The sequence below is a fragment of the Larus michahellis genome, chromosome W, assembly GCF_964199755.1.
Source record: "Larus michahellis chromosome W, bLarMic1.1, whole genome shotgun sequence".
NCBI classification, from domain to species: domain Eukaryota; kingdom Metazoa; phylum Chordata; class Aves; order Charadriiformes; family Laridae; genus Larus; species Larus michahellis.
The window spans coordinates 2,204,487-2,492,844 of record NC_133929.1 but is presented as its reverse complement, the minus strand read 5'-3'; the positions used below and the strand labels follow the sequence as shown (position 1 = coordinate 2,492,844).

The window sequence follows — 288,358 nt, the reverse complement described above, 5'->3', positions numbered from 1 at the left end:
TGTTACCGGGTTGGGGCGATTCCTTGCCAAGTCCGGCACCAAGTCCGGCGGTCACTGCAACTTATGATCCTGCTCAACACTGGCAGAATTTACGTAAACAGGCATTACAGGACGGCGATATGGAAGCCGCTACTGCCATCGCCTGTCCGGTACTGCTCAATCAAAACGGGACGAACACCTGGGAACCGATAAAGTGGGAGCTGGTTAGAGAAATGCGGAAAACGATTATGCAGCATGGACTAACCTCCCCTTATGCACAAGGACTATTAAATAACATTATGAAAAGACACATACTAACTCCATTCGATATCAAGCAGCTAGCCGAAGTTATTTCTACCCCAACACAGCGAGTTCTTTTTATGGGTAGGCATATATTACAAGCCTTAAAGAATCCAGGCTTAGTAGATATGATAGAAGCTTGCAACCGAGTGGGATCTATCTCTTATCAAACCGATTGGCGGCAAATTCTAGAGATGATACGGAAACAGGAGGATATCAGACAAGCTGCGAGCAATAACGATGCTGCTCCGTCTGGGGCAACCGCCGCACCTCCTAATTTTAAAGCAGATGATTGCCCCCCGGTTTTGCCGAGATCAGAACAAGCCGAAGAGAAAGGAGGCACTCAAGTTCACTCTACCCTATTCTGTAATAGCCCTGAGGATGATCCTGGGAACCCCTTTGATCCTGGTCCAATAAATCCAGAGACTGAACCTGATTTATATCCACCTTTAACCCCAGTTAAAGCTATGCCTGCATCTGCTCCAACTGCGGAGATTTTACAGCAACAGCGACGAAAGTTGTTATCGCGCTCCTCCGTTCTTAACCCTTCTCCATTTGCCCCAGGTACTGCATCTGTTCCTCCTTATCAACCGCTTATACGTGCATAGCCGGAATCGGGGTATTACGGTGTATTGTCAGAATGTCAGCAGAGAAGGACAGAGCCAGAGCTGTTTCGCTCCCACCACTGCCCACCTCGGCCCCTCCCCTCCCCAGTCGTCTCCCTGAGATAGAAGTGCTGGTTTTGTATGGCTGCTGTGTAAGTGTGTGTGGGCGCCAGCTTATACCTGCTGATCAGCATGTGCGCTACTGTTTGCTTTTTGTTGTGTGCAGTGTCGTTAGGTGACTCCCCTTGAGCAGGTGTTCTGCCCGGTGTGGTACTGTTCTCGTACGCGACTAGGGCTGACACTCCGTCAAGTGAAGAAGTTTGTATATACACAATGTTTAGACGTAAGGCGAGCGCGCCCCAGGTAGATACACCAGGATGGGCCGTAGAACCGATGGAAGTCCTGAAATATTGGGGGAGTTTTCACCAGCCGACACACGCTCTCGGGAATGGCTCGTCCGTGGAGGGCGTATGGCTGGTTGTTTGTTGTTTGTCTATAAGATCATGGTTGATTGGGAAAAGGAGTTGAGCCAAAATCTATAGGATGCTCTGTAGGAAAATGAGAAACTTAAGGAAAAATGAGAAACTGAGCTCTTGTTGCAAAGGCAGACTTTTATGTCAGTCGTAAGTGATGGGGGAAAAAAAAAAAGAAAAAAAAAAAGAAGAGAAAAAAAGAAGAAAAAAAAAGGAAAAAAAAGAAGAAAAAAGAAACCAAACAGGAACAATTAGATGGGAAATGTGCCACGTTAGCACAAAAGTATGCCATAAGCATTACGGGAAAGCATCAGAAAAAGAGAAATAGGACACCTGATTCAAAGCAGTACCATAGAGATATGTTTTTGTTTTTTTCCTCTATGTGTCTATGTTATTGCATGCCTTAGTAGATTGTTCTGTGTTATACCCTGCGAGACTAAAATGAACCCCAGCAGAAGCGGTCTCTTGAGCAAGGGGGTGGAATATGGGAAAGCAACGGAAGATCGGCGAGGAGGACTGTAAATACACTCAAGGGACTCGCACCTGGGTGCTGGAAAACACACATATCACACCAGTTGTTATTCAGCCTCGGGTGCTGGCAAGAAAAACATTTGGATGACATAAGCCTGTAATGGACTCACAGACACCTTATCTAGCTGCTTGAGAATCTTGGCCTGTTGTGGAAGATCAAAGCACAGTACCAGCAAGAACAGGGAGTCCGCATGCGCTCTTGCTAACAAGGACTCTTTTGCTGCCAAGGATTCTTGATAACAAGGACTCTCTTGCTGCACAATTAAGTACCTCATCCTCCAGGTGGGGCCTCACCAGAGGAGTAGAGGGGGAGAATCACCTCCCTCGACCTGCTGACCATGCTTCTTTTGACGCAGCCCAGGATACGGCTGGTTTTCTGGGCTGCAAGCACACATTGCCAGCTCATGTAAGTTGAAGTCACCAGATCAGTTGGCAAGGAACGCGGCAGCGACAAGGGTAAGTTCTGGGGCTGAGCGCTAGATTGAGGAGGACAGCAGAGTTCCCTGAGCCAAGGAAACATGGGGAAAGCACAGAGCCCTGCCAGGAGCCAGCAGCTCTCTTGAGACTGATGCAGCTTGGACATTGCCAGGAGCAACCGTGGGATATTTAAATGGCCCTAGGGAGTGCTATCGACCAGGAGCACTGTGAACAGGGCATGGCGGGTCAGCCAGGGCGTGGCACGGCAGTTCATGCGGGAGGGGGCGCAGGGAGGGCCCTGCAACCTGCTTGTTGGTCCACGGCCCAGGGAAGTGCTCTAGGTCTCTGCCATAATGTTGGGCACTCGCCTCAGAGCTAAAGCCAGTGCTCCTACAGAGAAAGCCCCTGAGACGTCTGATGCATCCACCCAGACGGTACTTGTAAGGAATGAGATTTCAGTACAGGCAGTAGGTTACAGCAAGTGCCCAGACCCTTCTCCTGGTGAAAAGGTAAGTACCTGCATAAGGTGTACACAGGTTGATGATCTGTCGTGTCAAGTAGCTGAGTTGCAGGAAACAGTTAAAAGGCTGTGCAGTATTACAGGAGCCGAGATGGAGATAGATAAGTGGTTTCATAACCATGTTCCTGTAGTGGACACCGCTGAGAATGAGGCACCTTGGACCCTGGTGACCCACAAAAGCAGGACTCTGCTTCAGTCTCCACCCTCCAGCATCACAACCATAAACAGATATGAAGCTTTAACAGCTGTAGACACCCACGAGCAAGGTCTGCAAGGGGAAATTACACCAACAGCACACAGTGGATACCGTAAAAAGAAACGATGAGTGCTCATATTGGATGACTCTGTTAAAGGGCACTGAGGTGCCCATCTGCCAACCTGACAGGGAGTCATGAGAGGCATGCTGCCTTCTGGGAGCTAAGATCCGAGACATTGCCGAGAGGGTGCCACAACTTGTCAAGAGCATGGACTACTATCCACTGTCACTCTTTCATGTGGGCATGAATGACACCGCAAACTGGAACCTGGGCCCTGGGGGTACAAGTGAAAAATATTGGTGCCCTACCAATGGAATCCCATGGACTAAGTCTCTAGAAGGTAGGGGGGTCCAAGAGAGCTGGTTAATATTCAAGCACCACTTCCTCCAAGCTCAAGATCGGTGCACTCGGGACTGCTGAGGGAGATGGCAGATGTTATTGTGAAGCTGCTCTCCATCATCTTTGAAAGGTCGTGGAGAACAGGCAAGGTGCCTGAGGACTGGAGGAAAGCCAGTGTCCTGCCAGTCTTCAAAAAGGGCAAAAAGGAGGATCCAGGAAACTACAGGCCGGTCAGCCTCACCTCCATCCCTGGAAAGGTGATGGAACAGCTCATCCCGGATGTCATCTCTAAGCATGTAGAGGAAAATGAGGTTATCGGGAGTGGTCAGCATGGATTCACCAAGGGGAAATCATGCTTGACCAATCTGATAGCCTTCTATGATGCCACGACTGGCCGGGTGGATGAGGGGAGAGCAGGGGACATTGTCTACCTCAACTTTAGCAGGGCTTTTGGCGCTATGTCCCATAATATCCTCATAGGTAAGCTTAGGAAGTGTGGGTTAGATGAGTGGACAGTGAGATGGATAGAGAACTGGCTGAATGGCAGAGCTCAGAGGGTTGTGATCAGCAGCGCAGAGTCCAGTTGGAGGTCAGTGACAAGTGGTGTTCCCCAGGGGTCAGTACTGGGTCCAGTCTCATTCAACATATTCATCAATGACCTGGATGAGGGGACAGAGTGCACCCTCAGTAAGTTTGCTGATGATACAAAACTGGGAGGGGTGGCTGACACACCGGAAGGCTGTGCTGCCATTCAGCGAGACCTGGACTGGCTGGAGAGTTGGGCGGAGAGGAACCTAATGAAGTTCAACAAGGGCAAGCGTAGGGTCCTGCACCTGGGGAGGAATAACTGGTTAGGGGCTGACCTGCTGGAAAGAGACCTGGGGTGCATTAAAAAGAACGTGGCCAGCAGGTCGAGGGAGGTCATCCTCCCCCTCTACTCCGCCTTGGTGAGGCCGCACCTGGAGTACTGTGTCCAGTTCTGGGCTCCCCGGTTCAAGAAGGACAGGGAACTGCTGGAGAGAGTCCAGTGGAGGGCTACAAAGATGATCAAGGGAACAGGGCACCTCTCTTATGAGGAAAGGCTGAGTGCCCTGGGTCTGTTTAGCCTGGAGAAGAGAAGACTGAGAGGGGACCTCATCAATGCTTATAAATATCTAAAGAGCGGGTGTCAAGAGGATGGGGTCAGACTCTTCTCAGTGGTGTGCAGCAACAGGACAAGGGGTGATGGGCACAAACTGGAACACAGGAAATTCCATCTCAACATGAGGAGGAACTTCTTTACTTTGAGGGTGGCAGAGCACTGGAACAGGCTGCCCAGAGAGGTTGTGGAGTCTTCCTCCTTGGAGATATTCAAAAGCCATCTGGACACGATCCTGTGCAACCTGCTCTGGGTGAACCTGCTTTGGCAGGGGGGGTTGGACTAGATGATCTCCGCAGGTCCCTTCCAACCCCTACCATTCTGTGATTCTCTGAAAGTGAATGCTGGTCCTAGTCTGTCCCCAATGCTGAGGAACAGAAAAAGAGTTTTCATATAAACTGTTTATGAGTCTGGTTTTGTGTGTACATTCTTGTATGAATATGCTGATCATATTTGATTTCTCACAGAAACCAGCATAATTTACTGTAGTGGCTTTGGCCAAATTGGCCAATGGCCGGCGACAGATGCTCCCCCCCCAGCCTCTTGCACACACAGAGAGGAGGAGGAGAGAGATAAAGAGATTTATGAGTTTAGAAGAAACTAAACTACTTTAATGAAATATTAATAATAACATAAAAAGGAAATAATGAAATAGATACGGTATATACAAAACCGTATCAAGCTCCCAGGATGATGTCACCGGCAGGCACTGGGGAAGTCCCAGGCTGGACTCAGCAATGGGTGGGAACTGGATTCCACAGATGGAGTCAGGAACACACGGATTGGGATCAAAGGCAGATGAACAGACAAGGTCCTCCTTGGACGTCGGCCATTGACGAAAGAGAGCTGACCCTTTGATCCCTCAGCTTTTATACTGAGCACAGGGCAGATGGGATGGAATAACCCTCTTGGTCAGTTTTGGGTCACCTGTCCTGTCCACTCCTCCCTGCAGGTGGGACCCCTCTACGCTTTTCTGTTTTCGACCCTCCAACGGGGCAAATAATGAAATTAGCTGACCTGGGTTGTTATAGCAATAAGTATAAGCAAGAGCCTCTCTGCATACCGTTCCTTGGCACAAACTGTAAACATTGGTCTTATCGCTCTGAGAACGAACCGCTTTCGACACAACATGCTGTTAGTTTCAGAGAGTTAGAAGAGGCCTAGCTAAGAAGTAAAATTACTGAACAGAAAGTTGGTTCTGTTTTGCCTCATCAAGGACAAATGTGTACCTCAAGGAGATTTAACCCTGGGTGAGAATACTCAATTGAGCTGTATGATGTTCATTGTTATATAATACTAACAGTGTTCAAAAACTGTTTTTCAGGATGACATAGTGGTGATGAAACCTGAGCTAGCTTTACCAAGTGGCTTCCAGTAACTTCTTCGAGGTGGACATGCTACCCGCAGGCACGAACTATGATGAATTCCCTGCCATCTTTCCTGCCCTTAGAGTCTGCCATGACAGATGGAATTCTGCAATTATGAACTTAACGAACTGTTGTGCATAAAGATCATAGAATCATAGAATGTGTTGGGTTGGAAGGGACCTTTAAAGGTCATCTAGTCCAACCCCCCTGCATTAAGCAGGGACATCTTCAACTAGATCAGGTTGCTCAGAGCCTCATCCAGCCTGGCCTTGAATGTCTCCAGGGATGGGGCCTCCACCACCTCTCTGGGCAACCTGTTCCAGTGTCTCACCACCCTCGGTGTAAAGAACTTCTTCCTAATGTCTGATCTAAACCTGCCCTACTCTAGTTTAAACCCATTGCCCCTCGTCCTATTGCTACATGCCCTTGCAAACAGCCCCTCCCCAGCTTTCCTGTAGGCCCCCTTCAGGGACTGGAAGGCCACTATAAGGTCTCCCCGGAGCCTTCTCTTCTCCAGGCTGAACAACCCCAACTCTCTCAGCCTGTCTTCATAGGGGAGATGCTCCAGCCCTCGGATCATCTTCGTGGCCCTCCTCTGGACCCGCTCCAACAGATCCATGTCCTTCTTGATAAATCATAAATGAGTGACCTGTGTATGTATATATACATCTGTGTGTGTGTGTGTGTATAGATTTGATGGATGAAAAGTAATAGTTTTCTGAGCATGATACAAATGGTATGGAATAAGGGATGAAATGTCCTGGTTTGAGGTAAAACAGAACCAATTTTCTGTTCAGTAATTTTACTTTTTAGCGAAGCCTCTTTAACAAACTGAACTCTCTGAAATTAACAGCATATTGTGGAGATACTGTCCGTTCTCAGAGTGATAAGACCTTTGTTTATAGTTCATGCCAAGGAACGGTATGCAGAGAGGCCCCGACTTATACTTATTGCTATAACAACCCAGGTCAGCTAACTTTGTTATGTGCCCCGTTGGAGTGTTGGAAGTGGAAGAGTGTAGAGGGGTCCCACCTGCAGGGAGGAGCGGACAGGACAGGTGACCCAAAACTGACCAACAAGGTATTCTATCCCATCTGCCCCATGCTCAGTATAAAAGCTGAGGGATCAACAGGTCAGCTCTTTTTTCAGTGGTCGGCATCTGAGGGGGACTCTTGTCTGTTCGTCTGCCTTTGATCCCGATCCGTGCATTCCTGAATCCAGATCCAGAATCCAGTTCCCACCCGTCGCTGAGTCCAGTCTGGGACTTTCCCAGTGCCTGACGGTGATGTGATTGTCATCCTGGGAGCTTGATACAGTTTTGTATATATTCTATATATTTCATTATTTTCTTTTAATTTTATTATTAATATTTCATTTAAATAGTTTAGGTTCTTCTAAACTCATAAGTCACTCTCTCTCTCTTCCTCCTTTCCTTGGAGAGAGAGGTGGGGGAGAGCATCTGTTGTTAGTTTCAGTGGCCAGTCCAGTCCAAACCACAACAAAACCTTATCTGCTAGAAGCAGATATTGTCTGAAAAATACGCAGTTAATTTCAGAGTTAGAAGAGGCTTAATTAAAAAAGAAATTTACTGAAAAGAAAATTGGTTCTGTTTTACGTCAAACCAGGACACTTCCATGATTTTTCAAATATTGTGGAGAGTGGCTTGGCAACTACATCAGCCAATTCCCTCAGGACTCTGGGGTGCGCATCTCATCAGGTCCCATGGACTTGTGTATGTTCAGGTTCCTCAGGTTGTCACGAACCTGATCTTCTCTTACAGTGGGAGGCATTTTGCTCTCCCAGTCCCTGCCTTGCAGTCCATCCAGTTGAGAGGTGTGGGAGGAGAGGTTGCCATTGAAGACTGAGGCAAAAATGTTGTTCACTACCTCAGCCTTCTCCTTGTCCGTTGTTACCATTTTGCCAGTCTTGTTCATCAGGAGGAGTATGCTTTCTTTGACCTTCCTTTTCTGGCTGACATACCTGTAGAAGCCCTTCTTATTATTCTTTGTGTCCCTTGCCAAGTTCACCTCCAGCTGCACCTTGGCCTTCCTGACCCCATGCTATTCCTCCTGTAACTGTAGTTCTAAAGCTGGGTTGCAACTTATCTTCAATACCCGATTTGTTCCATGGGCAACGTGAAAAGGTGGAACCTCTTAGAGACAGGTTTTGGGCATATGTTCCAGTTCCAGTTATCAGTGTTCCCACAGTGATAAGGTAACACCACATTTTCCTGTAAGAGGAGACACCTAGGTCTTGGACATAATCCAAGCCTCAGTTTCAGTTAACTTGCTCCCTTTAGTGTCTACAGCATCCCATACTCATCTTCCTTTGTAAAACAACAGTCGCCCAAATTAATCCCCAAGTTAGGTGTTTAGCCACAGCCTCATGGACTTTGATAGGGTTTCACTTCTGTTTTAACAGGAATTCGTGCACCTACTGACATGAATCCCTTATCTATGGGACTTCCTGTGGGAGTTTGTCGCTTATTTAGCTGACTTACAACTTCCCACAAATGAGATCCCCACTTAGAGGTATTAAGGACTCCCACTCTGACATTTCATCAGAGAACGGTGATAGACGTTTAGAAATTACTGCTAGAGAACATTGGGAAAACCCTTTCCTAGAAGGGGAAAAGGGTACTAGGCTAAGAGTTAACAAAGCTCATGGACAGAGCTTTAAGCCAAAAGTTAAGGGGGAAGGGGATGAAACCAGGCCCGCTGGTAATGAACCTGAGTGTCAAGGGCCAAAGATGGGGGTGAAATCAGTAGCCCAGGTCAAGTGCATCTACGCTAATGCACGTAGCATGGGCAACAAACAGGATGAGCTAGAAGCCATTGTGCGGCAGGACAACTACGACATAGTCGCCATCACGGAAACGTGGTGGGATGATGGTCATGACTGGAATGCTGCAATGAGTGGCTATAAGCTCTTCAGAAGGAATAGGCAAGGAAGGAGGGGGGGTGTGTGGCTCTGTACATTAGGGAGTTGTTTGACTCTATAGAGATAGACTCCAGTGATGAAGAAGTTGAGTGTTTATGGGTAAGGGTGAAAGGGAAGGCTAACAGAGGTGATTTTGTGCTGGGAGTCTGCTATAGACCACCCAACCAGGATGAGCAGGTTGATGAGGTATTCTATAAGCGGCTGGCTGCAGTCTCGCAAACGCCAGCCCTTGTTCTAGTTGGGGACTTCAACTTACCAGACATCTGCTGGAAATATAACACAGCAGAGAGCAGGCAGGCTAGGAGGTTCCTCGAGTGTATGGAGGATAACTTCCTGACACAAATGGTAGGTGAGCCTACCAGGGGAGGTGCCTTGCTAGACCTACTGTTCACAAACAAAGAAGGGCTAGTGGGGGACGTGGAGGTCGGAGGCCGTCTTGGGCTTAGTGACCATGAAACGGTTAAGTTTTCCATCCATAGTGAGGTAAGGAAGGGGGTTAACAAAACCTCCATCTTGGACTTCCGGTGGGCAGACTTTAGCCTGTTCAGAACCCTGGTTGGGAGAGTCCCGTGGGAGGTAGTCCTGAGAGACAAAGGAGCCCAGGAAGGCTGGACGCTCTTCAAGAGGGAAATCCTAAAGGCCCAGGAGCAGGCTGTCCCCATGAGGCGCACAATTAAAGGGCGGGGAAAATGGCCGGCCTGGATGAACAAAGAGCTCTTGATGGGACTTAAGGAAAAAAGGAAGGTTTACCACCTTTGGAAGAGGGGACAGGCAACTCAGGAGGAGTACAGAGATCGTGTTAGGTCATACAGAGAAAAAATCAGGAAGGCAAAAGCCCAGCTGGAACTCAACCTGGCAATTAATATAAGGGACAACAAAAAAAGTTTCTATAAATACATCAACAAAAAGAGAGTGACAGAGAATGCCCATCCCTTACTGGATGCGGGGGGAAACCTTGCAACCAAGGACGAGGAGAAGGCTGAGATACTTAATGCCTTCTTTGCCTCTGTCCTTAATAGTCAGACCAGCTACCCCCAGGGTGTTCAGCTTCTTGGGCTGGGAGATAAGAATGGAGAACAGAACAACTCCCCTGTAATCCAGGAGGAAGTAGTTAATGATTTGCTTATGCACCTGGACACGCATAAGTCTATGGGGCCGGATGGGATTCACCCAAAGGTTCTCAGGGAGCTGGCAGGAGAGCTCACCAAGCCTCTCTCCATTATCTATCAACAATCCTGGTCAACAGGAGAGGTGCCGGATGACTGGAGGGTGGCCAATGTGACGCCCATCTACAAGAAGGGCCGGAAGGAGGATCCCGGAAACTACAGGCCTGTCAGCCTGACCTCGGTACCAGGGAAGATCATGGAGAGGATCATCCTGAGTGAGCTCTCAAGGCAAGTGCAGGGCAGCCAAGGGATCAGGGCCAGCCAGCATGGGTTTATGAAAGGGAGGTCCTGCCTGACCAACTTGATCTCTTTCTATGACCATGTGACCCACTTTCTCGATGAGGGGAAGGCTGTGGACGTTGTCTATCTGGACTTTGGTAAGGCCTTCGACACTGTCCCCCACGGCATTCTCCTGGAGAAACTGGAGAATCATGGCATAGACAAGTGTACCCTCCGCTGGATAAAAAACTGGCTGGATGGCCGTGCCCAGCGAGTTGTGATTAATGGAGCAAAATCTGGTTGGCGGCCGGTCATCATTGGTGTCCCTCAGGGCTCAGTTTTGGGGCCAGTCTTGTTCAATATCTTTATTGATGATCTAGACAAGGGGATTGAATGCACCCTCAGTAAGTTTGCGGATGACACCAAACTAGGTGGGAGTGTTGATCTGCTTGAGGGTCGGAAGGCTTTACAGAGGGATCTAGACAGGTTGGATCAATGGGCCAAGGCCAATGGGATGAGGTTTAATAAGGCCAAGTGCCAGGTCCTGCATTTTGGTCACAACAACCCCGGGCAACGCTACAGGCTTGGGGCAGAGTGGCTGGAAAGCTGCCCGGCAGAAAAGGACCTGGGAGTGTTAGTGGACAGCCGGCTTAACATGAGCCAGCAGTGTGCCCAGGTGGCCAAGAAGGCCAACAGCATCCTGGCTTGTATCAGGAATAGCGTGGCCAGCAGGAGTAGGGAAGTCATCGTGCCTCTGTACTCGGCACTGGTGAGGCCTCACCTCGAGTACTGTGTTCAGTTCTGGGCCCCTCACTACAGGAAAGACATTGAAGTGCTGGAGCATGTCCAGAGGAGAGCCACCAAGCTGGTGAGGGGTCTGGAGAACAAGTCCTATGAGGAGAGGCTGAGGGAACTGGGCATGTTTAGTTTGGAGAAGAGGAGGCTGAGGGGAGACCTCATTGCCCTCTACAACTACCTGAAAGGAAACTGTAGAGAGGCAGGGGTTGGCCTCTTCTCCCAAGGGAATAACGACAGGACCAGAGGAAATGGTATGAAGCTGCGGCAGGGGAGGTTTAGGTTAGATATTAGGAAGAATTACTTTACTGAAAGAGTGGTCAGGCACTGGAACAGCCTGCCCAGGGAGGTGGTGGAGTCACCATCCCTGGAGGTATTTAAGAAACGTGTAGACATGGCTCTTCAGGGCATGCTCTAGTGCCCAAGATCATTGGTTTGTGGTGGGGTGTTGTGTGTGGGGTTGTGGGTGTGGAGTTTAGCAGGTGGGTGCTTTTTTTTTTGTGTGTGTGTGGTTTTTTTTTTATTTTATGTGGTTGGACTCGATGATCTCAGAGGTCCCTTCCAACCACTAAGATTCTGTGATTCTGTAATAGATTCACCCTTTGTGTAGTTGATGTTTTAGTAGTCCATTCCCCCTTTCTGCTATCCCATTGCTTTCAGGTCAATATGGTCAGTGAAAAGTCCATTGTACACCATTTGAAGCACACCAAGTTTGCACTTCTTTATTCTTAAAACACGATCCATTATCAGACTGCATTTCTCTGAGTGGGGAAAAAAATTGATAGGACAAGAGGAAATGGCCTCAAGTTGCATCAGGGGAGGTTTAGGATGGATATTAGGAAAAATTTCTTCATAGAAAGGGTTATCAAGCATTGGAACAGGCTGCCCGGGGAAGTGGTTGAATCACCATCCCTGGAGGTATTTAAAAGACAGGTAGACATGGTGTTTAGGGACATGGTTTAGCGGTGGTTTCCGAGAGTAGTTTTCTTTCACTATGTTGTAGTTTAACCTCAGCCGGCAACTAGGACCATGCAGCCTCTCGTTCACTGCCCCCACAGTGGGATGGGGGAGAGAATCGGAAGAGCAAAAGTGATAAAACTTGTGGGTTGAAATAAAGCCAGTTTAATAAGTAAAGCAAAAGCCGCGCATGCAAGCAAAGCAAAACAAGGAATTCATTCACCACTTCCCATTGGCAGGCAGGAGTTCAGCCATCTCCAGGAAAGCAGGGCTCCATCATGCGTAATGGTTACTTGGGAAGACAAAACACCATAACTCCAAACGTCCCCCCCAACTTCCTCCTTCTTCCCCCAGCTTTATATGCTGAGCATGACATCATATGGTATGGAATATCCCTTTGGTCAGTTGGGGTCAGCTGTTCCGGCTGTGTCCTCTCCCAGCTTCTTGGATGCCCCGCACCTTCTTGTTGGCAGGCCAGTATGAGAAGCTGAAAAGGGCTTGACTGCTTAGCAACAACCAAAATATTAGTGTGTTATCAACATTATTCTCATCGTAAATGCAAAAACCAGCACTATACCAGCTGCTAGTAAGAAAATTAAATCTATCCCAGCCAAAACCAGGACACCCTGAGATTGGCAAACTGCTGTCCTTTTGACATTTACTGTACCATTGCTTGACAAAAATGGCATGAGTCTCCAATTAGTTTTGCCAGACCTTTTGTCACAGGACATCCTCTCCTTGCAGCCTGTTGAAACAAATCATAACTCCCAGTGTGTCCTAGCCATTTGTGTAACCAATTAAGTAGCCATTCTGCCTCAGAATTTTGTAATAAATTTGTTCTAGCTAAATGGTCAGTCATCTGATTCCACTTTACCTCAGGGTTTTTAGGTTTTTGGTGGGTGGATACATGTCCTATGGATATGTTCTTAGATTGAGCTACATCATAAACCTTTTTCTAATGTGTTTTTCCCCATACGTCTCTACCATTAACTTCCCAGTTGTTTTTCACCCAATTCTGTAGACACTACAGTATATGAGTTAGTATAGACACAATTGGCTCCTTGCTCCAGGGCCATTTCCACTGCTCTCAGCTCTCACAGCTGGGTGAGTGGTCAATTTCCTCTGTTAAAGCTTCTCTGGTCTCTACCGATATACCTGCGGCTTTGCCTCTCCATTGTTTCCCTATGCACTGGGTGCTCCCGTCTGTGAACCATACTCCAGCTTTTGTCCTGCCATCCCAGGACGGGGCATCAGTTATTGGGGAGGAGAGCGGCTGGGAGTACTCTACAGGCATTCCAATTCACTCTACACTTTCAGATAGCTTGTTTTCTTTATTCATACCATCACTTGTCACCCGGGGATGTGTATACAAAGCCCATCGCTGCACTGTAGTCTTCTGTGCTACCCCTAGGGGTAGCAGCTTACCAGTTAAAATCGGTTTTAAAATAGGAATAGGCACACATAACTTGATTTCCCTTTCTTGAGTTAATGGCTTGGTAGTTAGCAGCCCTTCATATGCTGCTAATAGCACTTTCTCGAACAGAGTGTAGTTTCATTGTGAGCCTTGCCAGAATCTACAGCCAAAGGTAATAGGGTAATCCTTTTTACCTTACGCATCTTGTTGCCATAATCCCCATGTACCCCCGATCACCTATGCCTAAATGTAGTGGAAATGGGCATGTAGGCTGGATGGGTCCCATAGATTGGTAAGTAAAAATGTCATCTTTTAAAACAGTTAATGCTTCATGATGTTTCCATTCCCACTTTCGTTCTGAGTTTTTCTTCATCCAGTCATACAGAGGTCTTGCTAGAATGTTGAATCCAGGAATGCGTGACCTCCAGAACCCGAAAGTTTCTAACAAACCTCGCAAGTCTTTTTAATTGGAAGGTGTTGGTGTTGTCCCAAAACTTATGGGATCGTTTACCTGGTGTGCAAGCCAATAACACACAGAGTCGAGGTATTAGCTATTTATTAGCAGTTCTGCGCAGAAATGGGTGCTAGGGGGTATCTCCGCAAAACTAGCACACATGACATTGGAACATCATTCATTTATACATTGTAAATTAACATAATTAGCATATTCATTGTTTATCAATTTTTTACTGGTGCTCATAATTCCTTATCTTGAAGCTGATTGGTATGTAATGTCCTCGTCTTCATTTAAAGGTACAGTGTTTCTTAATTTTACTGTGCAAGCTCAGTGGGTGGGGGTCTTCAAGCAGAGACAGGTATCCTAACTTCTAGAGGAGTGGTTTTCATATTATGATTAGTCGAGTTCATCTAAAGGGCACATCTTTAGCTGATTCATATGGTACAGCCAAGTTTCTTCAGCCCACTAAAGTTTCTGGTTCATGGTTTTAGGTCCGTTTGTTCCTTCTATCCCATCGTCTTGTCAAGAACTGTTTACCCCAATGATTAACAGAGTTACAATCATAGAGGTTTCGATATCACCGGAATGCTTTGTATCTCTGCTAATATAGATTCCAGCACAGTTTTCTGTCCTCCTATCCATTGGGTACCTAAGAACATAACCTCTCGACACGGTCCTTGCCATTTTGAGTCAGGAATGCTAATATTTAATTCCTTTAAATGATGGAAAATAGCATTCATACTTTGGCAAACCATTTCCTCATCTGGTCCTCCAATTAGAATATCATCTATATATTGTAAAATTGTTACTTCAGGTGGGAGGATGATTGATTCTAGCTCTTTAGCTACCATAGCATGGGCAATGGTGGGACTGTGTTTAAAACCTTGGGATAGGCAATTAAAGGTGTATTGTATTCCACCTCAAGTAAAAGCAAACTTTGGTTTGTCTCGCTTTTGTATTGGGATCATAAAAACCCATATCTCTTATATCTAACACTGCCACCCATGGAAAAGCACATTCATTTATTGTATTAACTATATCTACTAACTGTACTTTTGCTTCTTGACCCATTGAATTTTTTACCTGCAAGTCAGCAAATGAAATAAATAGTAAAAGCTGTACAGTGATGATGCACTAATCCAGGACAAAGCTGAGAAAGGCCAAGTGTCTAACTTTATCATTCCTTCTCCAAAGAAAGCATATATTGGGAGGAGCTAGTCAATGACATAAATGAAATGCCTAGAATAGTATGAAACTTTTCAAAATGTAATATGTTAATGTAAGTAACATCCAGATATTCAAACATAGCTGATTGATAGCTGCATATGCAGATCAGATCATTACAGACCCAGAAATGTTCTCCTGAATATAGTTACTGACCAGAGTACATATACCGCCTTTTCTGAAAGGAGAATCATAGAATCTAGAATCATAGAATCGCCTAGGTTGGAAGGGACCTTTCAGATCATCTAGTCCAACCAACAGCCTAACTCTGACAATAACCATCACTAAACCATATCTCTAAGCACTATGTCTACCCGTCTTTTAAACGCCCCCAGGGATGGTGCCTCAACCGCTTCCCTGGGCAGCCTGTTCCGATGCTTAATAACCCTTTCGGTGTAAATATTTTTCCTAATATCCAGTCCAAACCTCCCCTGACGCAACTTGAGGCCGTTTCCTCTTGTCCTATGGCCTGTTATTTGGGAGAAGAGACCGACCCCCACCTCTCTGCAACCTCCTTTCAGGTAGTTCTGGAGAGCGATAAGGTCTCCCCTCAGCCTCCTCTTCTCCAGGCTAAACAACCCCAGCTCCCTCAGCCGCTCCTCATAAGACTTATTCTCCAGACCCCTCACCAGCTTCGTTGCCCTTCTCTGGACCCGCTCCAGCACCTCAATGTCTTTTTTGTGGTGAGGGGCCCAAAACCGGACACACCAGTGCCGAGTACAGGGGGACGATCACTTCCCTAGTCCTGCTGGCCACACTATTCCTGATACAGGCCAGGATGCTGTTGGCCTTCATAGTCAGCCAGCAGTCAACCAACGCCCCCAGGTCCTTTTCTGCCAGGCAGCTCTCCAGCCACTCTGCCCCAAGCCTGTAGCGCTGCATGGGGTTGTTGCGACCCAAGTGCAGGACCCGGCACTTGTCCTTGTTGAACCTCATACCATTGGCCTCGGCCCATCGATCCAGCCTGTCCAGATCCCTCTGCAAAGCCTTCCTACCCTCAAGCAGGTCGACACTCCTACCCAATATCCTTGAGGTTCTGTTTTACCTCAAACCAGGACATTTACTTCATTCCAGTCAAATGGTGTTATACTAATGTGATGGTGTGCTTCCCCCCCACTGTGACTCTTATCTCCCGTAACCCTGCTCAAGCGATAACTACCAGTGGCAGTCATAATGGATGTGTCTGGTCATGATGGCTGCATCTGACTCAAAGTGGATTTGGGGGAGACAGATAACACCACAATAGCCAAGGGCTGACTTGATCAACGGGCTCACCTAAGCACAGTACTGGTACTCAAACCAAATTTGGAAGAAAGTAACATCTGTGGTCAATATGCAAATATGACTATTAGTCAATCATCTTACCCCCATAAATAGTGAACAGCCCAAGAGCCCTTTGAGCTCTCCTGCACAGCTGTGGGCTGCATGCCAGGATCTCACCTTGGGTAGGGATGTCTCTCAAGGTTACTCCTTGAGGTTGAGAGATTCCTTGCCGCAGCAGATCCTCTGTGAGTGACTAATAGCTTGCTAAACTTTGAAGCTTCGCTAAGATTATACCTTAGATTGATTGTGCATATATAATCCTTTAGACATAAACCATTGACCAAATCTGGGACTAGGATTGGATCCACCTGCCCCTGGACTCCTCTCTGAGAAGGAGTTTAGAAAGCCAGGGGTTCCTTTCTGAAACCTTGACTCAACGGGAGGATCTCCCTGACAATTTTGTCTGATCCTGTCCTCTATGCAGTAAATAACCAAGTGTACCTTGCCATCAAATCTTGTTAAACCACTGTCATATTTACTATCAAACTTTGTTAAATCTCTGTTTTATATCAATAAATATATTGCTGCTTCTCTCTTATGAGTGAATTGCATCACTCCTTCTGCAACAACTAAGAGCCCAGTTCTTGATTCATTAATACTAGTTTTGCGCTGACTTCAGTGGGAGCAGAAAATGCTACATTTTCAGTATTACAACCTATTACCCCAAAAAGTCATTTTTCATAACCAGATTTATTCTCAAGGATTAAAAAGGTGCAATGGAAAATAACAGGAAATGCAATTTTACAAATTAATTATTTACCTAACTTAAAATGAACTAGAGGAAGGGAATGAACACCGAAACAGGCTTTGAAAACAGAAAGAGGTTAGAAAACAGGTAAATTCAGGCAGATCTGTCTAAAGTTAATCAGATCATAAATAATTTTAGATTATATATTTTTCAAATTAACTTGCTGTTTGTACATATTAGTCTTTTGCCTGTCACATGACTATATCTGCTAGTATCTTTCAGATATCCAAAAGAATTTACAGTATGGAGAACTCTAACTGGTATTGGTCAAATCAGCTTGATGACCACTGATTTTTTTTTTAATCTCTTTTCTATCTATAGCATATGATTAGAGTACTTTAGTGAGGGGACAAATCCTTATGGTCCTAAATCCCCATGCTTTCTCCTGACTAAAGGTAGCCTAGATGCAACGCAGTATATCAGAGAAATAATTCTCAAAGCTTCTGCAATTGACCCCCAGGGCCAAGGCATTGCACTGCTGACTGAAGGCTTTGCCTGAACGCAGGGACAAGCTGGAGGAACTGTTCTTGGGAAGAGAACTGAAGTCATGGAAGTTAGGGAAGAAGTAGATGAAGAGTTCTGGAGAGCTGTCACTGTTGTCAGTGGGGTGTCCACTGCTGTGCCCAAAGCATTTAGCCCATAAACATTGACCTCTATATTGCCATCATTAGCAGCAGCAAATTTGGCTTCCCAGATGCATGCAAAATAGTGTAGCCAAAGCCCTTTTTCCTTCTGAAGTAGTCTTCCACACCTACTCTGCCTGTGCACCAATCCTGCTCCAATATGTTATGTACAATGCTCTACAAACCTCATCCAAAAGTGATGAATAGTCCTCCATTCATTAGAAATATAAAACAAGCACGTGAGTAAAATAGTACTAATCCCATTAGACTACAATCACCTTTTTAGACAATTACCACGTCATACCTTTGTATTTAGTTCCTAGGTGCAGTGATCAACAGTTAAAGTCAGCATTTTTTAACCCTTTGCATGATGGGGTATTTGAGTATTTCCCTCCACCAGAAAACATCCTCTGCTATCACAGCACACTGAATGTTCATGAAAAAACTTTTTAATGATACTTACTTTACTGTGTGGAGGGATGCTTTATAAAACAGACAGACATGACTATTGCTGTTGTACTGGGTCTGTCTGGGATGGAGTTGACATTTTTCATAGCAGCCTGATGGTGCTGTGCTTTTTATTTGTGGCTAAACCAGTGTTGATAACACATCAATGTTTTGGCTATTGCTGAACAGTGCTTGCACAGCATCAAGGCTTTCTCTCTTTCCCACTCTGCCCTGCTCCCCACCCCCACCCAGTGAGTAGGCTGGGGGGTGGGCAGGAGGCTGGGAGGGGATGCTGCTGAGACAGCTGACCCAAACTGGCCAAAGGGATTTTCCATACCATATGACACTGTGCTCAGCAATAAAAGCTCAAAGAAAGAGGGAGGATGCAGGAATATTTGTGGCATTTTGCCAGTATGTGGAATGCACAATGATTATGAGAATCAATTCAGTGAATATTTCTGGGAACTAATGATTTCACAATTGCTTTTAATTTGTCCATTCTGTTAGAGCAGCCGGACAGAGCTTGAGGAGGCTACTTGCCAGAGCTAGATGCACAGTCATGACAATGATGGCACCTCTGAGTTAGCTTTGGTCTTCCCCTGGGACAAATGTGCTCTAATATTTTATATATTCCTGGGAAGTGACATAAAAAAATACTCTATTACACTCTGCCATTCAAAAAGAATATTTCTGTAAAGAGAAAGATGTGAAAATGTAGGCATTCAAGTGAAAATTCAGTCTTTCACAGTACAGAGCCTCTGTGAAGTCTTTCAGATTACCCTTTTTATCAGCATGCCATGTCTGTACCTTTCTGAATAGAGAGACTTGGTAAAAAAAATAGATGTATGTATACACAGAATCACAGAATGGTTCGGGTTGGAAGGGACCTTAAAGACCATCTAGTTCCAACCCCCCTGCCATGGGCAGGGACACCTCCCACTAGACCAGGCTGCTCAAAGCCTCATCCAGCTTGGCCTTGAACATTTCCAGGGATGGGGCATCCACAACTTCCCTGGGCAACCTGTTCCAGTGCCTCACCACCAACACAGGAAAGAATTTCTTCCTAATATCTCATCTAAATCTACGCTCTCTCAACTTGAGGCCATTACCCCGTGTCCTATCATAACCCTCCCTGAGAAAGAGTCCCTCCCCATCCTTCCTGTAGGCCCCCTTTAGGTACTGGAAGGCTGCTATAAGGTCTCCCTGGAGCCTTCTCTTCTCCAGGCTGAACAACCCCAACTCTCTTAGCCTGTCCTCATAGCAGAGGTGCTCCAGCCCTCTCATCATCTTCGTGGCCCACTGCTGGACCCATTCCACCAGGTCCATATCCTTCTTGTGTTGAGGATTCCATAGCTGGACACAGTACTCCAGGTGGGGTCTCACCAGAGCAGAGTAGAGGGGGAGAATCACCTCCCTTGCCCTGCTGGCCATGCTTCTTTTGATGCAGCCCAGGATTCGGTTGGCTTTCTGGGCTGCGAGCGCACGTTGCCGGCTCGTGTTGAGCTTCTCGTCCACCAGCACCCCCAGGACCACCTCCTCAGGGCTGCTCTCAAGCCATTCTCTGCCCAACCTGTATTTGTGCCCGGGATTGCCGTGACCCAGGTGCAGGACCTTGCACTTGGCCTGGTTGAACTTCATGAGGTTGGCACGGGCCCACCTCTCAAGCCTGTCCAGGTCCCTCTGGATGGCATCCCTTCCCTCCAGTGTGTCGACCATGCCACACAGCTTGGTGTCATCGGCAAACTTGCTGAGGGTGCACTCAGTCCCACTGTCCATGTTTCCGACAAAGATGTTAAACAGCACCGGTCCCAGTACCGACCCCTGAGGAACGCCAGTCGTCACTGGTTTCCACTTGGACATTGAGCCGTTGACTGCAACCCTTTGAGTGCGACCATCTAGCCAGTTCCTTATCCACCAAGTGGTCCATCCATCAAATCCATGCCTTTCCAATTTAGAGACCAGGATGTCGTGCGGGACAGCGTCAAATGCTTTGCATAAGTCCAGGTAGATGACGTCGGTTGCTCTCCCCTTATCCACCAATGCTGTGGCAACATCGTAGAAGGCCACCAAATTTGTCAGGCACGATTTGCCTTTGGTGAAGCCATGTTGGCTGTCACCAATCACCTCCTTATTTTCCATGTGCCTTAGCAGAGATTCCAGGAGGATCTGCTCCATGATCTTGCCAGGCACAGAGGTGAGACTGACCGGCGTGTAGTTCCCTGGGTCTTCCTTTTTTACCTTTTTGAAGATGGGGGTTATGTTTCCCCTTTTCCAGTCAGCAGGAACTTCACCAGACTGCCACGACTTTTCAAATACAAGTGGCCAAGTAATTTATTACTTGTGAATTTTGTTCTTTCTGGCAAACTGACCTTATCAAAAGGAAGAAAGCTACACACTGTGACAAGCTGAGCCCTACTGAAAAGCCTGAATTAGCAGCGAGTGAGATTTATGTGCTAGCTCATTTTAAACAATGATCAGGAAGAATCATCTTTTTCTCTTTTGTGGGGTGATGATGCTAAAGCAATGTCACTTAGTTGCTTTTTTGTTATTGTTATTATAGGCAGAAGCCTGGGCTACAGTGATCATGCCATGGTGGAAATCAGTGTCTTGATATGGGCCAGATGAAGAGTAGAGTCAGGACACTGAATTTTAGGAGAGCAAACTTTCAGTTGTTTAAGGAATTAGTGGATGAACACCACTCAGCTTGGTGTCATCTGCAAATTTGTTGAGGGTGCACCCAGTCCCACTGTCCATGTCCCTGACAAAGATGTTAAATAATACTGGTCCCAATATGGACCCTTGATGGACACCAGTCATCACTGGTCTCCACCCAGAGAGTGATCCATTGACTGCAACTCTTTGAGTGTGACCATCCATCCAATTCCTTATCCACCGAGAGAACCACCCATCAAATTCATGTCTCTCTAATTTAGAGACAAGGATGTTGTGCGGGACAGTATCAAATACTTTGCACAAGTTCAGGTAGATAACGTCAGTCGCTCTTCCCTTATCCACCAATGCTGTAAGCCTGTTGTACAAGGCCATCAAATTTGTCAGGCATGATTTGCCTTTAGTGAAGCCATGTTGGCTGTCATCAATCACCTCTATTTTCCATGTGCATTAGCGTAGTTTCCAGGAGGATCTGCTCCATGATCTTGCCAGGCACAGAGGTGAGACTGAACGGCCTGTAGTTCCCCAGATTGCCTTTCCGAGGTTTAGGGTCCTGACTCTACTTTTTACCCATTTCGTACCCCTCAATATTGAGAATTCTACCAGGGAATGATCGCTGCAGCCCAGGCTACCTCCAATCTTGACCTCTCTGTTAGGTTCTTTTGCATTAGTGAGCAGCAGGTCCAGCAGTGCCTCTCCTGTGGTCGGGCTCTCCTTCACCTGTACTAGGAAGTTGTCCTCAATGCACTCCAATAGTTTCCTGGACTGCTTGCAGTTCACTGTGCTGCTTTTCCTGCAGATGTCCAAGTGGTTGAAGTCCCATATTACGATCAGGTCGAATGTGATGTTTCATGCAGTCATGGGTTCATGAAAGGCAGGTCCTGCTTGACAAACCTGATCTCCTCCTATGACAAAGGGACCCACTTGGTGGGTCAAGCAGGTGGTGGATCAAGCAGGCCCCCAGTACGTGCAGACAGTACATGTTTACTGAGTTGGGCCGCTAAACTGATTGCTGCATTAGGGTCCAGACACATTTGAGGTGGCCTTGGTTAGCCTATACATTCACAGAGGACTAGAAATTGCTTAGAAATCAGAGGGTAACTTCTGCATCAACCGTACATTTAATCTGGTATTTTAAGAGGTAAATCATATATGAAACCTGATGATACTTATAAACAGGAGAAATTATACACTCAGGCATTTCTCTACTAAGATATGAAAATAATTTCTTCCCAGTGTTTCTGTACAGGCAGAGGCTGCTTTTGTGTTGATGACTGTTGTTTAAATAACAACAAAATAAGCTTCATATACATATTTTTTACTCACATTACTTCATTTGGCCTCTTCTCCCAGGCGAATAATGACAGGACCAGAGGAAATGGTCTGAAGCTGTGGCAGGGGAGGTTTAGGTTAGATATTGGGAAGAATTACTTTACTGCAAGAGTGGTCAGGCACTGGAACAGCCTGCCCAGGGAGGGGGTTGAGTCCCCGGCCCTAGAGGTGTTTAAGAAATGTCTAGATGTGGCACTTCAGGGCATGCTCTAGTGGCAGAGATTGTAGGTTGGTTGGTTGGACTCGATGATCTCAAAGGTCCTTTCCAACCATGAAGATTCTATGATTCTATGATTCTATTATTTCCAACTATGCTGTATGTGAATCAGCTTCAGCTTCCTGACAGCAAGAACAATTTGCAGAATAATTGCTGGCATTTTTACATTACAGCTTAGTTAATATACATTTGAGAGAGAAGGTTCTATAAACAAAAATCCAACAAATATGCTGTAATCACCCTGATGATTCTTTATATTTTTTCCTTTTTCATGTTTAGAAATAATTTTCCATCACTTTAGTATTTATTCAATCAATGATTGAATGGCAAGTGAAATATATTGTAATTCCATTGCACATGGGATTTGACGTACATTCAATAATTTTGGCTAAACTTCAGTGTCTGGATATAAGCCTCCCAAATCCTATGGAAGGGTTTGGAATATGAGCCCAAATTCATTCTTCAGCTCCTGTCTCACTGAGAGTTTATTGACCACAATTCCAGCTCAAGTGTGGAGTGCTGGGATGGAGGGCTATAGATTGTTCAGCAGGGATAGACAGGGCAGGCGAGGTGGAGGAGTTGCACCGTATGTAAGGGAGAGGTGTGACTGTACAGCACTTACAGGTAGGGATGATGTAGTTGAGAGCTTCTGGGTGAGGATTAGGGGGATGGAAAACAAAGCAGATGTCATAGTGGGTGTCTACTATCGATCACCCAGCCAGAATGTTATCGCTGATGAGTTAGTCTATAGGCAATTAGGAGAAATTTCTGGATTGGTAGCCCTTGTCCTTATGGGAGATTTCAACGTCCCAGGCATAAACTGGGAATGCCATACTGCTGTGATGAGCAAGTCTGGGAAATTCCTGAAGTTTGTGGAAGATAACTTCTTGTCACAAGTACTCAGTGAGCCACCTAGGAAAGGTACCCTCCTAGACTTGTGAATAGAGAAGAACTTGTGGGGGATGTGATGGTAGGTGGCTGTGTTGATCACAAAATGGTTGAGTTTAAAATTTTTGGTGTAATGAGAAAAAAGGTCAGCAGAGTTGCTACCCTGGATTTCAAGTGAGCAAACTTTAAGCTACTCAGAGAGCTAGTTAGCAGTGTTCCCTGGGAATCTGCTTTTGAGGGCTTAAGGGTCTGTGAGTGCTGGTCAGTTTTTAAGAACCACCTTTTAAAACACAGGATCAGGAAATTTAAAGAATTAAAAGAAAAACAATTTCATATAATGTAACATTCATGTAATAGATTATGTATTACATTCATTAATATTATATAACATGTATAATGTTTGAAATATATTTTCAGAATATAACACAAAATTTAAATACATTAGAAGGAAGTCACTAAAATTTCTATGCAAACATATGAATCAAAAAACCAATAAATTTATTTGTGCTATGTATGGTACTACATTACAGAGGGCTGCAAAGTTGACCATGAAGTAGAAAGCTCTTTTACATAAATGCTCCTCCTCCTCATTGTCTTATCACTCATAATGCCTGAATTAAATTATCATTTTAATCCTTGCCAATATTTTGGTAATGAATATCCCTTTGGTCAGTTGGGGTCAGCTGTCCCAGCTGTGTCCCCTCCCAACTTCTTGTGCACCCCCAGCCTACTTGCTGGCAGGGCTGTGTGATAAACAGAAAAGGCCTTGATGCTGTGTAAGCACTGCTCAGTAATAACTAAAACATCCCTGTGTTATCAACCCTGTTTTCAGCACAAATCCAAAACATAGCCCATACAAGCTACTATGAAGAAAATTAACTCTATCCCAGACAAAACCAGTACAACTACCAAATCTCCTCATGTCCCTTCTGAATGACTAAACTGCTCATATACTTTGTTTTATATTTATATACTTGCTCCAATATAAATGTTGAAAAATATGTCTGTCCTAGAAGTTAGAAAGGATATTTGATTTCTTTACAGTATATAACGTGATGGACTAATTTTTAAACAGGAGGTGTAAAAGGGAGCTGTATATCAACTGCTAAGGTACAGTTAGCAGTGGGGTATTTTTAACATCAGCATTTTATTTCTTATTCTGCTTTAGTATACACTTCTGCCTTTGGTAATTTACATAAACATACATAGTCAATGAATAATGCATAAGACATTTTAAATGAAGGGCTTCCAGTTCCCACAGTGCAGTAGTGTACACAACAATTTGATTGGCTCTCCTCTGTTTTCATTACTGGCAATTTCTGAGAACATAAAAAAGGTTGAAAAGGCTATCAGGAATGTACAATACTTATTTTGTGAGAAATATTTGTAGTCTTTTCAATGCAATTGTATTGCAAAGTTTTGCCTTTGATTTTTGTTCCTTGATTTTTTGTGGGGGAAGAATGCATTAAATGGTCTGTGATTGCTCTTTTGTAGATTCAGTCAGATCTGTGATTCTTTTTTTTAAAGGATACTGCTGGATTTGTTCTCCATTTGCATAAATTTGAGCATAAGCTATAAATAAGTAAAGAACCATCAGATTTCTTAAGGTCTCTCAATTAAAGTAACAAGGCAATGCCAAGGAGCAGCTGAAGAAATAGTGAACTATCTTTCCATACAGAAAGTAAAAGAAAAGGTTTTAGTTGTAGTGAGAGACTATTTTGTGCCAGAGCTTAGCACTAGCGACTAAAGTAAATGACGCCTTAGGCTTTATGAATTGTACTTTAACCTTGGTTTTTATCTGTGGAAATGCAACCAGTAGGTAAGAAAGTGTAAGTAAAACTTTAACTACAGGATATTCTCTAAGAAAAGATAAGAAAATGTCTCAAGACACAGACAAAAAGGGTGTCTGGAGGCTTTGAGAGCAAATCAGAAGAAGGGAAGACCTCAGACTCCACGAACAGGACTGAATGAGCAGAAGAGCCACCAAGAAATTAAGTGACCTATAGAGACTATAAAATCCAGTAACAATCAACAGGCAGGGTCCCTCTTCAGAGGCACCCAACTCAAGCTGTAATTACTATTGCATATCAAACATAGTAGAAGGAACTCAGTTTGATTTTTTATTAAAGTGGAACCCAGGGATGAGCCCTGTTGAGGTGGCATTTGCATGGTCTAGGTGGTGGCTGCATAATACCTACAGCATTAGTATTTTAGATTTTTTCAGGAGAATCAAATGACTTCTAAACTACTGTGAATTTAATACAGTGGAATCCTAATCAAGATGCCCTGGCAGATGGCTCTTTGTCTCCATTAAGAAGACTACTTGATTAATTGAAGATGTAACTTGAATAATAATTTTCTTTGGGAACATACAGTGCCCATCAAAAGACTGAGAGACTCTCAAGCCAATTCCTCTGCAGGTTTAAGTCAGAACAGCTCTGCTAAAACCAGCAGAAGCTTCTGAACTTGAAGCTGTGCTTCATGAAATTGGAAACCAGCATATCCACATACAAACACAACTTAGTGTAAACCCTGATCCTAAAAAGTATTTGGGCATCTGGATCCTATTTAAGCAGTGAACTCCAACTGATTTCAGTTGGGCCAATCAGATTATCTAGGGCAACTGATATATCTATCACAGCAACTTGTGATGGTGCAGCTGAGTTGAAATGAACAACTCACATACAGGTACAAATGTTACACTTATTGTGCTTTGAAGAAGCATAAGCAGCGGATGAAAACTTTCATCACGGAAGCAAAGAAAAGGAATTGATGAATTGTGGTGACACCAGAAACTTGTAAATGCCACTAAGTCACTAGAGCATGTCCCTGATGTAGGGAGCAGTTGTTTTTATTTCATAGTGATCACTGAAAATAAGAATTTAATTTAAACTTATTCCTTTGTCATAAAAACTTTATGATACAGTACTAGTAAATAATCTTAACAAGATAGTTTTCATTTAAAAACACTATATCTTGGGAAGTATTCACTAACTGGAATGTACAAAACACTTTCTGACTTAAGTGGTGCTCAGCATCCTACAGGAGTTCACTCCCATTAGAAGTAGGTCATAATACCATTCTAATCCCATCTACTTTCTGTATACTTGATACTGATATGTCATGTCTCTGCTCCATCCTGTCAAGATACACATCAATCACCAAAAAAAAATGAAAACATCTCATTTTGATGTTGAAATCCTACAACTGTTTTTCCTCTTATTCTATAATTATGAGGATTCTGATTGGTTTAGTCTTTGCCTTTATAAGTAGCTTAGTGTGTGACATTTTAGCAGCTGTGCAATTCCCATTGTTGGCATGTTGCACTGGTGTCAAAGCGTTTTTGCATCATTAACATTAGAGTTAGTAGGGACACAGGATTTGGATCTGTAGCATATCTGAATGCTAAGCAGCTCTGTGTTGCATTGTGTTGGGATTTCGGACTGCGAATTGGGCGTGGAAGCAGTTTTAGTGCTTCCTTATACAGGTCAGGCAAACTCATGCTGTTGAAAAACCTTACACTCAGAAAGGCCTTTTTCATGACATGACTCATTTCCATCCCACACAGTAAAACCCTATTATCAGTAACATGGAAAGAAATTTTAAAAAACACAAAACTTGAACTCTAATCCTAAATCAAGTTTTACCATGAATGCCAATGAGAGGTGTGAGAAATTCCATGAAATCCTCAATAAATTTTGCTAACAGTTCAATGCTGAAGGTGTGCAGCCATTACCATCTGGGGAAGGGGGATTTGCAGGGAGCAAACTTTATACTATATAAGCTACTTTGCTCAGACAGCAAAAGGAAGCAGTACAGGAAATACAGATAAAAACTAAATTCAAAACATAGATCCAGGTTAACATCGAAACTCATCTCTGCCTCCACATCACAGTGTTCTTAATTTCTGAGTTTTTCTTCTGTCTGTGTTGTAGTTAGTATGACTACTAATAAGTATTAAAATTTCAGCATTAGAAGAACTGATGGCATTCATTTTATAGTGCACGCACACCTTTCACGCACCTTAAATCAAGCCAAATGGATATATGGATGAAATTCAGTAAAACCAATACCTCAGAAATTCTGATCTGATGTCATGTTTCAGGCACTGTTCATTATTATTATTTTTAATTCAGAGCTCAATTGCTAAGGTACTTTATTACAATTTTTTAGATGCCTTTGAAGTTCAATTTGAAAGCATGAATGTCAGCATGAACAAAGTTTTTAAACTGTGTTGTTGTTTTGAGCCTCGTCTTGTTCACTAAGGAAAATGGATAAAATCAAGGTAGCATTTGTTCAACTATAAGCAGCTACACACTGATCCCATGAAAAACACTCCACTTCAGAGCAGCCCAAGAATACATGTCAGCTGGTCAGTTCTGTTCACACAAGGAAGACTCCATTACTTGCTGTAAGCAAGAAAAAGATTATCTGATCCAGATGGTCATTAGCTTTTTTCTTCTGCTATGAAAAAATTGCTTTGCTGTTTAGGTCAGCATCATAATGTAAATCTTAATGAAAAATTCTGAGATGTCTGAGTAAATCAAGCTGTTTGGCCACCTTGATTCTCCCTTAATGTTTCTCCCCATTGTTTTTCTCCTTGTATTTTTTATTTTTGAGGTACGTTGTAGAGGAAAAACACAGCTTAGTTAACAGAGCAACAGGTACTGCAGCCATCTTAGTGTTTTCCTCTCTTGCAGCTGACATCTTGATTACTATTTTTACTACTATTTTTATTAGACTCCTTTCTTTACTGGAAGTGAAGCAAAACTTTCATATTTTGAAAACAACTCACATCACTTCATAATTTAGTCTTCTAGGGCTCAGTCCTTAGGTCATTTTGCAGTCCATAGTTAGTCAAAACTCTTACTGAATGCATTTGCCAGATTAGGAGATTTGCCTGATCTGGGATAGTATCACAGTAATTTTCGAGTCTGCTATCTGATCTCCTGTGCAATAGAGGAAGATGCATTTCTTCTAGAAGGAAAATGTTAAATATTATAGTATACTGTAATAGCAAACAAATTTTTATATCTGTTTTTCAGAATGCTGAGACAGATGTTTAGGTGCTATGAATCCACTTGGTGAAATTGATTTTAATGGAACTATAAATTTTTATTCCTGGTGATGATATTACTTTAGATATATTGAAACAAACTTTTCTACAAACCTTTCTGCTGATCCACTGATACAATCATCTGAAAAGAGTTGAAATCCTAGTATTTTCCCCTAGTCCCTCCAGAATCTCTCTGCTCTCTTGTCTTGCTAACCAAAATCTTACTGGATAAGGAGTTACGTCTGCATACAAGACAGACTATTTTTATGGATTTGACCATTCAAAATTCAATTAAAATTCCCAAATTACTTCAGTTAATCACCAGTTGCCTCAGCTTTCTGAGGTCCCGGATTTCTCCTTTCCTTTTCTTTCACAGAAAATTTTCATTTTATAACATCCTGAGAAGTTGTCCAATAGACTGCAGTGGAAAAAGCTGGTTTTCTGTTGTGGTTAGAGAGTCAGAAGAGGCTTAGCTAAAAAGTAAGATTACCTAACAGAAAATTGGTTCTGTTTTACCTCAAACCAGGACATTTTCCTAGGGATGCTTTCTTTATACTTCATGTCTCCTTTTGGAATCCAAAAACAAGAGCCAGTATTTCTTAGTTGGTTCATCACTGACATGTGTGCGCCTAGTGACAGATAATGACATATTCACCAGACCATCATCAACCCACTTTCCATCATTTATCAGCAGTCTTGGCAAACCGGGGAGGTCCCAGTTGACTGGAGGTTAGCAAGTGTGACGCCCATCCACAAGAAGGGCCGCAAGGAGGATCCGGGGAACTACAGGCCTGTCAGCCTGACCTCAGTGCCTGGGAAGGTCATGGAACAGATCATCCTGAGTGCCATCACGCGCCACATGCAGGTCAAACAGGCGATCAGGCCCAGTCAGCATGGGTTCATGAAAGCCGGGTCCTGCTTGACAAACCTGATCTCCTCCTATGACAAAAAGTGACCCGCTTGGTGGATGAGGGAAAGGCCGTGGATGTTGTTTACCTGGACTTTAGTAAGGCCTTTGATATGGTTCCCCACAGCATCCTCCTGGAGAAACTGGCTGCCCATGGCTTGGACAGGAGTACTCTTTGCTGGGTTAAAAACTGGCTGGAGGGCCGGGCCCAGAGAGCGGTGGTGAATGGAGTTCAATCCACTTGGCAGCCAGTCACGAGCAGTGTTCCCCAGGGCTCAGTACGGTATTGGGGCCAGTTCTCTTTAATATCTTTGTCAATGATCTGGAGGAGGGGATTGAGCACACCCTCAGTAAGTTTGCAGACGACACCAAGTTGGGTGGGAGTGTCCACCTGCTTGAGGGTAGGAAGGCTTTGCAGAGGGATCTGGACAGGCTGGATCGATGGGCCGAGGCCAATGGTATGAGGTTCAACAAGGCCAAGTGCCGGGTCCTGCACTTGGGTCACAACAACCCCATGCAGCGCTACAGGCTTGGGGCGGAGTGGCTGGAGAGCTGCCTGGCAGAAAAGGACCTGGGGGCGTTGGTTGACTGCTGGCTGAATATGAGCCAGCAGTGTGCCCAGGTGGCCAAGAAGGCCAGCAGCATCCTGGCCTGTATCAGGAATAGTGTGGCCAGCAGGACTAGGGAAGTGATCGTCCCCCTGTACTCGGCACTGGTGAGGCCCCACCTCGAGTACTGTGTCCAGTTTTGGGCCCCTCACCGCAAAAAAGACATTGAGGTGCTGGAGCGGGTCCAGAGAAGGGCAACGGAGCTGGTGAGGGGTCTGGAGAATAAGTCTTATGAGGAGCGGCTGAGGGAGCTGGGGTTATTCAGCCTGGCGAAAAGGAGGCTGAGGGGAGACCTTATCGCTATTGCTATTAAGCATTGGAACAGGCTTCCCAGGGAAGTTGTTGAGGCACCGTCCCTGGAGGTATTTAAAAGATGGGTAGACATAGTGCTTAGAGATATGGTTTAGTGATGGTTATTGTCAGAGTTAGGCTGTTGGTTGGACTAGATGATCTGAAAGGTCCCTTCCAACCTAGGCAATTCTATGATTCTATATTGAACAGGACTGGTCCCGATACAGACCCCTGAGGGACATCACTTGTCACTGATCTCCATTTGGACATTGCGTCCTTGACCACTGCCCTCTGGATGCGACCATCCAACCAACTTATTCACTGAACACTCCACCCATCAAATCCATAGAGAGAAGGATGTTTTGCGGAATATGTCAAAGGGCATGCAGAAGTCCAGGTAGTTGACATCTGTAGCTCTTCCCTTGTCCATTGATGCAGTCACTCCATTGTAGAAAGCCACTAGGTTGGTGTCGTGGTTTAGCCTCAGACGGCAACAAAGAACCACGTGCCGCTCACTCGGGCCTTCCCAATATGGGAAGAATCAGAAGAAAAAGGCAAAACTCGTGGGTTGAGACAAAGGCAGTTTAACAGAACAGCAAAGGGAACAAGAAAAAAAACCAACAACAATAACAATAACACGGACAGAGGAATATACAAACACGATTACGGAACCGCCGCTCACCGACCGGACCCGGGATGCCCCAGCCCGCTCCAAGCGGAAACTTCCTGCCCCCTCCCCCGGCAGCTCAGGGTGGGCATGGCTCACATGGCATGGAATACCTGTGTCCTGGGGAGAATTAACCCTATTCCCGCCGGAACCAGGACAGTTGGTCAGGCAGAACTTGCCCTTGGTGAAGCCATGATGGCTGTCTTGAATCACCTCCCTGTCTTCCACGTGCCTTAGCATAGCTTCTAGGAGGATCTGTTCCATGATCTTCCCAGGCACAGAGGTGAGGCTGACTGGGCGGTAGTTCCCAGGGTCCTCCTTTCTACCCTTTTTAAAAATGGGTGCGATGTTTCCCTTTTTCCAGTCACCAGGGACTTCACCTGACTGCCACGACTTTTCAAATATCATGGAGAGTGGCTTGGCAACTACATCAACCAATTCCTGCAGGACTCTGGGGTGCATCTCGTCAGGTCCCATAGACTTCTGTATGTTCAAGTTCCTCAGGTGGTCACAAATCTGATCTTCTCTTACAGTGGGAGAGACTTTTCTTCCCCAGTTCCTGTCTTGCAGTCCATCCAGTTGAGAGGTGTGGGAAGAGAGGTTGCCAGTGAAGGCTTGTGGAATAATTACTAAAATGATCAAAAATACGTCATTGTTCACACATTAAGGAAAGGTATAAAATCAAAAAGCTTCTAGGGTAGAATACAGCCGCAGCTGGTATGTGAAGAATCCACTACATCTGTGATTCCCTGTACAATATTGCTTGCAAAGCAATGCGGGGGATGGGGTGGGATGGAAATTCCACAGCCATCTCCTGTGATAATACAGCAGATATGGGAACGAGATGGTACTATGGAACTGATAAGCTGCATACTTACTACCCTGAGCCAACAGTCTGTCAAATTTTGACGAAATGCTGTCCTTTGTGCGAACTTTGCTCATTATAATGTCATTATAATACCGAAACACACTTCCATCCCAAAGGCTACCTGCCTCCAAGGTGCAACCACTCCTCCTTGAGTCTGCGCCCTGAATTTCTCATAAACTATACCTTTAAATGTGAAGCGAGAGAATTTTACACCAATCATAGTAAAGGTATTTATGACTAAAGTCACTTAAACTCCACCTTGAAGGTAAAAATAGTATAAAAATAGCCTGAGAGAGGGGGGATATCAGGGAAGACACCATCGTGAACAAGTCAAGGAGGACTCCATCACAGACTGCCTTTGACTTCCGGGACCAGTCGACGGGCTGAGCTTTTCTTCCCCCTCATAGGGACGCCTTTGGGTAAGACTCAGACTATACTGAGTACTTCCTCGGGAAACTTAGAAATCTCTCTAGAGAGTCTCTTTCCTACATTTATAGCCAGGCTGTATCGTTTATAACTTTGTCATGCGTTTTGTATATGTAACAATACTTTCATTTGCACATGCTTTGCAGACAGTGTATTTATCACCGGCAATCCTAAGAACCTATATACCTGTTGTTCAAATAAACTGCACTGTTTCAGTAGCTAGTCGTTTCGGTTTCTCACTGAACGCGACCAAAGACTCGAGAGTGGCCGTGCTAGTTCATGAGCACGACTAGACTGACGGTGCAGTCCACTATTAGTGTATCCAAATCGTAATAGTTTCATACATATTAAACGCGACTGGGCTGATAGTGGTGAATTGGGCATCGCTCAGAATTTAAACCTAGCCGCACCTGGCCTCCCACCTGGGTGAGGAGTGTTAGAACGCAAGGGGGTTTATCTTCTGCCAAAACTACTTTGCCTCTTAACACAACATGACTGAGGCAAACAAAAAAAGTTGCTGAGTACCTCAACCTTTTCCTCATCCATTGTTACCAATTTGCCAGTTTTACTCATCGGGGGGTTACGCTTTCTTTGACCTTCCTTTTCTGGATGACATACCTATAGAAGGCCTTCTAATTATTATTCTTTCAGCTCCAGCCATGCCTTGGCCTTCCTGACCCCATCCCTACACAACCAGGCAGCGTCCCTATACTCTTCCCAGGATACCTGTCCCTGCTTCCGCTGCCTGTGCATTTCCTTCTTGCCCTTTAGTTTGACCAGAGGGTCTTGACTTAGCCATGCCAGTCTCTTGCCCTCCTTTCCTGATTTCTTACACCTGGGCATCGAGAGCTCTTGCGCTCTATGGAAAGCGTCCTTAAAGATCTGCCAGCTCTGTTCTGCTCCCTTGCCCCTGAGGGCAGTTTCTCAGGAGGTCCTCTTGATTAACTCCTTGAAGAGCTGGAAGTTTACTTTCCTAAAATTCAGGGTCCTGACTTGACTCTCTGCCTGACCCATATCCCTCAGGACTGCGAACTCCACCAGTGCACGATCACTGCAGCCCAGGCTGCCCCCAGTCTCGCTTCTGTTGGGAACCAACAGGTCCAGTAGTGCATCCCCTCTGGTAGGGCTGTCTATTACCTGGCTTAAGAAGTTCTCCTCCATACGCTCCAGGAGCCTCCTGGATTGCCTACAGCTCGCCGTGCTACTTTTCCAGCAGATGTCGGGGTGGTTGAAGTCCCCCAGCAGGACGAGAGCCTGTGAGCGCGTTGCCTCCTGTAGCTGGAGTAAGAAGGCTTCGTCAATAGGCTCCCCTTGATCGGGTGACCTGTAGTAGACACCAACCACAAGGTTCCCTATTGTGTCTCGGTCTCTAATTCTTACCCATAAGCTTTCAACCTGCTCATGGCGGTTCTTCAGAGACGGCTCTTCGCAAGCTATCCATTTCTTGACGTAGATGGCAAGCCCTCTGCCCCTCCTTCCTCGCCTGGCCCTTCTGAACAGCCTGTAGCCATCAATAGCTGCACTCCAGTCATGGGATGCGTCCCACCAAGTTTCAGTAATGGCAACTAGGTCATAACTTTCTAGCAGCACGGTGGCTTCCAGCTCATCCTGTTTGTTGCCCACGCTGCATGCATTGGTGTAGAGGCACTTCAGCTGGGCTGTCGGACGTGTCACCTTTCTAGAGGAACACCCTTTAATTCCTTTGAGGTATTTCACTGGTGTTTCCTTGTTGGCTCCTATTACCTCAGGAGCCCCGTCTCATCTCTGTAAGACTTCAAGTGTGCTGCAGTGTACCCAGCACATCGTAAAGCAACAGGCTGAGGGCCCTTGCTAGCACTCCATCCCTCTAACCTTGGCGTGTCATCCCACAGCTTGTCCCAGGCAAGCCTGATATTATCCCCCTCCCCCTTCAAGACTAATTTAAAGCTTTGTCAATGAGCCCTGCTAGCTCTTGAGCAAAGACCCTCTTCCCCCTTTGAGAAAGGTGAATCCCATCTGACACCAGCAAACCTGGTGCCATGTAGGCCATCCCATTATCGAAAAACACAAAACTCTGTCAGTGACACCAGGCATGGAGCCTCCATGTATTAATAGAGTGGGTCCATCTGTTCCTCCCAGTGTCACTGCCTGCAACTGGAAGGAGTGAGGAAAAAATAACCTGTGCTCCAGATTCCCTTACCAACCTCCCAAGGCCCTGAAGTCTCTTTTGATTGCCCTTGGACTACGTGTTGTGGCTTCATTGCCACCCACATGGAAGAGCAGAAGTGGGTAATAATCTAGGCTAGGAAGTTTCCTAGTGATGTCCTATCTACAAATCCCAAGCTTGGCCAGTTGTCCCAGGAATAAATTTTCCTGGTTGCTGACATGACTGCTGGTTGGTATGCTGAACACTTTCCTGCCCACGTGATCCACCAAGTATTTAACATTGGCAGTAAGTAATGCCTCAGCATGCCCCAATTTCACTTCAGGCTCCACCCACACTTTCTTCACAAACAGCAAGGCATGGATAATAACCAGCTTGCAGGCTCTTGTCATGGGGATGCTCATGAAACAGAAACCGTCTTTGCTGTGTCAGCTTAATTTTTACATCCATACTGTTCAAAAAAAGCTTGTCTTGAAAGAATAGAACACTTTGGAGGGGTCCTAATAGCTTGATCCTCCTATTCCAGGCCGTCAGAGCCGAGCATTGCCTAAACCCCTGATTATCTATGCCATCCAGCATAACCACTTCCTGCTGCCTGGCTGTGTCTGTAGAACAGCCCCGTGGAGAAGCGTGTGGACAGAGGCTGCTCAAGGAAGGCACAGTAGGGATAGAAATTGCTGCTCTGGCTTATCAGTTGGTCCCTCAGCATAATATCCAGCTGGCTGAAAACAGAGGCCAGTTGGTAATTCACAAGACCCATGGCCTCACCAGGTGAGATCTGTCAGCTTTTATGATCTTGCAGCAAAGGTGCAACAGGGTGTTGTTCAGATCTATGGAATCTTCCCCATTCACAGATATGAAAAAGTCCAGAGGTGCAGACTCTTCAATAGCAGAAAGTGGAGGCACCTAAATAAACAGGCTTTTCTCAATGCTGCTCTGTGTTGGGGCCAATTCAAACAAATCCAGCTCAGATATGGTATATTCTTTTGAGCAGCCATGAATGAAAGCCATCCCTTTTAAAATATTGTGGTGGGTTGACCTTGGCTGGCTGCCAGATGCCCACCATGCCACTCTATCACTCCCCTCCTCAGCAGGACAAGGGGGGAGAAAATGAGATAAAGAAGAACTCATGGATTGAGATAAAGACAGTTTAATAAAAGAAAAAGCAAAGGCCACACATGGAAGCAAAGGAAAACAAAAAGATTTATTCTCTACTTCCCATCAGCAAGCCATGTCCAGCCACTTCCTGGGAAGTAGGGCCTCAGTACACGTAGTGGTTGCTCTGGAAGAAAAACTCCTTAATAAAGAATGCCCCCCCCCCTTCTCTTAGCTTTATTGCTGAGCACAACATCATATGGTATGGAATATTGCTTTGGTCAGTTTGGGTCAGCTCTCCTGGCTATGTCCCCTCCCAACCTCTTGCCCACCCCAGCCTACTGGCCTTTGGGGGTGAGGGGAATATTGGAGAGACAGCCTTGATGCTGTGAGCACTGCTCAGCAGTAGCCAAAACACTTGTGTTTTGTCAACACCTTTCTGGCTACAAATTCAGAGCACAGCACTGTGAGGACTGCTATGGGGAAAGGTACCTCCATCCCAGCCAGACCCAATACATTCTATTTCCTTTTCTAGTGGTAGAACGGTACCCCTTTCTCTGGATTTTCTGTTTCTTTTGCTCTATTCAGCCTGGCTTGTTCTTTTTCTTCTTGTCCTGGTCAGACTGTTGTCTGGCACTCCCCATACTTTTTCTTTTAAAGGGCTGGGGCAGACCTTCCCTCTAGGGACATGATATAGATCTCTTTCCTTTAAGGCTTTTTCTTTGAATATAAGCAAGCCCTGACCCCTCCTTTTTGACTGTATTTCCAGCTTTTCCAGGATGTCTTTGGAAACATGCCCAAACATGGTTTTTGCAATAGCTTGAGCATCACTTTTAATATGTGGCTTAACAATTTCCAATGCCCTCTTCAAAAGTGTAATGGCCTTTCTAAACAGGCTGCAGAATATACCTCCAACACCCGCCCCATACATCACAGGTGGGTATGGGGCCACGCTGTGGTGGGTTAACCTTGGCTAATGGTCAAACTCCCACACAGCCACTTTTGCACTCCCCCTCCTCAGCAGAACAGGAGATGAACATAGGATGAAAAAGCTCGTGTGTGGCGATAAAGGCAGGGAGATTGCTTACCAGTTACTGTCATGGGCAAAACAGACACAACTTGGGGAAAATTAACTTAATTTATTGCCAGTTAAAAAATAGAGTTGAGTAGTGAGAAACAAAGACAAAATTAAAATAACACCCTTCATACCCCACCTTTTTCCAGGTTCAACTTCACTCCTTCGCTACAGACTCCTCTACCCACCCACTCCGAGTGGCGTAGGGGGAATGGAGAGTTACAGTTAGTACATGGCAGTTTCTCCCTGCTGCTCCTACCCTCTCAAACTTTCCCTCTGCTCTAGCATGGGCTCTTCCATGGCCTGAAGTCCTGTCAGGAAAAATCTGCTCCAGCATGTACTCTCCAAGGGCTGCAGTTCCTTTGGGAAATATCTAACTGCTCTGTCATGGGGTTCTCCTATAAGATGCAGTGAATATCTACTCCAGCATGGGTTCTTCCACCAGCTGCAGGGGAATACCTGCTTCAGCGTCATGGAGAACTTCCTACCCCTCTTTCTTCACTGACCTTGGTGTTCACACTCTTTTTTTTCCCCCTCCTTCTCTGCCTGCATGGCATTTTCCACCCGTTCTTAAACAAGTTTTCACAGAGGTGCCACCAGCTTGGCTGACTGTCTCAGTTTTGGCCTGTGGTGGATCTGTTGCTGAGCTGACTGGAACCACCTGTGTCCAGCACAGGATAGCCCCTGACCTCTTCTCACAGAGGCTCTCTCTGCAGCACCCCCTGCTACCAAAACCTTGCCACATATACCCAATGCAAGAGCCTTGAAAACCAGGGAGACCCTATCCATCCTGGGCTCTGTAATAATTCATGCATGAGGCTGGGTCCCCATAATTCTACACCAGTGCCATTTTGGCATGGTTTCTTAAAATATCTGAGAGTTCCAGGGTCACAGATGCAACTTCACAATCACCTTCCCAAAGCAAAATGGGACGCGCTTGTTCTGGTTAGTCTTTATTTCAATGCTCATCGTGTCAATGTGTTGGCATTTTATGGGCATATAGTGTGGCTTATCGTATGTCACCAAAATGATGGCATTGTTATTACCGCAGGTGGGAACACAGCACAATAATGGAACCAAAGATTCCCTGACAAGCTGGTACTCTACAAGATCCATGTAGAGATAGAGCAAGTTAAACCTTCCAATGATGTCTGCCACAAAGGGAAATTTCTGAGCAGAAACCTCTGGAGAAGCACCCAAAAGATGTACTAGATCCCCAGTTGTAGAAAAAGTGTAAGGCTTCTCATCCATTTTGTTTGTTTTTTTTCCTTATGACATAGTCATAGACCGGGCCTACTGCTGGAAAGTCAACAGCTGAAGCTTTGTTGTAGGGGTTAAGATGTTTCATATACTCCATCAACATGGAGAGGGATGGATAATAGTCTTTTTGCAAAGTATACTGCCATGTCTTACCCTGCAGCACTATTTCAAAGATGGCGTCTTCGTTGATGTTATTCTAGCTATGTGGGTACGGTATTTCTGCATGCCCCACCTCCTGCTTCCCTGAGAGCTCCAGGGGCCTCACTAGCTGTATGGTAAAGTTTGAGCTGATGTTTTGTGTGAAGATTCTGGCACTGGCATTGCTGGGTAGCGTGATGTAGAAACCCCTGTCCATCATCCTTCTTTTCCCCCCACTCCAACCTCAAATGCTTGATGTCCTGGACTTGGGAGGCTTCTATCCAATTGTTAAATTTCTTGGTCCAAGCACGCCACTTCACCAGCAGTTGTTTCTTTTTTCCTTTCCCTTTTGCAGCAATGATCCTCCCAATTTTGTAGATTCTGACCTCATCAGGATTCACTTTTTGAAGTTCTTCAGGGTAAAATGTCCCCTCAGTTGCTTCATGACCATAGTCTATTAAACAGTACACAGGTATCTGTCCCCTTCGCACAATTTCAGCTACTATGAAAATTTCATCTGTGAAACTCTGCTCATAACCTTTCTCAGATCTCGCTTTTGTTCTAAACACCCTGACGTGGTATCCCTTTTAGAGCAGAGGTGCAAGTTTTTTAATTTTAAGCACACACCCATATCTGGTTTTCCAAACCCTCTCAGAGTTTGAAGGGTTCATGTCCACAGGCCTGGCTCTGACAGTTCTGTGGAAGCTATGGTTGCAGCTCTTTATAAACTCCGACAACACATCAAGGTAGCGAAAAGTATTGCAGGCTGTAAAATATCTGCACATCTTGGTTTTGAGCGTCCTGTTAAAACACTCTATGACAGAGGCTTTTTCTTCATTATTAGTGACAAAACGGTAAACATAACACTGCTTTAACAGCTTGTTTAAAGGCTGGTTACAAATTCTTTTCTCTAGTTGGCCTGTACTTTCTGAGACATTCACCCCCTGCTAAAAATTGCTTTAAAAGCCCTGGCTACTTCAGAACCTGTTTTGCCTTTTAGACCAATGTCCCAGGCACGCTTGGGAAGATTACAAGAATGCCGCCAGAGCATGCAGGGATGAAATGAGGAAAGCCAAGGCCTCCTTGGAATTAAACCTGGCAAGGGATGTCAAGCTCAACAGGAAGGGCTTCTACAAGTATATTGGAGGCAAAAGGAAAACTAGAGAAGTTGTGGGCCCGCTGCTGAATGAGACAGGAGCCATGGCGACGCAGGATGCGGAGAAGGCGGAGTTACTGAATGCCTTCTTTGCTTCGGTCTTTACTGCTCGGCCCAGCCCTCAAGAGTCCCAGGCTTTGCGGAAAGTAACGGGGAAAGAAGACGACTTCCCCTGGGTTGGGGAGGATCGAGTGAGGGATCAGTTAGGTCAATTAGATATTCACAAGTCCATGGGCCCCGATGGGATGCACCCGAGAGCGCTGAGGGAGCTGGCAGAAGTCATTGCTGGGCCGCTCTCCATCATCTTTGAAAGGTCCTGGGGAACAGGCGAGGTGCCTGAGGACTGGAGGAAAGCTGGTGTCACTCCAGTCTTCAAAAGGCAAGAAGGAGGACCCGGGGAACTACAGGCCGGTCAGCCTCACCTCCATCCCTGGAAAGATGATGGAACAGCTCGTTCTGGACGTCATCTCAAGGCATGTGGAGGAAAAGAAAGCTATCAGAAGTAGTCAACACGGATTCACCAAGGGGAAATCATGTCTGACTAGTCTGATAGCCTTCTATGATGGCATGACTGGATGGAGAGATGAGGGGAGGGCGGTTGACGTGCTATACCTTGACTTCAGCGAGGCGTTCGACACGGTCTCCCACAGCATCCTCATAGGGATGCTTAGGAAGAGTGGGCTGGATGAATGGACAGTAAGGTGGATAGAAAACTGGCTGAAAGACAGAGCTCAGAGGGTCGTGATTAGGGGCACAGAGTCTAGTTGGAGGTCAGTGACGAGTGGTGTTCCCCAGGGGTCAGTACTGGGTCCAGTCCTCTTCAACATATTCATCAACGACCTGGGTGAGGGGATAGAGGGCACCCTCAGCAAGTTTGCTGATGACACAAAGCTGGGAGGGGTGGCTGACACACCGGAAGGCTGTGCCGCCATCCATAGAGACCTGGACAGGCTAGAGAGTTGGGCAGAGAGGAACCTTCTGAAATTCAACAAGGGCAAGTGTAGGGCCCTGCACCTGGGGAGGGATAACCCCCTGCACCAGGACAGGTTGGGGGCTGACCTGCTGGAGAGCAGCTCTGTGGGAAGAGGCCTGGGAGTCCTGGTGGACAACAGGATGACCATGAGCCAGCAATGTGCCCTCGTGGCCAAGAAGGCCAATGGCATCCTGGGGTGCATCAAGAAGAGTGTGGCCAGCAGGTGGAGGGAGGTCATCCTCCCCCTCTACTCCGCCTTGGTGAGGCCACATCTGGAGTACCGTGTCCAGTTCTGGGCGCCCCGGTTCAAGAGGGACAGGGAACTGCTGGAGAGGGTGCAGCAGAGAGCTACCAAGATGCTGAGGGGACTGGAACACCTCTCTTATGAAGAAAGGCTGAGGGATTTGGGTCTCTCCAGTCTGGAAAAAAGAAGGCTGAGGGGGGACCTTATCAACACTTCTAAATACTGAAAGGGTGGGTGTCAGGAGGATGGGGCCAGGCTCTTTTCAGTGGTGCCCGGGGACAGGACAAGAGGTAACGGGCACAAACTCGAGCATAGGAAGTTCCACCTAAACATGAGGAGGCACTTCTTTACTTTGAGGGTGGCAGAGCCCTGGAACAGGCTGCCCAGAGAGGTGGTGGAGTCTCCGTCTCTGGAGACATTCAAAACCCGCCTGGACGCATTCCTGTGCAAGCTGCTCTAGGTGAAGATGCTCTGGCAGGGGGATTGGACTAGATGATCTCCAGAGGTCCCTTCCAACCCTATGATTCTATGATTCTATGATACACCAACTGCAAAGTTTCCTCTGTTGGCTTGGTCTCTAATTTTCACCCATAAGCTCTCAACCTGTGCACTGCTGTTCTTCAAAGATAGCTCCGTGCAATCAATCCCAGTTTTGGCACAGAGGACAACTCCCTCACCTCTCCTTCCTTGCCTGTCCCTTCTGAATAGTTTATAGCCATCAATCACAGCACTCCAATTGTGCGATTCATCCCACCAAGTTTCTGTGACAGCAATCAGGTTTTCCATCTGGGCAGCGGCTACCAGCTCCTCCTGTTTGTTTCCCATGTTGCATGCATTGGTATAGAGGCACTTCAGCTGGGGTATCGGCCACATGACCTTTTTAGAGGATTTTGCCCTAATTCCCTTGAGGCATTTCTCAGGTGTTTTCCTGTGGCTTCCTAATGCCTCAGAAGCCCTTGGCTCTTCTCTAGTGCTTAGAACTCCACCCTCTTCCCCCACTAAATGTAGTTTAAAGCTCTGTTTATAAGTCCAGCCAGCTTGTTGCCTAGGTCACTCTTCAACCACTTGGTCAGTTGAGCCCCATCAGCTGTCAACAGGTCTGGTTTCTCGAAGGTATGCCTAGATCGTAGAAGCCGAGACCAGGAGCATGGCACCAGCTATGCAGCCAGTCATTCACCTGTTCAATTCATCTCCTTTTTCTGAAACTCCCTTCTCTGACTGGGAGGCTAAAGGAGAACACCACCTGCGATTCCAATCCCTTTAACATAAGGTCTCTTTTGATAGTTCTGAGTTGCCTCATTGCAGCATCATTCGATCCTACTTGGAATAGTAGGAACAGGTGACACAGTCTTTTAGCTTGAAAAAGAGGCAACTGGGAAAGAATTGTGACAGAGGCCTATAACATTATGAATGGTATGGAGAAAGCGAACATGGGGCTTGTCCTGGTTTAAAGTAAAAAAGCACCAATTTTCTTTTCAGTAATTTTACTTTTCAGTTAAACCTCTTCTAACTAACTGAACTCTCTGAAATTAACGGCGTATTTTTAAGACAGTAGTCCACTCCCAGAGTGATAAGACCTGATTGTTTCTAATTTATGCCAAGGAATGGTACGCAGAGAGGCTCCTGCTTATACTTATTGCTATAACAACCAAGGTCAGCTAACAGTGTTATTTGCCCCATTGGAGGGTCAGAAGTGGAAAAGCGTAGAGGGGTCCCACCTGCAGGGAGGAGCGGACAGGACAGGTGACCCAAAACTGACCAATGGGGTATTCCATCCCATCTGCCCCATGCTCAGTATAAAAGCTGAGGGATCAAAGGGTATGGAATAATTACTAAATTGGCCAAGAATACAAAAGTACAGCATTGTTCAGACATTAAGGAAAGTCATAAAATCAAGAGGCTTCTGAGGTAGAATACAGCCGCAGCTGGCACGAAGAATACAACATCTGCGATTCCCTGTACAAGGTTGTTTGCAAAACTACACGAGGGATGGAACGAAATGTTATCATTCCACGGCCTTCCCTTGTGACGAATAACAGATATGGGAACGAGATGGTACTACGGGACACATAAGCGGCCTACTCGCTACCCTGAGCCAACATTTCGTCAAATGTTGATGAAATGCTGTCCTTTGTGCGAACTTTGCTCATTACAATGTACCAAAACACACCTTCATCCCGGAGGCTACCCGCCCCCGAGGTGTGACCACTCCTCCTTGAGTACACCAATCATAATAAAAGTATGTATGACTAAAGTCACTCAAACTCCACCTTGAAGATAAGAAAATAGTATAAAAATAGCCTGAGAGAGGGGGGATATCGGGGAAGACACCATCGTGAACAAGTCGAGGAGAACTCCATCACTGACTTCCGGGACCAGTCGACGGGCTGAGCCTTTCTTCCCCCTCATAGGGACGCCTTTGGGTAAGACTCAGACTATACCGAGCGCTTCCTCAGGAAACTTAGAAATCTCTCTAGAGAATCTCTATCCTACATTTATAGCCAGGCTGTACTGTTCATAACTTTGTCGCGTGTTTTGTATACTTAACAATATCTTTATTTGCACGTGCTTTGCAGACAGTGTATTTATCACCGGTGTGGAATAAATACTAAATTGGCTAAAAAATACAAAAGTACAGCATTGTTCACACATTAAGGAAAAGTATAAAATCAAGAGGCTTCTGAGGTAGAAAACAGCCGCAGCTGGCATGAAGGACACAACATCTGTGGTTCCCTGATAAGCTACATGAGGTACGGGACGGGATGCAATTATTCCGTGGCTTTACCTTATGATGTATAGCGGATACAGGAATGGGATGATACCATGAAACAGATAAGCTGCCAATTAGCTGCCCGCTAGATGCTCAGAGCCAACATTTTGTCAAATTTTGATGAAATGCTGTCCTTTGTGCGAACTTTGCTCATTATAATGTCATTATAATACCAAAACACACCTCCCTCCCGAAGGCTACCCGCCTCCAAGGTGCGACCACTCCTTCTTGAGTCTGCGCCCTGAATTTCTCATAAACTATACCTTTAATTGTGAAGCGAGAGAATTTTACACCGATCATAATAAAAGTATGTATGACTAAAGTCACTCAAACTCCACCTTGAAGATAACAAATAGTATAAAAATAGCCCGAGAGAGGGGGGGATACCCAGGGAAGACACCATCATAAAGAATTCCATCACTGACTTCTGGGATCAGTCGACGGGCTGAGTCTCTCTTCGCCCCCCATAGGGACGCCTTTGGGTAAGACTTAGATTATACCGAGTGCTTCCTCGGGAAACTTAGAAATTTCTCTAGAGACTCTCTTTTTCTACATTTAAAGCCAGGCTGTATGGTTTATAACTTTGTCACGCGTTTTGTATATGTAACAATACTTTCATTTGCACGTGCTTTGCAGACAGTGTATTTATCACCGGCAATCCTAAGAACCTATATACCTGTTGTTCAAATAAACTGCACTTTTTTAAGTAGCTAGTCGTTTTGGTTTCTCACTGAACGCGACCAAAGACTCGAGAGTGGCCGTGCTAGTTCATGAGCACGACTAGACTGACGGTGCAGTCCACTATTAGTGTATCCAAATCGTAATAGTTTCATACATATTAAACGCGACTGGGCTGATAGTGGTGAATTGGGCATCGCTCAGAATTTAAACCTAGCCGCACCTGGCCTCCCACCTGGGTGAGGAGTGTTAGAACGCAAGGGGGTTTATCTTCTGCTAAAACTGCTTTGCCCCTTTTCAAGCAACAGAATTTTGCCGTAGTCGGCAGGATTGCCATGGATAAACTGCTGCAAAAATATGACTGTGCCCCTTCCCAGGTCGGGAAGGAGTGGGCCCAAAAATTTTGGAAGGATGAAGAGAAAGTGGTGGAACGTATTGAAGAGTGTCGGGCTTCACTAAAGCTCAGAGCGGGGAAAGGCAAGGGTGTGATCTGTGCAGTGTTAGGCGCCCGTTTATCTCGTGCACAACAAGAAGCTAGGGAAACCCCTGCTCCTAATCTGATTTCTGCTGTAGAATATGCAACTCTGAAATCAGAAAATGAGGTATTGAAGTCATCACTAGCTTTTCAGAAGGAGACGGGAGAAAAATTAAGAACTCAAGTTGATAAGCTTGTGAGTGAGAATGAATGTTTAGGAAACCGTAATGCTCGACTCGGGAATGAAAATCTCCAACTTAAAGGTGAAAATCACCAACTTAAAATGTTATTGGAAAGGGTTCTTAGATAAAATGCAGCCCTCGACCCAGGTCCAACAAATTCCTAAGTTAATGTGTTATCCAAATTCCAGAACCCAGACCGGAGATTTTTGGTCTAATAGTGAGGATGAGGAAGAAGATGAGGAGGGAAGGACTTTTACTGTGAAATCCCGAGTCTTTCCTTTACGGCCTCTGATTAAAACTGAAACCACAGTTTGTGAGGATGATGATGAAGTCCGCAACGCTGTGCGTACTATTCCGTGGACGCCAACAGAGTTAGCAAAAATAAGGGAAAAATATTCGAGGCGGCCAGAAGAATCGGCTGTTGAGTATGTGTGGCGAGTTTCTTCTGAAGGAGGAGATAGATAGAATTATGTTGAGTGAGGAAGAAGCAGGAGACTCTTGGGGACCAGGAGTGTTTTTAACTACAACGGATGGGGATCATAATTATTCCCTAACCGCTCGAGCAGCCTTTTGGGCAGGTGGTATGGATCCACGAGAGAGGGGAGAGCCATTAGAGATTAGAGCTACAGGCTACTCTGAACTGTTTGCGGCGATACGGAAAGCAGCTTGTCTGCAAGCCATGTATGACAGAGAGGAATTTCGGAAATCCCCAATGTCAGCCGCTATCGACCCCGATCGATTAGCCCCTCTCATCCGTGGTCTTCCCGATTGCCTGAAACCGTTCGTTGTCCGCACTCAAGATCGCATACGAGAGGCTCGGGATGCTCGTGGGTGGGGCCGGCGTCGCTACATGCCCACCTGGAATGAATATGTACAGGAAATAGATCAGTACGGGCACCGAATGGGCTGGGCCAGTCTAACTAGCGAAAAATCCTCCGAACACCCCCGAAAGGTTCGCCAAGTCCGAACTCACACTCAAAACCCCAAACCGGTGGAAAGGTTTAAGCCTGATAAGGACCGGAACGAGTTGTGGCGTAAAGCCCTACAATTAGGGGTACCCCAACAATTCTTGCACGGTGTCCCTACGGGAGATCTCCGTACGCTGGTCCAATCTCTAACTAGAAAGAATAATTCAGCTGGGGAGAAAAGTCTAACCAGAGAATCCCCAAGCCGTGAGAAAATTGTGCCTTCTGCACCAGAGCGTAATTTGATTGATTTGTCAGAGTCCCAGTCAAAAACCTCTTATCCCCGGGGAGGGCAGTGAGCCACCCTGTCCGGCGGGTACTAGCTATTCAATGGCTCTCTCATAAAGATTCCGAACCTATTATTGCCATTCCTGTCGGACCCCGGAGGATGTCGGTAAACTTTATTATTGATACCGGAGCCCGAATGTCTGCAATCACTAACGAAACGGCACAACTTCTAGGTATAAATCCCACCAGACGCAGAGTCAACTTCGCAGGAATTGATGGTGTGGTAAAAACATGCCCCGTTGCAAAAATTAACCTCTGGTTGCCGGGAGAGTAGCGAATGACTAGGGCGGAAGTGTTAGTGGGCGCCTCGCGTACTAACCTCCTAGGATTTGACGTGCTGCGTGGGCGAATGTGGAAATTCCCAGATGGAACTGTGTGGAGTTTTGCAGGACGCGAAAAAGGAACAGACACAGTGAAACCGAGTCTATTGGAAACTTCCATACCTTTACCTCCCTCTAAAATCACTAACGTCTGGCAGTACCCACTGCCTGCAGCTGCACTTGCAGGAGCAGACGGGGTGGTATCAGATTTAGAAAAAAGAGACATCGTTAAGAGGACTCACTCGCCTTATAATTCACCGGTGTGGCCGGTAAAGAAACCAACAGGGCAATGGTGTTTCACAGTAGATTACCGAAAGTTGAACGCCAACGCTGCACCCCTGACCGCCGCGGTTCCAAATATCGTGGAAATTGTGACAATGATACAAGGAGCTGCCCATCCTTGGATGGCTGCCTTAGATGTTAAAGACATGTTTTTTATGATTCCCCTCCTTGAGCAGGACAAAGTGCGGTTTGCATTCACATGGAAAGGAGTCCAATATACCTTTAACCGACTTCCACAAGGATACAAACATTCCCCCACTATTGCTCATAATGCTTTAGCTAAAGTGCTATCAGAGATTCCCGTTTCACAGGGATGTACGGTATACCAATATATTGATGACATCCTAATAGGGGGAGAGAACCAAGAAAGTGTAAAAGACATGATGGAAAACATCCGAAAAACATTACTCGATTTAGGATTGGAAATTCCAGACTCAAAGTGTCAGGGACCCGCACAGGAAGTTAAATTCCTGGGGGTCTGGTGGATTAAGGGAGCTGCTTCTGTCCCTCAGGATACCCTGGAAAAAATAGAGCATGGACAGAATCCATCCCGCGTGAAGGAGTTACAGCAAGTTCTGGGAACTTTAAGTTATTGGCGTAAACATATCCCTGGCTTTTCCAACATTGCTCGCCCCCTTTATAGTTTGCTCAAAAAGGGTAAATCCTGGGAGTGGACTGAACAACATGCTAATGCTCTGGAATTGCTAATAAAGGAGCTAAGGTTATTCCAACAGCTTGGTCCTATACATCCAACTGACCCTGTCCATGTAGAATGGGGGTTCAGTGAACATGGTTCCCATTGTAATTTATGGCAGAAGGGACCAGCAGGACCGGAGAGACCATTAGAATTTAGCTCTCACTCCTTCAATGATACTGAGAGCAGATATTCAGACCTGGAGAAGGGTTTACTGTCCCTAGTGCGAGCGTTGCAACGAACAGAGCAGATAAGAAGAGAACAGAGTGTGATCATTCGGGGACCTTTCCGCCTCCTAGATGTGGTCCGTAAAGGGACAACACCACCAGCTGGCATTGCCCAGAAACCCACAGTTCGAAAGTGGTATGCTTATTTAGAAGGCATTAATGAAATCATGCCAGTCTCTGAAGGCAGTGTTAAAGTATCCAAGCTCCAAAAGGATATAGATGGTGCCCTATTGTTCCAATCCCCACCAAACGGACCATCTCCGATCCAAGAAGCACCTCCTCTGAAGGAAGGCAGTGATATTACAGGAGTGTGGTTTACTGATGCGTCATCTCACTGTGAAAACAATAAGTGGAAATACAAGGCCGTAGCACTGGAAGTAGCAACAGGAGAAAGAGCGATTGAAACAGGGGAGGGTAGTGCACAAGTAGGGGAACTCAGAGCTGTCCTACTAGCTGCACAACATGGGGCCACCTCCATTTACACTGACTCATATGCTGTTTTTAAAGGAGCCACTGAATGGATAGGTCACTGGGCAGCCAACGATTGGCAGGTGAATAGAGTCCCGATTTGGGAGACGGACACTTGGAAGCAACTGTTAGAAATAGGAGGACAGAGAACGTTGCACATTGGTTGGGTAAAAGGCCATGATCGTTCAAACTCGATCACTGCTCAGTTCAACCAACAGGTAGATAGCCTCACGCAGCTGCAGCAAATTGATATTGTAGACGATGGTCGGGAATGGGAACGCTTACTTGAATGGTTACATGTTAAGCGTGGCCACACAGGCCGTGCTGACCTGTATCAGGAAGGTCTAGCCCGGGGGTGGCCTGTGTCGGTTAAGCTGTGCGAACAAGTAGTAACTGCCTGTTCACAACGTCGCCTACGACTCGGTAAAGATCATCCAAGTGAGGCGCCTCCCTTACATATTCGGGACAAGAAAACGTTGTGGCATTCATGGCAGATTGATTATATTGGGCCCTTGAGATCATCAGGTGGGAAAAGATATGTCCTGGTAGGAGTGGAGATTATCTCCAGCCTCAGTATGGCCACCAGCTTCAAAGCAGCTACCGGGAACAACACAGTGAAAGGCCTAAAAGGGTGGTTCAGCGCACTTCCCCTTCCCGAGGAAATCCAAAGTGATAACGGTTCACACTTTACTGCTACGGTGGTACAAGATTGGGCCAAAGAAGGGATCCGATGGGTATTTCATACTCCCTATTATCCTCAGGCTAATGGCATTGTTGAACGCACCAATGGATTGGTTAAGCGTTTTGCAAAAATTCATGAACCTGGTTGGCATTTGCGATTGGACGATGCCATCTATCAATTAAATAACAGATGGAGTGGAGATGGCTGTCCTAAAATGAAAGCTTTCTGTGTATCTGCCAATACCATCACTCCAAAAGCTCCCAATGAACCGGGAAAATACCCAGGAAGATTTCACCCTGGGCAACCTGTGCTAGTGAAAATGCCTCAAATTGGGATGGTTCCAATGGTGCTAGCTACTCCCAAAAATCCCCATGCATGGGAAGCCAAAGACTGTTCAGGGAAGATACACCGGATCAGCACCCGGTGGATCTCACCTTCTTTTTAACCCCGTCGGTCAACTAAGACCGAGCAGATTTTCTTTTCCTTTGTGTCTTACAGGAACCTTGGATGAACTGTACGTGGACAGACGGATTGGCCTACGCTAACTTTGAGTGTCTCCAGGGAATCCTGACGTTGATCCTGGCAATAATACTATTTTTATTATGTATGGCTATCTGGAGGCCCAAATTCTAAAATGACGGATTGGCAGATGGAATTGATGCTATTCAGTTTTACCTTTATATTCCCTGTTGTTTGTAGTCAGAGACACCCAGAGTGGCCATGGTCTCAAGCCTTTGTTAATCACAATGCGATGGCAGGTACAAGAAAGGGAGAATTGAGTTTGGCCACTGTAGTTCTGCAGGAAAATGAGGTGTTACATGAGTGGACCTGGAATAGTTGGTACCCAGTCCTGAAAGGTAAGGCAGGGGTGGAAATCCGAGTAGGGTGTAGAATGATCAACGGCTCAAACCATGAGAAGGCCACGAGAATAGAGATATTTTGCCCTCAGAACCCACGCTCAATGACAACAAAGCACTGTGTCACCGGCGAGTGGGATTGCTGGTATAATTTTACTCTTGTGGAACCCACTCTTGTAACTTGTCGTTGGCAACAGGATGAAATAGCACTGCTATATGAATTCAAGGTAGACGTAGCACCTGAGCTTTGGGATAATGCATTGTCACGGTACACTGCAAGCACTGGAACACCAGAAAACAAAAGGGGTTTAAATCTCTCCACTCTGGTTATACAAGGAAGTGAAGTGTATTCCAGAGATAAATGGAGATGGAACGAATCACTTCAAATGGCTAAAATCGAGGCCGCCCTTGGAAAGAGAATACACATTGGTTGCCGATTTATCAATGGGTCTACTCACCACAGGCCAACTGTACTTAAAACCATCCAGGTAGACTCTACCAAACCGGACAAATACAACACTGATTGTTACAAAATTATGGAGCCAAATTCAGATTGCTGGCACAATTTCACTTTCATCAAACCTATAGTAGTGTATTGTATTTGGGGCTACAAGGGCACAGAATTGTTATTTGAATTGATGATTGACTCAAATACACCTGAACCTGCTGAAATGAATCCAGAACCTACACCCCCACAAACTCTCAAAGGTGTACCTACTAAGCCCTCCATTAGTCTAACTCCTTACACTTTCAACATTGGCCCTTATGTTATTAAACACACAGGTCAACAACAGATACTGTTTAATCCCACATATTCCCTCAAACGAGTAGAATTGTCAATGCAGATTAATATCTCTGCGATCAAACCCACCTGCTTACCATTCCTGAGTACATCTTATGCAGGATGGTCAGCATGGTTACGCAGACGAACTCTTGCCACTTCACAACGACTGAAGAGGGATGTGACTGGTATCTTAGGAACAGGCCTGGGAGTCTTAAATAGCATAGATGCTGAGATACTTGCCAACGAACTAGTCACAACCACTAGTGATCTAGACAAATTAAGACATCCCCTACAGTCCTCTCTATTAGCATTGGGAAACCACCAATGGCTTTTATCGAATATATTGCCTCAGTGGGAAGAAACGGGTGAAAAAGACCATCAGCTGATCACAAACGCACTCGGTACAACCCAAAACAATGTTTCCTTGGCTCTTAGTTGTATCCAAGCCCAATTGTGGATGCAATCTATGACAGCCGCAATCATAAGAGAAGGTGAAGAAGGCACCTTGCCCACCGAAATTCGAAAAGTAATATGGGATAACGCAATTGAGTTTGAGAAAAAATTTCAGTCCTGGTGGCATCTGGTTAATTTCACCCATGATCCCATTGAGAGCAAGGCCACAGCTTTTGTCCTAACAATACGCAATGCTTTGGTATACACCATATACCAAATCATTGCGCTGGGGTTGAATCACCAAGGAGCTATACTCTATCCAATAGAGCACAGAGTGTGGGCCCAACAAAATGAGAATAAATGGCAAACTGTTGATGTTGACACATGCGTTTCACGAGACCAACAAGGATTCATTTGTGAGAGTAATACCCTCAAAGCACAAGACATTTGTCTTGACACCAACCAGAATGTTTCTCACTTTGAGATACATCCCGATGAAACCCCAGAAACTGTGCTTGTATATATTGGGAAAGGGTGCGTTTGCATGAGGTCTCCCTGTAGTCTTGTATTCGTAGATGACATAGTGGTGGATATAAGTAATCACTCAAATCTTTGTGTTTGTAACTTTACTAACATTATCGGATGTGACTTCAGTTATTCAGCTCCTGTTATGTCTTTTCAATTGCTACAATCTAATTATACATTGATTCGAGATTTGTTGCCTACCCCTATCGGAATGAATCTCTCACTGGTGAAGAAGCTGCTACAACACGACGAATTGAAGCGACTGTTGAAAGAGGCCCAAGAAAATGGACAGAGAACTTTGATTACCGTCCATCATGATGTTGAAGAAATACACCAAGTGCTGGAAAGAGTCAAGAGAGACGGACGACATGAATGGGGAGATACTCTTTTTGGATGGTCGCCGACAGCTACAGGACTTTATAACAAGATGCTCCATCCTGTTGTTCTACTAATACTCACTGTATTGTGCTTCGCTTTGACAATTGTTTTGTATGTTAGACTTTGGATTATGATGAAAAGTTTAACTCGTTTGATCACTCCACGAGATGTATTGGCACTTGATATCCCTCACCACAAGAACACACGTGATCTTTCCTATCAGTATTGAGTATCGTGGAGCTTGAGTGACTGTAGTCACGGGGTGGATTATGTGGAATAAATACTAAATTGGCTAAAAATACAAAAGTACAGCATTGTTCACACATTAAGGAAAAGTATAAAATCAAGAGGCTTCTGAGGTAGAAAACAGCTGCAGCTGGCATGAAGAATACACCACCTGTGGTTCCCTGATAAGGATGCTTGTGAAGCTACATGAGGTACGGGGCGGGATGCAATTATTCCGCGGCTTTACCTTATGATGTACAGCAGATATGGGAATGGGATGATACCATGAAACAGATAAGCTGCCAATTAGCTGCCCGCTCGATACTCGGAGCCAACATTTTGTCAAATTTTGATGAAATGCTGTCCTTTGTGCGAACTTTGCTCATTATAATGTCATTATAATACCGAAACACACCTCCATCCCAAAGGCTACCCGCCTCCAAGGTGCGACCACTCCTTCTTGAGTCTGCGCCCTGAATTTCTCGTAAACTATACCTTTAATTGTGAAGCGAGAGAATTTTACACCGATCATAATAAAAGTATGTATGACTAAAGTCACTCAAACTCCACCTTGAAGATAACAAATAGTATAAAAATAGCCCGAGAGAGGGGGGGATACCTGGGGAAGACACCATCGCGAAGAATTCCATCACTGACTTCCGGGACCAGTCGATGGGCTGAGCCTTTCTTCCCCCTCATAGGGACGCCTTTGGGTAAGACTTTGATTATACCGAGTGCTTCCCTGGGAAACATAGAAATCTCTCTAGAGAGTCTCTTTTTCTACATTTAAAGCCAGGCTGTATCGTTTATAACTTTGTCGCGCGTTTTGTATATGTAATGATACTTTCATTTGCACGTGCTTTGCAGACAGTGTATTTATCACTGGCAACCCATAAGAACCTATATACCTGTTGTTCAAATAAACTGCACTGTTTCAGTAGCTAGTCGTTTCGGTTTCTCACTGAACGCGACCAAAGAGTGGAGAGTGGCCGTGCTAGTTCATGAGCACGACTAGACTGAAGGTGCAGTCCACTATTAGTGTATCCAAATCGTAATAGTTTAATACATATTAAACGCGTTTGGACTGATAGTGGTGAATTGGGCATCACTCAGAATTTAAACCTACCGCACCTGGCCTCCCACCTTGGTGAGGAGTGTTAGAATGCAAGGGGGTTTATTTTCTGCCAAAACCGCTTTGCCCCTTTCACGCAACAATGGGTAAACCCAGGAAATAATGTAATTTGAAGTTAACAATTACTAGAACCACAGAACAAAAATAAATAGTAAAACCTGAGATTTCTCCCTGAAATATCTTCAAAGACAGTAGACTTGATAAGATCAGAGAGAAAGAGAAAGCATTATTTCAAATGAGTTAAAGAGGATATGAGTAAAATAGATGGAATGATCAAAAGAGAGAAAAGAAAAAGAAAGAAGAAGGAAGTTCTCATAACATTCAGGCTGTCAGGTAGGTGATCTTATTTATCAGATTTATATGATATAAAAATATCATAAATCTCCCCTCTGTTATCTCCTTCCAGCATTTCTGTGCTATAATTTATTCCTTTCAAAGCAAATATACCAGCAATCTAATTGGAGAACCTCCACACTCCCTTAGCATTGGGTCATAAGTGAATAATAAAAGGGGAATGTTTGAGATTTCTCGTACATGCAGTTTTTTAAAAAAAATGAATAATAATAATGACAAATAAGGAAATGGGAGGAAAGTTTGGTTTCTTTGGAGATAAAGGGATTGAGGTCTACCTGAAGACTAATCGAAAAATAATTTTTACTTGACTACTCACTGCTGGGTGGTAAAAAGCTAGATACTGAATGACTTACAGTATTTCTCCCTACATTCACATAAATTAGCTGTCCAGCTTACTGTCACCCTGGGCTTACAGGGAGAGTAAGTTCGCCATTCCCACCGGTACAACATTAAGGGAAATGAATCTCATTCTGTTCCTTTTTTTTGTAGTTTATCAGATTATTTATTTACAGAGCAGTCTGTATGGCAAATAAACAAATATGTTATTTTTACCATCTGCAGCCTGCAAATGGATTATGAACATGAAAAAAGAGACAGAGTAAATGTCTTTCCTGGATGTGTGAAAAATTTGTCAGCAGTCCTAGAAAATAAAGGGAATTGTATTACTGGCATTTAGCAAGAACTGATTTACATACTGGAGTAGATTTTTCATTAATTACACAGAAATGCAAAGATGAAAGGGAAAATAAAAGCCTGCAATTGTTCCCTACCACCATGAGCACTGATGAATCCCTGATACATGTTAATTAATGTCCTATTGTATTTGTTAGTTTACCGAGCAGTGGAACTGTAGACAGAGGGATCCTTTAGATTAAAAGCGGCTTACAACATATATTGAAAATAAAAATATTTGTATTTATACAAACTATGAATATTCCTTAGTGAAAAACTTTTTGCTGTTAGTACAAGCAGCTGAGATGAACTACCATCTATCACAATATTTTATTATTACCGTAATAAAATCTTAAGCCCTAGGAAGTGAGTGAAAACCGTTTATAGCATTAATGTGACAGTTGGTCAATAAAAATATTCTAAAAAAATCCAGTGATCCTTTTCAGATTCCAGACTAGGAAAGAGAGAATCATAGAATTATTGGAGTAAGGGAAAGTGTCTAAAACACTCAGTGAATATCTGTTCACATTCACAACTAAATACATTTGACTATATTTTATTCCCTTTGTTTAAGCTACCTGTGAGCAAATTTCTAGCTATTCTAAGAAATACCTAGGAAATAAGTCTATTTGGCAAGATATTTAACAAAAAAGCACTCTTCAATATTTCAATACAGAAGAATAATTGCAGATAATTAATTAGAATGAATATTTATAACAGGAATCCAATTCAGAGAAAGATGTACATTCAGACTAGAACCTAAACTGCCTGTGTGCCCCCTGTGTTCAGGCAAAACGGCTCAACTTCTGAATATCAGAACTGCAAAACAAAAAGCTCACAAATGATCTACAAACTAAGAATAATTCACAGAAATTATTGGTTGAATAATTTCTAACAGAAAATACATCTGTAAAAATTATGATCCAGTTTTTTGCATCTTGAAAGGAAGAAAAAAAATGAACAAAGAATTAAAAAATCCATGAAAAATGTACCTATTATGAACTATTAACCCACTCTATCAATATGATATATAAGAAGTTATACACCACAAAGATCACAGTATTATGCACCCTGTACATAGTAGAAACAATTGTTCACAGACTAATAAGTGATTATCACAATAAACCACAATATTGTCATGGACAGATTATAATTTTCCAATTTCTTCTAAGAAATGGAATGTGGTCACAATACCCAGGAAATGAGCAGAGTCTGAACTGTTGAGGCATTTGTCACTTTCCAGGTGACAAGATTTCTCTTTTGCTTGCCTTTTTCTGGGGAAAGAAGTGAATTACTAGGGCCCTTTTTTGCTAGAGAAGCTTATTATTCCTGCACACATAGTTAGCAAGAATGGAGTCAGAACTCCCCCTGGATTCCACCTCCTGCCCTGGGCATGAGACTAAGCTGTAGTTCACATAATCTGGAGAAAGTCAAACAGAAGTACATCAAGAATATAGTTGTTTAGGCATCCAAAGAAGAGGTGTGATGGTCCAACACAAAAAAAATAACTTGGATACTCATAGCAAAGATATTTACCTCATCTGGCTGCAAGTCTTTGAGAAAGCTGTCTCTGTTCAGGCTAGAACCCCCAGGTTTTAATTAAATGTATCTTAATTGTAATTTATAGAGCCTAGTAAAGCCTTATTTCACCACTAACTTCATTGATTTTATGGAACTGGTGATATTTTTAGATAAAAGAGAAAACGGGCATTTCATTATTTCTTCTATGAAAATAAAATTCACATTTTAAGGTGTACTGGGACTTCCAGAAAAAAAAACAAACCACAAAATCTTTCTGAAATCAAAATTAGCAGATAGTATTAGTTCCTAGTGATGTGTTCCTCAAAGTAAAGAGTCATAACAAGATAACACAAGATAACACAGGAATGAGCTAATGCCATCAACAATTAATCACCTCCTGACTAGGGGGAAGTGGGGTTGCCCGAGGGTAACCTAAGACTAATTAGCATGGTAAAAATCACACCCCTGGGAGCAGACCTTACATGCTGATGTCAGACCGCCTTTGTATAATAAAATAGCCACTAATCAGAGCACACGCAGAAGGGCATTAGTTATATAATCTAAAGGTGACCAATGAACAAGTTTTGCGTAACTTTTCTTTGTTGTAAACTGTATGAAAACCTACAACCCCTCTGAAGAAGTGTGCTAGCTTTGCAAACTATCGCCTGGCACCCCTTTCTGTACAGAATTGCATTAAAGGTTAGAAGATGGATCTTGACTCTGTGTGCTCATTGGCTCCTGTGCACCGGGCACAAACCCAAACCTCAATTAAGGGACAACATGAGCATTCCTTTAAAATAAATTTGGCTATGATTTACTTTAACTGAGAGTGGCCTCATTCATTAAGGTACTTTGCAGGGACAGCTAAATTAAGGTGATTTATATTTCTGAGCTAGACTCTTGTGGTAGGTTGACCTTGGCTGTCTGTCAGACATACACCCAGCTGTTCTCTCACTCCCTCTCCTCAACAGGACAGGAGGAGAAAATAAGATGGAAAAGCTCCTGGGTCAAGAATATGACATGGAGATCACTTGCCAATTACTGTCATGGGAAAAGCAGGCTCAAATTGGGGAAAAGAAATTTAATTTATTGCAAATTAAAAATAGAGTAGGATGGTGAGAAACAAAGACAAAACCAAAACCACCTTTCCCTCACCCCCATCCCTTCTTCCCAGGCTAAACTTCATGCCTTCATTCCTGACATCTAACTCCTCCCCCCACCCTGAGAGGTGCAGTAGCAATGGGGAATGTCACTCCTTCCTCGAATTCTTCCCCTGCTCCAGTGTCGGGTCCCTCCCACAGGATACAGTCCTTTGTGAACTGCTCCAATGTCAGTCCTCCATGGGCCACAGATTCTGCCAGGAGCCTCCTCCTGCATGGGCTCCTCTCCATGGGCTGTAGATTCCTTCAGGGCATATCCACTTGCTCCGACATTGTTACATCAGCATGGGGGCCTCCATGGGCTGCAGTGTGGTATCTGCTCCAATGTGGTCCTCCACGGGCTGCAGGGGGACAGCCTGCTTCACCATGGTCTACACCACAGGCTGCAGGGGAATCTCTGCTCTGGCACCTGGAGCACCTCCTCCTTTTCCTTCTTCATTGACCTTGGTCTCTGCATAGTTGTTTCTCTCACATATTCTCACTCCTCTCTCTCAGTTGCTGTTGCACAGCAGGTTTTACCGCTTCTTAAATATGTTAACACAGAGGCGCTACCAGCGTTGCTGATCAGCTCAGCTTTGGACAGCAGCGGATCCATTTTGGAGCCGTCTGGAACTGGTTCTGTCTGACATGGGGGCAATCCCTGGCCTCACAGAGGCCACCCCTGCAGCCCCCACTCCCTCTACTAAAACTTTGCCATGTAAACCCAATGCAACTCTAGGAGAGCATAGGATTGGTTCTTGCTTCAGCACCTGACAGACTCAATGCTCCAGTGGCAAATGAGCAAAGCACTGATGTTTATGTCTCCACATTGTCCTGCTGACATCAGTAGAACCTCTCACACAATCAAGTGAAGTATATGCTTAAATGTTGCTGAATTAGGATCAAAGCATCTTTAAACACCATATACTAGAAGAACTAGTGCTTTCTTTGGGATATTTTTTTTTAAAGTGGAATTTTGAATAGTTAATTTGTGAACTAGTGACCAGTTGATTAAAAAGCTACTACTGACTATCAGTGAAAAAAATAACTTTTCTTTCTTTTTACACAAAGTCATATTCATACTGTTGCACATATTTTACAATTTAAATTTGAATGTGCATATGTGTACTAAAGGTCAACGGTTTTCACAGATTATATGTTAAAGCAGGAAAAAGATATTCTGTATAAATATTAGATATCTATTTCTACTTAGTTCTATAAAAATATACTTTATGTGTCTGTGGCTTTGTGTGCAGGGTATAAATACATATTGTACATGAATGATTTATTATAGAAATATCAATGTTTCTAGATTGCACTGCATACTAGCTGAGCTGTCATTAGCAAAAAAAGGATACATAGCTTTTCAAGGAAAGAGAATGATATAGCTAGAGTGTTGCAGTGGTTTGGGTGTTTTTGTGTGAATGCAGGTGTGTGTGTGTGGCTTTGTGTCTTTTTTTTTTTTTTTTAGCATCTATCCCTGCCAATCTTTGCATTGCCAGTAGGGAAAATTATATCCATGGCAGCCAACTGCACCATTCCTACCCACATCAATGATGCCTCCAGTCTAAACTGTCAAATATTCTATGTACATCATGTAAAATGTGTCTTCCTTATATCTCTGTGCATCTAGTTTCTGTGGGTACATGTTTATGCAAATGAGAATTGTCCTTTTTCTCTCAGGTTTATAGAACTGTGAATTTGTTTGCACCTTGGCAATGCAAAGTCACGCTGTCTTGCCACCTGGTCTATCACATAATTGCAAAACTTATATTATAATGATAACTCTCCTTAAATTAGTCTGACAATACCATCTACCTGACTCATGAGGAACACTTGGAGTGCACTTTAAAAGAACATCAAATAGGACTGAGATATGAGAATAATGTTTAATTGGCTCTCGAGTGTACTAATTTTCAGGACTGGAAAGCTATCATATCATTTGTTCTTTTTAGTTAGAAAGAGGAAACATCCTTTATAAATTCTAAATTACAAATTAGCCATTGCTTTTTGTAGCAAGACCTAGAATACCAAGCATTGTCCTTTTCTTACTTGTCAGGAAAAAAATATTCCACCAAACGCTCTAGGTTTCTCCCTCACATTTTAATGGCCATATAATCAAATTCTCCTTCCCTGATCTCATTTGAATGGCAAGTGGCTAAACCTACAAATCCCGCAGGAATGCTAAGTGGAGGAGTTGAAATGCTTCAAGCAGAACCTGCACTCAGTGGTGCTGAGCCCCACTGTAGCTGCCCCATCTACAGTTCTTCATAGAGAGCAGGGAGTAGAAGATACTTCCAGTTTCAGTCACTATAAACCACAGCAGGTTTTAGAGAGGGCAGAGGTTTTGACTTCTGTTTTGATTTTGTTTTTTCATGTAAAGAAAGGGCTGGATATCAGGACCTTGTCAATGTTACCTGGTAAATAAAAAGTGCTGGACAAAATATATAGCATTAAAAAAGATTGTTCTTACAAAGCAATTGTTCTTTTTATGGCATTTATGTCTGATTTGCAAGAATAATTTGGTGAAGATTTTCTTGCATGCTGTGGGCTGTGAGAAGGGTGAAATGGTTGCACGTGAAGTCTGTGACTCAGCAGTACAGTCATCAAAAGCAAAAGTGTTGTTCTTGAGAAAAACAAATCCAAAATGTAACCAATGGTGAATATCCAAAAGAAAGGAATATTTGAGATATATGTTGTTATTCTAAAAGTTCCATCTATGAACTGTTTCTTCGGCCCTTGCTTACCAATCCCTTAGCCCACAAAAGCTAGCTTCCTTACAGAAAGCATATTTAATACGGTATTTCAGTAACAGCTTCACCTACATGTCTTTAAATTCTGCTATAAACACTAACTTTTCCCTTCAGGATTCTACCCCCAAACATAAAACTTAAATTATTTCTCTTTGCTCTTATATATAGCTAGTCACTCAGGAGGGTATATTAATAAGATATGGCAACTGTGTGGCGGTGTGCTCTCCCCCTTCCCCTTCCCCCTCCCCTCCCCCCCCCCGGCTCCTGCTCAAGCCATAACCATCAGTGGGAGGTGTGATGAGCTGCACCTGGACTTTGGGGGATGGCTGGCAACACAGCCAAAACACTGTCTGGAGTGGGGGCCTAGATATTTTCTTCCCATGGGAATATGACTATAGGTCAATTATCTTACTCCATAAATAGTGGACAGCCCAAGAGCCCTTTGAGCTCTCCTGCACGGCAGTGGGCTGCATGCCAGGATCTCCCCTTGAGTGGGGACGCTCGCTTAAGGTTCTGCTCCTCGAGGCTGAGAGATTCCTTGCCGCAGCAGATTCTCGGTAAGTGACTGATAGCATGCTAAACTTTGAAATCTTAGCTGAGTGAGATAAGGATTGATTGCGCATATAGAATCCTTTAGACACAAACCGTTGACCAAGTCTGGGACTAGGAGTGGATCCAGCCGCCCCTAGGCTCCTCTCTGAGAAGGAGTTTAGAAAGCCAGGGGGTCCTTTCTGAACCTCGTGACTCAACGGGAGGGTCTCCCTGACAGCTTGTCTGACCCTGGCCTCTGTGCAGTAAATAACCAAGTGTGCCCTGGCATCGAATCTCGTAAAACACTGTCGCATTCACTACTGACTTTGTTAAATCACTGTTTTATATTAATAAATATTTCACTGCTTCTCTCTTACAAGTGAAGTTAATCACTCTGCCCACGACAAACTGCTAATAATAGAAACCCTGGTTTCAATCTTTCTTTGCCAAGCAAGAGTGTTTTTATGAAAACTGATGATGTCATGCTGCTGTGAAAGTTATGAGATCAGATGTGTTCACATATTTAGTAAGGCAAATGTAATCATGCAAATAGTGCAAAATCAGTAGGAAATTTTGTATGAGTATTCACCATAGGGAACAGATTCTAATATTCAAAAGAAAATGCTCAGGGCTATTTTTTTTACCTTCAGCATCAGCACCCTCAAAAGAGAATAGAAAGTTGTTGACCAACCGTGAGCATCTAAAAAGCATCATTAAAATTATCTTTGCTAGGATGGAAAAAATTGTGCATGACAAAATAATTAGTTTGCTTACTGCCTGGTTTGGGAGCTTCCATATTGTCGTGATTTGGGCTGGGCTGGCCACTAAAATGAATGACAGATGCTCTCTTTTACTTCTCTCCCCTTCAGAGAAGGGAGAGCATCTCCCTTCAGGGAGAGGAGGATGAGAGAGAAAAGAGACTTATGACTTCAAAAAGAAATTAAACTACTTTAATGAAAATATTAATAACAATAAAAAGAAAATAAGGAAATATATACAATATATACAAAACTGTATCAAGCTCCCAGGATGACAATCACATCACTGGCAGGCACTGGGAAAGTCCTAGACTGGACTCAACGATGGACGGGAACTGGATTCCAGATCTAGATTCAGGAATGCACAGATCGGGATCAAAGGCAGATGAACAGACAGGGTACTCCTCGGACATCGGCCATTGAAGAAAGAGAGCTGACCCTTTGATCCCTCAGCTTTTATTCTGAGCATGGGGCAGATGGGATGGAATACCCTGTTGGTCAGTTTTGGGTCACCTGTCCTGTCCGCTCCTCCCTGCAGGTGGGACCCCTCTAAGCTTCTCCGCTTCCGACCCTCCAATGGGGCAAATAACAGTTAGCTGACCTTGGTTGTTATAGCAATAAGTATAAGCAGGAACCTCTCTGCGTACCATTCCTTGGTATAAACTATAAACAATCAGGTCTTATCACTCTGGGAGTGGACTACTGTCTTAAAAATACGCTGTTAATTTCAGAGAGTTCAGTTAGTTAGAAGAGGTTTAACTGAAAAGTAAAATTCCTGAACAGAAAATTGGTTCTGTTTTACCTCAAACCAGGACACCCCAGAAGATGTCTCAGATAGCATCTTCCCTTCTGCTGTGTCAACAAGGACAGAAGTTGTTGTTAAGAAATGACTGTCAAAGGCCTGGCCCTAGAGTCCTTCTAACTGTAAAATCCTCCCACTGTCTCAAGAAATTTCCCCTAAGGAAAAATGATAACAATCATAGGTGAAAAACAGTGTAATTGGGATATTAATGAGCTACTACTGAGTACTTAGCATGGAACAGAGTGCTACATACTATAACTATGTAATAATGATTTATTTACTAATATAATCTCCTTTACACAAATTCTTTGATATGTATTCTAGTTCTAATGTAAGCATATTCTTTTAAAAGTACCAGCCCTACAATCTCATTAGTGCATTGAAATGCATTGTTTGGTGTTAATTATAGCTGTAAACATTTAACAACTGATGATTAAATGCACTGCAAATTTATTAAATCCAGAAAGATTTAATTAAATGTACTTGGCATGAGATATAAATTTAAAATTAATTTTAATAATTCTGCACAAAATTTAATATTTCTTTAATAGGTGCATGTAATAATTTTTCACAGACATTTTTTTTGCTCCTATTTTTACATCTTAAGTTTTAATCAACTTTCCTATTTCTTCTTTGAAACAGCAGGCACTGATTTAAGGTGAACAAGTGTTGCGAGAAAGGGACAAAGCGATTTTGGCAGAAAATAAACCCCCTTGCATTCTAACACTCCTCACCAAGGTGGGAGGCCAGGTACGGCTAGGTTTAAATTCTGAGCGATGCCCAATTCACCACTATCAGTCCAAACGCCTTTAATATGTATCAAACTGTTACGATTCCAGATACACTAATAGTGGACTGCACCTTCAGTCTAGTCGTGCTCATGAACTAGCACGGCCACTCTCCAGCCTTTGGTTGCGTTCAGTGAGAAACCGAAACGACTAGCTACTGAAACAGTGCAGTTTATTTGAACAACAGATATACAGGTTCTTATGGGTTGCCGGTGATAAATACACTGTCTGCAAAGCACGTGCAAATAAAGATATTGTTAAGTATACAAAACACGCGACAAAGTTATGAACAGTACAGCCTGGCTATAAATGTAGGATAGAGATTCTCTAGAGAGATTTCTAAGTTTCCTGAGGAAGCGCTCGGTATAGTCTGAGTCTTACCCAAAGGCGTCCCTATGAGGGGGAAGAAAGGCTCAGCCCGTCGACTGGTCCCGGAAGTCAGTGATGGAGTTCTCCTCGACTTGTTCACGATGGTGTCTTCCCCGATATCCCCCCTCTCTCAGGCTATTTTTATACTATTTTCTTATCTTCAAGGTGGAGTTTGAGTGACTTTAGTCATACATACTTTTATTATGATTGGTGTACTCAAGGAGGAGTGGTCACACCTCGGGGGCGGGTAGCCTCCGGGATGAAGGTGTGTTTTGGTACATTGTAATGAGCAAAGTTCGCACAAAGGACAGCATTTCATCAACATTTGACGAAATGTTGGCTCAGGGTAGCGAGTAGGCCGCTTATGTGTCCCGTAGTACCATCTCGTTCCCATATCTGTTATTCGTCACAAGGGAAGGCCGTGGAATGATAACATTTCGTTCCATCCCTCGTGTAGTTTTGCAAACAACCTTGTACAGGGAATCGCAGATGTTGTATTCTTCGTGCCAGCTGCGGCTGTATTCTACCTCAGAAGCCTCTTGATTTTATGACTTTCCTTAATGTCTGAACAATGCTGTACTTTTGTATTCTTGGACAATTTAGTAATTATTCCACAACAGGTAGAACAAAACTAACAAACAGTAAAACATGGTCTTGGCAGGCAACCTGCTAGCAATCTTAGAAATATTCCTTTAATGTCCTTTAATTTAAGATATATCAAAAACATTTGTTTGAATAAATAACATCCCCCAGGTTTTAACTTACACTGGATCACAAAAATAGTTGATAACAGCAGTGGAAAAGCATTCTTTATTCAGTATCTTCTCGTTAGAGACTGCTACATAGTAGAAAACATATCACCTTCCCATCATCTGCATTACATTACTCCAGGTTCCTCTGAGTCAATGTAATGTGCAATTTTAGCAATGCTGCATTGTTAAAACCTAATCATTTCAAATTTAGAGGTTCTACCTATAGTTTGAAGCCACAGACAACTCAATACTTCTCATTATCCTTTATGATATTTGATACAGTTTAATGGATAGATGATCTTGTTGTCCCAAAACTTGTGGGATCGTTTACCCGGTGTGCAAGCCAATAATACACAGAGTCGCGGTATTAGCTATGTATTAGCAGTTCTGCACAGAAAAAGGTGCTAGGGAGTCTTTCCACAAAGCTAGCTCACCCAGTATTGAAACAGACATCCATTTATACATTGTAAATTAGCATAATTAACATATTCATTGTTTATCAACTTTTTACTGGTGCTCATAATTCCTTATCTTCAAGCTGATTGGTGTAAAATGTCCTCGTTTTCAATTAAAGGTACAGTGTCTCTTAATTTTATTGCACAGGGTCAGTGGGTGAAGGTCTTCAAGCAGAGGCGGGTATCATAATTTCTAGAGGAGTGGTTTTCATATTATAATTAGTTGAGTTCACCTTAAGGACACATTTCATGTGGTATAGCCAAGTTTCTTGGACAATCAGCCCACTGAAGTTTCTGCTACCTGGTTTTAGGTCCGTTTGTTCCTTCTGTCCCATTGTCTTGTCAAGAATCATTTACCTAAATGATTTACTGAGTTACAATCATAGAATTTTGATATCAATCTGATTACACATACATACACATATAATATGACTTTTACAGTAACTTACCGTGTATAATGTTTCTATTTTTTATTTCTCCTTTTCTGTTTGGCCATCTTTAATGCTCACATACATTATATTTTGCTTGGGATTCTGACTTCCCCAAGGGCCAGCATGTGTATGGGCTTTTGTTTATTTTTATGGTTATAAGGAGCAAGTTTTCGCTGTGATTATTTTATTCCCTAATGGCTCATTTCAAGACACTAACAAAAGCTAAATACTAAGCTAAGATAATGAGAATGATACTTATTATCTCCAGTAATTTAAATAGATAAACTAGCATTGACTCTTTATATTATGCTTCCTAAGTCCTTAGTCCTTAAGTAACTCCTTCCTTATCATCTTTCCTTAGTTCATGAAAAGGTTTCCCTTTCTCCAGTGCTCCTTCTCAAATGTCATTTTAGACAGAATAAAAAAAACAAACAAGCATTATAAATACTTTATTTACTGTGTAATTATTCCTTTTCCATATCATATCCCTGTTTAAACAGAGGAGAGTGGAGAGATCTCTAGTGTGCAAATAGAAGGGTGTTGTGCTCAATAGCATGTTCCATACGAATGCCATAGTTTCTTATTTACATGTTGCTCGTGTTCAGGCAAGTTAAAGACAAATACAACTGCTACTGCCTTCCACAGGAATCTCACGTGCTGGTTGAGGCTACAAACAGCAGTCACACTCAAGTTTGTAATATATTTTTCATTAAAAGTGAGAAGCACTAATAGCTGGGAAAGGAAGGAGGAGCAATCTGTACAATTTGCTTTGAAAAGAAATTCGACATTTTCAAAACAAATACTGTATGTTCAGTTCAGCTTCTTTAGTTGCTTTCATGATATATCAGTTCTGCTGGTGATGAAAATACCGTACAGGCATTCAAATTGCAGTGCTATAGAGCCACCCACACTGGGAGCCTAGTGTTTAAAATAACCTTTATGCATTATTCATCGAGTTGATATTTACACAAATTACAGAAGCATGTGCCCACCTGACCATCATGAGTTAATAACAACAGCAATAAAAATATACACACATCCTGTCCCCAAGCAAACTAGCAAGTTTAGAGCATTCTCCAGAATCGATATAATCAATGATAATTCCCTTTCATTAAATGCATCAACGGATTACAATCCTTATCTGCTTAGCTTTGTAGCACCCTCAGATTTTCTAGATGAAATAACTGACTGTGCATGCAACCGATAAAACTGAACTGAAAAGCTGATTAAAGGCACTTAGTAAATGCAAAAGAAAACCCAAGGGGATTGGTTGCCATAGCCCACAAACACTATGTACAGGAGAAAAATAGAGAATAGTGACAAATTAGTCTTGAAAATCATATCTGGGAAGGAGGAAGAGGGGTATAAAAAATATTAAAAGTCTTGTGTAAATAATAGTTTTGAAGAGCTTTATCTAATCGTATCATTTTTAGGGCTATCGGGTATTTTTCTACAATGGCCTAATCTGTAATTATCATCATCCTAAGAGATAGTATCACTGGTGTTTGTACACTTTATTTATTCTGTAACTGTGTAAGCAGTCTTTAAATATATCAAGTATATCAAATAGAAAAAAATATTTATAACAAAAATTATCGTAGCATCATAGAACAATTTGGGTTGGAAGAGACCTTTAAAGGTCATCTAGACCAACCACCCTGCAATGAGCAGGGACATCTTCAACTAGATCAGGTTGCTCAGAGCCCTGTCCAACCTGACCTGGAATGTTACCAGGGATGGGGCATCCACCACCTCTCTGGGCAACCTGGGCCAGTGTTTCACCACTCTCATCGTAAAAAAAAAAAAATCTTCCTTATATCTAGTCTGAATCTACCCTCTTTTAGTTTAAAACGATTACCCCTTGTCCTATCACTACAGGCCCTGCTAAAGTCTGTCCCCATCTTTCTTAAAAGCCCCGTTTATGTATTGAAAGGCCGCAATAAAGTCTCCCTGGAGCCTTCTCTTCTCCAGGCTGAACAAGCCCAAGTCTCTCAGCCTGTCCTCATAGGAGAGGTGTTCCATCCCTCTGATCATTTCTGTGGCCCTCTTCTGGACCCGCTCCAACAGGTCCTCTACGCGCTCCAGGAGTCTCCTGGATTGCCTCGCTGTGCTACTTTTCCAGCAGATGTCAGGGTTGTTTAAGTCCCCCAGCAGGATGAGAGCCTGTGAGCACGATGCCTCCTGTAGCTGGAGGAAGAAGGCTTGATCGGGCGGTTTTAGTAGACACCAACCACAAGGTTCCCTTTGTTGCCTTGGTCTCTAATTCTTACCCATAAGCTTTCAACCTGCTCTTGGCTGTTCTTCAGAGACAGTTCTTCACAATCTATCAGTTTCTTGATGTAGAGGGCAACCTCTCCTTCCCTCTTTCCTCACCTGTCCCTTCTGAACAGCCTGTAGCCATCGATAGCTGCACTCCACTCATGGGATTCACCCCACCAAGTTTAAGTAATGGCAACTAGGTCGCAATTATAGTGTAATTCATTAGGAAGAAAACCCATGTTTGTGTTACACTTTATTAAGTCTTTCATGTGAATGTGCCTTCTCAAGGAAAAGGAAAGAGAAGAGTGTAGTGGGCCAATAGGAATCTATTAAAAATGATATTTAGTTCTTTAGTATCTTAATTTTGTTGCATAGCTGCTTCATTTCAGATGCAGGCTTGTATGTGCTGCAGCTAATCTTATTCTCACACTGGGCTTTTTCTCAGTGTAAAGTGGTTTTAAAAAGACAAAGCTTTTTTTAGAATTAAACCCTGAAATATATGTAGAATTTTCTATAAAATGCTGTTTCTCAAATCAGGTTCAAATATATCTATCCAAATTCTTAATGTAGTAATCACTAGAATTGTTAATGCTCTTTTACAATGTGGTATGCCAAAATCAAAATGATATACTATATCAGCTAAGTCATTGCTCTGATAAGCAAAAAATATATAAAAATAGAAAACCCACTCTTTTCTTATTCAGTATATTATATTTTAGTCGTTGCCATTTATTATTTTCCTCAACAAATTACACTTTCCAGACTAGTAAGACTAGAATCATAGAATCGTAGAATCTTCATGGTTGGAAAGGACCTTTGAGATCATCGAGTCCAACCAAACAACCTACAATCTCTGCCACTAGAGCACGCCCTGAAGTGCCACATCTAGACATTCCTTAAACACCTCTAGGGATGGTGACTCAACCCCCTCCCTGGGCAGGCTGTTCCAGTGCCTGACCACTCTTTCAGTAAAGTAATTCTTCCTAATATCTAACCTAAACCTCCCCTGCCACAGCTTCAGACCATTTCCTCTGGTCCTGTCATTATTCACCTGGGAGAAGAGGCCAACACCCACCTCTCTCCACCCTCCTTTCAGGGAGTTGTGGAGGGCAATGAGGTCTCCCCTCAGCCTCCTCTTCTCCAAGCTAAACATGCCCAGCTCCCTCAGCCTCTCCTCATATGCCCTGGTCTCCAGACCCCTCACCAGCCTGGTAGCTCTCCTCTGGACACGCTCCAGCACTTCAATGTCCCTCTTGTACAGAGGGGCCCAGAACTGAACACAGCACTCAAGGTGAGGCCTCACCAGTGCCGAGTACAGAGGCACCATCACTCCCCTGCTCCTGCTGGCCACGCTATTCCTGATACAAGCCAGAATGCTGTTGGCCTTCTTGGCCCCCTGGGCACACTGCTGGCTCATGTTAAGCTGGCTGTCCACCAGCACCCCCAGGTCCTTTTCTGCTGGGCAGCTTTCCAGCCACTCTGCCCCAAGCCTGTAGCATTGCTTGGGATTGTTCTGACCAAAATGCAGGACCCGGTACTTGGCCTTGTTGAACCTCATACAGTTGGCCTTGGCCCATCAATCCAGCCTGTCCAGGTCCCTCTGTAGGGCCTCCCTACCCTCAAGCAGATCAACACTCCCGCCTAGTTTGATGTCATCTGCAAACTTACTGAGGGTGCACTCAATCCCCTCATCCAGATCATTGATAAAGATATTAAACAAAACCGGCCCCAAAACTGAGCCCTGAGGGACACCACTGGTGACCGGCCGCCAAGAGGATTTCACCCCATTAATCCCAACTCTCTGGGCACGGCCATCCAGCCAGTTTTTAACCCAGCGAAGAGTACGCTTGTCTGTGCCATGATTTGCCAGCTTCTCGAGGAGAATGCTGTGGGGGACGGTGTCAAAGGCCTTACCAAAGTCCAGATAGACAACGTCCACAGCCTTCCCCGCGTCCAGAAGGTGGGTCACATGGTCATAGAAGGAGATCAGGCTGGTTAAGCAGGACCTCCCTTTCCTAAACCCGTGCTGGCTGGCCCTGATCCCTTGGCTGCCCTGCACTTGCCGTGAGAGCTCACTCGAGATGATCCTCTCCATGATCTTCCCTGGTACTGAGGTCAGGCTGACAGGCCTGTAGTTCCCCGGATCCTCCTTCTGACCCTTCTTGTAGATGGGCGTCACATTAGCCACCCTCCAGTCATCTGGTACCTGCCCTGTTGACCAAGACTGTTGATAAATGATGGAGAGAGGCTTGGTGAGCTCTCCCGCCAGCTCCCTGAGTACTCTTGGGTGAATCCCATCCGGCCCCATCAACTTATGTGCGTCTAGGTGCAGAAGCAGATCATTGACTACTTCCTCCTGGATTATGGGTGGGTTGTTCTACTCTCCATCCTTATCTTCCAGCTCCGGAGGCTGAACACCCTGGGGATCGCTGGTCTGACTATTGAAGGCAGAGGCAAAGAAGGCATTCAGTATCTCAGCCTTCTCCTCGTCCTTGGTTGCAACTTTCCCCCCCGGCATCCAGTAAGGGATGGAGATTCCCCCTGGCTCTCTTTCTGTTGATGTATTTGTAAAAGCTTTTTTTGTTGTCCTTAATGTTAGTGGCCAAGTTGAGCTCCAGCTGGGCTTTTGCCTTCCTAATTTTCTCTCTGAATAACCTAACGAGATCTCTGTACTCCTCCTGAGTTGCCTGTCCCTTCTTCCAAAGGTGGTAAGCCCTCCTTTTATTCCTAAGTCCCATCAGAAGTTCCTTATTCATCCAGGCTGGCCATTTTCCCCGCCCTTTAGACTTGCGACACTTGGGGACAGCCTGCTCCTGGGCCTTTAAGGTTTCCTTCTTGAAGGGCGTCCAGCCTTCCTGGACCCCTTTGCCCTTCAGGACTGTCTCCCAAGGGACTCTCTCAACCGGTGTCCTGAACAAGCCAAAGTCCGCCCTCGGGAAGACTAGTTGAAGTAAAAGTCCAGCATGGGTAGCAGAAGTTACAAAGATGAGGACCACACCAAGGAGGGATAGGAAGCAGGTAGGGGTGGTATGCTTTGATGATAATGGGGTCCCCTATAACTAAGGAACCCTAAACGCAAGAAAGCTAATCATAAGCAGTGCTGGTGGGGATAAAGTAAGATGCCACACGGTTTGAGACAAAAGCCGTATGCTGAAAGATGGAAACCAATGCTTTCCAAAAGCCAAAATAATCCTGGAGCAGTGGAAATGTGCTTATTTAAGTTTAATATTTTGTCTTGATTTATGTGAAGAATAATTGTGTTTAGAAATCATCAGAAATCCTGTGTATCTTATGGCATCAACGTTGTCACAAATAGCTGAATAATTAATGGAAAATTCAGAGTGCTCATATATTTATGAGACACCAAGGGCTTTAACTTAAAAGAAGAAAAAGAAAGGTACTTGGGGATGAGGACAATTGGTTACAAGGGTAGAAGACAGAGATGGAGCCCAGGAAGAAGAGGCCAAGCAAAGAGGCAGTCCTGCATTCGCTGTTGTACAGAGGAGACTTACTCATACTTAGGCCCGGAATGGGAGTTTCATGAGCACTAGAGTAATAAACATGCAGGAGAAAGAGATAAATCAGCTGGTGAATCTATCTGTGTATACTAAAGAAAAAGAGAAGGGAAGGCAGACATACACTGCTCCTCTCTGCATCACCCACAGAAAAAAATATATGCAACATTCCACTTCATATTGGAACCACTGCTAGAAATGTTAAGTCAGTTTTCCTCAAACTTCAGCTGTCTCAAGAGATACTGTACCTTTATTTCCTGCAATGAGTCTATCTGCCTTCAGATTTTCTGAGAATCTGACAATTAAATAACCTCCGTATTTTATATCTGCCTGATGTACACTTGACTCTTCAGCTTTCCTACACCAAGCTCAGTTTAATACTCGTCTGAGAGTTTTGCAAGAAAGAAAAAATGTTTCAGCTATTGAAACTGGTGACCCACTAAATGGTCTTTTTTTCTTTTCACCTGTTAGTAAGCTGATACCCCTCTCAATAGCAATTAAAGACACCAAACTTGTAGAAGTCCCACCTTTTGAAATTCACATCAGTTTAGCTCCCAAAGGAGCTGAGGTCTTGCTCCGAAATACTTGGTCTGAAAGTTGTTTTTTGCCTAGCAATAGGCAGAAACCTCATTGAGGAGACAACTTGTAAAATCTTTCTTTCCTTCCCATATGAATAAAGGAACTATAATCTCACTCAAAATAGTAAAATATCTCCAGATGAACCTGAAAGCACAGGAAGAGCTTTCATAGAAAAGTAACATTGCTTCCTATTTCAACCACTTGTGTCAAATGAGGCATACACTATTGGGAGTGGGGTAATTTCAGATTGTTCCATGAAGCTTTTTTGAAAAGTTTCTGAAGATTTGATAGGACTGTTGGAGAGGAGAGGCTGAGCCACACAGCTGGGGGATTTCCCAGTTATCCCAACTATTGACCGTAGTGGAGATTGCTTCAGGAACAAAGCTCAAACTGAAGTTATTAAGAATCCCTAAATCGGCTCCAAAACTGAAAGATGATTTTTTTCTAGTCCCAGTTCCCATCAAGGAATTATCAGCAAAGCTATTGCAAACAAGTGCATGAAAATATAATTCAGACTATAACTTTTTGTCAGAGTCCAATATTCTCTGACCAGGTTCTTTTAGCTATTCCACAAGTGGAGCGTGTAATGTTTAATATCAAATTTACTTATTTGAAGATAGTTGACGTTATGCAGCATTTCTGATTTAGCAGAGTGATACAAAATATACTCCATAAAGCAATACAAATGTAAGTTACACTTAGCAAAATACAGCAATTGCAATACACAGTTCAATCACAATACCAATGTGGTTCCCCTTACCGGTCTCTATAATATGCTCACCATCACGATGCTGGGCATCCCCGCTCACCAGGAAGGAATACGCAGGTTGAAGCCAGCTCTAGCCCATTGCACTCATCGAAATTCTTTTGTTAGTTGTTAATTTTTTATACTCTATGTTGGGCTGAGACACTATTCACTCCCCCTTTGCTGGTCTGGCTAACTCAGGGAGACATTCACACTCTTTTAATGAACTCAGGGAGAAACATTTACACCACCAGTTGATCGACTCAGTTGTTGATAGCTGTTTATCTAAAACAAAGGCCATCCTTGGATTGCCTTTGTGGTGAGATAAAAGTCCTTTGCAACAGCATTGTCAGTCACACCCTATGTTATGGTTTGAGAAAACCCATAACAAGTTATTGTCATTTAGACAATTACTCTATCACCTGATGACCACCCAGAAAGGGGAATCGGGGAAAGCAAGGAAACACAAGGGTTGAAATATAAATAGATTTAATAGGATAAGACTAAATAATTAACAATAATACTAAAGAACCAGTATTAATCCCAATACTAATATAAGATATACAAGAATTATACTCAGCCAATTTTATCAGTAGGAAGCTGTGCACTCCCAGCAGTGGACAGCAAGTGTCGGACACTGCGAGCACAATGGCTTCGGGAGGAAAGGAAGGCCTCAGGGGTCCGGCACCAGGGCAAAGAGTTTCTCTGGACTGCCGCCATCAAGGCAGAGAGAGAGACTACGCAGCAAACTTTCTAATTTATGTAGAATGTGATGTTCATGGTATGAAATAATCCTGTTGGCCAGCCTGGGTCAAATGCCCAGGCCTTGTTCCTCCTCATCCCTGCACCTGGCAAGGCTTGTAAACACTGAGACCTTGAATCCCACATAGCCTAGCTGTCTATAAAGTAAATATTTTCACAAATTCAGACACTAGAGTCTTCCAAAAGTGGAGTTTTCCCAAGCATTAGAAAAGAAAATAGTCCTGTGTTGCTCAATCCAGGACATTCCACACCTTATTTCATACCATATATATGTCACAGTCAAGTTACTATTATAGTTGTCTTCTAATATATATATACACACACATGAATATAATCCTCTAAAGCTATGAACTATTCCTCTAAAAAGGTCCATTGAATTTCCTTAGTCCAAAACTGTGAGTTCCATCTATCATAATAGTCTTTTAGGGTAGAAACAAGTGATATGGCATTCACTCAGTTGTCAGATCAGGACCAGGCCTCAATATGGATGACAGATGGTTGAAGTTGGGTGCAGCAATTATTTGTTGTGCTCACAGCTAGGATGTTCCCTATTGCTGGACGTCGTTTGACGAAGCTGTCTCTGGTTCCATTACCACTATGTTATCCTGAAAAACACTTATTGAACACTGTTAGTATTATGTAACAATTAACATTATACCATTTAATTCAAGGATTCTCACCCAGAATCAGATGTCCTAAAGGTTCACATCGAACCTCTCCATTCTGCTGCATCACCCACCAAGTATGCCCTGGTCCTTCAGCAAAAGCAACCCCATAAAGTGGGTCTGCCTTTACCTGAGGCCAGGGTAACCCAGACCGTTTTACCCAACATATTCTTTACATGCACCACAGGGACCTTATCCCCTTCTACAGTAGGTAAAAGCTCTGACTGAGCAGGACCAGCTCGGCTGACAGTTCCCTTGGTGTTGACTAACCAGGTGGCTTTTGCTAAATGCTCATCCCACTTTCTAAATGTTCCAGCACTCATTGCTTTCAGTGTAGTCTTCAGCAGTCCATTGCATCATTCCACTTTCCCGGTGGCTGGTGCGTGATAGGGGATGTGATATATCCACTCGATACCATGCTCTTTAGCCCAGGCATCTGTAAGATTATTTCGGAAATGAGTCCCATTGTCTGACTCAGTTCTCTCTGGAGTACCATGTCACCACAAAACTTGTCTTTCAAGGCCTGAAATAGTGTTACAGGCAGTGGCATGAGACACAGCCTATGTTTCCAGCCATCCGGTGGTTGCTTCCACCATTGTAAGCACACAGCGTTTTCCCTGGCGGGTTCGTGGAAGGGAGATATAGTCAATTTGCCAAACCTCTCCATACTTATATTTTAGCCACTGTTCTCCATACCACAAAGGTTTCAATCTTTTGGCTTGCTTATTTTCAGCACGTTTCACATTCATGGATGACCTGTGAAATAGTGTCCATAGTCAAATCGCGTTCAGTGAGAAACCGAAACAACTAGCTACTGAAACAGTGCAGTTTATTTAAACAACAGGTATATAGGTTCTTATGGGTTGCCAGTGATAAATACACTGTCTGCAAAGCACGTGCAAATGAAAGTATCATTACATATACAAAACGCGCGACAAAGTTATAAACGATACAGCCTGGCTCTAAATGTAGGAAAGAGACTCTCTAGAGAGATTTCTATGTTTCCCAGGGAAGCACTCGGTATAATCAAAGTCTTACCCAAAGGCGTCCCTATGAGGGGGAAGAAAGGCTCAGCCCATCGACTGGTCCCGGAAGTCAGTGATGGAATTCTTCGCGATGGTGTCTTCCCCAGGTATCCCCCCCTCTCTCGGGCTATTTTTATACTATTTGTTATCTTCAAGGTGGAGTTTGAGTGACTTTAGTCATACATACTTTTATTATGATCGGTGTAAAATTCTCTCGCTTCACAATTAAAGGTATAGTTTACGAGAAATTCAGGGCGCAGACTCAAGAAGGAGTGGTCGCACCTTGGAGGCGGGTAGCCTTTGGGATGGAGGTGTGTTTCGGTATTATAATGACATTATAATGAGCAAAGTTCGCACAAAGGACAGCATTTCATCAAAATTTGACAAAATGTTGGCTCCGAGTATCGAGCGGGCAGCTAATTGGCAGCTTATCTGTTTCATGGTATCATCCCATTCCCATATCTGCTGTACATCATAAGGTAAAGCCGCGGAATAATTGCATCCCGCCCCGTACCTCATGTAGCTTCACAAGCATCCTTATCAGGGAACCACAGGTGGTGTATTCTTCATGCCAGCTGCAGCTGTTTTCTACCTCAGAAGCCTCTTGATTTTATACTTTTCCTTAATGTGTGAACAATGCTGTACTTTTGTATTTTTAGCCAATTTAGTATTTATTCCACATAATCCACCCCGTGACTACAGTCACTCAAGCTCCACGATACTCAATACTGATAGGAAAGATCACGTGTGTTCTTGTGGTGAGGGATATCAAGTGCCAATACATCTCGTGGAGTGATCAAACGAGTTAAACTTTTCATCATAATCCAAAGTCTAACATACAAAACAATTGTCAAAGCGAAGCACAATACAGTGAGTATTAGTAGAACAACAGGATGGAGCATCTTGTTATAAAGTCCTGTAGCTGTCGGCGACCATCCAAAAAGAGTATCTCCCCATTCATGTCGTCCGTCTCTCTTGACTCTTTCCAGCACTTGGTGTATTTCTTCAACATCATGATGGACGGTAATCAAAGTTCTCTGTCCATTTTCTTGGGCCTCTTTCAACAGTCGCTTCAATTCGTCGTGTTGTAGCAGCTTCTTCACCAGTGAGAGATTCATTCCGATAGGGGTAGGCAACAAATCTCGAATCAATGTATAATTAGATTGTAGCAATTGAAAAGACATAACAGGAGCTGAATAACTGAAGTCACATCCGATAATGTTAGTAAAGTTACAAACACAAAGATTTGAGTGATTACTTATATCCACCACTATGTCATCTACGAATACAAGACTACAGGGAGACCTCATGCAAACGCACCCTTTCCCAATATATACAAGCACAGTTTCTGGGGTTTCATCGGGATGTATCTCAAAGTGAGAAACATTCTGGTTGGTGTCAAGACAAATGTCTTGTGCTTTGAGGGTATTACTCTCACAAATGAATCCTTGTTGGTCTCGTGAAACGCATGTGTCAACATCAACAGTTTGCCATTTATTCTCATTTTGTTGGGCCCACACTCTGTGCTCTATTGGATAGAGTATAGCTCCTTGGTGATTCAACCCCAGCGCAATGATTTGGTATATGGTGTATACCAAAGCATTGCGTATTGTTAGGACAAAAGCTGTGGCCTTGCTCTCAATGGGATCATGGGTGAAATTAACCAGATGCCACCAGGACTGAAATTTTTTCTCAAACTCAATTGCGTTATCCCATATTACTTTTCGAATTTCGGTGGGCAAGGTGCCTTCTTCACCTTCTCTTATGATTGCGGCTGTCATAGATTGCATCCACAATTGGGCTTGGATACAACTAAGAGCCAAGGAAACATTGTTTTGGGTTGTACCGAGTGCGTTTGTGATCAGCTGATGGTCTTTTTCACCCGTTTCTTCCCACTGAGGCAATATATTCGATAAAAGCCATTGGTGGTTTCCCAATGCTAATAGAGAGGACTGTAGGGGATGTCTTAATTTGTCTAGATCACTAGTGGTTGTGACTAGTTCGTTGGCAAGTATCTCAGCATCTATGCTATTTAAGACTCCCAGGCCTGTTCCTAAGATACCAGTCACATCCCTCTTCAGTCGTTGTGAAGTGGCAAGAGTTCGTCTGCGTAACCATGCTGACCATCCTGCATAAGATGTACTCAGGAATGGTAAGCAGGTGGGTTTGATCGCAGAGATATTAATCTGCATTGACAATTCTACTCGTTTGAGGGAATATGTGGGATTAAACAGTATCTGTTGTTGACCTGTGTGTTTAATAACATAAGGGCCAATGTTGAAAGTGTAAGGAGTTAGACTAATGGAGGGCTTAGTAGGTACACCTTTGAGAGTTTGTGGGGGTGTAGGTTCTGGATTCATTTCAGCAGGTTCAGGTGTATTTGAGTCAATCATCAATTCAAATAACAATTCTGTGCCCTTGTAGCCCCAAATACAATACACTACTATAGGTTTGATGAAAGTGAAATTGTGCCAGCAATCTGAATTTGGCTCCATAATTTTGTAACAATCAGTGTTGTATTTGTCCGGTTTGGTAGAGTCTACCTGGATGGTTTTAAGTACAGTTGGCCTGTGGTGAGTAGACCCATTGATAAATCGGCAACCAATGTGTATTCTCTTTCCAAGGGCGGCCTCGATTTTAGCCATTTGAAGTGATTCGTTCCATCTCCATTTATCTCTGGAATACACTTCACTTCCTTGTATAACCAGAGTGGAGAGATTTAAACCCCTTTTGTTTTCTGGTGTTCCAGTGCTTGCAGTGTACCGTGACAATGCATTATCCCAAAGCTCAGGTGCTACGTCTACCTTGAATTCATATAGCAGTGCTATTTCATCCTGTTGCCAACGACAAGTTACAAGAGTGGGTTCCACAAGAGTAAAATTATACCAGCAATCCCACTCGCCGGTGACACAGTGCTTTGTTGTCATTGAGCGTGGGTTCTGAGGGCGAAATATCTCTATTCTCGTGGCCTTCTCATGGTTTGAGCCGTTGATCATTCTACACCCTACTCGGATTTCCACCCCTGCCTTACCTTTCAGGACTGGGTACCAACTATTCCAGGTCCACTCATGTAACACCTCATTTTCCTGCAGAACTACAGTGGCCAAACTCAATTCTCCCTTTCTTGTACCTGCCATCGCATTGTGATTAACAAAGGCTTGAGACCATGGCCACTCTGGGTGTCTCTGACTACAAACAACAGGGAATATAAAGGTAAAACTGAATAGCATCAATTCCATCTGCCAATCCGTCATTTTAGAATTTGGGCCTCCAGATAGCCATACATAATAAAAATAGTATTATTGCCAGGATCAACGTCAGGATTCCCTGGAGACACTCAAAGTTAGCGTAGGCCAATCCGTCTGTCCACGTACAGTTCATCCAAGGTTCCTGTAAGACACAAAGGAAAAGAAAATCTGCTCGGTCTTAGTTGACCGACGGGGTTAAAAAGAAGGTGAGATCCACCGGGTGCTGATCCGGTGTATCTTCCCTGAACAGTCTTTGGCTTCCCATGCATGGGGATTTTTGGGAGTAGCTAGCACCATTGGAACCATCCCAATTTGAGGCATTTTCACTAGCACAGGTTGCCCAGGGTGAAATCTTCCTGGGTATTTTCCCGGTTCATTGGGAGCTTTTGGAGTGATGGTATTGGCAGATACACAGAAAGCTTTCATTTTAGGACAGCCATCTCCACTCCATCTGTTATTTAATTGATAGATGGCATCGTCCAATCGCAAATGCCAACCAGGTTCATGAATTTTTGCAAAACGCTTAACCAATCCATTGGTGCGTTCAACAATGCCATTAGCCTGAGGATAATAGGGAGTATGAAATACCCATCGGATCCCTTCTTTGGCCCAATCTTGTACCACCGTAGCAGTAAAGTGTGAACCGTTATCACTTTGGATTTCCTCGGGAAGGGGAAGTGCGCTGAACCACCCTTTTAGGCCTTTCACTGTGTTGTTCCCGGTAGCTGCTTTGAAGCTGGTGGCCATACTGAGGCTGGAGATAATCTCCACTCCTACCAGGACATATCTTTTCCCACCTGATGATCTCAAGGGCCCAATATAATCAATCTGCCATGAATGCCACAACGTTTTCTTGTCCCGAATATGTAAGGGAGGCGCCTCACTTGGATGATCTTTACCGAGTCGTAGGCGACGTTGTGAACAGGCAGTTACTACTTGTTCGCACAGCTTAACCGACACAGGCCACCCCCGGGCTAGACCTTCCTGATACAGGTCAGCACGGCCTGTGTGGCCACGCTTAACATGTAACCATTCAAGTAAGCGTTCCCATTCCCGACCATCGTCTACAATATCAATTTGCTGCAGCTGCGTGAGGCTATCTACCTGTTGGTTGAACTGAGCAGTGATCGAGTTTGAACGATCATGGCCTTTTACCCAACCAATGTGCAACGTTCTCTGTCCTCCTATTTCTAACAGTTGCTTCCAAGTGTCCGTCTCCCAAATCGGGACTCTATTCACCTGCCAATCGTTGGCTGCCCAGTGACCTATCCATTCAGTGGCTCCTTTAAAAACAGCATATGAGTCAGTGTAAATGGAGGTGGCCCCATGTTGTGCAGCTAGTAGGACAGCTCTGAGTTCCCCTACTTGTGCACTACCCTCCCCTGTTTCAATCGCTCTTTCTCCTGTTGCTACTTCCAGTGCTACGGCCTTGTATTTCCACTTATTGTTTTCACAGTGAGATGACGCATCAGTAAACCACACTCCTGTAATATCACTGCCTTCCTTCAGAGGAGGTGCTTCTTGGATCGGAGATGGTCCGTTTGGTGGGGATTGGAACAATAGGGCACCATCTATATCCTTTTGGAGCTTGGATACTTTAACACTGCCTTCAGAGACTGGCATGATTTCATTAATGCCTTCTAAATAAGCATACCACTTTCGAACTGTGGGTTTCTGGGCAATGCCAGCTGGTGGTGTTGTCCCTTTACGGACCACATCTAGGAGGCGGAAAGGTCCCCGAATGATCACACTCTGTTCTCTTCTTATCTGCTCTGTTCGTTGCAACGCTCGCACTAGGGACAGTAAACCCTTCTCCAGGTCTGAATATCTGCTCTCAGTATCATTGAAGGAGTGAGAGCTAAATTCTAATGGTCTCTCCGGTCCTGCTGGTCCCTTCTGCCATAAATTACAATGGGAACCATGTTCACTGAACCCCCATTCTACATGGACAGGGTCAGTTGGATGTATAGGACCAAGCTGTTGGAATAACCTTAGCTCCTTTATTAGCAATTCCAGAGCATTAGCATGTTGTTCAGTCCACTCCCAGGATTTACCCTTTTTGAGCAAACTATAAAGGGGGCGAGCAATGTTGGAAAAGCCAGGGATATGTTTACGCCAATAACTTAAAGTTCCCAGAACTTGCTGTAACTCCTTCACGCGGGATGGATTCTGTCCATGCTCTATTTTTTCCAGGGTATCCTGAGGGACAGAAGCAGCTCCCTTAATCCACCAGACCCCCAGGAATTTAACTTCCTGTGCGGGTCCCTGACACTTTGAGTCTGGAATTTCCAATCCTAAATCGAGTAATGTTTTTCGGATGTTTTCCATCATGTCTTTTACACTTTCTTGGTTCTCTCCCCCTATTAGGATGTCATCAATATATTGGTATACCGTACATCCCTGTGAAACGGGAATCTCTGATAGCACTTTAGCTAAAGCATTATGAGCAATAGTGGGGGAATGTTTGTATCCTTGTGGAAGTCGGTTAAAGGTATATTGGACTCCTTTCCATGTGAATGCAAACCGCACTTTGTCCTGCTCAAGGAGGGGAATCATAAAAAACATGTCTTTAACATCTAAGGCAGCCATCCAAGGATGGGCAGCTCCTTGTATCATTGTCACAATTTCCACGATATTTGGAACCGCGGCGGTCAGGGGTGCAGCGTTGGCGTTCAACTTTCGGTAATCTACTGTGAAACACCATTGCCCTGTTGGTTTCTTTACCGGCCACACCGGTGAATTATAAGGCGAGTGAGTCCTCTTAACGATGTCTCTTTTTTCTAAATCTGATACCACCCCGTCTGCTCCTGCAAGTGCAGCTGCAGGCAGTGGGTACTGCCAGACGTTAGTGATTTTAGAGGGAGGTAAAGGTATGGAAGTTTCCAATAGACTCGGTTTCACTGTGTCTGTTCCTTTTTCGCGTCCTGCAAAACTCCACACAGTTCCATCTGGGAATTTCCACATTCGCCCACGCAGCACGTCAAATCCTAGGAGGTTAGTACGCGAGGCGCCCACTAACACTTCCGCCCTAGTCATTCGCTACTCTCCCGGCAACCAGAGGTTAATTTTTGCAACGGGGCATGTTTTTACCACACCATCAATTCCTGCGAAGTTGACTCTGCGTCTGGTGGGATTTATACCTAGAAGTTGTGCCGTTTCGTTAGTGATTGCAGACATTCGGGCTCCGGTATCAATAATAAAGTTTACCGACATCCTCCGGGGTCCGACAGGAATGGCAATAATAGGTTCGGAATCTTTATGAGAGAGCCATTGAATAGCTAGTACCCGCCGGACAGGGTGGCTCACTGCCCTCCCCGGGGATAAGAGGTTTTTGACTGGGACTCTGACAAATCAATCAAATTACGCTCTGGTGCAGAAGGCACAATTTTCTCACGGCTTGGGGATTCTCTGGTTAGACTTTTCTCCCCAGCTGAATTATTCTTTCTAGTTAGAGATTGGACCAGCGTACGGAGATCTCCCGTAGGGACACCGTGCAAGAATTGTTGGGGTACCCCTAATTGTAGGGCTTTACGCCACAACTCGTTCCGGTCCTTATCAGGCTTAAACCTTTCCACCGGTTTGGGGTTTTGAGTGTGAGTTCGGACTTGGCGAACCTTTCGGGGGTGTTCGGAGGATTTTTCGCTAGTTAGACTGGCCCAGCCCATTCGGTGCCCGTACTGATCTATTTCCTGTACATATTCATTCCAGGTGGGCATGTAGCGACGCCGGCCCCACCCACGAGCATCCCGAGCCTCTCGTATGCGATCTTGAGTGCGGACAACGAACGGTTTCAGGCAATCGGGAAGACCACGGATGAGAGGGGCTAATCGATCGGGGTCGATAGCGGCTGACATTGGGGATTTCCGAAATTCCTCTCTGTCATACATGGCTTGCAGACAAGCTGCTTTCCGTATCGCCGCAAACAGTTCAGAGTAGCCTGTAGCTCTAATCTCTAATGGCTCTCCCCTCTCTCGTGGATCCATACCACCTGCCCAAAAGGCTGCTCGAGCGGTTAGGGAATAATTATGATCCCCATCCGTTGTAGTTAAAAACACTCCTGGTCCCCAAGAGTCTCCTGCTTCTTCCTCACTCAACATAATTCTATCTATCTCCTCCTTCAGAAGAAACTCGCCACACATACTCAACAGCCGATTCTTCTGGCCGCCTCGAATATTTTTCCCTTATTTTTGCTAACTCTGTTGGCGTCCACGGAATAGTACGCACAGCGTTGCGGACTTCATCATCATCCTCACAAACTGTGGTTTCAGTTTTAATCAGAGGCCGTAAAGGAAAGACTCGGGATTTCACAGTAAAAGTCCTTCCCTCCTCATCTTCTTCCTCATCCTCACTATTAGACCAAAAATCTCCGGTCTGGGTTCTGGAATTTGGATAACACATTAACTTAGGAATTTGTTGGACCTGGGTCGAGGGCTGCATTTTATCTAAGAACCCTTTCCAATAACATTTTAAGTTGGTGATTTTCACCTTTAAGTTGGAGATTTTCATTCCCGAGTCGAGCATTACGGTTTCCTAAACATTCATTCTCACTCACAAGCTTATCAACTTGAGTTCTTAATTTTTCTCCCGTCTCCTTCTGAAAAGCTAGTGATGACTTCAATACCTCATTTTCTGATTTCAGAGTTGCATATTCTACAGCAGAAATCAGATTAGGAGCAGGGGTTTCCCTAGCTTCTTGTTGTGCACGAGATAAACGGGCGCCTAACACTGCACAGATCACACCCTTGCCTTTCCCCGCTCTGAGCTTTAGTGAAGCCCGACACTCTTCAATACGTTCCACCACTTTCTCTTCATCCTTCCAAAATTTTTGGGCCCACTCCTTCCCGACCTGGGAAGGGGCACAGTCATATTTTTGCAGCAGTTTATCCATGGCAATCCTGCCGACTACGGCAAAATTCTGTTGCTTGAAAAGGGGCAAAGCAGTTTTAGCAGAAGATAAACCCCCTTGCGTTCTAACACTCCTCACCCAGGTGGGAGGCCAGGTGCGGCTAGGTTTAAATTCTGAGCGATGCCCAATTCACCACTATCAGCCCAGTCGCGTTTAATATGTATGAAACTATTACGATTTGGATACACTAATAGTGGACTGCACCGTCAGTCTAGTCGTGCTCATGAACTAGCACGGCCACTCTCGAGTCTTTGGTCGCGTTCAGTGAGAAACCAAAACGACTAGCTACTTAAAAAAGTGCAGTTTATTTGAACAACAGGTATATAGGTTCTTAGGATTGCCGGTGATAAATACACTGTCTGCAAAGCACGTGCAAATGAAAGTATTGTTACATATACAAAACGCGTGACAAAGTTATAAACCATACAGCCTGGCTTTAAATGTAGAAAAAGAGAGTCTCTAGAGAAATTTCTAAGTTTCCCGAGGAAGCACTCGGTATAATCTAAGTCTTACCCAAAGGCGTCCCTATGGGGGGCGAAGAGAGACTCAGCCCGTCGACTGATCCCAGAAGTCAGTGATGGAATTCTTTATGATGGTGTCTTCCCTGGGTATCCCCCCCTCTCTCGGGCTATTTTTATACTATTTGTTATCTTCAAGGTGGAGTTTGAGTGACTTTAGTCATACATACTTTTATTATGATCGGTGTAAAATTCTCTCGCTTCACAATTAAAGGTATAGTTTATGAGAAATTCAGGGCGCAGACTCAAGAAGGAGTGGTCGCACCTTGGAGGCGGGTAGCCTTCGGGAGGGAGGTGTGTTTTGGTATTATAATGACATTATAATGAGCAAAGTTCGCACAAAGGACAGCATTTCATCAAAATTTGACAAAATGTTGGCTCTGAGCATCTAGCGGGCAGCTAATTGGCAGCTTATCTGTTTCATGGTATCATCCCATTCCTGTATCCGCTATACATCATAAGGTAAAGCCACGGAATAATTGCATCCCGTCCCGTACCTCATGTAGCTTATCAGGGAACCACAGATGTTGTGTCCTTCATGCCAGCTGCGGCTGTTTTCTACCTCAGAAGCCTCTTGATTTTATACTTTTCCTTAATGTGTGAACAATGCTGTACTTTTGTATTTTTTAGCCAATTTAGTATTTATTCCACACCGGTGATAAATACACTGTCTGCAAAGCACGTGCAAATAAAGATATTGTTAAGTATACAAAACACGCGACAAAGTTATGAACAGTACAGCCTGGCTATAAATGTAGGATAGAGATTCTCTAGAGAGATTTCTAAGTTTCCTGAGGAAGCGCTCGGTATAGTCTGAGTCTTACCCAAAGGCGTCCCTATGAGGGGGAAGAAAGGCTCAGCCCGTCGACTGGTCCCGGAAGTCAGTGATGGAGTTCTCCTCGACTTGTTCACGATGGTGTCTTCCCCGATATCCCCCCTCTCTCAGGCTATTTTTATACTATTTTCTTATCTTCAAGGTGGAGTTTGAGTGACTTTAGTCATACATACTTTTATTATGATTGGTGTACTCAAGGAGGAGTGGTCACACCTCGGGGGCGGGTAGCCTCCGGGATGAAGGTGTGTTTTGGTACATTGTAATGAGCAAAGTTCGCACAAAGGACAGCATTTCATCAACATTTGACGAAATGTTGGCTCAGGGTAGCGAGTAGGCCGCTTATGTGTCCCGTAGTACCATCTCGTTCCCATATCTGTTATTCGTCACAAGGGAAGGCCGTGGAATGATAACATTTCGTTCCATCCCTCGTGTAGTTTTGCAAACAACCTTGTACAGGGAATCGCAGATGTTGTATTCTTCGTGCCAGCTGCGGCTGTATTCTACCTCAGAAGCCTCTTGATTTTATGACTTTCCTTAATGTCTGAACAATGCTGTACTTTTGTATTCTTGGCCAATTTAGTAATTATTCCATACCCTTTGATCCCTCAGCTTTTATACTGAGCATGGGGCAGATGGGATGGAATACCCCATTGGTCAGTTTTGGGTCACCTGTCCTGTCCGCTCCTCCCTGCAGGTGGGACCCCTCTACGCTTTTCCACTTCTGACCCTCCAATGGGGCAAATAACACTGTTAGCTGACCTTGGTTGTTATAGCAATAAGTATAAGCAGGAGCCTCTCTGCGTACCATTCCTTGGCATAAATTAGAAACAATCAGGTCTTATCACTCTGGGAGTGGACTACTGTCTTAAAAATACGCCGTTAATTTCAGAGAGTTCAGTTAGTTAGAAGAGGTTTAACTGAAAAGTAAAATTACTGAAAAGAAAATTGGTGCTTTTTTACTTTAAACCAGGACAAGCCCCATGTTCGCTTTCTCCATACCATTCATAATGTTATAGGCCTCTGTCACAATTCTTTCCCAGTTGCCTCTTTTTCAAGCTAAAAGACTGTGTCACCTGTTCCTACTATTCCAAGTAGGATCGAATGATGCTGCAATGAGGCAACTCAGAACTATCAAAAGAGACCTTATGTTAAAGGGATTGGAATCGCAGGTGGTGTTCTCCTTTAGCCTCCCAGTCAGAGAAGGGAGTTTCAGAAAAAGGAGATGAATTGAACAGGTGAATGACTGGCTGCATAGCTGGTGCCATGCTCCTGGTCTCGGCTTCTACGATCTAGGCATACCTTCGAGAAACCAGACCTGTTGACAGCTGATGGGGCTCAACTGACCAAGTGGTTGAAGAGTGACCTAGGCAACAAGCTGGCTGGACTTATAAACAGAGCTTTAAACTACATTTAGTGGGGGAAGAGGGTGGAGTTCTAAGCACTAGAGAAGAGCCAAGGGCTTCTGAGGCATTAGGAAGCCACAGGAAAACACCTGAGAAATGCCTCAAGGGAATTAGGGCAAAATCCTCTAAAAAGGTCATGTGGCCGATACCCCAGCTGAAGTGCCTCTATACCAATGCATGCAACATGGGAAACAAACAGGAGGAGCTGGTAGCCGCTGCCCAGATGGAAAACCTGATTGCTGTCACAGAAACTTGGTGGGATGAATCGCACAATTGGAGTGCTGTGATTGATGGCTATAAACTATTCAGAAGGGACAGGCAAGGAAGGAGAGGTGAGGGAGTTGTCCTCTGTGCCAAAACTGGGATTGATTGCACGGAGCTATCTTTGAAGAACAGCAGTGCACAGGTTGAGAGCTTATGGGTGAAAATTAGAGACCAAGCCAACAGAGGAAACTTTGCAGTTGGTGTATCATAGAATCATAGAATCATAGGGTTGGAAGGGACCTCTGGAGATCATCTAGTCCAATCCCCCTGCCAGAGCATCTTCACCTAGAGCAGCTTGCACAGGAATGCGTCCAGGCGGGTTTTGAATGTCTCCAGAGACGGAGACTCCACCACCTCTCTGGGCAGCCTGTTCCAGGGCTCTGCCACCCTCAAAGTAAAGAAGTGCCTCCTCATGTTTAGGTGGAACTTCCTATGCTCGAGTTTGTGCCCGTTACCTCTTGTCCTGTCCCCGGGCACCACTGAAAAGAGCCTGGCCCCATCCTCCTGACACCCACCCTTTCAGTATTTAGAAGTGTTGATAAGGTCCCCCCTCAGCCGTCTTTTTTCCAGACTGGAGAGACCCAAATCCCTCAGCCTTTCTTCATAAGAGAGGTGTTCCAGTCCCCTCAGCATCTTGGTAGCTCTCTGCTGCACCCTCTCCAGCAGTTCCCTGTCCCTCTTGAACCGGGGCGCCCAGAACTGGACACGGTACCCCAGATGCGGCCTCACCAAGGCGGAGTAGAGGGGGAGGATGACCTCCCTCCACCTGCTGGCCACACTCTTCTTGATGCACCCCAGGATGCCATTGGCCTTCTTGGCCACGAGGGCACATTGCTGGCTCATGGTCATCCTGTTGTCCACCAGGACTCCCAGGCCTCTTCCCACAGAGCTGCTCTCCAGCAGGTCAGCCCCCAACCTGTCCTGGTGCAGGGGGTTATCCCTCCCCAGGTGCAGGGCCCTACACTTGCCCTTGTTGAATTTCAGAAGGTTCCTCTCTGCCCAACTCTCCAGCCTGTCCAGGTCTCTATGGATGGCGGCACAGCCTTCCGGTGTGTCAGCCACCCCTCCCAGCTTTGTGTCATCAGCAAACTTGCTGAGGGTGCCCTCTATCCCCTCATCCAGGTCGTTGATGAATATGTTGAAGAGGACTGGACCCAGTACTGACCCCTGGGGAACACCACTCGTCACTGACCTCCAACTAGACTCTGTGCCCCTAATCACGACCCTCTGAGCTCTGTCTTTCAGCCAGTTTTCTATCCACCTTACTGTCCATTCATCCAGCCCACTCTTCCTAAGCATCCCTATGAGGATGCTGTGGGAGACCGTGTCGAACGCCTCGCTGAAGTCAAGGTATAGCACGTCAACCGCCCTCCCCTCATCTCTCCATCCAGTCATGCCATCATAGAAGGCTATCAGACTAGTCAGACATGATTTCCCCTTGGTGAATCCGTGTTGACTACTTCTGATAGCTTTCTTTTCCTCCACATGCCTTGAGATGACGTCCAGAACGAGCTGTTCCATCATCTTTCCAGGGATGGAGGTGAGGCTGACCGGCCTGTAGTTCCCCGGGTCCTCCTTCTTGCCTTTTGAAGACTGGAGTGACACCAGCTTTCCTCCAGTCCTCAGGCACCTCGCCTGTTCCCCAGGACCTTTCAAAGATGATGGAGAGCGGCCCAGCAATGACTTCTGCCAGCTCCCTCAGCGCTCTCGGGTGCATCCCATCGGGGCCCATGGACTTGTGAATATCTAATTGACCTAACTGATCCCTCACTCGATCCTCCCCAACCCAGGGGAAGTCGTCTTCTTTCCCCGTTACTTTCCGCAAAGCCTGGGACTCTTGAGGGCTGGGCCGAGCAGTAAAGACCGAAGCAAAGAAGGCATTCAGTAACTCCGCCTTCTCCGCATCCTGCGTCGCCATGGCTCCTGTCTCATTCAGCAGCGGGCCCACAACTTCTCTAGTTTTCCTTTTGCCTCCAATATACTTGTAGAAGCCCTTCCTGTTGAGCTTGACATCCCTTGCCAGGTTTAATTCCAAGGAGGCCTTGGCTTTCCTCATTTCATCCCTGCATGCTCTGGCGGCATTCTTGTAATCTTCCCAAGCGTGCCTGGGACATTGGTCTAAAAGGCAAAACAGGTTCTGAAGTAGCCAGGGCTTTTAAAGCAATTTTTAGCAGGGGGTGAATGTCTCAGAAAGTACAGGCCAACTAGAGAAAAGAATTTGTAACCAGCCTTTAAACAAGCTGTTAAAGCAGTGTTATGTTTACCGTTTTGTCACTAATAATGAAGAAAAAGCCTCTGTCATAGAGTGTTTTAACAGGACGCTCAAAACCAAGATGTGCAGATATTTTACAGCCTGCAATACTTTTCGCTACCTTGATGTGTTGTCGGAGTTTATAAAGAGCTGCAACCATAGCTTCCACAGAACTGTCAGAGCCAGGCCTGTGGACATGAACCCTTCAAACTCTGAGAGGGTTTGGAAAACCAGATATGGGTGTGTGCTTAAAATTAAAAAACTTGCACCTCTGCTCTAAAAGGGATACCACGTCAGGGTGTTTAGAACAAAAGCGAGATCTGAGAAAGGTTATGAGCAGAGTTTCACAGATGAAATTTTCATAGTAGCTGAAATTGTGCGAAGGGGACAGATACCTGTGTACTGTTTAATAGACTATGGTCATGAAGCAACTGAGGGGACATTTTACCCTGAAGAACTTCAAAAAGTGAATCCTGATGAGGTCAGAATCTACAAAATTGGGAGGATCATTGCTGCAAAAGGGAAAGGAAAAAAGAAACAACTGCTGGTGAAGTGGCGTGCTTGGACCAAGAAATTTAACAATTGGATAGAAGCCTCCCAAGTCCAGGACATCAAGCATTTGAGGTTGGAGTGGGGGGAAAAGAAGGATGATGGACAGGGGTTTCTACATCACGCTACCCAGCAATGCCAGTGCCAGAATCTTCACACAAAACATCAGCTCAAACTTTACCATACAGCTAGTGAGGCCCCTGGAGCTCTCAGGGAAGCAGGAGGTGGGGCATGCAGAAATACCGTACCCACATAGCTAGAATAACATCAACGAAGACGCCATCTTTGAAATAGTGCTGCAGGGTAAGACATGGCAGTATACTTTGCAAAAAGACTATTATCCATCCCTCTCCATGTTGATGGAGTATATGAAACATCTTAACCCCTACAACAAAGCTTCAGCTGTTGACTTTCCAGCAGTAGGCCCGGTCTATGACTATGTCATAAGGAAAAAAAACAAACAAAATGGATGAGAAGCCTTACACTTTTTCTACAACTGGGGATCTAGTACATCTTTTGGGTGCTTCTCCAGAGGTTTCTGCTCAGAAATTTCCCTTTGTGGCAGACATCATTGGAAGGTTTAACTTGCTCTATCTCTACATGGATCTTGTAGAGTACCAGCTTGTCAGGGAATCTTTGGTTCCATTATTGTGCTGTGTTCCCACCTGCGGTAATAACAATGCCATCATTTTGGTGACATACGATAAGCCACACTATATGCCCATAAAATGCCAACACATTGACACGATGAGCATTGAAATAAAGACTAACCAGAACAAGCGCGTCCCATTTTGCTTTGGGAAGGTGATTGTGAAGTTGCATCTGTGACCCTGGAACTCTCAGATATTTTAAGAAACCATGCCAAAATGGCACTGGTGTAGAATTATGGGGACCCAGCCTCATGCATGAATTATTACAGAGCCCAGGATGGATAGGGTCTCCCTGGTTTTCAAGGCTCTTGCATTGGGTATATGTGGCAAGGTTTTGGTAGCAGGGGGTGCTGCAGAGAGAGCCTCTGTGAGAAGAGGTCAGGGGCTATCCTGTGCTGGACACAGGTGGTTCCAGTCAGCTCAGCAACAGATCCACCACAGGCCAAAACTGAGACAGTCAGCCAAGCTGGTGGCACCTCTGTGAAAACTTGTTTAAGAACGGGTGGAAAATGCCATGCAGGCAGAGAAGGAGGGGGAAAAAAAAGAGTGTGAACACCAAGGTCAGTGAAGAAAGAGGGGTAGGAAGTTCTCCATGACGCTGAAGCAGGTATTCCCCTGCAGCTGGTGGAAGAACCCATGCTGGAGTAGATATTCACTGCATCTTATAGGAGAACCCCATGACAGAGCAGTTAGATATTTCCCAAAGGAACTGCAGCCCTTGGAGAGTACATGCTGGAGCAGATTTTTCCTGACAGGACTTCAGGCCATGGAAGAGCCCATGCTAGAGCAGAGGGAAAGTTTGAGAGGGTAGGAGCAGCAGGGAGAAACTGCCATGTACTAACTGTAACTCTCCATTCCCCCTACGCCACTCGGAGTGGGTGGGTAGAGGAGTCTGTAGCGAAGGAGTGAAGTTGAACCTGGAAAAAGGTGGGGTATGAAGGGTGTTATTTTAATTTTGTCTTTGTTTCTCACTACTCAACTCTATTTTTTAACTGGCAATAAATTAAGTTAATTTTCCCCAAGTTGTGTCTGTTTTGCCCATGACAGTAACTGGTAAGCAATCTCCCTGCCTTTATCGCCACACACGAGCTTTTTCATCCTATGTTCATCTCCTGTTCTGCTGAGGAGGGGGAGTGCAAAAGTGGCTGTGTGGGAGTTTGACCATTAGCCAAGGTTAACCCACCACAGCGTGGCCCCATACCCACCTGTGATGTATGGGGCGGGTGTTGGAGGTATATTCTGCAGCCTGTTTAGAAAGGCCATTACACTTTTGAAGAGGGCATTGGAAATTGTTAAGCCACATATTAAAAGTGATGCTCAAGCTATTGCAAAAACCATGTTTGGGCATGTTTCCAAAGACATCCTGGAAAAGCTGGAAATACAGTCAAAAAGGAGGGGTCAGGGCTTGCTTATATTCAAAGAAAAAGCCTTAAAGGAAAGAGATCTATATCATGTCCCTAGAGGGAAGGTCTGCCCCAGCCCTTTAAAAGAAAAAGTATGGGGAGTGCCAGACAACAGTCTGACCAGGACAAGAAGAAAAAGAACAAGCCAGGCTGAATAGAGCAAAAGAAACAGAAAATCCAGAGAAAGGGGTACCGTTCTACCACTAGAAAAGGAAATAGAATGTATTGGGTCTGGCTGGGATGGAGGTACCTTTCCCCATAGCAGTCCTCACAGTGCTGTGCTCTGAATTTGTAGCCAGAAAGGTGTTGACAAAACACAAGTGTTTTGGCTACTGCTGAGCAGTGCTCACAGCATCAAGGCTGTCTCTCCAATATTCCCCTCACCCCCAAAGGCCAGTAGGCTGGGGTGGGCAAGAGGTTGGGAGGGGACATAGCCAGGAGAGCTGACCCAAACTGACCAAAGCAATATTCCATACCATATGATGTTGTGCTCAGCAATAAAGCTAAGAGAAGGGGGGGGGGCATTCTTTATTAAGGAGTTTTTCTTCCAGAGCAACCACTACGTGTACTGAGGCCCTACTTCCCAGGAAGTGGCTGGACATGGCTTGCTGATGGGAAGTAGAGAATAAATCTTTTTGTTTTCCTTTGCTTCCATGTGTGGCCTTTGCTTTTTCTTTTATTAAACTGTCTTTATCTCAATCCATGAGTTCTTCTTTATCTCATTTTCTCCCCCCTTGTCCTGCTGAGGAGGGGAGTGATAGAGTGGCATGGTGGGCATCTGGCAGCCAGCCAAGGTCAACCCACCACAATATTTTAAAAGGGATGGCTTTCATTCATGGCTGCTCAAAAGAATATACCATATCTGAGCTGGATTTGTTTGAATTGGCCCCAACACAGAGCAGCATTGAGAAAAGCCTGTTTATTTAGGTGCCTCCACTTTCTGCTATTGAAGAGTCTGCACCTCTGGACTTTTTCATATCTGTGAATGGGGAAGATTCCATAGATCTGAACAACACCCTGTTGCACCTTTGCTGCAAGATCATAAAAGCTGACAGATCTCACCTGGTGAGGCCATGGGTCTTGTGAATTACCAACTGGCCTCTGTTTTCAGCCAGCTGGATATTATGCTGAGGGACCAACTGATAAGCCAGAGCAGCAATTTCTATCCCTACTGTGCCTTCCTTGAGCAGCCTCTGTCCACACGCTTCTCCACGGGGCTGTTCTACAGACACAGCCAGGCAGCAGGAAGTGGTTATGCTGGATGGCATAGATAATCAGGGGTTTAGGCAATGCTCGGCTCTGACGGCCTGGAATAGGAGGATCAAGCTATTAGGACCCCTCCAAAGTGTTCTATTCTTTCAAGACAAGCTTTTTTTGAACAGTATGGATGTAAAAATTAAGCTGACACAGCAAAGACGGTTTCTGTTTCATGAGCATCCCCATGACAAGAGCCTGCAAGCTGGTTATTATCCATGCCTTGCTGTTTGTGAAGAAAGTGTGGGTGGAGCCTGAAGTGAAATTGGGGCATGCTGAGGCATTACTTACTGCCAATGTTAAATACTTGGTGGATCACGTGGGCAGGAAAGTGTTCAGCATACCAACCAGCAGTCATGTCAGCAACCAGGAAAATTTATTCCTGGGACAACTGGCCAAGCTTGGGATTTGTAGATAGGACATCACTAGGAAACTTCCTAGCCTAGATTATTACCCACTTCTGCTCTTCCATGTGGGTGGCAATGAAGCCACAACACGTAGTCCAAGGGCAATCAAAAGAGACTTCAGGGCCTTGGGAGGTTGGTAAGGGAATCTGGAGCACAGGTTATTTTTTCCTCACTCCTTCCAGTTGCAGGCAGTGACACTGGGAGGAACAGATGGACCCACTCTATTAATACATGGAGGCTCCATGCCTGGTGTCACTGACAGAGTTTTGTGTTTTTCGATAATGGGATGGCCTACATGGCACCAGGTTTGCTGGTGTCAGATGGGATTCACCTTTCTCAAAGGGGGAAGAGGGTCTTTGCTCAAGAGCTAGCAGGGCTCATTGACAAAGCTTTAAATTAGTCTTGAAGGGGGAGGGGGATAATATCAGGCTTGCCTGGGACAAGCTGTGGGATGACACGCCAAGGTTAGAGGGATGGAGTGCTAGCAAGGGCCCTCAGCCTGTTGCTTTACGATGTGCTGGGTACACTGCAGCACACTTGAAGTCTTACAGAGATGAGACGGGGCTCCTGAGGTAATAGGAGCCAACAAGGAAACACCAGTGAAATACCTCAAAGGAATTAAAGGGTGTTCCTCTAGAAAGGTGACACGTCCGACAGCCCAGCTGAAGTGCCTCTACACCAATGCATGCAGCGTGGGCAACAAACAGGATGAGCTGGAAGCCACCGTGCTGCTAGAAAGCTAGGTGCCATTACTGAAACTTGGTGGGACGCATCCCATGACTGGAGTGCAGCTATTGATGGCTACAGGCTGTTCAGAAGGGCCAGGCGAGGAAGGAGGGGCAGAGGGCTTGCCATCTACGTCAAGAAATGGATAGCTTGCGAAGAGCCGTCTCTGAAGAACCGCCATGAGCAGGTTGAAAGCTTATGGGTAAGAATTAGAGACCGAGACACAATAGGGAACCTTGTGGTTGGTGTCTACTACAGGTCACCCGATCAAGGGGAGCCTATTGACGAAGCCTTCTTACTCCAGCTACAGGAGGCAACGCGCTCACAGGCTCTCGTCCTGCTGGGGGACTTCAACCACCCCGACATCTGCTGGAAAAGTAGCACGGCGAGCTGTAGGCAATCCAGGAGGCTCCTGGAGCGTATGGAGGAGAACTTCTTAAGCCAGGTAATAGACAGCCCTACCAGAGGGGATGCACTACTGGACCTGTTGGTTCCCAACAGAAGCGAGACTGGGGGCAGCCTGGGCTGCAGTGATCGTGCACTGGTGGAGTTCGCAGTCCTGAGGGATATGGGTCAGGCAGAGAGTCAAGTCAGGACCCTGAATTTTAGGAAAGTAAACTTCCAGCTCTTCAAGGAGTTAATCAAGAGGACCTCCTGAGAAACTGCCCTCAGGGGCAAGGGAGCAGAACAGAGCTGGCAGATCTTTAAGGACGCTTTCCATAGAGCGCAAGAGCTCTCGATGCCCAGGTGTAAGAAATCAGGAAAGGAGGGCAAGAGACTGGCATGGCTAAGTCAAGACCCTCTGGTCAAACTAAAGGGCAAGAAGGAAATGCACAGGCAGCGGAAGCAGGGACAGGTATCCTGGGAAGAGTATAGGGACGCTGCCTGGTTGTGTAGGGATGGGGTCAGGAAGGCCAAGGCATGGCTGGAGCTGAAAGAATAATAATTAGAAGGCCTTCTATAGGTATGTCATCCAGAAAAGGAAGGTCAAAGAAAGCGTAACCCCCCGATGAGTAAAACTGGCAAATTGGTAACAATGGATGAGGAAAAAGTTGAGGTACTCAGCAACTTTTTTTGTTTGCCTCAGTCATGTTGTGTTAAGAGGCAAAGTAGTTTTGGCAGAAGATAAACCCCCTTGCGTTCTAACACTCCTCACCCAGGTGGGAGGCCAGGTGCGGCTAGGTTTAAATTCTGAGCGATGCCCAATTCACCACTATCAGCCCAGTCGCGTTTAATATGTATGAAACTATTACGATTTGGATACACTAATAGTGGACTGCACCGTCAGTCTAGTCGTGCTCATGAACTAGCACGGCCACTCTCGAGTCTTTGGTCGCGTTCAGTGAGAAACCGAAACGACTAGCTACTGAAACAGTGCAGTTTATTTGAACAACAGGTATATAGGTTCTTAGGATTGCCGGTGATAAATACACTGTCTGCAAAGCATGTGCAAATGAAAGTATTGTTACATATACAAAACGCATGACAAAGTTATAAACGATACAGCCTGGCTATAAATGTAGGAAAGAGACTCTCTAGAGAGATTTCTAAGTTTCCCGAGGAAGTACTCAGTATAGTCTGAGTCTTACCCAAAGGCGTCCCTATGAGGGGGAAGAAAAGCTCAGCCCGTCGACTGGTCCCGGAAGTCAAAGGCAGTCTGTGATGGAGTCCTCCTTGACTTGTTCACGATGGTGTCTTCCCTGATATCCCCCCTCTCTCAGGCTATTTTTATACTATTTTTACCTTCAAGGTGGAGTTTAAGTGACTTTAGTCATAAATACCTTTACTATGATTGGTGTAAAATTCTCTCGCTTCACATTTAAAGGTATAGTTTATGAGAAATTCAGGGCGCAGACTCAAGGAGGAGTGGTTGCACCTTGGAGGCAGGTAGCCTTTGGGATGGAAGTGTGTTTCGGTATTATAATGACATTATAATGAGCAAAGTTCGCACAAAGGACAGCATTTCGTCAAAATTTGACAGACTGTTGGCTCAGGGTAGTAAGTATGCAGCTTATCAGTTCCATAGTACCATCTCGTTCCCATATCTGCTGTATTATCACAGGAGATGGCTGTGGAATTTCCATCCCACCCCATCCCCCGCATTGCTTTGCAAGCAATATTGTACAGGGAATCACAGATGTAGTGGATTCTTCACATACCAGCTGCGGCTGTATTCTACCCTAGAAGCTTTTTGATTTTATACCTTTCCTTAATGTGTGAACAATGACGTATTTTTGATCATTTTAGTAATTATTCCACAAGCCTTCACTGGCAACCTCTCTTCCCACACCTCTCAACTGGATGGACTGCAAGACAGGAACTGGGGAAGAAAAGTCTCTCCCACTGTAAGAGAAGATCAGATTTGTGACCACCTGAGGAACTTGAACATACAGAAGTCTATGGGACCTGACGAGATGCACCCCAGAGTCCTGCAGGAATTGGTTGATGTAGTTGCCAAGCCACTCTCCATGATATTTGAAAAGTCGTGGCAGTCAGGTGAAGTCCCTGGTGACTGGAAAAAGGGAAACATCGCACCCATTTTTAAAAAGGGTAGAAAGGAGGACCCTGGGAACTACCGCCCAGTCAGCCTCACCTCTGTGCCTGGGAAGATCATGGAACAGATCCTCCTAGAAGCTATGCTAAGGCACGTGGAAGACAGGGAGGTGATTCAAGACAGCCATCATGGCTTCACCAAGGGCAAGTTCTGCCTGACCAACTGTCCTGGTTCCGGCGGGAATAGGGTTAATTCTCCCCAGGACACAGGTATTCCATGCCATGTGAGCCATGCCCACCCTGAGCTGCCGGGGGAGGGGGCAGGAAGTTTCCGCTTGGAGCGGGCTGGGGCATCCCGGGTCCGGTCGGTGAGCGGCGGTTCCGTAATCGTGTTTGTATATTCCTCTGTCCGTGTTATTGTTATTGTTGTTGGTTTTTTTTCTTGTTCCCTTTGCTGTTCTGTTAAACTGCCTTTGTCTCAACCCACGAGTTTTGCCTTTTTCTTCTGATTCTTCCCATATTGGGAAGGCCCGAGTGAGCGGCACGTGGTTCTTTGTTGCCGTCTGAGGCTAAACCACGACACCAACCTAGTGGCTTTCTACAATGGAGTGACTGCATCAATGGACAAGGGAAGAGCTACAGATGTCAACTACCTGGACTTCTGCATGCCCTTTGACATATTCCGCAAAACATCCTTCTCTCTATGGATTTGATGGGTGGAGTGTTCAGTGAATAAGTTGGTTGGATGGTCGCATCCAGAGGGCAGTGGTCAAGGACGCAATGTCCAAATGGAGATCAGTGACAAGTGATGTCCCTCAGGGGTCTGTATCGGGACCAGTCCTGTTCAATATAGAATCATAGAATTGCCTAGGTTGGAAGGGACCTTTCAGATCATCTAGTCCAACCAACAGCCTAACTCTGACAATAACCATCACTAAACCATATCTCTAAGCACTATGTCTACCCATCTTTTAAATACCTCCAGGGACGGTGCCTCAACAACTTCCCTGGGAAGCCTGTTCCAATGCTTAATAGCAATAGCGATAAGGTCTCCCCTCAGCCTCCTTTTCGCCAGGCTGAATAACCCCAGCTCCCTCAGCCGCTCCTCATAAGACTTATTCTCCAGACCCCTCACCAGCTCCGTTGCCCTTCTCTGGACCCGCTCCAGCACCTCAATGTCTTTTTTGCGGTGAGGGGCCCAAAACTGGACACAGTACTCGAGGTGGGGCCTCACCAGTGCCGAGTACAGGGGGACGATCACTTCCCTAGTCCTGCTGGCCACACTATTCCTGATACAGGCCAGGATGCTGCTGGCCTTCTTGGCCACCTGGGCACACTGCTGGCTCATATTCAGCCAGCAGTCAACCAACGCCCCCAGGTCCTTTTCTGCCAGGCAGCTCTCCAGCCACTCCGCCCCAAGCCTGTAGCGCTGCATGGGGTTGTTGTGACCCAAGTGCAGGACCCGGCACTTGGCCTTGTTGAACCTCATACCATTGGCCTCGGCCCATCGATCCAGCCTGTCCAGATCCCTCTGCAAAGCCTTCCTACCCTCAAGCAGGTGGACACTCCCACCCAACTTGGTGTCGTCTGCAAACTTACTGAGGGTGTGCTCAATCCCCTCCTCCAGATCATTGACAAAGATATTAAAGAGAACTGGCCCCAATACCGTACTGAGCCCTGGGGAACACTGCTCGTGACTGGCTGCCAAGTGGATTGAACTCCATTCACCACCGCTCTCTGGGCCCGGCCCTCCAGCCAGTTTTTAACCCAGCAAAGAGTACTCCTGTCCAAGCCATGGGCAGCCAGTTTCTCCAGGAGGATGCTGTGGGGAACCATATCAAAGGCCTTACTAAAGTCCAGGTAAACAACATCCACGGCCTTTCCCTCATCCACCAAGCGGGTCACTTTTTGTCATAGGAGGAGATCAGGTTTGTCAAGCAGGACCCGGCTTTCATGAACCCATGCTGACTGGGCCTGATCGCCTGTTTGACCTGCATGTGGCGCGTGATGGCACTCAGGATGATCTGTTCCATGACCTTCCCAGGCACTGAGGTCAGGCTGACAGGCCTGTAGTTCCCCGGATCCTCCTTGCGGCCCTTCTTGTGGATGGGCGTCACACTTGCTAACCTCCAGTCAACTGGGACCTCCCCGGTTTGCCAAGACTGCTGATAAATGATGGAAAGTGGGTTGATGATGGTCTGGTGAATATGTCATTATCTGTCACTAGGCGCACACATGTCAGTGATGAACCAACTAAGAAATACTGGCTCTTGTTTTTGGATTCCAAAAGGAGACATGAAGTATAAAGAAAGCATCCCTAGGAAAATGTCCTGGTTTGAGGTAAAACAGAACCAATTTTCTGTTAGGTAATCTTACTTTTTAGCTAAGCCTCTTCTGACTCTCTAACCACAACAGAAAACCAGCTTTTTCCACTGCAGTCTATTGGACAACTTCTCAGGATGTTATAAAATGAAAATTTTCTGTGAAAGAAAAGGAAAGGAGAAATCCGGGACCTCAGAAAGCTGAGGCAACTGGTGATTAACTGAAGTAATTTGGGAATTTTAATTGAATTTTGAATGGTCAAATCCATAAAAATAGTCTGTCTTGTATGCAGACGTAACTCCTTATCCAGTAAGATTTTGGTTAGCAAGACAAGAGAGCAGAGAGATTCTGGAGGGACTAGGGGAAAATACTAGGATTTCAACTCTTTTCAGATGATTGTATCAGTGGATCAGCAGAAAGGTTTGTAGAAAAGTTTGTTTCAATATATCTAAAGTAATATCATCACCAGGAATAAAAATTTATAGTTCCATTAAAATCAATTTCACCAAGTGGATTCATAGCACCTAAACATCTGTCTCAGCATTCTGAAAAACAGATATAAAAATTTGTTTGCTATTACAGTATACTATAATATTTAACATTTTCCTTCTAGAAGAAATGCATCTTCCTCTATTGCACAGGAGATCAGATAGCAGACTCGAAAATTACTGTGATACTATCCCAGATCAGGCAAATCTCCTAATCTGGCAAATGCATTCAGTAAGAGTTTTGACTAACTATGGACTGCAAAATGACCTAAGGACTGAGCCCTAGAAGACTAAATTATGAAGTGATGTGAGTTGTTTTCAAAATATGAAAGTTTTGCTTCACTTCCAGTAAAGAAAGGAGTCTAATAAAAATAGTAGTAAAAATAGTAATCAAGATGTCAGCTGCAAGAGAGGAAAACACTAAGATGGCTGCAGTACCTGTTGCTCTGTTAACTAAGCTGTGTTTTTCCTCTACAACGTACCTCAAAAATAAAAAATACAAGGAGAAAAACAATGGGGAGAAACATTAAGGGAGAATCAAGGTGGCCAAACAGCTTGATTTACTCAGACATCTCAGAATTTTTCATTAAGATTTACATTATGATGCTGACCTAAACAGCAAAGCAATTTTTTCATAGCAGAAGAAAAAAGCTAATGACCATCTGGATCAGATAATCTTTTTCTTGCTTACAGCAAGTAATGGAGTCTTCCTTGTGTGAACAGAACTGACCAGCTGACATGTATTCTTGGGCTGCTCTGAAGTGGAGTGTTTTTCATGGGATCAGTGTGTAGCTGCTTATAGTTGAACAAATGCTACCTTGATTTTATCCATTTTCCTTAGTGAACAAGACGAGGCTCAAAACAACAACACAGTTTAAAAACTTTGTTCATGCTGACATTCATGCTTTCAAATTGAACTTCAAAGGCATCTAAAAAATTGTAATAAAGTACCTTAGCAATTGAGCTCTGAATTAAAAATAATAATAATGAACAGTGCCTGAAACATGACATCAGATCAGAATTTCTGAGGTATTGGTTTTACTGAATTTCATCCATATATCCATTTGGCTTGATTTAAGGTGCGTGAAAGGTGTGCGTGCACTATAAAATGAATGCCATCAGTTCTTCTAATGCTGAAATTTTAATACTTATTAGTAGTCATACTAACTACAACACAGACAGAAGAAAAACTCAGAAATTAAGAACACTGTGATGTGGAGGCAGAGATGAGTTTCGATGTTAACCTGGATCTATGTTTTGAATTTAGTTTTTATCTGTATTTCCTGTACTGCTTCCTTTTGCTGTCTGAGCAAAGTAGCTTATATAGTATAAAGTTTGCTCCCTGCAAATCCCCCTTCCCCAGATGGTAATGGCTGCACACCTTCAGCATTGAACTGTTAGCAAAATTTATTGAGGATTTCATGGAATTTCTCACACCTCTCATTGGCATTCATGGTAAAACTTGATTTAGGATTAGAGTTCAAGTTTTGTGTTTTTTAAAATTTCTTTCCATGTTACTGATAATAGGGTTTTACTGTGTGGGATGGAAATGAGTCATGTCATGAAAAAGGCCTTTCTGAGTGTAAGGTTTTTCAACAGCATGAGTTTGCCTGACCTGTATAAGGAAGCACTAAAACTGCTTCCACGCCCAATTCGCAGTCCGAAATCCCAACACAATGCAACACAGAGCTGCTTAGCATTCAGATATGCTACAGATCCAAATCCTGTGTCCCTACTAACTCTAATGTTAATGATGCAAAAACGCTTTGACACCAGTGCAACATGCCAACAATGGGAATTGCACAGCTGCTAAAATGTCACACACTAAGCTACTTATAAAGGCAAAGACTAAACCAATCAGAATCCTCATAATTATAGAATAAGAGGAAAAACAGTTGTAGGATTTCAACATCAAAATGAGATGTTTTCATTTTTTTTTGGTGATTGATGTGTATCTTGACAGGATGGAGCAGAGACATGACATATCAGTATCAAGTATACAGAAAGTAGATGGGATTAGAATGGTATTATGACCTACTTCTAATGGGAGTGAACTCCTGTAGGATGCTGAGCACCACTTAAGTCAGAAAGTGTTTTGTACATTCCAGTTAGTGAATACTTCCCAAGATATAGTGTTTTTAAATGAAAACTATCTTGTTAAGATTATTTACTAGTACTGTATCATAAAGTTTTTATGACAAAGGAATAAGTTTAAATTAAATTCTTATTTTCAGTGATCACTATGAAATAAAAACAACTGCTCCCTACATCAGGGACATGCTCTAGTGACTTAGTGGCATTTACAAGTTTCTGGTGTCACCACAATTCATCAATTCCTTTTCTTTGCTTCCGTGATGAAAGTTTTCATCCGCTGCTTATGCTTCTTCAAAGCACAATAAGTGTAACATTTGTACCTGTATGTGAGTTGTTCATTTCAACTCAGCTGCACCATCACAAGTTGCTGTGATAGATATATCAGTTGCCCTAGATAATCTGATTGGCCCAACTGAAATCAGTTGGAGTTCACTGCTTAAATAGGATCCAGATGCCCAAATACTTTTTAGGATCAGGGTTTACACTAAGTTGTGTTTGTATGTGGATATGCTGGTTTCCAATTTCATGAAGCACAGCTTCAAGTTCAGAAGCTTCTGCTGGTTTTAGCAGAGCTGTTCTGACTTAAACCTGCAGAGGAATTGGCTTGAGAGTCTCTCAGTCTTTTGATGGGCACTGTATGTTCCCAAAGAAAATTATTATTCAAGTTACATCTTCAATTAATCAAGTAGTCTTCTTAATGGAGACAAAGAGCCATCTGCCAGGGCATCTTGATTAGGATTCCACTGTATTAAATTCACAGTAGTTTAGAAGTCATTTGATTCTCCTGAAAAAATCTAAAATACTAATGCTGTAGGTATTATGCAGCCACCACCTAGACCATGCAAATGCCACCTCAACAGGGCTCATCCCTGGGTTCCACTTTAATAAAAAATCAAACTGAGTTCCTTCTACTATGTTTGATATGCAATAGTAATTACAGCTTGAGTTGGGTGCCTCTGAAGAGGGACCCTGCCTGTTGATTGTTACTGGATTTTATAGTCTCTATAGGTCACTTAATTTCTTGGTGGCTCTTCTGCTCATTCAGTCCTGTTCGTGGAGTCTGAGGTCTTCCCTTCTTCTGATTTGCTCTCAAAGCCTCCAGACACCCTTTTTGTCTGTGTCTTGAGACATTTTCTTATCTTTTCTTAGAGAATATCCTGTAGTTAAAGTTTTACTTACACTTTCTTACCTACTGGTTGCATTTCCACAGATAAAAACCAAGGTTAAAGTACAATTCATAAAGCCTAAGGCGTCATTTACTTTAGTCGCTAGTGCTAAGCTCTGGCACAAAATAGTCTCTCACTACAACTAAAACCTTTTCTTTTACTTTCTGTATGGAAAGATAGTTCACTATTTCTTCAGCTGCTCCTTGGCATTGCCTTGTTACTTTAATTGAGAGACCTTAAGAAATCTGATGGTTCTTTACTTATTTATAGCTTATGCTCAAATTTATGCAAATGGAGAACAAATCCAGCAGTATCCTTTAAAAAAAAGAATCACAGATCTGACTGAATCTACAAAAGAGCAATCACAGACCATTTAATGCATTCTTCCCCCACAAAAAATCAAGGAACAAAAATCAAAGGCAAAACTTTGCAATACAATTGCATTGAAAAGACTACAAATATTTCTCACAAAATAAGTATTGTACATTCCTGATAGCCTTTTCAACCTTTTTTATGTTCTCAGAAATTGCCAGTAATGAAAACAGAGGAGAGCCAATCAAATTGTTGTGTACACTACTGCACTGTGGGAACTGGAAGCCCTTCATTTAAAATGTCTTATGCATTATTCATTGACTATGTATGTTTATGTAAATTACCAAAGGCAGAAGTGTATACTAAAGCAGAATAAGAAATAAAATGCTGATGTTAAAAATACCCCACTGCTAACTGTACCTTAGCAGTTGATATACAGCTCCCTTTTACACCTCCTGTTTAAAAATTAGTCCATCACGTTATATACTGTAAAGAAATCAAATATCCTTTCTAACTTCTAGGACAGACATATTTTTCAACATTTATATTGGAGCAAGTATATAAATATAAAACAAAGTATATGAGCAGTTTAGTCATTCAGAAGGGACATGAGGAGATTTGGTAGTTGTACTGGTTTTGTCTGGGATAGAGTTAATTTTCTTCATAGTAGCTTGTATGGGCTATGTTTTGGATTTGTGCTGAAAACAGGGTTGATAACACAGGGATGTTTTAGTTATTACTGAGCAGTGCTTACACAGCATCAAGGCCTTTTCTGTTTATCACACAGCCCTGCCAGCAAGTAGGCTGGGGGTGCACAAGAAGTTGGGAGGGGACACAGCTGGGACAGCTGACCCCAACTGACCAAAGGGATATTCATTACCAAAATATTGGCAAGGATTAAAATGATAATTTAATTCAGGCATTATGAGTGATAAGACAATGAGGAGGAGGAGCATTTATGTAAAAGAGCTTTCTACTTCATGGTCAACTTTGCAGCCCTCTGTAATGTAGTACCATACATAGCACAAATAAATTTATTGGTTTTTTGATTCATATGTTTGCATAGAAATTTTAGTGACTTCCTTCTAATGTATTTAAATTTTGTGTTATATTCTGAAAATATATTTCAAACATTATACATGTTATATAATATTAATGAATGTAATACATAATCTATTACATGAATGTTACATTATATGAAATTGTTTTTCTTTTAATTCTTTAAATTTCCTGATCCTGTGTTTTAAAAGGTGGTTCTTAAAAACTGACCAGCACTCACAGACCCTTAAGCCCTCAAAAGCAGATTCCCAGGGAACACTGCTAACTAGCTCTCTGAGTAGCTTAAAGTTTGCTCACTTGAAATCCAGGGTAGCAACTCTGCTGACCTTTTTTCTCATTACACCAAAAATTTTAAACTCAACCATTTTGTGATCAACACAGCCACCTACCATCACATCCCCCACAAGTTCTTCTCTATTCACAAGTCTAGGAGGGTACCTTTCCTAGGTGGCTCACTGAGTACTTGTGACAAGAAGTTATCTTCCACAAACTTCAGGAATTTCCCAGACTTGCTCATCACAGCAGTATGGCATTCCCAGTTTATGCCTGGGACGTTGAAATCTCCCATAAGGACAAGGGCTACCAATCCAGAAATTTCTCCTAATTGCCTATAGACTAACTCATCAGCGATAACATTCTGGCTGGGTGATCGATAGTAGACACCCACTATGACATCTGCTTTGTTTTCCATCCCCCTAATCCTCACCCAGAAGCTCTCAACTACATCATCCCTACCTGTAAGTGCTGTACAGTCACACCTCTCCCTTACATACGGTGCAACTCCTCCACCTCGCCTGCCCTGTCTATCCCTGCTGAACAATCTATAGCCCTCCATCCCAGCACTCCACACTTGAGCTGGAATTGTGGTCAATAAACTCTCAGTGAGACAGGAGCTGAAGAATGAATTTGGGCTCATATTCCAAACCCTTCCATAGGATTTGGGAGGCTTATATCCAGACACTGAAGTTTAGCCAAAATTATTGAATGTACGTCAAATCCCATGTGCAATGGAATTACAATATATTTCACTTGCCATTCAATCATTGATTGAATAAATACTAAAGTGATGGAAAATTATTTCTAAACATGAAAAAGGAAAAAATATAAAGAATCATCAGGGTGATTACAGCATATTTGTTGGATTTTTGTTTATAGAACCTTCTCTCTCAAATGTATATTAACTAAGCTGTAATGTAAAAATGCCAGCAATTATTCTGCAAATTGTTCTTGCTGTCAGGAAGCTGAAGCTGATTCACATACAGCATAGTTGGAAATAATAGAATCATAGAATCATAGAATCTTCATGGTTGGAAAGGACCTTTGAGATCATCGAGTCCAACCAACCAACCTACAATCTCTGCCACTAGAGCATGCCCTGAAGTGCCACATCTAGACATTTCTTAAACACCTCTAGGGCCGGGGACTCAACCCCCTCCCTGGGCAGGCTGTTCCAGTGCCTGACCACTCTTGCAGTAAAGTAATTCTTCCCAATATCTAACCTAAACCTCCCCTGCCACAGCTTCAGACCATTTCCTCTGGTCCTGTCATTATTCGCCTGGGAGAAGAGGCCAAATGAAGTAATGTGAGTAAAAAATATGTATATGAAGCTTATTTTGTTGTTATTTAAACAACAGTCATCAACACAAAAGCAGCCTCTGCCTGTACAGAAACACTGGGAAGAAATTATTTTCATATCTTAGTAGAGAAATGCCTGAGTGTATAATTTCTCCTGTTTATAAGTATCATCAGGTTTCATATATGATTTACCTCTTAAAATACCAGATTAAATGTACGGTTGATGCAGAAGTTACCCTCTGATTTCTAAGCAATTTCTAGTCCTCTGTGAATGTATAGGCTAACCAAGGCCACCTCAAATGTGTCTGGACCCTAATGCAGCAATCAGTTTAGCGGCCCAACTCAGTAAACATGTACTGTCTGCACGTACTGGGGGCCTGCTTGATCCACCACCTGCTTGACCCACCAAGTGGGTCCCTTTGTCATAGGAGGAGATCAGGTTTGCTCATTTTGTTTGAGCAAAAATGTCTTCCTTATGTCCAATCTAAACCTACCCTCTTTCAGTTGCCCCTTGTCCTGTCACTACAGACCTTGGCAAAAACTCTCTCTCCATCTTTCTTAAAAGCCCCCTTTAAGTACTGGAAGGCTGCAATAAGGTCTCCCTGGAGCCTTCTCTTCTCCAGGCTGAACAACCCCAACTCTCTCAGCCTGTCCTCATAGGAGAGGGGCTCCAGCCCTCTGATCATCTTTGTGGCCTTCCTCTGGACCCCCTCTAACAGGTCCATGTCTGTCTTGTCCTGCGGACCCCAGAGTTGGATGCAGTACTCCAGTAGGTCCCTCAACGTACTGGCAACGTTTCATTTGATGCAGCCCAGGATATGATTGGCTTTCTGGGCTGCAAATGCATGTTTCCCGCTCATGTCCAGCTTTTCATCCACCAATATCCCCAAGTCCTTCTCTGCAGGGCTGCTCTCAATCCATTCATCCCCCAGTCTGTATGGATATTGGGGATTGCCCCAACCCAGGTGCAGGACCTTGCACTCGGCCTTGTTGAACTCCATTGTAGAAGGCTACCAGATTAGTCAGGCGTGATTTGCCCTTGGTGAAGGCATATTGGCTGTCTCTGTTCACCTTCCAGTGTTCCATATGCTTCGACATATCTTCCAGGAGGATCTATCTGTTCCATGATCTTACCAGGCACAGAGGTGAGGCTGACTGTTTGGTAGTTCCCAGGGTCTTTTTTAAAGGTCCCTTTTTAAAAAATGGGCATGATGTTTCCCTTTTTGCAGTCACCGGGGACTTCACCTGACTGCCACGACTTTTTTAATATCACAGAGAGTGGCTTAGGAACTGTAATAAATAGAATCATGTTTGTTAACCAAATCAGGCTTTCTTAAAGGCTGGTGAAAACTTACACTGTTTCGACTCTTCACATACTTAAATCGCAGGCATCCAGCGTGTTATCTGGTGCACTTTGATACCTCAAGGCCTAAATCACAGGCATCTGGTGTGCTGTCTGGGGCACTTTGACACCTAAAGGCCTAAATCACAGGCATCTGGTGTGTTTTAACACTTCAAAGGGAAGAGCTAAGTTGTGAGATAAGCTGAAAAGAGTCTCCCCAAGGACACTGATAAAGATGAGGAGCCTTCAGCCTCACGACCATCAGGAGGCGGGACAAGACCGACCCCCTAGCAACACGTCGCTCAGACACAGAATATACCAGGATTGACACATATACGGGAACCAGAAGAGTATATAATCAGCTCCTTCCGGGAGTGGGTGTGCGCCGTTGGCGGAGCAAAGACTCCCCGGCCGCCCAGCGCTGTTTTGTTTGTTGCCGCTTGCTTAATAAACTAATTTGATTAATTGGACTGGTTCCTGTCAATTATTGGGCCACAATCTATAACAAATTTGGTGCCGTGACTCGGATAGAGGCAATTTGGCTGTAAACCTCACGGGGGGGGCGTCCCGCTGAGTAAGCGGCCCCTGTTGGGGGTTTTTACACCCAAAACCTCTACCGACGAACTTGAAATTCAGCAGCAAGCAAATAAAAGCCGGCGACCCCGTAAACTTTGTGCACGAAGACCCGAACGAAGACTCAGGAGTGAGTAAGTATAGGCCGGTGATCCATTCGGTTGGGGTTGGGTATCCTGGAGTGTGCCTGTGTGAGATGTCCACTTGAGGACGAAGCAAGTGCGGACCCCTTAGTAGTGCGGTTCCCATCTCCCGCGAGGGACTGGGCCACGAACAGGGGGAAAAGATTGTGTGTGTGTGTGAAGGCACTCCGGAAGATGGGACAGAAGAAAAGCAAGCCTTCTGATCCCATGGGTGGGTCGGTGCCTAAGGTTAGGTTACCCCAGATACCGCCAGACAGTCCGTTAGGATTAATGATTAAATATTGGGATGATTACCCTTCTAGGCAGGGTAAGGATAAAGCAAAAATGATACATTATTGTATGGAAGTTTGGGGTGGGAAACAAATTAGAAGTGACCACCTGTATTGGCCCGTTTTTGGGTCCTTTGAAGATTGGATATGCCAGGCTTTACATATTTATGTTAATTCTAAGGAACTCTTTAGCCTGGAGGAGAGTGAATATGCACACTTGTGGATAAGGTCAGAGACTGGAGTAAATCTATATCACTTGAGAGAGAAGAAACAGGGGGGTAGGAAAAAACCCTGGGATGAGGACGAAATCCCTACCTCACCCCCCCCTTATGTACCACCAGCACCACCGCCACAGCCTTCACCGCCCCCAACAGCGCCAGACTTTTTCAATACAGATTCTCCCTCTGGTTCTTCTGAAACTAGACGAGTAACTCGAAGTCAAACTAGGATGGGGGAGGATAAAAGTAACTTATATCCGCTTAGAGAAGTTGCTATGGGGGGAGCGCAACCTGGCATGGGATATGTTTCTGTCCCTCTGAACTCCGGGGACGTTAGGGAATTTAAGAAAGAAATGGGAAACTTGTTAGAGGATCCCCTAGGAGTTTCAGAACGGGTAGACCAATTCCTAGGACCCAACATTTATACCTGGGATGAACTGCAGGCCATATTGGGCATATTGTTCACTGCAGAAGAAAGGGAAATGATCAGGAGAGCTGGGATGAGGATTTGGGACCAACAACATCAGCAGGGTCCTGCGGCAGATATTAAATGGCCTCTTCAGAGACCTAATTGGAATAACCAAAACGAAATAGACAGAGGTCATATGCAAGATCTGAGAACCATAATTGTCCAGGGGATAAGGGAATCTGTCCCTAGGGGACAGAATATAAACAAAGCCTTTAGTGAACATCAAAAGAAAGATGAAACCCCTACAGAACGGTTAGAGAGATTGAGAAAGAACCTCCAATTGTATTCAGGGCTGGACCCTAGTACACCGGTAGGGCAAGCCTTGTTAAAAACCCAATTTGTAGCTAAATCATGGACGGACATTAGAAAGAAGCTGGAGAAAATGGAGGATTGGCAGGATAGGGGTTTGGATGAATTGTTAAGGGAAGCCCAGAAAGTGTATGTCCGCAGGGAGGAGGAAATACGTAAGAAACAAGCCAGAATGTTGGTAGCTGCAGTCAGAGAAGGGCAAAGGACGTCAACCCCTGGAAAAGGGTTTGAAACTCGCCAGATAAGACAGGAGACCCGAAAACCTTTAAGAAGGAGAGAATGGGGAACTGTGGTTTGTTTTTATTGTGGAGGAAAAGGGCATGTTAAAAAGGACTGCAGAAAGAGAATGATGGATGAGAAAATGTTCAAAGAAGACTAGGGGTGTCAGGGGCTCTATTTGCTGGGAACCCGAGAAAAAACAGAGCCCTTGATAAAACTAGAAGTGGGTCCCCAGCAACAAGAAATTGAGTTCCTAGTGGACTCGGGAGCAGAAAGATCTACCGTTCAAAAATTGCCCCAAGGATGTAAAATATCCTCGGCGACTATACAGGTCATTGGAGCAAAAGGAGAACCTTTTGGAGTACCCGTAATAAAGGATGTGTTTTTTGAAACCCATTCTAAGGTAGGGGTGGGGTCCCTGCTACTCATGCCTGAAGCAGACTATAATTTATTGGGCCGAGATTTGATGATTGAATTAGGAATTGGCTTAGAAGTAAAAAAATGAAACACTAAAAATTAAACTGTGTCCCTTACGAGTAATAGATGAAGAGAAAATAAATCCTGAAGTCTGGTACACCCCGGAAACAGTAGGTAAATTAGATATTGAACCCTTTTCAGTAACAATAAAGAATCCAGAAATACCAGTCAGGATAAAACAATACCCCCTTCCTAGAGAAGGGAGGCTAGGTTTGAAACCTGAGATCCAAAGATTACTTGAAAAGGGGTTGCTAGAACCCTGTATGTCTCCTTTTAATACTCCCATCCTGCCTGTAAAAAAGCCGGATGGAAAATATAGGTTAGTACATGACTTATGAGAAATTAACCAGAGAACAATAGCTAGATTCCCGGTGGTGGCGAATCCACACACCCTCCTGAGTCAAATAGGGCCCGATAATCAATGGTATAGTGTAATAGATCTGAAGGATGCATTCTGGGCATGCCCCCTCAAAGAAGATTGCCGAGATTACTTTGCTTTTGAATGGGAAGACCCAGATAACCATCGGAAACAACAATTACGGTGGACGGTATTGCCCCAAGGGTTTACCGAATCTCCGAACTTGTTCGGACAAGCCTTAGAACAAATCCTGAAGGGATGTGAGTTAAGTGAAGGAGTCACACTGGTCCAATATGTGGATGATTTGCTCCTAGCTAGTGATAGCGAAGAAAAAGTGAGGCAGGAAAGTATTAAGTTACTAAATTTTTTGAGTTTGCAAGGATTGAAGGTAACAAAATCAAAACTACAATTTGTTGAGAAAGAAGTAAAATATCTGGGACACAGATTAAGCAAGGGAACTAAGAAATTAGACTCCGAAAGGGTGAATGGCATATTGTCATTACCGGCTCCTAGAACTAAAAGACAGGTTAGGCAATTATTAGGTCTCTTTGGCTATTGCAGGCAATGGATTGAGAACTATAGCAAAAAGGTGAAGTTCCTCTACACCAAATTAACTAAGGATGGATTATTGAAATGGTCGGAGGATGATGATAAACAATTAGAAACACTGAAAACTGATTTAGTAAATGCCCCAGTTTTGAGCCTGCCAGATGTAAAGAGACCATTTTATCTATTTATCAATGTTGATGAAGGGACCGCATTTGGGGTATTAGCACAAGAATGGGCAGGAAGAAAGAAACCTGTGGGATACTTATCTAAACTCCTGGACCCCGTAAGTAGGGGTTGGCCTACCTGCCTTCAAGCGATAGTAGCCGCAGCCCTTTTGGTAGAGGAAGCCCATAAAATTACCTTTGGAGGAGAATTGAGGGTATTATCACCTCACAACATCAGGGGAATTTTGCAACAAAAAGCTGACAAATGGATAACAGACGCCCGGCTCCTAAAATATGAAGGCATCCTAATCTCCTCTCCCAAACTGGAACTCGAGGTAACAAGCGTGCAGAATCCAGCACAGTTTTTGTATGGGGAGCCGAGTGACAAAATAAATCATGATTGTCTTTACAACATTGAGGAGCAAACAAAAATCAGACCAGATTTAGATGAGGAAGAACTTGGAGAAGGAGAAAAGCTATTTGTAGATGGATCATCCCGGGTAGTTGAAGGAAAGAGAAAATCAGGATTTGCAATCATTGATGGAAAAACATTTAGTATAATAGAATCAGGACCTCTGAGTCCTAGTTGGTCTGCACAGGCTTGTGAACTATATGCTGTATTAAGAGCCTTGCAACTTTTAAAAGGTAAAATTGGAACCATATATACGGATTCAAAATATGCCTTTGGCGTAGTGCATACTTTTGGAAAAATTTGGGAAGAAAGAGGTTTAATAAATTCTCAAGGAAAAGGATTAATACACCAGGAATTAATAATCCAGGTCTTACAAGCATTACGAGGACCAGCGGGAATAGCCGTAGTACATTTAAAAGGACACCAAAAAGGATTAAGCCCATTAGTCAGAGGAAACAATCTTGCTGATCAAGAAGCAAAAAGAGCGGCATTAATGGTGATCCAGACTAAAAGAACTCGGGAGGACTGTATAACTTGTGGAAAGGAATCAGACGAATTCCCATGTTATGAGTGTTGGAAGGATTTTGGAATCGATGCAGTCCCTTGCAGATGTCTAATTTATGATGAATGTGGCAACCCCAAGTATAGCCATTGCCATCTACACAGAAAAATTCACTCAATCCTGAGTTTTACAGTGCAGGAAAAAGATAAGCTGACTCAGATGGGAATCAGGGAGACAGAAAAAGGAAAGTGGACACTCCCGGATGGCCGGGAAGTTCTCCCAAAACCTCTGGCTTTGAAAATCATGCAGAAATTCCATGAGAACACCCATTGGGGAACTCAGGCGTTAGTGGATCAGTTTGCCACAAAGTATATGTGCATTGGTGTATACAATATAGCAAAGAGAATAGTTAGCGAATGTATGACATGCAAAAGGGTCAATAAACATCAGTTATGGGGGAAAAAGCCCTGGGGGGAAGAGAACTGGCTCACAGACCATTTGCTAAAATCCAGCTAGACTTCACTGAACTTCCAAAGGTGGGACGATATAAATACTTATTAGTAATCATAGACCACCTAACCCATTTTGTGGAAGCATTCCCGACAGCTAGAGCCACCGCTCAAACCGTAGTGAAGACTTTGCTGGAAAATATAATCCCTAGGTATGGATCCATTGAGGTAATAGACTCTGATAGGGGCTCACATTTTGTTTAAAAAATAGCAAGGGAAGCTCTCTCCTCTTTGGGGACAAAATGGGAATATCATACTCCCTGGCATCCACAAAGCTCGGGAAAGGTAGAAAGAGTAAATGGGGAAATAAAGACACAGCTCACAAAATTGATGTTAGAAACTAAGATGTCATGGGTAAAGTGCCTCCCCTTAGCACTATTGAATATAAGAACACAGCCCCGAACTGATGTAGGAATTTCCCCCTTTGAAATGTTATATGGGATGCCATACGATTTAGAAATTCCGCAGGACCACCCCCAACTTGAAAATTCACAAATTAGACCTTATATAATTCAACTCATGGCCAGGAGAGTAAAGCTGCGGAATAAGGGCTTAGTAGTACAGAGACCCCCCTTGGATGTAGCCATGCATAACATAAAGCCAGGATACAAAGTGCTAATCAAATCATGGAAAGAGTCCTCATTAACCCCGTTGGGAAGGGCCCTATCTCGTTTTACTCACCACAGAAACAGCCATCCGGACAGCAGAGAGAGGCTGGACTCATGCGAGCCACGTAAAAGGACCATTAAAAGACTGTTCTTGGGAAGTGACAAGCCCGCCTGGAGATCTGAAGATTGCCTTCAGGAGGTTGTAAATGGACACACATATAACTGTGGTACAAGTGAGCGACTACAGCATATCGGTGGGGTACGGTTACGGTGATACAGGGGACATAAGAATCAAGTGTGACATTCTGAGCTGTAACTGTTATCCTTTTTATTTGTTTTATTTGTAAAGGGTGTCGAGAACGGAGGGGGACCCATTGGCGTTACGGGATACCCCCTCGAGGGGTTTGCCAACCTTGTGGGGACAAAGAGCGTGAGCTCACCAAATTGGCTCTAGACATAAAAATATTTAATGGTGAAATCCAGGAGCAATCTAGTGAATGGCAGGAGATATTTGCACGGGGTATTAAACCTGAGTACTATTGCTATCACCCTAGCGAGCCTGCTCCATTTGTAATTGACATTATTACAGTGTGTTGTCGCAAGACACTTAAAGGGGTTCAGTGCGATTCACCTGAAATGCACAGAAGCAAGCGACTAAAAATTGCATTTATTCTCCTGAAGACTACCCCTGCTGCCGAGAAGATGATACCCCTCGTGGCTCGAAGCAACCGAGTCGACGAGCGAGGCAGAGGAGTAAAAAGCTGTGGAGAACAGAACCCACAGAGTGGGACTGTACAAAGACACTGGGAGGACTGCCTCAGTGTTAACCAAGGGAATCGCACGAAATGCCCCGGGAGGAGTGATAGCACTGAAAAGGACTGGGTAACTGGAGTGAGTGTTCAAACTAAACTTATTAGCCGGCCGGGTTTCCACCCTTCTCGCCACACTCTAATTCTGATTTTACTAAATCTTGTAGGTGTACACGGATACTCTCACCAACCATTTAAATGGACATTAAGTAGGTGGGAAGATCATCATGTGATTCAAACTGTCACGAGTCCTGGGGCACCGACATTTAAAACACACTTATGTGAGTTAGCTCCCATAAAACCCTGTTTAAATCTTATGGGGTATTATCTGTGTCCAAGCTCCAACTCCGGGAGAACATATTGCAATGCTCCCAACCAGTATTATTGTGCGTACTGGGGATGTGAAACGATCGCCTCAAATTGGAACCCAGTAGCAGGGCCGGATAAATACTTGACAGTTCAATGGGGCCCTCAGGGATGCAGGCCCCCACAGCATGATCGATCTGGGGGAATTATCAATCTCGGAAATTGCATCCATCTAGAATTAACTGTACAACAACCTCTTGATGAGGGGTGGCTTCTGGGAAAAACATGGGGAATACGGTATTGGGAACCTGGAAGCGATAGAGGGGGACTCATATACATAAAGAAAGAAATAGTCCCTAATGACCCTGATCTGGTGGGACCGAATGAAGTACTAGCGGGAGAAATATCCCTCTCGTCAGATGAGGAGATACCTAATGGAACAGATACTGGGACTACTACAACAACAGCAACACATATTAACACCCAGGAACCTAGGGGCAATTCTCTTTGGAAATTGGTGCAAGCCAGTTATCAAGTATTGAATGCTACCTATCCAAACTTGACAGAGCATTGCTGGCTGTGCTATCACATTCGGCCACCCTTTTATGAGGCAATTGGGGTAACTGCTAACCCTAAACGAATCAATGGGTCAAACCCCTCACAATGTCTGTGGAAAAAGGAAATCAGTCAGAGCCAGGGAATTACATTGGCTCAAGTAACCGGGCAGGGGAGGTGCATTGGGAATGTGCCCCACAATAAGAAGCACTTGTGTAAAACCATGATCCCCTCAAATAGGAAACCACCAGCTGACTGGTTATTACCAGCAAAGAATACCAAATGGGTCTGCTCCTCCATTGGAGTAACTCCTTGCTTATCGCTGAAATTATTCAATGAAAACCAGGATTATTGTATCCAAGTGTTAATAGTTCCTAAGATTATATATCACCCAGAGGAATTTGCCTATGAATATCAAACAGTCCCAAAACATCATTTGAATAAACGAGAACCCTTTACAGCCCTAACAGTGGCTACGCTGGTAGCTTTAGGTGTAGCTGGAGTCGGTACAGGGACAGCCTCCTTAATTCAACAAAATCAACAATTCAATTCCCTTAGAGCAGTTGTAGATGAAGACCTCGAAAAAGTAGAGAAATCTATTAGTGCTTTAGAGGCCTCCCCGAGATCCTTATCAGAAGTAGCATTACAAAACCATCGAGGATTGGATTTATTGTTTGCACAGCAAGGGGGGTTGTGTGTTGCTCTGGATGAGGAATGCTGCGTATATGCAGACCACACTGGAGTAGTTAGAGACACCATGACAAAACTACAAGAAGGATTAGAAAAAAGAAAGAAAGAAAGAAAGAGAAGCACAGCAAAGTTGGTATGAATCCTGGTTCAATTATTCCCCATGGATGACTACGCTATTATCTACCATTGCGGGACCTATGCTACTATTAATTTTGGGATTAACCTTTGGCCCTTGTATATTGAACAGAGTAATTGAAATTGTAAAGGGCAGACTGGAAGCTGCCCATTTAATGCTTCTCAGGGCTAAATACGAGTCATTAGATCAGGAACCAGCAATAGAAGAAACATTAGCTTTAAGTCACGCTGAACTCCAAAGATTTGATGAACAAAATGGTAAATAAAAATAAAAAAAAAAAAAAAAAAAGGGGGATTGTAATAAATAGAATCATGTTTGTTAACCAAATCAGGCTTTCTTAAAGGCTGGTGAAAACTTACACTGTTTCGACTCTTCACATACTTAAATCGCAGGCATCCAGCGTGTTATCTGGTGCACTTTGATACCTCAAGGCCTAAATCACAGGCATCTGGTGTGCTGTCTGGGGCACTTTGACACCTAAAGGCCTAAATCACAGGCATCTGGTGTGTTTTAACACTTCAAAGGGAAGAGCTAAGTTGTGAGATAAGCTGAAAAGAGTCTCCCCAAGGACACTGATAAAGATGAGGAGCCTTCAGCCTCACGACCATCAGGAGGCGGGACAAGACCGACCCCCTAGCAACACGTCGCTCAGACACAGAATATACCAGGATTGACACATATACGGGAACCAGAAGAGTATATAATCAGCTACTTTCGGGAAGTGGGTGTGCGCCGTTGGCGGAGCAAAGACTCCCCGGCCGCCCAGCGCTGTTTTGTTTGTTGCCGCTTGCTTAATAAACTAATTTGATTAATTGGACTGGTTCCTGTCAATTATTGGGCCTCAATCTATAACAGGAACCATGTCTGCCAGTTCCCTCAGGACCCTGGGATGCATCTCATTGGGTCCCATGCACTTCCTCAGGTGGTCTTGAACCTGATCTTCTCCAATGATGGGAGTTAATTTTATGCCCCATTAGATGTTGGGAACCCCAAGTGGCATAGCATCAACTGGGCCTCCAATCCACACACAGCATGCCATATAAACCCTGTCCATAGCAGAGATTCTCCCCTTTCAGTCATTCAGGCTATCATAGGATTTTCTTACAAAGAAACAACTCTATAATTTCTACTGTCAAACACAGGATGTTCTCATGAGAAGTTCTTGCTACACTTTTAGATAAAGGGAAGGCCACGCAGGTGGTGTAACTGTCAGTACCAAGTGGGAGCTGCCTGCGGTCTCCTTTGTTACAATGAGCTGGCTGAGTTTATCCTGCGGCCAAGAGATTTGTGCAGCACAAAACAGGCCTGAAGGCCACGCTGGATATGCAGTGCAGTGAGGCACAACGCAGAACAGCTCAGGCCTGAGCCTACTCAGGTTAACTGTATTGTGGATCACCGACTCCTCAATGTACAATCGTCTTCTAGTCAGGATCACTACAGGTGGTTAAATATCTCAACAAATATAAATATTCTCAAGAGGTACTATATGCCACCTTGTATTAGGTACCATCACAAAAAATCACAACTGGCCCGTGCCAACCAAGGAGAGAGGCTAGAATGCAAAGTATAGAATTACAAGGGTAAATATTTATTCATGTGCATGAGATGTCCCATCCAGATTGGGGCATCCCAAATGTGGTTTTACACAGGGGTCTTATACCCTTCAAATGTTCAGGTACAACATGATTTGATTAATCACTAATACCCACACTACCGATTATTAATCATAGGAAAACTTTGCAAAGCAACTATATTTCTGCAGCATTCTTGCTGCTTGTCTATTGTTATAGATTGAGGCCCAATAATTGACAGGAACCAGTCCAATTAATCAAATTAGTTTATTAAGCAAGCGGCAACAAGCAAAACAGCGCTGGGCAGCCGGGGAGTCTTTGCTCCGCCAACGGCGCGCACCCACTTCCCGAAAGTAGCTGATTATATACTCTTCTGGTTCCCGTATATGTGTCAATCCTGGTATATTCCGTGTCTGAGCGACGTGTTGCTAGGGGGTCGGTCTTGTCCCGCCTCCTGATGGTCGTGAGGCTGAAGGCTCCTCATCTTTATCAGTGTCCTTGGGGAGACTCTTTTCAGCTTATCGCACAACTTAGCTCTTCCCTTTGAAGTGTTAAAACACACCAGATGCCTGTGATTTAGGCCTTGAGGTATCAAAGTGCACCAGATAACACGCTGGATGCCTGCGATTTAAGTATGTGAAGAGTCGAAACAGTGTAAGTTTTCACCAGCCTTTAAGAAAGCCTGATTTGGTTAACAAACATGATTCTATTGCTGGAGTCAGTCTTGCTATAGTTACTTATCTATGACGCCAGGAGACTTTGGGAGCGTTTCAAAGACGTGTCAGAGGGGCTAGGATACTGGTGTTACCATGGTTGTCCAGGGGTATCCTTTATCCTTCATGGACAGCTCTAAGCTTCCAAGAAGCAAAGTCCTTATTTACAGGTCTGGGTTGTCCGTTTAGTCTGTTTTACTTAAGCATGAACAATACCAAAGTACCCACTAAAATTCCACTACCTCATTACATTACAGTGTATAATGTGAACTAATATATATATTAACAAAGTTAATATACTGTTATACTGTAAAGACTGATTGATAAAATAGTTAGGGAAAGGAATTTTCATTACAGTATTTGAAGGGGAAACCCATGCTCCTAGGTCAAACAAGCAGAATTAGAAAAGGTCTTGGAAAAGAAAGTGTCAAATAGGTGCTGAGTAAGCGTTACCTGAAATAAATGCCCTCAAAACCAAAAGTAGTTTAGAGAGGAGATATTGCTTTATTCGACGTCGGGTGCTAGGGGGAAAACCCACAAATCTAGCACACCTCACCAGGGATATTCACCCAGTATTTATACACAAAAGATTCTCATAATTCCGCCTACCTAATACATAACTCCACCCAGGCTTACATATTGGATGTTGTAGAGAGGTGGGTGTTGGCCTCTTCTCCCAGGTGAATAATGACAGGACCAGAGGAAATGGTCTGAAGCTGTGGCAGGGGAGGTTTAGGTTAGATATTAGGAGGAATTACTTTACTGAAAGAGTGGTCAGGCACTGGAACAGCCTGCCCAGGGAGGGGGTTGAGTCCCCAGCCCTAGAGGTGTTTAAGAAATGTCTAGATGTGGCACTTCAGGGCATGCTCTAGTGGCAGAGATTGTAGGTTGGTTGGTTGGACTTGATGATCTCAAAGGTCCTTTCCAACCATGAAGATTCTATGATTCTATGCTATTCATTAGGATGACCCAATAGCCTTTTTGCACATGCGTATCAAATTTTGCTGTGTCGGCAAAACACTTCTGTGCAAGCGTGAGTGTCTCGGTGGTCGTTTGGGTAAGGAGACCCTTCCTCACATTATCCTTTTAAGGTATTGAGTCATCTCAGGACAGTAAAAGTTTGCTGTAAGTTTGCCAACTTCTTGAGGATGATAAGGATGTTCTTTAAAGTAGCCATAACTCTATCCTAATTGGTATAGGAGTACATACTTGACGTATAGAAGAACCTTGAAGTGATTAACTATTTCTTGTTATTCCATCCTTGGTGATTAACTACTTCTGATTGTCTCCTCATTATCATTATCTGTAACATCAGCTCAGTGACTAAGTATTTTTACACAGTAAGAAGGTCAGTAATTAGCTACTTTCTCACACAGTAAGAAGGTTAGTAAGAAACAATTATTTTAGAAACAAAGCAGAGGCCTGTCTTTGGTAACATAAGGAGAAATAAAATGAAACCAAAACAATCCTTCTTGCCAAAATCATTATAATTGTGCAAACAAAAGCAAACAAAACAAGTCCACCCCCCCCATACAGAAGACCCACATATAAAAAACACCATCCAGAACAACAAGATAATGGTAGGATCTTTCCCTCTTCCAAAATCTCATCTTAGTCCTGTAAATTTTTTGCCACAAAACTTTGTTTGTGTCCCATCTTCTCTGAAATTCAGTATCTCTCTCAAACGTATTTTTGTGTTGGATTGACAAAAAACTACAGCAAACAACAAAAAATACGCAATATTGAAGTAATTCAAAGTAAATTTCAACTAGAAAATAGTTTCCCTTCTTGCTGCTACTTTCAGCTCTTCTCTTCCCCCCTCCCCATGTGTCAAACCAATTGAGCAGATGAACTCAGGGTTATAATGGAAACTACCAAACAGCTTTGGCTGCAAAATCACTATCATGGATCCATAATACAATAGTAGGCCTTGGCATTACCTTTCAACATGCGCCAGTAACAGACGTATCTATAGTCAGTCCATCTACACAAAGTAGAGACCTCATAGTAATAGATACTGATAGCCTTTTAAGTCCTTATGAAAATTATTTTTCAGAAGACAGAGTATGACAGTGATGAAATCATGTTTGGCTTCAATGTACTCTCAACAGAGTACACTAACATTTCCTTTACAGAAACAGAAGTCTTCTCTCTATAAGAAACTGCCTGAGAAGAAAGGTAACGGGGATCAAGATTAAAGCAAGAAACCTTAATGTTAAACAAAATTTCTTTAAGCGTTCTATTTTATTCTTCTTAACTTTCTTTGTATTCTCAATCTTTATGTGTCTTGAATATAGTTTTCCAGAGGAAGACAACAACTTGCTGAAGGAAGTTCTAAGACATGAGCGATGAGTGCTACCTATCTACATACAGTACCATCACCTTTCTCTCTATTCAAAGGCAAATCCTGCTAGCTGCTGCTTTTCTTTTTTTCTGCATGTTGCGTTTTAGACTGTACAACAGAGAGTAGTTGTAGAACATTCAATAAAATGAAAAGGAATAAAATATTTATGGAAGTTCCAAGGTTGCAAGGAGTTTTATGTTACATCCTGGTATTAACCTCTGTACGGTAAAACTTTCTCCTAGGTTTTCAAGGGGAAAATATTCTTCTATTTGTGAAATCTGTACATAGATTACTACAATATATTTTTCAAATATTAATTTGTAAACAATAGGCAAATAGAAATACATCAAACAGTAGCAGGTATTACTAGTATTATTCTTTAAATTGTAGTGTGCCAGTTTCCTAGACAGCAAAAGCCTAAAGAAAAATTCAGTGCTGGGATATCCTATATGAGTCAGGTTACACCTACTTCAGCAGGTGCTCCAGTTAGCTTAAATCCTTCCTAATTTTACCTATTTACAGAAATGCTAATATGTTTAAAAAGCATTTTTCAGATAGTTATTATACTTTCTTTCCCACATGTTTGGTAATGAAGATTATTACTGAGAAAACCATAATCACTGAAGAAAACTAAACCTATCATGGTGCATGTACCTACACAGTGGTCATGATACCTGCTGCATCCAACATGTTTTCAGTGTCTAAGAGGTGTCTGCATGAAGATCAGCAGCCATTGGAGGTTTGTGTAAAATGTTTTTGAGAACAGCATCTCTCAAGATCAGATGTAGCTTTAACCTAAATGATGGGGATATACATCTGCATTTCCACAACCACGTGATGTGATTTCAAAGGAGACTACAGCCCATTTAGCTGTTACTTCCTCCCCCAGCTCTTCTGCCTCCACAATAAATGTGTGCTTTATCAAATAGCCTGTAAAACTGCTGATACACAAAATCCTACTTTACTGCAGTATTTTCTGTGCTGTAATACTGTCCTCGTACAGCTGTACCATCCTGGTTTTATGCTCCTTACATAAAGAGTTGACCCTCAAAGAAAAAACTGTCAGACACAAAGCTGGATGTCAGTGAGATATTTACATCTCTAGATGTTGCTAATGGGAGTCCCAATGATGTAGTTATAAAAACTTGTTTAGGTTGAGAACTCTTCTATGCAGGGACTGCCTTCATTCTATGTATTCAATGTCCAGTGCACCTATGGCCATAGTTCACTGCATTGTATATGGCAACATTACTTTAATGAAATATATATTACTGTAGAACAGGAATTCATTATTTGCATTGTATTACACAATTTTATTTTTCTGGTCCTAATCTTCAGCATCAATTCAAAAATCAGCTCTGTCAAGCAGATATAAAAAAAAAAGTAGGAAATATAAGGCTACTCATTATCACTGTTGCCCTATACATTAATGTCGTGGTTTAGCCTCAGACAGCAACACGGGAAGAATTGAAAGAAAAAGGCAAGACTCTTGGGTTGAGACAAAGGCAGTTTAACAGAACAGCAGAGGGAACAAGCAAACAACAACAATAACACGGACAGAGGAATATACAAACACGATTACGGAACCGCCGCTCCCCAACCGGACCCGGGACGCCCCAGCCCGCTCCAAGCGGCGACTTCCTGCCCCCTCCCCCGGCAGCTCAGGGTGGGCATGGCTCACATGGCATGGAATACCAGGAAAAATTAACCCTATCCCCGCCGGAACCAGGACATTATCCACCCCTTATTCCATACCATCTATGCCATGCCCAGATCTTACAGGTTCCAATGAATTGCCACCACTCTCCCCTGTCATGTATATATACACATATATATTCATGCAGATATAATGCCCTTAGTTTATGGGCCATCCCTCCAAAGTGTCCATTGAGTTCATTTAATCCATGGCTTTGGGCTCCATCTGTCAGAACAGTCTCTCAGGGCAGGTAAGATGCCGTGTGGTGCTGGACTGTTGCATGCTGTATTTTTCGGAGCTTGTGGCTGGTGCACCCGGTGTGGCTCATGCCCACAGTCCATGGGCTGAAGATGTCGATCTTGAGGAAGTTGCTGGGCGCCACCTGCTGAGGTCAGTTCTTATCCCATCACCCCTGTGCCTTACTCGTAGTACAACTGATCGCAATTATAGTAATGAGGACATACAGTGGCAGGGTTACTTATCAATTAACAGCACACAATCTGATTCATTGGCTATTCTCACCCAAAATGAGATCCCCATGAGGTACACATCGGACTTCCCCATCCTGCCGCATCACCCACCAAGTGCACCCAGGTCCTTGGGCAAAAGCAATCCCACGGATGGGTTTGCCTTTGCCTGAGGCAGGACCAACCCAGACTGTCTTCCCTGACATATTCTTCATGTGCACTACGGGGACTTTATCCCCTTCTACGGTACGTGGAAGTTTTGATTGGGCAGGGCCAGCCCGATTGTTAGATCCCCTGGTGTTAACTAGCCAGGTAGCCTTTGCTAAATGTGCATCCCAGTGTTTGAAGGTCCCACCACCCATTGCTCTCAGTGTAGTTTTTAACAGTCCATTGTATCGTTCTGTCTTCCCAGAGGCTGGTGTGTGACAGGGGATGTGATGTACCCACTCAATGCCATGCTCTTTGGCCCAGGTGTCTATGAGGCTGTTTCGGAAATGAGTCCCGTTGTCCGACTCAGTTCTCTCTGGGGTACCATGTCGCCACAGGACTTGCTTTTCAAGGCCCAGGATAGTGTTCCAGGCAGTGGCATGGGGCACAGGGTATGTTTCCAGCCATCCGGTGGTTGCTTCCACCATTGGGAGCACATAGCGCTTGCCTTGACGGGTTTGTGGCAGTGTGATATAATCAATCTGCCAGGTCTCCCCATATTTGTATTTCAGCCATCGCCCTCCATACCAGAGAGGCTTTAACTGCTTGGCTTGCTTGATTGATTGATTGTCTGGAAAGTTGCCCAGCAGAAAAGGACCTGGGAGTGTTAGTGGACAGCCGGCTTAACATGAGCCAGCAGTGTGCCCAGGGGGCCAAGAAGGCCAACAGCATCCTGGCTTGTATCAGGAATAGCGTGGCCAGCAGGAGTAGGGAAGTCATCGTGCCTCTGTACTCGGCACTGGTGAGGCCTCACCTCGAGTACTGTGTTCAGTTTTGGGCCCCTCACTACAGGAAAGACATTGAAGTGCTGGAGCATGTCCAGAGGAGAGCCACAAAGCTGGTGAGGGGTCTGGAGAACAAGTCCTATGAGGAGAGGCTGAGGGAACTGGGCATGTTTAGTTTGGAGAAGAGGAGGCTGAGGGGAGACCTCATTGCCCTCCACAACTACCTGAAAGGAAACTGTAGAGAGGCAGGGGTTGGCCTCTTCTCCCAAGGGAATAACGACAGGACCAGAGGAAATGGTATGAAGCTGCGGCAGGGGAGGTTTAGATTAGATATTAGGAAGAATTACTTTACTGAAAGAGTGGTCAGGCGCTGGAACAGCCTGCCCAGGGAGGTGGTGGAGTCACCATCCCTAGAGGTGTTTAAGAAACATCTAGATGTGGCTCTTCAGGGCGTGCTCTAGTGCCCAAGATTATTGGTTTGTGGTGGGGTGTTGTGTGTGGGGTTGTGGGTGTGGAGTTTAGTAGGTGGGTGCTTTTTTTTTTTGTGTGTGTGTGTTTGGTTTTTTTTGGGTTTTTTTTATGTGGTTGGACTCGATGATCTCAGAGGTCCCTTCCAACCACTAAGATTCTGTGATTGCAGCACACGTCTCACATTCATGGATGACCTGTGCAATAGTGTCCATGGTCAAGTCCACCCCTCGGTCACGAGCCCATCTATATGTTGCATCTCTCCCTTGATGGCCTGAGGAGTCATGGGCCCACCAAGCTATGAATAGTTCACCCTTATGTTGCCAGTCCAGATCCACCTGAGCCACTTCAATCCTAGCAGCCCGATCCACCGGCTGGTTGTTCTGATGTTCCTCCGTGGCCCGATTCTTCAGTACACGGGCATCTACGTGGCGTACTTTCACAACCAGATTCTCTATCCGGGCAGCAATATCTTGCCACAGTTCAGCAGCCCAGATGGGTTTGCCTCTGCGCTGCCAGTTGCCCTGCTTCCACTGCTGTAACCACCCCCACAGAGCATTTGCCACCCTCCATGAGTCAGTGTAGAGATAAAGTACTGGCCATTTTTCTCGCTCAGCAATGTCCAAAGCCAGCTGGATGGCTGTCACCTCTGCAAACTGGCTCGATTCACCTTGTCCTTCACTGGCTTCTGCAACTTGTTGTGTAGGACTCCACACAGCAGCCTTCCACTTTCGATGCTTTCCCACAATGCGGCAGGACCCATCAGTGAACAGGGCATATTTCTTCTCATTTTCTGGCAGTTTATTATATGGTGGGGCCTCTTCCACACGTGTCACCTCCTCCTCTGGTGACATTCCGCAATCCTTGCCTTCTGGCCAGTCCATGATCACTTCCAGAATTCCTGGGCGACTGGGGTTTCCCATTCGAGTTCGCTGTGTGATCAGTGCAATCCACTTACTCCATGTAGCATCAGTTGCATGATGTGTGGTGGGGACCCTTTCTTTGACCATCCAGCCCAGCACCGGCAGTCGAGGTGCTAAGAGGAGCTGTGCTTCTGTGCCAACCACTTCCAAAGCAGCTCGAACCCCTTCATATGCTGCCAACATCTCTTTCTCTGTTGGAGTGTAGCGGGCTTCGGATCCTCTGCATCCCCGACTCCCAAACCCTAGGGGTCGACCTCGGGTCTCCCCTGGTCCTTTCTGCCAGAGGCTCCAGGAAGGGCCGTTCTCCCCGGCTGGGGTGTAGAGCACGTTTTTAACATCTTGTCCTGCCCGGACTGGCCCCAGGGCCACTGCATGGACTGTTTCCTGTTTGATTTGTTCAAAAGCTTGTCGTTGCTCAGGACCCCATTTAAAGTCGTTCTTCTTCCGGGTCACTTGATACAGAGGGCTCACAATTAGACTGTAATCTGGGATATGCATTCTCCAAAAACCCACAATACCTAAGAAGGCTTGTGTTTCCTTTTTACTAGTTGGTGGAGACATAGCTGCTATTTTGTTGATCACATCCATTGGGATCTGACGGCGTCCATCTTGCCATTTTATTCCTAAAAACTGGATCTCCTGCGCAGGTCCCTTGACCTTACTTCGTTTTATGGCAAAACCAGCTTTCAGAAGGATTAGGACTATTTTACTCCCTTTCTCAAAAACTTCTTCTGCTGTGTTGCCCCATACAATGATGTCATCAATGTATTGCAGATGTTCTGGAGCTTCCCCCTGTTCCAGTGCAGTCTGGATCAGTCCATGGCAAATGGTGGGGCTGTGTTTCCACCCCTGGGGCAGTCGATTCCAGGTGTACTGGACGCCCCTCCAGGTGAAAGCAAACTGTGGCCTGCACTCTGCTGCCAAAGGGACTGAGAAGAATGCATTGGCTATATCAATTGTGGCATACCACTTGGCTGCCTTGGACTCCACTTCGTACTGCAGTTCTAGCATGTCCGGCACGGCAGCACTCAGTGGTGGCGTGACTTCATTCAGGCCATGGTAGTCTACAGTTAGCCTCCACTCTCCATTAGATTTTTGCACCGGCCATATGGGACTGTTAAAGGGTGAGCGAGTCTTGCTGATCACTCCTTGAACCTCTAGGTGACGAATCAGCTTATGGATGGGAATCAGAGAGTCTCGGTTAGTGCGATATTGCCGCCGATGCACCGCTGTGGTAGCGATCGGCACCTGCTGTTCTTCAACCCTCAACAACCCCACAACAGAAGAATCCTCCGAGAGACCAGGCAAGGTAGACAACTGTTTAACTTCCTCCGTCTCCAAGGCAGCTATGCCAAAGGCCCACCGGTACCCTTTTGGGTCCTTAAAATACCCTCTCCTGAGGTAATCTATGCCAAGGATGCATGGAGCCTCTGGGCCAGTCACAATGGGATGCTTTTGCCACTCATTCCCAGTTAGGCTCACTTCCGCCTCCAGTACAGTCAACTCTTGGGACCCCCCTGTCACCCCAGAAATACAGATGGGTTCTGCCCCTCTATAGCTTGATGGTATTAGGGTGCACTGTGCACCCGTGTCCACTAGAGCCTCATACTCCTGTGGGTCTGATGTGCCAGGCCATCGAATCCACACCGTCCAATAAACCCGGTTGTCCCTTTCCTCCACCTGGCCGGAGGCAGGGCCCCTCTAATCCTGGTCATAGTATCCATTACTCACTTCTTGCAGAAATGACTTGGAAGTTCCCTCAAGAGGATCAGAAGCAAGATCAGGCCTTCTGCTCTGTCTGGGGAACTGCCCGCTGGAAACCAGGGCGGCACTTTTCCTGGAGGGATCCCCTTTTGTGGTTGTCCTTCCTTGCAACTCCTGTACCCGTGTCCGCAGGATCCAAGTAGGTTGTCCATCCCACTTCCTCACGTCCTCTCCGTGGTCACGCAGGTAGAACCACAGGGTGCCTCCTGGTGTGTACCCTCTGTACTCTCTCTCTTGAGTGGGGAAATGCCTGCTCCTAATAGCTGAGATGCTGGCCCGTGCAGGTGGGGAGTAGGACATATTCTCTTCAAGTTGCTGGACCTTCCGTGACAGTTTCTCCACAGCTGAGACAAGGGGGGAAGAGAGACTTCCTTCATATCGCTGGAGCCGGCCAGCTACCTCATCCACCGTTGGTCCCTCTTCGCCTTTCCATTCCATTACTGCCAGTGAGCTGGCATATGATGATGGTGCGCTCTGTACAAATTTCTGCCACATGGGCCTTGTGCACTGCACCTCATCAGGGTCTGTGGGTAAGTCTGCATTGTCCAGGTCATAATAAATCATCTCCCGCACGGCTAATTCTCTCAGGTCCTGGATACCTCTTTCCATGGTAGTCCACTTGCTTGGGTGACATACAACATCCTCACTGAAGGGGTACCTCTCCCTCACGCCTGACAGGAGTCGTTTCCAGAGGCTGAGGGCTTGGGTCTTCTTCCCAGTCACCTTGTCAATGCCACCTTCCCTGGACAGGGATCCCAGCTGCCTGGCCTCCCTACCCTCTAATTCCAGGCTACTGGCCCCGTTATCCCAGCACCGGAGCAGCCAGGTGACAATGTGCTCGCCTGAGAGTTGGCTAAAATCTTTTCGCATATCCTGCAGCTCACTCAAGGATAGGGATCTGAGGAGAAATAGCTGGACTCCAGACGATCCAATGTGAATCAACAGAAGACGTTTATTAAGCACAGATCATCATCTTTTATACCCTGTGTTGTAGCCGTACACGCCACTTGCTTATTTCTGATTAGCTCGTTACACTGTCCACACGCTATCCATGCAGTTCGTTCACACATCAGATTGGTTACAAGAATTCACATAGTCAATTGCTTAGTCATTAGCACAACATGTTTTCTACCTTCTCAGTTCCCGTTTTTCCCATGTACTAATTCCATCTTCTACCACCTGTTTTGCCCTTAATCTAATCTCTCATAGTAGGGAGGCTGGCTCACGCGACCATTTTCTCTCAGACACATTCCTACAATACCCCCTTTTTCTTCTTGAGCCAGCCAGACCTTATGCATGGCATTTTCTATCATGTCAGTCACTTTGCGGAGAACACATGAGGCTACCATAATCAATAATAATATAACCAACAATAGCATGAACCCTCGTTTTAGTAAGTCTGATAACCATCCCGTTATACCCCATGAGCTTAACCAATCATCGAAACCATTTTTGACCACTTTTAATTTGGACATGTTATCCTTCAGCTCCCGTAACTGCTTATGAATGGATGATGAGTGGTCAGAAAGGTTCATACAACACATACCTTCAAAATCTTCACACCCATGACCCTGAGCCAACAGCAAAAATCAATCATCACCCCTGTGGTGTCTCCACAAAAGTTCACTAGGGTCGTGTTAAATGTTGGGTAAACTGAATTGAATCCTGCTGTATTAAAAGAAGCCGAAATACCAAGGGTTCTCAATTTTGTGCTCAGCTGCAACTTCCAATCACAAGGATAAACCCGACACTAATTATCAGTGGCATCGTCAAATATCAGTACCCTTGCCCTTCTTTCTGTGCTGTAGATGACCGAACCTGTTGCTACAGTGACATACTACCTGTTCCCACTAGTCCTCCGGAACCGACCAAACCTCTGGCAGTAGCACTGTGTAACAGCACTGTATGCCACACCTTGACCAATCCTTGTGAATGGTAGACTTCCCTAATCTCCTGTTGCTTAGCCAGCTCGTGTTGAGGTGAACCTGACTCTATGTACTCTATTGCAATAGCTAAATGAATTAAACCCATCACCTTACTTAGTTCTTTATTAAAACACACAGCACACCGGATTAAAAACACACAGCACACCGGATTTAAAACACATAGCACACCCTGTCACCTTACTTAACTCCTTATTAAAACACACAGCACACCGGAATTAAAATACACAGCACACCAGATTAAAAACAGACAGCATACCCCGTCACTTTACCTAATTCCTTATTAAAATACACAGCACACTAGAATTAAAATACACAGCACACTACAATTAAAATACACAGCACACTACAATTAAAATACACAGCACACTGGATTTAAAACACACAGCACACCGGGCCGCAGCACGTGGTCTTTCAAACCACCACCGGCCTCGACAATCCTCACAAGGCACAAGGATCTATGGGTCACAGTTCCACACCTAGGGCACTGCACTTCTTCAGCCCTCATCGTCGTTGTTGGTATTGTGGGGTAACTCATTCGAATCCGTCTGCTCAAACCAGGGCTTTATCCACTTGGCTGGTACCCATCTGGTTCCGGCATCTGTAACGACACAGGCATATCCTCGACCCCAGGTTAATAGTCTACATGGTCCTTCCCACTTCCCCGTCACACTGTTTTTAACTGCTACCATGCCATTTTCCTGCCAAAAATCTCCCAGGTCTCTCTGCAGGCCTGCGCCGTGCCGCACGATTGGAGGTACAAGGCAGTGTTGAGGAAGGCTTAGGAAGTTCAGGACGTAAACGGCCTTGTTCAGTCGATCTACAGGACTCAGCCCTTGCTCTCCCCCTTTTTGTTTTTGAAGCAAATTTTTTAAAGACTGGTTCATGCGTTCCACTATGGCTTGACCCGTCGGAGAATGTGGTGTGCCAGTCACATGTGTAATGCCCCACAGCTGTAGAAATACCTCTGTTGAATGGGCTACATACCCTGGGCCATTATCAGTCTTTATCACACGCGGTACACCTAAGGCCGCAAACGCGGATCGCAAATGCTTTTGTACATGTTTACTAGATTCACCAGTCTGCGCAGTTGCCCAAATTGCAGTTGAATAACAGTCTACACTCAGGTGTATAAATTTCAGTTTTCCAAATTCTGACACATGGGTTACATCAGTCTGCCAGAACTCCAAAGGTCCATGCCCTCGGGGACTGACGCCTGGGTTGAAGTTAGGTATAAATGGTTGACAATCAGCACAAGTTCACACAATATCATGTGCTTGTTGTTGTGTTAAAGAAAAGCTTCCTCAATGCCTTCGCATTTTGATGAAAAAAAAAAATCATGTGACATTTCAGCTTGCTGCATAATGTTCGGAGTTGTTACCAACAGTGTGATAATCCGCAACTGTGTTTCCCTCAGTTAAAGGACCAGGTAAACAGCTATGAGAGCGTATGTGGACAATAAAATAACAAAACTGTCTTTTTCATAAAAGTAATATTAATTGCAGTAAGAGACTGAATAACAATTGGTTCTCTACTTGTTTTACAAATGCTCCTTCAAGTCTTTGAACAATACCAGTAACATATTGAGATTCGGCCTACATTTAACAGTTCCTGTTGAAATAAGTCAAAAGCCTTTACTGTGTCCCTGAACCATCTACAAACACCGAACAGGTGCCATCAAGAGGCTTTGGTGCTAGCAGGATGCGTGGCTGTAAAGGAATTTGTGAAAGTGACTGTAATAGTCTGTGCTAGGGGAAAGAGTAATTTATTTGCCCAATATAATGTACTAAGGAGGTTAAGACTTTGTGATAACCAAGGGTCAAGGTCATCCTTTTTGATGGGGACACGTATGTGACTTGGATCCATTCCAGAAAGCTGGTGACAGCACAAACGACCCTGGAAAAACAATCTTGGTAACATTTCAATCATCATAGTTACTGCTTTTGAAAAGGTATGTGGCAAAAATACCCACTCTAATGCAGTCAGGCTCTTTGCGAGTGCATCATCCCATTGTCCTGTCAGGGCATAAAGTTGAAATTCTTGTAGGAAGGTGTTCAATGTGTCTTGCAGCAGTAGTAGACTGTATCTTATCTTGCAACATGTTGTAATGCCTTCGGAGCAGTTGGGGTTAATGAACATAGAACTTATGGGGGGGGGCGGGGGCGGGGGCAGACACAGTGCTTCAGGGCATCCCCTGTATCTTCAAAGTGCGCTCATGTCTCTCTCCCCCTCTCTGACCCGAGACAGCCCCCTTATATCCTGCACTGGACTGAGTGGAGAAGTACAGGCTAGAGTCGCTGCATGCATGGCCAGTGCACGCAGTGAGTCCCACCAGACTCTCCTGCACTGGTGTGGAATAATTACTAAATTGGCCAAGAATACAAAAGTACAGCATTGTTCACACATTAAGGAAAGTCATAAAATCAAGAGGCTTCTGAGGTAGAATACAGCCGCAGCTGGCACACGAAGAATGCAACATCTGTGATTCCCTGTACAAGGCTGTCTGCGAAACTACACGAGGGATGGAACGGAACGCGCTTGTTCCATGGCCTTCCCTTGTGACGAACAGCAGATATGGGGACGAGATGGTACTACGGAACAGATAAGCGGCCTACACGCTACCCGAGCCAACATTTCGTCAAATGTTGATGAAATGCTGTCCTTTTGTGCGAACTTTGCTCACCACAATGTACCAAAACACACCTCCATCCCGGAGGCTATCCGCCCCCGAGGTGTGAACACGCCTCCTTGAATACATTAATCATAATAAAAGTATGTATGACTAAAGTCACTCAAACTCCACTTTGAAGATAAAAAAATAATATAAAATAGCCCAAGAGAGAGGGGATGTCAGGGAAGACACCATCGCGAAGAATTCCACCGCTGATTTCCGGGATCAGTCGACGGGCTGAGCCTTTCTTCCCCCTCATAGGGACACCTTTGGGTAAGACTTCGATTACACCGAGCGCTTTCTCGGGGACTTAAAAATTTCTCTAGAGACTCTCTACCCTACATTTATAGCCAGGCTGTATCGTTTATAATTTTGTCGCGCGTTTGTATACTTAACAATATCTTTATTTGCACGTGCTTTGCAGACAGTGTATTTATCACCGGCAATCCTAAAGAACCTCTATATCTGCTGTTTAAATAAACTGCACTGTTTAAGTAGCTAGTCGTTTCGCTTTCTCACTGAACGCGACCAAAACTTGAGAGAGGCCGTGCTAGTTCAGGAGCACGACTAGACTGAAGGTGCAGTCCACTATTAGTGTATCCAAATCGTAACAGTTTAACACATATTAAACGCGATTGGACTGATAGTGCTGAATTGGGCATCACTCAGAATTTAAACCTAGCCACACCTGGCCTCCCACCTGGGTGAGGAGTGTTAGAACGCAAGGGGGTTTATCTTCTGCCAAAACCGCTTGGCCCCGTTTCACGCAACAACTGGATTGAGTGGAGAAGTACAGGCCAGAGTCGCTGCACGCGTGGCCAGCGTATGCAGCGAGTCTCACCAGACTCATGATCCAGCTTTGCTGACAGCGGCTGCCTGATACGTGACTACATTGTTGTAATCCCTTCTTGTTATCTTCTTCTGTGAAGGTCAGGTTCTCATGGATACACACATAGTTTTTAGAGCAACATATTCTACAACTCGTACAAGGGTACGATGCAAAGCGGCATTTACAGCTGATCGTATAATGCTTATTAAACACGGCAAACAGCATACTAAACATAACAGACAAATTCCTTCCACACAGGCGATGAGTATAATTTGCTTCAACCAACCCCACCCCCAAGTCCATCCAGCAAAGAGATTTCACCCAGTGGTCTCCACAAGTTGCTGGTTCGGTCGGTGCAGTTCCTGCAGCTGGGCATGGATGGATTTGGAGTGGTCACTTAGATTCATACAATACAGTCCTTTAAAATCTTGACAACCATGTCTGTGAGCTGAAAGCAAAAAAATCAGTAGCAGCTGTTTTGCAGCGTCGCATATTGAATACTATCTACATCTAGCAATAACTCAGAAATAGCGGTACTAGTAGCATTGTTAAACTTATCCTTGGCAGCAAAAGAGTCCTTGTTAGCAAGAGCGCATGCGGACTCCCTGTTCTTGCTGGCACTGTGCTTTGATCTTCTTCCACAACAGGCCAAGATTCTCAAGCAGCTGGATAAGGTGTCTGTGAGTCCATTACAGGCTTATGTCATCCAAATGTTTTTCTTGCCAGCACCCGAGGCTGAATAACAATTGGTGTGATATGTGTGTTTTCCAGCACCCAGGTGCGAGTCCCTTGAGTGTATTTACAATCCTCCTTGCCGATCTTCCGTTGCTTTCCCATATTCCACCCCCTTGCTCAAGAGACCGCTTCTGCTGGGGTTCATTTTAGTCTCGCAGGGTATAACACAGAGCAATCTACTAAGGCATGCAATAACATAGACACATAGAGGAAAAAACCCAAAAACATATCTCTATGGTACTGCTTTGAATCAGGTGTCCTATTTCTCTTTTTCTGATGCTTTCTCGTAATGCGTATGGCATACTTTTGTGCTAACGTGGCACATTTCCCATCTAATTGTTCCTGTTTAGTTTCTTTTCTTTTTTTTCTTTTCTCTTTTTTTCTTTTTTCTCTTTTTTTCTCTTTTTCATTTTTCTCTTTTTTTCTCTTTTTCATTTTTTCGTTTTTTTTCTCTTTTTTCTTTTTCTTTTTTTTTTTTCCATCACTTACGACTGACATAAAAGTCTGCCTTTGCAACAAGAGCTCAGTTTCTCATTTTTCCTTAAGTTTCTCATTTTCATACAGAGCATCCTATAGACTTTGTCTCAACTCCTTTTCCCAATCAACCATGATCTTATAGACAAACAACAAACAACCAGCCATACGCCCTCCACGGACGAGCTGTTCCCGAGAGTGTAAACGTGTCGGCTCGTGAAAACTCCCCCAATATTTCAGGACTTCCATCGGTTCTACAGCCCATCCTGGTGGATCTACCTGGGGCGCGTTCGCCTTACGTCTAAACATGGTGTATATACAAACTTCTTCACTTGACGGAGTGTCAGCCCTAGTTGCATACGAGAACAGTACCACACCGGGCAGAACACCTGCTCAAGGGGAGTCACCTAACGACACTGCACACAACAAAAAGCAAACGGTAGCACACATGCTGATCAGCAGGTATAAGCTGGCGCCCACACACACTTACACAGCAGCCATACAAAACCAGCACTTCTATCTCAGGGAGACAACTGGGGAGGGGAGGGGGTGAGGTGGGCAATGTCAGGAGCAAACAGCTCCGGCTCTGTCCTTCTCTGCTGACATTCTGCCTCCTCCATCGGCCTCAGGTGGAGCAGAGGGGATCAGCAGGGGATCGTCCCAGACCTTCGGACCTGGCCTGTTCGATCCCCCTCCCGTGGGTTGTAATGCTGCAAAAGCCCCGGCTGCCGTGGCTCGCTCCGCCTTCATATCTTGTAAGGTCGATAACACCAACCACCATGTCGTCGCTAACGGTGATGCCTCTTTGTCTCCTTTACTTATCACTTCCCACAGTTTTTTCCCAACAGCCTCCCATATTTCTGGTTTAAAAGCTGTCTGGGGCTCTGGTGCGAATCCGTTCTCTCTGCACCAGGTTAACAACCTTTGGAGCATACGCTCATCGTATTTCACCCCTCTCTTAGAGAGGATATGCAGGAGAAGTCTTAATATAGCCCCTTCTTCTTTTGTTACTTGTTGCCCCATCTCCTGCCCTGGCTGCTCACCTCTCTCTGGGTGTCCGTGGCCACGTCGTCTGTTTCCTCTATTCCGGATTGCCGCCCAATCCGCCTGGTCTCAGTCCAGCTGAGCCGTCCTCCAGCTGGTGGATCTCCTTCTGGGTCTTCCGCCCCTCGCGTTCCATTGCTCAAGCCAAGTGCCGATCGGTATCACGTCGGGGTCACCATCTGAGGAGAAATAACTGGACTCCAGACGATCCAACGTGAATCAACAGAAGCCGTTTATTAAGCACAGATCATCATCTTTTATACCCTGTGTTGTAGCCGTACACGCCACTTGCTTATTTCTGATTAGCTCGTTACACTGTCCACACGCTATCCATGCAGTTCATTCACACATCAGATTGGTTACAAGAATTCACATAGTCAATTGCTTAGTCATTAGCACAACATGTTTTCTACCTTCTCAGTTCCCGTTTTTCCCATGTACTAATTCCATCTTCTACCACCTGTTTTGCCCTTAATCTAATCTCTCATAGTAGGGAGGCTGGCTCACGTGACCGTTTTCTCTCAGATACATTCCTACAGGGATCGAGTAATTATCTCTGGTTCTGCCTCTTCCTCCTGCTCTCGTGATGACCCTGGTTCATCATCATCTCTTACTAAGCGAACTGATTTCTTCATGTACTTCTTCTTCTGTATGGGGGCAACTGATACTGGCACGGGTTGGTTCCCTGGTTCAGCGGCAGTGGCTGCCGCAGGGGTTGCAGTAGCCGCAGTGGCTGCCGCAGGGGTTGGAGTAGCCGCAGTGTCCGCCGCAGGGGTTGGAGTAGCCGCAGTGTCCGCCGCAGGGGTTGTGCTAGCCACAGTGTCTGCCGGTCTGGTTTCCATCTCTTCCCCCTGAGGGTGCTGCATAATTCTGAGCAGTGCCTGGTAGATACTGGCCAGGGCCCAGCACAGTGCGGTGAGTTGTGCCTCTCTAGAATAGCCACAGCATTTTCCCTTCAAATATTCTACCACTTTATCAGGGTCCTGTAATTGTTCAGGGGTGAAGTCCCAGACCACTGGAGGTGAGAAGTTCTCTAGGTACCTGCCCATGTTCTCCCACATGCCGTGCCACCCCAGACTATCCAGCCTCGGAGCAGATCTCCGGGTGGTAGTCTTAAAATAGTCGCTTAACCCTAAAGAGGACCTGGAACGTATTCAGGAGACATAACACTAGGAACATGCTGGTTTGAGTATCCCAAAGATATTCAAAATTCTCAAAAGCTGTCATACCTGACCCGAAGGAGAAAAGGGAGGCAAAAGAGCTGGGGAAAGTGCACCCCCCCCCCCGTTTCCCCCACAGACTGGGTGTAATTATTAATAAATTCTGAGAGACGGTGCCCAAGGTATGGGCAGGACAGCAAAACCACATAAACACCCCAAAATACCTGTCTGAACAGTGATGTTATCATATCATAAACAGATATCACACAGGACAGCAGAATGATAATCCTCATCCCTCTTCCAGACACAGTAAACAGCACTGCAGGGAGTACATAAGCCATATAGGAATTTACATAACCCAGCCATGAGAACAAACCAAGCAACATGATGACCAGCGACTATTTACCTAATAAAATAAATGCATACAAAAAATTCGTTTTTTCAAGCTCTAGTTGGATTCTGTCGTTATCTCAACCCTTCGAGCCCCACGTTGGGCGCCAAAAAGGACTGTCGTGGTTTGGCCTCAGACGGCAACAAAGAACCACGTGCCGCTCGCTCGGGCCTTCCCAATACAGGAAGAATCGGAAGAAAAAGGCAAGACTCTTGGGTTGAGACAAAGGCAGTTTAACAGAACAGCAGAGGGAACAAGCAAAATTTGTTATAGATTGTGGCCCAATAATTGACAGGAACCAGTCCAATTAATCAAATTAGTTTATTAAGCAAGCGGCAGCAAGCAAAACAGCGCTGGGCAGCCGGGGAGTCTTTGCTCCGCCAACGGCGCACACCCACTTCCCGAAAGTAGCTGATTATATACTCTTCTGGTTCCCGTATATGTGTCAATCCTGGTATATTCTGTGTCTGAGCGACGTGTTGCTAGGGGGTCGGTCTTGTCCCGCCTCCTGGTGGTCGTGAGGCTGAAGGCTCCTCATCTTTATCGGTGTCCTTTGGGTGACTCTTTTCAGCTTATCGCACAACTTAGCTCTTCCCTTTGAAGTGTTAAAGCACACCAGATGCCTGCGATTTAGGTATTGAGGTGTCAAAGCGCACCAGATAGCACAACGGATGCCTGCGATTTAAGTATGTGGAGAGTCAAAACATTGTAATTTTTCACCAGCCTTTAAGAAAGCCTGATTTGATTAACAAACATGATTTTATTTATTACAATCCTCCCTTTTTCTTTTACCATTTTGTTCATCAAATCTTTGGAGTTCAGCGTGACTTAAAGCTAATGTTTCTTCTATTGCTGATTCCTTATCTAATGGCTCGTATTTAGCCCTGATAAGCATTAAATGGGCAGCTTCCAGTCTGCCCTTTACAATTTCAATTACTCTGTTCAATATACAAGGGCCAAAGGTTAATCCCAAAATTAATAGTATCATAGGTCCCGCAATGGTAGACAATAGCGTAGTCATCCATGGGGAATAATTGAACCAAGATTCATACCAACTTTGCTGTGCTTCTCTTTCTTTCTTTCTTTCTTTTTTCTAATCCTTCTTGTAGTTTTGTCATGGTGTCTCTAACTACTCCAGTGTGATCTGCATATACGCAGCATTCCTCATCCAGAGCAACACACAACCCCCCTTGCTGTGCAAACAATAAGACACCTACAAGATTTAGTAAAATTAGAATTAGAGTGTGGCGAGAAGGGTGGAAACCCGGCCGGTTGATAAGTTTAGTTTGAACACTCACTCCAGTTACCCAGTCCTTTTCAGTGCTATCACTCCTCCTGGGGCATTTCGTGCGATTCCCTTGGTTAACACTGAGGCAGTCCTCCCAGTGTCTTTGTACAGTCCCACTCTGTGGGTTCTGTTCTCCACAGCTTTTTACTCCTCTGCCTCGCTTGTCGACTCGGTTGCTTCGAGCCACGAGGGGTATCATCTTCTCGGCAGCAGGGGTAGTCTTCAGGAGAATAAATGCAATTTTTAGTCGCTTGCTTCTGTGCATTTCAGGTGAATCGCACTGAACCCCTTTAAGTGTCTTGCGACAACACACTTTAATAATGTCAATTACAAATGGAGCAGGCTCGCTAGGGTGATAGCAATCGTACTCGGGTTTAATACCCCGTGCAAATATCTCCCGCCATTCACTAGATTGCTCCTGGATTTCACCATTAAATATTTTTATGTCTAGAGCCAATTTGGTGAGCTCACGCTCTTTGTCCCCACAAGGTTGGCAAACCCCTCGAGGGGGTATCCCGTAACGCCAATGGGTCCCCCTCCGTTCTCGACACCCTTTACAAATAAAACAAATAAAAAGGATAACAATTACAGCTCAGAATGTCACACTTGATTCTTATGTCCCCTGTATCACCGTAACCGTACCCCACCGATATGCTGTAGTCGCTCACTTGTACCACAGTTATATGTGTGTCCATTTACAACCTCCTGAAGGCAATCTTCAGATCTCCAGGCGGGCTTGTCACTTCCCAAGAACAGTCTTTTAATGGTCCTTTTACGCGGCTCGCATGGGTCCAGCCTCTCTCTGCTGTCCGGATGGCTGTTTCTGTGGTGAGTAAAACGAGATAGGGCCCTTCCCAACGGGGGTTAATGAGGACTCTTTCCATGATTTGATTAGCACTTTGTCTCCTGGCTTTATGTTATGCATGGCTACATCCAAGGGGGGTCTCTGTACTACTAAGCCCTTATTCCGCAGCTTTACTCTCCTGGCCATGAGTTGAATTATATAAGGTCTAATTTGTGAATTTTCAAGTTGGGGGTGGTCCTGCGGAATTTCTAAATCGTATGGCATCCCATATAACATTTCAAAGGGGGAAATTCCTACATCAGTTCGGGGCTGTGTTCTTATATTCAATAGTGCTAAGGGGAGGCACTTTACCCATGACATCTTAGTTTCTAACATCAATTTTGTGAGCTGTGTCTTTATTTCCCCATTTACTCTTTCTACCTTTCCCGAGCTTTGTGGATGCCAGGGAGTATGATATTCCCATTTTGTCCCCAAAGAGGAGAGAGCTTCCCTTGCTATTTTTGAAACAAAATGTGAGCCCCTATCAGAGTCTATTACCTCAATGGATCCATACCTAGGGATTATATTTTCCAGCAAAGTCTTCACTACGGTTTGAGCGGTGGCTCTAGCTGTCGGGAATGCTTCCACAAAATGGGTTAGGTGGTCTATGATTACTAATAAGTATTTATATCGTCCCACCTTTGGAAGTTCAGTGAAGTCTAGCTGGATTTTAGCAAATGGTCTGTGAGCCAGTTCTCTTCCCCCCAGGGCTTTTTCCCCCATAACTGATGTTTATTGACCCTTTTGCATGTCATACATTCGCTAACTATTCTCTTTGCTATATTGTATACACCAATGCACATATACTTTGTGGCAAACTGATCCACTAACGCCTGAGTTCCCCAATGGGTGTTCTCATGGAATTTTTGCATGATTTTCAAAGCCAGAGGTTTTGGGAGAACTTCACGGCCATCCGGGAGTTTCCACTTTCCTTTTTCTGTCTCCCTGATTCCCATCTGAGTCAGCTTATCTTTTTCCTGCACTGTAAAACTCAGGATTGAGTGAATTTTTCTGTGTAGATGGCAATGGCTATACTTGGGGTTGTCACATCCATCATAAATTAGACATCTGCAAGGGACTGCATCGATTCCAAAATCCTTCCAACACTCATAACATGGGAATTTGTCTGATTCCTTTCCACAAGTTATACAGTCCTCCCGAGTTCTTTTAGTCTGGATCACCATTAATGCCGCTCTTTTTGCTTCTTGATCAGCAAGATTGTTTCCTCTGACTAATGGGCTTAATCCTTTTTGGTGTCCTTTTAAATGTACTACGGCTATTCCCGCTGGTCCTCGTAATGCTTGTAAGACCTGGATTATTAATTCCTGGTGTATTAATCCTTTTCCTTGAGAATTTATTAAACCCCTTTCTTCCCAAATTTTTCCAAAAGTATGCACTACGCCAAAGGCATATTTTGAATCCGTATATATGGTTCCAATTTTACCTTTTAAAAGTTGCAAGGCTCTTAATACAGCATATAGTTCACAAGCCTGTGCAGACCAACTAGGACTCAGAGGTCCTGATTCTATTATACTAAATGTTTTTCCATCAATGATTGCAAATCCTGATTTTCTCTTTCCTTCAACTACCCGGGATGATCCATCTACAAATAGCTTTTCTCCTTCTCCAAGTTCTTCCTCATCTAAATCTGGTCTGATTTTCGTTTGCTCCTCAATGTTGTAAAGACAATCATGATTTATTTTGTCACTCGGCTCCCCATACAAAAACTGTGCTGGATTCTGCACGCTTGTTACCTCGAGTTCCAGTTTGGGAGAGGAGATTAGGATGCCTTCATATTTTAGGAGCCGGGCGTCTGTTATCCATTTGTCAGCTTTTTGTTGCAAAATTCCCCTGATGTTGTGAGGTGATAATACCCTCAATTCTCCTCCAAAGGTAATTTTATGGGCTTCCTCTACCAAAAGGGCTGCGGCTACTACCGCTTGAAGGCAGGTAGGCCAACCCCTACTTACGGGGTCCAGGAGTTTAGATAAGTATCCCACAGGTTTCTTTCTTCCTGCCCATTCTTGTGCTAATACCCCAAATGCGGTCCCTTCATCAACATTGATAAATAGATAAAATGGTCTCTTTACATCTGGCAGGCTCAAAACTGGGGCATTTACTAAATCAGTTTTCAGTGTTTCTAATTGTTTATCATCATCCTCCGACCATTTCAATAATCCATCCTTAGTTAATTTGGTATAGAGGAACTTCACCTTTTTGCTATAGTTCTCAATCCATTGCCTGCAATAGCCAAAGAGACCTAATAATTGCCTAACCTGTCTTTTAGTTCTAGGAGCCGGTAATGACAATATGCCATTCACCCTTTCGGAGTCTAATTTCTTAGTTCCCTTGCTTAATCTGTGTCCCAGATATTTTACTTCTTTCTCAACAAATTGTAGTTTTGATTTTGATACCTTCAATCCTTGTAAACTCAAAAAATTTAGTAACTTAATACTTTCCTGCCTCACTTTTTCTTCGCTATCACTAGCTAGGAGCAAATCATCCACATATTGGACCAGTGTGACTCCTTCACTTAACTCACATCCCTTCAGGATTTGTTCTAAGGCTTGTCCGAACAAGTTCGGAGATTCGGTAAACCCTTGGGGCAATACCGTCCACCGTAATTGTTGTTTCCGATGGTTATCTGGGTCTTCCCATTCAAAAGCAAAGTAATCTCGGCAATCTTCTTTGAGGGGGCATGCCCAGAATGCATCCTTCAGATCTATTACACTATACCATTGATTATCGGGCCCTATTTGACTCAGGAGGGTGTGTGGATTCGCCACCACCGGGAATCTAGCTATTGTTCTCTGGTTAATTTCTCATAAGTCATGTACTAACCTATATTTTCCATCCGGCTTTTTTACAGGCAGGATGGGAGTATTAAAAGGAGACATACAGGGTTCTAGCAACCCCTTTTCAAGTAATCTTTGGATCTCAGGTTTCAAACCTAGCCTCCCTTCTCTAGGAAGGGGGTATTGTTTTATCCTGACTGGTATTTCTGGGTTCCTTATTGTTACTGAAAAGGGTTCAATATCTAACTTACCTACTGTTTCCGGGGTGTACCAGACTTCAGGATTTATTTTCTCTTCATCTATTACTCGTAAGGGACACAGTTTAATTTTTAGTGTTTCATTTTTTTACTTCTAAGCCAATTCCTAATTCAATCATCAAATCTCGGCCCAATAAATTATAGTCTGCTTCAGGCATGAGTAGCAGGGACCCCATCCCTACCTTAGAATGGGTTTCAAAAAACACATCCTTTATTATGGGTACTCCAAAAGGTTCTCCTTTTGCTCCAATGACCTGTATAGTCGCCGAGGATATTTTACATCCTTGGGGCAATTTTTGAACGGTAGATCTTTCTGCTCCCGAGTCCACTAGGAACTCAATTTCTTGTTGCTGGGGACCCACTTCTAGTTTTATCAAGGGCTCTGTTTTTTCTCGGGTTCCCAGCAAATAGAGCCCCTGACACCCCTAGTCTTCTTTGAACATTTTCTCATCCATCATTCTCTTTCTGCAGTCCTTTTTAACATGCCCTTTTCCTCCACAATAAAAACAAACCACAGTTCCCCATTCTCTCCTTCTTAAAGGTTTTCGGGTCTCCTGTCTTATCTGGCGAGTTTCAAACCCTTTTCCAGGGGTTGACGTCCTTTGCCCTTCTCTGACTGCAGCTACCAACGTTCTGGCTTGTTTCTTACGTATTTCCTCCTCCCTGCGGACATACACTTTCTGGGCTTCCCTTAACAATTCATCCAAACCCCTATCCTGCCAATCCTCCATTTTCTCCAGCTTCTTTCTAATGTCCGTCCATGATTTAGCTACAAATTGGGTTTTTAACAAGGCTTGCCCTACCGGTGTACTAGGGTCCAGCCCTGAATACAATTGGAGGTTCTTTCTCAATCTCTCTAACCGTTCTGTAGGGGTTTCATCTTTCTTTTGATGTTCACTAAAGGCTTTGTTTATATTCTGTCCCCTAGGGACAGATTCCCTTATCCCCTGGACAATTATGGTCCTCAGATCTTGCATATGGCCTCTGTCTATTTCGTTTTGGTTATTCCAATTAGGTCTCTGAAGAGGCCATTTAATATCTGCTGCAGGACCCTGCTGATGTTGTTGGTCCCAAATCCTCATCCCAGCTCTCCTGATCATTTCCCTTGCTTCTGCAGTGAACAATATGCCCAATATGGCCTGCAGTTCATCCCAGGTATAAATGTTGGGTCCTAGGAATTGGTCTACCCGTTCTGAAACTCCTAGGGGATCCTCTAACAAGTTTCCCATTTCTTTCTTAAATTCCCTAACGTCCCCGGAGTTCAGAGGGACAGAAACATATCCCATGCCAGGTTGCGCTCCCCCCATAGCAACTTCTCTAAGCGGATATAAGTTACTTTTATCCTCCCCCATCCTAGTTTGACTTCGAGTTACTCGTCTAGTTTCAGAAGAACCAGAGGGAGAATCTGTATTGAAAAAGTCTGGCGCTGTTGGGGGCGGTGAAGGCTGTGGCGGTGGTGCTGGTGGTACATAAGGGGGGGGTGAGGTAGGGATTTCGTCCTCATCCCAGGGTTTTTTCCTACCCCCCTGTTTCTTCTCTCTCAAGTGATATAGATTTACTCCAGTCTCTGACCTTATCCACAAGTGTGCATATTCACTCTCCTCCAGGCTAAAGGGTTCCTTAGAATTAACATAAAATATGTAAAGCCCGGCATATCCAATCTTCAAAGGACCCAAAAACGGGCCAATACAGGTGGTCACTTCTAATTTGCTTCCCACCCCAAACTTCCATACAATAATGTATCATTTTTGCTTTATCCTTACCCTGCCTAGAAGGGTAATCATCCCAATATTTAATCATTAATCCTAACGGACTGTCTGGCGGTATCTGGGGTAACCTAACCTTAGGCACCGACCCACCCATGGGATCAGAAGGCTTCCTTTTCTTCTGTCCCATCTTCCGGAGTGCCTTCACACACACACACAATCTTTTCCCCCTGTTCGTGGCCCAGTCCCTTGCGGGAGATGGGAACCGCACTTGCTTCGTCCTCAAGTGGACGTCTCACACAGGCACACTCCGGGATACCCAACCGAACAGATCACCGGCCTATACTTACTCACTCCTGAGTCTTCGTTCGGATCTTCGTGCACAAAGTTTACGGGGTCGCCGGCTTTTATTTGCTTGCTGCCGAATTTCGAGTTCGTCGGTAGAGGTTTTGGGTGTAAAAACCCCCAACAGGGGCCGCTTACTCAGCGGGGCGCCCCCCCCCCCCCCCCCCCGTGAGGTTTACAGCCAAATTGCCTCTATCCGAGTCACGGCACCAAATTTGTTATAGATTGTGGCCCAATAATTGACAGGAACCAGTCCAATTAATCAAATTAGTTTATTAAGCAAGCGGCAGCAAGCAAAACAGCGCTGGGCGGCCGGGGAGTCTTTGCTCCGCCAACGGCGCACACCCACTTCCCGAAAGTAGCTGATTATATACTCTTCTGGTTCCCGTATATGTGTCAATCCTGGTATATTCTGTGTCTGAGCGACGTGTTGCTAGGGGGTCGGTCTTGTCCCGCCTCCTGGTGGTCGTGAGGCTGAAGGCTCCTCATCTTTATCGGTGTCCTTTGGGTGACTCTTTTCAGCTTATCGCACAACTTAGCTCTTCCCTTTGAAGTGTTAAAGCACACCAGATGCCTGCGATTTAGGTATTGAGGTGTCAAAGCGCACCAGATAGCACACCGGATGCCTGCGATTTAAGTATGTGGAGAGTCAAAACATTGTAATTTTTCACCAGCCTTTAAGAAAGCCTGATTTGATTAACAAACATGATTCTATTTATTACAATCCCCCCTTTTTCTTTTACCATTTTGTTCATCAAATCTTTGGAGTTCAGCGTGACTTAAAGCTAATGTTTCTTCTATTGCTGATTCCTTATCTAATGGCTCGTATTTAGCCCTGATAAGCATTAAATGGGCAGCTTCCAGATCAAAGTAGAACAATTTTTGAGATGCCGATGGGAATCACATACTTAAAGCTGTGTTGAATTTGACACTTGAGTTATGATTTCAGTATCAGATTTCTCCTGAAAAGCCTATGTTGTTAATCTATACAAGTGAAACTACTGAGAAGAATCCATTATTTTTAATTATCAAAATTATTTTGTCTAAATACAGTTCTATGAAATAAGTGTTCATAGAATCATAGAATCTTCATGGTTGGAAGGGACCTCTGAGATCATCAAGTCCGACACACCAAAAAAAAACCCAAACACCAAAAACAAACAAAAAACCCCACAAACAAACAAACAACCTCCAATCTCTGCCACTAGAGCATGCCCTGAAGTGCCACATCTAGACGTTTCTTAAACACCTCTAGGGCTGGGGACTCAACCCCCTCCCTGGGCAGGCTGTTCCAGTGCCTGACCACTCTTTCAGTAAAGCAATTCTTCCCAATATCTAACCTAAACCTCCCCTGCCACAGCTTCAGACCATTTCCTCTGGTCCTGTCATTATTCACCTGGGAGAAGAGGCCAACACCCACCTCTCTCCACCCTCCTTTCAGGTAGTTGTGGAGGGCAATGAGGTCTCCCCTCAGCCTCCTCTTCTCCAAGCTAAACATGCCCAGCTCCCTCAGCCTCTCCTCATATGCCCTGGTCTCCAGACCCCTCTCCAGCCTGGTAGCTCTCCTCTGGACACGCTCCAGCACCTCAATGTCCCTCTTGTACAGAGGGGCCCAGAACTGAACACAGCACTCGAGGTGAGGCCTCACCAGTGCCGAGTAGAGAGGCACCATCACTCCCCTGCTCCTGCTGGCCACGCTGTTCCTGATACAAGCCAGAATGCTGTTGGCCTTCTTGGCCCCCTGGGCCCACTGCTGGCTCATGTTAAGCTGGCCGTCCACCAGCACCCCCAGGTCCTTTTCTGCTGGGCAGCTTTCTATCCACTCTGCCCCAAGCCTGTAGCATTGCTTGGGGTTGTTGTGAACAAAATACAGGACCCAGCACTTGGCCTTGTTGAACCTCACACAGCTGGCCTTGGCCCATCAATCCAGCCTGTCCAGGTCCCTCTGTAGAGCCTTCCTACCCTCAAGCAGATCAACACTCCCACCTAGTTTGGTGTCATCTGCAGACTTACTGAGGGTGCACTCAGTCCCCTCATCCAGATCATTGATAAAGATATTAAACAAAACCGGCCCCAAAACTGAGCCCTGAGGGACACCACTGGTGACCGGCCGCCAAGAGGATTTCACCCCATTAATCCCAACTCTCTGGGCACGGCCATCCAGCCAGTTTTTAAACCCAGCGAAGAGTACGCTTGTCTGTGCCATGATTTGCCAGCTTCTCCGGGAGAATGCTGTGGGGGACGGTGTCAAAGGCCTTACCAAAGTCCAGATAGACAACGTCCACAGCCTTCCCCGCGTCCAGAAGGCGGGTCACATGGTCACAGAAGGAGATCAGGCTGGTTAAGCAGGACCTCCCTTTCCTAAACCCGTGCTGGCTGGCCCTGATCCCTTGGCTGCCCTGCACTTGCCATGAGAGCTCACTCGAGATGATCCTCTCCATGATCTTCCCTGGTACCGAGGTCAGGCTGACAGGCCTGTAGTTCCCCGGATCCTCCTTCCGACCCTTCTTGTAGATGGGCGTCACATTAGCCACCTTCCAGTCATCTGGTACCTGCCCTGTTGACCAAGACTGTTGATAAATGATGGAGAGAGGCTTGGTGAGCTCTCCCGCCAGCTCCCTGAGTACTCTTGGGTGAATCCCATCCGGCCCCATCAACTTATGTGCGTCTAGGTGCAGAAGCAGATCATTGACTACTTCCTCCTGGATTATGGGTGGGTTGTTCTGCTCTCCATCCTTATCTTCCAGCTCCGGAGGCTGAACCCCCTGGGGACAGCTGGTCTGACTATTGAAGATGGAGGCAAAGAAGGCATTCAGTATCTCAGCCTTCGCCTCGTCCTTGGTTGCAACTTTCCCCCCCGGCATCCAGTAAGGGATGGAGATTCCCCCTGGCTCTCTTTCTGTTGATGTATTTATAAAAACTGTTTTTGTTGTCCTTAATGTTAGTGGCCAAGTTGAGCTCCAGCTGGGCTTTTGCCTTCCTAATTTTCTCTCTGTATAACCTAACGAGATCTCTGTACTCCTCCTGAGTTGCCTGTCCCTTCTTCCAAAGGTGGTAAGCCCTCCTTTTATTCCCAAGTCCTATTATTCCTATTTAAAAAGTTCCTTATTCATCCAGGCTGGCCATTTTCCCCGCCCTTTAGACTTGCGACACTTGGGGACAGCCTGCTCCTGGGCCTTTAAGGTTTCCTTCTTGAAGAGCGTCCAGCCTTCCTGGACCCCTTTGCCCTTCAGGACTGCCTCCCAAGGGACTCTCTCAACCGGTGTCCTGAACAAGCCAAAGTCCACCCTCTGGAAGTCCAAGGTGGAGGTTTTGCTAACCCCCCTCCTTACATCACTATGAATTGAAAGCTTGACCATTTCGTGATCACTAAACCCAAGACGACCTCCGACCACCACATCTCCCACTAGTCCTTCTCTGTTTGTGACCAGTAGGTCTAGCGAGGCACCTCCCCTGGTAGGCTCCCCTACCAGTTGTGTCAGGAAGTTCTCTTCCATGCACTCGAGGAACCTCGCAGCCTGCCTGCTCTCTGCTGTGTTGTATTTCCAGCAGATACCCGGCAGGTTGAAGTCCCCAAGCAGAACAAGGGCTGGCGACTGCGAGACTTCAGCCAGCCGCTTATAGAATACTTCATCTGTGTCCTCATCCTGGCCGGGTGGTCTCTAGCATACTCCCAGCACATCTCCCTTATTTGCCTTCCCCTTCATCCTTCCCCATAAACACTCGACTTTATCATCACTGGAATCACTCCATACAATCAAAACATTCCCTAATGTACAGAGCCACACCCCCGCCTCTCCTCCCTTGCCTGTCCCTTCTGAAGAGCTTATAGCCATTCATCGCAGCATTCCAGTCGTGACAGTCATCCCACCACGTTTCCATGATGGCCACTACATCATAGCTGTCCTGCTGCACAATGGCTTCCAGCTCATCCCGTTTGTTGCCCATGCTACGTGCATTCGTGTAGATGCACTTGAGCTGGGCCACCGGTTTCACCCCCATCCTTGGCCCTTTATCCCTAGGCTCGTTACTAGTGGGCCTGGTTTTATCCCCTTCCCCCTTCGATACTAGTTTAAAGCCCTGTCCATGAGCCTTGCTAACTCTTGGCCTAGTACCTTTTCCCCTTTTGGGACAGGGTTTTCCCATTCTTAGCGAGCAGGCCCACTGTCCTGCGCATCAAACTATGATCACAGAACCCAAAGCCCTGCTCGTAGCACCAGTTTCGGAGCCAGGTGTTGATCCGTACGATTTTCTTGTTCACCCATTCGTCAGTCCCCAAAGCTGGAAGGGCAGAGGAGAACACAATTTGTGCTCCCGAACCCTTGACAAGCCGTCCCAAGGCCCTGAAGTCTTTCTTTCATTGCCCTCAGACTTCTGCTCTCCAGCTCCTCACTGTCTGCCTGTAAGATCAAAAGAGGGTAGTAATCTGAGGGCCATATCAGGCCAGGAAGCTTCCTGGCTATATCCCTAACACGGGCCCCAGGGAGGCAGCAGACCTCCCTGTGGGAAGGGTCCGGCCTGCATATGGGACCCTCAGTTCCCCTCAGAATGGGCCCCCCTATGACTATTGCCCTCCTCCTGCTCTTCACAGAAGCAGTCTTAATGCATGGAGCTGGCTGCTTTGGCGACTCCCTGGATGGGGCTTTATCAGCACCCTTAGTTCCCTCCTCATCTATCTCCAGAGGCCCATATCTGTTCTGTACGGGCACCTGGGGGGGCATGGGGGGTCTGGAGGGGGCTCTCCTGCTGCCCCGAGCAGGTACCTGCTTCCATTCTCCCCCATCCTCTCCCAGTTCCCCTCCTTCTGCCTGGTGACAAGAGGGCAGGGGATCCTCTGCCTCTCATGGAGCCTCCTCCTGCTGCTTTTTCCCTAAGGACAGCAGGGTGTGGCTCCACCAATCAATCTCCCTTTCACACTCCCAAATGCTCCTCAGTCTTTCCACTTCCTCCTTAAGCTCAGCCACCAGGCTGAGCAGATCATTTACCTGGTCACAGCACACACAGGCACTGTCTTTGCTGTCCTCCTGCCAGAGTGACAGACATTCCATGCAGCTCATCACCTTGACCAGCTGCATGTCTCTCCATCACATCCATTTGGGTCACTTCATTCCTTCTGGCTTTGGCTACAGACCGAGTGGAGACCATGTTTTCTTTGCGGTCTACCTAGCCTGCCTGCTCTCCCCTTGTTCCTCCCCTCGCAGTCACCCGTCCCGCACCACACTCTGCAGTGGCTGCCTGCTGCTGATGTCACCTTGCCGACACACACCCTCCTCTGGTGTTCCCAGGTGGTTCCACAGGTGGTTCCACAGGTGACACCCAGGGAACACCCACTCACTGCTTGTTTGCTCAGTGTGCTCCCGAAGGGCTGCTTTTATGAGGGGGGAGTGGTCCCACCCCCTCCTCGTTCAGACCTGCCGCCGGGGGCGCTGGCTCCGCCCCACATCTCCTCAGCTGTCACCGCCCCCCGGAAGTGCCGGGTACCAGCTCTGGCTGGCTGCTTTTCCTGGCTTGAAAAGCCTCAAAACCGAGCCCCCTTGCCGGCCTTTTTTGCCACGATTCCCTTCCCCGGTACAGACTTACCTGCACTGGAGCTGGTCTCCTCGGCAAGGAGAATCATAGAATCATTTAGGTTGGAAAAGACCCTTGGGATCATCGAGTCCAACCATCAACCCCACTCTACAAAGGTCTCCCCTACACCATATCCCCCAACACCACATCTAAATGACTCTTAAACACATCCAGGGATGGTGACTCCGCCACCTCCCTGGGCAGCCTATTCCAGTGTCTGACCACTCTTTCTGGGAAGAATTTTATCCTGATGTCCAGCCTAAACCTCCCCTGCTGCAGCTTGAAGCCATTCCCTCTTGTTCTATCGCTAATTACCTGTGAGAAGAGACCAGCACCAACCTCTCTACAATGTCCTTTCAAGTAGTTGTAGAGAGTGATGAGGTCTCTCCTCAGCCTCCTCTTCCTCAAACTAAACAGTCCCAGCTCCTTCAATCGCTCCTCGTAAGATTTATTCTGCAGGCCCTTCACCAGCTTCATTGCCCTCCTCTGCACTCGCTCCAGCACCTCAATGTCTCTCCCCTTCCCCCCCATATCTTTTTGAAGACTGGAGTGACATTGGCCTTCCTCCAGTCCTCAGGCACCTCACCTGTTCTCCAGGACCTTTCAAAGATGATGGAGAGCGGCCCAGCAATGACTTCTGCCAGCTCCCTCAGCACTCTCGGGTGCATCCCATCGGGGCCTATGGGCTTGTGGATGTCTAATTGACCTAACTGATCTCTCACTTGATCCTCCTCAAACAAGGGGAAGTCTTCCTCTTTCCCTGTTACTTTCTGCAAAGTCTGGGACTCCTGAGGGCTGGCCCAAGCAGTAAAGACCGAAGCAAAGAAGGCATTCAGTAACTCCGCCTTCTCCGCATCCTCCGTCACCATGGCTCCTGTCTCATTCAGCAGTGGGCCCACAACTTCTCTGGTCTTCCTTTTGCCTCCAATATACTTGTAGAAGCCCTTCCTGTTGAGCTTGACATCCCTGGCCAGGTTTAATTCCAAGGTGGCCTTGGCTTTCCTTGTTTCATCCCTGCACGCTCTGGCAGCATTCTTGTAATCCTTCCAAGGGGTCAGTCCCTTCTTCCACTTGAGCTTTTTCAGAAGCTCCCTGCTCGACCACGCAGGTCTCCTGCGTCCCTTGCCCGATTTCTTGCTCTTAGGGATGCACCGATCCTGAGCTTGGAGGAAGTGGTCTTTGAATACCCACCAGCTCTCTTGAGCCCCTTTGCCTTCCAGAGCCCTAGCCCACAGGATCTCTCCAAGCAGTTTCTTGAAGAGGTCAAAGTTAGCCCCCCTGAAGTCCAAGGTTGCAATCCTACTTGTTTTGTGCGTAGTACTCATGATCCTGAACTCTATCATTTCATGATCACTACAACCTAGGGTGCCCCCAACCTTCATGTCCTCCACCAGTCCCTGTGTGTTTGTCAGTACCAGGTCCAGGAGTGCTCCTCTCCTTGTTAGCTCCTGCACCACCTGTGTCAAAAATTTATCATCAATGCACTGGAGGAGCCTCCTGGCCTGTGCATGCCTGGCTGTGTGGTCTTCCCAGCAGACATCGGGGTGATTGAAGTCCCCCATGAGAACCAAGGCCTGCGATTGTGAGGCTACCTTCAGCTGTCTGTAGAAAGCCTCATCAGCTTCCCCATCCTGATCAGGTGGCCTGCCTACCCCAGGGCCCACTGGAGCCTGCGCTGTTAACTCCAAAATTGCTGAAGCACAATAACTATGATGAGCCAAGTACTGCCCAAGCAGCAAGGGGGCAGGAAAAGCTTATATGGCAACCATGTAAAATGACACGTTCCAGTCTTTCACAGGATGGATGAAGACCCAATGGAGAGCTTATGGGTCAAGATTAAAGGGAACACAGGGGCAGGGGACATTACAGCAGGGGTCTGCTACAGGCCACCTGACCAGGACAACGGAGTGGATGAGGTCCTCTGTAGACAGACAGGAGCAGCATTGCGTTCACAGACCCTGGTCCTCATGGGGGACTTCAACCACCCCGATATCTGTTGGAAGGACAACACAGCGGGGCACAAGAAATCCAGGAAGTTCTTGGAATGTGTCGATGGCAACTTTCTTCTTCAGATGGTAGAGAAGCCATGCTGGACCTTGCCCTTACCAACAAGGAGGGGCTAGTGGGGAGTGTCAAGCTCAAGAGTAGCCTTGGCTGCGGCGACCATGAAATGGTGGAGTTCAAGATCTTTAGGGCAGCATGGAAGATGTGCAGTAATCTCACTACCCTGGACTTCAGGAGAGCAGACTTTGGCCTCTTGAGGGACCTGCTTGGCAGGGTACCATGGGAAAAAGCATTGGAGGGGAGAGGGGCCCAAGAAAGCTGGTTAGTATTCAAGGATCACCTTCTCCAAGCTCAGGAGCGGTGCATGCCAAGAAAGAAGTCAGGCAAAAAAGCCAGGAGGCCTGCATGGGTGAACAAAGAGCTCCTGGACAAGCTCAAAAGCAAAAAGGAGGCCTACAGAGGGTGGAAGCAAGGACAGGTAGCCTGGGAGGAATACAAAGAAACTGTCCGAGGAACCAGGAAACCAGGTTAGGCAAGCTAAAGCCCAGACAGAATTAAATCTATCCAGGGACATCAAGTACAACAAGAAAAGCTTCTGTAAGTATGTCAGAGATAAAAGGAAGACTAGGGAAGATGTGGGCCCTCTCCGGAAGGAAACGGGAGACCTGGTCACCCAGGATATGGAGAAGGCTGAGGTATTAAATGACTTTTTCGCCTCAGTCTTCACCGGCAAGGGCTCTAACCACACTGCCCAAGTCGCAGAAGGCAAAAGCAGGGGCTATGAGAATGAAGAACCACCCACTATAGGAGAAGATCAGGTTCGAGACCATCTGAGGAACCTGAAGGTACACAAGTTCATGGGACCTGATGAAACCCATCCACGGGTCCTGAGGGAGCTGGCGGATGAAGTCGCTAAGCCACTTTCCATTATATTTGAAAAGTCATGGCAGTCTGGTGAAGTTCCCGCTAACTGGAAAAGGTGTAACAGTGTGCTCCCCCTCTCCAGGTGCCAACCTGACCTTTATCTCCTGTAACAATGCCCAAGCGATAACTACCCGTGGTGGTCTAATGGATGCATTTAGTCATGATGGTGGCATCTGGGGCTCAAAGGTGGTTTCAGGGCTCAAATGTGGTCTCAGGGAGACAGATAACACAATAGCCAAAGGCTAACTTGAGCAATTTGCCCACCTCACCACCATACTGGTACTATGGTCAATACGCAAATATGACTATAGGTCAATCATCTTACCTCCACATAAAAAGTGAACAGCCCAAGAGCCCTTTCAGCTCTCCTGAACGGCAGCAGGCTGCATGACAGGATCTCCCCTTGAGCAGGGATGCCCACTCAAGGTTACGTTTACTTCTGGAGACTGAGAGATTCCTTGACACAACAGATCCTCGTGTAAGAAAAATTTAGGTATTGTTTTTGCAGAGGATCAACTTGGCCAGTCTGCAAGACGTGGCCAGGGAATGATTAATAACACAAAGGCTTATCAGGAAACATGCAAGAATGCTCATCCCTTAGACAAAGGAGAAACCAGTCTATGCTGGATCGGTATTTCAACGGGAGGATGAACATTTAACTGAGACCAGCAACCATGGGCAATAATACCAAAACAGGGAAGAAAGAAACAGGTGAAGTAAGGGGTTTAGGAGGGGTGATGGGGAGAAGTAAACAGAGGCGGAGCGAACGGGAGTAGTTTTAGGCGAATCGGATAGGCTGTAAACCCTGGAGTACCTAGCCAGTGGGGAAACAGGGGAGGGAAACTTCGGCCGGGAATAGGGAATAAAAAGAAGTTATTTTGGGACCTCAGGTGTGCCTACCTGCTAGGTCACCCCTTCTTGCAAGAATGTTTAAATAAAATGTGCTTCGTATCAATCACTGCCTGAGCTGTGGTTATTGGATAAGGAGCGTTTCTCACACTCAGTAAGTGACTGATAGCATGCTAAACTTTGAAATCTTAGCTAAGTGAGATAAAGGATTGCGCATATAGAATCCTTTAGACACAAACCGTTGACCGAGTCTGGGACTAGGATTGGATCCAGCCGCCCCTAGACTCCTCTCTGAGAAGGAGTTTAGAAAGCCAGGGGGTCCTTTCCGAAACCTTGACTCAACAGGAGGGTCTCCCTGACAGCTCTGTCTGACCCTGTCCTCTGTGCAGTAAATAACCAAGTGTGCCTCACCATCTCAAATCTTGTTAAATCATTGTCGCATTTACTATCAAACTTTGTTAAATCTCTGTTGTATATCAATAAATGTATTGCTGCTTCTCTCTATGAGTGAAGTGCATTGCTCCATCTGGGAAAAAAGGGGAAACATAACCCCCGTTTTCAAAAAGGGAAAAAAGGAAGACCCAGGGAACTACAGGCCGGTCAGTGTCACCTCTGTGCCTGGCAAGATCATGGAGCAGATCCTCCTGGAATCTCTGCTAAGGCACATGGAAAATAAGGAGGTGATTGGTGACAGCCAACATGGCTTCACCAATGGCAAGTCATGCCTGACAAATTTGGTGGCCTTCTACGACAGAGTTACAGTGTTGGTGGATAATGGGAGAGCAACAGACATCATCTACCTGGACTTGTGCAAAGCATTTGACACTGTCCTGCACAACATCACAGAATGATAGGGATTGGAAGGGACCTCTGGAGATCATTGAGTACAACCCCAGACATCCTGGTCTCTAAATTGGAAAGGCATGGATTTGATGGATGGACCACTTTGTGGATAAGGAACTGGCTGGATGGCCACACTCAAAAGGTTGCAGTAAACGGCTTGATGTCCAGGTGGAAACCAGTGACGAGTGGCATCCCTCAGGGATCAGTACTGGGACCAGGGCTGTTTAACATCTTTGTCGGAAACATGGACAGTGGGATTGAGTGCACCCTCAACAAGTTTGCCAATGACACCAAGCTGTGGGGCGCAGTCAACACGCTGGAGGGAAGGGATGCCATCCAGAGGGACCTGGACAGGCTTGAGAGGTGGGCCCGTGCCAACCTCATGAAGTTCAACCAGGCCAAGTGCAAGGTCCTGCACCTGGGTCATGGCAATCCCAGGCACAAATACAGGCTGGGCAGAGAATGGCTTGAGAGCAGCCCTGAGGAGAAGGACTTGGGGGTGCTGGTGGATGAGAAAATCAACATGAGCAGGCAATGCGACCTTGCAGCCCAGAAAACCAACCGCATCCTGGGCTGCATCAAAAGAAGCATGGCCAGCAGGTCGAGGGAGGTGATTCTTCCCTTCTACTCCGCTCTGGTGAAACCCCACCTGGAGTATTGTGTCCAGCTCTGGAGCCCTCAACACAAGAAGGACATGGACCTGTTGGAATGGGTCCAGCAGAGGGCCACGAGGATGATCAGAGGGCTGGAGCACCTCTCCTATGAGGACAGGCTGAGAGAGTTGGGGTTGTTCAGCCTGGAGAAGAGAAGGCTCCGGGGAGACCTTATAGAGGCCTTCCAGTACCTGAAGGGGGCCTACAGGAAAGATGGGGTGGGACTCTGTATGAGGGAGCATAGTGATAGGATGAGGGGTAATGGTTTTAAACTGAAAGAGGGTAGATTTATATTAGATATTAGGAAGAAATTCTTTCCTGTGAGGGTGGTGAGGCACTAGAACAGGTTGCCCAGAGAAGTTGTGGAGGGGAGGTCCCATCCCTGGGGGTGTTCAAGGCCAGGCTGGCTGGGACTTTGAGGAACCTGGTCTAGTCAAAGATGTCCTTGCCCATGGCAGGGGGATTGGAACTAGATGATCTTTAAGGTTCCTTCCAACCTAAACCATTCTGTGATTCTATGATCTGTAATACTGGTATGAATCATAGAATCATAGAATCATAGAATTGTTGAGGTTGGAAGGGACCTTTAAGATCATCGAGTCCAACCTTTAGCCTACCCTGACAAGAGCCACTTCTAAACCATGTCCCTCAGTGCCCCATCTACCCTTTTTTTAAACACCTCCAGAGATGGTGAATCCACCACCTCCCTGGGCAGCCTATTCCAATGTTTAATAACCCTTTCAGTGAAAAAATGTCTCCTAATATCTAATCTAAACCTCCCCTGACGTAACTTGAACCCGTTTCCCCTCGTCCTATCACTTGTCACCAGGGAGAAGAGGTCAGCCCCCATCTCTCTACAACCTCCTTTCAGGTAGTTGTAGAGGGTGATAAGATCTCCCCTCAGCCTCCTCTTCTCCAAGCTAAACAACCCCAGCTCCCTCAGTCGTTCCTCATAAGGTTTGTCCTCCAGGCCCCTCACCAGCTTTGTAGCCCTTCTCTGGACACGCTCCAACACCTCAATGTCCCTCTTGTAGCGAGGGGCCCAAAACTGAACGCAGTACTCGAGGTGGGGCCTCACCAGTGCCGAGTACAGGGGGATGATCACTTCCCTAGTCCGGCTCACCACACTATTCCTGATACAGGCCAGGATGCTGTTGGCCTTCTTGGCCACCTGGGCACACTGCTGGCTCATGTTCAGCCGGCTGTCAACCAACACTCCCAAGTCCTTTTCTGTCGAGCTGCTTTCAAGCCATTCTGCCCCAATCCTGTAGCACTGCATGGGGTTGTTGTGACCCAAGTGCAGGACCCGGCACTTGGCCTTGTTGAACCTCATACCATTGGTCACAGCCCATCGGTCCAGCCTGTCCAGATCCCTCTGCAGAGCCAACCTACCCTCAAGCAGATCAACACGCCTGCCCAGTTTAGTGTCATCTGCGAACTTACTGAGGGTGCATTCAATCCCTTCATCCAGATCATTGATAAAGATATTAAAGAGAACCGGCCCCAGCACCGAACCCTGGGGGACACCACTTGTGACTGGACACCAACTGGATTTAACTCCATTTACCACCACTCTCTGGGCACGGCCATCCAGCCAGTTTTTTACCCAGTGAAGAGTACACCTGTCCAGGCCATGAGCAGCCAGTTTCTCCAGGAGAATGCTGTGGGAAACGGTGTCAAAAGCTTTGCAAAAATCCAAGTAGATAACATCCACAGCTTTTCCCTCATCCACTAAGTGGGTCACCTTATCATAGAAGGATATTAGGTTTGATAGGCATGACCTGCCCTTCACAAACCCATGCTGACTGGGCCTGATCACCCTGTTCTCCTGCATGTGCCGTGTAATGGCACTGAGGAGGATCTGTTCCATGACCTTCCCAGGCACCGAGGTCAGACTGACTGGCCTGTAGTTCCCCGGATCCTCCTTCCGGCCCTTCTTGTGGATGGGTGTCACATTTGCTAACCTCCAGTCAACTGGGACCTCCCCGGTTGTCCAGGACTGCTCATAAATGATACCAAGTGGCCTGGCGAGCACCTCCGCCAGCTCTTTCAATACCCTTGGGTGGATCCCATCCGGCCCCATAGATTTGTGCACATCCAGGTGTTGGAGCAGGTCCCTCACCATTTCCCTTTGGATTAGAGGGGCTTCATTCTGCTCCCCATCCCTGTCTTCTAGTTCAGGGGTCTGGGTGCTCAGGGAACAACTGGTCCTACTGCTGAAGACTGAGGCAAAGACATCATTAAGTACCTCAGCCTTTTCCTCATCCTTGGTCACTATGTTGCCGGCCCCATCTACTAGAGGACAGAGATAATCCTTAGTCCTCTTCCTATTGCTAATATATTTATAGAAGCTTTTTTTGTTGTCCTTGACAACAGACGCCAGGTTTAGCTCCAGCTGGGCTTTGGCCCTCCTGATTTTTTCCCTACATAGCTTAACTACCTCTTTGTAGTCGTCTTGAGTGGCCTGCCCTTCCTTCCAGAGGCCATAGATCCTCTTTTTTTCCCTAAGTTGTAACACTAGCTCCCTGTTTAGCCAGGCCGGCCTTTTTCCCCGACGGCTTGTCTTCTGGCACATGGGGACAGCCTGCTCCTGCGCCTTTAAGACTTCCTTCTTGAAAATCATCCAGGCTTCCTGGGCTCCTTTGCCCTGGAGGACTGCCTCCCAGGGGACTTTGTCAACCAGGCTCCTGAAAAGCCCAAAGTCCGCCCTCCGGAAGTCCAAGGTAGCAGTTCTGCTGACCCCTCTCCTTGCTTCTCGCAGAATTGAAAACTCTATCATTTCATGGTCACTGTTCCCAAGACAACCTCCAACCTTCACATCCCCCACAAGACCTTCCCTATTTACAAACAACAGATCCAGCAGGGCACCTTCCCTAGTTGGCTCTCTCACTAGCTGTGTCAGGAAGTTATCCCCAGCACATTCCAGGAACCTTTTAGACTGTTCCCTCCCTGCTGTATTGTATTCCCAGCAGATGTCCGGCAAATTGAAGTCCCCCACGAGGACAAGAGCTCGCGATCTTGAGACTTCTCCCAGCCGTTTATAGAATATTTCATCTGCCTCCTCATCCTGATTGGGCGGTCTATAACAGACTCCTACTACGATATCCGCCTTGTTAGCCCTGCCCCTGATTCTTACCCATAAACACTCAACCCCATTATCACCATCGTTAAGTTCAAAGCATTCGTAACACTCCTTAACATACAGTATGAAGTGAATTTGATTTCAGAAGGGGCCAAACCATCCCACAGGGGAGGACAAACCAATCCCAGAGGGGGATCTAACCATCCCAGAGGGGGACCTAACCATCCCAGAGGTGAGAGGACAACTGACCTGACCCCAAAAGTGGGCCCAAAGGAGGACCAATGGGATAACTGACAGAGTCTCATTTCAGAGATGATCTGTGTCATAGAATCTGGAGTCAGCCTGATGTCCCCGGTGAGAGTGCAAGAGCTCATAGAAAGCTTGTGTGGAGAATTCAACCTGTTCAGGAAAGGAAAAGTACATGCAGCACGGGAAGTTCTCAGAGAGAGGGGCTCCATTTTGGATAAAAATTAAGTCATTTTTAGATCATAGAGACATAAGAGGGTGTAGGACACCACCACTTCCAGGAGCCAATAGATGCTGTTAATTTCTTTTTTTCACCTGGGATAGCCAATAGATGATGATGTTTTCTGTTCTTTCAGAGCAATTTTATTTTCCCAGACTGTTTCCCCTTTTTCAGACAATAAGTTACCATTACATCACCTGTGGCCAGACAAGCACAGTGACCAGTCACTTATTTACACGAGACCGTCCTTTTATATCCCCTTACCCCTCTATTTTCCCATACGTGTTCCTCTCTAAATCACCTAAATCCTTTCCTTTCCCCACCTTTGGTTCCTCACCTGAACATCCCATAATAAATTCTGTGCAATCCTGAAATGTTTTTCCCCTGCATCCCATACCCTTAGGCAGCACTCCCCCTCAATATAAAAGGTATTCCAGTGTTGACTCATCTTGATAGGTTTCATACTTAGACACTGGGGCTGAGGCTGTCCTGGGAGAGCCCTAGACAGGGTGTCCCTCCCTCTGAGTCTGTAATATGGGTTCCCACCCACCTTTGTGCCTCTGTGCCTGAATAGCATTCCTAACAGGTAATTTTGGCGTCTGACTAGAATTTTATGTAAATCCTTGCTAGAGGCAAAAGTAGCTCCATTTAGATTGTATTATGTTTGTGTTTATTTTTGATGAGGAGTGGTGGAGGTCTGTGTAGAAGTGTATTGTTGAGGAGTCACAGGTTTACTGCTGCTGCAAGCCACCTAAATCTGCCTTTACTTCTGTCTGAGGCACATGATTCTGTAAAGTGAGGATACAACTTTCACAAACATATGCTCTAGTAAAGACTAATAATTCTCAAAACATCATTTTAAGAGAAAATAAGTTCTTCTCATATGGCCATTTCACAAGTATCTTCATTACTCAGTCGGCAAGGCATGCAGCTGTGGCAATGGTAAATTCTGTGGCTGAGCGCAAGATCGAGGTGTACAGGGGGGTTCCCAGAGCCAGGGAAACCGAGAAAGAGCAGAGAGCCTCGCCAGGAGTTGGCAGTGTTCACAAGAGAGGCTGACGCAGCTTGGGCATTGCCAGGAGCAACTGTGGGAGATTTAAACAGCCCTAGGGAGTGCTATCGACCAAGAGTGCTGCGAACAGGACATGCAAACAGGGATTGAGAGGACACAGCAGTTTGCGCAGAAGGGCATGTGAGAAGGGCCATGCACCCTACTTGTAGGCCCACAGCCCAGGGAAGTGCTCTAGGTCTCTGCCATAATGGTGGGCACTTGCCTCAGAGTTAAAACCAGTGTTTCTACAGAGAAAGCCCCTGAGATGTCCAGTCCTTCCACCCAGACGGAACTGGTAAGGAAGGAGACTTCAGTACAGATGGTAGGTTGCAACAAATGCCCAGACCCTTCTCCTGGAGAAGAGAGAAGTACCTGCAAAACATGTGCACCGGTTGATGATCTGTTGCTTCAAGTGGCCGAGTTGCAGGAAACAGTTAAAAGGCTGCACAGTATTAGAGGGGTTGAGATGGAAATAGATAAGTGGTTTCATAACCATGTTCCTGTAGTGGACACTGCTGAGAATGAGGCACCTCGGACCCTGGTGACCCACAAAAGCAGGACTCTGCTTCCGTCCCCACCCTCCAGCATCACAACCATAAACAGATATGAAGCTTTAACAGCTGTAGACACCCACGAGCAAGGTCTGCAAGGAGAAATTACACCAGCAGCACACAGCGGATACCACAAAAAGAAACAATGAGTGCTCATATTGGGTGATTCTCTGTTAAAGGGCACTGAGGCGCCCATCTGCCAACCTGACAGGAAGTCACGTGAGGTATGCTGCCTCCCGGGAGCTAAGGTCTGAGATGTTGCTGAGAGGGTGCCACAACTTGTCAAGAGCATGGACTACTATCCACTGTCACTCTGTCATGTGGGCACAAATGACACCGCAAGCTGGAACCTGGGCAGAATCAAGGAAGACTACAAAGCCCTGGGGGTGCAAGCAAAAAGTATTGGTGCCCAAGTTATCTTTTCTTCCGTTTTGCCAGTTAGAGGAAAGGGTGCAGCCAGAAATAGACGTATAATGCATATCAACTTCTGGCTTCATGGCTGGTGCCATCATGAGGGTTTTGGCTTTTATGACAATGGGATATTCTTTGATGACTATAGCCTGTTAAGGAGGGATGGGATCCACCTGTCTAGAAGAGGCAAGGGAATCTTTGGCAGCCGGATAGCCAACTTAGTGAGGTGGGCTTTAAACTGAAGGACTCGGGGGGGCAGGGTCCGAAGTGGCAATGCTCACGCCATCACATCCAACTGGGGAATAAGCCAGGCCAACCAGAGCAGCGACAAATGTTCCTTAGCTGCCTCCCAAGATGAGAACCAGAGGGTCAGCTGCCTCAAGTGTATGTATACCAGCCTGGTGAACAAACAGGAGGAACAGCAGGCAGGAAAGAGCATTCGATATAAATGAAAGGATTTAAATTATGTCACTTTTCAAAATATCTTTCAGCGTTACTATAAGGCCATTTGACAGCTTTCCAGGGTGTTGTGCAGTTTCGGCACCAACAGAGATTTTCCTTTCCAGAAGCATAACAGTGCAATAAATTATTTTTTACCTCACTGGTGTCAGCATCAGCGAACGCTTGGGAAGACACCCGTGTCTGGACTCATCCTGCCTCCTTACCTCGCTGCTGGTGATGGCAAAGCGGTGGAAGTCTTTGCTGGGGAGAGAAGACTGGCAGTGGAGCTTGTGAAGGGTCTCCTGCAGAAGGAACACCATGGTGCTCGTTCCTCCAAACTTGCAAGCAGCAAAACTGACCCCCGTCTGCCAGGACTGCTGCTATGGACCCAGTGCTTCAGCTCAGCCTGCTCCCCGGGCTTGTCCATGAGTCTGTGCCAGCTGATATTCCCCAGCTGGCTTTGCAGTTACCCTACAGCGGCTAGAAGTTATGGATCCTCAGTATAAAAGCTGAGGGAGCAAAGAGGTCAGGTTGGCTCTTCTCCAGTGGGCTCTTCTTCAATGACTGATGTCTGAGGAGGACCCCATCAGCTCATCTTCCTTTTGATCCCGGTCATTGTGTTCCAGTTCTCATTTGCCACTGAGTCCAGTCTGGAACTTCCCCAGTGCCTGCCAGCGACATCTCCCTGGGAGCTTGATATGGTTTTGTGTATATTTGTATATATCGTATCTATTTCATTATTTCCTTTTTATTTTATTATTAATATTTCATTAAAGTAGTTTTGTTTTTTTCTAAACTCACAAATCTCTTTATCTCTCTTCTTCCTCTCCTTAGAGTGAGAGGTGGGGGAGAGCATCTGTTGTCTTGTCATTGGCCAACCCAGCCCAAACCATGACAAGCCTCCAGGAGGATTTGTTCTATAACTTTCCTAGGAACTCAAGTCAGACTGATGGGCCTATAATTTCCTGGATCCTCCTTTAAGACCTTCTTGTGGATGGGGGTGACATTAGCCTTCTTCCAGTCTTCTGGGACATCCCCCAATCTCCACGACTTCTCAAAGATTATGGAGAGCGGCCTCACAACAATGTCAGCCAGTTCTCTTAACACCCTCGGGTGGATAGCATCAGGGCTTATTGATTTGTAGGGGTTGAGCTCCTGTAATAGTTCACATACCAACTCTTTCTTCATTGAGGGTGGGTCTATGTTTGCATCAACCTGGATGTTTTCCCCCAAGGACTGGGACCCAACAGTGCTGGTAAAGACAGAGGTGAAGAAAGTGTTGAGAACCTCTGCCTTTTCAGCATTGTTGGTGACTAATATACCTCTCCTTCTTAACAGCAAGCCAATATTTTCCTTCTGTTTGTTGTTTACATACCTGAAGAACCCTTTCTGTAGTTTTTGACATTCCTGGCCAATTTCAATTCAAGCTGAGCTTTTGCTTTTCTAACTGCATCTCTGCACACCCTGGCAATGCCCTTGTAGTTCTCAATGGGTTTTTGTCTGCTTTTCCATCTCTGGTACACTTCTCTCTTGGTTTTGAGCAGACTCAGAAGCTTGTAGTTAAACCAAGGGGGGGGTCTCTTGCTCCGCCTACTTCCCTTACCTTTAAAGGGGATGAACTGTCTTTGTGCTTCCAGGAGAGAGTTCTTGAAAAACTCCCAGCACTCGCTAGCTCCTTTATCCTACATGGAAGCTTCCCATGGAATCTCTCCCAACTGAACTCTGAGCGAGCTGAAGTTTGCTCTTCTAAAATTTAAAACCTTTGTCTTAGTACTAATCTTCAGTGTGCTCAGCAGGATCCCAAACTCCACAATATTGTGATCGCTGCAGCCAAGGCTATCACTATCTGAGATATTACAAAGTAGGTTTTCTTGGTTTGTGAGTAGCAAGTCCAGCAGTGCCTCATTCCTGGTTGGCACATCTAACATTTGTATGAGGAAACAGTCCTCTACGCACTCTAGGAACTTGATGGATGACATGTGAGCTGCTGTATTGTTCTTCTAACAGATGTCTGGGTAGTTGAAGTCACTCATAAGAACCAGGTTCTGTTGACCCGAAGCTTGCTTAAGTGACACAAATATTGCTTTGTTGCCCTTTTCGTCTTGGTTTGGAGGTCGGTAGCAGATGCCTACTGTAAGATCCCCCTTGGAGATGACCCCTCTGATCTTGACCCAGAGGCATTCAATAGGACTTCCACAATCGCCGTAGTTGACTTCTATACATTCAAGGTTCTCCTTAACATAGGGTGCAGCGACTCCCCCTCTTCTTCCTCTTCCCTGCCTGTCTTTACGAAACAGCCTATAGTCATCCATCGTGATCCTCCAGTCACGTGAGTTGTCCCACCATGTTTGTTATTCCTATGATATAACTTTCTGACTGGGCATGGAGCTCCAGTTCATAGAATCATAGAATGGTTCGGGTTAGAAGGGACCTTAAAGATCATCTAGTTCCAACCCCCCTGCCATGGGCAGGAACATCTCCCATTAGACCAGGCTGTTACAAGCCTCATCCAGCCTGGTCTTGACACTTCCAGGGATGGGGCATCCACAACTTCTAGATCAGGTTGCTCAGAGCCCCATCCAACCTGACCTTGAATGTTTCTAGGGATGGGGCATCTACCACCTCTCTGGGTAACCTGTTCCAGTGTTTCACCACCCTCATTGTAAAAAATTTCTTCCTTATATCTAGTCTGAATCTACCCTCTTTTAGGTTAAAACCATTACCCCTTGTCCTATCACAACACTCCCTGCTAAAAGGTTTGTCCCTACTTTCCTGTAGGACCCCTTTAAGTATGGGAAGGCTGCAATAAGGTCTCCCTGGAGACTTGACTTGACTTGACTTGACTTCCCTTCCCTTCCCTTCCCTTCCCTTCCCTTCCCTTCCCTTCCCTTCCCTTCCCTTCCCTTCCCTTCCCTTCCCTTCCCTTCCCTTCCCTTCCCTTCGCCTGTCCTCATAGGAGAGGTGCTCCAGCCCTCTGATCATCTTCGCGGCCCTCCTCTGGATTCGCTCCAACAGGTCCATGTCCTTCTTATGTTGGGGTTCCCAGAGCTGGACACAGTACTCCAGGTGGGGTTTCACCAGAGCAAAGGGGCAGAATCACCTCCCTCGATCTGCTGGCCATGCTTCTTTTGATGCAGCCCAGGATACGGTTGGCTTTCTGGGCTGCGAGTACATATTGTCGGCTCACGTCCAGCTTGTCATCCACCAGTACCCTCAAGAAGACAGAGCCAGGCTCTTTTCAGTGGTGTCCAGAGACAAGGGGAAAAGAGCACAAAGTGAAACACAGGATGTTCTAGCTGAACACACGGAAACACTTTTTTACTCTGAGGGTGACTGAGCACTGGACTAGGTTGCCCAGAGAGGTTGTGGAGTCTCCCTCCTTGGCCTTCAAAAGCCACCTGGAGATAGTCCTGGGCATCTGGCTCTAGGTGGCCCCGCTTGAGCAAGGCAATTGAACAAGATGACCTCCAGAGGTCCCTTCCAACTGCAGCCATTCTGTGATTCTGTGAATTCTTCCTACCCAGCTGCTGGACCCCAGACCAGTGTACCCAGGGATCTCTGTCTCAGGCTGATGGACACTGCTGCTGTTTGCAGATTCAACCAGTAGCAAAGCTGAGCATATATCCCAGAGACGCACACACGCGCACGCACACACAAAGGACACTGACATGGCCAGCTGCACAGACTGACACAGACAAGGCACTGCCTTCAACAGCACCTACAAATATGACCCTCATAAAACATAAGCATAGACAGCTAAGTCTCCTTATTCCTCTTCTGCTGGTAGAGATAGAAGTTCACTACCTCTATTCTGTATTCACAGATCCCCTGAGTGCGACGAGTGAGGGAAACAAGCAGTCGACTCAATATGAGTGATAAAGCAAGCTTCAGCTTTATTGCAGCTTCATCAGACTTTTATACTCTTATACTTAGATATGCCTATTTGTCTTACAACTATTGGCTGTGCACTAAAGATTACATTATTCATACTCCTCCTACATGCGGTTTCTTGGGTCCGGGTTTGTTCCTGTTCTCTCACAGTCTACTTTCTCAAAGTTGTTTATCTGACTTAAGGAAGGTCAGCACGGCCTTCAGCATCTTCCTTATCAGCGTAACTCGGAGTTTTCCATGCAGGCAGGCATAGCTTATTTCTGACAGTCCTGCATGGCGCCGTGCCTGTTCTCATATAGCCATTCCTCAACACCTGAGTACCAACACAAACTCTCTGTCAGTCCAATATCCCTGCTAGGATCCTGGGTCCTCTTACCTGCTTCATGGGTCTCCTACTCACCAGATAGTCCAGCTTGATGCTTGCCAGCAAACACTCACGCACTCACACACTCATGTCACATGTACTCCATACTCATGGTCCCCCTCGAATGCCTGCCTGATACCCCTGCCCATATGTGGGGTCTTTTACTCACCATCTAGTCCAGCTTGAAGTTTACTAGCAAATTACAGATGCACACCCCTACGCACACCAAGTTTAGGGAAGATACAGACCCTTGCATGTGTTCCCACCTCCCAGCAGCTGACACCAGGCACATGGTTCTGTGACCCACAGTCCCGCTCCAGCCACTGATGCTGAGCCCCTCAGTTGCCTTTCTAGCCTTGTTGCTTCCCAGTAGCAGGTTCTGGCAACTGAGACCCTCACCTGCTCCAATAACTGGCCCTGAGACTCCTGCTCACTCCAGTAGCTGACACCACAGGCTAGGGAATGGCACCTACACCCCTGGTCTGACTACAGTTGCTGGCCCCATATCCACTCATGAGTGTACCTCTACTAGCTGGCACTTAGTCCTTGCAGCACACACACACGGGTGTCCTGGTTTGAGGTAGAACAAAAACGTTTTTCTTTCCATAATTTTACTTTTCAGTTAAGTCTCTTCTAACTAACAGCACTCTCTGAAATTAATGGCATATTTTACAGACAGTATTTGCTTCCAGAGTGATAAGGCCTGATGTTTATTGTTAATACTAAGGAATGGTATGCAGAGAGGCTCCTGCTTATACTTATTCCCATAACGGTGAAGGTCAGCTAACTTTGTTAAGTGCTGTGTTGGAGGGTTGGAAGCGGAAGAGTGTAAAGGGGTCGCACCTGTGGGGAGGAGTGGACAGGACAGGCAACCCAAAACTGACCAACAGGGTATTCCATCCCATGTGCATCATGCTCAGTATAAAAGCTGAGGGATCAAAGGGGTCAGGCTCTTTCTTCAATGGCTGCCTTTGATCCCGATCCATGTGTTCTGGAATCCAGTTCCTGAATCCAGTTCCTGTCCATCGCTGAGTCCAGTCTGGGACTTTCCCAGTGCCTGACAGTGACATGATCATCATCCTGGGAGATCAATACTGGTTTTGTATATACTGTATGTATTTCATTATTTTCTTATTGATATTATTATCTTTTCATTATTAATATTTCATTAAAGTAGTTTTGGTTTTCTTTTCAACCCATAAGTCTCTCTCTCTTATTCTCTCTCTTCTCTTCTAAGAAGGCAGAGAGGTTAAAAGAGAGCATCTGTCATTCGTTTAATGGCCAGTCCAGCCTAAACGATGACAATGGAATAGAGAGTGAGATTATACAGAAAGATAGCTGAGAAAGAATTTAATGAGGAGATAAGACAGACTGCAGTGATCAAATGTAGGGCTCAGACAAGCCTACTGACCAGCCCCATTTTACATGGCTTTTTTAAGTACATTAAAAGCAAGAGGACGTCAAAGGAAAACATTGGGTCATACCTGAGGAAGATGGTCACTTGACAAATAGGGATGAAGAAAAGGCAGAGGCATTCAATGCTTTTTTTGCTCAGTCTTTAATAATACTGATAGACCTTGGGCTGCCTGGTCCTCTGAGTTGGAGGACCACAACTGTCACAAGTGTCCCCCAGGGATCGATACTGGGCCCAATGCTGTTTAATATCTTCATAAGTGATCTGGATGATGGGATCAAGTGTACCCTGATGAAGTTTCCCAGTGCTACCAAACTGAGTGGCAAAGTGAACACTTCAGAAGGGAGAGTCACCCTGCAGGAAGACCCGGATAGGCTGGAAGAGTGGACTAACAAGAACCTTATGAAGTTTAACAAGGACCAGTGTAAGGTCTTGCACCTGGGAAAACATAATCCAGGAGTGCAGCACAGGCTGGGATCTACCTGGCTGGGGACCAGCTCTGTGGAAAGGGACCTGGGGGTCCTGGTGGACAACAAGCTCAATATGAGTGAACAGTGTGCTCCTGCGGCAAAGAAAGCCAACAGGATGCTGGGTTGCATCAACAAGGGCATCACCAGCAGAGATAAAGAAGTCATTATCCCACTCTACTCATTGCTTGTCAGGCCACACCTGGAATCCTGTGTTCAGTTTTGGTCCCCACTGTGCAAAAAAGATGTGGACAGGCTGGAGAGGGTCCAGAGAAGGGCCACAAAGATGATCAAAGGAGTGGGAAGCCTGCCATATGAGGAAAGGCTGAGAGAACTGGGTTTGTTCAGCCTTGAGAAAAGAAGGCTTAGGGGAGACCTTGAGATCCCTTCCAACCTGGTATTCTATGATTCAATGTTATGATCTGTTTATTCTATTCCTTATTTCCAGGGAAGTTTGGCAGCCAACTATTATATTCCTGAAACTGTGAAAAACAGGGCTTAGGTTAATATTGATGGAACAGCATGATTGCACCATTCATTTCATTGCTGGGGGCTCCATGATGGTATGAGTGGAAGGGGAGGCTATTTCTAAACGTAATATTTATGGTTTTCCCTTATATTAACATTTAAGTGGCTAGGTGTCGTGATTAGGGCTGGGCTGGCCACTAAATGAAGGACAGATGCTCTTTTTAACCTCCCTCCCTTCAGAGGAGGGAGAGCATCTCCCTTCAGAGGAGAGGAGAGAGAATGAGAGAGAGAAAGAAAGAAACTAAACTACTTTAATGAAATATTAATAATAAAATAATAAAAAGATAAGATAGTGATATTAATAAGAAAATAATGAAATATATACAATATATACAAAACCAGTATGGAGCTCCCAGGATGACAATCACGTTTCCTGGCATTAAGAAAGGGCAGTCCTTGTCCCGAGGGGCTATGCTGCACGATTGAGTGTAGAGGGAGAAGTAAATTGACAAGCACAAATAAGGCAGTATTTTCCATGCAAATTAATAAGAGCCAGCATCAACAGAGTAATGTAAGTGAAGCCCTAAACCTAGGTCACTCAAGTCAGAATAGTTTTAAGAGCAGCTGGATTACTGCTGAAGTCAAGGAAACTGTACTGGGTTTGGCTGGGATAGAGTTTAATTTCTTCATAGTAGCTGGTATGGGGCTATGTTTGGGATTTGTGATGAAAACAGTGTTGATCACACAGGGATGTTTTAGTTACTGCTGAGCAGTGCTTACACAAAGTCAAGGCCTTTTCTATGACTTGCACTGCCCCGCCAGGCTGGAGGTGCACAAGAAGTTGGGAGGGGACACAGCTGGGACAGCTGACCCCAACTGACCAAAGGGATATTCCATACCATATGACATCATGGTCAGCTGGGGGAAGAAGGAGGAAGGGAGGACGTTTGGAGTGATGGCGTTTCTCTTCCCAAGTAACCATTACGTGTGATGGAGCCCTGCTTTCCTGGAAATGGCTGAACATCTGCCTGCCAGTGAGTAGTAGTGAAAGAATTCCTTGTTTTGCTTTGCTTGCATGTGCAGCTTTTGCTTTACCCATTAAACTGTCTTTATCTCAACCCATGAGATTCCTCACTTTTACCCTTCCGATTCTCTCCCCCATCCCACTGAGGGGGGGGAGGGCGTGGGGGGTAGATACTGAGTGAACAGCTGTATGGTGCTTAGCCGTCTACTGGGGCTAAACCATGACAGAAACAAAGGTAATTCAGATCTTATTTGCTCGTATCTTTACCTATCAAAGAATAAAATGTCACATAAACTCACTACAAATCAGTTCAAAACATAAGTCACTAAAGACATCCATTCAACAGGATACTTCTCTCTGTATAAAGCTTTATGCATGGGATTAGTCCCCATCCTACCAAGGAAGGATGTGTGCACAAGGAAAAGAGGAAAAAAAGAAAAGGTATTTTCAGGTCTTTCTAAATTTCCCTGAAAAAAGCAAACAAAACCCCCACCACACCACATCAACTTTATTTAGGCTGTACAGAACTGCACGGTATCTAGGCTGTCTGGGTAAAGGCTTGTTCAGGTATACTTGGTGTACTGGAATTTTCACCACTATTTTAGTAAAACACAATATATGAATTGTATATTCCTTCTTCTGAGGTGGGGAAAAGTCATTCACAACAGCCTAAAAAAAAAAAGCAGCCTTTAATGAAGTGTGAACAGGGAATGGAAAGAAAGTAGGCTGTCACGTTTTGAAGGCAGTGAGATGTGCTCTCTTGAAAGTACATATATTAGGATTGCAGCAGGGTGGGGTTTGTTGTAAGCTAAGGCTTCTGAGGGAGTGGTAGCCCAGCATCCTTGGAGGAAGAATTTGTGCCATCCAGCCACTTAAAGCTTATGAAGGAGAGGTGAAGAATGAAATCAACAGGAAAGGAAAAGTCAGTAAATATGTTACAGAAAAGGCTGTAGCAAAATTTATGAGAAGGCTTCCTTCTTCAGTGTAATTTCTATGTGGGAGGAAGGGGGACTGAGGGGTGGCAAAAAAAAGCAACAAGAGCTTTGAAATGTGATTTTTAATTTTTTTTCCCCATCATTGTAGACTTCTAGCCTATAAACATGAAAGTACTCTGAGGACACAGCTTCAAAGCAACCATGTAAATGAGGGAAGGAATCACCCTCCATCTCCAGTGATGCAGGATGGGAAAAGCTTTCTTAAGGAATTGGGATTTTTGATCAGCTAGAAAATATTGGAAAACCATTCCTTCAAATAGCACTATTTAGAATCATAGAATGGGTTGGGTTGGAAGGGACCTTAAAGATCATCTAGTTTCACCCCCCTGCAGCAGGCGAGGACAGCTTCCACTAGATCAGGTTGCTCAAAGCCCCGTCCAACCCGACCTTGAACATTTCCAGGGATGGGGCATCCATAGCTTCTCTGAGCAACCTGGGCCAGTGTCTCACCACTCTCACAGGAAAGAATTTCTTCCTTGATGCAGCCCAGGATGCAGTTGGCTTTCTGGGCTGCGAGCACACATTGCTGGCTCATGTTGAGCTTCTCATCCACCAACATCCCCAAATCCTTCTCCTCAGGGCTGCCCTCAAGCCATTCTCTGCCCAGCCTGTATTTGTGCTTGGGATTGCCGTGACCCAGGTGCGGGACCTTGCACTTGGCCTGATTGAACTTCATGGGATTCACATGGGCCCACTCCTCAAGCCTGTCAAGTTCCCTCTGGATGGCATCCCTTCCCTCCAATGTGCCAACCGCTCCACACAGCTTGGTGCCGTCGGCAAAATCTCACGAGTAACTTAAGAACAAGGACAAGGAAATGTCATGCTACAGCAGAAATTCAGCCTGAGAGAGATATCCAGGCACTACTTTTCAGGCAGTTGAGTGATAAGAACTAAACCAGTTCAGCTTACTATGGAAAATGGGACTTAAATGTTTTCGGTATCTGGTTTCAAAAGGAAAAAAAGTGGAGAAAAGCAAGCTAGGACTAGGTGAGGAATTCTTGAGAGGTTTCTCAGATCACCGAGACAGAGAACTACTATAGAATACACAATAAGTTGTGTGTCAAATGTACATCTGTGTAATTCTACTTCCATAGTGGAAAAGTGCTCACTTAGATCAAACCCTACACTTGAAAGGGACATTCACCCACCCCATAGCCTGCCTTTCTGTCTCTTGTGTGATACAAAGGAGGCTCTGAGCAGCGGTGATTATGAGATTACTACTCTGGGTAACAGTGTGAATTAACAAGAGCGAACTTCTAATAGGTACCATAATAGAAAGTGCTATGGTAAGGTGATGTAGCTAAGCACCCCTGTCTGTTTACAGAGTGTAAGGAGAAAAGACATCAATCTGTTTTTGGAAATGAAACTGTTTTTTCCATCCTCATTCCAAAGGTGACTTGTGCAGAATGTTTTCAATTGCTTTTTGCATTCATTACACGCTTAAATTTTGGTAAAAATTTCAGAATAAGGTGCCCCAAAAGATCTTTGAAAACCTGGGCTTTAATTTTTCAATGTCTTGCTTCTCCATCTATTAAAGTACTTCCTTCATTCAGCAGTACCAAATAGGTACAGGCTAAACAAACTGTAAGGGATTCAGATACTACAAAACTGGTGGACACCATAGAAAGAGAAGGCGAGCATCAATGTATTTAGTGTTATTTTCTATGCTATTCTTCATACATCAATGGATCAGGATGTTTCTGGATTTGTCTGAATAAAGCAGGGCAGGAATTTGATCTTGTTTGTTCTTTGATCATATTATGCAGAGGTTTTCATTAAATTGTTCACTGTGATACTAATATGTTTCCTGAACAGTTGCAGTTAATTAATACTGTCTAACGTGCATTTATATGACTCCATCAATGATAATCTGCATTTGCAATTAAATTTACTGTGCCTATTTCAAGCTCCTCTTAGTCCTTCATTCTTATCTCTATTAAATGATTGTGGATTGTTATAAAAAATTGCAATTTGACTTTTCCAAATAGTTGATGAATGAACAGAAAGTTTCAACTTCTCAATGCTAAATTTAACCTATTTTGAAAATTCAACACTTTTTTTTTCCCATTTCTTACCATGTTCTAATCTATGCCAGAACTTGGCTGCTAAGCTACTGACAATTTAAATTTCTTATAAGCATCTTGAGAGGATATATCAGACTTTAGAAAGTCCAACTGAATCGCAAGCCATCTTCTGCTATTTACAGGCAAAACAAAGCTGGTTAGCTATAGAGCTCACATTTTCTTGCTGTCCTGGTTTCAGCTGGGATAAAGTTAATTTTCTTCCTACAAGCTGCTGTGTTTTGGATTTAGTATGAGAATAATGTTGATAACACATATTGGCTTAGTTGTTGATAGGCAATTGTTTACTGCTCAGGCCAGCCCTCAGGAGTCCCAGACTTTGGAAAAAGTAACAGGGAAAGAGGAAGACTTCCCCTTGGTTGAGGAGGATCAAGTGAGAGATCAGTTAGGTCAATTAGACATCCACAAGTCCATGGGTCCCGATGGGATGCACCCGAGAATGCTGAGGGAGCTGGCGGAAGTCATTGCTGGGCCGCTCTCCATCATCTTTGAAAAGTCCTGGAGAACAGGCGAGGTGCCTGAGGACTGGAGGAAAGCCAATGTCACTCCAGTCTTCAAAAAGGGCAAGAAGGAGGACCCGGGGAACTACAGGCCGGTCAGCCTCACCTCCATCCCTGGAAACATGATGGAACAGCTCATTCTAGGAGGCATCTCAAGGCATATGGAGGAAAAGAAAGCTATCAGAAGTACTCAACATGGATTCACCAAGGGGAAATCATGTCTGACTAATCTGATAGCCTTCTATGATGGCATGACTGGATGGATGGACAGATGAGGGGAGGGCAGTGGACGTTGTCTACCTTGACTTCAGCAAGGCGTTCAACACCGTCTCCCACTTTCCCATAGGGAATCTTAGGAAGTATGGGCTAGATGAATGGACAGTAAGGTGGATAGAAAACTGGCTGAAAGACAGAGCTCAGAGGGTAGTGATTAGGGGCACAGAGTCTAGTTGGAGGTCAGTTGAGGAGAAATAACTGGACTCCAGACAATCCAATGTGAATCAACAGAAGCCGTTTATTAAGCACAGATCATCATCTTTTATACCCTGTGTTGTAGCCGTACACGCGACTCGCTTATTTCTGATTAGCTCGCTACACTGTCCACGCGCTGTCCATGCAGTTCGTTCACACATCAGATTGGTTACAAGAATTCACAGTCAATTGCTTAGTCATTAGCACAACATGTTTTCTACCTTCTCAGTTCTCATTTTTCCCATGTACTAATTCCATCTTCTACCACCTGTTTTGCCCTTAATCTAATCTCTCATAGTAGGGAGGCTGGCTCACGTGACCATTTTCTCTCAGACACATTCCTACAGTCAGTGACGAGTGGTGTTCCCCAGGGGTCAGTACTGGGTCCAGTCCTCTTCAATATATTCATCAACGACCTGGGTGAGGGGATAGAGGGCACCCTCAGCAAGTTTGCTGATGACACAAAACTGGGAGGGGTGGCTGACACACCAGAAGGCTGTGCCGCCATACAGAGAGACCTGGACAGGCTGGAGAGTTGGGCAGAGAGGAACCTTATGAAATTCAACAAGGGCAAGTGTAGGGTGCTGCACCTGGGGAGGAATAACCCCCTGCACCAGGACAGGTTGGGGGCTGACCTGCTGGAGAGCAGCTTGGTGGAAAGAGACCTGGGAGTCCTGGGGGACAACAGGATGACCATGAGCCAGCAATGTGCCCTTGTGGCCAAGAAGGCCAATGGCATCCTGGGGTGCATCAAGAAGAGTGTGGCCAGCAGGTGGAGGGAGGTCATCCTCCCCCTCTACTCTGCCCTGGTGAGGCCACATCTGGAGTACTGTGTCCAGTTCTGGGCTCCCCGGTTCAAGAGGGACAGGGAACTGCTGGAGAGGGGACAGCAAAGGGCTACCAAGATGCTGAGGGGACTGGAACACCTCTCTTATGAAGAAAGGCTGAGGGACTTGGGTCTCTTCAGTCTGGAAAAAAGAAGGCTGAGGGGGGAACCTTATCAACACTTCTAAATACTTAAAGGGTGGGTGTCAGGAGGATGGGGCCAGACTCTTTTCAGTGGTGCCCAGCGACAGGACAAGAGGTAACGGGCACAAACTTGAGCATAGGAAGTTCCACCTAAACATGAGGAGGCACTTCTTTACTTTGAGGGTGGCAGAGCCCTGGAACAGGCTGCCCAGAGAGGTGGTGGAGTCTCCGTCTCTGGAGACATTCAAAACCCACCTGTGCAACCTGCTCTGGGTGACCCTGCTCTGGCAGGGGGGTTGGACTAGATGATCTCCAGAGGTCCCTTCCAACCCCTAACCATTCTGTGATTCTGTAATGCTTATATTAAGTCAAGGACTTTTTCAGCTTCCCATAGAAGCTGAGAGGGAGCGTAGACAGGACAAGCTGGCCAAAGGATTATTCCATACCGTAGACATCATGCTCAGTATATAAATGGGGGTTGGCCAGGGGGCATGAATCCACAATCGCTGCTTGGGATGGGCTGGGCAATCGATCATCAGGTGGTGAGAAATTGCATTGCATCACAGTCACTCATTTTGTATATTCTTTTATCATTATTGTTATTTTTATCTCCTCTTCCATTACTGTTCTATTAAACTGTCTTTATCTCAGCCCACGAGGTTGCCTTTTTTTCTGATTCTCCTCCCCTGTCCGACTTGGGGGGCGAGGGGGTAGTGAGTGAATGCAGCTGCATAGTCCTGGCTGCCGGTTAGGGCTAAACCACGACACTTGCTCACTCACCCACAACGGGATGGGGAAGAGAATCAGAAAGGTAAAAGTGAGAAAACTCATGGGTTGAGATAAAGACAGTTTAATAGGGAAAGCAAAAGCTGCGTGTGTAACCAAAGCAAAACACGGAATTAATACACTACTTCCCATCAGCAGGCAGATGTTTAGCCATTTCAAGGAAAGCAGGGCTTTATCACGTGTAACGGTTACTTGGGAAGACAAATGCCATAACTCTAAATGTCCCCCTCTTCCTCCTCCTTTCCCCCAGCTTTTATTGCTAAAATAAAATATAGAGTCCCCGCCTCTACTAGTGCTGAACCTTACTTCGTACCAATCTTTGTTTTCACCTCCCAGTCAGCGGCACAGCTCTGGATTAGAGCCCAAACTAACCAAGCACAGGTTGGTTGTTTTTTCTTTTATTTTGTGCTCCACTCTTACCTAATCTTTGATGCTAGAATGCCTCACTAGTGAGGTACGTCTCATCAGTGAAGAACTGCTGCTCTAATGAGAAAACTCTGAAATTTAGAGCTTTATACACTAAAATCCAAGATAGAAACAATGCCTAAATCGACAGATGTCCAATGCTTCACACCTGCAATAGGAACATTGCTTCTCATTTTCAGGAAATTTGTTATGCAGTGGGGCCTCTTGGGTATGAGTCACCTCCTCAGGCGATGCTCCAAAGTCTCTGCCTTCTGACCAATCCATGATCTCTTCCAGAATTCCAGGGCAGCTGGGTTTCCCTGTTCCGAGCCTGTTGTGTGATCAGCGCTACCCACTTACTCCATGTAACATTGGTTGCTTGATGTGTAGAGGGGACCCTTCCTTTGAACATCCAGCTCATCACAGGCTTGGCACTGAGGCGCCAAGCGGAGCTGTCTTTCTGTACCAACATGTATTGGGATTGTGTGGCAAGGTTTTGGTAGCGGGGGGGCTGCAGGGGTGGCTTCTGTGAGAAGATGCCAGAAGCTGCCTGCGCGTCCAACAGAGCCAGTTCCATCTGGCTCCAAGACAGACGCACCACTGGGCAAAGCTGAGCCCATCAGCAACATTGGTAGCACCTCTGTGATAACATATTTAAGAAGGGTAAAAAAGCTGCACAACAGCAGCTGTGAGAGAGGAGCAAGAATATGTGAGAGCAACAACTCTGCAGACACCAAGGTCAGTGAAGAAGGAGAGGGAGGAGGTGCTCCAGGCACCAGAGCTGAGATTTTCCTGCAGCCCGTGGTGAAGACCGTGGTGACACAGGTTGCCCCCCCGCAGCCCATGGAGGTCCACGGTGGAGCAGATATCCCCCCTGCAGCCCATGGAGGACCCCGCATTGGAGCAGGTTTTCTGGCAGGACCTGAAGAGCTGCAGTCCATGGGAAGGACCCACGTTGGAGAAGTTCATGAAGGACTGTCTCCCATAGGAGGGAGCCCACACTGGAGCAAGGGAAGAGTGTGAGGAGGAAGAAGTGGCAGAGACAACATGTAATGAACTGATTGCAATCCCCCGTTCCCCATCCCCCTGTGCTGTTTGGGGGGGGGGAGGTAGAGAAACTGGGAGTGAAGCTGAGCCTGGAAAGAAGGGAGGGTTGAGGGGAAGGTGTTTTTAGATTTGTTCTTATTTCTCATCATCCTACCCTGATTTTGATTGTCAATAAACTAAATTATTTTTCCCTGAGTCGAGTCTGTTTTGCCCGTAACGGTAACTGGTAAGTGATTTCCCTGTCCTTATCTCAGCCCACGAGCTTTTCGTCGTATTTTCTCCCCCGCCCTTTTGAGGAGAGGGAGTGATAGAGCAGCTTGGTGGGCACCTGGTGGCCAGCTAAGATCAACCCACCACACAACAACTTCTGAAGTGGCTCGAACACCGTCATATGCTGCTAGTATCTCCTAATAACTTGGGGTGTAGCAGGCACCTCTATACCCCTGGCTCCAAAATCCTAGAGGCTGACCTTTGGTCTCTCCAGAGATTGTTCCTGCTCAGGGCCCCACTCAGAACAGTTCTTCTTTCAGGTCACTTGATAGAGAAGGTTCACAGGCTGACTGTTACCTGGAATATGCATTCTCCAGGAACCCACAATGCCTATGAAAGCTTGTATTTCTTTTTGTTAGCTGGTGGGGGCGTATTTGATGATCATATCCATAGGGATGTCATGATGCCCATCTTGCCATTTTATTCCCCAAAACGGGATCTCTTCTGCAGATCCTTTGACCTTGTTTCTTTTTATGGCAAAACCAGCTTCTAGAAGGATCTGGATTACTACCCACTACTACTTTTTCAGACAGGCAGAGATGATCTGTTAACAAGAAACCCAAGAGCAATCAAGAGAGACTTCCGGGCCTTGGGACAACTGGTTAAGGGGTCAGGAGCGCAAGTAGTGTTCTCCCCTGTCATTCCAGTCACAGGGAAGGATGAGGGAAGCAACAAGAAGAGCCAGCAGATCAATACCTGGCTCTGAGCCTGGTGTCAGTGTCAGGACTTTGGTTTTTTTGATCACAGGATGGTTTACACAACACCAGGCCTGCTGGAGACAGATGGGGTACACCTGTCTCAAAAGGGGAAAAGGATCCTTGCACAGGAGTTGGCAGGGCTCATCAAACAGTCTTTAAACTAGATTTGAAGGGGGAAGGGGATGAATCCAGCAGCAGAGATGCGAGGGTCGTTGATGGGTTAGAAACTACGGCTGCGCCTGGGAATGGTCAGGTAGAAGTTAAGCCTTCTTCCAGCAAAAAGGTGGCAGGACCACTAGCCCAGCTGAAGTGCTTCTACACTAATGCACGCAGCACGGGCAACAAACAGGAGGAGCTGGAAGCCATTGTGCAGCAGGAAAGCTATGATGTAGTTGCCATCACGGAAACGTGGTGGGATGACTCGCACGACTGGAGTGCTGCATTAGATGGCTACAAACTCTTCAGAAGGGACAGGCAAGGAAGGAGAGGAGGTGGGGTGGCCCTGTATGTTAGGGAGTGTTATGAATGTCAAGAGCTTAATGATGGTAACAATAGGGTTGAGTGTTTATGGGTAAGAATCAGGGGGAGGGCCAACAAGGCTGATATCATGGTGGGACTCTGTTATAGACCGCCCAACCAGGATGTAGGGGTAGATGAAATATTCTACAAGCAGCTGGGAGAAGTCTCAAGATCACTGGCCCTTGTACTCATGGGGGACTTCAACCTACCAGATATCAGCTGGGAACACAATACAGCTGAGAGGGAACAGTCTAGGAGGTTCCTGGAGTGTGTTGGGGATAACTTCCTGACACAGCTGGTGAGGGAACCAACTAGGGAAGCAGCCCTGCTGGACCTGCTGTTTGTGAACAGAGAAGGACTTGTGGGGGATGTGACAGTTGGAGGCCGTCTTGGGCATAGTGACCATGAAATGATAGAGTTTTCAATTCTCAGAGAAGCAAGGGGGGGTGTGTCAGCAGAACTGCCACCATGGACTTCCGGAGGGCAGACTTTGGTCTTTTCAGGAGCCTGCTTGACAGAGTCCCTTGGGAGGCAGTCCTGAAGGGCAGAGGAGTCCAGAAAGGCTAGACATTTTTTAAGAAGGAAGTCTTAAAGGCATCCCCATGTGCCGTAAAACAAGCTGTTGGGGGAAAAGACCAGCCTGGCTGAACAGAGAGATATGGTTGCAACTCAGGGAAAAAGGAGAGTTTATGGCCTTTGGAAAAAGGAGCAGGCCACTCAGGAAGGCTACAAAGACGTTGTAAGGCTATGTAGGGAAAAAATTAGAAAGGCCAAAGCCCAACTAGAACTTAACCTGGCTTTGGATGTTAAGAACAATAAAAGGAGTTTCTATAAATACACATTAGTAACAAGAGGAGGACTGAGGAGAATCTCCATCCTTTATCGGATGAAGGCGGTAACATGGTGACGAAGGATGAGGAAAAGGCTGAGGTACTTAATGCCTTCTTTGCCTCAGTCTTTAGTAGTAGAGTCGGTTGTTCCCTGAGTACCCAGCCCCCTGAGCTAGCAGATAGGGGCGGGGAGCAGAATGAAGCCCCCGTAATCCAGAGGGAGATGGTGAGGGACCTGCTCCAACACCTGGACGTACACAAGTCTATGGGGCCAGATGGGATCCACCCGAGGGTACTGAGGGAGCTGGTGGAAGTGCTCACTGAGCCACTTTTCATCATTTACCAGCAGTCCTGGCAAACCGGGGAGGTCCCAGTTGACTGGCGTCTAGCAAGTGTGACGCCCATCCACAAGAAGGGCCGCAAGGAGGATCCGGGGAACTACATGTCAGTCTGACCTCAGTGCCTGGGAAGGTCATGGAACAGATCATCCTGAGTGCCATTATGTGGCACATGCAGGACAACCAGGCGATCAGGCCCAGTCAGCATGGGTTCATGAAAGGCAGGTCCTGCTTGACAAACCTGATCTCCTCCTATGACAAAGGGACCCGCTTGGTGGATGAGGGAAAGGCCGTGGATGTTGTTTACCCGGACTTTAGTAAGGCCTTTGATACAGTTCCCCACAGCATCCTCCTGGAGAAACTGGCTGCCCATGGCTTGGACGGGAGTACTCTTTGCTGGGTTAAAAACTGGCTGGAGGGCCGGGCCCAGAGTGGTGGTGAATGGAGTTCAATCCACTTGGCAGCCAGTCACAAGCGGTGTTCCCCAGGGCTCGGTATTGGGGTCAGTTCTCTTTAATATCTTTGTCAATGATCTGGAGGAGGGGATTGAGCACACCCTCAGTAAGTTTGCAGACGACACCAAGTTGGGTGGGAATGTCCACCTGCTTGAGGGTAGGAAGGCTTTGCAGAGGGATCTGGACAGGCTGGATCGATGGGCCGAGGCCAATGGTATGAGGTTCAACTAGGCCAAGTGCCGGGTCCTGCACTTGGGTCACAACAACCCCATGCAGCGCTACAGGCTTGGGGCGGAGTGGCTGGAGAGCTGCCTGGCAGAAAAGGACCTGGGGGTGTTGGTTGACTGCCAGCTGACTATGAGCCAGCAGTGTGCCCAGGTGGCCAAGAAGGCCAGCAGCATCCTGGCCTGTATCAGGAACAGTGTGGCCAGCAGGACTAGGGAAGTGATCGTCCCCCTGTACTCGGCACTGGTGAGGCCCCACCTCGAGTACTGTGTCCAGTTTTGGACCCCTCACCACAAGAAAGACACTGAGGTGCTGGAGCAGGTCCAGAGAAGGGAAACGAAGCTGGTGAGGGGTCTGGAGAATAAGTCTTATGAGGAGCAACTGAGGGAGCTGGGGTTGTTTAGCCTGGAGAAAAGGAGGCTGAGGGGAGACCTTCTTGCTCTCCAGAACTACCTGAAAGGAGGTTGTAGAGGGGTGGGGATCAGTCTCTTCTCCCAAGTAACAGGCCATAGGACAAGAGGAAACAGCCTCAAGTTGCGCCAGGGGAGGTTCAGACTGGATATTAGGAAAAATTTTTACACCGAAAGTGTTATTAAGCATCGGAACAGGCTGCCCAGGGAAATGGTTGAGTCACCATCCATGGAGGTACTTAAAAGACGGGTAGACATAGTGCTTAGAGATATAGTTTAGATTAGTGCTGGTTTTTGTCAGTGTTAGGTTGATGGTTGGACTAGATGATCTGAAAGGTCCCTTCCTACCTAGGCAATTCTATGATTCTATTTAACATTTCTCTACCCAGCTCTCTATCTTCAACTGTTTTTTCTCACTAATACGTTGCCTCAACAGATACCAAGAGTGACTGTAAGAATACATCTACTGTGGGTAGGATTTTTGTTTTAACAAGACAGTATTTTGACAACCTATTTCATCTTGTAAGGTTAATATCTTTTGATTTCAACTGATTCCCATTTCAAACTGATAATCACTGCTTAAAGAAACACCATATGAAAATATGAATTGTTTTGGAATATACTGAAACTGCTTCTACCGTCTTAATGCAATGCTAAGAGATATCTTGTCAACTTTAAGATTTTTATTCCAATACATAAACAACTGAACTATTTCACATATCACCGGTTTACTACTAAATTAAGTATCATTCATTCATTTTGTAGGCATTTCCATAACACCATTTCAGACTGCCATCAACCTCTGGCAGTGAGCTCTGCAGATGGGGGTAGTAGAGAGTGCAGAAAAAAAAAAAAAAGACCAAAACACACAGAATTGCCCACTCTATTCCCTAGCATCCAGTGCCTCCCACCTACCATTAAGCTACAGCATAAACATGCTACTTCTATACTCAAATGAAAAAGCACCCACTGAACAGACAATCATTAAGTCAGTCTCACTCAGGATTGTGGGGCTACCGTTGCCTTACACAGTATTTGCATGCCCCCTGCACACCAAGGAGAGAACTGGAACAGAGGTAGGATGTGTGATGATTGGTTAACATGTCCAGATAGTGCTTCCGCAACTCAACAATTAAAGAGGACAGCCCGACTGGGGAATTCTGAATTCCCTGAGTCCGTCGTCTGGTCTGTGTCACTCACCCAAAAAAGCCATGCCCTGCTTCCTGCCAAATAACCATGGTTATGTAAGCCTTTGCATTCATGGATATTAAGTTTAGCCCAGTATTGGTAAATTAATGGATTTGCTGTTGTTTTGACCTGGATAATTGTACTACTGAATTACTGGATGTGTTGTCATAACAACACAGATAGTTGTACTACTGATCTGTATTTATTACTGTACCTATATTTAGCAATAGCTTGCTTATCCCTAAAGCTGATGGCCAGCCATCTGTATCCTGAACCTATAATTTGGCAGTGCCACCTTAGACCCTTACAAGGATCAAAGATAAATATCAATCATACTTTGGGATTTTGAGTATTTTAATTAAAAAATACGTTACATATTGACAAGCTCCTCCCACTGCTAGAAAATTAAAGAAATCACATTAAACTGTATTCCCATTTTCCTGAAGTACTTGGAAAAGAGAAGAGGGAGTTAAGTGTATCAATCAGGTGTTTGCTTATAATATTAAGGTGACAGATCTTTGGTCTGGTAATAAATCAAGAGTTCAATTCTATAAAAGCAGATGGTATGACTACAAAGAAAGGACGTGTCCTGGTTTGAGCGACACAGGACTAATTTCTTTTCTAATGCTTGGGAAAATTGCACTTTTAGAAGACTCTAGTGTCTGAATTCGTGAAAATATTTACTTCGTAGTCAGCTATGGTATGTGGGTTTCAAGGTCTCAGTGTTTTCGAGCTAGCCAGGTGCACGGACGAGGAGGAGCGAGACCCGGGCGCTTGACCCAAGCTGGCCAACAGGATTATTTCATACCATGAACGTCACATTCAATATAAATTAGAAAGTTTGCTGAGGAGTTTTTTCTCTTCTGTGATGGCTGCGATCCTGAGAACTTCTTGCCCCAGTGATGGACCCCTGAGGCCTTCCCTTCCTCCTGAAGCTGTAGTGCTCGCAGCGTCCCACATTTGCTGTCCACTGCTGGGAGTGCACGGCTTCCTGCTGATAGAATTGGCTGAGTATAATCCTTGTATATTTTATATTGGTATCGGGATCAATACTGGCTCTTTAGTATTATTAATGTTAATTATTTAGTCATATCCTATTAAATCTGTTTATATTTCAACCCTTGCGTGTCTGTTTTTCCCTGCTTCCCCTTCCTGGGTGGGGAGGGGTCATCAGGTGATAGAATAATTGTCTAAATGATGATAAATTGTTATGGGTTTCTCAAACCATAACAGACGCTTCCAAAATAAAATATCAGGACTGAAAGGATACAACTTACTATCAACATACAGCTAATTCAAATGATTTAACTGAGAATAGTAAGAAACTGGCTTTGTATTAAAATAGATGCATGAAAGAGAAAAAGGTTTCTGATTATTTTTAATTAGCCAACAACTTTTTTTTTTTAGGTCACAAACAGGAAAAGTTACAAAGAAAAAACAATTAAGTAGATGGAGGTATAAGTTTCTGAATCAATTTTTTAAAATCTATTTTACTGCCTCGATGCTTTTATATTAAAGTATCTGCAAGAGCAAATGCTCAACTACACAGTTATGCTGGTCCTGCAGAGACTTCAATATCCCTTTTGTCTTAATAAGGCAAGTAGCCTCATCGACCAATACAGAAAATTAGGGCCTTCGCAGTCTTCCCCCTAGAACATGCTTTTTGTCAGAAATTTTGTATCCTCGCAGTCTTCCCCCTAGAACATGCTTTTTGTCAGAAATTTTGTATCCTCTTTTATGAAAATTAACCTTCATGCTATCATACGAGTTACAAGACAATACTCTAACAACAAAATCCACTTACGTTTGTGAAAGTAGTAACAACTGCTTAGAATCAAATCATCATCATCAAGAATCACCCCTTTCTAAAAAGATTTCCCCAAAAAACCTACTTTCTGAGAAACAGAATAACCAAGTTGTAACAGGAAAAAGCAGTCTGATCTTTCAGAGAGAAAACCAGGAGATCAGAATTCTGTATCTCTCTGACTTAATACACAATATTGATTATGTGCTTCTATTTCCCTCAGCCTTTATCTAAACTGCCTGAATTGATTATATTGCTAGGTCTTTATGGAAGTGTACAACTTTAAGACTATTCAAACACTGCCTTCACAAAACAGAGTCTTATTCTTTATTAACTTCCACAAAACGTCAAGAATTTAAAAGAGGAAAGGATTAGTAGAAAGCCTGTCAAGGTTAGAGAGATTAACTTTCTTTAAAAAAATAAATCATTTAATATTACAGTTTACCTCCTCCTTACAACTGCAATGGCTTCCGAAATACCTGAAATAATGCAGAAGTCAACTCTCTGGCACTGGAGTTATGAGACAAGGTAAAAATAAACCCAAATTCAGATGGGTTTTCAGGTGAACTTTGACCTATACCTTGAAACCCTGTTATTCTCTATACTTACTACAACTTCAGGAATAACATATTTCTAGATGCCAACGTAAGCAATTTAAGCCTTTGAAACCGTTTCATTTTGGGGAGAATAAGGTACCTGCTTGAGGGCTGTTCCAATACAAGCCTTGCAACCTTTTTATGTTAATCTGCAGACTTCCTAGAGTTAGTTCATTGTTAAATCCAAAGGTTGTGTTTAGAGCACTTGCTAGTTACATGAACTCTATATAACATTATCTGATTTTTTTTTTTATTTCACAAAATATAAACACAGAACTGCTCTGCCTCTAGTGCAAAATTCTTTATATTACTAGCACCGTAGGAATCCCAATTAACCTAACTGGAAAGCAGCTCTGCAGAAAGAGACCTGGGAGTCCTGGTGGACAACAAGTTGACCATGAGCCAGCAATGTGCCCTCGTGGCCAATGGTCTCCTGGGGTGCATTAAAAAGAGCTTGGCCAGCAGGTCGAGGGAGGTCATCCTCCCCCTCTACTCTGCTCTGGTGAGGCCGCATCTGGAATACTGTGTCCAGTTCTGGGCCCCCCAGTTCAAGAGGGACAGGGAACTACTGGAGAAGGTACAGCGGAGGGCTACCAAGATGATCAAGGGACTGGAGCACCTCTCTTATGAGGAAAGGCTGAGAGCCCTGGGTCTGTTTAGCCTGGAGAAGACTGAGAGGGGACCTCATCAATGCTTATAAATATCTAAAGGGCAGGTGTCAAGAGCATGGGGACAGACTCTTCTCAGTGGTGCCCAGCGACAGGACAAGGGGCAACGGGCACAAGCTGGAACACAGGAAATTCCATCTCAACAGGAGGAAAAACTTCTTTACTTTGAGGGTGGCAGAGCCCTGGAACAGGCTGCCCAGAGAGGTGGTGGAGTCTCCTTCTCTGGAGATACTCAAAACCCGTCTGGATGCATTCCTGTCCAACCTGCTCTGGGTGAAGCTGCTTTAGTAGGGGGATTGGACTAGATGATCTCCAAAGGTCCCTTCCAACCCCTACTATTCTGTGATAAGTATAATGAAAACCTTAATGAAGGCTTGCAGTTTCTTTTTTCAATAGTCTCTTCTCCCCGAGCATAACCTAATTAAAAACTTCTATGACACTTCCACAGGAGTTTGACGCACGCTTCCCACTGAGAAAAGGAGGGGGCCCGACGCCGCGCTTCCCGCTGCGGCGCCCCCCCTTCCCGCGAGGGAAGCGCCCAGGGATAGCGGGCGTCCGGCGGGGCGCGGAAGCGCTGCTACTCACTGGTTCGTGGGGGGAGCGTTGAGCGGGATGGCCACCTCCTCCTCTTCATACTCCGGCCCATCCAACGAGTCGCCTTCGTCCACGGTTCCCAGCCCCCCCGCCAAGGAAGGTGGCTGTGGCGGCGGGGGAAAAGCGACAGTGCTGGGTTCGGGTGGGGGCAGCAGCCCTCCGGACATCTCCTGGCCCTGGCCAGTTGTTGTCACGGCGCCACCGCCTCCAGACACCAGAGGGGCAGGCCCCGAGCCTAGCGACAGGAACCCCAGCGCCGAGCACAAAGCCGGACCGCCAGCGCCCGGGGCGTCCCCGCCGGAGCCCACCAGGAAGGAGCCCTGCGGCCCTAGCTCCTTGCCACGGCATAAGGTGGGGTAGTGCTCCGACTCAGCTCCGCCAACGGCTCTCACCATCCCGGCGGAGGTAACCGAGCCGCCCTCCTCAGCCCCGGCTTCGGCCGCCATCATGTTGAGCCTCACCCCCTCCTACCTCCCCCCCGCCGAACGCCGCACACTGGGAAGGTGGCGACGACTTCTCCCTCCCCGCGCCTCCGCCTGCAGGGAGCAGAGCCGGGACGAGGGGAAGATTTCTCCAGCAGAGACGGCCTCCGAACAATAGGCGTCTGGGCGCCTAAAGCAGCTCCGCAAGGCCCCAGCGCTGCTGGGGCGTTATTTTGCTGCTTTTTTTTTTTTCACAAGGCGGGGATGATGGGGAACTTCTTAAATTTTTTCTTCTCTCCTCTCCCTGTATCCCTTACACCCCTGATGAGGGAACAGTGAACCTGCCCACATCTTCTCCCGCAGCTATCTCACGCTCCGCAAGCTACTGCCTACTCCCTACACGAGATGAGATTCGAGACGAGACACTAAACGCGCAGGTGCAGCTCACCAATCTACTCTCTTTTCTGTCACTAGCTATCTCACTCCCTCCCTCTTCTTTGCCCCGCCCATGCAGTCATGCGTCCTCGCTGGCTTTCGGGGGGGAGTGTGTGAGCGAGCGAGCATAGCTGTGTCTCTGTAGGAGTTGCTCCCCTCGCGGCCGCAGGGGGATAAGGCAGCAGCGCTGGGGCCTTGCGGAGCTGCTTTAGGCACCCAGACGCCTATTGTTCGGAGGCCGTCTCTGCTGGAGAAATCTTCCCCTCGTCCCGGCTCTGCTCCCTGCAGGCGGAGGCGCGGGGAGGGAGAAGTCGTCGCCACCTTCCCAGTGTGCGGCGTTCGGCGGGGGGGAGGTAGGAGGGGGTGAGGCTCAACATGATGGCGGCCGAAGCCGGGGCTGAGGAGGGCGGCTCGGTTACCTCCGCCGGGATGGTGAGAGCCGTTGGCGGAGCTGAGTCGGAGCACTACCCCACCTTATGCCGTGGCAAGGAGCTAGGGCCGCAGGGCTCCTTCCTGGTGGGCTCCGGCGGGGACGCCCCGGGCGCTGGCGGTCCGGCTTTGTGCTCGGCGCTGGGGTTCCTGTCGCTAGGCTCGGGGCCTGCCCCTCTGGTGTCTGGAGGCGGTGGCGCCGTGACAACAACTGGCCAGGGCCAGGAGATGTCCGGAGGGCTGCTGCCCCCACCCGAACCCAGCACTGTCGCTTTTCCCCCGCCGCCACAGCCACCTTCCTTGGCGGGGGGGCTGGGAACCGTGGACGAAGGCGACTCGTTGGATGGGCCGGAGTATGAAGAGGAGGAGGTGGCCATCCCGCTCAACGCTCCCCCCACGAACCAGTGAGTAGCAGCGCTTCCGCGCCCCGCCGGACGCCCGCTATCCCTGGGCGCTTCCCTCGCGGGAAGGGGGGGCGCCGCAGCGGGAAGCGCGGCGTCGGGCCCCCTCCTTTTCTCAGTGGGAAGCGTGCGTCAAACTCCTGTGGAAGTGTCATAGAAGTTTTTAATTAGGTTATGCTCGGGGAGAAGAGACTATTGAAAAAAGAAACTGCAAGCCTTCATTAAGGTTTTCATTATACTTATCACAGAATAGTAGGGGTTGGAAGGGACCTTTGGAGATCATCTAGTCCAATCCCCCTACTAAAGCAGCTTCACCCAGAGCAGGTTGGACAGGAATGCATCCAGACGGGTTTTGAGTATCTCCAGAGAAGGAGACTCCACCACCTCTCTGGGCAGCCTGTTCCAGGGCTCTGCCACCCTCAAAGTAAAGAAGTTTTTCCTCCTGTTGAGATGGAATTTCCTGTGTTCCAGCTTGTGCCCGTTGCCCCTTGTCCTGTCGCTGGGCACCACTGAGAAGAGTCTGTCCCCATGCTCTTGACACCTGCCCTTTAGATATTTATAAGCATTGATGAGGTCCCCTCTCAGTCTTCTCCAGGCTAAACAGACCCAGGGCTCTCAGCCTTTCCTCATAAGAGAGGTGCTCCAGTCCCTTGATCATCTTGGTAGCCCTCCGCTGTACCTTCTCCAGTAGTTCCCTGTCCCTCTTGAACTGGGGGGCCCAGAACTGGACACAGTATTCCAGATGCGGCCTCACCAGAGCAGAGTAGAGGGGGAGGATGACCTCCCTCGACCTGCTGGCCAAGCTCTTTTTAATGCACCCCAGGAGACCATTGGCCACGAGGGCACATTGCTGGCTCATGGTCAACTTGTTGTCCACCAGGACTCCCAGGTCTCTTTCTGCAGAGCTGCTTTCCAGTTAGGTTAATTGGGATTCCTACGGTGCTAGTAATATAAAGAATTTTGCACTAGAGGCAGAGCAGTTCTGTGTTTATATTTTGTGAAATAAAAAAAAAAATCAGATAATGTTATATAGAGTTCATGTAACTAGCAAGTGCTCTAAACACAACCTTTGGATTTAACAATGAACTAACTCTAGGAAGTCTGCAGATTAACATAAAAAGGTTGCAAGGCTTGTATTGGAACAGCCCTCAAGCAGGTACCTTATTCTCCCCAAAATGAAACGGTTTCAAAGGCTTAAATTGCTTACGTTGGCATCTAGAAATATGTTATTCCTGAAGTTGTAGTAAGTATAGAGAATAACAGGGTTTCAAGGTATAGGTCAAAGTTCACCTGAAAACCCATCTGAATTTGGGTTTATTTTTACCTTGTCTCATAACTCCAGTGCCAGAGAGTTGACTTCTGCATTATTTCAGGTATTTCGGAAGCCATTGCAGTTGTAAGGAGGAGGTAAACTGTAATATTAAATGATTTATTTTTTTAAAGAAAGTTAATCTCTCTAACCTTGACAGGCTTTCTACTAATCCTTTCCTCTTTTAAATTCTTGACGTTTTGTGGAAGTTAATAAAGAATAAGACTCTGTTTTGTGAAGGCAGTGTTTGAATAGTCTTAAAGTTGTACACTTCCATAAAGACCTAGCAATATAATCAATTCAGGCAGTTTAGATAAAGGCTGAGGGAAATAGAAGCACATAATCAATATTGTGTATTAAGTCAGAGAGATACAGAATTCTGATCTCCTGGTTTTCTCTCTGAAAGATCAGACTGCTTTTTCCTGTTACAACTTGGTTATTCTGTTTCTCAGAAAGTAGGTTTTTTGGGGAAATCTTTTTAGAAAGGGGTGATTCTTGATGATGATGATTTGATTCTAAGCAGTTGTTACTACTTTCACAAACGTAAGTGGATTTTGTTGTTAGAGTATTGTCTTGTAACTCGTATGATAGCATGAAGGTTAATTTTCATAAAAGAGGATACAAAATTTCTGACAAAAAGCATGTTCTAGGGGGAAGACTGCGAGGATACAAAATTTCTGACAAAAAGCATGTTCTAGGGGGAAGACTGCGAAGGCCCTAATTTTCTGTATTGGTCGATGAGGCTACTTGCCTTATTAAGACAAAAGGGATATTGAAGTCTCTGCAGGACCAGCATAACTGTGTAGTTGAGCATTTGCTCTTGCAGATACTTTAATATAAAAGCATCGAGGCAGTAAAATAGATTTTAAAAAATTGATTCAGAAACTTATACCTCCATCTACTTAATTGTTTTTTCTTTGTAACTTTTCCTGTTTGTGACCTAAAAAAAAAAAGTTGTTGGCTAATTAAAAATAATCAGAAACCTTTTTCTCTTTCATGCATCTATTTTAATACAAAGCCAGTTTCTTACTATTCTCAGTTAAATCATTTGAATTAGCTGTATGTTGATAGTAAGTTGTATCCTTTCAGTCCTGATATTTTATTTTGGAAGCGTCTGTTATGGTTTGAGAAACCCATAACAATTTATCATCATTTAGACAATTATTCTATCACCTGATGACCCCTCCCCACCCAGGAAGGGGAAGCAGGGAAAAACAGACACGCAAGGGTTGAAATATAAACAGATTTAATAGGATATGACTAAATAATTAACATTAATAATACTAAAGAGCCAGTATTGATCCCGATACCAATATAAAATATACAAGGATTATACTCAGCCAATTCTATCAGCAGGAAGCCGTGCACTCCCAGCAGTGGACAGCAAATGTGGGACGCTGCGAGCACTACAGCTTCAGGAGGAAGGGAAGGCCTCAGGGGTCCATCACTGGGGCAAGAAGTTCTCAGGATCGCAGCCATCACAGAAGAGAAAAAACTCCTCAGCAAACTTTCTAATTTATATTGAATGTGACGTTCATGGTATGAAATAATCCTGTTGGCCAGCTTGGGTCAAGCGCCCGGGTCTCGCTCCTCCTCGTCCGTGCACCTGGCTAGCTCGAAAACACTGAGACCTTGAAACCCACATACCATAGCTGACTACGAAGTAAATATTTTCACGAATTCAGACACTAGAGTCTTCTAAAAGTGCAATTTTCCCAAGCATGAGAAGAGACCTTACTGAAAAGTAAAATTACTGAAAGAGAAATTAATCCTGTGTCGCTCAAACCAGGACACAAGTGAAGTGAATCACTCCATCTGTGACGAGCATGATGTCATATGGTATGGAAATATCCCTTTGGTCAGTTGGGGTCAGCTGTCCTGGCTGTGTCCCCTTCCGACTTCTTGTGCACCTCCAGCCTACTCACTGGCAGGGCAGCGTGAGGAGCAGAGAAGGCCTTGATGCTGTGTAAGCACTGCGCAGCAGTAACTAAAACATCCCTGTGTGATCAACGCTGTTTTCAGCACCAATCCAAAACCTAGTCCCATACTAGCTTCTATGAAGAAAAGTAACCATCCCAGCCAAACCCAGTACAATTATCATCACTTAAAACCTGCAAAGTTAATGTTGAAAACAGAAAAGTGTTCCTAGTTAGGACTAGGCAAGAAAATAAGAGGTGACTAGAAATTATGGTGATCTTGTCCTTGGCAATGATGAAGGGTATAAATCTTAGTAGTACTGAGTTACTTTTTGAATTTAGTACATTTGATAAGAGTCATGGCCAGAGGGGCAGCTTTCTTTTTATGAATAACTAGGCAAGTTATTTTACTTTGATATCCTCCTATCCAATCTTTAATTCTTTTCATGAGACTAATATTATAGTGCACTGTAGGTAAGACAACATTTTTGCATCTCTTCAGGAAAAAAATATATTTGGTGTGAAGTTGAGAGATGTTAAGCATTGCTTCTAACTGAATGCATTAAGCATTTGGCAGTCGGAACAGCATCAAATTTAAGTTATTGATCTTGACCTATAAAATTCAAAATGGTTACAGAGCCTTGTTTGAGAGTATCCTGGGACTGACTGGGCTGGAGTTAACTTTCTTCATAGCAGCCCCTGTGATGCTTTGTTTTGGATTTGTGGCTAAAACAGTGTTGATTACACACTGGAATTGTCAAGGCTTTCTCTGTTTCTCACTCTGCTCCCCCTGCCTTTCAGCAAGTAGGCTAGAGGTGGGTAAGAAGTTGAGAGGAGAGACAGCCAGGACAGCTGGCCAAAGGGATATTCCATACCATGCTCAGCATGCTCATGCTCAACAATTAAAAAAAAAAAAAGGGGGGGGCGTGGGGGGTCTTCCAAGGTAGCCATTGCTTAGAAACTGGGTGGGTGTTGGTCTGCTTGTGGGAGGTAGCAAGTGATTGCCTTTGCATTGCTTCTGTTGTTTTGTTTTCTGTTTCCCCCAGCTCCCTTCCTTCATTCTTCCTTCACTTATTAAACTTTATCTCAACCCTCGAATTTTCTTGCTTTTGCTCTTCCTATTCCCTACCCTGTTCTGCTGGGGGTTGGAGAAAGTGAGCAAGCAGCTGTATGGGTGGCTAGATGCCAGCTGGGGTTGACCTACCACAGACATGATCTATCTAACGTTGCCTCAAGTGCTATACAATGTACAGACAAGACAACTCTTTCCCTGATTTAACTTGTTTTAATCAGGATGAGGAGAAGCAAAGGAGAGAGCTATACTAACAAGACTGCAGCTTTGCCTATGTAAACAATATCTACACTGGTACTGCTTCTGCCGGTATATGTGATCTGTATCTGTATAGTTTATTTGACTTTCATTCTGATAGGAGTTCTCAAAGCCAACTTTCACTTCCATTTCATAGATAAAATATTTCTGGCAATATTTCTGCTTTTTTTGCAACTCTTGCAAGACGTACGTGAACTGGTAGAATCAATAGGTGAATGATCTGAAATAGTTGATAATTTAAATAGTATAAAACAGTAGCTGTATAAAAGTTTTCCTTTTTAAGAGGTTTTGAGAACAACGCTTGGCAACAGTTGGGTTTGTTCCCTCCACTGCTGCTTCCCCCCCCATTTGATTAGGGTAGAAAGAGGTCTGATTAGAGTTTTGTAAATAGAAAATTGAGGTAAGGGTAGGGAATGTTTGAATGATGAGTCTAACCCTTGCCTTAAACTGAAGTGTTCTTTTGTCATATTTTGCAGTCTGTGAGTTGCTGTGCATCTGTATTTGATTTTAATAGGCTTCGTGTTGGGTTTGGGGAAGACTTTTTATGGCTGAAATATGGTCTGGTGACTGCTGTCATTTTGTTTAGGTGCAGGCTTTGATACTGTGATCTGTGTTTGTCATTTTAGAAACAGGTTATAGCCTGAATTGAAGCTTGAGTAGGCTTAAAATACAACAGCCTGCATCAGATCAGTTACCTCTGGTTCTGCCCATTTACTGAAAATGAGCAAATTGAGGAGGAAAGCAGCAGCTGGTTATAGAGAGCCTTTGTCCCCTTTGGATGGTTCAGAGCGCTTTCCTCCAGTGCGAGTTATTTGGGGAAATGGGTTGTCTGAACCTGTGAAGCTTTAAAAAAATCTGTGTATTGGAAATAAGTAATTTGAGAGAGGTTGCACATGTAAACATCTGATAACTGTATTTGAAACAAAGGTTTGGAATTGCATCAGTTTTAACTGAGAACTTTCATTAGTTTCACAGGTCTGTTCTGTGAGAATAAACAGAAGCCTTAAATTCTGACACCTTAAATTCTGACACCTTAAATTCTGACACCTTAAATTCTGACACCTTAAATTCTGACACCTTAAATTCTGACACCTTAAATTCTGACACCTTAAATTCTGACACCTTAAATTCTGACACCTTAAATTCTGACACCTTAAATTCTGACACCTTAAATTCTGACACCTTAAATTCTGACACCTTAAATTCTGACACCTTAAATTCTGACACATTGTTACATTGTTTTTTAGGTGGTATCATGGAAAACTCGACAGAGCAATTGCAGAAGAACGTCTTCGGCAAGCGGGAAAACCTGGAAGTTACCTTATTCGAGAGAGTGATCGGAGACCGGGTTCATTTGTGCTTTCATTCCTTAGTAAAACAAATGTCAATCATTTTAGGTGAGAATTAAATGTTTTCTTTTAAAAAAATGTAACCTGTTTATTTGTGGGTTTATAACTTAGTATAGTATAGAACACAATTGTATTATAAATTGAATATTTTTTACTTTTCGTTTTATCCATGTATGGTGTAGCTCTTTACTAGGGTTTAATTGTTTTAAACCATGCTACTTAAAAAATCGTTTACAGGCTAAAGAATGAAAACATGAGGAAACCAACAGGAACAGAGAAGCTTGTCTAAAGCTGTTGTGACTAAATTTACGGTAACATGCAGGCATCTTATTAGTAATCTGAGGAGATTGTTTTGAGTCTATTCCTCAGTTATTGCAGCTCACAGGACATACTTGAATGTCAAAGTCGTAGCAAATCTGGGTGCTTCCTTTATAAGAAAGAAATAACAAGGGGAAACAAAGCAATTACGTATTTAACAATATGAGGATTTGCTGGAATCAGCTTTCAGTATGAGTTAGAATTAGTTGTTCTAAATACAAATAGCCCTTTATCCGAAATTGTAACCAGGATTATTTTACTATTAGGAAGTTATATACATTAATTTGTTCTCATTTAGTGTAAATGAGATATGAAGCACTTGAATGTTAGTCAGCAAGTAGTGTGCTGCTCTGTAATGTTCATCTTCACAAAATAGGATATCATCTTCAGCAGTAGAAAAAGCCTTTGTCAGCTATCTAGATAACAAGAAATAAACAGAAAGCAAATTTACTTGCAAAGCAAACAGAAATAGCATGCTCATGTTTGCATCGTGTTGTCTGAGCTAACAATTCATGCTTCTCAGCTATACTGATTCTTGTTTGGGAACTGGTTACTATGTAGCAGTAGTAGAAAATTAAATTATGTTAATACTTGCTTTTTAAGTGCTATTTTAAATAACTTCTGCTTATTGTAGCCAATATCAGGTGTTGAATGTTCCTTCATGTCCACCATAAAATTGTTTCTGGTGTCTCAGATAGAAAATGGGAAACCATTAAAGACTACTTTCTAAGAAAGGGATCCTTATAATCTTTTCAAATCTTAAAGAATCTTTCCTTCTTGGACCTGTTAAATATGTGAAGAGATAACAGAATCACAGAATGGCAGGGGTTGAAAGGGACCTCTGGAGACCATCTAGTCCAACCCCCCTGCCAGAGCAGGGTCACCCAGAGCAGGTTGCACAGGAATGCGTCCAGGCAGGTTTTGAGTATCTCCAAAGAAGGAGGCTCTACCACCTCTCTGGGCAGCCTGTTCCAGTGCTCTGCCACCCTCAAAGTAAAGAAGTGCCTCCTCACGTTGAGATGGAATTTCCTGTGTTCCAGCTTGTGCCCGTTGCCCCTTGTCCTATCACTGGGCACCACTGAGAAGAGTCTGTCCCCATGCTCTTGACACCCGCCCTTTAGATATTTATAAGCATTGATGAGGTCCCCTCTCAGTCTTCTCCAGGCTAAACAGACCCAGGGCTCTCAGCCTTTCCTCATAAGAGAGGTGCTTCAGTCCCTTGATCATCTTGGTAGCCCTCCGCTGTACCTTCTCCAGTAGTTCCCTGTCCCTCTTGAACTGGGGGGCCCAGAACTGGACACAGTATTCCAGATGCGGCCTCACCAGAGCAGAGTAGAGGGGGAGGATGACCTCCCTCAACCTGCTGGCCACACTCTTCTTGATGCACCCCAGGATGCCATTGGCCTTCTTGGCCACAAGGGCACATTGCTGGCTCATGGTCATCCTGTTGTCCACCAGGACTCCCAGGCCTCTTCCCACAGAGCTGCTCTCCAGCAGGTCAGCCCCCAACCTGTCCTGGTGCATGGGGTTATTCCTCCCCAGGTGCAGGGCCCTACACTTGCCCTTGTTGAATTTCATAAGGTTCCTCTCCGCCCAACTCTCCAGCCTGTCCAGGTCTCTCTGTATGGCAGCACAGCCTTCCGGTGTGTCAGCCACCCCTCCCAGCTTTGTGTCATCAGCAAACTTGCTGAGGGTGCACTCTGTCCCCTCATCCAGGTCGTTGATGAATATGTTGAAGAGGACTGGACCCAGTACTGACCCCTGGGGAACACCACTCGTCACTGGTCTCCAACTAGACTCTGTGCCCCTAATCACGACCCTCTGAGCTCTGTCTTTCATCCAGTTATCTATCCACCTTACTGTCCATTCATCTAGCCCACTCTTCCTAAGCTTCCCTATGAGGATGCTGTGGGAGACCGTGTCGAACGCCTTGCTTAAGTCAAGGTAGACAATGTCCACTGCCCTCCCCTCATCTCTCCATCCAGTCATGCCATCATAGAAGGCTATCAGACTAGTCAGACATGATTTCCCCTTGGTGAATCCATGTTGAGTACTTCCGATAGCTTTCTTTTCCTCCACATGCCTTGAGATGACGCCCAGAACGAGCTGTTCCATCATCTTTCAGCTATTCAAAGGAAACTAATTTGTTTGCTGATACTGTTCTTCATAGAATGTACATGCTTTTGGTTTAATTTGTTTACTGCAGAGTGTATGTTTTTGATATTAGAAGGGCAGATGCTACACTCAAACATTTTTCAGCCTCAAGAATGGCAGTCGTGAAGTTATTTCAGCCAAATATAGGGATGCGTCCACTGGGTCCCACAGAGTGTAAGAGTCACTTTCACCAAAGCTTGTTCTTTGCCAATTGCAGCCTTCCAAAAATGGGTGAAATTTCCATTGCTCAACAATCTCACTGATATTTTGTTTCCTAAAAGTGTTATTTTTCAGATTAAACTTTCCTTACATATTTCTGTTTGACTAAAATACCAATATTTTAGGTGAAAGTTTTCCAGATCCCTCTCCCCCAAGTTGAATAAGGGCATATGTTTACGCAGCATATGATTGACAGATAGCGTTTGAGTCCATTGAAATGAATTTCTTTTTGGCTGAAGTAGTATGTTTTTTGGTGAGTTGCTGAGTGTTATAAAATATTGGGAAGGAAAACCTTTATCTTTTCATCTTGTCCTTCAGAATTTTATGTGACTACAGAAGTCTTTGTATTTACTAGTCCAGTGTGTTTTGAAGAAAGGTTTCATTTTTATTTTTATTTACTAATAAAATGTGAAACACTAAATTTCATTTAGAAGCCTAATCTCTGAATAATTTACTATGGATTCTATAAGGAATCTGGTAGAAAATATGCCAAGTGATCTAGTCTAGATCCTTAAAGTTATATTATTTTCTGACTCCCCTTGCAGTGCTATCTGCTTAAAAAATAATAAAATATAATAATATAGTTTAAACAACTGACCTGAGAAGAGAGATTTTAAAGCAGGAATGTATGAGAATACTGACCTGTTGAGGAAAAATAGAATAAAAGTGTAAGAAACCAACTAGGGATAAATAATATACTCATCTGAGTTTCTCAGCAGTGAAATTTATTTTTTCCTTTTGTTTTTGAATTGTTCATGAACTTTGTAAAGAAGTCAAATGCTAAGTAGAAAACTAAGTAGTCAGACATGTTTAACCTTTTGTACTGTAATTTGTTTTGAAATATCTTTAAGATAACTTGTCTTCTGGAAACTGGAGAGATGAGTAACATGATGTTAGATGTTTTTTCCTTAAGTGAAATTTGATTCATTGACTAATAGTTTCTCTCAATTTCTTGCCTTTTATTGCATATTTTTATCTTCACTGATCAATGACATTATATATTCTTAGACTTCAGTTTGTGAAGGCATGTCATAAGACTTCCTCCTTTGGCGGAAGTGCTCACCAAGCCACTTTCCATGATTTACCAGCAGTCCTGGCAAACCGGGGAGGTCCCAGTTGACTGGCGTCTAGCAAATGTGACGCCCATCTACAAGAAGGGCCGGAAGGAGGATCCGGGGAACTACATGTCAGTCTGACCTCAGTGCCTGGGAAGGTCATGGAACAGATCATCCGGAGTGATAGCATCCTGAGTGCCATTATGCAGCACATGCAGGACAACCAGGCGATCAGGCCCAGTCAGCATGGGTTCATGAAAGGCAGGTCCTGCTTGACAAACCTGATCTCCTCCTATGACAAAGGGACCCGCTTGGTGGATGAGGGAAAGGCCGTGGATGTTGTTTACCCGGACTTTAGTAAAGCTTTTGACACCTCTTCCCACAGCATCCTCCTGGAGAAACTGGCTGCCCATGGCTTGGACAGGTGTACTGTTCACCAGGTAAAAAAAGTGGCTGGAGGGCCGGGCCCAGAGAGCAGTGGTGAATGGAGTTCAATCCAGTTGGCAGCCAGTCACGAGCAGTGTTCCCCAAGGCTCAGTATTGGGGCCAGTTCTCTTTAGTATCTTTGTCAATGATCTGGAGGAGGGGATTGAGCACACCCTCAGTAAGTTTGCAGACGACACCAAGTTGGGTGGGAGTGTCCACCTGCTTGAGGGTAGGAAGGCTTTGCAGAGGGATCTGGACAGGCTGGATCGATGGGCCGAGGCCAATGGTATGAGGTTCAACAAGGCCAAGTGCCGGGTCCTGCACTTGGGTCATAACAACCCCATGCAGCGCTACAGGCTTGGGGCAGAGTGGCTGGAGAGCTGCCTGGCAGAAAAGGACCTGGGGGCATTGGTTGACTGCCAGCTGACTATGAGCCAGCAGTGTGCCCAGGTGGCCAAGAAGGCCAGCAGCATCCTGGCCTGTATCAGGAACAGTGTGGCCAGCAGGACTAGGGAAGTGATCGTCCCCTTGTTCTCAGCACTGGTGAGACTGCACCTCAAGTACTGTGTCCAGTTTTGGACCCCTCACCACAAGAAAGACATTGAGGTGCTGGAGCGCATCTAGGCTGATTGAGGGTCTAGAGAGCAAGTCTTGTGAGGAGCGGCTGAGGGAGCTGGGGTTGTTTAGCCTGGAGAAAAGGAGGCTGAGGGGAGACCTTCTTGCTCTCCAGAACTACCTGAAAGGAGGTTGTAGAGGGGTGGGGGTCGGTCTCTTCTCCCAAGTAACAGGCCATAGGACAAGAGGAAACAGCCTCAAGTTGCGCCAGGGGAGGTTCAGACTGGATATTAGGAAAAATTTTTACACCGAAAGCGTTATTAAGCATCAGAACAGGCTGCCCAGGGAAGTGGTTGAGTCACCATCCATGGAGGTATTTAAAAGACGGGTAGACATGGCACTTAGGGACATGGTTTAGTGGTGGACTTGACTTGGTAGTGTTAGGTTAACGGTTGGACTCAATGATCTTAAAGGTTTTTTCCAACCTAAATTATTCTATGATCCTAAAAATCATTGTTTTGATGCTCTGCAACAGTTCTGGTGGAAAGTATTATGTTCTTCCTATTTACTACATAATTTATTGTAAACTGGTTTTAGCATTCTGCGGGTTTCATAAAACTGCTGATTTCACAATTTTTACCCAAAGACCAAAATTCTTTAAGTAGATCAAATATCATGTTCACTTCCCCCCCCCATGTTTAACTAAAGGAGTAGTTCAATCCCTCTGTCAGTATTTTCTCCCTTCTCCAAGTTGCTTTTCCAGATAGCTCTTCGCATTTTTAAAGAAGTGTTATTACTCAGGACTACTGGAAAAATTCAGGTTCTCTTGATGCCATCAATTTACATAAGTGATTGTTTCTTTGGATTGTCTCGTCAAAAATAGTGTTTCAACTTATATACTTTTTTCCTTGTCCAAATGACTCTTGTGTAGTACAAATGCTTTAAAAACTGTTAACTCTCTTACCTAAATCAATTATTTCTGACTGTTTTTAGAACTTGTATTGCATAGCCATGTGAACAGACGTGGTATTTTCCATTTTTTGGCATGACAAGTGCGTTCACAAATCTGAGTACTAAAATACACAGTACCACCCTGCAAAAAAACCCCAACCCCAAACAAACACACGCCCCCCAACTACATAAGTTAGTGAGTAAGATGAGCTATTTTATAAGAATTTTCTTTTGTGTTAAACTATTGAAATGGTGGTTTTTTAGGCATTTTTCCTATTTATTAGAAGGCTTTTAAATTGAGTACAGTATCATTACAAATGTATTTCTTATTTTTTAGCATGGATACTAGACTAACTTTAGAAAAGTGACTAAATTTTGAAGTTATTTCAGTATTCTGCACTGTATAATTAAATGCAGTTATTTGTTACCAAAATATATTGATTCTTTGCCAGATTTTTACGGGCCTATCATATAAGCTGTATGTCCTGCATGATAGAAGTATTAATGCTGTTACCTCTACTAATGTAGTATGTCATTTATCCAGTACGCTGGTAATTAGATTCTTGTATTTAATTTCATAGAATCATAGAATCTTCATGGTTGGAAAGGACCTTTGAGATCATCGAGTCCAATCAAACAACCTACAGTCTCTGCCACTAGAGCATGCCCTGAAGTGCCACATCTAGACATTTCTTAAACAGCTCTAGGGATGGTGACTCAACGCCCTCCCTGGGCAGGCTGTTCCAGTGCCTGACCACTCTTTCAGTAAAGTAATTCCTCCTAATATCTAACCTAAACCTCCCCTGCCACAGCTTCAGACCATTTCCTCTGGTCCCGTCATTATTCGCCTGGGAGAAGAGGCCACCACCCACCTCTCTCCACCCTCCTTTCAGGTAGTTGTGGAGGGCAATGAGGTCTCCCCTCAGCCTCCTCTTCTCCAAGCTAAACATGCCCAGCTCCCTCACCCTCTCCTCATATGCCCTGGTCTCCAGACCCCTCACCAGCCTGGTAGCTCTCCTCTGGACACGCTCCAGCACTTCTGTGTCCCTCCAGATAGACAACGTCCACAGCCTTCCCCGCGTCCAGAAGGCGGGTCACATGGTCATAGAAGGAGATCAGGTTGGTTAAGCAGGACCTCCCTTTCCTAAACCCGTGCTGGCTGGCCCTGATCCCTTGGCTGCCCTGCACTTGCCGTGAGAGCTCACTCGAGATGATCCTCTCCATGATCTTCCCTGGTACCGAGGTCAGGCTGACAGGCCTGTAGTTCCCCGGATCCTCCTTCTGACCCTTCTTGTAGATGGGCGTCACATTAGCCACCTTCCAGTCATCTGGTACCTGCCCTGTTGACCAAGACTGTTGATAAATGATGGAGAGAGGCTTGGTGAGCTCTCCCGCCAGCTCCCTGAGTACTCTTGGGTGAATCCCATCCGGCCCCATCAACTTATGTGCGTCTAGGTGCAGAAGCAGATCATTGACTACTTCCTCCTGGATTATGGGTGGGTTGTTCTGCTCTCCATCCTTATCTTCCAGCTCCGGAGGCTGAACACCCTGGGGATCGCTGGTCTGACTATTGAAGGCAGAGGCAAAGAAGGCATTCAGTATCTCAGCCTTCTCCTCGTCCTTGGTTGCAACTTTCCCCCCCGGCATCCAGTAAGGGATGGAGATTCCCCCTGGCTCTCTTTCTGTTGATGTATTTATAAAAACTGTTTTTGTTGTCCTTAATGTTAGTGGCCAAGTTGAGCTCCAGCTGGGCTTTTGCCTTCCTAATTTTCTCTCTGTATAACCTAACGAGATCTCTGTACTCCTCCTGAGTTGCCTGTCCCTTCTTCCAAAGGTGGTAAGCCCTCCTTTTATTCCCAAGTCCTATTATTCCTATTTAAAAAGTTCCTTATTCATCCAGGCTGGCCATTTTCCCCGCCCTTTAGACTTGCGACACTTGGGGACAGCCTGCTCCTGGGCCTTTAAGATTTCCTTCTTGAAGAGCGTCCAGCCTTCCTGGACCCCTTTGCCCTTCAGGACTGTCTCCCAAGGGACTCTCTCAACCGGTGTCCTGAACAAGCCAAAGTCCACCCTCTGGAAGTCCAAGGTGGAGGTTTTGCTAACCCCCCTCCTTACATCACTATGAATTGAAAGCTTGACCATTTCGTGATCACTAAGCCCAAGACGACCTCCGACCACCACATCTCCCACTAGTCCTTCTCTGTTTGTGACCAGTAGGTCTAGCGAGGCACCTCCCCTGGTAGGCTCCCCTACCAGTTGTGTCAGGAAGTTCTCTTCCATGCACTCGAGGAACCTCGCAGCCTGCCTGCTCTCTGCTGTGTTGTATTTCCAGCAGATACCCGGCAGGTTGAAGTCCCCAAGCAGAACAAGGGCTGGCGACTGCGAGACTTCAGCCAGCCGCTTATAGAATACTTCATCTGTGTCCTCATCCTGGCCGGGTGGTCTCTAGCATACTCCCAGCACAACATCTCCCTTATTTGCCTTCCCCTTCATCCTTCCCCATAAACACTCGACTTTATCATCACTGGAATCACTCCATACAATCAAAACATTCCCTAATGTACAGAGCCACACCCCCGCCTCTCCTCCCTTGCCTGTCCCTTCTGAAGAGCTTATAGCCATTCATTGCAGCATTCCAGTCGTGACAGTCATCCCACCACGTTTCCATGATGGCCACTACATCATAGCTGTCCTGCTGCACAATGGCTTCCAGCTCATCCCGTTTGTTGCCCATGCTACGTGCATTCGTGTAGATGCACTTGAGCTGGGCCACCGGTTTCACCCCCATCCTTGGCCCTTTATCCCTAGGCTCGTTACTAGTGGGCCTGGTTTTATCCCCTTCCCCCTTCGATACTAGTTTAAAGCCCTGTCCATGAGCCTTTCATTTAGTTCTAGCAAATCTCCATACTTTTTTGTAAATCTACATCTCCTTTACAGTCTTCAAATATTTTTATGTCATGATGTTTATCAGTAATTGCTGATGAGATATTCATTAGTTAAGGGGGTATGTATGTGTATATATATGAGAGAGAGAGAGAAAGTTTGTAATATTGCATTTTGTTGAACGTAGACAGCCTGCTTTAAAGACTCAATGTTATCCTAACTTCCTTTTAAAAAACAGTAAATCACAAAATCAACAAAAAAACACCCCAATGGTTTGTAGCAAAAGATTTTCTTCTGTCAAGCTTCCTTTTTTTTATTAACAGGATTATTGCCATGTGTGGAGACTATTACATTGGTGGACGTCGCTTTGCTTCACTCTCGGACCTAATTGGTTATTACAGTCATGTGTCTTGTTTGCTGAAGGGGGAAAAACTATTCTTTCCAGTAGCACCTCCAGAGGAAAGTAGTAAAATTTTTAAATGTCATTTACTTAAATATTAATACTGATAGAAAGTAATGATAAATTTTTTTTTTTAATTAAAATCTGTAATGAGAAAGCTAGATATCAGGTATTGCAGTTATCTCCAAATGTAGCAATAACTTTGTATGTAAACTGAGATAAACAAGAAATTGTGTGATTCTTGGCTAGTAAAGAGCACCATTGTAATGTAGTTAGCCTCTAGGGTTTTACACTGACTTAATAAAGTATTTCAAAATAATATTACTATTTTGTAGCAAAGATTTCAAAGTACACATCCTGGAAATAACCAAAGTTCCTGAAAGCTGGGCTTCTTTCAAGTGACTATCCTTAAGACAATATCAGTAATTTAAAAAAACCAAAGCAACTCAGACAAAACAGCCCCACCCCCCCCAACCACCTGCAGACTGTGCCCCTACCCTGAGTAAAGATGTTTCTGAACATTAAACTTTCATAAATTTCCACTAAGTGGAAGAAAGTTCTGAAGTACTCTTTCATGGGAATTACATTATTGGTAATTTTATTTTTGGAGATAACTCAACCGATAATGTTACAAGGCTAGAAACAAAATGAGAGCGCTTTTGTAGATAGCTCTAGGAATTAAGCATTTCCAGCTCTTACTATTTTTGACCCTTTGAAAACTTAAAACTAGCAAAGGGATAGAAATTACTGTTACCAGTCTTTTGCCTCAGAATAACATAATGTTGGAGAGAGGAAGTCTATACTAGAATGAAAGGGAAAATTAATATCTTTGCACTCTTCTCTAAAATTGTAGCCTGTGGAGGATAGAAGGAGAGTTCGAGCAATTTTACCTTACACCAAAGTGCCAGAAACTGATGAAATAAGGTATGTTTTAATAATAGGTAGAAGCAGTTGTGAAATTCTTGGTGTATTTATAAATACTAATGATTTCAGTATATGTTCACTATGCAAATACTTTCCAATTGCATCTTAGACTTAATGCTCTGGGAGGTTAAAGGTATGATGCCTCTTTTCCTTTTTTTTTTGTCTTTTTTTGTCGTGTGTCTTGTCACCTCCCTCCTTGTCTTTTTTCTTTTGCCATGGATATAGCAATAACACTTTTATTCTGGGTATACTGTTTGTATTAATTATAAGGGGAGTTACATTTAATTGCTAGAACTATGAAACTTAGTTTAGAAGTAGAACACTACTAATTTCAAAGGCTTACCCACTTTGAGAAAAATATAAGTTTGTGCATGAAGGAATTCTGTGCAAAAATGTCTCATGTGAGGGTCTGAAATAAATTGGCTCCAAATTTGCCTGCAGAAGTAGCTAGTAACAGATAAATAGTTCAAGCCAAACCAATCTTGACCACTAGAAGGAGAATGTGAGAACTGACTCTGATAAAATTAAAACCAGTATTTTTAGTGTCTTCCTTGAAATAAGGAAAAAAAGGAGAGATGGCCAAAAAAACTTGCCTTTAACGTTCTAGCACTCGTTTTGTTGCCTGTGCCTAAAAACTCTGTCCTTAAAATGGAGCAAGAATGATTCCCTTTCCTTCTTCCTCTCCCCTCTTTTGGAAAGAGTCTGTATTGAACAAATGATACTTTTAAATGTGTAATCTTAATATTTTAAAAAGTTATTGAATTGCCTCTCTGGGTGCCAGGTGCCCACCAAGCTGCTCTATCACTCCCCCTCCTCAACTGGACAGAGTGGAGAAAATATGACGAAAGGCTCGTGGGTTGAGATAAGGACAGGGAGATCACTTAGCAATTACTGTCACAGGAAAAAAAGACTGAGGGAAATTAATTTAATTTATTGCCAGTTAACACCAGAGTAGGTAATGAGAAATAAAACCACCTTCCCCTCACTCCTCCCTTCTTCCTGGCCTCAACTTCACTCCCGATTTCTCTACCTCCTCCCGCTGCGCGGCACAGGGGGATGGGGAATGGGGGTTGCAGTCAGTTCATCAGACATTGTGTCTGCTGCTCCTTCCTCCTCACACACTTCCCCTGCTCCAGTGTGGGGTCCCTCCCATGGAAGACAATCCTTCACTACCTTCTCCATCATGGGTCCTCCACAAACTCCTCCAATGTGGGTTCTTCCCACAGGCTGCAGTTCTTCAAATTTAAATTATTGTTTAAATCATCATTTAGATGGTGATTAGATGATGATTTAGACAGCAGTTAAACACTCTTCTACTTACTGCACTTGTAATAATTAAGCTATAGCAGGATATATAAATGTTGCTAGCATACAATATACTCTTAGGCCTAATGTAAAATGTCGTTCACTTTGTTATAGATATCAGGTGCCAGGGTAAGGGGTTTCTCAACCTCGAGGAGTAACCTTGAGAGGCGTCCCTTCTCAAGGGGGAGATCACCACCATGCAGCCTGCTGCTGTACAGGAGAGCTCAATGGGCTTGGGGGAGGGTGGGTGGGTTGTGTACCCACATTTATATTTATATATAATATGTACCCGTATTTATAGCATAAAGTGATTGATTCGTAGTCAAACCCCCTTTTGCTGTATGTGCAGTTGTACAGCTGTAGCAGTTTTACTTTTGTCTAGTCCCATCTCAGGCTGGTACTGTTAGCTCCTGATAAGACATGGGCTAGAGTCCTTGGTTCCTGAGAAGATGTGGCCTAGCACAATTCTCAAGGTTTGCACAGCAGGGCTGATTTCAGTCAGGCCTACTTGTCAGTAATGCCTGAACCAAAGTACTGGTGGGTGCATCCATCACACTAAGTGCTACAGAGCACAGCAAACTGCAAAATCCAAAACCAGTCTTTAACATGTACAGCAAAAAAAGAGCATGGCACAGATCAGATAAACTAATGTTGAGAACAGATAAATCAATATCGTGACCAGCAACTGTTAACAGATATAATAGTTATAAATTCCTTCTAATACATTCTGGTCAAGTCTGTTATTATCTCAAACCTTTTGAGCCCCATGTTGGGTGCCAAAAAGGACTGTTGTGTTTTAAACCCAGCCAGCAACTAAGCACCACATAGCTTGCTCACTCCACTCTGCTGGGATGGGATAAGAATTGGAAGGGTAAGATTGAGAAACGCGTGGGTTGAGATAAAGACAGTTTAATAATTAGAAAATAAAAAAAAAGAATTGTAAGGGGAAAAAAACCCCCACTAACCAACAAAGAGAGAGGAAAATAAAGCCCAAGAAAGACAAGTGATGCAAATGAAAACAACTGCTCACCACCAACCAACCAATGCCCAGCCAGTCTCTGAGCAACATCCCCCCCCGCCAACCTCCACCTCCCTAATTTTATTGGTGAGCACAATGTCATATGGTATGGAATATCCCTTTGGTCAGTTGGGGTCAGCTGTCCCAACTGTGTCCCCTCCCAAGTTTTTGTGCACCCGCAACCTACTCACTGGCAGGGCAGCCTGAGGAGCAGAAAAGGCCTTGATGCCTTGATCCCCCCTCAGCCGTCTTTTTTCCAGACTGAAGAGACCCAAGTCCCTCAGCCTTTCTTCATAAGAGAGGTGTTCCAGTCCCCTCATCATCTTGGTAGCTCTCTGCTGCACCCTCTCCAGCAACGCTGGAGAACAAATGGATAACTCCATTATCAACACTGTTTTCACCACAACTCCAAAACCTAGCCCCATACTAGCTACTATGAAGAAATTTAAGTCTATTCCAGCCAAAACCAGTACACCTGAGTTTGGGATTACACTTAAGGAATAATTTATACTAACCTTCCAGTAATGAAATTCCCTTGGACATTTTAATGCTTTGTATTTATGCTCTTATTGTAGCTAACTGCATGTCTTTTCGAGGAACTATTCTGTAATCTGTAATTCTGTAATACTATTCTGTATCTTCTTTTTAGCACTTATCTTCATATGCAAAGACCTAAATAGTAGATATTCCATAGTCTTTATTATACAAAATTAGGTTTTGTTAAAAGTATTATTTTCTTAGACTATTAAGGGAATCTTTGATTGTTTTTACTTCTGTTTAGTATTTGATCTCTCTTGATAAAAGAAGAATGTTACCATCTTTTAATGTTGTGGTGTTTTTTGTTTTACGCATCCTTAGCACACTTTAAAGTATCTATTAGATTCTAAATGTAAATCGAAGAAGGATAAATATTCATCTATCATAGCTACTTAAACTGTGTAAAAAATGCACATGGTGTGCTTGGGATACCAATAAATGTATCTTTCATGATCAGATTTCCTCAAATGTTTTGCTGAAACTGTGCTCAAGAATTCATTGTGTTCATTAAACTTTGTATTATGATTGTACTTCTAATGTAAATCTTACCGTAACTCTCTTCAGTTTCCTTAAAGGAGATATGTTTATTGTCCATAATGAATTGGAAGATGGCTGGATGTGGGCGACAAACCTACGGACAGACGAACAAGGTCTTATTGTAGAAGACCTGGTAGAAGAAGTGGTAAGTACTTTTATATTCAAATCTGTTGCAGAACTGAGATTTGATTTATTTTTTTTTTATTATATGTGTGTGTGTAAGTTAACATTGAAATAAGCCCAAACTAGTGGTGTTTAACTGCCTGACTTTATGTACTTTTCTAAACCTTCCTGCAGTAACTGAATCTGCCAGTTTTTAAATAGTGTAACAAACCTTTAAAGTCTAATTCAATATCCAAACAAAGTACTTATTCACATGTTATCCAAACAAGTTCATGTGCATGTGCAAATGAATGATACTGTGAACTTATTAAGTAGTTCCCTAAACTCACTAGTCCTGATAAAGAACTTGCTAGTCATTCAGTTGCATTCTTTTGTTTGTTTGCTATGAAACATTCATAAATGTATAGACTGAAATTTTGCACTGCAGTATGCCTTTTATTTAAGGGCCAAGTGTGGGTTAAAAAGTATATTGATGAGTTAATTGTACCTAGAAGGGCTTTTGCTAAGTCAGGAAGCTAACTGGGTGGCCTAAAGATAATTGAATTACTGCAGGAGAAGAGATGATTTAATGGACAAAAACACCCACTACACCCTCTGACATACTTTTTTTTAAAGTTGTTCACCATTGCTTTGGAGTCTTGATGATGTTTGCCTTGCAGCATATATATTTTGCTATTAGTAGAGTTTGCTTCTCCCGTTTCTCACATCTATATCAGGATGTGAATGGCTAAATTGAAATGGCAGTGTTAGAGTATCTAACTGTAGATTTCTACATTAGTGGTTGAAATTCAGGAAAGTTGAGATTTAAGTTACCACATGTAAAGAAGGACTTAAAGAGTGACAGAAGCAATCTTTTGAAATAGTGTGTTATGGCTGGATTTCCACTTAGCGAATGAAGTTGAAAACCTCTTTACATGAACTGTGCCATAAGCCATCTAGTTCAAAAATGTCTTGGACTTCTTAATGCTGTTTATTTCTACGGAAGGTCTTAACCTATGAAGTTTACTTTTCTAAACTCAAGCGTACTGTTGTCATGCACTTAATATGTTAATTCTCCTATTAGGGAAGAGAAGAAGATCCACATGAAGGCAAAATGTAAGGATTTTTGTTTTGTTATTAAAAGCAAATCATAAAATAACTGTTTGTAAACTTTAGCTATGAGATTGGGAAGGTGAACCAAATCTGTGTGTACTTGTTTTTTGATCTTAAGACTTTTCTTCTATACTAGTTGTTGAAGATGCATAGGTAATTGACAGTTGAAGTCTTGTATTAGTTATGCATAATGTTAATGGGTTTTGCAGTGATAAAATCTTGGATGAGTCTCTGTGTGATCACTTTACCCAGAATATGTACAATGGAGGGTGTGGTGTTTTCTGATTTGTGGGGGGTTTTTATACACTTAGTTTGCCTTAGAGGTAACCTTTTTTCAGGTCTGCTCAACTCTGAATGCAGGAGAGGGAACAAAGTATCATTAGAGGAATGACAGTGTAATAGTAACAATTTATATTAGCCTCACGTGCTAACACTTAAATGGAAAACCAAGAGACTATAGAATAATCTGTTTGCAGTGAATTCCAACTTGTTAAATACTTGAAAAAAAAACAAAACCAAACCTAATACAATTTACAATGAACAATGAATTGATATTATGGGAAACTGTTGATGGTTATATTATTTTCAGTAGTAAAATTTCTAGTAGCTGGATAACTTCATCTGTCCTCCGTTTACTTGCTATAATTGCAGCTGCTGCTTCCTGTATTTATTGCCCAGTTTGCAGTCTCCAAAGGACTGATGATTGAAGAAGGCATTTATTGTGGCTTTTTTTTTTTTAATAGGGGAAAGAAAATCATTGCTGTGTGGCTTCAGTTTACTGGTCTCCAATGTTCTGCTAGTCATTTTGGCATAGCAGCATAACAGAAGTGGAGATGCCTTCAAATACGGGAACTTTTTTTTTTTTAACAAAGTAGTTTGTAGCAGATTCTTCGAGCTTTGACACTGTCAGTCCAGTTACTCATGCTGCTCGGAGGATTTCTGGGGAGACAGGGCTTTCTGCAAATATTCCAAAAGCCAGAGATTGTCCTGTAAAGGTAATATAGAAAGGAAGTTAGAACTAGAGCTCTTTTTTTATGGCATAAAAGAATCTTTCTTTTACACACTTAAACACACGCATGTGCACACACACGCACACTCTGCAATGAAAGGCCATATTTCTAGCTTTCCTTTAAAGGACAGGATGAGCTCTTAAGATGTAGCATGTGGTGTGCCACGTGTAAACTGAATAGCCATGCAATGTCAAGCTGTTTTGTATAAACGTAAGTATCAGGTTGAGACTGGACAGATATTGCTGTATTTTTTTAGGATGATGCTCTGACGCAGGACTATGTGGAAGATGCAAGGTGTGAGATTAAAGCAATTCATATTCAATAGTCTAACAAAGCTAGGTTTTATTTCCTCAGCTTCTAGCAAAATTCAATTTTAGTTATTCTGTACAGTATTTAACTTTCATTAATCTCTTTGGGCTTTGCATTTCACGCTTCAAATAAATTGCTATCTGAGACTGACTTCAGATATGCCTGTCAAATTATCTAGCATTTAAACAATGCCTTTTCATCTCTAAACATACTTGGATTTGAACATCTACTTCGTGTTGGACACTTGTATTGATATGAGTTTATTTATATAGCTGTAGATATTTATTTTTCATTCTGTTAGTAGAAATACAGAATTGCTGAGTTACATAACGGTTGCTTATATAATCTATATGTACTAGATTTCTTTAAAATAAAGATTAATTCATAGGTGCCAGAGATTAATTCACAGGTGTTAGAGCCTCAGATGTCACAACAACTAAAAGAGAGCTGATAGTCTTGCTTTCTAATTTTTCTCTTTATCTTTAAGATGGTTCCATGGGAAGATCTCCAAACAAGAGGCTTACAATTTGCTGATGACAGGTACTTGTATTTCAGATGGAAATACAGTGGTAGTGGAACGACACAAAGTAATCCTGTTTATAACAGACTGCAGTAAAAATTGTTTTTTCAGTATAAACATATGAGCGTCAGACCTGTGGTTGTTACTACATTGCAAAAAAACCTCATGGCTGAGCACTGGGTATTTTTTTTTATATTCTCAAGTACAGTTAGTTTCATAATTCTGATATAAATAGTTAAATATTTTTTATTTTTGTAGTATATATAAATAAAAAAATATCTTGGGCTTCATCAAAATGCTGAGGAGAAAATACTGTTATGTACTTATGGGAGAATGTATTATAAACTTTTTTTAGTCTCTCAGAGGAAATAATTTTTAAAATGAAAACATCAAGATTTCTGACTCATACTATCAAATAACATAACTTAAATAGGAGAACAAAAATCTTTAAGTTTTTTTTTTAAAACGTTGTCAAACCTCCCACATGTACACCATATGCTCTTATAAAGAGGTGGCAAAAGTGGGGATAGGTTGTCAGCTACAGCTGAATGATTTTGCATTAACTTTGGCAGTTTAGAACTATTTCATCCTATTTATGTGAAGAACAGGGATCGCTGTTGGAACTTACATCAGACTTTCTCCTTTAAGTGTGCAGTTCTTGCTAATTTGTACAGAAAGAGCTTTGATAAGAGGTCATAAATGACACTAAGATAAGTAACAGTGAATAACACTGTATTATGATATCTTTTCAGTTGGTCAGGTGTGCAGTTTTCTTGTGAGGCCTTCAGATAATACACCTGGTGATTATTCACTTTATTTTCGGACCAGTGAAAATATTCAACGTTTTAAAATATGTCCAACATCAAGCAATCAGTTTATGATGGGGGGCAGATATTATAATAGGTAAGTTTTAATATTTGTGTGTATTTTATACTTCTGTAAAGAATTTGTATAATGTATTGCTGATAACTTGCTGATGTGATCATAAAATTTCAGTATTTCTTAAGAACATACTAAGAGTTTTAACTAGCTTGCTTAGTAGTTAGTTGTAACTAAGCACATTCTAAAATCCTTCAAAAGCTTAAGTGTAACTTGTTTCTTTTAAAGTATTTTTCTCCTTCTGTAAATGATTTTCTTCACCCTATAAATTGGATTATGACATGTAATTAGGAGAGTGCTGTGTTGTCTTGGAAGCTACTATTTATAATAGGGAGTTTTGTGTATATGAAAGGGGAAAAATAAAATGTTAGTTTTATCGGAGACATTCAGTAGGGTTTTTAAAGTATAAATAATGGAAATGGGTACTGACAAGAAAGGGAAAAAATATCTTCATTGTTGAAAAAAGTCATTAAATTAATCACCTTAAAACATGTGAATGATACTTTGGTCAGAAGTACAGATCACTTCATTTAGAGTGATGAAACCTGGAATGGGTTTGTTTTGCCGTGGGTATAAAAATATGGTAATATGTACAAAAAGAAATGACAAGAGATAAGTTCCCCTTTCATGGGAGACACTATCAATACAGCTCCAACCTTGAATCTGTGACAACCCTATGAATAAGATTATCGAGACTTCTCAGTACTGAAAACACACCTTTCTGTTTTAATTGAGGCCATTGCCTGTCAAATAATCAGAAATTTTCCAGACTTGTTCACCTAGAACCAGGGCATTCTTCATACCAATAGGTAATTTCTCTCGCTTCCAGCTTGGCTTCTGAGTGGGTAGAGATCCAGCAACTGGTGTGTTTGAGAAAATGTCAAGGTCTCCTAACTAAGAAGTTTGATGGACTTCTTGATATGATTTGAAATGGACGATGGTTTGAGATTAAGCAATTGGAACCTTATTAACCTATGTATATCCCACACACAGGCTGCTTGAGTACCTTCTACATTAATCAGTCTGGCCTCCAGACATCCTCATTGAAAATCAAGCTAGCTGCAGTGTCAGCCTTTGATGAAGGTAAATCCTCTTTTGCCCATTCTCTAGTTACATGGCTTATTAGGAGGATGATAGGCTAAAAGCCCACACCCTAGGTGATGTCAAACTAATTAGCAAATTAGTGGAAGTCTTATTAGTCTCAAATGGCTTTGCAACATGAAATAGATAGTATAGCTCCAGAAGCTTACTGCAATAAGTTATTCCTTTAGGAAATTAATTTCCCATTGCTGTATTCACTTGAAGCATATGTAATAAAATTTACCTAGAGAAGATTCTTTCCCTGACATTGGATGGAAAGAAGATTAAAAGATTAAGGATCACTAATTTATGATAATATGCTTTTTGAGGGTTTTTTGAATATTTTGGTACCTAGGTTGCAAAGATACTCCTCGGTGAAAGAGAACTGCTTGGCTTTGAAAGACTTCTAGTTTTAGTTGAGTGTTTTGGGGAATTACTAATATAGTCCTAGGCTCAAATTCCGTCCAAGTTAGTATTTACTGAAAGTTGATAAACTTCTTGGAAGTTCAAACAGTATGTAATACAAGGTAATGATGCAAAATGAAGGTGGTAACTGCCCCAAATTATTTACCATAAGATCTACTGCATAGGACAACAAATAAGAAGCAGGAAAAAAGGAATAACTTTCTGTAGGCTTTTTAATTCTTGTACTGGTTTATTTGTTATGGACACTGGAAGAAGGAAGTCTTTAAAAATATGAAGACTAAGGTGAATTGTTGTATGGAACAATCAGAAGTGTCTGAAAAGCATCAAATGACATTGAATCCAAAACAGAAACATAGGAAGTATGAATTTATGCAAGATAATGAAATTATTTATGAGCATTTCTTGGGGTAGAGAGAACATCTGTTTTTCTTCTCTATAATTTATCTAAAAACATAGAGTTTGTCTTCAAGGTGAAAAACTAAAGTTTGAAGAAGTGCCGCTTGTTTAAATGCATCTGTTAAACAGTTTTCATTGATCTTTTTTATAATAAGCTATTTCTTTAAATGCTCTGAAGGTATCTGCTTTAAATATGAAACTAGTATTAGACTGGAACTTTAAAAAATCATCCTTGGTAGTAGTGTTGTGTCATGGCTTTGGCCAAATTGGCCAATGGCCAGCGACAGATGCTCTCCTCCAACCTCTTGTACACGGAGAGGAGGAGGAGAGATAAAGAGATTTACGAGTTTAGAAGAAACTAAACTACTTTAATGAGATATTAATAATAAAATAAAAAGGAAAATAATGAAATAGATACAGTATATACAAAACCGTATTAAGCTCCCAGGATGATGTCACCAGCAGGCACTGGGGAAGTCCCAGACTGGACTCAGCAATGGGTGGGAACTGGGTTCCACAGATGGAGTCAGGAACACACGGATTGGGATCAAAGGCAGATGAACAGACAAGGTCCTCCTCGTACGTCAGCCATTGAAGGAAGAGAGTTGACCCTTTGATCCCTCAGCTTTTATACTGAGCATGGGGCAGATGGGATGGAATACCCCTGTTGGTCAATTTTTGGGTCACCTGTCCTGTCCGCTTCTCCCTGCAGGTGGGACCCCTCTACGCTTTTCTGTTTCTGACCCTCCAACAGGGCAAATAATGAAATTAGCTGACCTTGGTTGTTATAGCAATAAGTATAATCAAGAGCCTCTGTGCGTACCATTCCTTGGCACAAACTGTCTTATCACTCTGAACGAACCGTTTTAGATGCAATATGCTGTTAATTTCAGAGAGTTAGAAGAGGCCTAGCTAAGAAGTAAAATTACTGAACAGAAAGTTGGTTCTGTTTTACCTCAAACCAGGACATGTTGTTTCTCTTAATATTCTTCTCTTGCTGTTTTAGCAATTGTAAGTGGGATTAAAAAATGGATAAAATAAAGCCAATCTGTTCTTTGTTTGCAGAGTATTAATCACAGTTATAGTCACATAAATTGCAGACCAAAGATTTTCCATACAAAAGTAAGAGCCTGAAGAATAGTAAGGAAACCAACTCAAAGGTTGGCTATTGTTTTATTTCCCGTGTAATTTGAATATCCAGACATGGGACTGAAATGTCCGCAACCTATATCAGCAATGCTATGTCTCTGCCTATATTCCAAAAGCAAGCCAAAATTATTCTGGGTGATCATGGGGAAAATTTTACTAACTGTGTATCATGAAATCTCAAACAGAAAATATATACTTACTAGCCTGTGGCAACACCATCCTCAACACACTCTCTTTCATCTCATTTCAGAAGCTAAGCAGCATTGGGCCCAGTTAGTACTTGGATGGGAGACTGCTTGGGAATACTGAGACCAGGTGTTGTAGGCTTCCAGCAAAGGACCATGAAGATGATGAAGGGATTAGAGTATCTGTCATATGAGGACAGGTGGAGAGAGCTGGGACTGTTCAGCTTTGAGAAGAGAGGGCTGGGGGGGAGAAATCTTATCACTGTGTATAAATACCTGATGTGAGGGAGTAGAGAGAGAGACAGACTCTTTATAGTGGTGGCCAGTGACAGAAAAAGAGGCAGTGGGCACAAATGGAAATACAGAAAATTCCATCTGAACACAAACCGCTTTTTTTTTTTTTTTTACTGTGAGAGTCATCAAACATTCGAAGAGGGTGCCCAAAGACATTGTGGAGTCTTCATCCGTAGAGATACTCAAAACATGACTGAACAAGGTCCTAAGCAATCTGTTCTTGTTAACCCTCCTTTGAGATGGGGACTTGAACTAGATCATCTTGGAGGTCCCTTCCAACCTCAACTATTCTGTGAATAACTTACATCATTTACAGGGGTTTTCTGTTCGATGTGGGGTTCTTTTGTTTGTTGTTTGGTCTTTGTTGTTGTTGTTGTTTAGAATAGTTCCAGTTGGAAGGAACCTACAGTGATCATCTAGTCCCGGACTGACCAAAAGTTAAAGCATATTACTAAGGGCATTTTCAACCTTTCTAGGAAGCCTGTTCCAGTGTTTGACCACCCTCTTGGTAAAGAAATGCTTCCTAATGTCCAGTCTGATCCTCCCCTGACACAGGTTTGAGCCATTCCCCTGTGTCCTGTCCCTGGATCCCAGGGAGAAGAGCTCAGCACCTCCCTCTCCACGTCCCCTCCTCAGGAAGCTGTAGAGAGCAATGAGGTCGCCCCTCAGCCTCCTTCTCTCCAAACTAGACAAACCCAGAGTCCTCAGCCACTCCTCATAGGACATGCCTTCCAGTCCTCTCACCAGTTTTGTTGCCCTCCTCTGGATGCAATCTTACCTTCACATCCTTTTTAAATTGTGGGGCCCAGAACTGCACACAGTACTCAAGGTGAGGCCGCACCAATGCTGAATACAGCGGGATAGTCACCTCTTTTGAGCGGCTGGTTATGCTGTGTTTGATGTACCCCAGGATGCGGTGTGCCCTCCTGGCTGCCAGGGCACACTGCTGACTCCTATTGAGCCTGCTGTCAACCAGCACCCCCAGATCCCTTTCTGTGGGGCTGCTCTCCAGCCGCTCCTCTCCCAGTTTATACTTGTGTCCAGTGTTACTCTGTCCCAGGTGCAGAATCTTGTCCCTCAAGAGAGTCAACAGCACCTCCCAGTTTAGTATCATCAGCAAACTTGCTAATGGTGCATTCAACTCCTGTGTCCAAATCACTGATAAAAATATTGAACAGAACTGACCCTAGAATTAAGGCCTGAGGAACACCACTGGTGACTGGTTGCCAGCCAGATGTAGCCCCATTCACTACAACCCTTTGAGCCTTACTGTTCAGCCAGCTCTTCACCCAGTGCACCGTGAACCTGCTCACAGTTGGACAACTTGTCCAGAAGGATGCTGTGAAGGACAGTACCAAAAGCCTTACTAAACTCCAGAAAAACTACATCTGCGCCTTCCCTTTATCCACTAGGCAGGTGACCTTATTGTAGAAGGATATTAAATTAGTTAGACAGGACTTTCACTGTTGTGAAGCCATGTTGACTGTGCCTGATGATTGCATTGCTCTTTAAATGCCTTTCAATAGCATCCACTGTGAACTTCTCCATAATTTTTCCAGGTACTGAGATTAGACGAACAGGTCTGTAGTTCCTTGGGTCTTCCCTCATGGCCTTCTTGTAAACTGGAATAACGTTGGCTAGTTTCCAGTCAGCGGAGACCTCCCCAGACTCCCAAGACGTTTGGCAGATGATTGAGAGGGGTCCTGCTGTAACATCCGCTAGCTCCTTCAGTACTCTAGGATGAATCTCATGAGGCCCCATGGACTTGAGAACATTCAGCTGATACAACTGGCCCCTTACAATTTCAGTGTCCACAAATGGAAGGTCACTGTACTGCAGTCACGGTCATCTGACTAAGGGGACCGGGCACCCCAAGGTCTATCAGTATTATTGAATATTGAGGAAAGAAAAGCATTGATTGCCTCTGCTTTTTCTTCATCCTTATTTGTCAGGTGACCATCTTCAAGTATCAGTCCAGTGTTTTTCTTAAACCTTGTCTTGCTATAAACATACTTAAAAAATCCTTTCTTGATATCTGACACAACACTGGCCAGTTTCAACCCTAGTTGAGCTTTGGTCTTTCATGTCTTCTCCCTGCGTATCTGAACCACGGCTCTAATCTTCCTGTGAAGCCTGACCTCGCTTCCAGAGATCATACAATTTCTTTTTCCTCCTGAGAACCAAGAGGGGTTCCCTGTTCAGCCAAGCTGGTCTTCTACCCCACTTGCTTGGCTTAGGACACGATGGAATTGCCTGTTCTTGTGCTTTTAAAAGGTGGTTCTTAAAAACTGACCAGCACTCACAGACCCCTAAACCCTCAAAAGCAGATTCCTAGGGAACACTGCTAACTAACTCCCTGAGTAGCTTAAATTTGCTCTCTTGAAATCCAGGGTAGCAACTCTGCTGACCTTTTTTCTCGTTACACTGAAAATTTTAAACTCATCCATTTCGTGGTCACTGTGGCCAAGACAGCCACCTACCATCACATCTCCTATGAGTCCTTCTCTATTCACAAACAACAAGCCTAGGAGGGTACCTTTCCTAGGTGGCTCACTGAGTACTTGTGACAAGAAGTTATCTTCCACAAACTTCAAGAATTGCTTGTCACAGCAGTATGATATTCCCAGTTATGTCTGGGAAGTTGAAATCTGCCATAAGGACAAGGGTGACCGATCCAGAGATTTTTCCTAATTGCCTGTAGAATACCTCATCAGCGATAACATTCTGGCTGGGTGATCGATAGTAGACACCCACTATGACATCTGCTTTGTTTTCCATCCCCCTAATACTCACCCAGAGGCTCTCAACTACATCATCCCTACCTGTAAGTGCTGTACAGTCACACCTCTTACATACTCACTCTTACATACTCTCACTCCCTTACATACGGTGCAACTCCTCCACCTCGCCTGTCCTGCTCCCTCCTGAACAGCCTGTAGCCCTCCATCCTAGCACTCCAGTTGTGGGATTCATTCCATCAAGTCTCCCTAATACCAGTGATATCATAGGTCTGGGAACTGACTAACTGACATGTCAGCAGTTGGAATAACTCTTAATTCACCCATTAAGGATTAAAGAAATTATACTGGTCATGATGATGAGATACTTTTAAAATTATCCTGGTAGCTAGGATCTGGGCAGCCTAATAAGCCCTATGCTAAACATTTTACAATTACTAAACTGTAATATAGTATTGAGATTCATTTTTATTTCTCTATATCAAACCAAGTTTAACCATTCAGGTTTTTAATTCATATTTATTTATACTTTCCTCGATGCACTTTGTGTAAGTAGGATTTTGTTGCTGTCAGACGCTGAAAAGAGTTATAAACCCTTTTTTCCTGTTCCTTAGATTCTTTTTGTGGTGAGTCTGATTTCATGCTTTACATTTTATATGTTAGATAACTTGGACCACTTGCAAATTCATTCTCAAGTGTATTTGAAGCTATGTGGTATCTTTCTGTTTGCAGTGTTTGGCTTGTTCAGTCATTTGGGCTGCTTTAGTGGTAAGATAATATACAATGACCATCTGAGTTGAGTTAATCACTCCATCAAGGCATAAAGTCCTAGTCTATATGGCACTCTAACTCCAAAATGAGTTTTCGAATACAGCTCAGTTTATTCTTCAGCTCATTTTACAACATTGGAAGAAATCAGGCAATTGCTTTTTATGTTGAGGGGTGACTCCTGTTTTTATAACCAAGGAAGGAGAGGAGGTATTGACAGTCAAGGTATTCTGAATTTGATGAATGAGGAAAAAATTATATAAAGCTGTTTTATTATTGATTGCCCTCATAACAAGATGTTGGCAATAGCTCTTCAACATGCAAAATATGAGTGATTATTTTATGCAGTGTGGTATAGTTTAAATCTTTATGGAGAAAATGGCATATGCATATTGCATATCAACAAAAATTTAAATTTTTAGTAATACTGAGAAATTCAAGTCACTTTACAAACCTGAAAAATAAAAGTGTTTGTGGGGCATTGACTTAACAAGCATACACTAGTTCATAGCTTTAGAAGAATGAGATAGAAAAAAAGCAAACAGAGATTTCTTTCTATTGTTTTATTTACATGTTTTTATGATCATTTTTATAGTATCCTATATCTTTCCTTTGTACAAAATTTTATTTAACTGTAGTAGGACAAAGATTTATCACACATGCCTTATTCTTTACATTTTCACACACAGCTAATGGTATTTATGAAGTGAGAAAACACATAAAGTATATTTTTGTTCTCCGCTTAATTACTTAGTTCTTTATTTTCAGGTTGATATTTTGTATATGAATGATTCATCTGTATTGATGTTAACGTTACTTCTCTTTATTACAGTGAAACTTTCAATAACTGCAAAAATAAAAGCATCTCAAAGATACATTGAATTTTAGCTTGTGTCTGTCACTACTACTCTCCTGATCCTTCAAAATACAATTTAAACCTGATTCTGGTAATTGGAATGCAAGCTTCCCTGTAGAGGAGTGTTGCTGACTGGGTAGTTAATTTAACATGATAGCTCATTGATTTTGAAGTATAATCTGCATAATCCATGTTACAAAACTTTTTATTTCTCACTCCTGACTTCCTAGAAAGAAATTGCTTTGCACTGTTTGAAGCATCTCCCATTCCCCTTCCCTAGTTACTCTAGGACTTTGAAAATAAAATAGCAATTTTCAGCCTGGTTTGAGAGCTGGGAAATGCACGTGTGTTACTTGAATGTGGAAAAGGTAGTGTACTCATTTGGCATTGTGGTGGGTTGACCTTGGCTGGACACCAGGTGCCCACCAAGACCCTCTCTCACTCCCCCTCCTCAGTGGAGCAGGAGGAGAAAATAAGATGAAAACTCGTGGGTTGAGATAAAGGCAGTTTAATAAAGAAAAGCAAAGGCTGCATGCAGAAGCAAAGGAAAACAAAAAGATTTATTCTCTACTTCCCATCAGCAAGCCATGTCCAGCCACTTCCTGGGAAGTAGGGCCTCAATATGTGTAGCGGCTGCTTTGGAAGACAAACGCCTTAATAACGAATGCTCCCCCTCCTCCTCCTTTCTCTCAGCTTTTATTGCTGAGCACAATGTCATATGGTATGGAATATTGCTTTGGTCAGTTTGGGTCAGCTGTCCTGGCTATGTCCCCTCCCAACCTCTTGCCCACCCCAGCCTGCTGGCCTTTGGGGATGAGGAGTTTGGGAGACAGCCTTGAGATGCCGTGTGAGCACTGCTCAGCAGTAGCCAAAACTAGTTTATCACATTCTAGCTACAAATACAGAGTACAGCACTATGAGGGCTGCTATGGGGAAAGTTAACTCCATCCCAGCCAGACCCAGTACAAGCATTTTTAACAACTAATTGAAAATTTTCCGTGGAGTTTAGAATTAATACATTATGAGTACAGTTCTGTGAATTTTCTTGACTTCAATGTATTAGTAAATTTTCATTGCTGCAAATGAGATTATGATGTTTAACACTTGATTTTTATTATAAATTTGTGAGGAAATGTAGTGTGATTACATGGAAAAGCAAATTCTCATACAGAGGAAAAACTAACTGGTTTAACATCTTAAATCTTATTTCTCTTATTTGAACAGTATTGCTGAGATCATTGAACATTATAGAAAAGAACAGATTGTTGAAGGATATTACCTTAAAGATCCTGTTCCAGTGCAGGTAAAACTTCATCTCTGAGCACTTGTTATTGAAGATATTGACTTAATCCTCAAATATTTATAATATAGGAACTGAATTACAGTAGAGGTATCTGTGATAGTTAAGCAGCATCATCCCCTCCTGATTTTTTGTTTTGAGCTTGTGTGTTTCTTTCATTTTATCCTCATATGCATTCACTTATCTAAAGTTGGCTTCTATTAAACAGAAGATATGGTAAGCTTTGTCTGTGCTCTGGGGTGTAAATGCTCCGTCTTGTGTCCCCAGCTCTCATTTCTGATTGAACCAATGCCGTGCCTTAATACCATGTTGGGTTGAGGGGGGGAACTAGGCTGCCTTTCATTCTTCTGTGTCTGGTGTCTTTCTTCCCCCAGAGAAAAACCTATATGCACAGAAAAGCTTCAGAGATGATCAGGGGGCTGGGATTACAGGGCATGTTCTGGAACATTGTTGCCCTGTAGCATAAATTCATCCTAAGAGACCACCAATAATAAACAAACCACATCATCTAGTTTTTCATAAAGTTATAGCTAGTTCTAAAGTATATTTGTATACTTTGTTCCCTATCTATTCTCAAACTTTCCTGTTTTGATGGTTAGAAATTTAGTTTTAATTTCCAACCTAAATAGTTACCCCTTTGTTAGATCTATTTTATTAATACATGGAACATTTCTTGTATTCTCCATTAGTCAACTCACTAAGCTGAGCATACCAAACCTGTTTTTTGTCTCTTCATAACATTCTTGTAGTTGCCCTACTATCACCGATTCCAGTGTGAATTTGTGTTTCTTCAATGTAATGGACCAGAACAGCTCAGAATACCATGTCATTAGTAATTCCTTTTTTCTGTGAGAGTACTTACCAGATATTAGAATACTAGATACTAGAATACTATCTGTGTCGTTATCGTAGCCACATTATATTATATTGTTTTCTATTGGTAAGTATCAACAAGTGCAAATTTTACATTGTATTACTAGACTTATGCTTTATTATTCTGATCATTCCTTTATTGTTGAGTGGCTTGTCATCAATGCTTCCCAGTTGTCTGCTACTATTAACTCACGCTCTGTAATGTGATTGAGACAAATGTGAGGAAATTTGAATTCTGAGACTGATCCTTGAAAAGCTTCACCTAGTGACTTTCCTTGTTCTATGTAATTCTTTTTGGATCGTGGCAATCATCTTCACTTTGGCAATTTGTATATCCACTTATGGTTCCTGTATCAATAACTTTCTCTGCATTGACTAATTTTCCATGTGAGACTGCATAAAATTCTTTTAAGTTATTCAGATATATTTGTGACTTTCCTTTGTTGTTTTTTTTTTAAAAAGTTATTGGTGGTGTAATTACATCTAGTTGTGTGTTCTCCCACATACTGTCATCTGTTTTTGAAGTAAAAATTTCAGAAGTCTTGTGTACTATTCAGTTCCATCTAATAGACTTCCTGTTTTTAATTTGAAATTTACTTTACATTTTCACTAGATCTGTTGTTTTGTACATTGTTTCTTTCATAGCTATGTTATGGAGATTATCTTGAGTTAGTAAAAATTTGTATATTGCTTCCATTGTGAGTCCTATAATTCCTTTTACTGAAATGTTTTTCATCTTGCCTTTGTCATATTGTTCAAACCCATAATTCTTATAGATATATGGGGGGAAGGGAGAAAAGGTAGAGTATTTAGTGTGGAGCCAGTGCACGTATCACTTCATCTCAATACTGTTCTCACTACTTGACAGTCTTGCTTTTCATGTTTTCTTACGGCTAAAGAACTTTTGCTGATCAGCTGACTCGGTAAGGTCAAACTTGGCTTGGCATTTGGCCATTCTAGCTTGGTATTTACATTTCCAGATCTTAGTTTTCTATGTGAATTTATCCTTTTTCTATTTCCTGTTTCTACTTTTTCCTATTGTTTTTTGTTAGAATGATACCCATTTAGGGCATGAGTGCTAATAACATTAGTGAGGGACTGTGCAACTTTGTGTGTTAATCATTCCATTTAATTGTGACCTGCCCCATTCTTGTTGATTCAGAGTTTATCCTTAATTACTCAGTCCCAAAAGCCTCGGTAGAAGACAGTTAGAAGCTAAATAACCTTTAAAGACTTGTGTAAATTTTGCATAAATCACTGTAAAAAATGCTGCTTTCTATTTAGTGTTAAAAAAATAAATACAGATGTTACTTTGTGAAAGTTGGTCTGTATTTAAACCTTATTTTTCTTCTCATATTATAATTCTGGCCTAATCATTCCACAAGAAATAGTTATATTACTTTTCTGGCAAAGGTATTGTATTAAATTATATTAGTTTTTTTAAACACATGAGAGAATAATAATAAAGAATTGGTAGCATTCAATAAAATTTCAGTTACAGCTTCATAGTGTGCAATTGTTTCACAGTGATTTCTGAGCTTAAAAAAAAGTTGATTTCTTCCTTGTTTACCAGCATCAAGAACAAGTGCTTAATGATACAGTGGATGGAAAAGAAATCTACAATACAATTCGTCGCAAAACAAAGGATGCTTTTTATAAAAATATTATCAAAAAAGGATATCTTCTGAAAAAAAGTGAGTTGTGTTTGCTTCTATGATTTTTTTTTTCTAAAAAATGCAGATATGGATGCATATTTTGTGTAGTATTTGTACTAGTGGAGGCAAAATTTAAGTGAGTAAAAGGTGGTAGAAAGCCTGTAAAGGGTATGAAAGGTTCTTTTTCCTTAAGAAGTACTTAAATAGAAAGACATAATACATAAAATGACCTGTAATATGAAGATGTTGATTGGCAGTTCTTTCCAAAAAATCAAAACAGCACAAAAACTAAGCACCTTTTTTCAAAGGTAACATTCAGAATCATTAAATGAAGTGCATTTTCATAAAATGTATTCATATTTAATGCACAACTTGTTTAAATTTAAGATGATCACATGGATTAAAGAGAGCTAGATTAATGTAAATCAGTACATTCATTGGAGACCAGAGCTGGTTTAATTTTGTTATTCCAAGTTAGGTAATATGTTTAATTTAAAAATGTATATTCTGGTATACAAGGTACATTGAGACTTTTTTAAGGTTCTAACACTGACGCAGTCAACATAGCATAGAATAATTGGATTAAAAGCTGACTGACTCATCTCAATATATCCCTGAAGAATTACCATGGAGCAAGATTTTGAAGTTCTGAGGAAGCTAGTCCCTTTCCAAGTATCATGATTTATTTTTATTCATGTTTCCACTAAAGTTGATTTTGAAAAAATAAAAAAAAAAAATTAAAAAAGAGTATTAACATTTCTGCATATGGCAAAGGCAGTAGCTAAAACAATAAGTACTAGATAGTGATTTGGATAGCAAGCAAAAGTGAGAAAGAAGGTAAGCATTTAAATGTAGCCAAATTTAAAAGATGCATTCAAAGGAAATTCAGAGGAAAACTAGATCCTCTGAATAAAGTAAGGAAAGCATCTCTTCTCTTGAGAGTGCTAATTCTGAGAAAATGTGTAGAGGGATGGGGATGTGGTAGGGTGGGGAATCAGCTGAGAATGCACTTGAAGTGAAAATCTTTACCTAAAAGGGATAATGAGATACTTTAAATGTGCAAGTAGGAGTACTGAGTAGGTGTGGAGAGATGCACATACCTGCATACAGAACAGAAATTTAATAAAATCACTCTTCCATCTAGTAGAGTATAATAACTGTATGTTAAAGTTAGTTTTCCAGAACAGTAAGTACTAGTGCTTGTTTATGAAGGGCTGTGGTGGATCTATGATGATCAAGTTGAAAATTAAAGCTGAATGTTTTTCTAAAAGGTACTGTGGTTTATGTATGAATTAGTTGCAGAAAGTTCCTTATCAGTTGTAATTCAGAGGACAGTAAACAGCGAGTGATTTATTTTTGGTTTAGTCAGTGGCTAAATCTGGATTTTACTGATACATCTAATGTGTCTTCCAACAAACCCTGACATTTAAATCAAAGGTTATTATTTAAAAAATTTTTTTTTCTGAAACATGTGGAACTGGTCAAATTTTTGGATATAGGTGGTGTGTTTAGGGCATGGTTCTGATCCAAGTTTGTATATTGTATTCCCATTTATATTCTTCAGTCATTCTGTTTTAAGATATTGTGATGCAATCTGTTATGCTGATCAGTTGATTAGAGTTTAGGAATAATTTTCTCATGTCAAGAGAAATCTACTTCTTAATTAAAATAGCCATAATAAATTGGATCATTTTGATCATCAAATTGAAAACTGTATAGACACAGTCTTCCCACTGATATGAACGGAGCTCATATGCACTTGCTTGATCCTGTTGAGATTAATGAAAATGTTAGAGAACCATCTAAAATTGTACCCGAATCTGTGAAGAGGATCTAGTTTTAGCTACATGCTGCAAAAAATTGAGTATGTATACTGATGTTATTGCTTAAGCGTGATTAACTATACATTGTTTTTCTGTTTGTATTTTGCAAAATCCTTACCTGCCCTCTTTTTTCTTCATTTACAAAATTTACATTTTCTTTAAAACAACATTGTAACTTCTTACTTGCTTTCCTTACAGGTAAAGGAAAGAGATGGAAAAACTTGTACTTTATATTGGAGGGAAATGATGCCCAGCTTATTTATTTTGAAAGTGAAAAACGAGCCACAAAACCTAAAGGATTAATAGACCTTAGTGTGTGTTCAGTCTATGGAGTACATGACAGTTTATTTGGCAGGTGGGATGCTGGCTTTTAATTCTTGTACATGCAGCAGGACAGTTAACTACTAGTTTGAGGCATATACACTAATGAACAGCCTGGCACAATAAGCTTGCTTTTTTGACATCTGAGCCCTGGTAACTGTCCACGTGTGTTTTTTTAGCTTTTGCTGATTGTGAAATGAAAGCATTGTGACTTTTAGTTTGTGTTGCATTTTATTCCATAGATGGTGTAGATTGCAAGAGCATATGTAGACAGATTTAACTGATTAATGGTAACTTGTTAAGCCATGGCAACTTGATTGCTAGCAACAAATTCTAGTAAGAAATTTTAGAACTTAGTCTTAAGATTTTCTCATGTAATATGATGTAATAATGATTTGGCCTTTTGCATTGTCATTTTTCAATATTGTGTATTAATTGTTCCACATTTCATATTACAGGCGTTAAAAAGATTACAAAGCAACTGTATTGAGGGTTTTAATCCTGTTGAACCGAGAATTGATAAGATCAAGAATTTTGTCAATTCCAAAAGATCTGCATTCTTTTGTCGATAGGTATTAGAAAGATAAATTAATTAGATAACTTATCAGTGCTTTTCTATTTAAGAATCAGTAAGAATGAGATTAGACCAACATTAGAACAGTAAGTTAGTTCATATAAGCAAACATTTTACAAATTATTTTTGTAAGATAATTAGATTCAGAGATAATTTTCACAATTTAATTTACTGTACTAATTTTGATTATTCAAAATATGTCAACTGCAAGCGATGTGATTATTGGCAAAGAAGTTGAGAATCAAAACACTTTCTGATATCATTGGTAACTAAGATGAAAGAGGTCATATCTTTTTTTTCATTGTTAATTACAAAAAAATGCACAGTCCTGTGTGATATAGAAGAAAAAGATGCATTTACTCCTACAAATGTTATTTTTTCATAACAGATAGAAAAACACATTAAACAAAAGCTCTGGTTATTCCATGCATCTTAATATTTATTAAAAGTATTTAATCAACTTTAAGTCTTTTCACAGAGATAATGTGAAGATAGATGTTTAAAATTAGTGGCATTTCTTAAGCTGCAAAGATCTGGTGTTCTTGCATCATCTGATTTTTATACACTTCTCAATCATTTTGAAAAATCTACACAATTATTGCAATGAGGAGCTATAGATATGAGAGTACCATTTAAAAAACACCTACTGAAATGTTCCTCATGTAAGTTGGCAATTATGCTGGAAGCTTGGGTGTAGACTGTAAACAAGGAACATTTTGGTTAATGGTGACCATCTGTTAAGCGGCTTCTAAGAAACACTGTAGTGTGGGTTAAAATGTAGTTGGATAATAAGTAACGCTAAAAGTGTGGGTAGAAGGAGATGCATGGTTGCGCCTGCTTGGGAAAGCTGTTGGTGAAGAACTGTAGCTGAGACAAAATTCCTCTTATATTTTAAGTAGGTGGTAAAAACTACCTTTCCTCAGAAATACAGTGAGGGCTGTATCTTTGCATGTCTGGTGAAAATGATTTAAGTAGCCCCTGACCTGGCTACTTCTTGCCCCTCCCCAATCCTCCTGTGGGCATAGCCACAAAATGCCATGCCAGTATTTCCCTGAGCAATGGATGGGGAGAAGAGAAGACTGAAACTTCACTTGCAAGTGAAGTAAGATCCTTCATGTAATCCTGTGTTTAGGAGAACGAAATTCCCTTGAACGTAATGTGAGAGGTCATGAATCAAGTGTGCACTTTAGCTTGTAATGTAGCAGTACAAAATATTTTTAATATTTCTTGACAAATGAGTTGTAAAATGGTGAGTATGTTATAATTGCATTTAAAGCTTTAGAAGTTTATATCGCACATATTCAATGATTAGTATGTGATCCAATACACATTTTATTGGTTCTGAGAGCTACGGAACATGTTCAGACAAGGAATTCCTTATGTTAATATAGTTTCCTGAACTCCTAAAACAACAAATCCATAATGCATGATTAATTGGTTGGGAACTAATGCTGAACCTGTGCATCATTTAAAATGCTTGTGGGGAATAGTCCTCATTAACTTTTAAGTTAAGTCTTTTATGTTATCAGGTGTATTTTGCCTCAACTGTATTGTAAGTCAGTGTACATGCATATTCAATACAAACTGTTCCAAGTTTCTTAAACATTCTGAAAAAAACTAGTTGAACTGCAGTGCAATTTTATTGAAATTACATAATTCATTCAAACCAAAATGCACTTTTGAAGCATGTAGAAACTTTTCTTGGTGTGGTTTTTCCTGTTTCCAAGTGTGATGATGCTACACTTTTGTTTGTTTTTAAGGCCAAACTGTTTTCAGATAGTAGTTCAGCACTTCAGTGAAGAGCATTACATCTTTTACTTTGCAGGAGAAACTCCAGAACAATCACAGGTGAGAGCTTTTGTTGGTAAATATAACTTTAAAAGTAATTTTTTGTTTTGTAGTGTTTAATGATATTATCCTTCTCTAATAGAAAGCAAACGTACCACAGATGGTGACTATGTCTACATTAGCAAATATATACCATGCAGTAGTAGCAGATCTGTAAGGGAAATAGTTGGTGCTGAGAATCCAGCACCTACATTACCTGCGCTTTAGGGATTTTACTTTGGACAAGTTCTAGTCTGGTCCCATGGACTGAACTTCCATTAGTTTCCATTAGATATTTCTGGAGAATATCTTTTGGAATAGTTCAGTCAAAAAAATTGTTTGCTCTCCAGCACTCTTCCATGTAATAAATCAGAGCATGGTAAGTGGGAGTTCTGCTTCAAGAGCACATTCCTGATATGCACTAAAATGCTACTGCAGGTATCTCCCACCAATCAGAATCTATTGAGCCTTTTACAGTTATTTGTCCTGTCCATAAATTGGTCATTGTTTACAGTCTTAGGCCCTGATCTTACACGAAAAATAAGGGTGGGTTTTTTTGTTTTACATTGGTATCATTTAGTTATTAGCTCTCTAGCAGTTAATGTTTGCTGATTAAGAATTGTAGGAATGGAGTCTAATTCTCTAAAAGTCACTCACCAACAGGAGAGCATATGGAAGATGTGACAATGTTGTTTTGGTATTCCGGAGCTCTGAAATACACCTGTTGTGTCAGAAGTTAAGCTATGCATTTGATTTTATTTAAGAATGTGTAGTAGGCAGAATATCTTGTCAGGACAGGCAGAATATCCTGTCCTGTTTTCTGAGTGTTTGGTATAATCTGCTTTTGGTTTGGATTTGCTTAACACTTAAGCTGTTCATTGCGTTTATACAGAATATAGGGATTTCTTTGTAAAATTATTCTGATTAAAGCAAGTCAGATGTTTTACTGATACTTCTGTTCTCAGAAGTTACAGCTGTCTGTACCTTGTAACATTTCACAGAAGAATAGTTTTGTTGGTATATTAAGGAAAACTTGATGGATTTCATATAATGTGGTAAACATCAAAGCAGCTGTCCAATGGCTTATATGTTGTCTGAGGTTTGTACAAACCATTAAGTGAATGTAATGTAATGTAGAGTGCAGCCTCATATGCTAGTATCATTGTGCATACCGTGGTGCTGCTGTAAACTTTGGCATTTAAGGGGATAGGTTTTCCAGTTAGGAGGGGGAATAAAGATGACTTTGTATCTAGGAAATATTTAATTTAGAGTATTTAGTAGGTTCTATGGTTCTTTATTTGCTTTTCCTTATTTAAATAAGAAAGCAAGCTAGTAAAAATGTGATGCATAGTTGACAGTTCTTCCTTTTGTGGAATATTTTGAAAGCTTAAACTTTACTCAGTGGTTTACCTGAGAATAACTGCAATATAAAATATAGCTGTATTTTTAAAATGTGGAAGGTAATGTAAAGGATAAGAATGAAAATATTTATTTCTTTAATGGTATTTGAGAGTAGGTAGTAGATCTTTGCGTTACGCTTTTATGAATGTTAGTCAAAGCCTAAATTTTGTGCTTCATAAGAGCTTACAAAATTTGGGGGTGTGGGGTATGAAAACATGAGAATGAGGCTATAGCATATCTTCCACCTTCCAAAGTATCTACTCTGCTTTATGTATTTGTGAGCAGAGAGAATGGGGGTGTAGGTTATACTTTTTGGTGTTTTTCTATTAATGCTGCTTTGGTTTTTGTTTGAAGCATATGGAGTAAAATACAACTGTAATATAAAAACAGAGGAGAGAACGATCAGAATAGTTTGACTTGTTGACTGTTATTTTTTCAGAAGCAACCAAGTCTTGCTTCATTTTATATGCAATTTGTGTTTAATTCAATATAACTAATCTGGAAAATTGATAAAGGTAACACTGTATATCCATTAGTAATGCTTGATATTTCTAAAAGAGAAACTTTCAGATTTGCAAATGTTTATTTAGTTTTACTGAGAAAGATATGAATTTAGCTTTGCCATTCAAATTTTCATACTTTGAATTGCATACAAATTGGTTCTTTGTAAGCTAAAGAAACAACTTCAGATACTTCAATGTATTATTTTTTTTACATGTCTGCTCTACTGCAAGAAGCTGAATCTGACTTTTTGTTACACTGTTTTGTGCCTTTCTCTCTTAGGACTGGATGAAGGCTCTGCAGATGTTTTGCAGTTTAAGAAAAAACAGTCCAGGGACATCAAATAAACGTCTACGTCAGGTGAAGCTATATAGATCATAGAATCATAGAATCATTTAGGTTGGAAAAGACCCTTGGGATCATCGAGTCCAACCATCAACCCCACTCTACAAAGGTCTCCCCTACACCATATCCCCTAACACCACATCTAAACGACTCTCAAACACATCCAGGGATGGTGACTCCACCACCTCCCTGGGCAGCCTATTCCAGTGTCTGACCACTCTTTCTGGGAAGAATTTTATCCTAATGTCCAGCCTAAACCTCCCCTGTTGCAGCTCGAAGCCATTCCCTCTTGTTCTATTGCTAATTACCTGTGAGAAGAGACCAGCACCAACCTCTCTACAATGTCCTTTCAAGTAGTTGTAGAGAGCGATGAGGTCTCCCCTCAGCCTCCTCTTCCTCAAACTAAACAGTCCCAGCTCCTTCAATCGCTCCTCATAAGATTTATTCTCCAGGCCCTTCACCAGCTTCGTTGCCCTCCTCTGCGCTCGCTCCAGCACCTCGATCTCTCTCTCGTATTGAGGTGCCCAGAACTGGACACAATATTCAAGGTGTGGCCTCACCAGTGCTGAGTACAGGGGGACAATCACCTCCCTCCTTCTGCTGGTCACACTATTTCTAATACAAGCCAGGAGGCCATTGGCCCTCTTGGCCACCTGGGCACACTGCTGGCTCATGTTCAGCCGCTTGTCAATTAGAACCCCCAGGTCCTTTTCTGCCAGGCAGCTCTCCAGCCACACTTCCCCAAGCCTGTAGCGATGCATGGGGTTGTTGTGGCCCAAGTGCAGGACCCGGCACTTGGCCTTGTTGAAGCTCATACCGTTAGCATTGGCCCATTGGTCCAATCTATCCAAGTCTCTCTGTAGAGCCTCCCTGTCCTCATCTGCAAACTTGCTGATGATACACTCTATGTCCTTCTCAAGGTCATCAATAAAGATGTTAAACAGAAATGGTCCCAACACTGAGCCCTGAGGGACACCGCTTGTGACCGGCCGCCAGCTGGATTTAACTCCATTGGCCACCACTCTTTGGGACCGCCCATCCAGCCAGTGCTTGATCCAGCAGATCGTATGCTCATCCAGGCCATGAGCCGCCAGTTTTCCCATGAGAATTCTATGGGGGACAGTGTCAAATGCTTTTCGAAAGTCTAGGTAGACAATATCCACAGCCTTTCCCTTGGCCAATAATCGGGTCATCTTGTCGTAGAAGGAGATCGGGTTGGTCAGGCAGGACCTGCCTTTCATAAACCCATGCTGACTAGGCCTGATCCCCTGCTTGTCCGTTATATGACTTGTAATGGCACTCAAGATGATCTGCTCCATGACCTTCCCTGCTACCGAGAGGGGAGGGGGAGAGGTTGTCTCCTTGTTGCAAAATGATGATGATACATCTCAGAACTTTCCTTTCAACAACAGTAAATCCTGCATGTACTTCCTTTTTCTTGGAGTTATACAGTACCTTTGTTAAACCAACTGGAATGCCTTCCACTTTATTATAATATCTATATACACAAAGAACAAAATGCTTTTAGGCAATTGGCAGATGCTTTGCTAGGTATTAATTTCTGGCCGCATTTGAGTAAAAGTGTCAAGAATTCAGCATTTGTATTGTCTTAACTCTTACAATTCACCAGATTTGACAGACTTATGTCACGTAACCAAAATACTAGTATAACTAATATTATTCATTTTTCAGTGACAAATATGTACTTAACTGTGATTATGGCGTAATTTCTTTTGGTCTCTCGAGAGTACTGTTGTGGGCAGAATTTCTTTCAGAGGTAAAGGACAGATAGTTATAAATGGCTACATCAGTGATGATTGGAGAATAACAGGAATCAAGAATCTCTGGTATCTTTGAATGCTACGGATGTTGGAAGTAGCTGTTTTATCAGTCTATGGAAAAAGGAATAAACCTTTTTTTAGGAAACACAGAATTATTCTGTAGTCAACATTAAAGATCATTGAATACTTCTGAAGAACCAAACTAAATAAGGTAAATTGATATATGAACTGGCAGAAGAAATTGGGAGCCACAAAAGCAAAGCACCTACAGAGTGATCATATGAACTATTTCTTTACTTCCAAAGGCAAAGAAAATGTTAGACTGCATGAAGGAATAGAATAGAAAATAGATGCTATTTAATATTTATGGTATTCTCATTCAGGATACATTTAGTTTTGATCATCTTAATCAAAATGCATAAAGGAAATGAGAAAATTATTTTCATTATAGACTGGAATGAATAAAAGAATTTCCAAGTAAATAAGCATGGGAAGTATTGAACTATTTAGAGAGGTGAAAAGTATAAAAACCATGAATGATAAAGGCAGATGAAGTGTATAAAGATAAAAATCATACTTCCGTAACTGTCTTACAGAAATTATATCAGTTTCAGGGTTTCTTGAACTGTCACTTGAAACTTCTGGTACTAAATATTTGGATTTAAATGTAATTTTGACCTTATCAAGTATGATATTTCCTGTATTTGTCTAAATTGACTTCAGTTGATATCAGTAGATATTTGATTAAGCTATGAATTGCATGCGATTCAGAAGTTTGTAAAATAGTAGATTGTTTAAAATGCATTTAATGTAAATGATTTCAGAGAGTTCACTTCTCATTTTATGGAAATTGAGTTTCTAAGTTCTATTATTTTGAGAATCTGTAGTACAGGCAAATATCTTCCTTTTAACAGGGAGAAAACAGTGCAGTGTGTTAAACAAGGGAATTTTATGTAATCTGCTGTTGTTCAGAACAGAATAGAACATTTCAGTTGGAAGGGACCTACAAAGATCATCTAGTCCAACTGCCTGACCACTACGGGGCTCACCAAAAGTTAAAGCATGTTAAGGGCATTGTCCAAATGCCTCTGAAACCCTGACAGGCATGGGGCATCAACCACCTCTCTAGGAAGCCTGTTCCAGTGTTTGACCACCCTCTTGGTAAAGAAATGCTTCCTAATGTCCAGTCTGATCCTCCCCTGACACAGGTTTGAGCCATTCCTCTGTGTCCTGTCCCTGGATCCCAGGGAGAAGAGCTCAGCACCTCCCTCTCCACGTCCCCTCCTCAGGAAGCTGTAGAGAGCAATGAGGTCGCCCCTCAGCCTCCTTCTCTCCAAACTAGACAAACCCAGAGTCCTCAGCCACTCCTCATAGGACATGCCTTCCAGTCCTCTCACCAGTTTTGTTGCCCTCCTCTGGATGCAATCTTACCTTCACATCCTTTTTAAATTGTGGGGCCCAGAACTGCACACAGTACTCAAGGTGAGGCCGCACCAATGCTGAATACAGCGGGATAGTCACCTCTTTTGAGCGGCTGGTTATGCTGTGTTTGATGCACCCCAGGATGCGGTGTGCCCTCCTGGCTGCCAGGGCACACTGCTGACTCCTATTGAGCCTAATCCGTTAGGAAAGCACCAAATATGGCATTGTGTTTGGAGTTGTCCATGGCTCTAACTCAAGATACAATTCTTTAACTTCAGTAGAATTTTTTATGCATAGAAAAGTTAGTACTTGCAAATCTTAATGTCTTGTAGGGATGGTTTTAAAAGTAAAAAATAAGATGAGTTAAAACTATGGTGCTGGAGATTTATTTTCGAGTTATTTGAATTGTTCTTAATTTGTTACTGGTGCCTTTTAAATTCTTGTTCCATCATTCCTTTTCCCTGCTCTTTCTATTAGGAAGTTATATTTTGTATTTAATATTTATACCTTATATTAAGCCTTCACATGGGGGGGAATTCCATTCTTTTTTTTTTAAAAAAAAAAAAAAATAATAATTTTTTTTGTATTTTCTTTAGGTCAGCAGTCTTATTTTGCGTGTAGAAGAAGCTCATACGCTCCCAGTAAAACATTTTACTAATCCGTATTGTAACATCTACCTGAACAGCGTCCAGGTAGCAAAAACACATATCAGAGAAGGGCAGAACCCTGTATGGTCAGAAGAGTTTGTCTTTGAGTAAGTCTTAATCTTATTGAATTACTGAATTTCACTTGAAAGTTGCATTGCATTTAAGATTCTTTACGCTGTACTGTTTCGAATATGCTTTTTAAAAATGCTGTATGCATGGTTATATGGCAGCCACCTTTCAGCCACAAATGCATGGGTAGAATTTTATGTATACATATAAGTATCTTTGTTAATATAATTGTCTTTGGCTGATCATGAGAACTCAGGATTAAAATAACTTTAGAATAAGTTTAAATGTTGGCCAAGTACAGTATTAATTGAGGCTTTCTGTCTTTTCCCCTAGTGATCTTTCATCTGATATTAATAGATTTGAGATAAGTCTTAGTAACAAAACAAAGAAAAGTAAAGATCCAGATATATGTAAGTATTTTTCTGTAAAAGATGCATATATATTGCAACAATGGATACAATTTTCATTGTTTGTCAACCATTGTCACAAGAGAATTAAGGGTATCCTGTGATTACCATACAACTGTATTGGTATGTTTTAGCTGTCTGTTACTGACTCTACATTAATGTTTTTGCAATAAGAACCTGCATGATTTTAGTAGTAAAATGCACAGTAATCCAGTCCTAGGCTTTTTTAGCTCTACTCCAGTATACCTATTATGTTATACTGTGACTGTGTTTACCAAAAAAAAAAAAAAAAAAAAGGACAAAGAAGCTGTCAGAATTAATCTGCTCCATAAAATGTTACGTTCCACTAAGTTAATTTCTTTAATCTGTTTTAAGCCCATCTGTGTGGAATATTTTTTGTTGGTTTTTTTGTCATTTTTTTTGTCGCTTCCAGTGAGAAAGAGGGAGGAAAGGTAGTACTTTCCTCACTTAAAAATAAATGAATAAAAATTCAACTTGACAGTCTGTAGAACAACATTTACCTCAGTCCTGTGTCATCCTGTTCTTCCCCCCTATTCTCTCTCATCTGTGTTCCCAAGAATTTACTTTCCTCCTGTTATGTACAGAGCTGCTTTGTTTCTATTTTTCTATTCCAGCAAACTACTAGCAAGATGGTAAGACTTACCAGCTTTTCAAAAAAAAACAAAAAAAAAAACCACAAACACCAAAACCAAACCAAAAAACCCTCCCCAAAAAACCCACACCTGGATTCTGAGCCACACAATGTGTTTTTTTGGCTTTCAAGGTATTTTTTTCCCACCATACTTGTAACTTCAGCCCTTTGCCTCCTCTCTGTTGCCTGCAGTGCAGATGCTCCCCCGCCCAAGATTTGTTCCAAGTACTTTTCTGTTGTGTTCAGGCCTGTCCCAAAGCCTGGCACAGTATTTATAATCTGTTGCTCTTGGTTTTGGTTTGCATGTATTGTGTTGCTGGCCTGTTATGTTTGCCTCAGTGTCAATTTCTTTCTCTCTTTCCTCTCAGATAAGAGATTTGTAGGGAAACTTTGACCAAAGTAGAAGAATTACTTCTAAGACTGAATGGTCTTGCAGAACCTAATTCAATTTCAAAACTCTTGCCCTTTCTTCTGACTAGAAAAGTTTCTGTATAGCAGAAGGAAAAAAAGATGTATTTCATTTGACAGACGAAAGGACTTTTTAATTGCAGTTGTGACCTTGTTCTTGCACAGTTCTATTCATTTGAGCTAGAAAATGCTTTATCAGGGCCAAAGCTTTGGTTAGTAAAAGAACCTTTCAAAGGATGATTCAATAATGGAATACTTCAGTAACTTCTTTAAGTGTTTTTGTAGTTTCCTTCTCTCTGTCCAGATTAAGGAGATTGTGCTACCTTTAGATGTATCCAACTGGTGGAAGGTTATAGATTGTTTCTTTATCGAAGTCAAGAGAATTGGCAATGTTTCTTGATTATGGTTAGGTAGACTCTTAGAGCATAACCTAACAGTCCTTTCATTTTGGGATGAGAATTAGACCATATCAACTTGAATCAACAAGCATCTCTGCCTACCCTCTGCCCCCCCCTATTTAATATTTGAAGTGTATGGGGGGGGAAAACTGAGGTAAAATAGACCTTATCCAACTTCCCTGTGTGCTGTGTTGCCTAAACCCTTAACCTCTCCAAAGGCAAGAAAATGCTTTGGTTACCTTTCTGAACATTTCTCCTTTGTAGCCAGTTATTAAATGTAGATTGCTCTGAAGTGGGAGTAACGTGAGACTCATCTTCCCAGCTAACCCATAAGGTCAACTTTCCTGTTTGTTTTTCCTGTCATATAAAGCAGACTGAGGGCCCAAAAGTCTGGTATTGGTTTCAGTGCTTTTTTACCGTTGTAACACACAAAACCAAAATGATGAGAGTATATGAGGGCTATTTTTTCAGCATTTGTGGTGGGTTGACCTTGGCTGGACACCAGGTGCCCACCAAGACCCTCTCTCACTCCCCCTCCTCAGTGGAGCAGGAGGAGAAAATAAGATGAAAAACTCGTGGGTTGAGATATTGCTTTAGTTTAATAAAGAAAAGCATAAATAAAGATTAATAAATTAATTAATTTCATTAATTAATTGATAAAGATACTGCCTTCAGTTTAATAAAGAAAAGCAAAGGCTGCATGCAGAAGCAAAGGAAAACAAAAAGATTTATTCTCTACTTCCCATCAGCAAGCCATGTCCAGCCACTTCCTGGGAAGTAGGGCCTCAATATGTGTAGCGGCTGCTTTGGAAGACAAACGCCTTAATAACGAATGCTCCCCCTCCTCCTCCTTTCTCTCAGCTTTTATTGCTGAGCACAATGTCATATGGTATGGAATATTGCTTTGGTCAGTTTGGGTCAGCTGTCCTGGCTATGTCCCCTCCCAACCTCTTGCCCACCCCAGCCTGCTGGCCTTTGGGGATGAGGAGTTTGGGAGACAGCCTTGAGATGCCGTGTGAGCACTGCTCAGCAGTAGCCAAAACTAGTTTATCACATTCTAGCTACAAATACAGAGTACAGCACTATGAGGGCTGCTATGGGGAAAGTTAACTCCATCCCAGCCAGACCCAGTACAAGCATTTAAAAATATTTCTTTAGTTCTCAAGTCTTTCACCTTGAAATTTGCCTATTATGAGTATTCATTCCATTATTTTTGTATTTTTGCTTTTAAAAGGTATTTCAAATATTCAGAAATTATACTAAACACTTTAGCATCAATTCTACTTGTTTTCTTTGTTTCTCTAACAGATTGTTAATAATTTATTCAAATAAATATATAAATATGGCTTGGAAAAAGAAAAAAAAACAACTAAAACCTCTGGAATATGTTATTAGATTTCATCTGTTGCTACTGAAAATTGGGATGCTCAAATTTGGTCAGACAGTTAAATCAGTAAACGTCTCAGGATAGTTCCACATAGGGTTCAGCTGCAGTGGAAGTTCTGGTTTGGTTTTGTACCAGGATAGTTGCTTAATTTCATATTAATTCATGTTGAAAAAGAAAACATTTTTATACTAGAGGCAGTACTTCATACAGTCAAGTCTGTAGAGCAAAATCATAGAATGGTTTGGGTTGGAAGGGACCTTAAAGATCATCTTGTTCTGACCCCCCTGCCCTGGGCAGGGACACCTCCCACTAGACCAGGTTGCTCCAAGCCGCGTCCAACCTGACCTTGAACACTTCCAGGAATGGGACAGCCACAGCTTCTCTGGGCAACCTGTTCCAGTGCCTCACCACCCTCACAGGAAAGAATTTCTTCCTGAGATCTCATCTAAATCTCCCCTCTTCCAGTTTAAAACCGTTACCCCGTGTCCTATCATTACACTCCCTGACAAAGAGCCCCTCCCCAGCTTTCCTGGAGCCCCTTCAGGTACTGGAAGGCCGCTATAAGGTCTCCCTGGAGCCTTCTCTTCTCCAGGCTGAACAACCCCAACTCTCTCAGCCTGTCCTCATAGGAGAGGGGCTCCAGCCTTCTGATCATCTTCGTGGCCCTCCTCTGGACCCGCTCCAACAGGTCCATGTCCTTCTTGTGCTGAGGGCTCCAGAGCTGGACACAATACTCCCGGTGGGGTCTCACGAGAGCAGAGTGGAGGGGGAGAATCACCTCTCTGGATCTGCTGGCCACGCTTCTTTTGATGCAGCCCAGGATGCAATTGGCCTTCTGGGCTGCAAGCGCACATTGTTGGCTCATGTCCAGCTTTTCATCCACGAGTACCCCCAAGTCCTTTTCCGCAGGGCTGCTCTCTATCATATCATCCCCCAGCCTGTATTGATAACGAGGATTGTCCCAACCCAAGTGTAGGACCTTGTACTTGGCCTTGTTGAACTTCACGAGGTTTACTTGGGCCCACCTCTCTAGCTCGTCCAGGTCCCTCTGGATGACATCCCGTGCCTCTGGCCTGTCAACCGCACCACTCAGCTTGGTGTCATTTGCAAACTTGCTGAGGGTGCACTTGATCCCACTGTCTAAATCATTGATTAAGATGTTGAACAGCACTGGTCCCAGGTGAGGTCTCACCAGAGTGGAGTAGAGGGGCAGAATCACCTCCCTTGACCTGCTATCCATGCTTCTTTTGATGCAGCCCAGGATACAATTGGCTTTCTGGGGTGTGAGTGCACATTGCTTCTGTCTGTCCTTTCAGGCAATTTGTATTTGCAGTAGTGCCACAGCTTGTTTTTGACCTTGGTGTTTGAGAATATGCAGCTGGAGGAAAGAAATGTCACTGTGCTACACATTTATCACTTTTGTGGCACTGGGAAATAAGCCTAATATGGCAGGTTATAGACTTGGCTCCTTCCCTCCCATACTCTCCAGGAAATATGCGCTGAACACATTAAGTGCAAAGTATGTATTAAACACTCTCATATAGACATGGGTAGACTTTGGACAAGGGGGAGAAACTATGGAGCCTATCAGGCACTTGTTAATGGTAGTAACAACATACTGTCTACCAATACGAGGTACCAAAAATAGGATGTTGACAGCCCCTTCTTTGAAGAACAAAGTGTAAGAGGTTCCAGTCCTTAACAGCTCCTCACTGCCTTGTAAATGGATTGTGCTAAAATGTCAGTGAGCTGTGGGTGGGAAAGCCAGGATTTAGTATGTCCATGTATTGTGCAATTTCTTCTTTGTCAACATTTAGATAGGCTAACTGTAACTGTAAATGTTTTTAGGGTTTTTTGGGGGGGAGTGGATGTTTTTGGTTGGTTCAACACTGGGTTCAACAAAGGCTTCACTGTAAACTTAAGTTCATTTCCATTCTGAGGAAAACATAAGTTTGAATCACTTTTAAGTTTGATTTCAAGGTTATAAATATTAATCACCAAAATATAAACTTGTCACTAAATATTAATTGCTATGTTTTATTCGCAAATAGACTATTAAGAAACCTGTCTCTTTTTTGTGCTAATGTTCATCACGTAAAATATTCTTGGATCAAGGTTCTTAACTGTGCTTGCAGAGAAGGGATCAACTATTGATTTTTTTCTGTATATTTGTTATTCTGTCATAAGTGTAAACATCCTTAAATTCTCAACTAATGATAGTCTCTTATTGAACATAGCCTTAGTTCAATATATGTTGCTAAGTAGCAGAAAGTGTTCCTTTAAAGTCTTTTAATATAAATTTTGATAACAGGTATTCTGCAGTCCATATATTGATATTTCTGTTTCGATCTTTTAAGATCAAAGCAACATTATAGTATTTATATTATTGCTAGGAAGTGCTAGTATATAACCATGGGAAAAATTAAATCATCAGATTATTCTAAATCCTGTATCTCAGTGTTCCTGTCAATGAGATATATGCCTTATATGCGCAAGCAAAACAAGAAGGAAGCACATTGCTCAGTTGAGGACACGGGAGCTTTGCTCAGAAGAAATATTTTGGGAAAGTCAATTAATGACAACTAATGACAGTCCAATCCACACTTGTGATAAGTGGTAGATGATGATGAATTGGTTTACCCACTACTTGACTGACTTGAATGTTTTACCTTATAAGTTCATCAACTCCAAAGAATATGAAATATGAAGTGTGTATTAGAAATGTGATGTTATTCTGTTCCATTATCTGATTATGCAAGTGATGTCCTAACATATTGCTGAATTGGGGCAGCAGAAAGTCTACTAGAACCATTCATAGGATTTGTAGAAAAGTGAAAAACAATTGTGTGATGGTGGTTTTGATTGTGGGGTTGGTTTTTTTTGGGGGTGGGTGTTGTTTTGCTTTGTTTAAATGTGAAGGACTTGATTAAAAGTAGATTTCATCGAGAGCTGTAGAAAAAGATCATTTGCTTGGAAGTTCCAGACAGTCTTACAGGCTAAATGTGAAATTGAAACTGTGTATCTCCTCTTGGAACTTTGTGGGTATAACATAGGTAGAATGGTGTCTCTGCGAGCATCTGGGCCCTTTCTGTGTGAAGTAACTCAGTTCAGGCAGGCATGTGCTTATTTTGGAATGATCAGTGGTCTGATTGCTACAGCTTACTAGTCAGCTGTGAGACCAAACTTTCAATTATGGTTGAATAGGCTGGTGCAGGTCATTGCTTAGTAATTTTAGGGTACCAACACCACAAAAAAGTGAATTAATGATTTTGTCATTCTTGATTGACTTTTGTCATTATTTGGGCAGTAAGCTGTTTGGGAATGCTTTTTTATATGGTTTGCATAAACTGTTACAGCCTTAACCCGGGAGTTCCTAAGTATTAAAGAAATACATCTGGCAACACTTGGGAAAGATGTAGTAATGCTAATAATAAATACTAAAAATAGTAACAAAGCGGTTCAAGAGCAGACCTGATGGAGGTATGAGCCCAAGGTTTCAAAAGAGGACAATGAATTCTAATCACTTTATCTGTTTTAATTTTCTGATTGCTGCCTAGGTTTGCTAGGTAGCTGGGGGAGAGGGGGGCTTTTTCCCCTATTTGGGTGTTAAAAAGAAAACTTTCTTAATATCTGTGTGTATACATTTTTTACAGAATGCTTTATATTTCAGCTTCAGTTTTCAGGAGTCTGTTAAACCATCTAAGAGATAATCTGTCAATATATTTGATGGCACAAATTTTGATCTTTTTTATTAATCCTCTTTTGCGGAAACAAGATGACATGTTGAAAACAAACTTTTTTTTGTTCAATACTAGCACTGTTTTGCTGGAGATAACCTACTTAACAATGCTTTTTTCCTAAAGTGTTTATGCGTTGCCAATTAAGCCGATTACAGAAAGGACATGCAACAGATGAGTGGTTTCAACTCAGTTCCCATATACCATTGAAGGGTATTGAGCCAGGATCTTTGCGTGTTCGAGCACGATATTCTATGGAGAAGATCATGCCAGAAGAGGAGTACAGTGAGTTTAAAGAGGTATTAAGTTTGTTTCCTCAGTTTTTCTGTCAAAATTCACTTTCTCTTCTGTTTAAGAGATTTCAATAACACTAATAGACATTGCTAAGTAGTATTTGTAGTGACTGTTGCATTAGGACAAGTTTCTGAACATTATTCTGGTTTTCTTTCAGCTCATACTCCAGAAAGAGATGCATGTAGTCTATGCCTTATCACATGTTTGTGGACAGGATAGAACACTGTTGGCTGGCATTTTATTGAAGATTTTTCTTCATGAGAAGCTTGAGTCACTATTGTTACGAACACTAAATGACAGGGAAATAAGCATGGAAGGTACTGTACTAATTGCACTAACATTTACTGAAACACTTGGGAGGGAAGGGCTCCCATGTCTTCGTTTCTGTCTCCTCCCTTAATTACATCATATATGAAACTGTGAACACAGCATATTTTTTCCTCTGCTTTTTGTTGTCTCCTTTTCCCAACTTTTCACTTTATCTTTTTCAGATGAAGCTACTACTTTGTTTCGTGCCACCACTTTAGCAAGTACACTTATGGAGCAATATATGAAAGCCACAGCAACACGTTTTGTTCACCATGCACTGAAGGAAAGTATATTAAAGATAATGGAGAGCAAGCAGTCCTGCGAGGTGATACCTTGAACTATGTTTTTTAAAAAATTTTGATTTGTTGAAATGATGATCTACTGGTTGTTTGCTTTGTAAGCATTTATTAATCCTTCAGAAATAATTTCAATACCAGAACTGAACTGATTATGAGTTTTTTCTAAATGTTAGCTTGAACAATGTTCATAGCATCACTTTTAAATAAGCCTTTTAATTCAGATTTCTTTAAAATATGTATTTATTCTTTAGCAATTGTAGGTTCTTTTGTAGCAGTTACTAAACAGCCTAGCCTAAATAACTTGTGTTAAGCTCCAGATATACTAGAAGTCAATGTCTGAACTTAGTTTCATTTTAAAACTTCCTTACATTAACTGCTTGTGTTAGATCCTATTTTTATTTCTAAAACGACCCTCCTAACTTCTGTTTCACTTGGACTTAATTATGGAAAGGGGAGGGGGGGCGGTGTTCTCAGAAGACTGGATTAAAAGATATGAAAATATACGTAGTTAAAGAAAGATGAGTAGTTATGGATAGTGTTAAATGCCTCTGCTGTTTAAAGCATAGTGCACTAGAACTTAAAGACATTGCTTTTCCACATTAGTTTCCTGGCCAGCCCTTGAAGTAGATTTGTAATTTCTGTACAAGTCTGAGATTTGCACAGCAGTAGAATATTTAATTTATTTTGAAATAGTATTCAGTGAGTAACATTATCAAATTATATATGTATTTCTATTCAAGAGAAGAAACTTAATCATTTTCCCTTTTGGTTTTAGTTAAATCCCTCAAAATTAGAAAAAAATGAAGATGTAAACGCTAATTTGGCACATCTACTCAGTATACTTTCAGAATTGGTGGAGAAAATATTCATGGCTGCAGAGATACTGCCTCCGTAAGTTTGCACTCTTCTGTTCAAATTCGTACTTGAAAATTCCTGTTTGTGATATTTACACTGCACTATAAAATGGTTATCTTATAATAATCAGTCCTAAGACTAATTTCTTTAGGGCTGTTATATGTACAGAGAAAAAAAAACAAACACTTGAATGAATTGTGCTTTTTGCACATGTGGTGGGTTAACCTTGGCTGGATGCCAGGTGCCCACCAAGCTGCTCTATCACTCCCCCTCCTCAGCTGGACAGGGGAGAGAAAGTATAACAAAAACTTGTGGGTGCAGATAAGAACAGGGAGAGATCACTCAGCAATTACTGTCACAGGTAAAACAGACTCGACTCAGGGAAATTAATTTAATTTATTGACAATCAAAATCAGAGTAGGATAATGAGAAATGAAACCAAATCTTAAAACACCTTCCCCCACCCCTCCCTTCTTCCCAGGCTCAACTTCACTCCCGAATTCTCTACCTCCCCCCTCCCCAAGCGGCCAGGGAGACAGGGAATGGGGGTTGTCGTCAGTTCATCACAACCAGTCTCTGCCTCTCCTTCCTCCTCACGCTCTTCTCCTGCTCCAGCATGGGGTCCCACACACAGGAGACAGTCCTCCACAAACTTCTCCGATGTGGGTCCTTCCCACGGGCTGCAGTTCTTCAGGAACAGACTGCTCCAGCATGGGCTCCTCTCTCCACGGGGTCACAGATACTGCCAGGAGCCTGCTCCAGTCATGGGCTCTCCACGGGGCCACAGCCTCCTTTGGGTGCATCCACCTGCTTTGGCGTGGGGTCCTCCACAGGCTGCAGGTGGATATCTGCTCTACCGGTAACCTCCGTAGGCTGCAGGGGGACAACCTGCTTCACCATGGTCTTCACCACAGGCTGCAGGGAATCTCTGCTCTGGCGCCTGGAGCACCTCCTCCCCCTCCTTCTTCACTGACCTTGGTGTCTGCAGAGTTGTTTCTCTCACACATTCTCACTCCTCTCTCACAACTGCTGTTGCGCAGCAGTTTTTTCCCCTTCTTAAATACATTATCACAGAGGTGCTACCACCATTGCTGATTGGCTCAGCTTTGGTCAGCAGCAGGTCCGTCTTGGAGCCGGCTGGCATTGGCTCTGTGGGACATGGAGGAAGCTTCTGGCATCTTCTCACAGAAGCCACCTCTGCAGCCTCCCGCTACCAAAACCTTGCCATGCAAATCCAATACAGTGCAAAAGCTTTTGGCTAGCACACATGCCTTATTATGAAGGAGAAGCTACTAGATCCAAGGGGTCAGGGAAATAAGAAAAAAATTAAAATATCAATATATTATCTCCACAAAGAGGTAGAGGACAGTACTAGTTAGCAGAAGATTGTATATGTTTAAGTTGCTTACCAATTATTTCCAGTCCTCCTACTCTTAAAAAGAGATGGAATTATTAACAGCATTAAAAATACAAATGGGTGGTAGTAGAATGACACCCTGCTGTGATTACTTCTGTCTATCAGGGAAATGCACAGGTTATTATTTTCCTTTTTTAAAAAAAGCTAAAATAACTTGTTTAGAATGAAACCACTCGATAAAAAGTGTGTAGCACTATCAGTTTTCTTTCACTTTTTTATCATTAGCTTTTAATGTAAACAAAATGCTGAATTTTGCATTGTGTACTGGGTCTGGCTGGGATGGCGTTAACTTTCTTCATAGTAGCTGGTATGGTGCTGTGTTTGAATTTGTGACTAAAGCAGCATTGGCAACACACCGGGCTTTTTGCCTACTGCTGAGCAGTATTTGCACAGTGTGGAGGTTTCCTTTTTTTGTCCTTCTTTTTGTCACTCAGCTGCTGCCTGCTGTGTGTGTCTGTCCCCCTGTCCCATGTCCCCCCCCTGCAAAAAAAAGGTGAGTAGGCTGGGGGTGCCAAGGGCATGCAACCAGGATAGCTGACCCCAACTGACCAAAGGGATATTCCATACCATATGACATCATGCTCAGCAATAAAAACTGGGGGAAAGGAGGAGGAAGGGGAGTGTTCAGGATTATGGCAGTTTGGCATTTGTCTTCCCAAGTAACTGTTATGTGTGATAAGGCCCTGCTTTCCCGGAAGTGGCTGGATATTTGCCTGCTGATGGGAAGTCATGAATGAATTCCTTATTTTGCTTTGCTTGAGTGTGAAGATTTTGCTTTACCTATTAAACTGTCTTTATATCAGCCCATGAGATTTTCTTGCTTTTGCCCTTCCAATTCTCTCCCCTGTCCTGCTGAGGGGGAGTGAGCAAGCGACTGGGTTGGGGCTTAGCTGCTGGCCGGGGTCAACCCACCAAAGTCCTTTCTGGCACCCAATGTGGGGCTTGAGAGGTTCTAGATAACAACAGATTTGATCTGAGTGTGCTAGACTACATTTATAGTTGTTTAGTTATTACTTGGCAAGTTGTTACTTGGTCTTGCTGGTCACAATGTTGACTTATTTGTTCTCGGTACTGGTTTATTTGTTCCATCATCTGCTCCATGTCATGCTCCATCTCTTGCTTTACCTCAAACTCTAGAGCTTGTTAATGGCTGCTTTTGGCTTTTGCAGTTTGTTGTGCTGCTTATCACTTTGATGTGTTTTTCCTGGGAAAGCTATGGTAAAAGCACTGGCCTTGAGCCTAATCTGGTCTTTGTGCCATGCATTGCTGTTGCCCCAGTACTCTGGGAACCAACTCTCAGAGACAATTAACAATTATGCCTTTTTCCTCTTATCCGGGAGCCATTCTGAGGGGGGGAAACGAAGAATGTAACCTCCTCTTCTTCTCAGGGGTAGCCTTGTTACAGTGTCTTTTCACTTTCTGAAATATTCTTGTGTAACCAGAATGCTTAAATTGGTATGTGTCATTAATCTAATTCTGGCTTTTCAAAAGGGTAACCAACTAATTCAGAATGCCACACAGGGATGTGCCCTGAGGCACATGGGTCATGGGTGCCAAGGTGTGTGTGAGAACTTGGGCAGGTACCTAGAGCATTTACCTTCGGCAGTGGTGTGGGACTTGAAACCTGAACAGGCATGGAATGCTATTGAAGTGACAGAACACTTGAAGAAATGATGCCTTGTCTATATCAGAGACACAACTGGCACTGTGTTAGGGCTTGCTCTACCCCGACTGAACCTCTGTTCAGCCATTGTACACCAGCACCCTGGTGATAATGGACTGGACAGAGATCAAGGCACCAACTACGGAAAAAACTGGCCTGCCAGCTCTGGTGCTCTGAAGAGAATCTCTCTTCCTCCCTGACCCTACAGGACAGTGGAGAAACTGTCCCAACAGTTCCAGCAACTTGAAGAGAATATCTTTATCCTTACCCCTACAGTCTGGTGTCTCAGCTATCCAGAGTGCCGTATGAAATCAGCATTTCTCTGCTCAAGGGAAAGGGAACTGTGGGCACATGCCATGTGCCACCCTGTGGTTCTAGCTCTGCAACCACAGGGAAGACATGAGGAAGTGGGGCGTTGCACCTATTTCAAACCTAGAAGACCACATATGTGAATTGCAAGGAAAGGAAAAAACAGCAGCCAAAAAAGCTCCATCCAGAGAAGATTACTACTCCAGTTGCTGTTGAGCAATTCCCCAGACAGAGCTGAAGGGCTGATCCTCCTGATCCTAATGAAGGGACTTCTGGATTGCAATTACAGGAGTTGGGTCATGAATGCTCCAACCAAGAAGAGAGGGGTCCTTCCTCTGCCCAGGCAGAGGAAAGGGCCAACTAGGTTTATTGGACTGTGTGGATTTGATGGCCTGGCACATCAGACCCATGAGAGTATAAGGCTTTGGTGGACATGGGTGCACAGTGTACCCTAATGCCATTAGGGTCCAAGGGGATGGAACCCATCTGGATTTCTGGAGTGACAAGAGGATCCCAAAAGTTGTCTGTGTTCGAGGCTGAGGTGAGCCTTACAGGGGATAAGTGGCAGAAGCATCCTATTGTGACTGGCCTGGAGGGTCCATGTATCCTTGGCATAGACTGTTTCAGGAGAGGGTACTTCAAGGACCCAAAAGGGTACTGATGGGCCTTTGGTGTAGTTGCCGTGGATGCGGAGAATATTAAATGGTTGTCTACCTTGCCCAGCCTCTTGCAGGACCCTTCCGTTGTGGGGTTGCTGTGTGTTGAAGAGCAGTAGGTGCCACATTGAACCAGTGGCAATATCACACCAACCAAGACTCCCTGGTTCCATTCCATGAGCTGATTCATCAATTGGAGAGTCAAGGAGTGATCAGCAAGACTCAATCACCCTTGAATAGTTCCATATGGCCTGCAAAAGTATGATGGAGGGTGGAGACTCACAGTGGACTATTGCGGCCTGAATGAAGTCATGCCATGGTTGAGTGCTGCTGTACTGGACATGGAGGAACTCCAGTATGAGCTGGAGGCGAAGTGACTGGTCTGTATCTGCTAGAGCAGATGCACCCCTGTGAAGGGACTGTGGCCTGTAGATAAGTCCATACCAGAGCAGGTATGCCCCCAAAGGGACTGCAGCCCACAGAGGATCCATACTGCAGCAGAAGCAAGGGATGGAGTTCATTACAATGTTAAACTCTATAGCCTGGTCCAAAAGGACCAGGGGTAGAGATTGTAATGGATATATGTTTAAACTGTTGTAACCTATTGAGTTGCATGTTATAGGAAAGTTGTATGCTATAAGAAGTACTATAACAGGAACCACCTGAACTAATGGTGTATGAGCTTTATAAGAAGCCGGGCAAGTGCAGGAGTGGCCCAACCTGAGCTGGCTTTGGTGCCCAATAACTCCACACAACACACCACCTCTCCTGTCCTGAGTGACCACCATAACAGATGGAGCCCAAGTCACAGACTAAATGAACCCCATGGACATTTTATGGACACTTCATGGGGGGGCCCATAGACTAAGGAAATTATATCTGTATGTACACTAAAGGATGGGAAGGGGGTGGTGGTGGTTAATGAGGATGTACTGGATAGCATAGGACCTAAGCATGATGCAAATGGTATGGAGATTTGTACTGGTTTTGGCTGGGATGGAGTTAATTTTCTTCATAGCAGCTTGTATGGTGCCGTGTTTTAGATTTGTGACTAAAACAGTGTTGATAACACACCCATGTTTTGGCTGAATGGTGCTTGCACAGTGTTGAGGGTTAGTTTTTCTCTCCCCCTTCTGCCCCCCCTCCCCCCAGCAAGTAGGCTGGAGGTGGGCAAGAAGTTGGGAGGGGATATAGCCAGGACAGCTGACCCCAACTGACCAAAGGGATATTCCATATGATATGACATAGTGTTCAGCAATAAAACTGCAGGAAAAGAAGGATGAAGGGGGGACATTTGAAGTTATGGCGTTTGTCTTCCCAAGTAACCGTTACACATGATGGAGCCCTGCTTTCCTGGAGATGGCTGAGCACTGCCTGCTGATGGGAAGTAGTGAATGAATTCCTTGCTTTGCTTTGCTTGTGTGTGCAGATTTTGCTTTACTTATTAAACTGTCTTTATGTCAGCCCATGAGTTTTTCTTGCTTTTGCCCTTCTGATTCTCTCCCCTATCCTGCTGAGGGGAAGTGAGCAAGTTACTGGGTGGGGACTTAGCTGCTGGCCGGGGTCAACCCACCACAGAATAGCACAGAAGTTTCTTTTTTGCAGTGATGGCAATGTTAGCATTAAAAGCTTAATTCTTTTAAGTATAGCGCATCTCTCAACATTTTCTGAAATACACAAGAGTGCTCCCATTTTTTGATAGGAGAGGATTATTGCTTAACTACTTTTAAACACCTAACTTGTATTTATAGATACACAAATTGTTATTCATTCGGATAAAAAGTGGGAAAAACCCATGAAAAAAGCCACCAAACCATCTTTTTTTTTTCATTTTTTAAAAGGAAACACTACCTAAGAAATAGGAAAAAAAAGTATTATAAAACATTTAATGTACATTTGAATAAGCAGAATTTTACCTGCACAAATAGAATAGTGTATTAGTCAAGGACTCTCTTTGCCATTTGTAAATGGACTGTTATAGCAGATTTAAAATTAATTTAAAGGTTATGTCTGAATTATAAACCTAGCATTGATAATAGTTCTGCATTAAGCAGGAGTTTGAACTAGATCCTTTCTGACCAGCTTTTTTTATCAGTGAAAATTTTAATGAAATGATTAATTATCTATTATTTTTACAGGACATTGAGATATATTTATGGATGCTTGCAGAAGTCTGTTCAAAACAAGTGGCCAGCTAATACCACAATGAGAACAAGAGTTGTTAGGTAAGTTACTTGTCACTTTATTCTATGCTGAAAATAACCTTTTAACATCTTATTACTGTCATACTTCAGTGTGCTTATGTATTTTTTTCTTTTAGTGCCAAAACTTTATAGTACTTTTATAGGTTACAAGAGTATTTAAGCTTATCATGGTACTGGGGCATGATATACCAGTTAAGGATTGAGAGCTTGCTAGATTCTTAGTCATGCTGTTGGAGCCTTGCTAGAGGTGTAGTATAGGAGTCAGTATAGCTATACTTAATAGCTTTAACTTTGAATTTACTTGTATTTTGTTGTTTTACAAACTAATCTAAAATATTGATTTCCTTTTTCATGTTGGTAAAGAGAAAAAGTTCTCTCAAAGTGATAGTTAACCTTTGTGATACCTCTGGAGAGCGGTGACCTCTGAAGATGATGTTCCTGTCATATGCCGTCTGGGAGGACTGTGCCTTATCCAGGGACTCCTATGTAGTGTGTGTTAATTATTGGAAAAATCTTATACACGCTAAGATGAATGTCCTTTAAAATGCAGGCATAACACATACTCAGAAAGGTGATTGGACTGTCATTAGATTTCACTGAGATACTGCCTGCATTGGAATATATAGTTCTCTGCATCAGTGAAGACTCCCAGTGCTGATCACTCAGAATCAACACATGGTGTTTATTTCTGAAAATAAGTACTTCTATGCTGTCTCAGTTCTGTTTAATTTCTCTGTTGCAGCCCAATCATGTTGAAACATTCCAGAGCCTCTGTAAAAATGTTGCAGGCTACTGAACCTGGCTCCTCTGAACTGGCACTAAGTACAAAAACTCCAGTCTGCATTCATAAATCAATTGAATAAATAGTTCTTCCTTTAACGCTATGTTGTGGTTTAACCCCAGCCAGAAACTAGGCCCACACAGCCACTCACTCAGTCCTCCCACCACCCAATAGGGTAGGGAGAAGAGGGAGAAAAGGAGTGGGGAATAAAGCTTCGTGGGCTGAGCTAAAGACAGTTTAATAGAACAGTAACAGAAGAGGAAAATAATAATAATAATAGTAGTAGTAATAACAATGGTAAAAGGATATACAAGATAAAGTGATACAATACAAGTTGCTCTCACCACCCAATGATTAGTTGCCCAGCCCGTCCCAAGCAGCGATTGCAGATTCCTGCCCCCTGGCCAACCCCCATTTATATACTGAGCATGATGTCTACGGTATGGAATATCCCCTGGCCAGCTTGTCCTGTCTATGCTCCCTCTCAGCTTCTATGGGAAGCTGAAAAAGTCCTTGATTAATGTAAACATTATTTAGCAACAACTAAAACAACATGTGTTATCAACATTATTCTCATACTAAATCCCAAACACAGTAGCTACTAGAAAGAAAATTAACTCTATCCCAGCTGAAACCAGGACACACTATCAGTTGCCAGTGCAGGTCAAAAAAATCTTTGACAAAAATGAGGTCTTGACACTGTTGTTCTAAATGATACGGGGGGTGTAAAGGTATCAAAGCCACATCCCTTCTACATTTGCTTTACCTTTTTTTGCAAGCCTAGTTTGCTGGTAGACCAATATCTGGCACTGATATGATTTGCTGAGGTTAATCTCCCATTGAATGGTGTCTTCCAGATGATTTGTCATTGGCTCTTGTTTATCACTTTGGCTGGAGACAGAAATGAAGACATGGGAGCCCTTCCTTCCCCAGAGTTTCAGTAAATGTTATTGTAATTAGTACAGTACCTTCCATGCTGTCATTTAGTGTTTGTAACAATAGTGACTCAACAGTGTTCTGCAGGGGTTTTGCCTTCAAATTGAGCCTGCTCTTATCAGAAGTGTTGGGGCTAGCCTATTGCAAGGGTGTAGAACTTAGAAGCAAATACCGTCTCTTTCTGTTCCTCCCCATCTCCAAAGAGCCATGTGGCTTTCCTTAAGTGGATACAGCTGACACTCAGAATTTTCCTGGGGTCTCTATTGGATACTATAAATATTTGGTCCCTTTCTCTCATCATCTTAGCCTTCATAAGTGGATACTTGTGACTTGTCTCTAGAGTACAGGTTTTTTTGCAGCCTCCAGTGAAGAATATTATATTTTATTGCACTGGTTTTGGTCCAAGAATGATTAGATATTCAGAGACAGGTGGATAATTTTTAAGTGTCTGGGTAGCTTCCTTTCTATATCATTCAGAAAGTGCTGCCATTTCTGTCTGGTTGTAAAAATCCATGCATAGGTATTGACTCATTCTTAATTTAGACAGCTTGACCAGTGTAAGAAGTGCCAAATCTTCTGTATCTGCAAGGTCCATCTTGGGAAATCAATATGCCTGGTTTTATTTCAGTTTTTATCATAGTTGAAATCATAACAAGAAATTCTTAATTAACAAACATATTTACGGAGCACAAGCTGGTTGTTTGTCATCTGTCTCACAAAGATTTCCACACTGACTTAAATGCTTAAAGACTACATAATTTTACATTAATTCTTTAACTTTATTATTGAACAAAATACATTTTTTTCCATTTCAGTGGCTTTGTTTTTCTTCGACTGATTTGTCCTGCTATCCTGAACCCAAGGATGTTTAATATCATCTCAGGTGACTATGCTTCAGACTGAATTCATACTTAATGTAGTAATAGGCATGAACTTACTTTAGTGTCTAATTTAGCAAAATATGAAACACTGTGTCCAAAGTCATGTTATCTGTATCATTTGATTGACTTTCTCCCTAAGGCAGCCAGCATATGGTTTTCACCCTCAAAGGTTAGACAGTGTTTATTCCCAAAGTCTTGTTAATTAATGAAAGAATAAGAAGGAGGGCACTTATGTCCTGGTGTTACCTCTGAAAGTGTTTTCTCCATTATATAGTTTGTTTGTTTGGCTTAAGCACCTAGAAATGTTTATGAGCATTTTAAGTTACAGATGTAGTTGAGGTTTTACAGATGCAACAACTAGTATGTGCATTACTGTTGTTCTAGATGTAACACTATGTTGATGGGATTTCAGGTTTTAAGCTTTGCTATATTCCTTTGTGGTGAGTTGACTCTGTCTGGACACCAGGTGCCCACCAAAGCTGCTCTCTTACTCCCCCTCCTCAGCTGGACAGGGGAGAGAAAATATAATGAAAGGCTCGTGGGTTGAGATAAGGACAGGGAGATCACTCACCAATTACCATAATGGGAAAAACAGACTCGGCTTGGGGAAATTAATTTAATTTATTACCAATCAAATCAATGCAGGGTAATGAGAAATAAAAACTACATCTTAAAACACCTTCCCCCCACCCTTCCCTTCTTCCCGGGCTTAACTTCACTCCTGATTTTCTCTACCTCCTCCCCCTGCAAGCAGTGCAGGGGGATGGGGAATGGGGGTTGTGGTCAGTTCATCAAACATTGTCTCTGCCGCTCCTTCCTCCTCAGGGGGAGGAGGACTCACACTCTTACCCTGTTTCAGCATGGGCTCCCTCCCACGGGACAGTCCTTCACGAACTTTTCCAATGTGGGTCCTTCCCATGGGCTGCAATTCTTCATGAACTGCTCCACTGTGGGTCCTTTCCATAGGGTGCAGTCTTTCAGGAACAGAGACTGCTCCAGCAGGAGTCCCCCACGGGGTCACAAGTCCTGCCAGCAAACCTGCTGCAGCATGGGCTTCACGGGTCCTGCCAGGAGCCTGCTCCAGCGTGAGCTTCCTACAGGATCACAGACTCCTTTGGGTGCATCCACCTGCTCCAGCGTGGGGTCCTCCACAGGCTGCAGGTGGATATCTGCTCCATCGTTAACCTCCATGGGCTGCAGGGGGGCAACCTGCTTCACCATGGTCTTCACCACGGGCTGTAGGGGAATCTCTTCTCCAGCACCCTCTCCTTCTTTACTGACCTTGGTCTCTGTAGAGTTGTTTCTCTCACTCCTCTCCTCCTGCTGCTCTTCTGCAGCAGTTGAGTTTTTTTCCCCCTTCTTAAATATGTTATCACAGAGGCACTACCACTGTCACTGATGGGCTCAGCCTTGGCCAGCGGCAGGTCTTGGAGTCGGCTGGCATTGGCTCTATCGGACAAGGGGAAAGCTTCTGGCAGCTTCTCACAGAAGCCACCGCTCCAGCACCCCGCTACCAAAACCTTGCCTCACAAACCCTTGTGGGAGGAAGAAAAGAAAGGCATAAACTACTGGTGGGAAACCTGTAGTGCTAAAATATTGGGACGTCTGAGTTCCACAGTTTTAAAAAGATTACACATGTTATACTTCATCTTTGTGTCGTCATCCCCCCTCCTTTTTTTCTTTTTTTTTGTGGCAAAGATCATCCCAACCTAGAGGGCATTTGGTTTGCACTAGCTGTTGGTTTTCCTCCTTCCCTCCCTAACACCTTCTTAATTTTACCTGTAAAATGCTGGTTTGGAAATAGGAAGAAATCAGAAATCACTTGTGTCAGAAACCCTTTGGGGAAAAAAACTTTCTTTTTTTGCCTTTATAGGTAGCTTTTCAGACAACATAGCAAGTTTTCTGTCCTCTCTCTTTAAGCTATGCTAAATGAGGTCTGAGTCAGTCCTCATTGTTCCTTTCTCCCTTTAACAATTTTCATACACACTTTTGGGGAAAGCATTTAAGAACCATGGCCCCGTATATGGTGATCCTTTCTTTAGTATTTTTATTGTCTTCAGATTTGTGAGTTACATATTTTCTAACCTGGGGACTGCACTGAGACCACTGTGTCTTTAGCTGTAAATGGAGTTGTTATCCGTAAATTTGTGTAATCTCTTTCAAGCTTGTCTGTAAGTGTTAGTCTTGTTTAGAAGTTCAGAAAATATTCTTCACTTTCACTAAGGTAAATTTACGGACTCTATATAGGGCTGTTAGAGCTGTTTAAAAAAAAAAAAGGAAGGGGGCTCTTTCTTTTGAAGCAAAGCTTCTAACATGCTTCCTTGCTGTAATGGGGCAGGGAGTTGGAGGGGAAATATTCTGAAGGATAGGTGTATAGAGTTTCAGTAGCAATGTGCCTATCCTGTCACCGCAACAACTGTTCTCAAAAATCTTTACTGAAAAAGTTAAGTCCTTTTTTTCAACCTTCTTAGTTTATTTTTTTAAAAGAATACACTTCTTTAAATCAATTCTCTTCACCTGAACTTCCCCGTTCTAAGGCTAGTAATGTTTTCCAGCACTGCTTCTTCAAAGGGATGTACAGTACTAAGCACTAGATGCTATGAACAAATGAGTTTAGTTATATGATTAGTGCCCTAGTCTACGCTCCAGCTATGCCTAAAAAGTTGGAACTTATTTTTTAATTAATTGCAACGCTGAGTAAGGAAGGGGGCAGAAAGACAGAAGATTAAAACATACAGATAGACGGTGAAGAGAATATAGCATTCTTATGAAGCACTGTGAAATTTAGAGTTTATATAATAAACATGGCAATTTTGGAACACTTAAATGGCCTGTAAGTGGAAAGCCAGATTTGACCATAACTGTTTAAAAACAAACCAAAAACCCCTATACTTAACACTAATCTCTTAGTCAGTTAAAACAGCTTTTTTCAACAAGTGATTGTACCAGGAGTTTCTAGCATTTGATTTGTGCAGTAAATAGCTATACTTTCATGGAAATACAAGCCATAATTGCATGCAATGTTTAGTCTATTTTCCTGGTACTTGAAATTTAAAGTATAACTTGCATAACAACACAGGACCTACTTATATGGGTATATGCAAATAAGGAAAAGAATAAACTTAATTATTTTATTAGACTCTAACAACAAATCTTCCTTTTAACAGAGCTGTTTGATTTTTGTGAAAAGGCTTTTCACTTAATTCATAAAACTTTTGTTACCCTTAGGCTTCTGAGGAACACTTTATTTTGATTACTTTGTTCTGTAAGCAACTAGTACAGAAAGGCAGATATGCATATGAATATTTTTTGTGGACATAATTATTAAAAACAACAAAAGTTTACTTGATCATGAGATATTTTCCACATGCAGTTCTGTTACAGCATTCAAAGTATTTAATTCCATGATAAATAACAAATTGTAGAAGAGCTTAACTTTCATGTGACTACTGGAAGTTTTAAATTGAATGGCCAGTAACTCTCTACTTTATATTCCTATCAGATTCTCCTTCCCCTACTGCTGCAAGAACACTGACGCTGGTTGCCAAGTCTGTGCAGAATTTAGCAAATCTGGTTGAATTTGGAGCTAAGGTGAATATAATTTTACGCAGAACAGTCTAGAACTGTGTTTCCAATACATTTCAATGTCCCCCTTTAATACAGACAAAAATCTGTTGCTGTTTTCTTGTGCAAATTGTGATGTGTGACCTGGGTGTCTTCATCAGCGAGGAGGCCTTGTTCTTGCAGTTCCTTCTATCTTCAGTTGGAGCTCAACAGGGTATTGATTTAAACTAGAGCAGTAGCATAAAGTCTGGATGAATTGGAAAGAGGAGTCAATCATTTGAGAATGAGTCATCTAGAAACTTATGTGAATGATTTTGAGGAACGACTGAGGGAGCTGGGGGTGTTTAGCCTGGAGAAGAGGAGGCTGAGGGGAGACCTTATCACCCTCTACAACTACCTGAAAGGAGGGTGTAGGGAGATGGGGGCTGACCTCTTCTCCCTGGTGACAAGTGATAGGACGAGAGGAAATGGGTTCAAGTTATGTCAGGGGAGGTTTAGATTGGATATTAGGAAACATTTTTTCACTGAAAGGGTTATTAAACATTGGAATAGGCTGCCCAGGGAGGTGGTGGATTCACCATCCCTGGAGGTGTTTAAAAAAAGGGTAGATGGGGCACTTAGGGACATGGTTTAGAAGTGGTTTTTGTCAGGGTAGGTTAATGGTTGGACTTGATGATCTTAAAGGTCCCTTCCAACCTCAGCAATTCTATGATTTGGTACATACCATGAAGATTTTTAATCTGGTAGTATGAACAACAGCAGTGACCTGTTAAAATAGTTGATGAACCAATAGCCATACTAGTAGCTATTATAAAGAGTGATGCAACCATATTTTCATGCTATGAGAACAGATAAACTCAGACATTTGTTCCAAAGACAACAGTGGAAGTATGTGGACTGTTTTTTCTGTCTGTCAATGACCAAAAGGGTAGCAGCCATACTCTAGTATTCATAGAATATCTCAAGTTGGAAGAGACCCATAAGGATCATCAAATCCAACTCCCTGCTCCTCGCAGGACTACCTAAAACTAAACCATATGACTAAGAGTGTCATCCAGATGCTCCTGGAACTCTGACAGGCTTGGTGCCGTGACTGCTTCCCTGGGGAGGCTGTTCCAGTGACCAACCACCCTCTCAGTGAAGAACCTTTTCCTGACATCCAACCTGAACTTCCCCTGGCGCAGATTCATTCCTTGTGTCCTACTGCTGGTCACCAGAGAGAGGAGATCAGCACGTCTCTCGCTGCTGTCCCCCTTGAGGAAGTTGTAGACTGCGATGAGGTCACCCCTCAGCCTTCTCTTCTCCAAGCTGAACAAACCAAGTGACCTCAGCTGCTCCTTGTAAGTCTTGCCCTCGAGGCCTTTCACCATCTTGGTTGCCCTCCTCTGGACACACTCTCATAGTTTGATGTCCTTCTTATATTGAGGCGCCCAAAACTGCACACAGAACTTGAGGTGGGGCCGCACCAGTGCAGTGTAGAGTGGGACAATCACCTCCATCGACTGGCTAGCTATGCTGTGCTTGATGCACCCCAGGACATGGTTGGCCCATTTGGTTGCCTGGGCACACTGTTGACTCATAGTCAACTTGCCATCAACCCAGACCCCCCAGATCTCTTTCCACAGGGCTGCTCTCCAGCCTCTCATCCCTCAATTTCTACATATAACCAGGATTGCCCCATCCCAGGTGGAGAATCCTGCACTTGCTCTTGTTAAATTTCATACAGCTGGTGATTGCCCAGCTCTCTAGTCTATCCAGATCTCTCTGTAAGGCCTCTCTAGCCTCAAGGGAATCCACAGCTCCTCCTAGTTTAATATTGTTGGCAAACTTACTTAATGTACATTCGATTCCTGCATCCAGATCATTTATAAAAACATTAAAGAGCACTGGCCCTAAAATTGAGCCCTGAGGAACCCCACTGATGACTGGCCACCAGCCTGATGTAACCCCATTTATTATAACCCTTTGAGCCCAACTCATCAGCCAATTGCTCACCCAATGTATTATGGACTGGTCTAGCGGTATGCTGGACAGTTTATTCAGAAGGATACTGTGAGAGACAGTATGTTGTGGTTTGGGCCGGATTGACCAATCAGAATGTCAGATGCTCCCCCCACCTCCAAAGAGAGGAGAAGAAGAGATAAAGAGATTTATGAGTTTAGAAAAAACTAAACTATTTTAATGAAAATATTAATAAGTTAATAAAATAATAAATTAAAAATAATAAAAAATTGAAATATATACAGTATATACAAAACCGTATCCAGCTCCCAGGATGATGATCGCGTCACCAGCAGGCACAGGGAAAGTCCCAGACTGGAGTCAGCGATGCTTGGATCGGGATCAAAGGCAAACGAACAGACAGGGTCCTCCTCGGACACTGGCCATTGCAGAAAGAGAGCTGACCCTTTGATCCCTCAGCTTTTATACTGAGCATGGGGCAGATGGGATGGAATGCCCTGTTGGTCAGTTTTGGGTCACCTGTCCTGTCTGCTCCTCCCTGCAGGTGGGACCCCTCTAGGCTTATCCGCTTCCGACCCTCTAACGGGGCAAATAGCGAAGTGAGCTGACCTTGGATGTTATAGCAATAAGTCTAAGCAAGAGCCTCTGTGCGTACCATTCCTTGGTATAATCAGGTCTTATCACTCTGAGAGTGAACAGTGTCTGAACAATATGCTGTTAATTTCAGACTTTAGTCAGTTAGAAGAGGCCCAGCTAAAAAGTAAAATTACAAACCAGAAAATTGGTTCTGTTTTACCTCAGACCAGGACAGAGTATCAAAAGCTTTGCTAAAGTCTAAAAGCACCACATCTACTGGCTTCCCTTGGTCAACTAGATGGGTGTTGGAGTTGGAAAAGTGGGAGAGGAGAGGCAGGCAACCATCCCTCCACAAAGAAAGCATCTATGTGATGGTAAAATGGGTAAATTTTCTTTCGGAATATCCATATCAAAAAGACAATTGAGATATGCTAGAGTAGAAATCTGTGATTAGAAAGAATCTGTTCAAGAAGGATGTATCATCTGCCTTAAGTAGATGATGGGAGCCTTTTTGCATTTCCATTGATTATTTGATGTCAAAATGGGGAGACATCTTTCAGTAATATTAGTATGTCTCTGTACAGAACCTTGAAATGCATTCCATATCCATGTTCTTTTGTATACTATATGTAATAATTCACTTCCAAATTGAGATCAATTAGGACTAAACTTCCAGCCTGGATATAGAGTATTTTAATTCTGAAACAAGTGAACAGATACCAACCTCTGGCTTCCCCCTTTCACACACACACTTTTCCTCTACTTATTCCTTAGACTGCTTTTTTCTGTTGGTACAGCATTTTGAAACACCTCTTTTATTTGTACTCATTTTCATATTGCTTGAGATAATTTTGTATATCAGTTTTACAAGTTGCACTAAAAACCTCAGCTTTCATAAGGTTTCTATTGCATCTCTAAAAGAACGCCAGCAATAATTGGTCTGTTCTTGTTCCCAAGTCACAACATGGTCGAACAATAAAAATCTGTTGACTTAAGCATAATGAAAAAAAGCGAGTTCAGGCTGACGTTATACAGCCATTTATCTGATACTCACAACTTGGAATGTAAGCATTAATGAAAGAATGAGAAGGAGGGCACTTATGTCCTGGTGTTACCTCTGAAAGTGTTTTCTCCATTATATAGCTGCAATGAAGAAAAGAAGTCCATCTTTAATATTTCAGAAATGTAAAATTCTATGTCACACTACATATATAAACAATTTCAGAATTCATCTGGAATATAAAAAAGTGTAATCTTTTGACTGGTTGTACACCAGTCATTATAAATTCACTTGAAAAAATAAAATCACTCTAGATGACACATTTGTGTATTGGAGTGTCATTTGTCTCTGATTACGATGTGTTCACTTCAGGTATGACTATTAAATCGGTACTGATTTGTTCTAATAAATACTTTTAAAAATTACTAGGAGCCATATATGGAGGGGGTAAATCCATTCATCAAGAGTAACAAACATCGCATGATCATGTTCTTAGATGAACTTGGGGTAAGTGGCTTAAAAAAAAATTATTGGAAGTTGTATAGCAACATTGTAAATCAAAATTCTTTACAGTTCTTGTTAACTACCTCAAAAATGCATCAGCTTCCACACAATTTTGAATGCTTGTTACTGGAAATTTTTTCTTATGTATGTTTAGGAACTGCAGATTACTGGCCTGTTGCACTGAATTAAAGCAAATCAAATGTCCTTTTAGAAATATTTTATTCATTAGTACTGCTGTAGACATGATATCTATTTGAGCTTCTCCCCAAGGATTAGGGCTTTTGGCCAAAAATACCAATCTTTTAAAAAAATATTTTAAACCAAAAAATTCTTATGTGTAATTTGTCATATGGTTTTGACCCGACATTGAAAAAATAGAAGTTTTAAAAAATATGTTCAATTTTAGTTATACATTACCAAATGTCTCACTGCATGAATTCTAGATATTGTCATTTAAAAGAAAATAATAATTGCAGTTCACTTTGAAACTGTTACTGATTTGTGTATGATAGCTATAACATGAGTTAGGAGCTCATGTATGTATATATGTATATGATTAAACCAAGAATTTGTTTTAAATATGAAGATGAATGAAATGTGCCTAGCTTGAATTGAACCATTAAAAGTGACCTAAAAGACATCTCAGATTATTTTGATAATCTATAAGAATGAGTGTTTTGAAGTGTGTCATTCAGGTGGAATGCCATATGTCACCTTTTTCTGGTTAAACAGCAACTTCTGCATATTATGATATATTGTTTTTTTCATTAAATGGCAGATCATGCATGGGGATTCAGAAAACTGTTGGGTTTTAAAATAACTGATTAATCTACTGTTTTAATTACATTATTTTATTAGTGGATTTACCGACTTGATAGTTTGTGGGTGGGGGTGATGTCCATTTTTGCTGCTGCTATTGTCTGATTTAAATTTTAAAAACCCCCACCTAATGGATGGATCCCCTTCATTTGGGGGGAGGATATAATGTGAATCTCTTTTCTCAGTATCTTTCTGGTCAGCTCAGAGGTAGCATAGCAACATCAAACCTTTTAGTAGAACCCTCCTAGTAGGAATAGGAATTGCTGCATATTTAGTAATCTCTCCATGTAAAATGTGTAACCATAATTAAAATATCTTCATAAAACAGATGCTTGTGGAGAGGAGGAAATATATAATTTGTATTAGATAACGTGGACAGAAGACTTAATTGTGAAGAAAAACATTGCAGTACTTGCTTGCAGTATCAAAACAGCTGTTGGCGGGTCGGTAGAACTATAATTTAATTTTTTTATATGCCTGGCTACTCACCATTCTAAGTCTGCTCTCATAATTTTTGTTAAAGAATGTTCCTGAGCTTCCAGACACTACAGAGCACTCTAGAACTGACTTATCCCGTTATCTGGCAGCCTTGCATGAGATGTGTGTGGCACATTCAGATGAACTTCGGACACTCAGTAATGAGCGAGGTGTAATGCAGGTAAACTACAATGGTTAACAAAAATCACAGGTACAGATAGCATGTCTTGAGTTATTGCTTAATATCGTGATTCTTTTGCAATTTTTCTGTCCAGCAGTATGAGTGATAAATAATATGTAAATTTCACCAGGAGGTTGCTAGTTGTAAAGGTAAAGATCAAAACTATGAACTAAGTATTTATACAACAAAACCAAAGATGTTTTAAAGCAGTAGGTTGGGTTTTGGTGTTTTGTTTTGGTTTTTTGCTTTTTTTTAATTTAGTTTCCAGGTGAAGTTTTTAGTTTCTAGAGGAAGCCTAAATTCAAGAAATTACTGTCTCCTGACAGACTCTAGTTTTAGGATCTGGTTCTTCTAATTGAGAACTAAATAACTTAATTTACTTTCCTTAGCTTTCTATCACTTCTTCATTTCTGCTTCCTGATTTATTACATTTGTAAACAAACATGGCAAACTTCTCTAGCAAACACTATAAATTAGTGTTCTGTTCCAACTATTAAACTTATATACAGCTTTTATGAAAACTTACATTTTAAGAGGAAAAGAATTCAAATGACTTCATGCATTTTCTCAAAATACTACAAAAGTAATATACTTGCCTATGGTCTACTAATTATGATGAACTTCAAGTTGGCAATTCTACTTATTGCACAATAATATGTTTTGGTATGCTTGACTAGTATACTGTGCTGTGCAGGAGATAATTTAAGTAGTCTTCCTTTTTTAATACTAACGATTTGAGGGCAGGGGCAGTTGTATTATAGAAAGCCTTTTTGTTTAGAGATGGTCTTCTTAAATTTAATCAGTATCAGTTTAAACTATTTGTTTAATGACTCATTTTCAACGAGATCGTTTTTAAAATAGTTTCTAATTTAATTGTTTCAAAATAACTTCTAATCAGATTTCTTATTATTCTCATGGTTTAAAGACTGGTCTTCCTATAGCCGATTCTTTGAAGGCCTTAATTTAAACCTAGGTAGACAATAAATCTATATTTCTTTCTCCTGGCAGCAGATGTTACTCAAATAATGCATTTTTCAGCAGTAATCTTTTTTAAATAAGGGGTTTACTGGGAACTTTTATGGTGATTTTGCAAAAGGTGAAAATATATTTGTATTTAATCATCTTTGGCAGAAGAAAGCTCAAGGAATTAGAAATGAGATAATGCTTCATTATAGCAATTCAAAACTAATCCAGTTTAATAACTACTACAATTTACCTCTTCAGTGGCATATGAGGGGAAAAACATCAATCATGTTCAAGTTCATAATTCACTTACAGCTACTGCTAGTCTTGACAAAGCAAAAATGATAGCTAGACTGGCAAGACAGGATAGTAGAAGTTTTCAGTACTAAATATGTATTGCTTAAGGGATATCATTTATTTCACAAAGCCTGTATCTGAAGTACATAATGATTACTGATGTGATACTGTTTCCTCGATAAACTTATATTTCTACTTCAGAGGAGTAATTTTTCCTCATGGGTTTCTATAAAAAAAAAACCTTGATTTTTTTTCCCCTTTTCCTCCTGTAAGTGCCCTAATGGTTCAGGATCACCCTGTTGTAGTTGAACATAGTTCTACTATAATGAAAAAATGATTGAACTCATGACAGTGTGTTAGCAATACAATTTCTCAGCCTGTTTTATGTGTATGTTCAGTTGCATTTGGTTTAGTTTAATGACCATGTTTTCAGAAAGTGAAAAGAGAGTAGTTCTGCCTGTGCATTATCACCTTTTTTTTTATCACCGGACTCTTCTTTCATTCTTGTCCCTGTTCTGCACTTTCACATAGGGAAAATACCTGAGAATGGATTTTTGGTTTACAGATTGTTTTTAACAGATGGGAGAACTCTCTTTGATTTTGAAACTCTCAGGTTAAGTTGGCAAGACTTAATGGGTCTCCATGGGTGCAGATAAGTTTCATATTGCTGCTTTGCAGTTGCCTTTTGAAGTAATGTCTTAGTGACTAGGGAATTGGAGCTTGGGGCGGTGATGTAAAGGGGGCTTAAATATATTTTAAACTACCTAATTCTAAGTCTGATAGGTTAATGTTGAAGATGCTTCTCAAGCAAGATGGGTTTTGACTTTTTCTAGTTGCTAATGTAGGGTTGTACTGGGTTGTGTTTTTTTTTGTTTTTTTTTTCTACAGCATGTTCTTAAGAAGCTGTTGGCTATTACAGAGCTGCTTCAACAAAAACAAAATCAGTATTCAGTGTCTAATAACATCAGGTAGCAGCCCTCTACCTGAATTCTGCATGGATCCATCATGTCTAACATGGCAACTCACACAATTATCACTTCTTTTGCTCTTGCCAAAAATAGCACACCCTATCACATTCCCAGTGATGTGTGAACTATGCAAAAAGAAAACAAAGATTCTGTTAGTGAATGATTGTACCAGCAGCTTTTTTAACTATCTGTGCAGGATATTTGCACTTTTTTTTCCACTTGGAACCATTTTTTACAGCCTCGGAGCCTTGGTGTACAGTTTCCCTTCTGCAAAGAAAATGCTGTGACTGTCTTGAACTTTGAAAATTATTTTCAATGCCTGCAATTGCCAAAGTTTTTTCTGTCTTGTTGGAAAAGAATTATCAACTGACAATGAAAGAAATGCATTGTTTTGACAGCTACATGTAACTGGATAACATTTCTTACTGTAATTTCTGACTGATTACAATTATTATGATTTTGTTTCAACCACTTGATCTTGTATTTACAATTTCCAAAGTTTGATGGTTATGATAAGAACAATCTTTCCTGTATACTTTTTATACCATGCTGTTTCTCTTGCTGGAATCATGTCAAAAGAATATGCAGAAGGGATCTTGTCAGATTTATTCTTTAATGTGCCACTGATTCAGTCTAAATAATTCTTCCATCAAGGACTGTGTATCCATCCAGGTAAATCACAATGATTTTGTAAAATATTTACAACAGTGAATAATTAGAATTCAGTAAATTTATTATCACTGTATCAGACGTGTGCATCCATTAAACCATTTTATAAAATATGTATTGGTTGGTCTTGTGTATAATGTATGGCTACCATGAATCTTATTTTTAAACCTGAAAAGTAAGTTTTTAAAATAATCAAGCTGCTGATAGGCTCTTTATGGTAACTGGATAAATTTGGGTGCAAGTAATAGAACATTGTAAAAATGAAATTAGGATAACAGATGTGGTTGGCTATTTATCTACTATGTATAAAATGCATTGATAAAAATTACTATAGGTAAATCTCAAAGTTGCATTTAGGTATGTATGTTGTCCCAAACCTGCATTCTTTTAACCTGGTGTGCAAGAAGCCAATATACCCACAGAGGCGAGATATTTGTTTATTTCATTTCTGTGCAGAGATGGGTGCTAGGTGGTTCATCCACAAAGCTAGCACGCCTTGGGTTGGCACACGGTAAGCATTTAGACATTTTCGAGCAACAGTTAAGCAACAGTTATCAGTACTTTCTAGTTACGCTTAGTCATCCTCATTCCCATTGGTTCTTGCTGTGCCTTGTCTCTACTTGAATTCACAGTGTCCTCTCTTTTTCTACACATGCTCCATGAGGAGGGGGCTTTTGCTAGTAGGGGGCTTTCCCTACCGAGGGCGGGTTTTTTAATATGTTAATTAGGATAGTTCACTCATAGTTCAAGTGACTTCTTTGGCCTTGTTAGCAGTTCTGTTCCCCTTGAGTTTATCTTGGTATTCCCTTATTTTGGCTAATTTATGGTATCCTGTTCTTTCTCCAGGGCCACATCTTGCTAACTATTTACAGTGGTTAATTGTACCCTTTACTTCTGGTATTTCTCCAACATGTATATTAAAAAAATGACACCACTACTTATTTCCTAAAACAATGTGTGAAAATTAATGTTGTAGTTTACCCCTCACCAGCAGCTTAAGCACCTCACTCCTCCCCCCCCCCCCAAAAAAAGGCAGGACAGGGGAGAGAATAGGAAGAGCAAAAGCAAGAGAACTCAGGGGTTGAGAAAGGAGAGAGAAAAGAAAGGAAAGAAGAAAAGAAAAACAAAAAGAAAGGAAAGAAGAAAAGAAAAACAGAACAAGTGATGCAAAGGCAATCACTCACCACCTCCAGGAAATAGACTGATGTCCAGCCAGTCTCTGAACAACAGCTACCTTCCTCCCAAAAAAACCCCTTCCCTCCATTTTTATTGCTGAGCATGACATTATATGGAATGGAATATCCCTTTGGCCAGTTCAGGTCAGCTGTTCCAGCTGTGTCCCCTCCCAACTTCTTGCTCACTCCTCAACCTACTCCCCAGTGGGGCAGAGAAGGAAAACCAGAAAGTCTGGACACTGTGCTAACACTGTTCAGCAATAGCTGAAACACTGGTGTGTTGTCAAGATTGTTATAGTCACAAATCCAAAACACAGGGCTCCTATGAAGAAAGTTAACTCCATCACAGACAAACCCAGTACAATGAAATACTTTGACCTAGGTTTGGACAGCATGTAACTACTTGAAGTTTTGGGGTTCTTTTAATTATTCTCAGTAGTCCTCATGTACATTAGTCACAATAATCTAATTTGAGATTATAGCTGCAGGATCAGAAGATGCAGCAACGGTTTAAGTCACACAACTGTGATTGTGTACCATACTGTAGATGCTGCAGTCTCTTTTTAACAGTACATTTGAGAAAAATGTTTGGAATGCTGAAAATGTTATAAACAAGGTTGTTTTCTTTCAATTTGTTATTTCTTTCAATGACAAGCTTGGGAAGAAGGCAGCACATCCTGCTCTAAAGCACTTAAGGTTCTATTAACATTCTATGAACCTTAAGCACTGCCCTCAGGGATGAAGGAGATGAACAGAGCTGGCAGCTCTTACAAGAGCTCTCAATTGCCACATGTAGGAAATTGGTCAAGGAAGGCCGGAGACCAACATGGCTGAGTAAGGACCTCCTGGTCAAAAAAAAAATGTAAGAAGGAAATGCACAGGCAGTAGTAGCAGGGACGAGTATGCTGGAAAGAATAATAGGGACGCTGCCCATATGTGAAGGGATGTGATCAGGAAAGCTAGGGCACAGCTGGAGCTGAACTTTGCAAGGGATGCAAAGAATAATAAGGGCTTCTACAGGTATGTTTCCCAGAAAAGGAAGATTAAAGAAAAGGTACGCACACACACACACACCCCCATAAATGAGACAAGAAAACTAGTGACAACTGACATGGAGAAAGCTGAGGTATTCAACAGTTTTTTGCCTCAGTTTTCAATGGTAATCTCTCTTCCCACATCTCTGAAGCCCTTGAACCTCAGTGCAGGGACTGGGGAAATGAAGTCCTTCCCATCATAGGAGAAGATCAGATTCGAGACCACCTGAGGAACCTGAACATACAGAAGTCCATGGGACCTGATGAGATGCATCCCAGGGTCCTGAGGGAACTGGCAGACATGGTTCCTAAGCCACTCTCTGTGATATTAAAAAAGTCGTGGCAGTCAGGTGAAGTCCCTGGTGACTGCAAAAAGGGAAACATCATGCCCATTTTTTAAAAAGGGACCTTTAAAAAAGACCCTGGGAACTACCAAACAGTCAGCCTCACCTCTGTGCCTGGTAAGATCATGGAACAGATAGATCCTCCTGGAAGATATGTCAAAGCATATGGAACACTGGAAGGTGAACAGAGACAGCCAATATGCCTGTCAACAACCAAGGGCAAATCACGCCTGACTAATCTGGTAGCCTTCTACAATGGAGTGACTGCATCAGTGGACAAGGGAAGAGCTACAGATGTCATCTACCTGGACTTCTGCAAGGCCTTTGATATGATCCCCCACAACATTCTTGACACTAAAATGGAGAGATATGGGTTTGAAGGATGGACTGTTAGATGGGTAAGGAATTGGCTGGATGGCTGCATCCAAATAGTTACAGTCAATGGCTCAATGTCCAAGTAAAAAAAAAACCAGTAACGAGTGGTGTCTCTCAAGGGTCTGTACTGGGACCAATACTATTCAATATCTTCATCAATGACAGACAGTGGGACTGACTGCACCCTCAGCAAGTTTGCAGATGACACCAAGCTGAGGGGTGCAGTTGATTTGCTCAAGGGAAGGGATGCCATCCAGAGGGAATTTGACATGCTTGAGGAGTGGGCCCATGCAAACTTCATGAAGTTCAACAAGGCCGAGTGCAAGGTCCTGCACCTGGGTTGGGGCAATCCCCATGTCGCGCGCATCGTGATTAACTTCACTTGTAAGAGAGAAGTAGTGAAATATTTATTAATATAAAACAGCGATTTAACAAAGTCAGTAGTGAATGCGACAGTGTTTTACGAGATTCGATGCCAGGGCACACTTGGTTATTTACTGCACAGAGGCCAGGGTCAGACAAGCTGTCAGGGAGACCCTCCCGTTGAGTCACGAGGTTCAGAAAGGACCCCCTGGCTTTCTAAACTCCTTCTCAGAGAGGAGCCTAGGGGCGGCTGGATCCACTCCTAGTCCCAGACTTGGTCAACGGTTTGTGTCTAAAAGATTCTATATGCGCAATCAATCCTTATCTCACTCAGCTAAGATTTCAAAGTTTAGCATGCTATCAGTCACTTACCGAGAATCTGCTGTGGCAAGGAATCTCTCAGCCTCGAGGAGCAGAACCTTAAGCGAGCGTCCCCACTCAAGGGGAGATCCTGGCGTGCAGCCGCTGCCATGCAGGAGAGCTCAAAGGGCTCTTGGGCTGTCCGCTATTTATGGAGTAAGATAATTGACCTATAGTCATATTCCCATGGGAACAAGATGTCTAGGCCCCCACTCCAGACAGTGTTTTGGCTGTGTTGCCAGCCATCCCCCAAAGTCCAGGTGCAGCTCATCACACCTCCTGCTGATGGTTATGGCTTGAGCAGGAGCTGGGGGAAGGAAGGGGGAGAGCACACCGCCACACCCCAGTATCAATACAGACTGAGGGATGAATGGATTGAGAGCAGCTCTGCCAAGGAGGACTCAGGGCTACTAGTGGATGAAAAGTCTGACATGAGCCAGCAATCTGCGCTTGCGGCTCAGAAAGCCAGTCGTATCCTGGGCTGCATCAAAAGAAGCCTGGCCAGCAGGTCAAGGGAGGTGATTCTGCCCCTCTACTCCACTCTGGTGAGACCCCACCTGGAGTACTGCATCCAGCTCTTGGGTCCACAGGACAAGAAAGATATTGACCTGTTAGAGTGGGTCCAGAGGAGGGTCATGAAAATGATCAGAGGGTTTGAACACCTCTGCTGTGAAGACAGGCTGAGGGAGTTGGTGGTGTTCAGCCTGAAGAAGAGGAGGCTCCAGGGAGACCTGACTGCAGCCTTCCAGTCCCTAAAGGGGGCTTTAATAAAGATGTAGAGAGACTTTTATTAGGGCCTGTAGTGATAAGAGAACAGGCAATGGTTTTAAACTGAAAGAGGGTAAGTTTAGATTGGACACAAGGAAGAAATTTTTTACAATGAGGGTGATGAGACACTGGAACAAGTTGCCCAGAGAAGTTGTGGCTGCCCCATATCACAGAATCACAGAATGGTAGGGGTTGGAAGACCTTTGGATATCTAGTCCAACCCCCCTGCCAAAGCAGGGTCACCTAGAGCAGGTGGCACAGGAATGTGTCCAGGCGGGTTTTGAATGTCTCCAGAGACGGAGACTCCACCACCTCTCTGGGCAGCCTGTGCCAGGGCTCTGCCACCCTCAAAGTAAAGAAGTGCCTCCTCACGTTGAGATGGAATTTCCTGTGTTCCAGCTTGTGCCCGTTACCTCTTGTCCTGTCACTGGGCACCACTGAGAAGAGTCTGTCCCCATCCTCTTGACACCCGCCCTTTAGATATTTATAAGCATTGATGAGGTCCCCTCTCAGTCTTCTCCAGGCTAAACAGACCCAGGGCTCTCAGCCTTTCCTCATAAGAGAGGTGTTCCAGTCCCTTGACCATCTTTGTAGCCCTCCACTGGTCTCTCTCCAGTAGTTCCCTGTCCTTGAACCGGGGAGCCCAGAACTGGACACAGTATTCCAGATGCGGCCTCACCAGAGCAGAGTAGAGGGGGAGGATGACCTCCCTCGACCTGCTGGCCATGCTCTTTTTAATGCACCCGAGGAGATCATTGCCTGCCATCTTCACCACAAGGGCACATTGCTGCCTCATTGTCATCCTGTTGTCCCCCAGGACTCCCAGGTCTCTTTCCACAGAGCTGCTCTCCAGCAGGTCAGCCCCCAACCTGTCCTGGTGCAGGGGGTTATCCCTCCCCAGGTGCAGGGCCCTACACTTGCCCTTGTTGAATTTCATAAGGTTCCTCTCTGCCCAACTCTCCAGCCTGTCCAGGTCTCTATGGATGGCGGCACAGCCTTCTGGTGTGTCAGCCACCCCTCCCAGCTTTGTGTCATCAGCAAACTTGCTGAGGGTGCCCTCTATCCCCTCACCCAGGTCGTTGATGAATATGTTGAAGAGGACTGGACCCAGTACTGACCCCTGGGGAACACCACTCATCACTGACCTCCAACTAAACTCTGTGCCCCTAATCACAACCCTCTGAGCTCTGCCATTCAGCCAGTTCTCAAACCATCTCACTGTCCACTCATCTAGCCCACTCTTCCTAAGCTTACCTATGAGGATGTTATGGGAGACCATGTCGAACGCCTTGCTGAAGTCAAGGTAGACAACGTCCCCTGCTCTCCCTTCATCCACCCGGCCAGTCATTCCATTGTAGAAGGCTATCAGATTGGTCAAGCATGATTTCCCCTTGGTGAATCCATGCTGACCACTCCCGATGACCTTCTCTTCCTCCACATGCTTAGAGATGACATCCAGGATGAGCTGTTCCATCACCTTCCCAGGGATGGAGGTGAGGCTGACCAGCCTGTAGTTCCCTGGGTCCTCCTTCTTGCCCTTTTTGAAGACTGGAGTGACACTGGCTTTCCTCCAGTCCTCAGGCACCTCTCCTGTTCTCCAGGACCTTTCAAAGATGATGGAGAGCGGCCCAGCAATAACACCTGGCAGCTCCCTCAGCACTCGTGGGTGCATCCCATCAGGGCCCGTGGATTTGTGGGTGTCGAGATTGCCTAAATGATCTCGAATCTGATCCTCCTTGATCGAGGGAGAGTCTTCCTTACTCCAGGTTCTCTATCTCTTACCTCCAGGGTCTGGGGTTCCTGAGGGCCGGCCTTAGCAGTAAAGACTGAAGCAAAGAAGACATTCAGTAACTCCGCCTTCTCTGCACCCTCCATCACCAGGGCACCTACCTCATTCAGCAGCGGGCCCACAGTTTCCCTAGTCTTCCTTTTACTGCTGATTTAGTTGAAGAAGCCCTTCTTGTTGTCCTTGACATCCCTTGCCAGATTTAATTCGAAGTAGGCCTTAGCCTTCTGTCACGCCCCACTCAGAAAAGAGGGGGGGTGTAAGTGACTCAGATTCATGAATCCCCAGCGGCACAGACTAAGGTGAGACAACTCTCAAGGTCCATATACAAACATTTATTAAATTCCCTCAGTGATTAATATATGTCTTAACTATGTCCACGATAGTTGTTTAGGTACATAACAAATTACGGCAAGCAGTACGGTATGCCTTGTGTTACTTAGCAACAGATATGTTGGAATATTTGTTCAGAATTATACAAGCATTTAAATAACTTGTATGTTAATAACTTATATGCTTGTATCAACATGTGCCACAGAGGTATTCTGCCTGATGTAGTATCTGAGCAGAGCCTGAGTGCTCTATCAGAACGAAGTTTCTCCCATATCTATTTATTGTAAGGTAAGAGTTTCCTTGAGAATAGTTTTGATGAAAAGTGTGTGATAGAAGGTAAAAGATTTGAAACTTGCATGGGGAGAGCAATGTGGTTTGATGCTGAGCAAATAAATGTATTTATTATAGTATGTAGCACTGTGACCAGCACCACTTGCTCCCAACCCCGGTAACGTGGTTAGCATAACTAAAACCATTTTATAAGGCAGACAGACATTCTCTGTGATTGAGTGGGTCATATATTCGTTCCCTTTCCCTCATTATCAGGCCCTGAAGGTCCTGTGAACCAAGTAGACAAACCAAACAGATTTATTCTTTCCCTCCATACCAGGTTAAAGATTCCTAGGTGCCAGGCCAATTACTCCCTTCCTTACTGGCCTTGAAGGTCCCAGGCCCCTGACCAACCATGTGTTGTTGATGACCCCATCACAGAACAGGGAAGCATAACAGCATACAGAGCACTGTCTATAAAATCAAGGAGTTACAAGTCTGAAGTGGGGAGCTTGGACTGCTGTTAGACATTGAGGCCTGTGATGCTCTGGTGGCCAGGGATGCCTCCACTGTCATCTGCTTCATCCAAGGACTGAGTGACTCGTATTCTTTTATATGACTTTTGAGTCTAGATTATGATTGTTGCATTGATACAGCAAATCATGTATTAAGACTTGACCTGATCTGCAGAGGGTCCAGGTGACTAGAAATTATAAATTAAGCTGTATTTAGAATAGAATAGAATAGAATAGAATAGAATAGAATAGAATAGAATAGAATAGAATAGAATAGAATAGAATAGAATATCTAAGTTGGAAGGGACCTACAACAATTATCTAGTCAATCTGCCTAATAATTCAGGACTGACCAAAAGTTAAAGCATGTTATTAAGGGCATTGTCCAAATGCCTCTTAAACCCTGACAGGCATGGGGCATCAACCACCTCTCTAGGAAGCCTGTTCCAGTGTTTGACCACCCTCTTGGTAAAGAAATGCTTCCTAATGTCCAGTCTGATCCTCCCCTGACACAGGTTTGAGCCATTCCCCTGTGTCCTGTCCCTGGATCCCAGGGAGAAGAGCTCAGCACCTCCCTCTCCACGTCCCCTCCTCAGGAAGCTGTAGAGAGCAATGAGGTCGCCCCTCAGCCTCCTTCTCTCCAAACTAGACAAACCCAGAGTCCTCAGCCACTCCTCATAGGACATGCCTTCCAGTCCTCTCACCAGTTTTGTTGCCCTCCTCTGGATGCAATCTTACCTTCACATCCTTTTTAAATTGTGGGGCCCAGAACTGCACACAGTACTCAAGGTGAGGCCGCACCAATGCTGAATACAGCGGGATAGTCACCTCTTTTGAGCGGCTGGTTATGCTGTGTTTGATGTACCCCAGGATGCGGTGTGCCCTCCTGGCTGCCAGGGCACACTGCTGACTCCTATTGAGCCTGCTGTCAACCAGCACCCCCAGATCCCTTTCTGTGGGGCTGCTCTCCAGCCGCTCCTCTCCCAGTTTATACTTGTGTCCAGTGTTACTCTGTCCCAGGTGCAGAATCTTGTCCCTCAAGAGAGTCAACAGCACCTCCCAGTTTAGTATCATCAGCAAACTTGCTAATGGTGCATTCAACTCCTGTGTCCAAATCACTGATAAAAATATTGAACAGAACTGACCCTAGAATTAAGGCCTGAGGAACACCACTGGTGACTGGTTGCCAGCCAGATGTAGCCCCATTCACTACAACCCTTTGAGCCTTACTGTTCAGCCAGCTCTTCACCCAGTGCACTGTGAACCTGCTCACAGTTGGACAACTTGTCCAGAAGGATGCTGTGAAGGACAGTACCAAAAGCCTTACTAAACTCCAGAAAAACTACATCTGCGCCTTCCCTTTATCCACTAGGCAGGTGACCTTATTGTAGAAGGATATTAAATTAGTTAGACAGGACTTTCACTGTTGTGAAGCCATGTTGACTGTGCCTGATGATTGCATTGCTCTTTAAATGCCTTTCAATAGCATCCACTGTGAACTTCTCCATAATTTTTCCAGGTACTGAGATTAGACGAACAGGTCTGTAGTTCCTTGGGTCTTCCCTCATGGCCTTCTTGTAAACTGGAATAACGTTGGCTAGTTTCCAGTCAGCGGAGACCTCCCCAGACTCCCAAGACGTTTGGCAGATGATCGAGTGAGGTCCTGCCATAAATCTGCTAGCTCCTTCAGTACTCTGGGATGAATAGCATCACAGAATCACAGAATGGTAGGGGTTGGAAGGAACCTCTGGAGATCATCTAGTCCAACCCCCCTGCCAGAGCAGGGTCACCCAGAGCAGGTTGCACAGGAATGCGTCCAAGTGGGTTTTGAATGTCTCCAGAGACGGAGACTCCACCACCTCTCTGGGCAGCCTGTGCCAGGGCTCTGCCACCCTCAAAGTAAAGAAGTGCCTCCTCATGTTTAGGTGGAACTTCCTATGCTCAAGTTTGTGCCCATTACCTCTTGTCCTGTCACTGGGTACCAATGAAAGGAGCCTGGCCTCATCCTCCTGACACCCACCCTTTAAGTATTTATAAGCATTGATAAGGTCCCCCCTCAGTCATCCTTTTTCCAGACTGAAGAGACCCAAGTCCCTCAGCCTTTCTTCATAAGAGAGGTGTTCCAGTCCCCTCATCATCTTGGTAGCCCTTTGCTGTCCCCTCTCCAGCAGTTCCCTGTCCCTCTTGAACCGGGGACCCCAGAACTGGACACAGTACTCCAGATGTGGCCTCACCAAGGCAGAGTAGAGGGGGAGGATGACCTCCCTCGACCTGCTGGCCACATCAGACCCCATGGACTTATGAACATTCAGCTCATACAACTGGCCCCTTACAGTTTCATCGTGCAGTTTTGTTGTGTCCCCTTCCAACTTTTTGTGCCCCCCCAGCCTACTCACTGGCAGGGCAGTGTGAGGAGCAGAAAAGGCCTTAGAAGCATAGAATCATAGAATGTGTTGGGTTGGAAGGAACCTTTAAAGGCCATCTAGTCCAACCCCCCTGCAGTAAGCAGGGACATCTTCAACTAGATCAGGTTGCTCAGAGCCTCATCAAGCCTGGCCTTGAATGTCTCCGGGGATGGGGCCTCCACCACCTCTCTGGGCAACCTGTTCCAGTGTCTCACCACCCTCATTGTAAAGAAATAGTTTGAATCTGTGCAAGCACTGCTCAGCAATAATGAAAACATCTCTGTATTATCAATCAACACTGTTTCCAGCACAAATCCAAAACATAGCCCCATACTGGCTACTATGAAGAAAATGAACTCTATTCCAGCCAAAACCAGCACAGGGCTGTACAATCAAACCTCTCCCTTACATACAGTGTGACACTTCCACCTCACCTGCCCTGCCTCTCCCTCCTTAATAGCCTGTAGCTCTCCATTCCAGCACTCCAATGGGCTAAATTCTGTGTTACTTTGGTGATTAGAACTCATAAGTTAAGTTGTATTATAAATTCTGTATTACACTATTTATTAATTGTACTACATTGATTCTGCTTGTAGATATCCTTTGCCATTCTAATCATAAATTCTGTGATATACTGATCATAATATCCTGTTAAGAAAAGAAAGCTTTAATTGTAACTACGATTTAGTGCCGTCATTGTTCTTCCAAGGATCCCTAAAAGAACCTGTCTGTCCTATTAGTGCTGTGTGACAAGCACCCCTTCTGATGCTTTCTGCTTTGATGGACAATCTTCCCCAAGGCCTCCAGAACTCAGTTTTATTGCATAAAGAAGCACTAACTTCTTTGAGAAGTTTAGGAAGAGAAAATGGTAATCCTCAAGTCATAATGATACATCTTGGCAAGCCTGGGACAGCATTTTTTCCTCTCTCTGGCTTCTTCCAGCTTTGTAATTCTCTATGTCCTTGTAGTTGTGTGCATGTTTTTTGTTTTGGGTTGGTTTTTTTTTTTTCTGATTGAGTTCAATCATGTTTGCATGTTTGAGGTCTTCTCATAAGTGCTCTTACTATGACTCCCTACTCCACCCAATCCCCAGTGCAGTTCATATACACAAGCCAAATCTGCTTAGAATTTTTTATAGTGTCATGTCTTTTTTGCCTCAAGGGAAGTTGGGTGAAATGGACCCTGATATATCTTTCCAGGATTCTGAAAATGTTTTTTCTCACGGAGCTGTTTTTTCCTCTCACCTGAGGAACCTGAATATACACAAGTCTATGGGACCTGATGAGATGCACCCCAGAGTCCTGAGGGAATTGGCTGATGTAGTTGCCAAGCCACTCTCCATGAAATTTGAAAAGTCGTGGCAGTCAGGTGAAGTCCCTGGTGACAGGAAAAAGGGAAACATTGCACCCATTTTTAAAAGGGGTAGAAAGGAGGACCCTGGGAACTACCACCCTGTCAGCCTCACCTCTGTGCCTGGGAAGATCATGGAACAGATCCTCCTAGAAGCTATGCTAAGGCACATGGAAGACGGAGGTGATTAGAGACAGACAGCATGGCTTCACCAGGGGCAAGTCCTGCCTGACCAACCTGGTGGCTTTCTACAATGGAGTGACTGCATCAGTGGACAAGGTAAGAGCTACAGATGTCATCTATCTGGACTTCTGTAAGGCCTTTGACCCATTCCCCCACAACATCCTGTAAGAGACAACCTGTAATTTCCCCTAAACAAAGCAGCTTGAATGTCTCAAACACTCACAAGTACCAGGCCTTCTGCTCAAGGAACTGATAAGGCAAACACCTGGTTCTCTCTTGTGTGATTCATGCGAGAGAGAGAAACTGGTGCCTGGAGGACAAGTCTTACACAAACAGAATAGCCCTGTTTTTTCTCTCATGAAGGATGAGCTGTTTCTTTGGAAAGAGGCTATGCCTGGTGGTAACCTTTGCCTCATTATCTGTAAAATGCATATTCAAGTGCACACCCCTGCACATGCTATTGAAGATTATCGAGATCATGCTAAGCATATATGACTATAGCTCTTGTCTCCCCACCCAAATCATGCTACACCTCACCTGGGCGGTGGGGGGGGGGATAAAACTGAGACGAAACTGCCCTTAGGAGTAGGCTAACATAAAAAGGGGAAATTTAATAAATGTTTGTATATGGACCTTGAGATTTGTCTCACCTTAGTCTGTGCCACTGGGGATTTGCTAATCTGAGTCACTTACCCCCCCCTTCTCTGAGTGGGATGCGACACATCCTTCTCTCTAAATTAGAGAGATATTGATTTGATGGGAGGACTGTTCGGTGGATAGGGAATTGACTGGATGGTCGCATCCAAAGAAGTGGTCAATGGCTTAATGTCCAGATGGAAATTGGTGATGAGTGGTGTCCCTCAGGGGTCCGTATTGGGACCAGTAGTTTAATATCTTCATCAGTGACATAGACAGTGGGATTGAGTACACCCTCAGCAAGTTTGCAGACAAACTTGCAACCTCTGAGCAACCTGATCTAGTCGAAGATGTCCCTGCTCATTGTAGGGGGGGTTGGAGTATCCCAAACCATTCTACAAGTCTCTGATTCTATGATACAAGGATTTAAAAAAATTATTTGCCTAGGTTTTTAAAAATAGTCTGTCTAAAATTTTATAAGGTCACATAATTGGAGTTTTGTGAAGCTATTGCCAAAGAAACTTGTCCTCAGATACAAATAGTTTCACACTTTTGTAATTAAGTGTATTTTCCTCATCTCTGGTTTACAGGTGCCTAAAAGTTTTAATCACAGAATCAAAGAATGGTTGAGTTTGGAAGGGACCTCTGGAAGTCATCTTGTATAACCCTCCTGCTCAAGCATGATAACCATGTCCAGATGTCTTTTGAATATCTCCAAGGATGGAGACTCCACAACTTCCCTGGGCAAACTGTTCCGGTGCTTGGTCACCCTCACAGTAAAAAAAGGTTTCCAAATGGAAACCTCTTGTGTTTCAGTTTGGTTTTCAGTTTTCAAAATCTAAGCGGCTAATTCTGTTTCCATTCAAATCTTAGTGATTTGGACCCAATACCTAGTGGTTTTGGAGAGATATAATTCATCTTTCCCATAATTCAGTTGAGAATAAGAATAGTTACTTTCCTTTGAAGCCTAACTGCAGATACTAACTCTTGTTATATAGTCTAGGAAGATGTTGATACATTTAGAGAAAGAATCAACCTCATTGATGTTCTTGGAAAGGCTTAGAAGCCTGAGAGAGGAAAACACAACTCCACAATTTATTACCACATCCCATATTAAAGTAATTTTAATATTTCATATATTTAATTCTACTGTGAGTTTGTCAGTAGTCCTAAATTTAATGTCTGAAATACTATGTTTTAGTCCTCGCTCTGCTGAATATATGAATGTAATACCATAGTGACTTCTAATCGACTTTACAATATTTAACTATTAATTGTCCTAATATTGAAATACCAGTTAGAATCTGATTCTTATAGCTCTTCCTTATGCTAGGTAGTATTTTAATTTTTCATTTGGTCTTATATTGGTTTTATGTGGCAAGGTTTTGGTAGCGGGGAGGCTGCAGAGGTGGCTTCTGTGAGAAGATGCCAGAAGCTGTCCCCCTGTCCGATAGAGCCAATGCCAGCCAGCTCCAAGACGGACCTGCTGCTGACCAAAGCTGAGCCAATCAGCAATGGTGGTAGCACCTCTGTGATAATGTATTTAAGAAGGGGAAAAAACTGCTGCGCAACAGCAGCTGGGAGACAGGAGTGAGAATATGTGAGAGAAACAACCCTGCAGACACAAAGGTCAGTGAAGAAGACCGTGGTGACACAGGTTATCCCCCTGCAGCCCATGGAGTTTAACAGTGGATCAGTTATCCACCTGCAGCTTGTGGAGGACCCCACCCCAGAGCAGGTGGATGCACCCAAAGGAGGCTGTGACCTCATGGAGAGCCCATGCTGAAGCAGGCTCCTGGCAGGAACTGTGGCCTGTGGAGAGGAGCCCACGTGGGAGCAGGTTTGCTGGCAGGAAGAGAAACCGAGGGACAGAGAAAGGAAAAGATGGAGAAAAAGACAGAGATAAAGAGATCACCGGTCCTGGTTCCAGCATCTTTTTCAGGGAATCTTCCCAGGCGTAATCTTCTTCTTTCTTGTGAAAAATCTTCCCAGGCAGGATCTTCTTCTTTGTTTCTCCCCAGGGGCACTTATTTTCCCCTTTTATGTTTGCTGAATTAGCATGGTCCACCCCACTTGCTGAGGACAGCCTCGTTTCAGGTTTCTCCCTTCTCTCAAGCAAAGTATAGCATGATTTGGGTGGAGAGACGAGTGCCATAGTCATAAGTGTTTAGCATGATCTCTATAATCTTCATTAGCATATGCAGGGTGTGTGCTTTCATATGCATTTCGCAGATAATGAAGCAAAGGTCACTCATCGGACACAATGGCCTCAAGAACCAAGAACTAGCAAGCTCACCACACGAGTGGCAGAACTATCCTGTCTTCACAAGACAGTTCTCCCACGCTTTCAGGCGCCAGAAGTGTTAGCCTTATCAGTTCTTTGAAGGCCAGGCCTGCATTATTTATTTCCTTGTGAGTGTTTGAGGCATTCCATTGAAGGCTTGGAGGGCCTTCTGCCCCTCCTCAGGGAAGTTACAGGTCGTCTCTTACAACACCACAAAACTACTGACTGAGATTGTTTAGCTAGTACAACAGGAAGCATTACAATTTCTGCAATTGATTTCGATGAGTTTCTAACTAATATGTTTGTCTTGAGGTTTTACATTAATTATATTCTACAGTATTTTCTTTAGAATCATAGAATCTTCATGGTTGGAAAAGACCTTTGAGATCATCGAGTCCAACCATACACACACAAAAAATCCCACCAACCTACAATCTCTGCCACTAGAGCATGCCCTGAAGTGCCACATCTAGACGTTTCTTAAACACCTCTAGGGCTGGGGACTCAACCCCCTCCCTGGGCAGGCTGTTCCAGTGCCTGACCACTCTTTCAGTAAAGTAATTCTTCCTGATATCTAACCTAAACCTCCCCTGCCGCAGCTTCAGACCATTTCCTCTGGTCCTGTCATTATTCACCTGGGAGAAGAGGCCACCACCCACCTCTCTCCACCCTCCTTTCAGGGAGTTGTGGAGGGCAATGAGGTCTCCCCTCAGCCTCCTCTTCTCCAAGCTAAACATGCCCAGCTCCCTCGGCCTCTCCTCATATGCCCTGGTCTCCAGACCCCTCACCAGCCTGGTAGCTCTCCTCTGGACACGCTCCAGCACCTCAATGTCCCTCTTGTACAGCGGGGCCCAGAACTGAACACAGCACTCGAGGTGAGGCCTCACCAGTGCCGAGTACAGAGGCACCATCACTTCCCTGCTCCTGTGAGAGCTAAATGATACTTTGTATCTCTTGGCAGACATCTTAACAATAAACTACAATTTATATATATATACACACACATTTTTAATGTATAGGGCAACAGTGATAATGAGTAGCCTTATATTTCCTACTTTTTTTTTTATATCTGCTTGACAGAGCTGATTTTTGAATTGATGCTGAAGATTAGGACCAGAAAAATAAAATTGTGTAATACAATGCAAATAATGAATTCCTGTTCTACAGTAATATATATTTCATTAAAGTAATGTTGCCATATACAATGCAGTGAACTATGGCCATAGGTGCACTGGACATTGAATACATAGAATGAAGGCAGTCCCTGCATAGAAGAGTTCTCAACCTAAACAAGTTTTTATAACTACATCATTGGGACTCCCATTAGCAACATCTAGAGATGTAAATATCTCACTGACATCCAGCTTTGTGTCTGACAGTTTTTTCTTTGAGGGTCAACTCTTTATGTAAGGAGCATAAAACCAGGATGGTACAGCTGTACGAGGACAGTATTACAGCACAGAAAATACTGCAGTAAAGTAGGATTTTGTGTATCAGCAGTTTTACAGGCTATTTGATAAAGCACACATTTATTGTGGAGGCAGAAGAGCTGGGGGAGGAAGTAACAGCTAAATGGGCTGTAGTCTCCTTTGAAATCACATCACGTGGTTGTGGAAATGCAGATGTATATCCCCATCATTTAGGTTAAAGCTACATCTGATCTTGAGAGATGCTGTTCTCAAAAACATTTTACACAAACCTCCAATGGCTGCTGATCTTCATGCAGACACCTCTTAGACACTGAAAACATGTTGGATGCAGCAGGTATCATGACCACTGTGTAGGTACATGCACCATGATAGGTTTAGTTTTCTTCAGTGATTATGGTTTTCTCAGTAATAATCTTCATTACCAAACATGTGGGAAAGAAAGTATAATAACTATCTGAAAAATGCTTTTTAAACATATTAGCATTTCTGTAAATAGGTAAAATTAGGAAGGATTTAAGCTAACTGGAGCACCTGCTGAAGTAGGTGTAACCTGACTCATATAGGATATCCCAGCACTGAATTTTTCTTTAGGCTTTTGCTGTCTAGGAAACTGGCACACTACAATTTAAAGAATAATACTAGTAATACCTGCTACTGTTTGATGTATTTCTATTTGCCTATTGTTTACAAATTAATATTTGAAAAATATATTGTAGTAATCTATGTACAGATTTCACAAATAGAAGAATATTTTCCCCTTGAAAACCTAGGAGAAAGTTTTACCGTACAGAGGTTAATACCAGGATGTAACATAAAACTCCTTGCAACCTTGGAACTTCCATAAATATTTTATTCCTTTTCATTTTATTGAATGTTCTACAACTACTCTCTGTTGTACAGTCTAAAACGCAACATGCAGAAAAAAAGAAAAGCAGCAGCTAGCAGGATTTGCCTTTGAATAGAGAGAAAGGTGATGGTACTGTATGTAGATAGGTAGCACTCATCGCTCATGTCTTAGAACTTCCTTCAGCAAGTTGTTGTCTTCCTCTGGAAAACTATATTCAAGACACATAAAGATTGAGAATACAAAGAAAGTTAAGAAGAATAAAATAGAACGCTTAAAGAAATTTTGTTTAACATTAAGGTTTCTTGCTTTAATCTTGATCCCCGTTACCTTTCTTCTCAGGCAGTTTCTTATAGAGAGAAGACTTCTGTTTCTGTAAAGGAAATGTTAGTGTACTCTGTTGAGAGTACATTGAAGCCAAACATGATTTCATCACTGTCATACTCTGTCTTCTGAAAAATAATTTTCATAAGGACTTAAAAGGCTATCAGTATCTATTACTATGAGGTCTCTACTTTGTGTAGATGGACTGACTATAGATACGTCTGTTACTGGCGCATGTTGAAAGGTAATGCCAAGGCCTACTATTGTATTATGGATCCATGATAGTGATTTTGCAGCCAAAGCTGTTTGGTAGTTTCCATTATAACCCTGAGTTCATCTGCTCAATTGGTTTGACACATGGGGAGGGGGGAAGAGAAGAGCTGAAAGTAGCAGCAAGAAGGGAAACTATTTTCTAGTTGAAATTTACTTTGAATTACTTCAATATTGCGTATTTTTTGTTGTTTGCTGTAGTTTTTTGTCAATCCAACACAAAAATACGTTTGAGAGAGATACTGAATTTCAGAGAAGATGGGACACAAACAAAGTTTTGTGGCAAAAAATTTACAGGACTAAGATGAGATTTTGGAAGAGGGAAAGATCCTACCATTATCTTGTTGTTCTGGATGGTGTTTTTTATATGTGGGTCTTCTGTATGGGGGGGGTGGACTTGTTTTGTTTGCTTTTGTTTGCACAATTATAATGATTTTGGCAAGAAGGATTGTTTTGGTTTCATTTTATTTCTCCTTATGTTACCAAAGACAGGCCTCTGCTTTGTTTCTAAAATAATTGTTTCTTACTAACCTTCTTACTGTGTGAGAAAGTAGCTAATTACTGACCTTCTTACTGTGTAAAAATACTTAGTCACTGAGCTGATGTTACAGATAATGATAATGAGGAGACAATCAGAAGTAGTTAATCACCAAGGATGGAATAACAAGAAATAGTTAATCACTTCAAGGTTCTTCTATACGTCAAGTATGTACTCCTATACCAATTAGGATAGAGTTATGGCTACTTTAAAGAACATCCTTATCATCCTCAAGAAGTTGGCAAACTTACAGCAAACTTTTACTGTCCTGAGATGACTCAATACCTTAAAAGGATAATGTGAGGAAGGGTCTCCTTACCCAAACGACCACCGAGACACTCACGCTTGCACAGAAGTGTTTTGCCGACACAGCAAAATTTGATACGCATGTGCAAAAAGGCTATTGGGTCATCCTAATGAATAGCATAGAATCATAGAATCTTCATGGTTGGAAAGGACCTTTGAGATCATCGAGTCCAACCAACCAACCTACAATCTCTGCCACTAGAGCATGCCCTGAAGTGCCACATCTAGACATTTCTTAAACACCTCTAGGGCTGGGGACTCAACCCCCTCCCTGGGCAGGCTGTTCCAGTGCCTGACCACTCTTTCAGTAAAGTAATTCCTCCTAATATCTAACCTAAACCTCCCCTGCCACAGCTTCAGACCATTTCCTCTGGTCCTGTCATTATTCACCTGGGAGAAGAGGCCAACACCCACCTCTCTACAACATCCAATATGTAAGCCTGGGTGGAGTTATGTATTAGGTAGGCGGAATTATGAGAATCTTTTGTGTATAAATACTGGGTGAATATCCCTGGTGAGGTGTGCTAGATTTGTGGGTTTTCCCCCTAGCACCCGACGTCGAATAAAGCAATATCTCCTCTCTAAACTACTTTTGGTTTTGAGGGCATTTATTTCAGGTAACGCTTACTCAGCACCTATTTGACACTTTCTTTTCCAAGACCTTTTCTAATTCTGCTTGTTTGACCTAGGAGCATGGGTTTCCCCTTCAAATACTGTAATGAAAATTCCTTTCCCTAACTATTTTATCAATCAGTCTTTACAGTATAACAGTATATTAACTTTGTTAATATATATATTAGTTCACATTATACACTGTAATGTAATGAGGTAGTGGAATTTTAGTGGGTACTTTGGTATTGTTCATGCTTAAGTAAAATAGACTAAACGGACAACCCAGACCTGTAAATAAGGACTTTGCTTCTTGGAAGCTTAGAGCTGTCCATGAAGGATAAAGGATACCCCTGGACAACCATGGTAACACCAGTATCCTAGCCCCTCTGACACGTCTTTGAAACGCTCCCAAAGTCTCCTGGCGTCATAGATAAGTAACTATAGCAAGACTGACTCCAGCAATAGAATCATGTTTGTTAACCAAATCAGGCTTTCTTAAAGGCTGGTGAAAACTTACACTGTTTCGACTCTTCACATACTTAAATCGCAGGCATCCAGCGTGTTATCTGGTGCACTTTGATACCTCAAGGCCTAAATCACAGGCATCTGGTGTGTTTTAACACTTCAAAGGGAAGAGCTAAGTTGTGCGATAAGCTGAAAAGAGTCTCCCCAAGGACACTGATAAAGATGAGGAGCCTTCAGCCTCACGACCATCAGGAGGCGGGACAAGACCGACCCCCTAGCAACACGTCGCTCAGACACGGAATATACCAGGATTGACACATATACGGGAACCAGAAGAGTATATAATCAGCTACTTTCGGGAAGTGGGTGCGCGCCGTTGGCGGAGCAAAGACTCCCCGGCTGCCCAGCGCTGTTTTGCTTGTTGCCGCTTGCTTAATAAACTAATTTGATTAATTGGACTGGTTCCTGTCAATTATTGGGCCTCAATCTATAACAATAGACAAGCAGCAAGAATGCTGCAGAAATATAGTTGCTTTGCAAAGTTTTCCTATGATTAATAATCGGTAGTGTGGGTATTAGTGATTAATCAAATCATGTTGTACCTGAACATTTGAAGGGTATAAGACCCCTGTGTAAAACCACATTTGGGATGCCCCAATCTGGATGGGACATCTCATGCACATGAATAAATATTTACCCTTGTAATTCTATACTTTGCATTCTAGCCTCTCTCCTTGGTTGGCACGGGCCAGTTGTGATTTTTTGTGATGGTACCTAATACAAGGTGGCATATAGTACCTCTTGAGAATATTTATATTTGTTGAGATATTTAACCACCTGTAGTGATCCTGACTAGAAGACGATTGTACATTGAGGAGTCGGTGATCCACAATACAGTTAACCTGAGTAGGCTCAGGCCTGAGCTGTTCTGCGTTGTGCCTCACTGCACTGCATATCCAGCGTGGCCTTCAGGCCTGTTTTGTGCTGCACAAATCTCTTGGCCGCAGGATAAACTCAGCCAGCTCATTGTAACAAAGGAGACCGCAGGCAGCTCCCACTTGGTACTGACAGTTACACCACCTGCGTGGCCTTCCCTTTATCTAAAAGTGTAGCAAGAACTTCTCATGAGAACATCCTGTGTTTGACAGTAGAAATTATAGAGTTGTTTCTTTGTAAGAAAATCCTATGATAGCCTGAATGACTGAAAGGGGAGAATCTCTGCTATGGACAGGGTTTATATGGCATGCTGTGTGTGCAGATTGGAAGGATATCCAGGTTATATTAAATACCCTCTTTACTTTTGAAGAGAGAAGAATGATAATGTCTAAGGCTAGAGAAGAGGCAGAAAGGGCCCATGCACAGAATGCACAGGAAGGAAGGACTGAGGATCATTTTCCAGTTAATAAGCCTGATTGGGATCCAAATAATGAGGCTCAAAGATTGTTTTTAACTGAATATCAATGGTTAGTTTTATTTGGAGTCAGAAATGCAATTCCAAAATCTAAAAACTTGTCAAAGCTGTATCAGGTAGTTCAAGAAAAAGATGGAAACCCCCTCAGCCTTTTATGAGAGGTTATGTGAGACGGCCCAAAAATACTCAGATATGGATCTAGAAAACGAAGCGGATGCTTTGTCTATAACTAATATTTTTATTGGACAGTCCAATCCAGACATAAGAAAGAAACTACAGAGATTAGAAGGGGAAGATGCAAGGTCAATCAATAAATTGCTAGAGACTGCTGGAAAGTATATAACAATAGGGAAGAGGAAGAGAAAAAGAGACAGGGTAAAGAGCGTGTGAGGAATACCCGGTTGTTAGCGGCAGCTACTGCAGAAGGAAATCAAGGAAGTAGGAGATGGGACGGAAACAGAAGGAACCAAAACATAGGGGGAAGAGATGGGAATTTTTGCCCCACTCTGGAAAAGAATCAGTGTGCACTTTGTAAACGAAAGGGACATTGGAAGAGAGAATGTCCCCAGAATAGATTTCAGAAATGATTTCCCCGAAACATGGAAAATCACAGGGTAACAGAATTGCTCACTCTGGACCAGGATTCTGAGTGACGGGGACCAGGGAAAAACTCGAAAGTGTCCTCAACAGAACCCCTGGTTACCCTGAAGTTGGGGAATGAAAAGGTAGAATTTTTAGTGGATACAGGAGCAGCATGCTCAGTTTTGAATTTTTGTAAAGGAAAATTAAGCAGTGAAAATATGTCTATTATTGGTGCCACAGGGAACAGAGAAATAAGGCCTTTCTTTCAATCTATGAAATGTGGATATGGATCTCGAGCTTTTATGCATAAGTTCTTGTATGTACCCGATTGCCCTATGCCATTATTGGAAAGGGATTTATTAAGTAAACTTAATGCTCAGATTGTATTTGAAGATAATCGTATCCATGTGCAAATACCAGAAGAAAAAGCATTGGAGGCGCGATTTTTCTTATTCCAGCAGAACAAAGATACACAGACATCTACAGTCCCGGAGGAAGTGATGAATGCAGTGAATCCTCTTGTATGGGAAGCGGGAATGCCGGGATGATCTAAAGCAGCAGAACCGGTAAAAATTGACTTAAAGCCAAATGCACGACTAGTAAGAAGAAAACAATATCCAATAAAATTAGAAGCAAAAAGAGGACTTGAACCATTGATAGAAAAGTTTATTAAATACAGACTGTTATGGGAATATCAATCAGAATATAATACTCCCATTTTACCAGTAAAGCTGCATACTGATGAGTATAGATTGGTCCAAGATTTGCAAGCTATTAATCAAATTGTACAACAGTAGTGGCTAATCCCTATACTCTGCTGACCACCATAAAAGAAACAGATCAATGGTTTACTGTATTGGATTTAAAGGATGCTTTCTTTTGTATCCCACTAGAAGAAGAAAGTCAGAAGTTGTTTGCCTTTGAGTGGGAAAGTCCCACTACGGGAAGGAAAACACAATTATGTTGGACTGTATTACCACAAGGATTTAAGAATAGTCCCATGATTTTTGTCAATCAGCTGGCTAAAGAATTAGAAAATTGGCAGAAAGAAAATGTGATAGTAACCTTGTTACAGTATGTGGATGATATTCTCCTGGGGACACAGACAAAACCCGATTGTGTGCAATATACAATTGATCTCTTGAATTTTCTAGGAGCAGCTGGATATCGAGTATCTCAGAAGAAGGCTCAAGTGGTGCAACAAATTGTTGTCTATCTGGGTTTTACTATTACGCAGGGAGAACGGAGCCTGGGAATGGAGCGGAAAGAAGTAATCTGTCAAATACCTGAACCAAACTCTAAACAGGAGCTGAGGGCGTTTCTGGGAATGTCCGGATGGTGTCGCCTGTGGATCATTAATTTCGGCTTGTTAGCAAAACCTTTGTATGAAGCTATTAAGGGACCTGGAAATTTCCTAGAATGGACTCCGGGATGCAGACAATCATTAGTTCAATTGAAATGCGTGCTCATGGCTGCCCTGGCTCTCGGATTACCAAACCTGGAAAAACCTTTCGAGTTATTTGTTTACGAGAAACAACATATTGCTTTGGGAGTAGTGATTCAGAAGACCGGATCCTGGAAAAGACCGGTAGGATATTTTTCTAAGCAACTGGACCAAGTAAGTAAAGGTTGGCTGCCTTGTTTACAAGTGGTGACAGCTACCGTAATGCTCATACAAGAGGTGCAGAAGTTAACCCTGGGACAGAAGCTGATCGTTCAGGTACCACATGCGGTGGCTACTGTTTTAGAGCAAAAGGGGGGGCATTGGTTGTCCCCTAGCCGAATGATGAAATATCAAGCTGTTTTATTAGAACAGGATGATGTAGAATTAAAAGTGACTTCAGTGCTGAACCCAGCAACCTTGTTACCTTTTCCGGGTGAGACAGAATTAGAACATGACTGTTTAGTAACAATTGAACAGGTTTATTCTAGTCGAGCGGATTTAAAGGATGAACCTATAGACTCAGCAGAAATGAACCTATTTGCGAATGGGAGTAGTTTTGTTGATAACGGAACTAGGAAGGCAGGATATGCTGTAATCCTAGAAGAAGAAGTCATAGAGGCAGAAGCACTCCCTCCAGGAACTTCAGCACAAAAAGCAGAATTAATTGCATTAATCGGAGCTTTAGAAATAGCAGCTGGGAAAATTGCGAACATATGGACTGACTCGAAATATGCTTTCGAGGCATTAACATGCACACGGGACATTGTGGAAGGAAAGAGGTCTCCTGTCTGCTCAAGGAACACCAGTTAAATATGGAAATTTAATAAAGAAGTTATTAGAAGTGGTGCAATTGCCTAAACAAATTGCTGTAATGCACTGTAAGGCTCATCAATTCGGCAACTCTTTCATCATTACAGGAAACCGAAAGGCGGATATGACTGCTAGGCAAGCTGCAGAAAAGAAAATCCTCGGGACGTGGCCTGAAAGACACCAACATTTAAGTCAGCCTCCCAAGTATACAGAAAGGGATGAACAATTAGCTAAGTTGTTAATGTCCAATAAGGATGAAAACGGATGGTGGATGACCAAGGATCAACATGTGATATTACCTGAGAATCTTATGAGAGACATTTTAGAGAAAACCCATAAAGAAACTCATTGGGGAATGGAGGCTTTAATAGATAAGACTAAGACTTACGCTTTGGGAGTGGGAATGACTAGTATTGCAAAAAGTGTTGTAAACAAATGTGAAATATGTCAGAAGAATAATCCCCATAGTAAGGCGAGACCCCCACCAGGAGCAATAAAGAAAGGAAATACACCAGGGGATTACTGGCAAATTGATTTTTCTGAGCTTCCCAGGCAAGTCTGGTACCAGTATTTGTTGGTACTAGTGGATGCTTTTTCTGGATGGCCTGAAGCTTTTCCCTGTTGTACCAACCAGGCACGGGAGGTAGTGAAGGTATTACTAAGGGAAATTATTCCAAGGTTTGGAATCCCGATTGGAATGTCATCAGATAGGGGACCACATTTTGTGGCAGAAGCGGTTCGGACTTTAGTAAGGGTTTTAGGAGTAAAATGGGATTTGCATACCCCTTGGAGACCCCAATCAAGTGGACAAGTAGAAAGAATGAATCAAACATTAAAAAGACAGATGAGCAAGATTTGTCAGGAAACACAACTGAAGTGGCCGGATGCTCTCCCTTTAGCTTTGTTGAGGGCCAGGATCACTCCTAGGTCAAAGGAGAAAGTTAGCCCATTTGAAATACTCTATGGGCGACCTCACCAGACTTTGTCTCATGAGCCAGGGAATGAGACAATATTAGGAAAACAGCATACCAGAGAATATGTAATTTCTCTAGGAAAAGTTTTTCTTCCCTTAATAGGTATCTGCATCAGAAGACACCTGTCGGGCTGGATACAGTGGTTCATCCGTTTCAGCCAGGAGATTGGGTCTGTCTGAAAAACTGGAGTGACGAACCCTTGAAAGAAAAGTGGAAAGGACCTTTTCAAGTTCTTTTAACAACTTATACAGCTGTGAAATTAGACTGAGTGAAACCTTGGATTCATTATACCAGAGTTAAGAAAGGTTTGGCACCTGATAACTGGGAAATAGCTTCCCAGGGACACGATCTGTTAAAGCTGAGACTGAGATGGAAGAGTGTATGAATGATATACAGGAAATATCTGAATTCTACAGAGGGCCTGCATCCATATTGCTCTATATTGGACTGGGATGTTTTATTTTAATTAGTATCTTATTGTTTTGTAGGTTTCTGTATGAACATGAATTATTTAATCCTAAAGTGGATACTGTGTTTTGGCATAGAATCATAGAATCATTTAGGTTGGAAAAGACCCTTGGGATCATCGAGTCCAACCATCAACCCCACTCTACAAAGTTCTCCCTTACACCATATCCCTTAACACCACATCTAAACGAGTCTTAAACACATCCAGGGATGGTGACTCCACCACCTCCCTGGGCAGCCTATTCCAGTGTCTGACCACTCTTTCTGGGAAGAATTTTTTCCTAATGTCCAGCCTAAACCTCCCCTGCTGCAGCTCGAAGCCATTCCCTCTTGTTCTATCGCTAATTACCTGTGAGAGGAGACCAGCACCAACCTCTCTACAATGTCCTTTCAAGTAGTTGTAGAGAGCGATGAGGTCTCCCCTCAGCCTCCTCTTCCTCAAACTAAACAGTCCCAGCTCCTTCAATCGCTCCTCATAAGATTTATTCTGCAGGCCCTTCACCAGCTTCGTTGCCCTCCTCTGCGCTCGCTCCAGCACCTCGATCTCTCTCGTATTGAGGTGTCCAGAACTGGACACAGTACTCAAGGTGTGGCCTCACCAGTGCTGAGTACAGGGGGACAATCACCTCCCTCCTTCTGCTGGTCACACTATTTCTAATACAAGCCAGGAGGCCATTGGCCCTCTTGGCCACCTGGGCACACTGCTGGCTCATGTTCAGCCGCTTGTCAATTAGAACCCCCAGGTCCTTTTCTGCCAGGCAGCTCTCCAGCCACACTTCCCCAAGCCTGTAGCGATGCATGGGGTTGTTGTGGCCCAAGTGCAGGACCCGGCACTTGGCCTTGTTGAAGCTCATACTGTCAGCGTTGGCTCATCGGTCCAATCTATCCAAGTCTCTCTGTAGAGCCTCCCTATCATCATGTAGATCAACATTCATAGATTGGATGATAGGACTATCTCTGACCCATCAGGATCCATGGAACCGGAATGTCCACTACAAAATAGTACATCAAATGGTAAAAATAGCAAGGCAGTCTAACTGTTGGGTTTGTACTCGCTTGCCTGAGCATGCAGAACAAGGGGTGCCAGTTATAGGGATACCTATTCCATTTAACATTTCCTGGAATAGCCTGTGGGAGGGACCAAAGTTTCTGAAAGCAAGGATTCTAGGCCCCCTGGACTGGGATATAGAGACACCAGAATTCTTAGATGTCAAATGTCTAACTTCAAATAAAACCCTCTCACCTGGGAATGTGTCAGTGGGGCACTATCCGCATTGTGGATGGTCTATGCAGGTGCATAGGAGACTATTGGAATATTGGCTAGTTCCAGAAGGTACAGGAAGGATGGGGAAAAAGGCTAGAAAGGCTTTACCCCTGAACTGGGCAGGAACATGTACCCTGGGTGCGTTAGTTCCAAACATTACTGTTATAGGGAAAATATACAGAGTCGCAAATCAGGTCCTATGTGAGGATTTCCAAGAGAAGTAATCCTTTGATAGAAAGGCCCACCAGTTTTCACTCTTTTGCAAGATGGTTTTTACCGTGGTAAAACATGTGGTCATAACTTGGCAATTAAGGACGCAATAAATGAAGAAATTTTATGGAGGGAAATTATAACTGATAGAAAAGGATTAATTAATTCAAACGCATTCTCCTTTAGATGTGACAGAGTAGACCCCCTGTAGAGTTGAACAGTACACTATTATGCACATTACCTGAACTGTATGACGAATTGTTTAGCTGAAAACAATGGAGCTCATTTTGAATTTCAAAGGTACATTTAACAACTGATAACAGATAAAGATCCACTCCTGAATTAGCTGAGGTCCCCACATAGAGAAAAAGGCAGAGATAATATAATACTCACATTGTAAACCATAAAGTCAGAAACAGAGGAGAAAATAAGTTGGATCAAGAAAAGAGAACTCATTTCTTTCTTCTTCTGGATGCAAAGAGAACTGGGATAAATAACACAGTCTCATTTTGATCACTTTCAGTCAGGGAGACTGGCTGAATGGGATCACCCAGCCAAACCGTTTTCAGAGCACAAAAGGTGAAATGCAGGCAGTTGTCATTCGACTCAGCTCCATCTGGCCTTGTCAGATGCTTATTGATCCTTATCTATGCAGAGAGAACTTGGGAGGAGCTGTGGAAATGGCTCAGTCTGAGGTTGTCTCAACACTGCATCACAATAAGAACCAACACCCAAATGGTGCCTTTAACAAACAAATTGCCCTGATTCACATCCCACCACTATTCAGTGAGTGTGAGTACCAGGCATCACAAAATAAACAATACTACCTAAGGGGCCATCAAACCACCAGAGATAACCATCCCAGATAGTGCAATCCATTCAGGCACAATCCTGCCCACCCATTGAAACAGGATATTTAAACCCTAAGGTTTGGGGACAAAACTGGGGAGTCTTCCAACGATACAGCTGGCCTGTAGTAGATTCTTCCCCCCCTTGTCCAGGAGGTAACTTCCCAGGGATTGAGCGGCCTTATCTGAGAAAGAGGGTAAGTGATTAAGAATCATATGTATGATATTTGGCATGCTCTAAAATCGTGATTAGTGCACTTTTTAAAGGTATTAATATCTAGCGTGCTTGTGGTTTGTGTTGTTACTTTTTGGGATCACTTGTTAGGTTGTAATAGTGTATTCTGTGAATTGTTTTTTTTTTTTTCTTAAATTGCAATAGTGCATTCTCCATCGTATTCATAAAACCTGCAATAGTGGCGTATCAGACCTGTGAGTGAAGTCCAAATAAATAGTTAATTTGAACCTCTCGGTGAAGTCTTTTTCTCTCCGCCACACTGGCAAATACAGTCTATTCCTTACAGCCAGTAATTCCTCTCCTAGACAAAGGTCTATTCACAAGACAGAAATTTAGCTGATATTTGACTCGTAGGAGCCTTCCCTCAGATTTCTTAACATCTTCAGAGTCCTCTGCAGGCCCTGCAAGAGGAGTTTTGCCTCCTCTTCTCCAAAGGGAAAACAAAACTAGAGAGAAGTAATTTCCCACACCTGTTGTTCCAGTCCAGTTTGAGCATCAATCTGACATATTTGGAGGTGATCCATGAAGACTGTTTCCTGTGGCTTGCACATGGGCTTGGACCCCTGTGAGAAATAGGTTATGGTCCGAATGAAATAGGCTCAGGCAGAATCCTCTGTGAAGCACATTTTTATTCACGGTCTTGCAAGAGCAGGTGACCTAGCAAGTAGGCACCCTTCCAGTTCTTGAAACACACCTTTTTATTCCCTAATCCCGGCCGAATTTTTCCCTCCCCTGTTTCCCATTGGTTAGGTACTCCAGGGTTCACAGTCTGTCCGAGGCGCCTAAAATTCTTCCCGCATGTCCTGCCTCTGTTTACTTCTCTTTATGCTACACCTAAAGGGATTATCTGACTAGTTTATTTCTTTCCTTTTTGGTAAAAGACTGCTCAGTGTCATTAGCCCTGGTTAAATGTTTGACTACCCTTCTAGATACTAATCCAGTAGGAATCAGTTTGTCCTTTTGTCTGTGTGATAAGAGATGTTCTACGAGAGCCTTTGCTGGAGCCTCTTTGTCTTAGTCATTCCCTTATCATGCCACCTCTGATGGAAACGGCTTTTCTCCTCTGCAAAAGCAATACCTGCCTGCCTTACACCCCTGCTGGGGTTCTCTGAATTCCTGCCATCTTTCCTGTGGGCTCAGTCACCTTTCCACTGGCAGGTCAGGGTATCCACCTATGGAGGAAAATTAGATTTGTCTTTAGTAAAGAATCCATTAAGTGGATCAAGAACATCCATCATATAAGAAAGAAAGGCAAGATTTGGAGTCAGAAAGAATGTCTTTGTTTTGACTGGTTGAGATAACTTTTGGATGCACAAACTCTTCTTGATACCCCAAAATGTGTATGTTTTTTTTACCTATATCAGTTGATCCAATGAAAGCTATTTTCTGTTCAAGTGAAATTTGCCTCGTGTCATTAGCGCATGTTATCTACCACACCGTTAATAGAAAGCAAGGAAACCCTTCTGGGTAGAAAAAACACTCTTTAATTGACTGCAAGTAACCTGCACTGTAAATTTATACCAGTATCAATTATCACAGCTATGTATACAATTTCTGTACTGCCTCACAGACGAGGGAGTACGATGGGTCATAGAAGTATGAATTCATTACTCAGATGACTGCTAAATAATACTAATAAATTTTTCTCCCTTCCTTCCTGTTAGAAAATACAATAACTTGATTGTGGAATATTAGAATTAATTGTGTACTTGCTTAAAGTTAGGTTGAATTGAGGCTTGTAAGCTTAGCATAAGTAACTTCACTTAGCATTAGTAGCTAAAGTTGTAGGCTGCGTGCTGTGAACTTTCACCTAGAAAAGCCAAACTCCTACAATGGATGGCCCTGAGACTGGTATAAACTGTGAGATAAGAAGGGAATTTCAATCAGCATCAGCTGTAACTCATCATAAGGCCCATCACAGCTCATAACAGCTAGCAGCCTGGCCAGAGGTAAAGAAGGAAACCAGTAAGGAGTAAGATGACCCCAGACCAGGAATTACCATAGGACCCAGAGGCACATGCAAGGTGCATGGACAGTGTGTGAAGGGCGGGTGATGAGGCTGTAAAGGGATTTCTTTGTTCTGGGCTGCTTTCAGAGGAGGGTGCCCAGCTCGAGCTGTAATAAACTGGCTCTGTGCCAGAACCTAGAGTCCAAACTCTTCTTCATAGTCAGAGGCCGAGACTGGATTCAGCTGCACCTAGACTCCTCTGAGTCCAATCCGAACCACATGATTCAGTGAGAAAGCCCTCTTAGAGGCTCCTTTAACACTTCCAAGCATGTTTTTGCAGATATAGTCTCAATTTGATTTTTTACATAAGTCAAGTTAACCTTGGGCTCCAAGAAGTATTTGATTGCCTGTGTGAGGTCCCATTGGCTTCACAATCATAGAATCATAGAATCATTTAGGTTGGAAAAGACCCTTGGGATCATCGAGTCCAACCATCAACCCCACTCTACAAAGTTCTCCCTTACACCATATCCCTTAACACCACATCTAAACGACTCTCAAACACATCCAGGGATGGTGACTCCACCACCTCCCTGGGCAGCCTATTCCAGTGTCTGACCACTCTTTCTGGGAAGAATTTTTTCCTAATGTCCAGCCTAAACCTCCCATGTTGCAGCTTGAACCCATTCCCTCTTGTTCTATCGCTAATTACCTGTGAGAGGAGACCAGCACCAGCCTCTCTACAGTGTCCTTTCAAGTAGTTGTAGAGAGTGATGAGGTCTCCCCTCAGCCTCCTCTTCCTCAAACTAAACAGTCCCAGCTCCTTCAATCGCTCCCCATAAGATTTATTCTGCAGGCCCTTCACCAGCTTCGTTGCCCTCCTCTGCGCTCGCTCCAGCACCTCGATCTCTCTCTCGTATTGAGGTGCCCAGAACTGGACACAGTACTCAAGGTGTGGCCTCACCAGTGCTGAGTACAGGGGGACAATCACCTCCCTCCTTCTGCTGGTCACACTATTTCTAATACAAGCCAGGAGGCCATTGGCCCTCTTGGCCACCTGGGCACACTGCTGGCTCATGTTCAGCCGCTTGTCAATTAGAACCCCCAGGTCCTTTTCTGCCGGGCAGCTCTCCAGCCACACTTCCCCAAGCCTGTAGCGATGCATGGGGTTGTTGTGGCCCAAGTGCAGGACCCGGCACTTGGCCTTGTTGAAGCTCATACCGTCAGCGTTGGCCCATCGATCCAATCTATCCAAGTCTCTCTGTAGAGCCTCCCTATCCTCATGCAGATCAACACTCCCGCTTAGCTTCGTGTCATCTGCGAACTTGCTGATGATACACTCTATGTCCTTCTCAAGGTCATCAATAAAGATGTTAAACAGAAATGGTCCCAACACTGAGCCCTGAGGGACACCGCTTGTGACCGGCCGCCAGCTGGATTTAACTCCATTGACCACCACTCTTTGGGACCGCCCATCCAGCCAGTGCTTGATCCAGCAGATCGTATGCTCATCCAGGCCATGAGCCGCCGGTTTTTCCATGAGAATTCTATGGGGGACAGTGTCAAATGCTTTTCGAAAGTCTAGGTAGACAATATCCACAGCCTTTCCCTCGGCCAATAATCGGGTCATCTTGTCGTAGAAGGAGATCGGGTTGGTCAGGCAGGACCTGCCTTTCATAAACCCATGCTGACTAGGCCCGATCCCCTGCTT

General features: G+C 43.7%; 2 protein-coding genes across 9 annotated transcripts; one reads left to right on the top strand and one right to left on the bottom strand.

Moving 5' to 3' along the window:
- Positions 1-138,068: 138,068 nt before the first annotated feature.
- Positions 138,069-181,564, bottom strand: LOC141735439 (uncharacterized). Of its 6 annotated transcripts, none has more exons than XM_074568197.1 (3): positions 180,665-181,342; positions 154,526-154,675; positions 138,069-140,979 (listed from the first exon to the last, which is right to left on the bottom strand). In XM_074568197.1, exon 3 carries the CDS (start codon positions 139,652-139,654, stop codon positions 138,728-138,730), a length of 927 nt encoding a protein of 308 aa, XP_074424298.1. In that variant the 5' UTR covers positions 139,655-140,979; positions 154,526-154,675; positions 180,665-181,342; the 3' UTR covers positions 138,069-138,727. The 6 variants fall into 6 exon arrangements, 5 of the variants coding, with proteins under 5 accessions (XP_074424298.1, XP_074424297.1, XP_074424299.1 ...); XM_074568199.1 differs by having other exon boundaries at positions 140,607-140,979; XM_074568201.1 differs by lacking the exons at positions 138,069-140,979; positions 154,526-154,675 and adding exons at positions 176,263-178,002; positions 179,261-179,294.
- A 51-nt stretch (positions 181,565-181,615) lies between these two features.
- On the top strand, positions 181,616-259,006 carry LOC141735438 (ras GTPase-activating protein 1-like). Of its 3 annotated transcripts, none has more exons than XR_012584723.1 (25): positions 181,616-182,363; positions 188,163-188,312; positions 197,149-197,284; positions 198,079-198,149; positions 201,574-201,691; positions 202,733-202,764; positions 204,568-204,620; positions 205,353-205,503; positions 214,596-214,674; positions 217,118-217,238; positions 219,221-219,377; positions 221,678-221,765; positions 223,929-224,006; positions 227,791-227,948; positions 228,244-228,320; positions 235,026-235,198; positions 235,351-235,510; positions 235,685-235,827; positions 236,577-236,692; positions 242,840-242,926; positions 245,438-245,505; positions 249,006-249,094; positions 250,252-250,407; positions 253,035-253,112; positions 254,452-254,489. XR_012584723.1 is itself a non-coding variant. In XM_074568195.1 (25 exons), exons 1-25 carry the CDS (start codon positions 181,906-181,908, stop codon positions 256,816-256,818), a joined length of 3,060 nt encoding a protein of 1,019 aa, XP_074424296.1. In that variant the 5' UTR covers positions 181,616-181,905; the 3' UTR covers positions 256,819-259,006. The 3 variants fall into 3 exon arrangements, 1 of the variants encoding a protein (XP_074424296.1); XM_074568195.1 differs by lacking the exon at positions 250,252-250,407 and adding an exon at positions 256,735-259,006 and having other exon boundaries at positions 254,452-254,586; XR_012584724.1 differs by lacking the exons at positions 249,006-249,094; positions 250,252-250,407; positions 253,035-253,112; positions 254,452-254,489 and adding an exon at positions 237,138-237,496 and having other exon boundaries at positions 245,438-245,485.
- Positions 259,007-288,358: the final 29,352 nt, after the last annotated feature.

Excerpts from the sequence above, each read along its gene's own strand:
- LOC141735439 (XM_074568196.1), bottom strand. The coding sequence starts at position 139,654 with ATGGGGGAGGATAAAAGTAACTTATATCCGCTTAGAGAAGTTGCTATG.
- LOC141735438 (XM_074568195.1), top strand. The coding sequence starts at position 181,906 with ATGATGGCGGCCGAAGCCGGGGCTGAGGAGGGCGGCTCGGTTACCTCC. Across the intron at positions 201,692-202,732 it reads AAGACCTGGTAGAAGAAGTG|GGAAGAGAAGAAGATCCACA; the intron begins GTAAGTACTTTT and ends TTCTCCTATTAG. Across the intron at positions 214,675-217,117 it reads AAGATCCTGTTCCAGTGCAG|CATCAAGAACAAGTGCTTAA; the intron begins GTAAAACTTCAT and ends CTTGTTTACCAG.